The sequence below is a fragment of the Acomys russatus genome, chromosome 32 (genome assembly GCF_903995435.1).
Source record: "Acomys russatus chromosome 32, mAcoRus1.1, whole genome shotgun sequence".
NCBI classification, from domain to species: Eukaryota; Metazoa; Chordata; class Mammalia; order Rodentia; family Muridae; genus Acomys; species Acomys russatus.
Window position 1 is genome coordinate 4,484,304 of NC_067168.1, and position 288,358 is coordinate 4,772,661.

At 39.5% G+C, this 288,358-nt stretch overlaps 2 protein-coding genes and 1 pseudogene across 2 annotated transcripts; 1 reads left to right on the plus strand and 2 right to left on the minus strand.

Annotated features, from left to right (window-relative positions):
- Window positions 1–54,699: 54,699 nt before the first annotated feature.
- Window positions 54,700–185,283, plus strand: Hmgcll1 (3-hydroxymethyl-3-methylglutaryl-CoA lyase like 1). The gene is made up of 9 exons (XM_051140544.1): window positions 54,700–54,908; window positions 117,459–117,539; window positions 117,731–117,838; window positions 129,075–129,170; window positions 131,013–131,161; window positions 139,363–139,426; window positions 142,777–142,965; window positions 180,867–180,992; window positions 184,365–185,283. The coding sequence occupies exons 1-9, from the start codon at window positions 54,801–54,803 to the stop codon at window positions 184,473–184,475; spliced, it is 1,032 nt and encodes a 343-aa protein (XP_050996501.1). The 5' UTR covers window positions 54,700–54,800; the 3' UTR covers window positions 184,476–185,283.
- Window positions 124,277–125,985, minus strand: LOC127184427 (adenylosuccinate lyase-like; annotated as a pseudogene).
- A 47,094-nt stretch (window positions 185,284–232,377) lies between the features above and the next one.
- Window positions 232,378–278,183, minus strand: Gfral (GDNF family receptor alpha like). The gene is made up of 9 exons (XM_051140682.1): window positions 278,162–278,183; window positions 272,684–272,818; window positions 268,470–268,622; window positions 261,916–261,972; window positions 260,812–261,142; window positions 257,725–257,975; window positions 235,853–235,945; window positions 234,663–234,735; window positions 232,378–232,438 (listed from the first exon to the last, which is right to left on the minus strand). Exons 1-9 carry the CDS (start codon window positions 278,181–278,183, stop codon window positions 232,378–232,380), a joined length of 1,176 nt encoding a protein of 391 aa, XP_050996639.1.
- Window positions 278,184–288,358: the final 10,175 nt, after the last annotated feature.

The window sequence follows — 288,358 nt, forward strand, 5'->3', positions numbered from 1 at the left end:
TTTGTTTAGTGCATAGAGGAGCTATGAATTTGGGGTAGGGATGGGGCAATGTTTCTGTGACTGAACTTGAAGCAGATGATTAGCCATGGTGTCGTTTTAAGATGACTACAGCCTGGCCAATAAGCTCATCTTATGAGAGCATATAAACTAGAGGCCTTTACTAATCCTGTCCAGATTACTGACCCACAGAAACAGTCAAATAATATGCTTTATGCATGCTGATAAATGAATTTATTTCAAAGAAGTAGTTAGCTAGATCAAAATACTTAAATTTGGTGATTTAAAAATATTAAATTTTACTTTACAAAGTTTTAATACTCTATTTATTGTTTATATGAGTAATTTGTCATAGTACCAGGCTTGAGTTCTGTCTTGTGAGATGACTTCATACCAAATCAGAAAGTGGTTGGTTGATTACTCCCATAGCATTTGTTTCCCTATTGTACCAATGGGCATATCTTGCCAGGCAGTCATTATTGATGGAGTCATATGGGCAATGTTATTGATTATTATTTTTTTTATTATTCCAGTAGTGCACAAAATACCTTCCAGAACTGTGAACACTAGCCAGGAGAGATAATGCATTCATGTCAGTACACACTTAATATTTCTATGTCCCATGACTCAAGTATGTAGTATTTTCAGCAATAAGGTCTCATAATCAAGTTTCATATAGTAGTCAAAAGCAATCTCAGTAGCCTGTAATACACTATGGAAGTCCACTGGCCAACTACTCAAAAAAAAAAAAAAAAAAAAAAAAAAAAAAAAGGCACCCACACCTGACATTGGGCTTTTCAATAAAATATGTATGGTATCTAAAAGAGGCAGTGCCCTTTGTTTATAGAATATATGTATATATTTTAGAAAGCTTCTAAAATAGTAGGTCTCCACATAGCTTTTTCAGAGAACTTACTACTATTATTGTGCTAAATAGACACAGAATCCAGCTTTTCTCTATTATTTTATGTTCATAAGAGAATGAAGCTCTCAGTCCTCATTAGAGAAGCTTCTTTTTTGTCCCATAGATGGCTGTTAAGACTCCTAATTGGTCAAGGTCCAATAGAATAAGAGATGTGGACTTCTAAGACCTAACTGGGGCAGACATATTATACGCCTGCCACCAGGACTCAGGAACCATCATGGGAAAAGATGTAGAAAGAGGATAAGATTCAAAGGTAGTGGTGGATGTTGTGGACAAATGACATTAGACTCTCAAGGGCTTCTCAGCCTGGACCAATTCCCAACTAATGGACACAGAGAGACTATACTTTATAAGCTTTTAAAAAGTATATTTTATTAATTTATTCATATTACATCCCAGTTGCTATCCCATCCCTTGTATCCTCCCATTCTTCCCACCCTCTCATTTTCCCCTTACTCCCCTCTCTTATGATGGTGACTGAGGGGGACTTCTTTCCCCTGTATATGCTCATAGGGTATCAAGTCTCTTCTTGGTAACCTGCTATCCTTCCTCTGAGTGCCACCAGGTCTCCCCCCTCCAGGATAAAACAGAGAACTGGGCAGACATCAACCTCAAAGCTATTTTGTGTTGGGGATAATCTGATGTATTTTGATGCTAATTACTGCTTGCCGTCTGACCCACCTTTTGCTTAATAAAAAGCCACCCCACCTGGGCAGGGCAGGAGATAGGTGAGGCTTAGACAGGAAGGAATTCTGGGTGGTGGTGGTGGTGGTGGTGGGGGAGACTGCCATGAGGAGAAAGGAGAGAGACCTGAAGTAAAGAGAGAAAGATCGCCATGGGTTAGCTGGAGGAGAAGCACATGGCCGGCGTGGATGGAGAATCTGGCCCAAATGAAGAACATGAGTAAGTATATGGGATTATGGATGGGCAGTAACTTGATAGAAGCTATTAGAAACAGATGGCATGGGACAGAGACAGGGATCCCATGCCTGTCCCACTATGGGAGATAGTTTAGAAGATTGATATCTGCCCTGCCCCAGGTTAACTAAGGGTATTTTAAAATATAACAAGTGTCTGTGTCTTGATTGATTGCTAGCCGGGCGTACTGATAATATATGTAATTTTAAAACAATAATTTTGGTTTGCTTCCCATCCCAAATCCCAAATATTTACACATTTCATTTGAGCTGCTTCTGTTCCCTCAGTCTATCCTCAGGGCCATGTACTCATGGTCCTTGCTGCGCCATGGCAACTTCTTCTCTCCAGCATCCTCTCCTCCTGCTGCATCTTCTGCTTCCTCTCTCCCTCCTCCTGGCCTCACGGTCCTTCTGCAACCCCAGCCACCTAAGCACCGCCTACTTCTCTTCTGCACAGCCCAGGATGTCAGCAACTTTATTAGCCAATCAGGGATAATTGGGGAGCAAAGTTGCACAGCATCACTTAGTGTATGTGAGAATGTGCTCTCCCAGGTTGAAACAAAATCTTGGGAGGGCAGTAACTCACAATGAAACACATTAGCAGCACCAGACCAGACCCCAACATATGGACTTTTGAGATTATGTTTTATGGACAAGACAGGGCATGGGGCATGTCAGTTGATAGCAGCTTGAGTAAATGCACAAATCCTGCAAAAGAGGAAATCCCAGCACAGATGGGGAGAGGTTCACAAATTCCCATCATAGTTGAGGATCTATTGGCACTTGATGGTTGCTGCGAGAGGAAGTGCATTGGGTTTCCTTAGGGATGCAACCCATCTTCCAGTTGATGGCCAGATATCTATGCACATCTTGATATCACAAAGTGAGGAGGATATGGAAGGAACAGGATAGGAAGAAATTGGGAGCAGATTTGGTGCATGTATGAGATACTCAAGCAATACAAAATTCTAATATAAGAAGATATTTTCCAAAACATCTTAACTAAGGGAAATCAATGCTTTGATGATCTTTGAAGGAGTCTAGAAATCAGAAACAAAATTTATTCTGGTGTTAGAAGTTTGAAACCATTACCTTTCTGGGAATCACTAAATACAGAAGAATTTATAAGATTTCTTGGGATAGAAGCACAGAAAAGAAGGGAAAGTGAAAGTCTAGTGTTCCTAAGACATTCAGTTTAAGAAGCATAAAATGGAGTGTTAGAGAAATGTAAAATCATTTATCACATAATAAACCCTACCCTGAAATGTTCTTTTCTACTCTATAACACCTTCATGGTGACAGCTAATAATTTGCTTCAGTATCTCAATACTGTTACTAGATCAGTCATGCAGCTCATTCTAATGATCAGTGTCTGAGGTGTGTTCAAAAGGAGGAAAGAAAGACAGATATTGGTAAGTACTGACATTAATGGCCCGTGATTAGTTCTCATCATATTAGAGTAGACTGTGAAATGTTCAGTCATAAAAATAGACTTGAGAAAAAGTAGAGTTATGTGACGCATGGGATTGGTTAAAAGTGATGTCTACATTTCTGACTCATGAAACATTAGATAACGATGCTGTGTGCTGAGATGTAAGAAACACCTCTGGTAAAGAAGCATTTGACATTCTAATGAGATATCCAAGTAACAATTCCTGGTGTGAAGCTGGGGACTTTTGGAGAAAGATTTTGGAATAGATGTATTGTTTGGTAGTTACCAGTATGTATTTCAAAATAGAAATCAAGAAAGTATATAAAATTGCTTATGATGATTAAAAAGAAATGTTGCCAAGAACGTAAGTCATTATCAGTAAGTCTTGAAATATCTGCTGTATATATAGGTAGGGGAAGCTCAAATCAGTAGATAAAACACAAGAGGGTAGTGTAGCAGTGTAGCAGTTGGTGTTTCTTCTTTTTAAATTTTTTATTTTTTTATTTAATTAATTTATTCAGATTACATTTAAATTGTTATCCCATCCTTTGTATCCTCCTATTCTGCCCTCCCTCCTGTTTTTACCCTATTCCCCTGCCCTATGTCTGTGACCGAGGGGGACCTCCTCCCCCACTAAATGGTCATAGGCTATCAAGTCTTGTCTTGGTAGCCTGCTTATTCTTTCTTTGAGTGCCACCAGGCCTCATCACCATGGGGAAATGGTCAAATATGCGGGAACCAGAGTTCATGTCTGAGTCAGTCTCCACTCTCCACTCAACTGTGGAGAATGTCTTGTCTATTGGCTAGATCTCAGAAGGGGTTCTATGTTTACTGCAAATATTGCCCTTGGTTGGTGCAGTAGTTTGAGCAGAACTCCTGCTCTTCTTCTTATAGGTTTCTATAATTCTCTCACTTAGAGTCCCAATAGAATGTCCTCACAATTATCACAGCCTCCTGGTAAGTGAAGACTATCATATGACTGCTCTTGGGCTAGTGTCCAATTATAAGTGAGTATATATCATGTGAGTCTTTCTGCTTCTGAGTTAACTCACTCAGTCTCATCATCTCTAGTTCCATCCATTTGTCCACAAATTTCGGGATTTCCTTGTTCTTTTTTTTTTTTTTTTTTTTTTTTAAATATCTGAGTAGTATTCCATAGTATAAATGTACCACACTTTCTTTATCCATTCTTCAACTGAGGAACACTTAGGTTGTTTCCATGTTCTGGCTATTATGAATAAGGCTGCTATGAACATGGCTGAGCATATGTCCTTGTTGTGTGGTGGAACATCTTCTGAGTATATTATAAGGAATGGAATAGCTGGGTCTTGAGGTAGATCTATTCCCAGTTTTCTGAGATAGCACCAGATAGATTTCTGAAGTGGTTGTAAAGTTTGCATTCCCACCAGCGATGAAAGAATGTTCCCCTTTCTGCACATCTTTACAAGCATGTGCTGTCTCTTAAGTTTTTGATCTTAGCCAATCTGATGGGTGTAAGATGGAATCTCAGAGTCGTTTTAATTTGCATTTCTCTGATGACTAAAGACGTTGAGCATTTCTTTAAGTGTTTCTCAGCAATTCGATATTCCTCTGTTGAAAATTCTCTTTTTAATTCTGAGCCCCATTTCTTAATTGGGTTATTGAGTTTAATGGTGTTTAATTTCTTGAGTTCTTTATATATTTTGGATATTAGACCTTTGTCAGATATACGATTGGTGAAGATCTTTTCCCAGTCTGTGGGCTGTCACTTTGTTCTGTTGACAGTGTCTGCTGCCTTACAGAAGCTTCTCAGCCTCATGAGGCCCATTTATTAATTGTTGACTTTAAGGCCTGGGCTGTTGGTGTTCTGTTCAGGAAGTTGTCTCCTGAGCTAATGTGTTTCATCCAGGCTCTTCCCCACTTTTTCTTCTAACTAATTTAGTGTCTCTGGTTTTATGTTGAGGTCTTTGATCCACTTAGATTTGAGTTTTGTGCATGGTGACAAATATGGGTCCAATTGCATTTTTTTACATGCAGACACCCAGTTAGACCAGCACCATTTGTTGAAGATTTTATCCTATTTTCCATTGAATGGATTTGGCTTGTTTTGTTAAAAATCAAGTGACCATATGTATGTGGATTGATTTCTGGGTCTTCGATTGGATTCCATTGATCAACCAGCCTATTGCTATGCCAGTACCATGCTGTTTTAATTACTGTTGCTCTATAGTACAGCTTAAGATCAGGTATGGAGATCCCTCCAGAGGATCTTTTATTGTACAGGATTGTTTTAGCTATCCTGGGTTTTTTGTTTTTCCATATGAAGTTGAGAATTGAGCTTTCAATGTCCTTAAAATTTTGTATAGATATTTTGATAGGGATTGCATTGAATCTGTAAGTTGCTTTTGTTAAGATGGCCATTTTTACTATGTTAATTCTCCTGATCCACAAACAAGGAAGAACTTCCCATCTTCTGATGTCGTCTTCAATCACGTTCATCAGAGTTTTGAAGTTTTTTTTTTTTTTTTTTTTTTTAACAAGTCTTTTACTTGCTTGGTTAGAGTTACTCCTAGATATTTTATATTGCTTGTGGCTATTGTGAAGGGTGCAGTTTCCTTAATTTCTTCCTCTGCATGCTTGTCTTTGTATAGAGGAAGACTACTGGCTTTTTTGAGTTAATTTTGTATCCAGCCAATTTGATGAAGGTGTTCATCAGCTTTGGGGGTTCTCTGGTGGAATTTTGGGAGTCACTTATGTACACTATCATAATATCTGCATATAGGGATGATTTGACTTCCTCCTTTCCCATTTGGATCACCTTGATATCCTTTTGTTGTCTTATTGCTCTGGCTAGAACTTCAAGTACTATGTTGAAGAGATATGGAGAGAGTGGGCATCCTTGTCTGGTCCGTGATTTTAGAGGAATTTCCTTGAGTATCTCTCCACCTAATTTTATGTTGGCTATTGGCTTGCTGTATATAGCCTTTATTATGTTTAGGTATGTGCCTTGTATTCACGATCTCTCCAAAACTTTAAACATGAATGGGTGTTGGATTTTGTCAAATGCGTTTTCTGCATCTAAGGAGATGATCATGTGGTTTTTTCTTTCAGTTTGTTTATATGGTGGATTACATTGATGGATTTCCATATACTAAACCATCCTTGCATGCTTGGAATGAAGCCTTGATGTGTTCTTGTATTCGTTTTGTGAGTATTTTATTGAGTATTTTTGCATCAATGTTCATAAGAGAAATTGGTCTGAAATTCTCTTTCTTTGTTAGGTCTTTCTGAGGTTTAGGTATCAAAGTGACTGTGGCTTCATAGAATGGATTTGGTAATGTTCCATCCATTTCTATCTTTTGGAGTAGCTTGAACAGTATTGGTATTAGCTCTTCTTTGAAGGTCTGGTAGAATTCTGTGCTGAAACCATCTGGCCCTGGGCTTTTTTTTTTTGGTTGGGAGACTATCAATGATTGCTTCTATTTCTGTAGGGGAAATAGGACTATTTAGTTTGTTTATCTGTTCTTGACTCAATGTTGGCAAGTGGAATTGATCAAGAAAATCATCCATTTCCCTTAGATTTTCAAATTTTGTGGCATTATGCCTTTAAAATAGGATCTTATAATTCTTTGTATTTCTTCAGTGTCTGTTGTTATGTCTCCCTTTTCATTTCTGATTTTTTAAAATTTGGATAATGTCTCTCTGCCTTTTAGTTAGTTTGGCAAACACTTTGTCTATCTTGTTGATTTTCTCAAAGAACCAGCTCCTGGTTTTGTCAATTCTTTGAATTGTTCTCTTTGTTTCTAATTTATTGATTTCAGCCTGAGTTTGATTATTTCCAGATGTCTACTCCTCTTGGGTGTTTCTACTTCTTTTTTTCTAGGGCTTCCAGCTGTGTTGTTAAGTTGCTTATGTGGGATATTTCCAGTTTCTTTATAAAGGCACTTAGTGCTATGAATTTTCCTCTTAGCACTACTTTCAATGTGTCCCACAAATTTGGGTATCCTATTCCTTCATTTTCATTGAATTTCAGGAAGTCCTCAATTTCTTTTTTTTTTTTTCTCCCATGACCCAGGTGTCATTAAGTAAAGCGTTGTTTAGTTTCCATGTGTGTGTAGGCTTTTTTGTTGTTTATGTTGTTATTGAAATGCAGCCTAAGACCATGGTGATCCAATAGGTTACAAGGCTTCCTCTCTGCCTCTCCTCCGCTTCTTGGCTATGCAGCGGTGCCCAGTTGGTGTTTCTAAAGAGAAGAATTGTTAAAAAATTATTAATGGCATAGAAAAGTCACATAGGAATTAAAAAATGGAAGTAAATAGCAGAAACAATCTTTCAAAAAATAACTTTGCCAAGAGTGTAACACAGAGAAGCAAGCTGAGGACCGTAGGCTTGTGATGAATGAGAAGCTAAACTTTTCCCTGAACAGATGGAATTGTCTCGGGTCCCACATCATTATCTGAGATAAAGTGTGATTGAGAAAGAGGAAGAGGAAATCTGACAAAGGGAAAAATCAAGGAATTATTAAACTCTGCAGATGTGTCACTGTCATGGGCATTAAACCATCTAGGGGTTGTTAGTAGAGAGGACCTCCCTCCACGGAGAGAAAGATGAGGAAGACTGAGTGAGGTGCGTTCATGGACAACATGGCCCTTCTCCACATGGAGAAATAATCTTGATGTTTGGATGACTCTGAATTAGAAAGTTTGGTAAAATAATAAGTTATATGATATACTACTGTGATGTTAAAATTGCTGTGAGACAAATATTGTTACATTGGCAGTAATTTAAAAAGTTTCAGTATAAGCAAATCAAATTCAAAATGGCACTCATTCCCTCTTTTTCCCTTTACCTGGGTAACTTAGTGTTTTGTACCTAAGAAAGACACAGTTAGTTCAGGTTTACCAGAGCCTTCTCTTACAGGCTCTGTTGAGATGTAGGGTAAGATGCTTGGCCCTGTGGTGTGGCAGTGTCTAACTCATGCCCAACCTGTCCATGTTCGCCATTTGGAAATCCCTCTTCTTGTTGTTATTTTGTGATTACTTTTCCTATTTGTCAGGATATGAAACATCCTTAGCTATTCCTTTGCATTGCTGGACGTTTCCAGAAGACTCAGAGAATTACACAGGATGTTTCATTGTTGGTAATGCACTTGAGTGACATGCTAAAAATCACAGCTTTGAGGAGGTCAGCTCTTCCTAAAGTTTTTTTTTTTTTTTTTTCACAATACATGCCCAGAGGAGTCACTTTGCTCAGGGTCCCCTTGACTCCCCCTTCTCAGGGTTCCATTTGCCTATACTATCATAAGGGCTTTGTCTGTGTGAATAATGGTCCACAGAGTCTTGTTTAAAGACACATAAAAAGTTTGTTTATTCTATTGGTCTCTTTTTCAACATTTTCACCCTCTGGCTGCATCAGTTTCATCTATTGTTAATATTTTTCAAGTCATTTTTAATGATCTAAATTATATGGATAATTCGATGTTTCATTATTATTTGAAGGTAAGGGTTTTTTTTTGTTTTTTTGTTTTTTGGTAATAAAATGGTAATAAAAGAAATATTTCTTCTCTAAGACATGGCTCCTGAAAATCCAAACTCTTTAGAGTTTAAAAGGGTTCTGCTTCATGAATTCTATTTAAAAAATGTTTCATTTAAAAAAATCAACTCATTCCATTGTTTACACTCGTGATAGGGTCCTTCTAGGACAGGTTATTATTACGCAGTCAAAAAGACGAGGGAGGAAATTATTAGCTTAAAATTTGCTTTCACTACAACAGAAATGAAGCAGGTTATCATGTGAACCATAGGAGAATAGAGTTTGATGACCTTCTGGTTGTTGTAATCATAACACTGGGACAAAGAAAGAAAGACACAGAGGGAGTGGGATTGGGAAATTGCCTTTGGCTTTCATTATTTTTTATTTTCCAGTGTGGGATTTTCCTCCACGAGAGACTTTGGGGGAAGATAATAGTTTCAAAATAAAGCAGTGATTCAAAGCAAATGGTTAAAAAGTAAGGAGTGTGCTAGTTGTTTTATTGGCTGGGCTAACAGTAATATATTCATTGCTGGCAAGTGAGATGTCCTACTTAAATGTACATGTATAAAATATAGAATGTGTAGAGGTTTCACTGTATCTGTGCCCAGATCAAAGCCACCACTGTGGAGATATATGCACACACACACACACACACACACACACACACACACACACACACACACTCACTCATACACACACATGTAGGGATTTTTTTCTAAAGTTGCCACTGCCTCTGTTGCTGTGGCCATGGCTGATTAGGGGCCTGCTTCCTTGGCAGAGATAGCACAGAAGGCCTAACACTGCTACCATCTGCCTCCTGCTGAGGCAAAAGCCATGGTGTTCTTCCTCTATCCTCAGCCTGGCACGTCTACCCCAAAGCTGTGGCAATCCACCCCCCAAGCCACAGCAGCCCATCTCCAAGCTGTGGTGGCCTGCTGCCCCACCCCCTGCAGTGACAGGACACCTTTTCCAAGCTGTGGGGGAGCCCACTGCCCTCCCCCTTCAGTCCTTCCACCCACAGTATCACCACCCCCAAGATCTATGTTTTTAACCCTTGAGCAACAGACCACTAAAATTTAAGGTGGCATTTACCTGATGACTAAGGATGTTGAGCATTTCTCTAAGTGTATCTCGGACATTCAATATACCTCTGTTGGTAATTCTCGTTTTAGCTCTGTACCCCATTTTTTAATTGCGATATTTGGCTTTGTGTTTTTTAATTTCTTGAGCTCTTTATATATTTTGGGTATTACCCCTTGTTCAGATTTAGGGTGAGTAAAGACCTTTTCCCAGTCTGTAGGCTGTCATTTTATTCTGTTGACAGTGTCCTTTGCCTTACAGAAGCTTTTAAGTTTCATGAGGTCCCATTTATTAATTGTTGATCTTAGAGCTTGAGCTATTGATGTTCAGTTCAAGAAGTTGTCTCCTGTGCCAATGAGTTCAATGGGCTCTTCCCCACTTTTTCTTCTAACACTCTGACACTTGTAATTTAGTGTGTCAGGTTAAAGTTGAGGTCTTTAATCTACTTGGACTTGAGTTTTGTATGGGGTGATAAATATGGGTCTATTTACATTTTTCTACATGTAGATATATAGTTAGACCAGCCCCATTTATTGAAGATGCTATCCTTTTTCCATTGTATGAATTTTGCTTCTTTGTCAAAAATCAAGTGTCCATTGGTGTGTGGGTTTATTTCTGGGTCTTAGATTTGATTCTGAGATTTTATGTTATACCTATCAGAATCGCTAAGATCAAAAACTCAAGAGACAGCACAGGCTAGCAAGGATATGGAGAAAGAGGAGCACTCCTCCATTGCTGGTGGGAATACAAGCTTGTACAATCACTTTGGAAATCGATCTGGCAATTTCTCAGAAAAGTGGAAATAGTGCTACCTCAAGACCCCACTCTACCAGTCCTGGGCATATACCTGAAAGATGTTCCACCATACAACAAGGACATTTGCTCAACTATGTTCATAGCAGATTTATTTGTATTAGCTAGAATCTGGAAACAACCTAGATGTCCCTTAACCGAAGAATGGATAAGGAAACTCTGGTACATTTACACAATGAATAGGACTGGGACAGATACTGAGACGCAAAGCCGCCCCAAGCTCTTGGTTAAGAGCTGTGAGTTGTACACAAGAGATGGGAGCTGTCGATGATGACACAGCCTTTCCTGCTTCGGCCTACTGCCTTCACAATGGATTCTTTGTAAATTTTGGACACACTGTAAACTTTATTACCCCTCAAAGCAGAAAAGTGGTCAGACCTCTGCCTGAGAAAGCTCCAAGAGCCTAGCCACTCCCAACCCCAACCTCCCCCAGACCTCTGTAACTGACATCTCCTGTTTTACAGTAGGACTCATTCCAGATTATGCTAATTGGGGATGGGAAGTCTAGACAAAACCCCACCAATCCCTGAGCTTCCCCCTGCTCAGGCTTGCAATCCCACCAATCTACGCTCTCGAAATCCCTGTCCCAGAAAGCTCCACACCCTAGTAAACCCTATGTAAAGGCTGTGTCTGCCCAGTTCTCTGCTGTCTTCTCCCAGGAGCAGAGGCAGCCACTCCTGGATCTGTCCCTCCAATAAATCTCTCTTAAGAGATTTACTGCCTGCTGTGACTCTCTAGTCAGAGGAGGGGGAGGTGGAAGAAGAGACAGAGAAGAAGAAAAGAAGGAGGAGTGGACCTCACACTTCAAGGCTCCTCAGTTCCTCAGGGTGTGGGGGCAACCCTTCCCTGGGAGCTGTATCACCTCTGTTGAGGAGGCCTCCTCTCAGAGCTGTGAGGATCCTGGTCTCTCATGCCTCAGGATACCCTTGGGACACTGTCCCACCCCAGAGCTGCGAGGTTCCTGGGCTCCCGTGCCTCAGGATACCCTTGGGACACTGTCCCACCCCAGAGCTGTGAGGTTCCTGGGCTCCCATGCCTCAGGATACCCTTGGGACACTGTCCCACTTCAGAGCTGTGATACCTTCCCTGTGGACACCCTTCCACCCGAGTCCTGGAAGGCATGGACCATGAAGGCTAAAGTCTCTGTTAATTTACTCTCCATCATCACCTTTTTCATAAGCTTCCCATTTTTATAATGGTTATAGGAGGACTTTTGAGATTATAATTTAATTATAATATTTATCTCCTCCCTTTTTCCTTTTAGACTGTTTCATATAATTCTCACTGTTCCTCTTCAAATTCATGGCCTCTTAACATTTTTTTTTAGACATTTCTAGCCAAAGTTTTACTTATATATAATTTCTTTTTCCTTTTTATTGAAAATAGATGTTTTGGGCTGGAGAGATGGCTCAGTGGATAAGAGAGCTGCCTGCTCTTCCAAAGGTCCTGAGTTCAATTCCCAGCAACCACATGGTGGCTTATAACTATCTGTAATGTGATAGGGCGCCCTCTTCTGGCTTGCAGGAGTACATGCAAGCAGAGCACTGTATACATAATAATAAATAAATCTTAAAAAAAAAAAGAAAAGAAAATAGATGTTTTTCTTACAGACATATCCTGACTACAGTTTCCCTTCGTGTCTATTCCTGCCAGTTTGTCCTCATCTCCGTTCCCATTCAGATACACTCTCTGTCCTCTTATTAGAAGTCAGGCAGGCTTCTAAGGGACAATAATAAAACATTACAAGAAGCACCTCACAGTGTCTCACTCAGGACTGAGCATTACACAGTTCCTTAATCTCCACACTCTGAGGTGCTTCTTGTCTCTGAATTAACATTTATACACTTAAAAAATGAAGCTTTTCTAATGAGCCCTGAGAGGCAAGCTCATCTGTGGCTATAAAGATTAGTATTTAGAAAGCCTACTGCCTCTCTCACTGCATTACTTTCTATGTAATGTGCTTGTTCACTTGGCTTATTGGTATTCCCTGTTTATAAACAGATTGAGCTAGCTTCATATTTTACATGATCTATTTTTACATGCAAATATAAAAATGTCTATACAGAGGAAATTATAGCATATGTGGAAGTTTCCAAAACAAATCATTCTTTTCCTTTATTTTTCTCCTTTTCTTTCACAATGTCTTCGAATATTGACAACTTTTTTCCCTCCCTAAGGCACAGTCACACTTGCTATGTAAATCAAGGCTAGTCTAAAACTCACAGAGATCATCTGTTTCTGAGTGCTGAGATCAAAAGTACATGCTTCCATGGTATTCCTATAGGAAATTTTAGGTGGAAATTCTTTTCTTGTTTGTTTTATCCAATGAGATGTTGTGAAAAGTTCTCAAACTACAAATTTTAACTTAAAAATTACTTTATAGTGTTTTGATACTTGCTATTTAGATATTCTTGAATTCTTATAAACATTTCTCTATTAATGTGTATAAGTTTATTCTTAAGGTTTGATTTAAAACACAAGTACATAATGAATGCATTTGAATAAATAGTTACTAACTTGAATCTTGGTGTCTCTTGTTAAATTGATAATGAATTTGAAGTAGGGTTCTTATTAAATAAAAAGAAGTAAACAGATCCTGCTCCATGGAAGTAAAGATTTAAGATAACACATCAAATACTTCATACAACATGTAACATATGAGTTATGTGGTATGATACAAAGTATTAAAATATGTAACATAATAGATACATAATATATGTATACACAATATCTTCCTGTCATAGTGCTACAATGACCCCGATTCATCTAAAGGCCTTTATAATTTTGTGGTTTCTAGTAATTGTATTTTTCTTCTGTCTCCTTATTTTTCAAATTATTGACATAATCTGAATGTGATGATTAGCTTTATGATTTTGTATCAATTCTAATGAGTTCCTTTTCATGGATAGTTAAATCACCTGGTTTTATAACTTTATAAAATGAGCAATGCTATAAGTGTTCCATTGTACCTTGTGGGCTTTGATCTTACAATCCATTTATGATGATATGTAGGTTCCAGTTTAACATTTTTCTCTAGTATAGCATTCAATCAAAAATAAGTACAACTCATGCCCTTATTCATCTATTAATACACATGTAGTTTCTTTACTATTGGTATATAATAAAGACAGAAGCTACTGAAACATTGGTATGAGCATCTCCAACTTTGATAGCTATAAAATTCCATTTTCAGCCTGGCGTGGTGGTGCATGCCTTTAATCCCCGCACTCAGAGAGGCAGAGGCAGGTGGATCGCTGTGAGTTCAAGGCCAACTGTGTCTACAAAGCGAGTCCAGGACAGCCAGGGCTACACAGAGAAACTCTGTCTCGAAGCAAATAAACAAAATTCCCTCTCTGTTTCTCTTTTATTTCTTCCTCTGTTTATTCCTGTTCACTCTTCTTCTTTATAGCCAAGGCCACTGTCTTTGCTTTTCCAGTATATACAACTGATGAAGTTAAACATGAGGGAAGCAGAGAATAAGTCTTCAGTTATAAGGTTATGTGCTGTTAAGGTTGAAATCCTGCATTACCAGATAGCCTCTGAGCTCTGTGCAAAACTGATGGACTGCCTTTGTCGTCAGGGCTCCCTTGTCTCCCCTGATCTGGGGAGCCTGAATCCTCACATCCTCTACCATAGTCCTTAGCTGAAAAAACAGGCTCAACTCCCTTTCTTCCTTTCAACTTGTAAAACCTTTTCAGCAAGCACCTGGAGATTTCTGGAAACAGCCCACTCTATGCTAATGAGACTTTAACTTTCAGCAAATGACCTTTAACCATACCTGGAGTTCTTCCCCACAACCATAGGATAATTAAATACTGTGTTTCTCCCTGCTATAACAGGACTGTACCACTGAATGTAAATGAGGTATCTCTGGAACCCCTAGAACCAGCAAATCAAACACATTCACCCTCAAAACTCCTCCCACTGCCCAAGGGTTATAATGTTCTTTATTCACCAAATAAACGCTCCTTCTCTCACTCCATTCTTCTGCTGTGACCTTCTGAGACTTGTCATTTATTCTGGGCAAAGATGGGCTCCCCTCCTCCCTGAAGAATTCATAGCTGGACTCTTGAAGCCTGGCTACCAGCTAAGCAGCCATAGCTGCTGAACAGGAAGCTAATAGCTGACCACCAAGGAAGCAGTGGCCAGACCTGTGTCAGGGTTGTGAACAGACAAGGCACAGGTGTCTGCCCACATCCTCTGTTGTTAGCACTGCAGCTTAACCGAAGGCCTGTTAACATTGAGGTATCATCACTGGAAGGCCTGAGTTTTCACTGATGCCTGGTATCAGCAATCTCATTTAAAATAATAATAATAATAATAATAATAATAATAATAATAATAATAATAATAATAATAATAATAATAGCTGTTGTTGCAGTCTCATTTAAAAATTATTATTATTGTTGTTGTTATTGCTGGTGGTGGTGGTGGTGGTGGTGGTTTTTTGAGACAGGATTTCTCTGTGTAGCCTTGGCTTTGTAGACTAGGCTGGCCTTGAACTTACAGAGATCCACCTGCCCCTGCCTCACTGAGTTCTGGGATTACAGGTATATACCACTGTGCCCAGCTAGCAATCTCATTAAAAAGAGCTAACTGTAAAAACTCTGTGGTAAACTCTTTTCCACACCCCCAGTGAGACCAGGAGCCTCATGCCAGACCAGTGCTCTAGCTGTTCCTGAGAAAAGCCAAATCCTGAGGCTCCTTTTGCCCCCACCCTGGATTGTGTAGCCAGAGAAAGGAGAAAAGTGCTTTTGCTGTTGAACTCAGCAACATGTAGGGGAATGTCGAACGGCAAAGATGACTTTTAGTTCCATTAAATGATTTTGTTTTGCAATTTTTCCAACATATTAAATCATGCAAAATAGTTAGCATAGGCTCATTGTGGATTCTATGGTGTTTATATGGGAAGAAGGCAGATTTGAGTGCAAATTTCAGTTTTTGACAGACCTTGTGTGTTGTTGCATATGTTGTTTATCTCAGTTTCCTTTCTAGCAATCTCAATGATTAGTTTAAGCTTCCAAAGGACCAGAAATACATGTACTTTGCCCCCACTATATTTTCTGTATCTAAAATATCACTTCTACTTAGTGAATATTAGATATTCCTGGAGCAAACTGATGAATTATGTGGTGTCACAGAAGAGATTTTAACAAGGTACTCAATATTTGCTCCTTACCTGTTGGCTACAAAGTTGTCTGTTAGTCTTAGTGGTAATAGTAGTAACAGCCAACTTATCATTTTGTGATTAAGGAAACCAAAGAAAGTACAAATAATTGCTGCTGAAGTAATTAGGGTTTGTAAAGTGATTATAAATTAAAGAAATGTTTACCTTTAAATGTTTCAAGTATTGTCACTGAGTACTCAACAATAGTTGCATCTATATGTACAAGGTTGATATTATATTCCTTTTTCTTCTATTCTTAATATTACATTTATCCAAGTCCCATAAATTATTTATCTCTTTGATTCCACATTTTCTTGGAAACTACCTAAAATTAAGTTCAAGAATATATTAAAACAATAGTTTTGTTAGTTAATGCATTTGTTTTATTTCTTGATCACAGGATGTTTCCTCTCCTTCTCTTCCTTCCTCTCCTCCTAGTCACTGCGTCTCCCCACCTCTCCCTTCCATCCTCCCATCTTCCATTTCTCCTGGCAGATTGACTCTAAAGCTGACTGACACACGCCAATCGTCCCCGCCCAACAAATCCCATAGGGCCGTATGCTTAGCTGTGGTCTCTACTAAAATGTATAGTTACAGGTTATTTGGCTGAAAATGCTCAATAAGGTTAACAAGGATACGCAGAGGAAGAAGAGATTCTTCAAATATGTATATATTTGAAAGTAAGGCTCTAACAGGGAGACCATCAAGACCAGCAGATATGGACACAGTGTGGCCCGCACAAACTGATGCACCAAGCAAGGACAATGCACGCAGAGAACCTAGACACCCCCCCGGCGCCCCCCCCGCCCGCCCCCCCCCGCCCCCTGCTTCCCCCCACTCGCCGTCTTCCGCTCCCTCGCCCCCTCCCCCCCATACATAGCCAATGGACAGCTCATTTTCCAGGGTTCGATTTGATCACTTCCCTTTGGTGGGGACGGCCCTGCAGGCACACAGAGGAAGGGGATGCAGGCTATCCTGATGAGACCTGATAGGCTGAGGTCAGGTGGTGGGGGAGGAGGGCCCTCCCTGTCAGTGGTCTAGGGGAGGGGGATAGGGCAGAAGAGGGAGAGTGGGAACAGGAAGATATTAGCAAAGGGATAACAATCGGGATATATTGTGGATAAATTATAATAAATTAGAAAATAAATCTTCAAGTAAATGTTTGAGAAACAATTTTGTTTCACTTATTTCTACTTCAAAGGAACAATTAGACGAAGACTTTCAGTTTCTGTTATTACAGGACCCTCCTTATATGGTCCCATACTCTACGTGGGTGGATCAGATTAGAACAATGATAAAAGGAAACTTCTTAAAATTTATAAAAATTTATGAAAATAAATAAAAATATCTATAAAATATATACTACTTTATCACAGTTTGTTCTATTATGCTAACCTTATAAACACACATCACCTTATCTGCTAAACTTTTGTCTTTATTATTGTACAGATTTAAGCGTGACAATACTTTCCCTATAATCATAATGAGAAAATGGCATTCGAGTCCTGAAGTGAGGATGTGATACCACCCTTGCTAGAACTCTGTAGAGACGCTGACATTGCTAGAGTAACACATCTCTAAGGAGAACACCTCTCCTAGTGTTGGAAAATAGAAACTCTTGCACTAATCCGTAAGCTGTTTAGTTTATCAGCAGTTGAATTTAAAAGACTTATTTACTGTGTTTAGCTATAACATTAGAAACATGCATGCACTTATAATAATAAGGGCATATAGAAATTTGAATGAGTTACCAGTGACATACCCAAGAAATTTGCTCTTTTTTGTTTGTGAGTATATTTTGTAATGTGTTTTATTCATTATTTGCTTGTTTTTAATTTTTATGTCTATGACTATATGACCGAGTGTATTTATGTGCACCATGTGTGTGCGGGAGCCACAGAGACTAGAAAAGCATGTTGAAACCCCAGGAATTGGAGTTACAGGTGGTTATGAGCCACCACATTTGTTAGGAACTGAACTCAGATTCCTAGCAAGATCGATAAGCTCTCTTAACTGCTGTTCTATGACTCTGCTCCCATTACTCAGAGTCTCACTGATATTTGATCGGATATTTGATTTGTGGTAGCAATTGTATTCTATGAAGATGAAGGAAAAATTTCTTATCTAAGATATTTTTGGTCTTTGTATCAGTGAGTTTTTTTGTTATAACTTCCTCATGTTTCTGTAGTGAGAATTTTGCAATTTTGGTTTCTTTAAAAAATAAAACAGAAATAGTATAAGACCCTGTTTTTGTTTTAATCCCAGATGTGGAGATATGTTATTTTTTTTTCACTAGCTAACTATGATTTGCCTCATGCTCTTGCAGGGGGTGTGATTTTGCCAGCTGCAGATAGTTTCTTGGATTATAAAATGCTAGGGCCCCAGAGACATGGTGGGTTGCTGGGTGTTGCTGTTGGGTTGTTGGTTGGTTGGTTGTTGGTTGTGGTTTGTTAAGAAGGAGTATATGAAAAAGAAATTAGATATCTTGATGGCAAAGATCAAACTTGCCCCAAGGAATTAGACAATCCCTAAGCAGCAGAAAATATCTAATGATAACATTGCCCCTTTCCAACTCCTGACTTGTCAAGAATCTCTTTCCTTTCCTCTTCATCCTTCCTTTTTCCTTATCCAGTGTTGGGCGGTTGATAGGGTGTAAGGAAAGGGATGGAGAAGGACGGAAGGAAAAAGAACTCACAAAGTAACTAACACCAGCTACCTGTTTATGTCAGTATGAGTTTGGACTACTTCCCTTCAGTTGTACAGTCATGTAAAATGTATGATTATATGAAATACGTTTTACACTTTATTTTTTTTTACGTTTGTAATTTTTTTCTGTTTTGTCATGGACATATGACCTCTTTGTGGAAGTTACCTGAAGGCCTTTAGGAATGTCATGCAAAGAATTAGCAGGAATTAAATAATTTTGATCATCCATATATTTGGAGTTTCGTTAACTTGATGACTTAGAATCTGTATGTCTTAATAGGTAATAAACTATTAATAGTTAGATATCCTCATTTTCAAAACATCTCTATAGAACGTAATTTTATATACACACACATACAAAACTGTATTGATTTTATTCACAAAAGGTCCGATTAGGTTGTAATCAAAGGAAGTAAACCATTCTATAATTTAAAAATATCCTCTGAGGAAACCTCTTTTCTCAGATATGAATTCAATATCCAATATGGATAAGGAATTGACTCAATGTGCCACAAGGGTTCTTATTATTTCAACCGTGTAAAGTTATAAAAACTGAAAAGGTAGCAACAAATTGATCTACATGGGAAGAAATTTGAACTGCTGACATTCATTATTGTGGGCACCAAAATGTAAGAACATTGCAACTTTAGAAGTGTCATTTATAATTTCTTATTACATGGACTAAAGTATTTGCAGTCTGTCCTGGCTGATTTTTTCCCCTCAGGTTGACACAAGCTAAAGTTATCTGAGAAGAAAGAATACAAGTGAGAAAATGCCTCTCTAAGAGTGGCCTGTGGAAGGACACAGCTCACTGTGGGAGGCGTCATGCTTGTGTCACGTATAAGAAAGCAGGCTGAGCAAGCCGTGAATGAATAAGCCAACAAGCAGCACTCCTCCATGGCATCTCCTTCAGTTCCTGTTTCTAGTTTCTGGTCTTGACTTCCTGCCTTGGCTTTCCACAATGCACTATAGCTCAAGCAGACCCTTTCCTCTCTGAGCTCCTTTTTGTTGTGGTGTTTTATTACGGCAGTCGCCTTGAAGAAAGAGTGCTAAAGTCAAGTAGCCAAAACTCACTAGGAGAATCTGGGGGTTGGAACTCACAGCTGCTCTTGCTTGTAACCCCCTTTCCTGTTCATTTTTTCTCTTACTCTTGTTGGATGCCGTAGCTGAGCAGATGTTTAGCAAACACTCCATTCCACTATGCACATAGCTTTCCAGCAAAAATCTAAATCTATTGCTAGTTTGTCTTCTGGCTAGGACTAAGGTTTCAGTTCCTGGCTGCGCTTTGAAGCAATACATTAACACTGTTCTCTATGGCGTGGGAAGCTCAGTGTTGTCTTCGGTAAAATTCTCATCTTCTTCTGGCTAAATAAAGTGATGTTCAGAGTATACACAAACAGAAGCACAGATCTTTAATATGCGTGGGAGATTAAATAGAACAAGATACAGGGCTACAACTGATTGGAGAGAGATTTTTTTAGCACAAGTGAAAGGTTTTGAAATTCACAAACTCACTTAGAAGAGTGTTTCTGAAACCTAAGGAAATTGGCTTAAATGATGTATTTGTCTCTTTTCACTTTCGCATGATCCGTTGGTAACTTTGACAGCGATACCATTTGAGTTCCTTTGAGGAAGTTTTCACTTCCTCTTTTCTGCTCTAGTCATTTGAATTTCCTGATGACTGTTCCTGCTGTAGCACTCTGATCTCTTTGGTGCGTGAAGCTCATCACGGTTTAGATGTGCCTTGTGGAGCAATACTGCATGCTTCCATCATTTCCAGGCTGGAAAATCGACTGCACCACAGATGAATTTCTCAAATTACATCGATGTAGCTGTGGTTCCTTTAATAAAAATAGTTCCTCTATAGTTTCCTGCCTTGGTTTTTATATATCTATATTTTAGGTGTGTTTGATTGATTTCGTTACTTTTTTTTTTTTTTTTTTGAGTACTGCATTATTATTTCTCTTTGAGACTTTGTGATGCCAACATGTGCAGTTGAAATTATCTCTTTATTCCAATACATGCTTTTACAGTATTAATTAAATGTGCGTTTCCCACGAACAATTAATAAATTAACAAAAATGACAAATGGATTTATTAATGATTGTGGCGGAGGAGGACATGTGAGTTGTGTTAGATCCTAGGTATTCTTATACTTGTGTTACTGACCTTAACTTGCAAAACCACAACAATTTCATGTGTTTTTTTCCATATAACTTCATGGGTGCTACATAAATTTGAATCACACAAGACTTGAGGTGAATGTAGGTCAACTAGCCACTTACCGGTAAGTACATGGGCTAGCACATTGCTTCTCTGACATGTTCACGTTTACAGTCTTTTTTAAAGTACTAAAGTTTTTTTTTTTCTGTGAAAAGTAGCATCTAAATACAAGTGCTTTTCTATGTAGACGTGCAAAAAGGGCTCTCCGGGATTCTTTTAGAAATATCAGGAGTGCGCATGCAGCTTTCTATGGCTTTATTACTGCTCTGTGTATCACTGTCTCTTCTCTCTCATCAGTCCATAAAAATCATAAGAGGGGACCACCTTGGAAACTACTCCCCAAATCTAGGAAAGTCCTAAAAATATGATTATGCTCTTACTAAAGTTGCTTAGCAACTATGGTGTTTACTACTGTGAATATCTTATCCAGCTTTAGGGATTGAACATCCATTATGACATGTGACATACTTATGTGCAAAATTCACTTGTTTTTGTGTGTGCCAAAATTTTCATCCTAACAAAGATATTTTTATTATTTAAGTTTAAAACTAAGTAAATATTTGTTTCGGTACTGAGAACCAAAATTGAGAAGACTTTCCTATTTTGAGATTTTTGTTGACAAGACAAGATCAATCCATTATGAATTAATAAAAAATATTGGTTATGCATAATTGTGTATTATATATTTCTCATTTTCTTGAGTCATCGGATGCTTAGGTATGACAGTAGACATTTGTTTTTAGAATTATAAAAGCTCTTGTATACTTGTTCTGGTCCTCTAGCCTTTTGCTGAACTGCAATGTTTGATGCTCATGTTGGCTTTGATGTGCTCTAGGCTTTCCTTATTTATTTGTTTGAAGAACTAACAGATGCTTCTCAGTCGCGGCTTTACCTTAAGTTATTTTCTTCAAAGACTGAAAGAAAATGCAGGTGTAGTGGCATGGGCCTGTAATCTTAATCTGTAGTTGGTGGGCTAAGTTGGACAGTCAACTGCAAGTCGTCTTAATTAAACAAAGAGTTCCAGGCTGGCCTTCAATACACAAGGATCTACTTTAAATAATAACAACAAAGAAAATAGAAAGAATTAAAGGAATTTAGAAAAAAAGAAGGGGAAATGAAGGCAAGAAAACAAAGTTACAACAATACACTTTAATTTCACGGTAGACCATCTTTCCTCTGTCCTTTCCTTCCCTGATCTGCTTGGTTCCCAGCATCATTTTATTAGACTTGACAATGGAAGATGGGGGAGTAAAAACCAATATTAAACCAAACTTGATCATACAGATATATTCTTTCATATATCGTGTTTTACTTACAGCACACATCAGTTTCACGCAGAACTATGATGTATTCCTGGTAGTTTTACAGCATAACAAAATACATAATTATAGTCTTACAGTGGTGAGATGATTGTCCTTGAGCAGAGTGCTCTTCTAGGATCAGGAGGCTTCATGAGGTTGCGCCATGCTGCTGAGATGTGTGAGCTCCAGAGAAGGGCACTGTTTGTTCTTGGGAGAGAGCTACATACAAAAGGCTGTCTGGGTACTCCTCTGACTTTTGGCAGACAACCACACTTCAATGATTTTCTAGGATTAATTTTTGTCTCTAGGGAAAATGGGGCAAAAAAATTCAGTATGAAATACTCACTAGCTTGTTGGTTTGTTGAAGAAGCAGGTGCATATAATTGACTAATTTTAAAGATGGCCTATGGGAGCCTCCCATTGTTACCTTAGGATTCAAGTTAAAATATATAAAAGACATTGAAAGTTACCCCTGTTATCTCTGTATAAGTAATATATATTAAAAACAAGTAAAAGTATTTTCTGATACCATTATATAGGCATCTGCATTTAAAAAGCAGCATACTTAAATTTTTTGTTTATTATTATATGTTTATATGCATGATGTCTATGTGGGGATATATACATATGCATGCAAGTGTGGCCAGGAAACAAGTCTGTGGAGTCAATTGTCTCCATTCTCCTTAATGTATGGTCCAGGAGTTGATCTTCCTTTTGACTCATCTTGCTGGCCTGCAGAATGACTTTCTAAGCCAAAGTATTTTTCACTGCAAGAACCTTGTGGTTTTAACGTTATAAATGGACACACACAAAGCATGGTTTTGTTTTTCTGTGTCTTTTGAGCTCTCCTTCCTCCTGTGCACTTTGCCTGTTGGCTCTGAGGCTTGCAGAAGGTTTCTATCATTCTCTGTTGGGTTCATTATTTCCTGGAATACACATCTCTCCGGCTTGAAACTTCTTTTTGTTTTCTCTTTGCCTTTGAGGACATATCTCCTATAGTAGCTTCCGGAAAAAAGATGCGTGGACAGGAAAATCTCTGAAACCTGCATGGCTGAGAATCTCGTGAGTTTGATAAACTTGATTTTTCCAGTTGGAAATTATCTCCTTTCAAATATTTAAGGTGCTTATTTTCACCATTCTTTAGCTCTCAATTATTAACCTTTGCATGCCCAGAAAACTGAAATTTGTCTACAAAGCTTCATAAAGGGGAACTAGGAATTTAACCATTCACAGTCCCATAAATGGCTCGGTTTAGATGCATTGTATAACATTTTCTTTCTCCCTTTCTCTGTAAGCTTTTATGTCCTTGCCATTAATTATCAAGTTCTGATGTTTCAAAGCCATAAATCTAATGTTGGTCTTTGTAGCTAGCACGGGAATTAACATTTTCTATTTCATAAGGAGAATTATGTATCTTATGATTTCTTCTCTTTCTCTCTGAAATGTTTGCTTTTAATATTCAAATTCTCAAATTAACTCACAAATAAGTGTTTCTACTTAAACAAAACATTTTATTGATCCTTTGTGAATTTCATATCAAGCCCCCGCAATGCCACTCATCTCCCTGCCCCTTTATACATACCCTTCATGTTTGCCTCCTTTTCTGCCAAAGAAAACAAACAAACAAGCATCAAAACAAAGATCTCACCCTGAAATCTGTGTATGTCACACAATATACCCTTTTGTCCAAACAGCTTTTCTTGCAATGCTCATGCATCAGTCATCAGTCTGGCTTGGACTCTGGCTTCTACTACACCATATACTGGGTACTGGATAACACTGGAGATTTGTTGGGATTCCTCTTAGATATCCTGTTGTTGCTCTGTGTCATGTAGATGCTGCAGCTTTGGTTCTGGAGGACCAGCCTTTTCATGCTCTCCAGAACTTCATAGCTAGGGTAGATGTTGGAGGTGGGCCAACTCAAAGCTCTGGATCTGGGTCTTCGGTGGTAGCTGAGTTGGTTATCCTTACAGCTCTTCTGAGCTCACACCACTTGGGGCCAACACTTCCACACTGCCCAGGGGAGGTGCAGGCCATCTCTCAGAGTGCTACTGCTGGTGAGGGGCAGGGACAGCTCTCCTGCTTTCACACCCTCTGGGCCATCAGAAGCCCTGCCATTTTTATACTGTTTCTATTGCTGTTTTTCCTTACCCATTTTTTTTTTTTACACATTCAGATCTTCTGACATTGTTTGCTCATTTCCACAATTGCATTTTAAATTCTCCAATAACTTTTTGATGCTGTTGTTCTGTTTCCATTTTTATAAACTTATCTTCTTGTTATATAGTTAAAGAAACAAATCATGTCACTCTGAAAGTATTGAAATTTCTCAAAGCTTAATATTTTTCTACTGAATTTGATTTCTATTAATTCTTTTAAATTAAAAAAACTTGTTTTATACATAGTCTTCTGATAATTCTTAACATGAATTGATTGCATGTAATTATTTTCCTAGTTAAGAGCTACAATAGAATATCCATATAGAGAAATTCAAAATAAGCAGCTTAAATAAATAAGCATGAAGCATGAGATAAATGGTTGTTGCTTTAAGCTATTTATTTTGGATTAGATTTTACACAACAGTAGCTACAAGATACAGTAGGTGGGCATTCTACAGCAATAGCCACAGTGATCTCAATGGGAACCATTCTTTGTTGTTTGTAATTTATTTATTTATTCACTTTCCATCCAGATCATAGCCCCTTCCATCATCTTCTCCTGGTCCTAGCCTTCATCCCTCTCCCCTATCCCTCTTCCGTATTCCTCAGAAAAGGGAGCCCACCCCAATCACCCACCCCAGCTCATCAAGTTATATCAGGACTGAATGCATCCTCTTTCCCCGTGGCTTAGTTAGGCAGCCCCACCAGGGGGAAGAGATTAAAAAGCAGGCAACCAAGTCCATGCCAAAGACAGCCCCTCTCCCCTTACTAAGGGACCCACATGACACCTGAGCTGCCCATCAACTACATCTGTGCAGGAGGCCTATGTCCAGTCTATGCATGGTCTTTGGTTGGTGCTCTGGTCTACATAAGCCCCTATGTGCTCTGGTTGGTTGCCTCTGTTGGTCCTCTTATGGAGCTCCTGCTACCTCCAGTTCCTTCTCCCACTTTCCCACAGGACTCCCTATGCTTCACCCAAGGTTTGACTGTGAGTCTCAGCATCTGTTTCAATCCATTGCTGGGTGAAGTCTCTTAAGAGGACAGCTATGCTAGACTCCAGTCTATGAGCATAGCAGAATATAGTTAATGGTGTCAGGGGTTGGCTCTTTCCCATAGGTGGATCTCATGCCTGGCCCAACCTGAGGACTATTCTTAAACACAATTCCCTGCTTGCTAAGTAGAATCTAATTCATAACTGAATCAGCTGATTTATTTTGTCTCTTTCATACTTCTACAATCACTAGCTGGCAGGTGGATAGTCTAGGATCTCTTGTGCTGTAGCCAGTGGCTTGCTGTCCAGGACTTTTTTTTTTTCTTTTCCTGTTCTTGAAGGCTAGATTAGGATTATTTCCATGATATTCTTAGTATCTCAAGTGCAGTCAGAGAGCAAGACCTAATGCACAAGTGGCTTATAAGCATCTGTTTTGTATTGTGCTGGTGAATGTACTTTTGGCCAAAGCAAACTACATACCAAGCCCAGATACACAGGGTGGGGAAATTGCTCCCATCTCTTAGCAGGAATATTTGTAATATTATAAAACAAGATGCATGAGCAGACTCCGTGGTTATGTTTATCATCTGCAGTGGAATGGCTCCCAGCTGATTCATTGAGTGTTTTCAAATATCATATTCCATAAGTATTTTAGGAACAATTTACCAAGAGTGAAATCTTAAAGGGGTGTGTGAGTCTGATTATTAAAATTCCATTTGGGAGAAAAAGCTGGAAAAAAAATACCAATCACTAATAATGAATTTCTTGGAAACTGCCTGCCCCCATTGGCACCCTCATACTTATTTTCTTTATTGGCATTAAAGCAAGCAGTGGACCCTCTGACTTAGCATCTCCAAGTAGGAAGCATCTAAACTTCTGCTAGTAAGACAGAGAGGACAGATTTAGTTAGACAAAGCCTTAGGGTGAAAACTCAAAAGATGCTGGAATTTCAGTTAATAAAGAAGTGCATTAGGACTGAAGAGCTGACCAAACAGGGGACCCAAGGTCAATTCTGAGACCTCACATGAGATAGATCACATGCATGCACCTATAACTCTGAATCCAGGGTATCCAGTGCCTGCCTGACTCCATGGACATCTTCACCCAAGCTCACAGACTCCCACACAGACACTCTCTCACATACATAATTAAAAACAAAATCTATCTTTGTTTTAAAAAATGAGCATTAGATACCGTATGAGCACATATAGGGGGAGGAGATCCCTCTCAATCACAGCCATAGGGGAGGGGAGTAAGGGGAAAATGGGAGGGAGGGAGGGAGGAATGGGAGGATCCAAGGGATGTGATAACAATTGAGATGTAATATGAATAAATTAATAAAATATATTTAAAAAGGGCTTTAAAGTAAGATTTACCTGATGATATTATCTAAAAAAAAAAGTCTGTGTCCATTTTGTGCAAATTTCAAATACTGTAGGGTTTCTTGCATCATGCACTAAATTAATACTCAAGATATCTCACAAGTGTCTTAGCAGCCATCCTGTAACAGAGTTGGGAGCTCTTATGATGGTGGCCAACAGACCCTCTATTCTTCATTATTCTTGTATTCACTTTCTTTTTAAGGTAAGCCGTGGTGGTTTGAATAAGATGTCCCCTACAATCTCAGGCATTTGATATTGGGTCCTTAGGAGGTGTGGCCCTGAAGAGAGAAGTGTGTCGATGCGTGTAGACTTTGAGCCACTTGCCAATTGCTGTTCACTCTTTGCTGGCTGGTTGCAGTTCAAGATGTGGGCTCTCAGCTGTTCCTGCCTCCATACCTGCCTGATGTGGGGCTTCCTTCCAGTGATGGTGATGGGCTCTCGGCTGTTCCTGCCTCCATACCTGCCTGATGCCAGCCTTCCTTCCAGTGATGGTGATGGGCTCTCGGCTGTTCCTGCCTCCATACCTGCCAGATACGGGGCTTCCTTCCAGTGATGGTGATGGGCTCTCGGCTGTTCCTGCCTCCATACCTACCTGATGCGGGGCTTCCTCCCAGTGATAGTAATGGGCTCTCGGCTGTTCCTGCCTCCATACCTGCCTGATGTCAGCCTTCCTTCCAGTGATGGTGATGGGCTCTCGGCTGTTCCTGCCTCCATACCTGCCTGATGCCAGGCTTCCTTACAGTGATAGTGATGGGCTCTCGGCTGTTCCTGCCTCCATACCTGCCTGATGCTAGGCTTCCTTCCAGTGATAGTGATGGGCTCTCGGCTGTTCCTGTCTCCATACCTGCTTGATGCCAGCCTTCCTTACAGTGATGGTGATGGGCTCTCGGCTGTTCCTGCCTCCATACCTGCCTGATGCCAGGCTTCCTTCCAGTGACAGTGATGGGCTCTCAGCTGTTCCTGCCCCCATACCTGCCTGATGGCAGCCTTCCTTCCAGTGATGGTGATGGGCTCTCAGCTGTTCCTGCCTCCATACCTACCTGATGCCAGCTTTCCTTACAGTGATGGTGATGGGCTCTCGGCTGTTCCTGCCTCCATACCTGCCTGATGCCAGCCTTCCTTACAGTGATGGTGATGGGCTCTTAGCCCTCTGCAACTGCAAACTCAAAATAACGCCTTTCTTCTATAAGTTGCCTTGGTGGTGGTGTTTTGTTACAGCAATAGAAAAGTGGATAATACATATGGTCTCTGGGAAGCCAAGAACTTCCTATGTAGATACATAGGAACTTGGACTCACAGAACTCTGCCTGCCTCTGTCTCCTGAGTGCTGAGATTAAAGGTGCGTGCCACCACAATACCACTTGTATTATTTAAAGGGCATTGAATGCATTTAAACTCTCTTTAAGGCTTCCTTAATGAGTGGATTTGGACTTGCTTTTCTCAGGTTCTGTGATACAGTTAACATCCATGTGTTCACTTTTCAACAGGCTTTTGCTGTTTTGGTTTTTGTGTGTTTTAATAATATATTTTAGCTGGGAAATAGAGGCTATAGATAGGTTGGTAGGATTTTTTTTTCTTATTTGAATTAATGGTTTAAAATAATTTATTTATGTATCACTTGGTGCTAAAAATTTTATTTCGGATTATAACACAAACCATACAGGAGACCTATGTACATTATAAAGGCAAAATTCAATTAATAGATATTAATTTTACACATATATTTAATAGACTACAGAATGATTTTTTTCTGTTTAATAGAAAAATTGACCATTTATAGGGATATTAATTGCTGTTGGTTAACCTAAATGATAGTTTTATTAGTGTAAATGTTATTATTTTATAATGATAATCTTACTAATTCTAATAAACTGTAGAATTTGAAACTAATACTCTTAATTTTCTTTAAACAACATGAGTTAATAAAAAATAATAGGCATTTCAAAAATTTTAAATACAAATTAAAAAAAATTGATTATATTCACTTCTTTCTTCCAACATCTGCCTTACCACCTTTTCTACCATCTTGTCTATTCCCACCTTGCTTTGAGATAACTTTTTTCCTTCCTTTTTTCTCATTAAGAACAGTTTGTTTTCCCCAGTAATGTTTGCCAGTAGGACCTGCCCTGATGTGTGGCCAACCTACAAGCAGTTACTTTATTAAAGAAAATTGGTCCAGGAAGGCTGCCAGACCCAGGAACATCTAGGTTGGACTCTTCCTCACCAATCCACTACCTTCTGGGTCCTGCTAGGACACAGCCAGCAGTGGTGAGCTGCACTCTGTCCTCAGAGCTCCGTTGTCAAGGCCATGGCTCTGTCTGAATCCCAGAAGGCCAGCTGGCACCAGGGACGACCAGATGGCAAAGGCATAAGAACACAATCAGCAAGAGCCATGGCAACATGGGACCACCAGAGCCTGCCTGTGTTACTACAGCAAGCCCTGAAAATCCTAACATGCGCAAAGCATAAGGAGACGTTCTTAAATCTAATGTTATAAAGATGATAGAGGGCTTTAAAGGGGAAATGAATAAACTCCTTAAAGAAATACAGGAAAATTCAATCAAACAGGTAGAGGAAAAGAATAAAACTGTTCAAGACTTGGAAATGGAAAAAGAAGAAGTGGCACTCAGAGGAAGGACAGCAAGTAGCCAAGAAGAGACTTGATACCCTATGAGAATATACAGGGGGATGTAATCCCCCTCAGGAACAGTCATAGGGGAGGGGAATAATGGGAAAAAGGGGGGGGGGAGGAATGGGAGGATACAAGGGATGGGATAAACATTGAGATGTAATAAGAATAAATTAATAAAAAAAACAAAACAAAAAACAAACAAACAAACAACAACAAAAAAAAAAAAAAAAAAAAAAGAAAAAGAAGAAAAAAAAAATCCCACTAAACTAAAACAACAATATTTATCACTTCTCCATGGTGGGGCGGCCTTGCTAGGCCACAGAGGAAGAAGACACAGGCAGTCCAGCTGAGGCTTGATAGGCTGAGGTCAGATGTTTGGGGAGGAGAGTTCTACTTTCTGCAGAATAGGGGAAGGAGGGAGAGGGTGGGATTAGGAGGTGATAAGGAAGAGGGCTAGAATCAGGATATAAAGTGAACATATTAAAAATTTAAAAATTGACAAAAAATTAAAAACCCACACACAAAACGCAAAGCCACCATCCAACATAATCAAGTACGCTTCATCTCGTGGATACAGGAGTGTTTCAGACTATGAAAATATATTAATGTGATCCACCATATAAACAAATTGCAAGTTTTGGGAATATCAGGGGTACAAGGCACATACCTAAGCACAATACAGGCAACATACAGCAAGCTGATAGCCAACATCACATTTCACAGAAAGAAACTTAAAACAATTCCACTAAAATCAGGGATAAGTCTGCCCACTGTCTCTGTCTCTGTTCTATATAGTGCTTGAAATCCTAGCTAGTTCAATAAGCCAACCAAAGAAGAACAAGGACCTACAAATTGGAAAGAAAGAAGTCAAAGTATCACTGTTCACAGATGATATGATAGTATACATAAATAATGCCCAAAATCCTCCCAGGGAACTCCTACAGATGAAAAACACCTTCAGCAAAGTGGCTGGATACAAAATTAACGAAAAAAAAAAATAGCACTCCTGTGTACTAATGATAAATGGTCTTAGAAAGAAATTAGGGAAACTGCATCATTCAGAATAACTACAAATTATATAAAATATCTTGGTGTAACTCTAACCAAGCAAGTGAAAGACTCATATGACAAAAACTTCAAGTCTTTGAAGAAAGAAACTGCCATAGATCAGTAGGATTAACAGTAAAAGTGGCCATCTTACCAAAAATAATCTATAGATTCAACGGAATTCCCACCAACATTCCAACACACTTCTTTATAGACTTGAAAGAACAATCATCAACTTCGTATGCAAAAATAAAAAAACAAAAACAAAAACAAAAACAGGATATCTAGAACAACCCTGTACAATAAGAGAACTTCTGGAGGTATCCTCATCCCTGATTTCAAGCTGTACTACAGAGCAATAGTATTTAAAACCACATGGTTTTAACATGAAAACAGACAGGTTGATCAATGACGTCGAATCAAAGACCCAGAAATAAACCCACACACCTATGGACACTTGGTTTTTGACAAAGAAGCCAAACCATACAATGAAATAAAAGATAGCATATTCAACAAATAGTACTGGCCTAGATATATTTATCACCTTGAACAAAACTCAAATCCAAGTGGATACACTAAGTCTAATAGATGAGAAAGTGGGGAATAGCTTTGAACTCATTGGCACAGGAGACAACTTCTTGAACAGAACACCAACAGCTCAGACAATAAGTGCAACAGTTAGTACATGGGACCTCATGAAATCAAAAAGCTTCTGTAAGGCAAAGGACACCATCAGTAAGACAAAACAGCAGCCTACAGACTGGGAATAGATCTTCACCAACCCTGCATCTGAAAGAGGGCAAATATCCAAAACTTAAAAAAATTAAAGACCAACAAATGAAATAATCCAATTAAAATGGGGTACAGATCTAAACAGAGACTTCTCAACAGAGGAATCTTGAATTGTCAAGAAGCATTTAAGAAATGTTCGATGTCCTTAGTCATCAGGAAAATGCAAATCAAAATGACTCTGTGATTTTATCTTACACCTGTCATAATGACTAAGATAAAAAATTCAAGTGACAGAACATGCTGGAGAGGATGTGAAGCAAGGGGAACATTCCTCCATTGCTGGTGGGGGTGGAAACTTATGAACCACTTTGGAAATCAATTTGGCTTTTTCTCAGAAAATTAGGAATAGTTCCACCTCAGGCCCCAGCTATAGCACTTGTGGGTATATACCCAAAATATGTGACACCATACCACAACGACACTTTCTCAAATACATTTATAGTATCTCTATTCATAATAGCTATAAACTAGAAACACCTAGATGTCCCTCAACTGAAGAATGGATAAAGAAAATGTGGTACATTTATACAATGGAATACTACTCAGCTATTAAAAGCACAGACATCTTGAAATTTTCAGGCAAATGGATGGAACTGAAAAATATCATCCTGAGTGAGGTAATCCAGACTCAGAAAGACACACATGGTATGCAGCATGTATAAATGGATATATGTATAATGTACAGGGTACCTATGCTACAACCCACAGACCCAACAAAGCTAAGTAATGAGAGGTGAGGCAAGGAAGAATGTCTGACTCTCACTCAGAAGGGCAAATAAAATAGACGTCTGAGGGAACTTGGTAGGAGAAGGTGTGTGGAGGGGAACAGGAAGGATCAATGTGGGGAGGGATGAGGGAGCTAGAACTGGGGGAGAGATATGAAATCAGTTGGGGGCACATCTGTATAATGAGTCAGAAATCCTAGGAATCTGTGAGGGTGACCCTAGCTAAATCTCCTAGCAACAGGGGATATGGAACCTAATATGGCCACCTCCTGTAACCAGGCAAGACTTCCGATGAAGAGACAGGGACACCAACTCACCCATAAAACCTTTGACCCCAAACTTGCCTGTCTACAAGAGGTGCAGGGATAAAGATGGAGCAGAAATTGAGGGAATAGCCAAGCAGTGACTGGCTCAATTAAGAAGAAAAAGAAAACCGACTCTCATTACCCAAGGAACAATCAAATACCAGCATCTTCTTAGATAGTGGTGGCATTTTATTTCTACCTCCCCCTCCATGCTGGGATTTCAGAACTTGTACAAGTCTTGAGTACTCTCAATGAGTTCATTTGTGCCAGTGCCCTGAACTGTTTGGAAGACACTGTTTCCGTGCTATCATTGGCACCCCTGTCTCTTACAATCTCTCCACCCACTCTTATGCAAAGATCTGTGAGTCTTTTGAGGGGCAGGTATGGTATAAATGCTCCATTCATGTTGACCACTCCACAGTTTTACTTCTCAGTTCACCAACTGGGATTCTCTGTGTTAATTGGCATCTGCTGAAAAGAGAAGCCACTCTGATGAGACTTGAGAGACACTCTGATCCATGGGTACAGAAATAAGTCATTAGAAATCATGTTAGTACTGTGTCTATTAGTAGAATAGCATTATTTGGCTCTCTTCTAAAGTGTATGACCTATATAGCCACAGGTCTTTGACAGCCTTCACAGTTCCAGGTATGAGTTGCATCTCACAAAACGGGCCTCAGATACATTCACAGAACGGTTGGTTAACTCCATGATTTTCATGCCACTGTAGAACCAGTGGTCATATTTTGTCGGAGCAATCATTGTTGTGGTTTGCAGGGTTGGTTCACAGCTGAGGGAGACTGCCTTGACACGTTTCTTCTCTAGTACTGTGCGTAGCACCATCCAGCACCAACAAACACTAGACAAGATGGATGGAGATTTGAGATGAGTACCAGCTGCATGCTTCCGTGTTTTGTGTCTCAAGAGTATGTTGAACAGTAAGGTCTTGCTGGCAAACTCCTGGTGGTAACCAAGAGCAATAGCTTGTAATGTTTGGAGATCTGTGGGATTCCACTGGTCAGAAATTTAAAAAGATATATAGCCCATTATTGTTGATGAGGGTTTTTATTTCCTCTCATGAGGTGTCTAGTTAGGGTATTGTCCCTCTTATTGTAGGGTAGGACCATTAACCCTTCTCTGAATATATATATCCAAGTAGACTTATTCTCTAAGTTTCACAGTGTTTGAGAAATTGTTTTACGTAAGAATGGAAAGAAATATTTTCCTTTTTTTCTAAATATTTGTATGTTCAATGGATGGTAGAAGATTAGAAAAAGTTATGTGAACAAGGTAAATCAAACTTATTCTGTAGCATTTACTACAGCTTTCTGACTGATCTTGGCTGCCTTAGTAGCAACTTTTTAAAAAAATCTGATTAGCTTAGTGCCTGCTCCTAAATTTTGTTCTGAAGACTTTTATCTAAAGAATACATGATTCTCTAGCAAAGATTCACAAACCTTGGCAAGGCCTTCCCCTTAGCATGGAGTAGGGGATAGAGAAAAGCCGAAGCACCCACAGAACTCTCTGGAACCACTGCCTTATCCATTCAATAAACTTCTTATGTGATGGAGACTTGTGTAGGTTGCCAACTTCTTTAAAGATGCATGTACCTGTATAGTAATGGGTTACATGGGGTGATGTGAAAAAGCATGTTACAACATCTTTGAAGAAAGGGAAGAGACTAAGTAGAAACAGTAGGTTCTAATTGACCAAGAACAGTTTTGAGTGGGTCGAACTCTACATAGTACTTAAGACAACTGGGGAGGAACTCATTGTCTGTCCTTGGTATTTACTAACATTTCCAAGAAATAAATTGAATGTGTTAATATGAAAAGCAATTATTTTGGTATATTGGAGGGAAAAAGATAGGGATTAGCCAGAAGCGAAGCAAGAATTGTTATATGTGCTTGTAGCCCTAGCACACAGAAAGCTGAGGCAGGTGCCAGAGCAGCTTGTGACCAGTCTAGGCCACTGAGATCCTGTTCTGTGTGGTTTTGTTTCGTTTTGTTTTAAGTATCTTTAATGCCATGTTTCATACAGGAGTAGAATGAAAACAGACCTTAGAATTGTACATTTGTTGTGTGTGTGTGTGTGTGTGTGTGTGTGTGTGTGTGTGTGTGTGTGTGTGTGTGGCATCTTTCTTTTACAGAGCAACTAACTGAAGGAATAGAAAGCCATTTGATTCTTAGCTCATGAATATTCAACAAGAATGAAAGTAAGTTTCATGAGACCTGCTACTTATAAATCAGATTCTAGAAAAAGCGGGTGGAGTTTGGTGTCAGGATGCTAACTAAAGCAGGCAGTTGAAATCAATACTTGAGAAAGGGAAAGTGAGGTAAGAGGGAGTAGAGGGCAGAGAAGATCTAGGGACAGCCACACAGCTCTACAGAGACCACCAGTGCACTGCAACAGCTACTGACACCATCCCTAGCAGGACTAAAGTACCAGCCCTTTGATCATTTCATATGGGCTACCCCGGTAAGGGCATAGGCATGATGGGGTGGTTCTCTGCGGCTGAGGCTGACACTAAATAGGCAGTTGATCATCTGTTGTCCTCATCCTGGACCCTTGTGCAGCAGTCCTGATTCTGATGAGCAATCTGAGAACCTAACCCAGTGCCTACCACAGCGCCTCCTCATTCAAACCCCTTTTGCAAGCTCCAGATGATGAAGCCACACCTCTTTATACTGATGACTGTTTTCGAAGCTACTGTAGAGAGTGCAGTTGAGCACAAGGGGTAAGCGTTATTCTCCACTAAAAATTACATGGCAGCAATTTGTTATATATAATAATATAACTATATGTAACTATATATACATAAAGTTTAATTTTGTGTACCACTTCCTAAACAGGTAATAAATAGCACTAAATGTTGTGGTATCATAAAAAAGCGGTCTATTTATCCCTGCTCCAAATATAAGAACAAAAATAAGCTACTTAGCTCACTTCATCTCTTACACCTAAAGGAATCTACATAAATGCCAGCACAACTCATGTTACTGCTGTTTTATAACTAAATATTACAAGCTTAATATTGGAAATTATGTCTTAGTTTGTGTGTCAAAATCCCAGAGGAGTTCCAATGAGTTAAAAATGAACCAAGTAACCTAGCATGTTCGTCTTTCTCTGCTTATCTCTTCTGCGCTCGCTCAGCCCCTCTCCTCCTCCGTGGCTCCCTTCCCACCCCTGCCGCCTACTTTCTCCTTATCCTTCGGCTGCCAGCCATTGTTCCTAGGATTTTTGACTCTCCTGTTTCTGCTTTATGAGTCCCTCTGTAACAGTTAATCCAGGATAGTCGTCACATTCAAACTTGTGAGGACGCATGTGAAATTTTGTCATGCAAGGGGACATAGTCACCAGGTTTGGGGACTAGTGCACAGATGTTCCCTTTACAGCGCAGGGAAAGCCTGATTTTAAGAGAATTGCTTTCGGATAGCATGTCTGACATGGAAATGTAGAGGACCCCACTTAGAGGCACATGCCGAGGAGTCCGAGGAATCCGCCCAAGTGGTTATGGCAAATTAAAAGGAGGACTGTGACTAGGAAGTCCACAGCTCCTTAATGAAGCATAGAAGGACAGGTACCAAAATATTTAAAATCTTGCTGCAGCCAATAGGCAATTATGAAAATTAGATATTAACTAATTGTTCTAGGATTTCTATTTCTGCAATAAAATACAATGGGCAAAAGAAACTTATGGAGGGAAGGGTTTACTTCAGCTTTTACTTCCAGGAAACAATTCATTAGTGACAGCACTGTTCATTACTGAGGAAGTCAGGGCAGAAATCAAGACAGGAACCTATAAGAAGAAAATGAGACAGAGGTGTCATGTGACAGAACTTTTCCTGGCGAGACACAACCCATTTCGACTCACCCTAAATAAGGGACTCACGGCAGACCAAAGTACAGATACCACCAATGTCCAACTTGGTGAACCAATGAATTTTATTGTAGCTACTTACAGGAATATGGCTGAGGGGTTACTTACAGGAGCAGACATAGCTCAGAGACAGGTGTATCACCAAGACCCACCCTGGCCCACCTCACAAAGCTGGGAACCTACAGCACACTGCACAGCCTGCAGGAGGCCACTCAGTTGAAGAGCATCCTTTCCAGGTGGCTCAGTTGGTCTAAACCTCTTCCAGGCAGCTCGGCTTGTTTCCGTTTCTTTCATGCACCAAGCCTGGTCTCAGTCTACTTGGCAACTCAGCCTCTTTTGGGGAGGGGCCTCTTAGCTATTCTGGATTGGTTTCCTTCCTGCATAAAGCACTTCCTTACAGAATATAGTGTTTCAGTCTGGGAAAAACTTAAACAAGGGGCCGTGGAGTAATGCTGCTTACTGGATTGCTCCTTATGTCTTGCTCAGCCTGATGTCTTCTCACACCCAGTACCACCAGCTCATAGCTGGTACCTCCCATAGTGAGCTGATAACTCCTGAATTAACCACCAATCAAAATAGTGTGCCTTAGGGTTGACCCCAGGTTATTCTGGTGGGGGCATTTTCTCAGTTTAGGTTCCCTCTTCCAAAATGACTGGAGCTTCTCCTGTCAAGCTGACATAAGACTAACCAGCGCAATTGACTCCTTGTAAACTCGATGTGCAAATACATCATTGTTAAACCACAGTCTTTCCTGTCTTCTCAGATTCCAGAAGACAACTTACTGATCTTCGAGCACTCAATTCTTTCTCCAGCTCAAAGTTCCAACACAAACACAATCGTCCCCAAAACACAAATCTGTCACGGCAGTACTTCAGGACCTGGAACCAACATCTGTCTCGGTTAGGGTTTCTTTTGCTGTGATTAAATGCTGTGACCAAAAGAAACTTGGGGAGAAAAATTTTTCTTTCAGTTAATGCTTTTTACCACCAAAGCAAGTGAGGGCAGGAACTCAAGGCAGGGAACACGGAGGCAGGAACTGACGCAGAAACCCCGGAAAAACGCATGGTAGGCATTTTCTGGTGGGGACTCTCTTGCAATTCAAGTTCCCTCTTCCAACATGATTATAGATTGTGCCAAGCTGACATAAAACTATCCAGTATGCTAGCCCATCCAATAAAGAAATTATAGAATGAATACATAGATCTATTTTGTCTCTTTCAAAAAGAAAAAAAAATAAAGGACAATATATTGCTATTTTGCCAGAGGAGAATTGCAATATACCATCAGCCAGAGTCTATATAACAAATATGAGTTTTGGGAAAGTAGTGGTATTTGCAGTATGTTTTTTTAGGAGTTAGAGAGTTGACAGGGTGGTAACATTCATTGGCCACTGTTGAAAATGGAAATCAATCCACAGTTTGTAGTGAGACTTTAAACAACAGTGTTATTTTGTGGATATGTATCTTATCACGTTAGGAAATCTTTATAAAAATGAGATTCTAACATTGAGAAATACTAAGCACCATATAAAATATAACGTCATAACCATTTGAGTGTAACTTTTTTAATCAATGTCTGTAAATATACATTTACTGACATTCATTGAAAAATTATGTAATTGATCTGAAGTGTATACAGACATAAATGTATTTAAGTACTATGTGGAAATATCATTGTGGGGTAGGTTTTCTAGGAAACAGCTGTTAAGACGGAGATTAGCAGGTAAGATACTCCATGACCTATCATGGAGCTACATGGACATGTGTCATGTACCTGGGAACCTCAGGCCGTGGAAGGGTGGAGAAGAAAACATGAGTGGGCTGAGAGAGTAGTCAAGGTTTAGTGTAAGGCTGAGTATAAGGCTGGGGCTAATATGGGCAGCCAGAGTTGAGCCGTTTTAGATGGAATGACCAAGACATCTTACTTTTGTGACCATCAGTCACTGGATGAAGGACTCCCTAGGAAGGACACAAGTCTGTATATTAAAGCAGACAGCAAAGACGCCAGTTTAGGCCTGCCTGCCAATAGCACTTCTAGAAGCCGGGGCCAAAGACCTCACTGGGAATGCCAAAGCTCCATTTTTTTTTTTATCACAGAGCCTATTATAAGTTTAAATATCATTCAATAAATTAATGGAATATATTTTGTATATATGGTCACTGAATAACTGACTTCTATATGCTGCAGTTTTTTTTTCCATTAGAAGTATTGAAATGGACATATGTGAATAAATTTACAATATTTCCTGTAGTGGGCCACTGTGAAAATGTGAGTATAAAATATCAATATCATCTCCTGAATCCAGAAAGGTTAAAATCTATATGATTCACCATTTTAGTGATAATCTCTTTTATATATTTTGATTTCCAGCTAAGTGAAAATTTTCCAAGAAAATATTTTATTTATGATTAATTTCAAAAGTAAAATGAAGTCTTAAAACTGCAAATTTATCTGCTAGTATCCTTTGATTTTTTTCATTGTATTTTTAATAAGTTTACCTAGTGTAAATATATTAGCAGTTAAAATTTCCTTTCATTTTTACCTAAAGATTCTGAAAATTATATACATAGTCTTTTTTAAAAGTACATTTAGTGTTTCAAAATAGAAACCTCCAAAACTTAAATGGGAAGTTGCTTAAACTAATCTAGAAAGATAAATGTAGTATTAAGTCTTTCTATGCTAATCTGTAGTGACTTTGTATGCTCGCCAAATACTTTGGCAGAAGTAGGAGGGGATTGTTTTGTTTCAAAATAATTATGGAAGTTGGAGAATGTGTACAATTTTCGTCTCCTCCAGCTAATTTATATGTAATATTTGTTTTCTGATGAATTGACTTCAAGGTTCATATTTCAGGACTTCTCTGTCAGTAGGAAACCTGGCAACAGTTCTGTAGATAAAGCATTGACTGGTGTTGGAGCCTGCAGCAGCGGCTGGATCAACTCCCAGCCTAGTGCTTCACTTTTCTCTGAAATGTTTCATTTAAAAGAAAAAAAAAAAAAAAAAAAAGCAGGAGAGGGGAATACGTTGGATGAGATGGTTTAGTGAATGAATTTTCTCTCTACTCAATCTTCTCTATTCACTTAGCTATTGAATCAGTAGAACATTTGTGTGTGATCATGGAACAAAATCATTATTTTTTTTTTTCCTGAATATATTCAGGGAGAGAAAAGTAAATTAAGTGTATGAAAGAGCCCAGAGGGCTGCCCACATTTGAACCAATCAGTTTGTCTCCAGCAGCAAAAGAATACAACTTGTTGGGTAAATTATAATCTGTAGTAAAATGTTATAGTATTTCTATATAAACTTAAAATATTACATTATTATATTATTATTATTATTATTATTATTATTATTATTATTATTATTATTATTATTTGTGTGTGCAGGCATGTGTGTGTCAAGGCACACGGGTGTGAAGGTCAGAGAAAAAAACTTGTAGGATTCACTGTTTCTTTCCTTCTACCGTGTGGATACCAGGGATTGAACTCAGACAGGTCTTCAGGCGTGGAGGGGGTGCCAGGGATTGAACTCAGGTCTTCGGGCTTGGAGGCAGACACCTTCACCAACTGAGCCATCTTGATTGGCCCTCATTTAACTTTTGAAGATGCATAATATTCTAAAATTACACTTAGACCTCAAATCCTATATTCTTGAAAAAATTTTAAAGGTTTAGTTTCAACATTAGCTCATTTATTAGCAACATATGTCAAAAGTCCATGACTTTTCTTTAGTTTTAAAAGCTTAGCAAGTTCAGTATCCTAACAAGTTTTAGACCAGTGGACTGTAGAGATGTAGTAATAGACTAAGTCATGGCGACTCAGAGGAAACAGAGCACTTTTCCCATATGGTAACACAGCACTGAGTAGATAAAGACATGTTCGGTTCCCTAGAAACAAAGGGAAATAATCAAATTTCAAGACCACTGAAAAGAGTCCAGTATTCATAACCCATACATTTTCATGATAAATCCATACAAAGTATGATAGAACGTATCATTTTTCTGTAAAATTACCCCTGGTATGGAAAGCCCTCTAGAATACCCCACTATCTTTTATTTAGAAATGAAACTTGTTAGAGATAGAAGTGAAGATAAATCATAGTCTAAGTGAAGTTTAAATAAAAACTTTAAATTCCTGATATTTGAAACTATGAAGAAATGTTAATTCTTTATAAGGATACTTGCAATTTCCTATAATCATGTATTTTTTTTTTTTAAGCAATAAGCATTCTTTTCTGCTTTGCACAAGTAGATAACCAGATCAGAAGGTAGAATAATTTAATCAAAGAAGTTGTAGACAGGAGATTCTAGAATAAGAAATGATGCCATTTTCACGCTATTTCTTGGGTCCTTAAATCAACAGTTCTCAAAGTGGACCAGCAGCATAAACATACTTGTGAAAAAAAATTCACACTGCAAGATCTTATACTGAGCAGCTAAATCAAAGCCCTTGTCTCAGGCTCATTAATCCGTATTTAGCAGCCTCCTACGTGAGTCTGAGACATACTGAAGACTGACAACCCTCGCTTTCGGAAAGACTCACATACTTCCACTAAAATTATACTCAGACCTCCACAATATTTCATTCTTTTGTTTTGTTAGTCAAAGAACACAAAAGAAAAGAAAAATACCAAGATGCTGATAGTGTTTAGGAAAATATAATTCATGCAAATTTTATGTAAAATCATACCTTGTGGTGTGTATCTAATTGTTACAGACATGGCAAATGTTTAGTGTCACCTAGACGTGTTGCTTGGCCCTAGTGACTCTTTGTTTTGCAAATTGCTTAGAAGTGTTTATTTTTAAAGTTTATTATTATTTATTCAGATTGCATACCAATTGTCATCCCCTTGTGTACAGCTTCCTGGTCCTGTTCCCACCCTTCATCCCTCTTCCTCTCTATGGCCCTCCCCTAGACCTCTGACAGAGGGGGACCGCCTCCTTTGTTCATTAGTGACGAAGCTGGGCATTGAGCTGCGGGTGTTGTGGGTGCTTGATGCCCTCTCTACTGCAGAGCTGATTTTTTTGTTTCATTGTGGAAGGAAATGGGAAGTGAAGAGAACAAATATCTGAAATGTTGGCAAGTATCACCAAAGACTTGAAATATGTCTCCACCTCTTCACACACTCACACACACACACACACACGCACACACACACAGACACACACACACACACATACACACACAGAGACACACACAAACACACACACACGCACACGCACACACACACAAGCACACACACAAGCACACACACAAGCACACACACAAGACACACACACAGACACATACACACACACACGCACACACACACAAGCACACACACACACACACACACACAGAGACACACACACATGCACACACACAGACACACACACACAGAGACACACACACACACACGCACACACACGCACACACACAGACACATACACACACAGAGACACAGACACATACACACACAGAGACACACACACATGCACACACACAGACACACACACACACGCACACACACACAAGCACACACACACACAGAGACACACACACATGCACACACACATGCACACACACAGACACACACACACAGAGACACACACACATGCACACACACAGACACACACACACACAGACACACACACACACACGCACACACACACACACACACAGACACATAAACACACAGAGACACACACACATGCACACACACAGACACACACACACAGACACATAAACACACAGACACACACACACATGTACACACACACACGCGCACACACACACCCCCACACGCGCACGCACACACAGAGACACACACACATGCACACACACAGACACACACACACACAGACACACACACACACACACACACACACAGACACACACTTTTATCTGTCTAGGGATCAATTGCTTTCTTTCGGAAGTGTGAAGCTGTCGTTCATTTGGAAACAGAAGAAGTGAGGCTCCTGTTGGCTTGTGAGTTTCAGAGCAAGTGAGTGGAATGGCTTTTTTTTTCACCAATTAATGGTAGTTATTTGTCATGACTTCGGCCTCCAGCCCAAAACGGCCTCTTTTGTTTCTCTCCTTGGCTAGGAAAAGCAAGGCCTTTTAAGTCTCAATCCCCCTGGTTGGTCTTTTAGCCAGGACAGCAGGAAACGGAAGAGCCTGTCCAGCCACCTAATGTATGGGCTATGTCTTTCGACTGGTGTTGCCACTTAAGTAATTTAAGCATCCATTATTGTGACAGAAAAATGGCTCCTTGACATTTTTGTGCTTTCTTTGGCATCCACTGAATGCAAGACATTTAGGACATGCCGTCTGAGGTGGAGCAGGACACAGCACGAAACCATCTGATCTGGCCATGTCTGAATGCACCACACCCTTGGCGACCCTAAGAGCTGTAAATAACCCACAGGACTCTCCAAAGCAGGAGTTTTGTTTGCTTTGACCTGATATTTGAGCATATCTAGTGATGACAACCTGTCTTCTGAAGCTGTGCGCCCTAGTTGTACAAATTAGCTCACCATGAACTCAATGCCGAAAGCTACTCTTTGTTACCATAAATGTAGAATTTTGTCATTGACCCAAATTCTAACCTACGTAGCCACACAGGCTAAATGTAAGGAATGCCGCAGACATTTGCTGTTAGCCAGGGTACAGCTCTGTGAGGATGATTTTATGAAGTAGGTTCTTGGTACTTTTTCTTTTCTTACCTAATTAGTCAGTCCAGAAAAATGAGTTTAGTACAGAGTGATGCATTTGTGTGTGTGTGTGTGTGTGTGTGTGTGTGTGTGTGTGTGTGAGTGTGCATTTGAAGTTGTGCTGGCCACTGAAGAATACTATTTTCTGTTCTTATAAATTTCCCTATTTATCATTTCCACTAGCATACTTCCTCAGATAAATAGTGTAAACCCTTATATTTTAAATAATGAATTTATTTTGGCTAGTTCAATTAGTACTTCCTGTCACTTTTCACCAGTAAAGGAAAAAGAGCAGGTTTTGTGTTTTGTGTTTTAGTTTTTCATTTCACATAGAACTGAGACATGTGATTTTTCTGTGCCATGAGCCTTGAGCCTTTACAATCTTTTCCTTCTACAGCTTATTCATATATTTAGTTTTCAATCCCTTCCTGTCAACCTCTGTATTCTTTCCAATCACATCTCTGGAAATCTGGGATTAATTTCTACATTGAACAGTCTTGTTGTGAAAGAAGTTATGTCTTCATAGATAAAAAGTGGTTGTGAATCATCTCCAAATACTTTACTGTAATATGACTTTAGTACATTATAAGAGTATATAGGATATCAAGAGTATTCCAGTTTCTTTATTAATATCTTATTAAGTTTGTTGACATGGTATGTGCAATAGAAACCCCAAATCACAATATTTCCACTTCTATGTAGAGCTTCCAAGGAAGATTTTACATTATTCATAACATTTAAATCCTGCAACTCAACCTTGAAATGAAATCCAAACAAAATGTGGCAAAGCAAATGATGTCCACATTTGCTCCCTGAGCACAGGAATTTTTGAATTTTGTATATAACATTTTATTTTTTATGTACAACATGCCATCTTAATATATTTTTCATTTACGTGGTAATATTTAATTTAAGCTTTTCGCATGTTGATAAGTTAACAACTGGCTTTAATTATAGGTTATATATATATATATATATATATATATATATATATATATATATATTAGTGTTCTTCATTGATTTCAACGTCTACATAGTAAATAGATCTGTCACAGCTGTTTTAAATATAAAATATTTAAGCAGGCAAGTAACAATTAAACATAGAATCGAATCTTTAAGGATGTAAGCTTCATGGACTAATTTGAAAGTAACTTCTGGTACGTTACTTGAAAGAAAATGTATTTTTAAAGTGTGAGTGTAGTCAAAGTGGATAAAGACATGGCTTGAAGATATTTTAAGGTGATAAATCATTAAGTTCCAAAGTGTTGCTGTTTTTCTTGATTTATCAGAAGCATTTTGAGTTATATGCGAGTTTTACAGACTTGACAATTTCAACCCAAAACTCAAAGTCCTCAGGTTTTACTGCTACTGCTCTGTAAAAACAAAGATAAAGTGGAAGAGGTACTGATCTTTGTGCCACACACAATGACATTGTAACAAACATTTGGGGGAACATTTCGAAGAATTTCAAAGGAAATGTTTGCTTTGGCTTACACTTCTAAATGATTCTGTCCAAGGTCACCTGTCTCCATCACTTTAGGCCTGATAGTGAACAGACCATTTTGGAAGCACATATGGCTGGTAGAGAAGAGCATGCATCTCAGTAGTGTCTGTGGAATAGGGGAAGGAGAGAGGAGGGAGAGGGGAAGGGAGGAGAGTGGTGAGGAGAGGAGAGGAGAGGAGAGAGAAAACATTCTGTGGCAGGATGTACCCTTCAAAGGCACGTAGCCCTTTATCATCTACTTCCTTGGACTGGATCCTACCTCCCACTAGCTCCTTCAGATGAATTGATCAGTGGATGAATCCACTGATATATTCTCATGATCCAGTCATCTCTCAAGGCCCCCTCCTCTACATACGGCTATAGTGAGGGTAGAGCCTTTACATCTGCATTTTCAGAGACATTTCAGATCTAATCCACCATCGTGGCCATTCATTATATTTGTAGACTTTGCAGATCGCTATTTAAGAAAAGACTTAAAGAGTACAAGCATTTCTTGTACCACAATGTCCGGACCTCTTCTGGGAAGACCAAAGGATGACTACATCCTTGGGTAGGGTGGGGGCTGGGGAGTCTACTTTAAAGATAAAGTCTACTTGCAGTTTGACATCTGGGCTGAAGCTGTTGACTTGAGTGTTTACACATGGTTTCTTTATATCCGAATTCCTCCAAGTATGTTAAGTGGATTTTCAAAGGGCATGCCACAAGAGAGGTCTCTGAGAGTGAATAATAGAATTGAGTCAGTCAAAGAATGGGTGATTCTTTCTAGCCTAATGTTGGGAGTCACTATGCACCAGGGTCACAGGACTCTGTATATTAGAAGTAAAGAAAATAAGAGTAGCTCTGAGCCAAAGAGATGTGGGACACAGGAAGGGGCACCATTTATGGTAGGAGAACCCAAATGGTTAAACTTTATATATCTGCACATGTTTTTATATGCTTTTCAGGTACTGTCCACCCTTTTGAGGTGCTGGGGTCTCTAGCAGGCAGGAGTTTACCAGGTAGGTGAGCCTGGCTTGCTAGAAAGCACCAGAGATCTGCCCATTTCTGTCTTCCCAGGGCTGGGATTACAAGTATGTGCCACCATGCCTAGCTTTTACATGAGTGGTGGGCACTGAGCTAAGGTCAGTATGTTGGCACAGGAAGCACTTTACCAACTGATCTGTCTCCCCAATTGTACATGTACTCCAGTATTTTAAAACCACCCAAATATATACCAACACACTATTGTTTTCTCTCTCTTTTAAACATTTGTTTTAATTTTAATTATTTTCTCTCTGTCTCTGTCTTTCTCTGTCTCTGTTTCTGTCTCTCTGTTTCTGTCTCTCTGTCTCTGTCTCTCTCTTATATTCTGTACAGCACAGACTTTGTTGCTGTTTTCAAATGAAAGGTCATGAAGGTATACATACACTTTGCCATTTATAAGAAAACCAAGAAGCCAGTGTGGTGGCGCACACTTTTAATTTCAGTAGTCAGGGAGGCAGAGGCAGGTGGATTGTTGTGAGTTTGAGGCCAGCCTGGTCTACAAAATTAGTCCAGGGAAGCCAAGGCTATGCAGAGAAACCGTGACAAAGAAGAAGAAGAAGAAGAAGAAGAAGAAGAAGAAGAAGAAGAAGAAGAAGAAGAAGAAGGAGGAGGAGGAGGAGGAGGAGGAGGAGGAGGAGGAGGAGGAGGAAGAGGAGGCAAATTTATCAAAGTTTATTAAAAAATATTTCCCCAAATTCCATATGCTTCAAATCCGAACCATATGATTTCAGATTTAAATGTTTTACCTCACTTTACATTCATTTGGTTGAAGTGGTAAAGATAACAATTAAAGCTCCTCTATTTTCAAGTCTCTTTGATCAAAACATTATCGCATTACAGAGGAAGCCTTAGCAGGAGCGCCAGTACCCTGCCAAGGTCTGACCCGGATCCATAGTTTCTAAAATCAGATTGAAGATCACGATTGAGGACTGCTGAAGTTTTTGTTTTTGACATTGGCTCATTGTAAAATGATTGCAGCTAATGGATACATTCCTTAGTATGCACAGTATGGTTTGACACCCATACATAGTATCACACCGAGGAGTGGAATCTCCCGCTGGAAGACATACATGCCTTTGTCTCCTTCTTTAGGAGGTAATCCAGCTGTGCCCAGATCACCAAGGAGCTACCCCTCAGGAAAAGGGTTTCTGCTTGAAAAGACAGGAAGAATGACTATGCCTGTAAGGAGATAGGACCTTCCCTTCCCCAAATCTTCTCCTTCAGTACAGTCTCCAGAAGGGACCGTGAGGTGTGTGTGTGCGCGCGCGCGCGTGTGTGTGTGTGTGTGTGTGTGTGTGTGTGTGCATGTGCGTGTGTGTGTGCGTGTGCGTGTGCGTGTGTGTGTGTGTGTGTGTGTGTGTGTGTGTGTTTAGGATGGGGAGTAAGTTCTACCCTCATTTCTGACTCCTGAGAATCATTTAGCTTTCCCCCTTTCTCCTCTGTTTGTGTTGTAAGAGCTCTGGCCGGAGCCTAATTATCCTTTTCCTGGCACTCCTGAACTTCCTTGCCCTGAAGCACTTCCCCTGACTTCTTGCCACCAGCTGCTTGTCAGCCACAAGTGGCTTATCTTCATGCCCAACTCAAACAGCACTCTCCCTTTCCCTGCCTGAAGCTCCTGCCCGTAAATCTGTACCACAGGGATCTCTTAATCTCGTCCTCTAAATCCCTTGCGTTTTGTTCCTCTGCTCTGGAAGGCAAGAACCTGAAAGCCACTGGCTAGAGGCGGCTTCAGTAACCATCACGTTTCCAGCACCCGCCCTCACGGAGGACCACTCTGTTGCCCTCAGACACCCGAGACTGCTGCTATCAGTCAACATTTCTTATTAACATTTTGGTGGCAATTAGTAGACTAGTTCCCAGAACTTGTCCTCATTATCAGATTTTATTTTATTTATTTATTTATTTATTTTTTTTTGCTTGCCATCCAGACCCCATTCAGCTGTTTACCTTTTTAACTGACTTTTGGACTAGAACTTTGCTTATCCTATATTTCTGTGACTTATCAAAAGTTTTGTTTGTATCAACAAAGCAAAAATTAAATAATTTTATCTTTATTGTTTAAAACATTAAAACAAATTAATAGTATCATTCCTGATAAAATCAGTTCTTTCCTCCTGGTGCAATAAAAGCTTAACAGGCTCTCTTTGATTTCTAGGATCCCAGTGAAAACAACTTTCATTATAATTGGCTGAGCTGTGACTCTGCCAGAAACCTATGAGGACCATATAACAAACATGAATTTCCTATTAAGGAGTTCTTGCTTATGGATCAGATAAATTTGCATTCTCTATTATGCAAATGACAGCAGCAACAATAGACCTCTTGGAATGTGATTAGGTACAATTGATTTAAAATAGATTTTACCTGGGTCGGGCCTAACGTATTGGATACCAGAACATATTCATATATTTCAGGATGATTGTTTTTCTAACAGCTGATACTTTAGTAAGAACTTTGTGTCTTCTAATTTTGTGGCAAAATAAAAAGTGTTAGCAATGGATAAAGTTAATGAAGACTGTGTGCTTGCAGCATAGCATGAACAGTAAAAGCATATTCCAAGTGTTGCTTTTTCTGGGCCTTGTGTGGCAGGACTTCTTAGCCTTCATCAGTTCACGTTGCTTATGCATACACATCGTTTAAAATATTTCCTTGATTCAGCTTCAGAGAAGTCACAGGACAATCAGGAGCCAAACTAGCTGGTAGAACAAAGAGCTGCCGGAGTAAGAGGGTTGGTTTATCCTCCCACCATCAGCACCCAAGATCAGAGAGAGTTAGGACTCCCTAGCTGCTTCTCTCAAAAACACATTTCATGTTATCAGCTGGCATTCTGTGCATTGACTTTGAAAGGGAGATAGTGGATGCGTTACATCTGGAAAAGATCAAGGGAAGACGGGCTGGCCAGGGTCATCTCGCAGATGTAATCACGTGCTAAACTGAGAACTCTATTCTCAGAAGAAATGCCTCACACACTGCAGGAGGGGACTGGAGAGACGGCCGGCCAGAGAGAGCTACAGTGTGAAGACCGACGTACTCTCCTTGTTTTATTCAGTTATTAAATAAATCTGTTTGCTAAAAATGACAAGTTAGGTTAATTCTAAGCAGGACAGGACTGATACTAAGACTGAACCAGGGAACTTGGGATATATTAACTCAATGACACAGGCTGTCAGCAGCCAGGGACTGAGACACAGCTCCACACTGTCACCCTCAGTAGCCTGAGGAGCTCCTTAATCTTTGAAGAACCTCAATTCAGGTGAACTAAGATCATTGCCTTAGATGCAGGAGAGACTGTCGGGGGGAAGGAACCATTGCGAAGCCGACTTTGAGTTCATTAAAAATAGAAAGGTGTTCAGGGAAAGAATAAAGCACAGCCAAGGGAATGGGTATGGGCTTTTCAGAGAATAGTAGCAGTTTATTAAAATATGTTTTATTCATTTTATTTACTATAATTTTCTCTTTTTATCTGGTGTGTGAATGTATATACGGTAGGTATAGGTATTTATAAATGTATTCTCTCTCTCTCTCTCTCTCTCTCTCTCTCTCTCTCTCTCTCTCTCTCTGTGTGTGTGTGTGTGTGTGTGTGTGTGTGTAAGTGTGAGGGAGCCATATGCATTAGTGTGCCCATTTCTCTGTTGGATGTTTCCCTCTATCCTTCCCCACTTTGTTTATTGAAGCAGGGTCTCTTGCTGATCTTGGAGCTAGCCAATTTTGGCTGGGCTAGCTAGCCAGCCTCTCTGAGGATCTTTCTCTGCGTCCAGAGTGCTGGGATTACAGGCAGCTGCCTTGCCTATCTGGCTTTTAAGTAAGTTTTAAGTGTCTGAACTCTGGCTCTCACCCTCGTACTATGAATGCTTTACCATCTGAGCCATCTCCCCAGCCTTACTTTTAAAATGGCTTTTAAGCACAGAGGCTAAGAGAAAGAGAGATGCCAGAGAAAGAAAGTGTCATACCCAAGTTTCGGCTTCTCAAGGTACCGTCACAAAAAGGTGCCTCAACTATTATCTCAAAGGATTGCTGAGAAACCCTTTAATGCATCCATTTATCTTTCTGTTTGGTAGATGAAATTATGGTGTGAGTCTGGAGGGGTCTCAGATGGGATTATAATCTGATAAGGTAAGACTCAGACCTACCGAGGTGATAAGATCTCTAGATAAGTCCCTTAACTATACTGGGTAGTTCTGGCAGTAAGATCCTCAGTAACCTGCAGGTTTACTGCTGAGAAAGGAGGAGAGCCTTAAAGCGAGTGTTAGCTCTGCTGGTTACTCTTGTTGAGCAGCAAGAGTCTTCCTCCAGACTTCCAGCTCAAGGATCCCTTCCTTTCCCATGTCCCCGTAACGTCCCGTCTTCACGTTCTGGTTCCAGGGAATATGAGGCAGCACGGAAATGGGGAGAGGTCTGGAGAACTGGTCTTATGGCTAAAGCACACTTCCTGCTCTGGCAGAGGAGCAGAATTCAGTTGCCTGCACTCACATGGCCAGCTGCAAGGGACCCTGCCCCTTCCTCCGGGCTCTGTGGGCACCAGGCACACACATAGTGAACGTATGCCCGTACAGGCAAAACACTCACTCACACGAAATACAAATAGACAAATCTTCTACAAATAAAAACATAGGGGCTGATGCTCAGATTAATGACAAAAGGAGGAGTAAAGTATGTTGAGGGTATGAGTGGTAGTTTAGAATTAGTGGCTTTAAGATTATTTTTCAACATGAGTTAATTTATTCATGAAGTGTCTTAGCCTGTGCTGCCAAGAGTTTCTATAGGTAAATACACTTTTTCTTACTGTGTGTGAGATGCATTTTAATTAATCTATCAAATGATGAAGGGTATGGAATGGAACCTAGTAGTAATCTCTCCGCTCTATTAGAAGGGCAGTCTGCATAAGGTGCAACCAGTAAAGCTTTGGTGCCAAACAACTGGGTCTATAGACAACTGAATCATTGGGTGGATCTATCACTTCAGTCATGACTGGGTCTGTAGACACTGAGTCACTGGATGGATGGATCACTTCAGTCATGGGTGATCTACACAACCGTTGACTCACTGGCTAGCTTGATCACTTTGGTCAACACTGAGTTTATAGGCCTCTGCGTCACTGGAGAGATGGGTCACTTTGCTATTTTTCCATTTACTTAGAAGCTTGAAAGCAAATAAAATGTTCTATGTATTTCAAAGTATAGAGATTGTATGGTTAGATTAAAAATTCTGTAATTAAGGAGTATTCTTTTTTTTAATATAGTTTATTAATTTATTATATATATATATATCTCAATTTGTTATCCCATCCCTTGTATCCTTCCATTCCTCCCTCCCTCCTGTTTTCCCCTTACTCCCCTCCCCTATGACTTTGACTGAGGGGGATCTCTTCACCCTGTATATGCTCATAGGGTATCAAGTCTCTTCTTGGTAGCCTGCTATCCTTCCTCTAAGTGCCACCAGGCCTCCCCATCCAGGGGACGTGGTCAAATATGGGGCACCAGAGTTCGTGTGAAAGTCAGACCTCACTCTCCACTCAACTGTGAAGAATGTCCTGTCCATTGGGTAGATCTGGGTACGGGTTCGAAGTTTACTGCATGTATTGTCCTTGGGGACAGAGGGGAAGACTTCCTATTGGGACTCTAGGTGAGGGAATCAGGGAGAATGGGGAAATAGAAGGACCCAGAGGGTCCTAGAAACCTACAAGTAGATCATTATGACAGGCGGATGTGAACCCAGGAGTCCTGCTCAAACTATGGGAGTATTCTTTTTAACATTCTGTGGTCACCCTGAGCTATTAAAACAAGGTTTTAGAGCAAAAGGGAAATTTTTTTCTAAAGATATAGCAATTAAAAAAGGGGCAAAACCTTTAATTATGCTATTTGAGCATTTTTGTATAGAAATATAAAGAGTCCATATGTAGCTAAGAAAGAGAGGTGAGGCAAGAAGTTCATTTTTTGCAGGACGATAATGATGATTGGGTACTGCATTCGAGACTTTGTGTCTGCTGAGTGAACACATTGACTGGGCTATACCTCTATCCCTTGATAGCTTTTGTGAAGAGATTTAAGTATAAAATTTAAGTGCTGTGGCATAAGGAATAAATCCTAAAGTTTAAAAATGATTTCTTCTGAACTATTGATAATAAAAATAACAAGACCCTATTGACAGTCTAAAATAATTAAAATGTTACGAGATGCACAGCAGTCTTTGATATTTATGGTCTAATGTACATTTGTCAGATGTGGCCCCAGGATTCTAACTCCATGTGAGATTGAGATCTCTCTGCCTGGGCATTCTGGTTTCTGATGCAGTTTGAACAACTTGTAGAGAGGAGAGTCAGTTACCTTATCTTGAGGGGGTTGACTGCTGTAATAAGGCTCATCTAATGTTTAAATGTTTGAGGTAATGGAAAAAGGAGCGATGCCTCAAATAGTGTCTATTTGGTTGAGTGTGATTTCAGCAAGGCAGCAGCAACATCTGAAAGACTGATGTCAAATTATTGAAGTGGAATTCTGTCTTTCTTACAAAGCAGTCTGGCTTACACATGGCTAACATCCTCTATGCTCAGATTGTTTGATCTGTAAAATGAGAATCATAGGACCTTCCTTGTGAGATTGGAGACATTGACAGAAAGTCCTTAGAGCTGTATGTGGTCCATGATAAGTGTCCATCAAGTGTCGTGGTCATCATAGTCGTCATCATCAACAGCCACATCGACAGCTCTGATTCTCTGTTAGGATCGATGATTTTGCATACCAGCTGATCTTTAGTGGGTGCAGTCTAAGATTATGTTACAATTCTTTGTGTGTGGGACTGGGAGAGATGTTCCAATGGGTAAAAGCCCTAGCTGCTTATGCGGAGGACCCAGGTTCTGTTTCCATCACACATACAGTGCGAACCAGTATCTCTAATACCAGGTCCAGAAGAATTTACACCCTCTTCTGGCTTCTTCAGGCACTGCACACTTGTGGTGCAGAAATGTTCATACAAACCAAACACCCATGGATAAAACAAAACAAACCAAACAAAAACAAACAAACAAACAAAACAAGAGGAAAACATGTACAGGATAGTTTGCGCAACAAAGAATTGTAAGACTAAAAACTTTCCATGTCTGGTGTTGAAAAACATGAACTGGGCTGGAGAGGTGGCTCAGTGGGTAAGAGCACTGATGGCTCTTCCAGAGGTCCTGAGTTCAATTCCCAGCAACCACATGGTGGCTCACAACCATCTATAATGTGATCTGGCATTCTCTTCTGGCCTGTGGATGTATATGCAGGCAGAACACTGTATACATAATGCCAAATAAATAAATCTTTAAAAAAAGAAAAAAAAGAAAAACATGAACTAAGCTATTCTGTTATTGCAGATATAGTCAACAGTAAGTGGGTGTTTTGTTATGTGCTGGAGACTATATATTGTAGTTCATTTGGATTTTGCAGTCATTAGAAAATTTTATAATCACCCTATATAGATAATAAAACAGAGGCTAAAGAGCTTGCCTCAAGTTGCTTGGCCCTTTGAAAGATTTCTGATCACGGGTGATCTAAAATTTAATTCTTAAATCTTTCACACTGAACTGTGCTGCTGTCTTCCAAATATGAGTGGGCAGGAAAAGGTCATAGTAGGAGAAGAGGGTCAGCAATGTGTGTGTCCAAGGTGTTTGAAATACGTCTTGGCAGACTGGATTTCGTGTTGATTGGATGGAGAGCTTAAAGAGAACCGAGTCAAGAAAATTTCACCAAAGATAGGTAGAACTCAAGAAAAGACAGGTACTTTGAGGCATTACTTAAAATCAATAAAATCACTGAAGAAAACAGGAAATTTAATTCACTTAATTTTCGGTAGGTGTTTATATCTTTTTATAACTTAAATTACTGAAACACTGAAACAGAAACAGCTTAGTCATATAAGGTAGAAAGGCAGCGGTCAGGGTCAATGTATGGTATTCAACATCTACGCAATTGCTTAGAGGTGCCGTCTCTCCCAGCCTGTGGAGCCCAAGTTTCATTTCGGATGGTGGGACACAGGATCTTTCTCTGTAGACCTAGCTGGCCTGGAACTAGCTAAGTAGCCTAGGCTGGCTTTAAACTCATGGCCATCTTTCTACCTTAGCTGCTTCCTAAGCAGTATGATTAGAGTCATGCTTCGGGTCAGTAGGTTTGGAGTCCAAGTTTCTTTTTTTTAACTTAAACAAATCTATTTTTTGTTTTCTTTAATTAAAAAAGAAACAACAACAAAACTCCATGAGTATGTGAGTAGGGCGTCCGCAGATGTTGCAGGAGTCAGAGTCCCCTGGGGCTAGAAGTTATAGGTGGTTGTGAGCCGCCCCACAAAGATGTCAAACTCGGCTTCTCTATAAGAACCATACACACGTATCCACAGAGCATTCTCTCCAGACCTGGGCTTCCAAATTAGCCTGTCAAATGAGGAGAGAGAACTACATGAAGTGCTTTCAGAGCTCTGTGCTACCTAGACCTTTTTAGGCTTGTGTGCAGACAGTAAGACTGTTGAGTGCTCAGCCCTAAATGGGACATGCACATCACACTCCAGCCCCCAGGAGCTCAGGAGAAGTGAAGCCATAAAGATCGTAAGAAGCCCAGGTGAAGGACATCTTCTTCTTCTTCCTTCTTCCTTCTTCTTCTTCTTCTTCTTCTTCTTCTTCTTCTTCTTCTTCTTCTTCTTCTTCTTCTTCTTCTCCTCCTCCTCCTCCTCCTCCTCCTCCTCCTCCTCCTCTTCCTCCTCCTTCTTCTTTTCTCTCTCTCTCTCCTCGTTTTGTAGAGCAGGCTGGCCTCGAATCCACAGCGATCTGCCTGCCTCTGTCTCCCAGGTGCTGGATTAAAGGCATACGCCACCACACCCGGCTGTGGAAGGAGTTCTTCAAGTCCAGGGAGATTTGGTAAAGGGGCTTGTGGCCAGGCCGAGGCAGACAGACAATCTGAGTTCTACCCCTGACTCCCACGTTGTAGTGGAAGGAGATACCCACTAAAATCAATAAAAGTAAAACAAAAAGAATTCAGCATGTCGACATTTATCTTGCGCCATTGGCTTTACTGACTTCTTGGTTTGCTATCTACCTCCTATATCTCCTCTAATTTAGGATCCCCTTTAAAGAGTTTATGCTTTTTAATACTGCAAATCGCCTCAGCAGCTTTAAAGAGAGTTTTGACCCAAGACATAAACTCAAACGAATTCATAGTGACAACCCTACAGGCTTGCGGCTGGGAATGAAAGAATGTCTCCGTACAGAGCCCTGGGCTGGTGGTTCCTTGCAGAGGCCTCTGTTTGGCCCCATAACTCTGACTCAGGCGAGGTAGTGGGTGAGAGCACCTGCAGGCGATGAGCGCTGAGAGCTCCAAGTTCTGAAAAAAAAAAAAAAAAAAAAAAAAACAAAAAAGAACACAGTGCCACTCAGCCTCACTTGACTGTTCCCATCCGGGATCTGGGTCTTGGCGCCGGACTCAGGTGGCTGCTGCACCCCTGTCTGGGCGTTGCTCGGGAACCGCGCCGCCGCAGTGCAGCTCGGACCCGGGTACCCGCGGGACGCGCTCCCGGCTCCTCCCGTTTCCCGGCTCAGGCCGCTGCAGCCAGCACCGCCCGCAGCACCCAGGCTGCACCATGGGGAATCTACCATCTGCTGCGAAGCACTGCCTCAGCTACCAGCAGCTTCTCCGCGAGCATCTCTGGAGCGGAGACTCAGCGGCAGGGGCGCTGGATCCGGCGCAGGTACCGCCTCGCGGCCTAGGGCGCCCCCACCCTTCGGCACAGCCCTTTTCCCAACAACCTCACCCTCAGCCCCTTTGTGTCACCTCTGGATGCCAAGGCCCTCTCTGTATCAGTTCAGTTGTCAGCGTGTGGCTCTGTAGCTAGCTGAAAAGCCTTTCATTCTCTCTGTTGTGAACAGTAGATTCGTCCTTGCAGGCCTAGACATTTCCCTACCCCAGACCATTTGCAAGTCACCTACAGGAGTAATCATGTTTGTGTTTTCCTTAGAAGGGATGCATTATCTAGTGCATTCAGATCCACAGGCGGTCTTTCAAGGACGGTGCCATTTTTCTCTCATTTTCTTCCTTGCAATAACAGACTACAAGCATGTCACTTTGTGTGGTAGAAAAAGCATGAAGCCAGTACACACTAGAAAGGCACACTACGGTTACAATTACATGTCAGGCCAGAGCATCGACTATCCTTAATTCTTTTTACATCAACAAAATTAAACAAACGAATAAGACTATTGCAGCATAAAATTATTCCGGGATTTTCTTGACAGCCACGTTAAGGCAAAAGCCAACTTAATGTTATGTATTTATGATTTAAGGTACAATCAACAAATGTGCCAGTTAAGTGAAGATAAGGTCTGTGAAGAAATTTACTTTTCCACATAAAAGCTTAAACTTTAAACACCACATGAAATGACGACAATAATCGTTATATGAGTGTCGAAGCCTGTTTGTTATCAGTTAAGGGCTCCCTGAGGCCTTGGCTATTGGCCTTTTAAATTATAGGTTCCTGTTCACGTTGTGAGCAAGGTGGCTCCTGTTATTTTAGTATTTTAGTGGGCTAGCCTAGTTGTTTTGCTATGTGATGCTACACCAGCTATTCTGACAGTAGTAATTCATTTTTGATGGCGCAGTCTCGGTCCAGAGTTCCAACATGTGACACCGAAGCCTTAGATGCAGAAGTAGGACTTAGCGTTTGTGGGTTGTTCTTACACATAGTTTGGTCTCCATTAGTTAGACCATGGCCAGGGCTATTTGTAAGAGTTCTAGAATCAGTCCAGAGTCTATCAACAGACGGATGGATGCAATAGACAAGATGTGGCAGAAGGTACACAATGGATTGTTATTCAGAAAAGAAGAAGAAAATCACATCATTTGCCAAGTAGGTGCCTCTGGAACAGAAAGTCTTCATGCCAAGTGAAATAAGCCAGAGTCCCAAAGACCAGTGTTGCATGTTTTCTGTGTTGCCTGAGTGGGGGAGAAGCAACAGTGAAAGTACCGAAGGAGAGGTTAGGAGAAGGAGAGGGCCAGGGGGAAGAAGGAGGGGACAAGTGAGGGTGAATATGATCCCAGCATATAATACGCACGTATGGAAGGGCCAGAATTAAGTAATACATACTAATAAAAAGGCCCAAAAGGACTGCCTAGCGCCCTCTGGTGAAAGCCTGATAGTGACAGTGGTGACCTGGAAAGGCGTGCCTTAACTCCTTCCACGTCCTCACATGGCTGATTTCTGTGTATTCTGCTATTGGTATTCCTTAACTGTCAGTTTGTCTGACACAGTCAAGAATCCCTAACATTTACTTGTCAGGATGAAATCACACGACTTTATTGCTTGGGTGATCTCCAAGTATTCTGATTTGTACAATTTTGTGGGCTTTGTGGGTGGTGATTAGCAGAGGATGATAGGAGACGGTGTCGGCTTTACCTGTTAAGATGATGAAACAGGGAAAATGAAAACTGTTAGGATTACTGATGAGGCCACAGCTTTCAGATCTTATGTGATGTTCTGGAAAATTCTCCAAATCATCTTACCTCCCGCCAACTCCTCTGCCCATGGTATTTCCATTTGTCCCTCAATTACATCTTACTGAGCACTTATTTGATTCAGCTGTCTTCCCCGTGTCCTCGCCAGGCTCCGTGGCTTCTGTCTGTCTGGGTCACCATGCCTGTTTCTCCTACAGCTTATCGTCTCTCATACTCCTGGTTATTACTTGTATTCCAGCTCTAGGTTTTATGTTTTCATCTCTCTTCTGAGCTTTTGTCTGTGCATAGAAATCTCAGCAGAAATCGAGACTCGACATTTCCAACTTGCATCTGTGGCTTCTCTTTCTGCGATGGCTAGTTTTCTGTGGGAAAACCATCCTTTTTTTTTTTTTTTTCTGCTCACAAGTCATCCCAGATATTTAATTTTCATACATTCTGGAAATCATTTTGGGAGAAGGATCCTCAATTAAGAAAATGTCCTCACTGGATTGGCTTGATTTTTTATTTATAGTTGATGTGGAGTGGCTCAGGTCACTGTAGGCAGTGCTACCCCTGGGCAGGTAGTCCTGGGTGCTACAAGAAATTAGTCTGAGAAAAGCCCTGAAACTCAAAATGTAGGCAGCCTTTGCCCATCATTTGTGCACTAGCTCCTGACTCCTGGTTCCTGCCTTGGCTTCTGCCCTGACTTCCTTCAGTGATGGGCTGTGATATGGAACTGTAAGGTAAAACAAATCCTTTGCTCCTCAAGCTGATTTTTCATCATAACAATCAAAACCCTTACTAATACACTTTCCAAATGTGGGCATTCCTTAGGATATACTATTGCAGAGAACCCCCTCACCATCACCTTAGTTCCACAAGCTTCCAACAGAAGGCTCCTCCATCACTTTCAAAGAGTATTACAGAATTATTGATGAAATCCTTTTACATGTATCTATTTTCCAACTTCATCAGTACTACAATTTTAAAATAACTTTTTGTGACTAGACTGTTCCCTTCCTCTTGTTGCTTTCTACTTTTCATCTTTAACCAATGTGTCGATAGTTGAGAACTTCTGTACTTCAAGTAAGATCAGTCCACTACCCTGTCTCACAGCCAGTGTGAGATCCGTTGTGTTTAGAGACGGACAAACCAAACCTTGAATGGGCTCTCAGAAACCTCCAATAGTCTTCTTCATCTATCTCCTCACTTTCATTCTTGTCATTTTTTCCCATAGTGACCTTTCTTTGAGTTCTCTACAAGTCATGTTTCCTTGTTTCATCCATCTGCTAGAAGATATTTCCCAATTAATTAGCTTTTATTCAGTCTTCAGTGTTCAATTTAAATGGCACTTTCTCATGAGCTATTTCCCATTAGCCTTTGTATTGATTTTACTGTATAATGTAACGTACTGTTGTAGAGACTATGGGTTATCTATTTATTTGGCGATTATTTAGCATATAACTCCCCGCCATATGTTAAGCCCAACAAGACCAGGAAACAGCCCATCATTGGATTTACCTCTCCCAATAAAATGTCTGGTTGCCTCTGATGAGCAGTACATACTTGTTAAACGAATGAATGACTGCTCATCTTCGCAGAGGACGAAGCCATACTTAGGGAAGTCTTCTTAAAGCAATGATCAGCACATTATAATAGAGAATACACAGTTGTTAAATGAGTTCAGAGCCTTAGTACCAGTGAATGGTTGTTGTTTCTTGTTTGGGACTCATTTTTTCATTACATAGACTCCCCCGCCCCCGACGCCCCATCCAACATTGGATGGTGAAGACAAGGTGAAAATGACACTTGAATGCTGTAAGAAACCACCAGGGACTTTGCAACTTACTTGTTGTAGAATTTGGGAGATAAGATGATAGATAGGGACAGCTGGTGTGTTATGAGGTAACGTGGTTATAGTTTGGCATTGAGAGAAACTTCTTCATGTGGAAGAATGGCATGCTAAGTAATAGCAGGCTAGAAAACAGGCGTTTCCTCCTTTCACCCAACGCATCACAGCATCCTGTGAGCATCACAGCTACATCCCAGCATCTATGCAGTTCTGTGCGTAGACTAGCCGGCCTCTGCTGTAAAATTTCCTTGTAGACATCAAATATAAAAGGTTCTGATGAGTTAGAGGTAATCTCTTAAAATCAGTTATCAGAGTAGTGAAGTTTAGTGCTAATTTATCTCTAATTTTAACTTGTCTTTAAAATATACGCTATTTCTGCTTAAATTTAGTGAATGAGTAATCTAAACTCTATACGTTGCATTGTGACTGTGTAGCTTTAGAATACTTACTAAAGAACTTGAGAGGACTGACACGAATTTTTAGAAAAAGAAACAACCTTACTGTTTTCTATTTATTTTTAGTGTTCATTATTAACTTGCTTCATTTTTTGTTTGTTTTTGGAATAACTTATTTTTAATGTCTCCACTGAATTAACATGTCAGTTATATGCTGCTTTAATTATGTTTCTAGTTGTTAACTATAATATGTCAACGTCAAACCTCGACTTACTAAGATATAATATGATTGGTGTTATAACTTATTAAAACCAAAGCTATTACACTTATGTCCACTTCTGTCTTTTGACTTTTGATGCTTGTATTTATCCTCCACATGGGATACTTATAAAACATATGTACTAAGTCACTGTCAGTTTATTTTTATGCATATATTTTCTCTTTCCCTTGTCCTCCATTCGTTTATTCATTTCCAGTCTTGCATCGGAGATTTTTTTTCTTCAGCCATGTCTATTGTCCTCAGTCTCTACTTGGTTGAAAACCTACTGTTCTGAAGGCTGGTAAGATGGTGTAGTGGGCAAAGGGAGCTGCAACCAAGCTCGATGACGACCTCAGTTCAAGCCCTGGACCCACTCAGAAAATAGAGAGAACTGATTCCCACAAGTTGTCCTCTGACTGCCTCACACATGCATGCATGCACACACAAACACAGCTCACAGACACTAAATAAATAAACACATATATGTGTATATAAATGAACAAATAAATAAATGTAATTTTTTGTTTTGTTTTTGAGACAGGGTTTCTCTGTTGTAGCCTTGACTATTCTGGACTCATTGAGACCAAACTGGCTTCAAACTCACAGAGATCTGTCTGCCTCTGCCTCTCCTGAGTGCTGGGATTACAGGCATGCCCCACCACTCCTGCCTAAATATATGTAATTTTGAGAAAACGTAAAAAGAAAACAACAGCCTGATAGCTCAGATACAGGGGAGGACACAACTTAGAAAATGAAAATGAAAACTTAGAAAATGAAAAACAGAGTGAAATCCTCTCACAAAACAAAATGTTAAAGAGAGGTTGAGGATAGAAAGTGATTAGTGGTAGTCTAGGTTCACAAGAGTCTGAGTTCAGTCCTCAGTACCACACACAAAATGCATTGGCTTGTTTTTCATTAATCACGTGATGATTGCTTCTTTCAGCATGGGTATGTGTAATACTGTAGCTACAAGCAAATATTAATATAAACACATACAACACAAAGAATTTAAACTGATAAATAATAAATGATTTAAATATACAACAGCAGTACTAAATGCAGATATCTCAGTAGTTGCGTGGGAAATCCTAACAGGCAGTGTCATCTGTCTTATTTCTTGTCGGATAGTAATGCATCTTTCAATCTTTTTTTTTATTTCCAATCATATCCATTAAGACTATGTGTAGAAATTTTGTTAACTAGATGGCTCTTCTATCAACTTACCGAACTTACCAACTGTTGGAGAAGTCCTGGATCCTCGAGGAGAACCAACTAGTGCCACTTCCTAAACCAGTGTAGTTTCTAAGTGTGTCCTAAGTATTTATTCTTAAACCCACAGGAGAAGCTTCTCCACTCTTACCCTGTGACTTCAGATAGCTAGGTCAAATCTGGTCCCATTTCAATTCCCGAATGCTCATGCCTCGCATGAATATGCGGAAACAAGAATGGAAACCCTGGACCGCCTCTTAGTTTTTTATCCTATTAGGAAACGTGCTTCTTGGTGCTGTATAAAAAAATGTGTAGCACTTTTGTGTCCTCCTCATCTTTTTAATTAAACCCTACTATTTTGTATGGACTTCCTATTGGAAGCACTTTTTATAGCTACCACTATTGGATGCTAAATCTGTTCCAGGTGCTTCCCGATTGCTTATTTAATCGGCACAGTAGTCTGGTTTTGTAGATTCGAGTGTGGCACACAATGGTTGAATAGCTTGCTCATAGCTGGCAGCTCGTGGATAGCTGAGTTACCTTGGGAACCCGGGAAGTTCTACTTCCAGACCACTCAGTTTGCACTCCTGTTTCTGTTGTAGCCGTGAGAGGCGTCACTCGGAGAGTTTAGTGACTATGCTGGAAGCTCTGACTCAGTTGGCTCCCAGAGGTCTTTGTTTTCCCTTCAGCCTGTCTTGGTAAGCACTGTGCTGGATGCCACAGCCACCATCTACCAACTGCAGTCAGAGCCTGGGCTCCTGTCATCTCTTCCCTGAGCTCTTGGCTCCTGCTCGTCAGGGGAAGGGGGGCGCAGATGGGGGTAGACTACTGTGAATTTTGACTTGCCTTCTGCCTTCCCTGAGGCTGAGTGGAGAATTCAGTCTGGAATAGAATTGCATTGGATTCAAAAGGAAAAACAACTCGGTTTCCAGTAAATTTCCTGTTCCCTTCCATCGTCAATACTTTCTGTCCCTGGATTTCTGTTGGCTCCTGGATTCCTTGCTTTCTCTGATTCCAGCTGGCATTTACATCCTTCCTTCCCCCTACGCTGTGATCTTTTTTTTCTCTTCAGCTTCAAGCTCCTCCAAGTCTTCTGGCTTTATGGTTATTCACTCTGTGCTACGACTTTCTCTGACCCTCTCTTCTCTGTTTCCCACCTTGTGACACGCATTCGAGTAGTTTTTAGTTTTGATTTCTTTTATTTTTCCTAGTCAACCATGAGGCCAGACTTTGAAGATTCAGAAATGTTATGGGTCACTTGTAGGTGGCATGTGGTGTTTGAGAGACAAAGTCAGATCACATATTTGGATCATGTAAACTGGATTCTGGACTTGAAAGTTTTTTGGGCAGCCTGGCTAAAGTCCTAAGAACAAAAGCAGCTTTTAGAATTCTGGTTTGCTACTAGTAGCCTGGCAATTGTTAATCTATGTAGAAGAGGCAAATTGCTGCCCAACTGAGAAAATTTAATCCCTGGAAATATTTTATATAACTCTTCTATACTAAAACATGTAGGTACAAAAGAATGCCTTTATACACGTGTGTGTGTGTGTGTGTGTGTGTGTGTGTGTGTGTGTGTATGTATGTTCTAGTTGTCTTAGGCATCAAATTACCTCTAGTGTTCAGGAAGATTTGTTTTGAGGATCCTTGGTGGACAATTATGTGGAAATATATGATGAGCTTGTTCAAGATGTTTCTAGTTTTTGTAATTATTTAGCTGGCAGAAAGTTGTCATTAGGGCATCAGAAGCTTGCCATCTTTCCATTTGAACACTCCTCCTTTCTTCAAATAATCAGAATTCAGTTCTAAATTAATACTCAAGAGTTTTTAATTTCTTCTGTTAGATTGAACCATTTTTATAACTCATTTTATAATATTTTTACAGAAATATTGATTAGTAAATCTTATCTTCAAAACAGTTATTCCAAAATAATATTTCACATTAAAAATTCTACATAAAGACTTTTGAAATTATCCAGCCTTAGAAGGTTTATATTTTAATTTATTCACAACTTCCTAATTTATGTTGCTATCAAGCAATTAGATACATTCAATAGATAAATAAATTTAAAAGATTTGTGTGTAGCTCAGGTATAGAGCCCTTGCCTAGTATATGAAGACTCTGGTTTTAATGCCCTTTATTAAAATGAATCAGATATGTGGGTTTTTAAATTTTTCTTTTTAAATTTAAAATGTCATTTTATAAAATATATTTTGGTCATATTCTTCCCACTTTCCAAACTCCTCCAAGATCCTTCCATTCCCTACCCACTTAATTCCATGTCCTTTCCTTCCTCTGTCCTCCCCCTGTCCCCTGTACACACACACACACACACACACACACACACACCAATCAAGCCAATCCAACCAACCAAACAACGACGACGACAACAACAACAAAAACAAGAAGAAAGGAAAGAAAGAAAAGAAATGAAAAGAGTGTTTTATATTGCCAACATCTCCTGGGCATGGGGCGTACCCTGGAGTGGGGCGACACATCCAGTGACATTCCATTGGAGAAAACTGATTTTCTTTTTCTCGTCAGGCATCAATTTCAAGTAGCTTCTTGGGTGGAGTGTTGTGTCCATTTCCCCTTCTTAGTTCTCAGACTTTGTCCTATTTGAACCTGTGCAGGCCTTGTGCTTGCTGTCACAGCCTCTGTGAGTTTGTAAACACTTCAGTCCTGTTGTGTTTAGAAGATGCTTGTAGGTATCAGTCACCTCTGGCTCTGAAAACCTTTCTCCTTCCTCTTCCACTTGAGGATAGAGGTTTGGTGAAGACATCCCGTTTAGGACTCAGTATGCCAAAGTCTCTTACTCTGCACAGTGTCCAGTTGTGGGTCTTGGTGTTAATTACCATCCACTAGAAGAAGCAGCTTCTCTGATGAGGGCTGATCGATGGGCTGATTGATGGGTGTAGCAGTATGTCATCGGGAGCCTTTTTATTGTTATATTTCTTTAGGAGAATAGTAATGCTAGACTTTGCCCTAGACCCCAAACATCTCTAGTACGTGGCTCTCGGTCATTTCAGCAGTGTCAGGAATGTGGGCCTGAAAACCAATCAGGAAGTGGTTGGTTACTTTCCATATCATTTGTGCCACGATCGCACACGAGTATCTTGCAGGCAGGTAATATGTGTGTTTCAGTTCAAACAACCACAGAGGAAAGGTACCTAATAAGAGACCAGGAGGTGAGACTCTTCCAAGGAAGGGAAAATAGAATATAATGTTGTAAAGAGATAAAGGAGAAACTAGAATAGAGTAAAGGAGAGAATATGGAGAGGGGCAATTAAGACTCAAAGCTGTGAGTTCTAATCATGACTTTCTTTCCTTCCTTCCTTCCTTCCTTCCTTCCTTCCTTCCTTCCTTCCTTCCTTTCTTCCTTTCTAAAGCCCAGGATACATTATTTTATTTAAACAGCCAAGGATATTTTGGAAACATTTTAAAAATAACAAAATATCTTCACATTTTCACCAGAGTAGTCACCATACTCAGTGATCTCCCCCTCTTGGGTAGATCCAATTTTCTAGCTGAACCATCTGTCCAGTCTCACAGTAAAGTCTTCTGGAAGGCCTACTGTGGAGATCTCCAGGCCAAGCATAGACACACGGCTACACATATGCTAATCATATTTTCTTTTTTAAAAATTTTATTTATTTATTTATTTATTCTTATTACATCTCAATGGTTATCTCATCCCTTGTATCCTCCCCTTCTTCCCTCCCTCCCATTTTCCCATTATTCCCCTCCCCTATGACTGTTCCTGAGGGGGATTACCTCCCCCTGTATATGCTCATAGGGTATCAAGTCTCTTCTTGGCAACTTGCTGTCCTTCCTCTGAGTGCCACCAGGTCTCCCCCTCCTGGGGACATGGTCAAATGTGAGGCACCAGAGTACGTGAGAAAGTCATATCCCACTCTCTACTCAACTGTGGAGAATGTTCTGATTTACCGCCTGTATTGTCCTTGGCTGGTGCCTTAGTTTGAGTGGGACCCCTGGGCCCAAATCTGCCTATCATAATGTTCTACTTGTAGGTTTCTAGGACCCTCTGGATCCTTCTACTTTGCTATTCTCCCATGCTTCTCTCATTTAGAGTCCCAATAGGATTTCCTCCCCTCTGTCCCAGTTTCCTGGTAAGTGAAGGCTTTCATGGAACATGCCCCTTGGGCTAGTATGCAGATATAAGTGAGTATATACCATTTGAGTCTTTCTGCTTCTGGGTTAACTCATTCATTATGATCATTTCTAGCTCAATCCATTTATCCACAAATTTCGGGAATTCCTTGTTTTTAATAGCTGAGTAGTATTCCATAGTGTATATGTACCACAGTTTCTTTATCCATTCTTCTACTGATGGACACTTAGGCTGTTTCCATGTTCTGGTTATTATGAATAAGGCTGCTATGAACATGGTTGAGCAAATGTTTTGTTGTGTGCTGGAGCATCTTCTGGGTATATTCCAAGTAATGGAATAGCTGGGTCTTGAGAAAGCCCTATTTCCATTTTTCTGAGATAGCACCAGATAGATTTCCAAAGTGGCTGTACTAGTTTGCATTCCCACCAGCACGAAGGAGTGTTCCTCTCTCCCCACATCCTCGTCAGCATGTGGTGTCGCTTGAATTTTTTATCTTAGCCACTCTGATGGGTGTAAGATGGAATCTCAGAGTTGTTTTGCTTTGCATTTCCCTGATGACTAAGGAGGTTGAGCATTTCTTTAAGTATTTCTCAGCCATTTGATATTCCTCTGTTGAGAATTCTTTGTTTAGTTCCAAGCCCCATTTCTCAATTGGGTTATTTGATTTTGTAGTGTTTAATTTCTTGAGTTCTTTATATATTTTGGATATTAGACCTTTGTCAGATGTAGGTTTGGTGAAGATCTTTTCCCAGTCTGTAGGCTGTCGCTTTGTTCTCTTGACAGTGTCTCCTGCCTTACAGAAGCTTCTCAGCCTCATGAGGTCCCATTTATTAATGGTTGACATTAAGGCCTGGGCCGTTGGTGTTCTGTTCAGGAAGTTGCCTCCTGTGCCAATATGTTCTAGGCTCTTCCCCACTTTTTTTTCTAAGTGACTTAGTGTCTCTGGTTTTTTGTTGAGGTCTTTAATCCACTTGGAATTGAGTTTTGTGCAAGGTGACAAATATGGGTCCAGTTGTATTTTTTTACACATAGACCTCCAGTTAGACCAGCACCATTTGTTGAAGATGCTATTCTTTTTCCATCGAATGGATTTGGCTTCTTTGTCAAAAATCAAGTGACCTTATGTGTGTGGATTCATATCTGGGTCTTCGATTCGATTCCACTGATCAACCAGCCTGTTGCTGTGCCAGTACCATGCTGTTTTAATTACTATTGCTTTATAGTACAGTTTGAGATCAGGTATGGAGATTCTCGGAGCACCTTTTATTGTACAAGATTGTTTTAGCTATTCTGGGTTTTTGTTTTTCCATATGAAGTTCAGAATTGAACTTTCAATGTCTTTAAAAAATTGCGTAGTTATTTTGATAGGGATTGCATTGAATCTATAGATTGCTTTTGGTAGGATGGCCATTTTTACTATGTTAATTCTCCCGATCCATGAGCAAGGAAGATCATTCCATCTTCTCAGGTCATCTTCAATCTCTTTCTTGAGAGTTTTGAAATTTTTTTCAAACAAGTCCTTCATTTGCTTGGTTAGAGTAACTCCTAGATATTTTATATTGCTTGTGGCTAATGTGAAGGGTGTGGTTTTCCTAATTTCTTCCTCTGCAAGCTTGTCATTTGTGTATAGGAAGGCTACAGACTTTTTTGAGTTATTTTTGTATCCAGCCAACTTGCTGAAGGTGTTTATCAGCTGTAGGAGTTCTCTGGTGGAATTTTGAGGGTCACTTATGTACACTATCATATCATCTGCAAATAGGGATAATTTGACTTCCTCCTTTCCCATTTGGATCCCCTTGATCTCCTTTTGTTGTCTTATTGCTCTGGCTAGAACTTCGAGTACTACATTGAAGAGATATGGAGAGAGTGGGCAACCTTTCCTTGTTCCCGATTTTAGAGGAGTTTCCTTGAGTGTCTCACCATTTACTTTGATTTTGGGTATTGGCTTGCTGTATATAGTCTTTATTATGTTGAGGAAAGTGCCTTGTATCCACGATTTCTAAAACTTTAAACATGAATGGGTGTTGGATTTTATCAAATGCTTTCTCTGCATCCAAAGAGATGATCATGTGGTTTTTTTATTTTCAGTTTGTTTATATGGTGGATTACATTGATGGATTTCCGTATATTACACCATCCCTGCATGCCTGGAATGAAGCCTACCTGGTCATGATGAATGATATCTTTGATGTGTTCTTGTATTCGTTTTGCAAGTATTTTATTTAGTATTTTTGCATCGATGTTCATAAGAGAAATTGGTCTGAAATTCTCTTTCTTTGTTGAGTCTTTGTGAGGTTTAGGTATCAATGAGACTATGGCCTCATAGAATGAATTTGGTAATGTTCCATCCATTTCTATCTTTTGGAGTAGCTTGAAGGGTATCGGTATTAGCTCGCCCTTGAAGATCTGGTAGCATTCTGCACTGAAATCATCTGGCCCTGGGCTTTTTTTGGTTGGGAGACTATTGATGATTGCTTCTATTTCTGTAGGGGAAATGGGACTATTTAGCTTGTTTATCTGTTTTTTACTCAACTTTGGTAAGTGAACTTGACCATGAAAATCGTCCATTTCCCTTAGATTTTCAAATTTTGTGGCGTATATGCCTTCAAAGTAGGATCTTATGATTCTTTGAATTTCTTCAGTGTCTGTTGTTATGTCTCCGTTTTCATTTCTGATTTTGTTGATTTGGATACTATCTCTCTGCCTTTTAGTTAGTTTGGCTAACGGTCTGTCTATCTTTTTTATTTTCTCAAAGAACCAGATCTTGGTTTTGTTGATTCTTTGTACTGTTTTCTTAGTTTCTAATTTGTTAATTTCAGCCCTGAGTTTGATTATTTCCAGATGTCTACTCCTCTTGGGTGTTTCTGCTCCTTTTTTTTTCTAGGGCTTCCAATTGTGTCGTTAAGATGCTTATGTGCGATGTTTCCAATTTCTTTTTAAAGGCACTTAGTGCTATGAATTTTCCTCTTAGCACTGCTTGCAATGTATCGCACAAATTTGGGTATGTTGTTCCTTCATTTTCATTGAATTTCAGAAACGCCTCGATTTTTCTTTTTATTTCTTCCCTGACCCAGGTGTCATTTAGCAGAGAGTTGTTTAGTTTCTACGTACGTGTAGGCTTTTTGTTATTTCTGTTGTTGTTGAATTGCAGCCTAAGAGCATGGTGATCTGATAGGATACAATGCATTATTTCAATCCTGTTGTATCTGTCAAGGCTTGCTTTGTGACCTACGATGTAATCAATTTTGGAGAAGGTTCCATGGGGTGCAGAGAAGAAGGTATATTCTTTCTTGTTTGGGTGAAAGGGTCTATAGATATCTGTTACATCCATTTGACCCATGGCATTGGTTAATGATGTTATTTCTCGGCTTAGTTTCTGTTTCAATGACTTATCCTTCAGTGAGAGTGGGGTTTTGAAGTCTCCCACTATTATTGTGTGGGGATCGATGTGTGGTTTAAGCTTTTTTAGCAGATCTTTTACAAATGTGGGTGCCCTTGTATTGGGAGCATAGATGTTCAGAATTGTGATGTCATCTTGGTTGACTTTGCCTTTGATGAGTATGAAGTGTCCTTCCTCATCCCTTTTTTAAAATTTTGGTTGAAAGTCTATTTTGTTCGATATTAAAATGGCTATGCCTGCTTGCTTCTTGTGACACTTTGCTTGGAATATTTTTTTCCAACCTTTTACCCTGAGGTAATGCCTATTGTTATGGGTGAGATGTGTTCTTGAATGCAGAAGAATGTTGGATCTTGTTTATGCACCTATTCAGTTAGTATGTGTCTTTTTATTGGAGAATTGAGACCATTGATGTTGTGAGATATTAATGACCAGTGACTGTTAAGAGTCTTAATTTTGATGTTGTTTCCAGTCGAGTGTTTGTGTAGTTGTGTTTTTGCCATGGTATAGTTATCTATTTCCTGAGTAGTTTTGGTTGTAGCTTGACCTTTGGGATGGAGTTTTCCTTCTAGTACCTTCTGTAAAGCTGGATTTGTGGATAGGTACTGTTTAATTTGTTTTTGTCATGGAATATTTTGTTTTCTCCATCAATGGTTATTGATAGTTTTGCTGGGTAAAGTAGTCTGGCCTGGCATCTGTGGTCTCTTAGGGTTTGCAGGAGCTCTGTCCAGGCCCTTGTGGCGTATATGCTCTCTGCTGAGAAGTCGGGTGTAATTCTGATAGGTTTGCCATTAAATGTTATTTGTCCCTTTTCCCTTGCAGCTTTTAATATTTTTCTTTGTTCTGTATGTTTTGTGTTTTGATTATTATGTGACGGGCAGTTTTTCTTTTCTGGTGAATTCTATTTGGTGTTCTGTAGGCCTCTTGTATGTTTATAGGCATCTCTTTCTTTAGATTGGGGAAATTTTCTTCTATGATTTTGTTGAGAATAGTTTCTGGGCCTTGGAGTCTGATATGTTCTCTTTCTTCAATGCCTATTATCCTCAGATTTCTTCTTTTCTTGGTGTCCTTAATCTCTTGGTTATTTTGTGTCAGGAGTTTTCCAGATTTGGCATTTTCTTTAATGGTTGCTTCAAGATTTGTGCTTGTATATTCTAGACCTGAGATTCGTTCTTCCATCTCTTGGATTCTGTTAGAAAAGCTCACCTCTGTGTTGTTCGCCTTCTTCTCTGAGGTCTCACGTTCTCGTTTTTCTTCTGTCTGTGTGTTTATCATTGACTCCATTTTCATTTTCAGATCTTGAACTGACTTTTTGATTTCTTTCACCTGATTGTTTGTATATTCCTGAGTTTCCCTCCATTGCCTCTTTATAGGGCTTCAGAGTTTCAACCGTTTTATTTATTTCTTTCATCTGGTTGTTTGCATTTTCCTGCAATTTTTCCAGTTCCACTCTATGTGCTTCTTTTATGTCTCTCACCTTTTTGTCTGCATCTTCCTGCATTTGATTACGAATTTTATTTGTTTCCTCCATTACCATCCTCATTACTAAGGATTTGAGGTCATTTTCTTGTATTTCTGTTGTATTTGAGTTCTCTGGGTTGTTTTCTTTGGGATAGCTGGAAAGTGGAGATGCCATGTTGTTTTGGGGGTTTTTGCGTATGCTTTTTTGCTGTCTTTTAGACATCTTGCTGTCTTTGTTTTTGTTGGGTAGCTTCCAGAGTTGGATGGAGGGAGTCTGATGATAGACTCACTTGTTTCTTCACGATTTCCCTAGGCTGGGGGCTCTATAGCTTCACTGGTGAGGATGTTGGGAGGTTAGCTCTTTTATTTTGGACTCCCACAGCCAGTGATCTTCAGCTCCTCTGTGCTGTGGGTCCTGCAATTTTTCTGGGTCTCTGAATGAGCGTTGGTATCCACAGCCTTCTGTGTCCCCTGCCAAGTCCAGCCAGGAACACTGGGCCCGAACCACGGGCTGAACTCAGCTAGATTCTCAGGGCCTGAACCGTCTGCCGAGCTCAGCTAGGGATTCTGGGCCCAAAATGCACACAGGATCCAGCCAGAATTTTTGGGCTGGGACTCCGCACCAAACTCAGCTAGGGGCTTTTGGGCCAAAGTGCCTGCTCTGGTCAGTTATTGACTCAGGTCCTGAACTGTCTGCCAAGCTCTGCCAGGAATTCTGGATTCAAACTGTACACTGTGTCCAACCAGAGTCTTAGAGCTGGTGGAACTGAGCCCTCCACCCAGCCTGCATCACAGCAAGAGAACTGCAGCTGTGCTGAACTAGGGCCTCCGGTGGAGCTGAGCGCTCCGCCCAGCCTGTGTCACAGCAGGAGAACTGCGGCTGCGTTGAGCCAGCGCCGCTGGTGGAACCAAGCGCTCTGTCCAGGCTGCGTCACCGCAGGGGAGCTGCCGCTGAGCTGAGGTCGTGCCTAGTGTGGAACTGAGCACTCTGCCCAGCCTGTGTCACAGCAGGGGAGCTGTGGCTGCGCTGAGTTAGTGCCTCGGGCAGAATTGCTTGCTGGGCTGAGCCAAAACCCGGGACTCTGTGGCCGAACTGTCAGCCGAGTCCAGTCTTGGTCCCAAGGCACCACGCAACCCAAATCCTGCCCAGAGTCCCCTCTCTTACAGCAACTCCCACCGGCTACCACGCCAATTGCCTCCATTGGAAGGCTATGAGTTGCAAACCTCAGCTATTGCTGCTGGTGCTGCTGCTGCTGCTGCCTCTGCCACTGCCGCTCTGATCTGAGAAAATCCATGCTCCTCCCGTGTCAGGGGCACGCAGGTCCTCTGCACCCTGGTCCCTCCAATCTGTGTAGCACTCCCGCTGCTGTGGTGTGGGGACCTCGGTGTTCCTGGCTCAGAAATCTGTGCAATTCCTTGAATTGTTCACTGGAGCCTCCAAACATGGTCCACACTGCTCGCCGCCATCTTGGATCCTCCTAATCATATTTTCATAGAAGGAACGGGTGCTTCTTTTCCTGTTCTAGAAATATCTGCTTCTGAGGTCTTTGTCTCTGATACAGCCGGTGAGAACCGTTTATGGGAAGAGAAACAAAGATTTCTGGGAAATAAAACCAGTAGAGCTTTTGTCCCAAGGCTACATTTTTAAAGATTTATTTTTTTTACTTTAAATTTATGTGTATGAGTGGTTTGCCTTTATGCATGTTTATATGTATATTATTGTACATGCTTGGTATTCCCCAGAAGAAGGTGTGAAATTACCTTTAATACAAGTACCTACTGACTCTCTGAGCTGTTCTGTGCTGAGTCATTCTGCAAGGGCAGCCAGTGCCTCTTCCTGGGTTTCTCCCCCTCTCCAGGGCTACAGTTTCATTCTGCATTGCTCTCTTTCTTTACAACCTAGCTTCTCTATTCTTCTTTTTACTTAAGTAGTTGCTTTTCATTTATTTTTTGCAATTTAAAGGTTTTAAAATCAATTAATTAATTTTAATTATTTGTATATGTATATCTGTATGGGTGATATGTGCGTGTGAGTACAGGTACCAGGCAAGGGTCTCTGATCCTCTGGAGCTAAAGTTATAAATGGTTTGAGCTGTCCCTTGTGGAACTAAATCCATGTCTTTTGTAGAGAAACAAGTGTTTTAAGTTGCTAAGCCAGCTTCCCAGCCCCTCCAATCACATTAAAAATACAAATCTATGAACTTTAAAAAATTCAGTACACAGGAATAGCGGTTTTTATGGAAATGGTAGATTTGAGGGCCAAACAAAATTTCAACAGCTAAGAACACATTTCTGATTAGACTAAGATGTGCAGTGTTAATGGAAAGAAATATGGAGATCCATTTCTTTTGTAAGCTATTTTTTAATTAAAATAGAATTAGATCATTTCTCCCTTCCCCTTCTCCTTATCTGACTGCTCCTCCCATGTTCCCCCATCACTCCATCTCAACTGACAGCCTCTTTTTCTTTGATTAATACTGTTCCATGTATGTGTGTGTAGATATACAAATATATAAGTGCAATCTGCTGGCTTCATTATTGTTTGTGTGTATATAATTTCAGGTCTGACTGCTTTGCATTGGATAACCACTTAAGGGTTCATTCTTGGGAGGGGCTAGTTTTCCTCCTTTCTCAGCAGTCACTAGTTACCTCTTTTACCTGTCCCTATTTTTCTAGGGGTTGAGCCCTATGAGACCCCCCCTACCCCCACTTTTTCCTTAGCATGTCTATTGATATGGTCATTGTTCAGGTCTTGTCTAGGCTGCCATTTCTAAGAGGCTTCCAGTAGACTTCTTGGACTTCTAGCTCTCATAATCTTTCTGTTCCCACTTGTGATACATTTCCTGAGCCTTAGGTGCAGGACTTATGTTGTGGATTTATTCTTTGGGGTGGAGCTCCCTCCGGTAGATTGATCTCTCCATTGTATTCAGTTGTTTTTTTTTTTCTTTAAAAAAAAATGTAACAGCATTTATTCAAAATTTAAGACATTAATAGTCCATCTATTATAGAATATTTATATTAGAAAATGTGTAATGACATATCCAGAGGTAAATTGAACATAGATCAAATATTTGTATTCAAGAAAACGTTTACAGGAGAATTCGATCAATAGACATATAGATGATTTCCAGTGTCAAAATTACTCCCAAAGAGATGCAAAATTAGGCACAGACTATAGAGAACAATGAATTGCATCTCCATGGACATAAATTAATTGATCTTCTTAGAGAAAAAAATAATTTTCTTCAATGTTTGTTTTCTCAATTACAATCTTCTAAAACCATTCCAAAAACATGAAAAAAATACAGAGAGCAAAGCAAAGTAATCTGCTTTCAGTGTTCTTGTTCTGAAATTTTTTGAAATATTTGGCCATGGAATCTGAATAAACTTATTGGCCAACATATAAGAAATGCAGTTACAACATGAGATTTTTAAAGTTGTATTTGCTGTCATGACTTTTCTTTTCCCATCACATCTTTTTTTTTATAGCACTTTAACATGAACTTTGTAGCATTTGCTTTTTGTTGAAAAGGTTCTTCCATTTAAGATAAGCCATATTTGCTGCATGTAGACTCACAAGGTAAATTATGTTCCAGTAGTTTTAACACTAAAAATCATTTTTCTCTAATAAAATTTTATACTTTGCTTTATGTCTCTACAAGGAGGCTGACAATGCTGGACTAATGTTTCTGTCCTCTCACTTTAGTCCTGTTTGGAGTTCAAAGTATTCATGACACTGGGTTTTGATACATTCTTACTCATTAACTTTTTATAACCTCAATTTATTTCTAAATAAAAATTTCAAATTATATGTATTTTCCTTGGTCTGTTGTAGTATAATTAATTATATATAAACATGAGGTTGACTTTTAAAATATCTATGAATAATTCTGTATAATTTTTTTCTAAGTATGTCTAAACATCCTTTAAATTCAAAGTGTAGTGCTTTCACTTTTGTTCTTATATACGCCTTTACGGGGTAAATATGTTGACTTTTATAAAATGATTATTTTTTGGATTTTTAAATTTTAATTATTTTATTTTTGTACATATACATATATACAATAGATTACCTATGATGAGAAGAACTGTGACACAAACAGGAATTATATAAATGTTACATTCTTAGAGTTTTGGCTATTTGTATTTGACAGCCTTGAAGAAGGCATGTTTCCTATCTTGGTGCATCTAAATTTCCGAATGTAAATCAATCTCCATCACATATTGTCATTATCAACTTAGAACACCTATTTAGACCTAAAAACATCTTAACCCCTATACAATTAACCTTCATCATAAAACTAAGCTACCTGGTCTCCAACTCCCTCAGAGACTTGAGAAGGAGTAAACTTGATTACCTGAGTATGCCGGGAGTGAGGCTAGTAGCTTTCCAAATGAAAAGATGACAGAGACAGTTTTCTACCTGAACAGTCACCCAAAACTCTCCATAATGTTGGAGCATTATCTTCAGCCTTCTGGCCCAATATATCTGACAGACATATTTGTGAGGCAGGAACTATTAAGAACTTGTTTACCCTGTCTTGGCAGAGTTTGGCTGTTGACTCTGCCTGCATCTAAGCTTTCCCCTTTTTAGGCAGAATTCTGTCTGTGGTAGAAATGAGGACCTTTTGCCCAGGGGCTAGTTTGTTACATTTGAAGCCAGCTCCATAAGGAAGTTCTTTGATGTTCATCATCTTTGAGGTAGGCTGTGTGCTGCCAGGAGTTAACCTGTCTCATTGTCAATGAATCTTTAAAGTAATAAAAACATTTTTAAATGCCATACTCTGCATGTCTCTGGGGTTTTTGAAGACCTTGTCTTTCTGTAGAGTCATATCTATCTGCTGTACCTAAGATGGATATTTTTGTGATAAAAGTAGACTAGCAATTGACATGACCATGATTTAATCTACTAACATTTAATTTGTATAATTTATTTCTCCTAAACAGCTTGATAGCACTTTAAAAGCATTGGAAGTGAACCTTGTATTATAACTGAGCTATATGGGCACAATAACTAATATTAGAGCAGAAATATATATATATGTACATATAGAGATGGTGTATGAGGAATAATCTTACATTTGAATTCTATACCACTGTATCTAGAACTTATTTTACATCTATATACAAAATTCTATATCAGTGAATTAAAAATATCTTGTGAGTGACAATTGAGGCATTAAGCTGAGGAGTAGATTCACTAATCTACTTTTTGTTCTGTCTTCCCTGAACATTTCTATATTTCCCCTTCTTTCCTGTCAACCACTTTCTCCAAACAGGATGTCAATGTCCAATATGGTGCAAGGAATGCATCCTGTCAGGTCTGATTCAATGTCATTGTCTGGTTCTTTTGTTCTGAAAGATTTAATTTCTCACAAGCATTGTACAGTCCTAAAATTATAAGTGTATAAAAGGTGTACATGATGAATGGAACAATTAAGGCTGGACTTCTGTTGTTTGTATGAGCAGGAAAAGAAGACCTCTGTAAACCTTCATTCATGCCATATGAAGAATGGCATCTAATAGTAACTCATAGGGGTTCTTTAGTCAACAAGAAGCATTGTCTATGCCTAGACATTCACATTTCAGCCAGTCTCAGAGCTAGTCCCATAAGGTGGGATTAGCAATATAAGTTACCTGCTTGTTCGACAGTTTAAATTCTTCACATCCTGATTGTAGCCCCCTCCCTCATTCCCTCCCGATCCCCCTCCCTCCCTCATTCTCTCTCCCTCCCTCCCTTAGTACTCAGACCAGGGAGCCCTCTTCCCCTAATATCTGACCTCAGCCTATCAAGTCTCATCTGTATTAGCTGTAACCTCTTCCTCTGTAGCCTGGTATGGCCGTCTTGCCAAGGGGAAGTGATCTAAGTTTGATGCCTAGAGTGCATGCTTGAAGTAGTCTCTACTCTGCAGACATGGGATCCACAAGGAGACTGTGCTACTACATCCAAGCAGTGGGTCTAGGTCCATATCATACTGGTCCTTGGTTGATGTTTCTGAACTCTGTGTTGTAGTGTAGTTATCTTGTATTATGTGGCTAACTTCTGATTATGAGTGAGTACATACCATGTGTATCTTTCTGGGTCTGGGTTACCTCACTCAGGATGATCTTTTCCAGTTCCATCCATTTGCCTGCACATTTCAAGATTTCCTTGTTTTTAATAGCTGAATAGTATTCCATTGTGTAGATGTACCACAGTTTTTTTTTATCCTTTTTTATCCATTCTTCAGTTGAGGGACACTTAGGCTGTTTCCAGATTCTGGCTATTACAAATAAAGCTGCTATGAACATAGTTGAGCAAATGTCCTTGTTGTATGGTGGAGCATCGTTTGGGTATAGTCCCAAGAGTGCTATGCCTGAGTCCTGAGGTAGAGTTATTCCCAATTTCCTGAGAAAGGACCAGATTGATTTCCATAGTGGTTGTACAAGTTTGCACTCTCACTAGCAATGGGGAGTGTTCCCCTTTCTCCATATCCTCGCCAGCACGTGCTGTGACCTGAGTTTTCTGATCCTAGCCATTTGTATAGGTGTGAGATGGAATCTCAGAGCTGTTTTGAGTTGCATTTCCCTAGTAACTAGGGATGTTGGCCATTTCTTTAAATGTTTTTCTGTTGTTCAATATTCCTTTATAGCGAATTCTCTGTTTACTTCTGTATCCCATTTTAAAATTTGGATCATTTGGTTTGGTGGTGATTAATTTCTTGAGTTCTTTTTATATTTTGGATATTAGCCTTTTGTCTGATGTTGTGTTGGTGAAGATCTTTTCCCAGTCTGTAGGCTGCCATTTTGTGCTGTTGAAGTGTCCTTTACCTTACAGATACTTTTTAGTTTTGTAAAGTCCCATTTATTGATGGTTGATCTTAGGGCCTGAGTTGTTGGTGTTCTGTTCAGGAAGTTGTCTTCTGTGCTGATGAGCTCAAGGCTTTTCCTGCTTTTTCTTCTAACAGATTTAGTGTGTCTGTTTTTATGTTGAGGTCTTTAATCCATTTAGACTTCAGCTTTGTGCAGGGTGATAGATATGGATCTATTTTCATTTTTCTACATGTAACCATCCAGTTAGAACAGGACCATTTGTTGAAGATGCTATCTTTTCCCGATTTTATGGATTTGGGTTCTTTGTCAAAAATCAAGTGTCCATAAGTATGTGGGTTTATTTCTGGGTCTTTGATTCAATTCCATTGATCAACCAGCCTATTTCTATGCCAGTACCATGCTGTTTTTATTACTGTTGCTCTATAGTACAGCTTGAGATCCAGGATGAAGATTCCTCTAGAATATATTTTATTGTATAGAATCATTTTAGTTATTCTGGGTTTTCTGTTTTTCCATATGAAGTTGAGAATTGATCTTTCAAGGTCAGCAAAGAATTGTATGTGTATTTTGGTGGGAATTACATTGAATCTGTAGATTGCTTTTGGTAACATGGCCATTTTTACTATGTTGATTTTCCTGATTCATGACCATGGGAGATAGTTCCATCTTCTGAAATTTTCTTCAAATTCTTTCTTCAGAGATTTGAAGCTTTTTTTTCATACAAATCTTTCACTTTCTTGGTTATAGTTACACCAAGTATATATAGATATACTTTATATTATCTGTGGCTATTGTGAAGAATGTTGTTTCTCTAACTTCTTTCTCAGCCTTTTTGTCACTTGTATACAGGAGGGATATTGATTTTTTTGAGTTGATTTTGTATCCATCCGCTTTGCTGAAGGTTTTCATCAGCTGTAGGAGTTCCTTGATAGAATTTTTGGGGTCACTTATGTAAAATATCATATCATCTGCAAATAGTGATAGTTTAACTTCTTCTTTTTCAATTTATATCCCCTTGATCTCCTTCAGTTGTCTTATTGCTCTAGCTAGGACTTCAAGTACTATATTGAAGAGATATGGAGAGAGTGGACAGCCTTGTCTTGTCCCCGATTTCAGTGGAACTGATTTAAGTTCCTCTCCATTTAGTTTGATGTTGGCTATAGTCTTGCTGTGCATTGACTTTATTATGTTTAGGTATGTGCCTTGTATGCCTGCTCTCTCCAGAACTTCTAACATGAATGGGTGTTGGATTTTGTCAAATGCTTTTTCAGCATCTAAGGAGATGGTCATGTGGTTCTCAGTTATGGTTTTCTATAATGATTTCCATTTGGCGGAAAGAGAAGCATGTTGAATGGGGAGGGTGGTACGAGCTACTTACGTGTGGTGATAAGGGTGCATTTTAGAATGAATTAAGGGCTGTTCTTTTCTAAGATCCATGACCTCACTAGCCTTGCCTAGTTGCCTAGGTTCTCAGTATCAGGCATGTTTCCCCTCCCGTTCAGTAGGTAGTAAGTCCACTTAGAGAGTTGTTGTTACTGCCAATATGCAAGTGCCACTATTGCAGCCCTGCAGATATCTTGCCATGCTGGTCACGGATGTCAGAGCTGGATAGGACTGCTGACTGCTTCCCTGCCTGTACATCACTTTCTGGTACTCTAGAAGCTAGACCACAGGAAGGAGGCTTTCAGGTTAGATCCAACCCAAACCAGTTCTGTGTCCTAACCGTGCAGTGTCTTCAACAATAGGTGTTTGCCTTCAGTTTCCGAGACGTAACCAAGGGCAACAGCATTACTGTAGGATGCTTTGGGAGTCACTTGGACTAACCTGACCAACAACTTGAATGAAGGCTTCTTATTTCTGGTACTGGGCTTTTTGTTAGATAGTCTATTGATAGAGCATTGAGTATTGTTACTGTAGGTGACATTTAAAAAAGTATATTGTGCTGTGTAGTTTTATGTCAACTTTACACAATCTAAAGCCGTCTGGGCCCAGGGAAACCTCAATTAAGAAAATGCTCCTGTAAGACTGGGCTGGATGGAAGCCTGTGTGGGCACTTTCTTAATGATTGATGTGGGAGAGCCCAGCCTGCTGTGTGTGGGGCCACCTCTAGGCAGGTGGTCCTAAGTTCTATAAGAAAGCAGGCTGAGCCAGTCATAGGAAACAAGCCAGTAAGCAGCACCCCTCTACAGCTTCTGCATCAACTCCTGGCTCCAGGTTCCTACCCTGTTTGAATTCCTGTCCTGACTTCCTTCAGTGATGGGCTATAGTGCAGAAGTGTAAGCCAAACAAACCCTTTCTTACCTAAGTTGCTTTGGTCCTGGTCTTTTATCACAGCAACAGAAGCTCTAACTAAGACATATATCTACCCCCCTCATTCACTTATATGCATTGTGTATCATTTTGGGTAAATATAAAATAATGATTTCTTGAGGCATTAATCAAACAACTTTGGTGTTATTTGTTTCTTCTTCATACAGAAGGAGAAGGAGAGTTGTTGTTTTTTTTTTTTTTAATATATAAAGTGTGTGGGGCTAGAGAGTTGCTTCAGGCACTAAGAGTACTTGCTGTTCTTGCAAAAGACCCACTTCAATTTCTGGCACCTACATGCTTGCTCACAACTATCTGCAACCTTAGTTCCAGGGACTCTGATGTTCTTTTCTGACATCTCTGGGCTCATGCACACATATGATTCACACACACACACACACACGCACGCATGCACACACTCACACACACACCTCACACACATAATAAATAAGGCAATATATATTATATCTAGGTAGATGTAGCTTCTACGCATAATACTTAGATTTATCTTTCTAGTCTCTTTTCTCCTAAAAGAAAACAACTGAGAACAATCTTAAAACTTGCTCTGCTGTGTGTTTTCAACTTGATCTGAGGTTATACACTCTTTTGATTTTTGTGCAATAATGCTGTATTGTGTATATTCTAACACATTTTAACTCCCTCTTGCCAGTCCCAATTTGGAGGAGGCATATTTACTGGCCCCATCCATGTATCTTGCATCGAGACAGAAATCCCCTACCAAGTGTGGTTAAGTAGATCAAAATACCTGTATATTAAATATGTAATTTTTTCTGTGGCTGGACTGAGCTTTTTAATGACTTCAACTTTGTCTTATTTTTCTTTCTGTTATTTAGTAGAACTAAGTATTCAAGGCTTCATTAAGTGTTTATAGAAGCAAATAAGCTGTGTTTGATGGGTATAGCAGACTTCTGTGGCATAAATGATACTTTCTTTTCATTTACTTTCCTTTTATTTGGAAAAATATAAATTTAATTTTATGAAAGATATTGCTATTATTGTAGTGCTGTGATTTATTAAGTATACTTTAAGGTAGAATTTGTGTTTTCTCTTGTTAATTTTTCATATATTACCTATTTTTAAGTCTTAGTGCAACGGGTGTTCCAAAATTGGTTTCCTTTTCTCCATTTGTTGCTACTGTTGTGAAGATGGGGGAAATCAGGGTGTAGCCTTTCATTCTTTCTCAATAGTGGTATCTATATTGAGTTAATTGGTACGGTGGATAGTGTTTTCTCTCCCCCTTCCTTTTCCTTGTACCAGAAGAGAAACACTGAAGTATCTAAAGTGGTAGGTATCTTAAGAGTTGAGTATCTCTCTGTTGCTGAGGCTAAGCTGTAGTTTACAGACCAGGAGTCAGCGTTCGGGCTCAATATACCACTGATGGGGCACCCAGCAAATGGCACTGCGTGGCTGTGATTTTCTAAGAGGTACAGATGGCAGGAAACTTCAACTACATTATAAACCCCTTTAACACATGCTTCACTCTGAGAAATCAGTGTTCATAAAGTCTCTTTGTTGAACTTTATTAACAAGCAAGCAATGGGGTCTAGGAAGCTTGGCAAACGAGGCAGCTGGAAACCCCAGAGATTTGTCTGTCAGACATTGCTCCTTCTGGGGTTTCCTTCCAAATGTTTTTTGGATTTTTAAAGGAAGTAGAGTGGCTCTCTGCCACCGCCTTTCTCCATCTGTAACCCACGGGGTGTACAGAGTCTGGCATTCACTTTTAAAATTCTTCACTCAATGTGTATTCATTTCACTGTGAAATGGAAACTGATCATAGGTTAATGTCGAAGTCAAAATAGGAATCTTATTTTCATTAGACACAGTTTCTACTCTTTGAGAGTTTTGATTTAGGGGCCAAGGCTTTTCTGACTTTTAAAATGATATGGAGTGGCTCTAACCTCATTGTCCAGAAAGCTGTGGACTTGCTCAGACATTATAGTACAAGGCAATTTGGCTCTCCATTTGCCTAGGCTTTAGGGCTGTGTTTAAAAGTGTTTAAAAGACATTTCCAAGGACTGTGGAGAAACAGATGTGCTTATTCAGGACTTCACTCGTGAATGTCTGCTATCACTTAGCCCTCATTCCCTTATGGAATGATTTTAATATTTAATTTAATATCATTCTGCTGAATGTATGCTCTAGCAAATACGGAAAGGAAAACTTAAACTAAAGAAGATGGAATGTAAAGCTAGCATAAATGCTCATCTATGAAGAGCCAGGTCTCTCCAATCTGCTTGCTCTTTGAAACATTTGTACAGCTGTTGACCTTTAAATGGGAAAGATATAGTGATGATTTATTAAATTGAATGTCAATTGTCTTAATCGAAATGTATTACATATGGGAGTAGTATTATTTTAGCATGCTTGCTGTGGATTTGCAACTGATTTATTACATGTAACAGATCAAAGAGTGTGATAAAATGTTATATGCACTATGTATTAAGCATTAGTAACATGAGTTTTTGTAATTACATAACGATAATAATAAAAATAATAACTGCTCTATCAGATAATTGAGATAATTTCAGTGGCCTTTCTAAATATCATATATGATTTCTACAAAACATATTGTTATTCTCACTTCCAAGATGAATCAACAGGGGATCTGAGAGTTAATAAATCTCTTTCTGGGCCGTTAACCCGGAAGCACTGGGCTTCATCACTGCTTACGTCTGTCATATCCTGACAGTGTGACTTGACTACAAGGACCAGCACTGAGAAGTCTATGACCTTCTCGGTGACCTGTTGAGACCTTTCTGGGCCTCAGCTCTTGTGGAATAGGAATAAAAGTATCTAGTTATTATTTGAAGATTTTCTTTAAAAAAAAAACAATAACCAGGTTACAGATTATGTCGTCACTTTGAGGAAAGAAACCTCCATTGATTACAAATGCTTAGGATGACAGTGCTATTTATCTTCCATTATTAATCCACCTTGGGATTCGGTATTTCCAACCTGAGGTTGAAGAAGCATGGATAAATTCAATGCCCTGACCCCAGAAATGGCTTATTCTGCATATTAAGAGCTAGTAGACTTACAGGACAATTCTATTCTATACATCTTTCTTGAGTTCCTCAGTAGATAGCTAAAATTCAGGGCAAATCCAATTGACTCAGTCATTTTAAAAGCTGGAATATATATGAAATATATTATTATACTTATTCCTAATATTTAGCAAGACTTCATATACATATAACTTAAAATTTCTGGAGAAGTTCTGTTGGAAAAAAAATCTGTTTTCTTTAACCATTAAATCTTTGTTCTTCCACAGAGGTCCTCAGCCCGTGCGTGGGTCATGAAAATTGTGGCAGGAGTCAGGTGACCTTTTCAGATGTCCTGCATAGCAGATATATGTCATGATTTATAACTAGCAAAACTACCGTTATAAAGTAGTGAAGAGAATCATTTTCTGGTTGGGAGCCACCACAGCATGAGGACCTGTATTAAAAGGTCACAGCATTAGGGAGGTTGAGAACCTTCTAAGAGGTCATCCAAAGCAGAGTGCTTAGTGCAAAATCTCTATTGTGCAACTGATCAAATTAGGCAAATTTCAGCCACCTACAGGATGCAGAGGTAGGCATTACTGTGATATGTGAAAGTACAATTATAATTAATTTTCATTTACTTGTCGTTAGATATACAAAAACAACATGATGACTAATTTACATGATAAAAGATAATATCGGGGAATGAGAATGAGAAGGTGGTAACAGAATAGTTGTATTAAAGTCCAAATATTTCCCCTTAATGTCATGGCCTCAGTGTGTCTCCATCTGCAACCAAGAAGCAGGAGCCTCAAGCCAGGTGCATACTGACAAATACTTGAATCAGTGGACCATAGAATACAGGACCATGAGGCTTTATGTCCTTCTTGGCTCAGTGCATTCTGATGATTGCTTGAAGGGATGTGCACCGGGGAGACAGGACTTCCCACGCTGCAGAGGTTCTTGTCTCACCCTCCTCAGAGGAGTCTTTTGAAGCTCACCCAGGGCTCTGAGCAAACTAAACCTTGGGAGAGCTGGTACCTTCACACTTTCTTTGTCTAAGCCAGTGGCTCTCACTCTGCCTAATGCTACAACCCTTTACTACAGTTCCTCATGCTGAGGTGAGCCCTACCCACAAGTTGTTTTCACTGCTACTTCATATCTATATTTGTGCAGCTGTTATGGGAACCGTGATGTTAATATCTGACATGCGGGGCATCTGATATGTGACCCCTGTGAAAGGGTCGTTGGAAGGGATCGTGACCCACAGGCTGAGAACTGCTACTCTAAAAGCAAAAGCAGAAACTGAGCAACTCCTCAGCCTACAGGGCGTAGAGAATAAACACATAATCCAAATAGCTTACTTCATATGAGCTCCTGTTTGATTGGTTTTCATGAGGCCACAGATGGACCTTGCTGTCAGCATCTTTAGTTGCTCGAAGCAGAACAGCTAGAATTTCCTGCATGAAGCCTCACTGTGTAGTTGCAGACATGTCCCGTTAGGGAGAGTACGGAATGCGCACCATGAACAGTTGCTACACAATCAAAGTGTTATTCAAAAAACAAAACTGAGCTATGCTAAAAATAACTGCATTTTATTAAAATATGTAAAATTAATGTGATTTGTCATATGTGAAATGTGCAATTTTGGACTGTTGTGCAAGTTACAAAAATTGGAAGTTGGAAGACCAGAGCATGTCCGACATGGATGTGCTCTTTGTATTACAGCTGTGGCAGAGGATGATATCATTGAGTCTATAGAGCATGTCTTTTCTATTTTTCATTTGTGCTTTAACAGTATATATCAAAATTATTTTAGATAGTTAATTCACAAATTATTAGTTATCAACAGAAATCCTGACTACTAGTCAAAGGTTTTTATACTTTAATTGGTTTATTTTTTTTGCACGGCTAGACATTTATTCATATAATATGAACTTATTAGCATATTGTATATATGTGCATAGTCACTTTACTTATGGATTTCTGTAAGGATATATTTTCTAATGTTGAGAATTTAGGTCTTGGGACAATTGATTGCATTTGTGTATGTGACTGATACAATAAGAACTGAAATAGAACACTCAAAAGCAGGTGTGTAGGAGGTAGCACTGGCAGGCATCGCTTACCATCAGTCCTCTACAGTGCTGCTTCTTATCTGTTTCATTTATCTCATAGTTGATTACGTAATCTGTTTTGCTGGTCTTCAAAACATCATTTCAGTAAATTGTCAAACGGCTGTTTAAAGTTACTTGATTTGCTCTTAAGTGACATTGCACAGTAGGTCCCACTCTTACTATAATTAGACAAAACTTGTTTAAGCTGTGTATTGGTACCATAATTCCTTTTTTTCCAAAGAATTAAACAAAGACTCCCAAGAGAGCAGGATATATGGTGGTGTAGGCTGATCCCAAGAGCGTTCCTGGATAGTCAACCTCCCCAATCACCTCAAAGTATTTAACATTAGTAATGGTGTCTTTGTGTGTGTGTTTCAGTTATCTGCAATGTGTATTATGGTATACGTAATGCATATAATCAAATACACAACACATACCTCTATTTTAGTTTTAGTACCACTAAAATGCGATTACATCCTTGAAAGAAGTGTAGACAAATGATAAATAACCTGAATTTTCTAAAATTGCTAAAGAATATGGTGTTATTTTTTAGAGGGCACATGGCATATTCCAAGCAAAGAGAGAAAGAGAGTTGAGATTCATTCACACTGGAAAGTACAAATGAAACACTTAGTGGAAGAATTGGAAAGTGTTGCTCAAAGTATGATACAGCATTGAACAGTGGACCTTAACTTTTAATTCCTGCTACATTGTATTAATAATGTGATGTAATTTATGTTTAAGTTGACAGTGATGGATATTGCTTAGGCATAATCATACATTTTTTTTACAAAGTTGGCTTAAGCTATAATCCTGTGTCTCAAGTTGTGGTACTCTGATCAGCAGGGGCATCACTTCCTGTGAACTAATTAGAAATTCAAATTCAGGACACAGCCTGACCTAATGAATCATCCATCCTCTTTGGAACTGACCCTGGGAAGCTGGGTTAACAAGCTCTGCAGGGGATTTAGATGCATGCTAAAGTTTAAGAACCCTGATCTGAAAAGTCCATGACTAAAAGCCATTATGATCTACACAGGAAACAGCTGGGGACTTAGGGGTACAGGTTTGATTCAGTCTTATTTGTACAGGCCTTATTTTTCTTATTCCATAAAAGCAATCTTCATTTACTGAGATTATAAGTAAGTCCAAAGTTATAATTAATTTTTGTAAGATTTTTTAATTTGCTTATATTTATTGTTATTTATATCAATGTCTTCTAGTAATAAACAAGTTTGGTAAACTTTACAAAGTATGTGCTTAAAATAAGCAGTTCAATGGAATATTTTAGTTTATTTCTTCAGTTAAATCAACTGTATATACAAAGAATAAACTTAAGCTTTTGAGCAGTGTGATGATTGCGTAAGACACTGGCTTTCCAAAAGAAGGTTTAGTTCACTTAGCTGGGAGACATAAAAACTAATTAGTAATTGCAAATACATGTTTGCTAATTATTCCTTTGAGAGGAAGCTGAAATTTGCCACTATGGTTTATTTACTAGAAACTGAAAAGAATGTTAATTTATAGCCTAGGATGGCTGATAAAGTCTTCATCCGAGTTTAGAAGAATTATGCAAAATCTTTGGGCTGCTCCGATGCGTCGGTCTGCAGATGTTCGATGTTGTGTGAGGAAATCATGGTGTTAGCTATGAGGTTTCCTGGAAAGAAAGTGCTTAAAAGCTTCGGAGGGCTGGGATCAGAGTCTGCACAGCCAAACGAGCATGGCTGGAATGCTAGGTGAGGTCTACCGGGAGCCATTCCACGGCAGCGTCTGGAAGGAAACAATAAGAGACTGCGGGTTTAGCTTTCAGGCAAATGATTAAGAGGTGATTAAATGGAGGTGTTAGGATGTGAGGGCGGGAAGGAAGCACTGGTGGTGTGTGTGTGTGTGTGTGTGTGTGTGTGTGTATATGTAATATGGAATGGAGGGATTGTGGAAAAGACTTAGAATGAACTATAGATCACAGTGGAATTCATAAGATGGGAGTTGGACGTTTTTCAGAACAGCTTGTAGGAGGTATCACTTGAACGCAGACTCACGTAACACAGAACTCTGGGTATCCGCATTGTGGAACAGTAAAGAGCAGCGATGATGTGTAGTTATTCAGGGCCACTGGAGACCGTATTTAGAACTGGAAAGACATCCTCCTGTTACAGCTTTATAGTCTTCTCCAATTATATTGGCCCCGCTTTAAAGTCCTAACAAGGCTTCAGGCTTTGAAAACGGAGATCCAGAGCTTTGATCAAGTGAGTGGTTTGGGTTTAGCAGTAGCTTCGTACTAACTTGTTTTTGATGCAGCCGCGTTGCTTTCCATTACTTTGAGCAAACATTTCCCCTGGGAACAGTTGATCAGGCCTTCCTGTCCAGTCTCATTCATAAGTGGATGAACGAGCTAATTGGTGAATAAAGGGATGCATTTCTCTTTAGATTAGAGAAAGAGGAGATAACTGTTTTCCTCCAAAAGGTTGCCTGTATCTTTAAATGCAAAATCAAATTTGCCCTTGGAAATGGTTTTGTTCTTCATGGTAGACATCATAGGATCTTAGAAAAATGAGAACTTTTAAGTAGGGTATTAGCAACCTAGAGTTGGTGTCTTTGGCTGGAGGCTCTGCTGCTGGCAGTCACGTAGAATCTTTAAGCTTTGGAAGTCTCTACACTTTTGATTCTCAAGTTTCTTTAGCTGGTAAGTACAGCTTCTATAACCCCCAAGCCCGTATGTCAATAACCAGAGACATTCTTGCTCAGGTCTCTTGTGGAGGATCTGGTCATCCTGGGACCCAGGCTCCTCCTTGTGTCCCTACTGTCACTAGGTCTCTCCTGATTTGTTGAGTGCTTAAAAAAAAAAGAGAGAGAGAGAGAGAGAGAGAGAGAGAGAGAGAGAGAGAGAGAGAGAGAGAGGCCAGGGAAAAGAAACACCAACCTCCTACCATGGAGTTCAAGAACTAGCATGGTTGTGCCTCATTGCTTCCCATTTGAATAGTAGATCCCAGCTGTGATTATGGTAGGAGACTCTGGGCCAGCCAGGTACACAACAGCTTCCGTCATATAGTCATTGTGGCAAATCTCCAGGCAGTTCTTAATTTCCTATTTATTTATTTTTCTTTCATACAATATATCGGGACTGGCTTTTCCCTGCCCACCACTCTTCCTAGTTTCCACCCTCCTCCCCCAGATGCAGTGCTCCTCTGTTTTCCTTCAGAAAAGAGCAGTCCTCCCAGGGATTTCAACCCAACAGAGCATAACAACATGCAATAAGACTAGGCCCAAAACTTCATATCAAGGCTGGACTAAGCAACCCACCAGGAGGAAAAACGTCTCACGAGCAGGCAAAAGGGTCAGAGATAGCCCGACTCCCTCAGATTTCCCACAAAAATCCCAGCTAAATAACCATAACATATCTGCAGAGGACCTAGCATAAAGCCACATAGGATCTGGGATTGTTGCTTCAGTGTCTGTGAGCCCCTACGTGTCCTGCCTAGTTGATTATGTGGGCCGTGCTCTCCTGGTGTCCTCAACTGCTCTGGCTCCGACAGTCCTTCCTCTCCCTCTCCACAGCTGACCTACAACCTGTCCTGCCTGCAAGATGTGCCCGGGGCAACGGTGGCTCAGAGCTTGTGGGAGTGGCCAACCAATGACTTGGTCTAACCTGAGGCCCACACCAGGAGAGGAGGCCCATGCCTGGATGGCCAGAAACCAGAAGCAGGATGGGCAAGAGACCTACGGTAGAACCAAGCATGACTAGACAAAAGTGATGACCAGTGAAACTCTGGTGTACTCACAGGTTGGTGCCTGCCTTAGTCACCGTAAGGAGAGGCTTCCTCTGGAAACTGATGGGAGCAGATGCAGAGACCCACAGTTCTTTTTCCTGATACTAAGAAAATATAAAAAGAATTTTAACAGGCAGAGACAGAGTTAGTGGGATAGTTAAGTAGAGGGTTATATATGGAACATTTGTTGCACGAGCTTTTGAAGAACAAAGCTTTGTTTTGGTGCTTTAAAAATAATCTTATTTAATTCTACCTAAATGTTTTCCCACCCTTTAAACTAGTGTTCTCTCTCACTCGGGGTATTTGTTTCATTAATGGGTCTGAATGGTTAAAATATCAGGGGTTTCAGATGGTTAAAGTGTGATTAAGGTTAATTACACTGATAGTAAAAGGTCTAAAACTCCTCGCCAGCCTTCTGTTTGTTCCGGAGCTACCCTGTGGTAAAAATATCATCTCCATAACAAAGATTGCACATAGCTCCTTTGGACTGTGGCAGGATTGTTTTAAGCTTTTGTGGGATTTAGAAAGAGGAACAGCTTTGATGGCTTTGGTGGTGGTGGATCATAGAAGGATGGGAAGAAAACAAAAATTTAAAAAGACAAAAGGATATAATTAAGTGTGTCTTCTTTTGGATTGTAACCTTTATTAAATTTAGTGTGATTGATAGTAAAAAATAAAGGTACTTTGAGGGTAAAGGGGGATAAGCTGACGTGGACAGCCAGGTGTAGATGGGGAGTCACGTTCAAACAGCAGGCTACACAGGCACCTCTGAGTCAGTGCCCTTTCGACTTGCAGCTTGAATGTAATCCTATGTTAAATAAATTCGAATAGAAAAGGAAACCTTAGTTGGTAACCTGACACACACCGAAGTAATATAATCACTTGTCATTTCCCTGTGTGCAAGATTAGATATCCCCAGTGCCGCATAGCCAGCCCTGCTCGCGCCTCATGTACCGGCTGCTTTAGGCGTTGCTCAGATCCCGTAGATGTTCTCTTTAAGGAGTCTGCACCGCATCTGGCTTTCCTAGGTCCCTCCCCAGTCCTCACTGAGGTAGGAGTCCTTTGGACTCACCACAACCACAAACTACAAACCGTTTGTGTCCTCTTGTTAACTTGCTTAGGACAGAAGGTTGTGGAGCCAATTAGGCACAGTCTTCCCAACGGGCACCAGCTGTGCGCTCTGTACAGTCACCATAATTGATCGAGTAGCGGCCCTCCTTTCCCAGTGTGCGCAGAGCGTTTAAGCAGGGCTGGATCTAGATTTACGTGGAACGAATAAAAAAATACACATGCTATGATTTAAGAGCGATTTAAATGCAGTGGCCCCTGGACCACCCCTCATCAGCCTGTTTACATTCCCAGCATTAGAGACACCTCTGGGGTTCGAGATATGGCGTCTCGAAAATGAAATAGGCCACCTGGAAAGCAATGTATAATAAAGCCAGTAGCAACTTCACCAGCAGCACACAAAGTGCTATGGAAACGACACAAAGTTTAATTAGAACGAGGGCCAGGGAAAGGCCGCTGTTAGAAAGCCAAGCCGGGTGAGGAGTCGGCCAGTGAGAAACAGCCTAGAAGTCACTGAAGACCAAGAGGAGCCTGCTGCCAAGCTCTGCGAGGAGACACAGACGTGTTGCTGGGCAACCCGAAGCATGGTTGTTTTGCTGTGTTGCCCAGGGCTGGATATTACAGGCAGTGAGACAAACAAAGGTGCGCGGGTTCAGACAGACATCAGTGGGAAGTGGGTTAAACAGTGATATAATTTAAAGGTAGGCCAGGGAGAGAAGCACCTTTACAAACACATTTAGTATAAATTAGTGTCCGTAAGTGAGTTTTCAATTTTGAGACCCTGTAAATAGAACGGAGAGAACGAAATGTTGGCATCATTAGGGCGACTGAGTCTAACTTTATAAAGTGTGAGGCAGCTTCCTGTAGGAAAATATTTAGGACTGTTCTGGGGAAGGTAGGAAAAGCATTTAATGGAGATGTAAGTTTTAAATAAATTTAACAACTTACTTTTTCTTACATCGGGGACTGTTTCCCTCTCATAAATATTCTGACGTTGTATGCGTTTTACATTGTTAAACTTCTGGAGGAAGTCAGTATCTAATATACACATCTGCCGGGGAGAGCTTCAGAACCCGGGGTCTTACATGTAGGATTAAAACCTATGCTATTAGGGTCTAGTCTTGCCCCCGCAGGACTCTCATCTGTGCTACCATTGTCTCTCGTCTGGAATAGTCTATAGTGTCCTAATTTGTAGTCTTACTGTTTCTACCCAGCTCTTCTGTCAGTTCTCCGTAGCTTAGAGATACTGCAGCCAAATGCATCTCAGGCCACATTATTCCTCTAACCAGAGTCGCTGCCTGCTCCCCGTAGTTTTAGATTTGCACGGGAAAAAGAATTTTCTCTGGGAAAATAGTAAGACCCACAGGGTCCTGGAAACCTACAAGAAGAACTTTATGACAGGCAGATCTGGGTCCTGGGGGTCCTCCTCAAACTAAGGCACCAGCCAAGGAGAATATAGGCAGTAAGCTTCGAACCCCTACCAAGACCTAGCTGACGATCATGATATTCTCCATCGTTGAGTGGAGAGTGAGATCTGACTCTCACACGAACTCTGGTGCCCCTTTTCTGACCACGTCCCCTGGATGAGGAGGCCTGGCGATACTCAGAGGAAGGATAGCAAGTTACCAAGAAGAGACTTGATATTCTAAGAGCATATATAGGGGGAGGAGGTCTCCCTCAGTCACAGACATAGGGGAGGGGAGAAGGGGGGGAAGTGGGAGGGAGGGAAGAATGGGAGGAAACAGGGGAAGGGCTAACAATCGAGATGTAATATGAATAAATTAATAAAATAAAAAAAAGAAAAGAATTTTCTCCTGGGTCCTCTTGAAATCCGCAATCCTGATATTTTAAGGTATCCTTTCTACTACTTCTCGATGTAATCCTTGCCTTCTGGCTCTTCTCGGAACAGTTAGCACCTGGCCTCATTTCCCGCAGTCAGCTCAGGAACACTGCGCTGCCTCTTCTCCAATATAGCGGAGCTTGGCAGTCTCTTCCCCGTCACCCAGCTACTTTTGTTCTAACTGCAAGTCTGCCTCCCTGTGTAAAAGCTGCGATGTGGCTGCTGTCCCACCAGCTCCCCTCCCCTCGTGTGACTTCTTTTTTGCTGTGTATTGTAGTTATTGCAGGTTTAGTGCCATCTAGAAGTTAGGCAAAGAAAGAGCCGTCCTATGTGCCAAGGTGTACCAGATAAGTAAATGAAATGAATAATGCTCAAAGACACAGTTGATTCTGTTGACTGTGATAGCAACCAGCCCCTCCCCCTTCTCCCGCCAAGACACGCCCAACCTGTACTATAGCCTTAGGTACATCTGTCCCGGGAACGTGTGAATGGGGTCTGTGAATGTGACAGCATCTTATTGCAATGTCCAAAGACTGGCTACACTTATTAACTCTCTCTGATTCTGCTGAGTGGTAAGATTTTAGAGCTGTGAAATCGGGAATATTGATGTGTTATCACCAGTTCTATACTGTCAAGGCTCAACTACTTCACCTTGCTTAGCAGAACCTTCATGGCCAAAACAAGTATGTTTCTTTAGATATATGACTTCCTGTTTTTCAGCAAATAAATTTTTTAGGCTGGTCTCGTTTTGAAGCTTCAATCTCACATGTAGCTCTCACCCAAAGTGTTTTTGTTTTTGTTTTGTTTTTGTTTTTTTTTGGTAAGGCTCACCTTGAACCTATGACGTGCAAGAGTTGCCTTTTCCAGTGTGTAATGGATTTTTATTTTAAAATCCAAGTGACATCCTCTGTTATATAACTAAGTGTTAAACAATTGCACATCTGTGAATTATGGGTGGGACATACCAGTTTACTTTTTTTTTTTTTTAAATTTTTTTATTAATTTATTCTTGTTACATCTCAATGTTTATCCCATCCCTTGTATCCTCCCATTCCTCCCCTCCCCCCATTTTCCCATTATTCCCCTCCCCTATGACTGTTCCTGAGGGGGATTTCCTCCCCCTATATATTCTCATAGGGTATTAAGTCTCTTCTTGGCTACTTGCTGTCCTTCCTCTGAGTGCCACCAGGTCTCCCCCTACCCGTTTACTTTTTAATGTTTATTGAGGATCTTCTTTATGCCAGGCTCTGTTCTAAGGGGTAGATATGCACAGAACCAAATGTGCATATCTACGTGGGCTCCAGTCTAGGGAAAGACACAAATAACAAACAAGTCGTGCACATTTAACACACTAATTGGTGATTAGTGCAGGAAGCAATTGTCTTCTCCACATTGAGACATTTCCTCCTGGAGGCAGGGCTGACAAGGTACAGTGGTTGGTATTACCTGTCACTGTGATGAGATGTGCAATCACCTTGGAGATAAAAACCTCTGAGCATGTCTGTGGTGTATTTTCTAGGTTAAATTAACAGGCCAGGCTAGACAAAAAGGTGAAAGAGAGTTGAGCATTTGTTTCCTAACGATGGATGCTGCCTTTCTGCCCTGGCTTCTAGCCAAACTAGAGACTTCCTTCTTTCAGTTGATTTCGTTACTAGGCACAGGAAGCTCCTGAAAATTTTCAGTATTGTCAAGGACACTTTTTGTTCCTTGTGTAAATTGTAACAATGTCCCAGAGAGGAGATTCTCCAACTGGCAGGGCTGTCTGCAAGTTAACAGGAAGACTCCAGGGACACAGCTTTTGTGCATCACTGCCCTTCACAGGGAGTAGAAAGGCATTTCTTTGTTATATTTTATTTATTTTCATATTATTTTATGAAAAGATTTTAGGAATCAGGAAGTGAGCCACAGAGATATGGGGGAAGAGCAGTTCATCAGGGTGAAGTACAAATGGTCAAGTGACAGCGGAGGACTGTGTCCTGGAGCTGAGGTGAAGAGCAAGTGTCGGGACTAGAAAGATCACAGGGCACATCCAAAGCCGTGGCAAAGACCAGATTTTTCACCGAGGGAAGTTATAGAACGTGTTGAAGAGAGAAGTGAAGGGGTATGGTTTGAAACACCAGCAAGGCTGCTTGATACCTCAGAGCAGAATGGGCAAGAGTGGAAGCTAAATATGCCTTGTCTTCTTGTAATAATACAGGTAGGAAATCATTTCCAAGAAAACAGAACCCTGATTTACACATAAACCATGCATAGCTTGTCAGTGAGACAAGGACTCGGTCAATGATGAGTCCACGTCCACTCTGATGGCTTAAAAAAATGTATTTGCTAAGATGTCATTTCCAAGAAAACAGAACCCTGATTTACACATAAACCATGCATAGCTTGTCAGCGAGAGAAAGACTCGGTCAATGGTGAATCCACATGTCCACTCTGACGGTTTAAAAAAATGTGTTCACTAAGATGGGGTAAGCTTTAGGGGAAACGAATATAGAGGGAGGACCCAAGATTCAGTTTCTGACTGAAAACTTTAGGCCTGAGCAAATGCACTTGCTGATGAGGCTTGCCCCTGAAGGGGCCACATGTATGGATGGGTATTTAAAAATCACCCGAGCTTTCTTTCTACTGTTTGTCTGCTTGCAGTGTATTTTATGGCTCTTAAAATATGAGAATTCCATGTGACGTGACTTCTGAACATTCTAATAGATTTTTGAGGTGAACAAAGTTTTCTGTGACATCACCCACAGCGCAGTTGGAAGACGTGTCTCACCCCAATATTGATGACATACTGAGCAACCGGGTTGCATGAAGGTTTATGAAGTCCCTTTTCTAAAATCTCCTTCTCATAAGAGAGGCTCTGGCTTTTAAAAGCTGCCAAGAGTTTGTATTGGAGAGCTATGCCGGTGAGCAAAGCGCTTGCTGCATAAGGTTGAGGATCTGAGTTTGAACCCCTGGGAACAACGTAACCGTGGGCATGATAATGCATGCATCTGCAATCCCCATGTCAAGATGGCAGGATGTCAGATGGAGACAGAGGCTCCTGGGCCAGCCAGCTCTGAAGTACACAGTAGCAGACAACAAAACAAAACTGTTTTGCATAAGGTGGGAGGTGATGACACCCAAGACTGTCCTCTGACCTCCGTGGCATGTTGTGGCAACTGTGGCATCTGCGCTCACACAGAAGCACACACATACACAAAGTGGCAACAACAAACAACAGCAACGAACCTCTTACATCTGTACTTAAAGCCGGCCTTTAAAGCTGAAAGAAAGATCTGTGGTGTGAAAGAGAAGCTAGCTCCGGTATTATTGTATTATTGAGTGTTTATAGAGCTTTTAAGAGGTACTCTTGCCTCTGAGTGTTCAGTGCCAGTCACAGTTGTTAATGTGTTTAATTTGCCTTTTAAATTAGCATTTTTCCACAATCCATTTCCAGCAAGTCCCCATTCATATATAGCACTATGCAGCCAGGCTTTGAACCCGAGCTCTCATTTTCCCTCATGCTGAGGTGAGTACCCCTCTGTGGCTGCTCAGAGGTTCAGCCTGAGGCTGGCACTGCCCCGTGTAACAGGATGGGTGGAGTTGATGGGGTCAGCACTGAGGGCTAAAGTGTTGGCAACCGGCAGATGGGATAATATCTCCAAAGGTTTTGAGCTGTTTACCGAAAGATCTTGAATAATTTCTGTCACTTATTTTGACTGTGGTTAAGAACTCTATTTAAGGTAATCTACCTTCACCATCAATGATTTATCTTGTTAAAATGTTTAAATCAATAAGTGTGTCTTACAATGGACAATGAAGTCATTTATGCTAACCTTTCTGTAAAAAGAATAAAATTTAAAACATCCCATCTTTGAGTTATTTTTGTTGAGAGCAAGCAACAACCTACATGGTGCGTTAACTCTTCAGTAGGCACCATAGCCTCAATAAATCTTTGCAGCAAAGTTTGGGCCGGTTGCCAATATCACTCCTCTTGATTTTGTTTTTTTCCTGTGGTACAGGCTGGGATTGAACACAGGGTCCTGTTCATGGTGAGCGTAGGGCTCTAATGCTGAGGTAACATTCCTGACACCCCCGCCCCTCCACTTTTCTTCTTAAGTTTTGAAGCAGGGTTTTGTTAATTTGCCCCCTTTGGCCTCAAAACTTGAACTCTTCCTGCCTCACTCTACTGAATATTATTATTCTCGTTTTAAGCAGAAGATGGGAGAGGAGAAGGGTTAAAGGTCTGTTGTCAGCATTTGCACACCAGCTCCTTGTGTGCAAGGGTGTTTGTATATAGCTTTTCATGACTACAGTGTATAACCAAGTATAATATTATTTTCGAGACGTTTCTAGGGTTTGCTTCAGTTATTGGAATCAGATGCTAGGATGGCTAATACTCTATTTTAGACATGTTTCAATATGGTTATTCCTTTAACATTACTTCCGTATCCAACATAGTTTTCTTTGGCCAAGTTGTGGCACAAGGTTTTGTATTCACCAGATGTGTAATCAGTCTTAAGAGAATTGATTTGTGGGGTGGCGATGGTTCCAGCGTGTTTCCTTTCTGCTCTGGTTTATTTTGTCTACCCAGGATTTTAGGGGAGCTTCCATATGAATCTCAGGATGTTATTTTTTTATTTCTGTGAAGAAAGTCATAGGAATTTTGATAAAGAGAGCATTAAATGGCTTTTGAATGAATGGTCATTTTCATAACATCAACTCTACCAGTTCATGAGCATGACGGGTCTGTGTTCCGAGTACTTCCATTCAGAGATTTAAATTTTTGATTGTAGATGCCCTTCACATCCTTAATTGGGTTTATTCCGAGCTTTTTTTTCAGTCACTGTGTGAATCAGTTGTTTCCATGACCTCTTTCTCAGTATATTTATTATTTGCTGGTCTCACTGGCAAATGGTAGCATTCTGTCAACACTTTACTTCATACACAGCGGTCTTCTGTAACAAGCTCCCAACCCTTTAATGGATCCTGAGGTATAAAGCACCGCTTTGTTATTTTCTTAGCATACTTAAGCATTTCTGAGATCCTAAAAATGAGCACACATCTTACCTCAGCCACCAGAAAGAAACAATACACACAAGTGTTTTGTTGGGATTCAGTAAAGTCTGAAACACTTCTCAGTTTAAACAGATCATGTAGGTGGCTGAATAGTTTAATTATACATAAAAAAAAACTGTTATAAAACTAGAAGGTCAGTGCACATCTTTGATTTGGTTATACAAAAAAAAAGTAGTGTAATGGTAGCACGATGAACACGATTTTGTCAAAAGAACACCAAATTACATCACAAGGTGAATAATTCAGTCAGTTGGATTATTTTGTGTTTGAAATTACAAAGGCAATTTTAATGGTTTCCAAAATAACGTTGGAAGTGACATCAGTAGGGTGGCAGAGCATCGGGTCAGAAAGGCGTTATTCACCATGATAGTTAGGAAAGAAAAAAAATTCATACTTAAGATATTGCTAGTAAAATTTTCCTTCTGGGTTTTAATTAGCATAGCATATCATTTATGTCTTAGTACATAATAACTTGATAATAATGATGAATGGTCTAGAGATCATGTTGTCTAGTTTCCTATAGTTTTATTATCAAGTCACCATGAGTACAAGAATAATTTTTCATTGAAACTAAGTAATATGCAATTTAAAGAAGCAGAATTACACACACACAACCTCAGCTCTACAAATGCATTGACATTCTTTCTTTATGAAATTTTCAAATTTATTTTAATGCTTTGTGAGATGTTTTATTAAATGTTTGCAGTAAAATTGCTGTTTTTTGCTTCTTATATCTAATCAATTAATTTCTATTTTCTGCCTGCTATTTTGCAAGGTTCTTGTTTTTGGAAGTGTTCATAATATTGTATGTTCATATATCTTCTATTATCTCTCATAATTGACTTATCCATGGTAGCAATGATGAAATGAATAGGAATACTTATTGTTCAGGTCATATTTAAAAAATATTATTTTGTGTGTCTGTTCATGTGTGTGTGTGTGTATGTTTGTGCAAATGGATACCACTGCTTGCATACAGAGTACAGATTGTGGAGTTGGCACTTTTTCTATGTGAATTTCAGGAAATAAACTCAGGTCCTCAGACTTTGTGGCAAGCTCTGTTAGCTGCAGAGCCATATGGTGGCCCTTGAGTTTTGCTTATTTATTTATTTTTTTACTTTTATTACTTTTTGAGTTTTGCTTTTTTAAATTAATAAATAATATTAGATGATTTTAAAGTTTGCATTTTGTGGTCTATAATCTGCTGTATGTGAAGGTGACCATTATTTAATGCTTTTATGCTTTTCTGTAACTATACAAATAGAGAAAAGTCCACATTTTAGACCTTTTAAAAATTGAGGCATTTAAACTGTAGCTAAAAGCTGTTGGGAAACAGCTCACTGTGCATGCCCGTTTTTTCAATTTGTCTACAAATTGGTAGAGATAGATACCCTCCTTAATGTTCTGATTTAACAAATCAAGAAATATTGCCCATGGAAGTTTAGGTGCCTTAATAGCATGTTATTTCTAAGGTACAGATACATTTTAATTAGATTGCCAGAGATTGGCTTCAAACCAGCCTCGGTACATGGATACTCTGAAGTAAAGCTTTTCAAACATTAGCTCTTTAAAGCAGCCCCTCTTTCTATGAAGGCGTCCAGGAAAAGAGTTGTCTTTGGATCATTCTGGAGGATGAGGATAACAGTACAGTGCTGCCAATGATAGTAGTTTACAAATTTCTGATTTTGTAGGGCTAAATGAGAAATTAATATTCAATAACAAAAAGATAGAATGTGTATTGTTTAACATTACCTTAAAATGCGCCATGCACATAATTCAGATGAGGTGAAAAGAAAAGGAGAAATTTTTTCAAAGTTGATCTCTAATGTTCCATTAAGAGGTCTAATTTAATTTCAAAAGAAAAATCTGTGTTTCAGGTCCAGATTTCTCACGTGTATATGGTGATGACATTCGGTTTGGCTATTAGAGTTGTTCTCTTTAGGAATGCATCCTGTGAAACTGGATATTTCACTATCTGTAAAGAATTTACCTGGACAAAGATTTCTCAAATTCGACTCCATTGGGGTTGGTACTAGAAGACAGGTGGGCAGCAAGGTGAGGGTTAGTGGGGGATAATCTGGAGGTGTGAGAATATGACCAAATACATTGTCTGAAATGCTCAAAGAATTGATAAAATATGTTTTTAGAAGGAATGGAATGAGTGGGACATATAGAAATATGCTTAGAAATGTCTAGAGTGGATAGTGTTTAGAAGAGAAAATACCCATTCTTACATGGCAGATAAGAGTCTTATCTATTGCTTTGTAGGGAATCAAATGAAGCTATAAATTATTGCTGATAGAGAGCGTACATGCTGTTCACAGAGTCACACGCACACTAAAGACTCAGTATGTGACTTCTATTTAGTTTTATCTGTAAATGAATACATGACTCAAGCAGATCACCCATGTCCTAAACAAAAGAATGGTTCATTTCAGTTTTCCCAAAACTGAATGCTTGATATATTTAATCACATTTAAAAGGAGCCAGGGATATTATCACATTAAACTTAGGTCATCCAGTTCTTTCCAGTTCTGCTTAATTAACAGTAGAGCTTCATAGGTGAAAAGAAGACAGGACATTTCCTTGGAAAACTAAAGCAACATGAAAACCTAACATAGTAATTCCTTTCTTGTTTCTTTATGAAAGTGTACCACTGGGACTCTGCTCCAAATGTGGGCATGGGCAGGCTCTCGGCATGCTCCAGAGCTCCAGGGCGATGAAAATACATTTCAGACTATAGGTTCTCTTAAGGACACTATTGCTCTCTTCTGCAAAGCAATTTTGTTATTATTTAACTTTTTATTGGTTATTTGTGAAATTCACATCATGCACCCCAGTCTCACTCATCTCTCCCCATCCCTTCATACCTGCCTTCTGACCTTGTAACCTCCCCTGAAACATAAAAGATAAATCTTTGTGTGGAAGCTGCAGTGTGTCACAGTGTGTCCCACAGTATAATGTTCTGTCCACACTTCTTTGTTACAAATGTTCATTGCAATGGGTCATTGGACTGGTTCAAGGCCTCTGGTTTCTGCCACACCATCAATACTGGGTCCTCACTGCGACTCTTCTCAGATATCCTGTTGTTGGCCTGTGTCATGGAGCTCCTGAAGCTTTGGATCTGTAGAACCAGCCCCTACACACATCCCAGCAGTTCACTGACGAGGTAGATGTTAGCTGAACTCCTCGTAATTTTCAAAAAGCTCAATCCTTTGTAACTTATTAATCACTCATTGGCTCTCACATGTTCCATGTGTAAGAGAAATACACTCCAGCCCTGACCCCAGCACAGCATGCAGAGCCTTGTGCCATCTGCTCTGGTTATAGTCAGGAAGTTTTGTTTGTATGGTTCATTCCATCTCCCCAACAAGTATAAAAATGTTGGTTAATGTGTTGGCTAAATGAAAGGCCGATTTTACTTTCCCAGATTTTAGGAATAACTTAATTCACCAACACTTTCAGTTTAAAAAAAAATAGATCAATTGTTAATGTGTCAATTCTGGACAGATGGGCAAAGAAGGGCTTGCAGATATATTTTAAAATAGAACTTTATAAAGTTCTATTGAACTATATAAATGAAATTATTATACTTCTATCTGAAAAGTTCCGAAGTAGATAGTAAGTAGAATGACAGATAATAAAGAATATTGTTGAGTAATTTAACATATTGTTGGTATTAGTAAACACTGGGAAATAATTTTACCTGAGTCTTACATATTAACATGTTTAGGAAATAAGGTCTTTCTTAGGCTGATCATTTCAACAATGTTGGTCTAGCCAATGGTATTGGAACATGTGGGTATTTCTCACTGCACATCATGGAACATTGAGATTCTCCAAGTGAGGTTCCGAGAAGGCAACCCACTTCCTGTGCAGACATACTTTTGTGGTCCCCATTGTCTCATTCATCTTTCAGCTTTAATATATATTCCTTGAATATGTGTGATATAAAAGCCTTCTATTGACCATCTTTAGTCTTGTCCTAGCAATCTACTTATGTATTGACTTCCTAGGAGTTTTATTAATATGCAGATACAACCTTTTAGCATAACTGGTGTAAGTGTACGTGTATATGGAATTCAAGGATTTAAATTAATGTTATTCATTATCACTTCAAGAGCTTACTGGTCCTTAGATGACCCATCACATGTTATGTTTTACCTTCTTTATTACTGTTTCTGTCCGACTTGTCTATTTATAACTGCTTATCTTTTAACACACTTTATGGCCCGAGGACTGTGTGCAATGAGGTTATGTTGAAGCTATTGGGGAATTGCTTCTGTCTTTGGCTTAATTAAAGTTGGCTAGAAAGACTAAATAGTGGGATTAGATTTAAGAAGAAAGTAAAGGCACATCAAATAAGAAGATGCTCTGATTTAACTGAAATGTCATTATTTTTTGTTTGTTTTCTTCATATACTGGTGAATGATAACAACCAAAACGCACTGATGTAAAGGAAAATACCCAGCTCTTTAATTGTACATGATATATAATTTTCACCTTCAAAACATGGTGCTCTTTCTTTGGGTAAACAGTCTCCTTTAATAAACAGTACTCGTTGTCCATGTATGCTGGAAGATAATTCATGATGAGAATGCAGTGGAAACAATGAAAATGTGATCACATTTACGATCGCCTGGTTTTGATTTTGTTCTGGTCTCATTTCTGCCATTTAAGGATGAAAGTTAATAAAAAAAAAAAAAAAAAAAAAAAAAAAAAAAACAAAAAAAAAAAAAAAAAAAAAAGAAGGGAGTGCCTCTCCTTACTCCATCTGCTCATGCCATACCTCTTACTTCTTGGTCAAATTATAACTACTCCATCATTAGACACGATTTCACTATTGTTATCCAGAACTAAACCCAAAGCTGAGGAGCCTGTGGTCTCCTCTCAGCCTCCACCCTCCCAAGTTAATCTCACACCTCACAACTGGAGGAGAAGAGGCAGAAACAAGAATTCTTTTTCTTTTCTTTTTTGTTAAAGAATGGTAGTTTGACAGAAATTGTCAAAGACAGTCTGTTAGAATTTTATCAGGGATTATCTGGGTGCTTTCGGGAAATTAGCACAAGATGCTAATCAAGACCGTCACAGCTTTGGATGCCAAATGAGCCAGTGAGCTTCTTCCTTGTTACACACACACACACACACACACACACACACACACACACACACACACACACACACGGGCTTACATTAAAATCAGTCACTTCAACAGGGATAGAGAAATAGCTCTACTGGTTCTATAATGGCATTTGTATCTTGAGGTATCCAAAGCTGTCTAATTGAATATTAAAGCCTGATGCCACTGTAAACCTAGGCAAGAACCACTGTCTGGAGAGGTCATAGACTCTAGAGGAGAACCCACCACTCCCCAAATCACTATGATTTCTAACTACATTCTTAGTTCTTAGACTCATATCCATAGGTAGTGCAGCTCTCATGCCTCAAAAGAGATGCTTCTTTTTTCAGAAGGCATAAACTATACAGAACACCTATAGCACAACCTATCACCCTACAGTTTAGATGATGTCATGGAAGAAGGAGCATAAAAACGTTACAAGGTTTATTTCCAGTACTTTGAAAGTGCTATTGCAGGCTGTTTAGGATAAAGAAGTTATACAAGTTAATTGTTAGTTGATCAAACCATGTTCATATCAATTACTAGTCTATTTTATCAGAAGAATGTACATCTTAGGTGCAACAGATAGATATGCTTCTATAGAAAGATAGAATAAAATAGATAATGTCTTCCAATACTTCAGAGACATACAGAATATGCCATTTAAAAATGTTTTTATTATTTTAAGGATTCATTGACAATGAGACAGGTTAACTCCTGGCAACATCCAGCCTACCTCAAAGAGGATGATGAGTACCAAAGAACTTCCTTATGAAGATGGCTTCAAATATGGTAAACAAGCCACTGCATAGGGTGTCCTCATTTCTACCACAGATAGAATTCTGCCTAAAAAAGGGCAAGGTTGGATACAGAGTCCACAGCCAAACTCCGCCAAGACAGGGTAAGCAAGTCCTCAATAGTTCCTGTCTGTCAGATGTATTGAGCCAGAAGGCTGAAGGTGATGCTTCAACATTATAGAGAGTTTTGGGTGACTGCTCAGGTAGCAAACTGTCTCTGTCATCTTCTCATTTGGGAAGCTGCTAACCTACACCCCTATATACTCAGGTAATTAATTTTATTCCTTCTTAAGCTCTGATGGGGTTGTAGACAAGATAGTGTAGTTTTACAATTAAGGTTAGTTGTTTAGGGCTTAAGATGTTTTTAGGTCTAGGTAGATGTTTCAAGTTGATAATGATGACATTGAGAATTGTAGACACACCAAGATAGGAAAGATGTTTCCTTCAAGGCTGCCCAATACAAATAGCGAAAACACTAAGAATGCAACATTTATATAATCCCTGATTGTTTCATGGCTTTTCTTGCTGTAGGTAGGTTATTGTATATATGTGTAATAGTATAAATGTATATGTAAAAAATTAAAAAAATATTTAAAAATTATTAGAGGCTGAGGATTAGATGACTACTATGATATGCTGTGTTCTGGACATGACAAGGATGTTGCATACATAAAGTCTCAACAAGATGGTCATCTGTACAAGACCTACAGTAACTACACCAGCCAACAGGCCAACATGGATGGAACAGAATTTCGCAAGGCTGAACCCCTATTTAAAGACCTACATAGGCAATCAACAGATGCCGGAGGAGAAGCAGTTTTCCTCATGGATGAGCAACCAATTCTGCATGGTCAGCTATAGATATTTGTACATGTGGGCAACACTAGTTAAATTCACATCTATGCACATTTACTAGCTATGTGTGTATAACAACAGTAGTTACAACAGAAGGGGTCACAATTCAAGAGGAAGTGGGAGGGGTAGAAGGATTAGGACAGAAAGGAAAGGGTGGAAATTATCTAACTACAGAATACACATATATGAAATTCTCAAACAATTCCCCCCAAATTAAGAAACAGCCAACTCTCCCATAAATATGTGTTATCCCAATGACAGAATCAGCTGTATAAATTGGTTAACTTGAGTGCACTGTATTTGACGAAAACAAAACACTTGGGAACGCAGTTGATTTTACCTACTTATTTGAAGACATGATGACGAGTTATCCACATCCAGGTCAGAAATAGTGAGTTATGAGGCTTGTGCAGTATGGAAGGTGTAGCTCACATATCATTTAAACTTTATATACAAATTAGAAAGTCTACTTTTCTTATTTATTTTTATTTGTTTTAATTTTTTTCTTATTTTTTAATTCGTTCACTTTACATTCTGATTATATCCTCCTCCCTCATCTCTTCCTGGTCCCATGTTCCCTCACACACTCTCCTAGTCCTCAGAAAGGGGTAGCCCTCCTCCTCTACTATCTGATCTCAGCCTACCAAATCTCATCTGAGCATCCTGCATCCTCTTCCTTTGTGGCCTGGCAAGGCTGCCCTGCCAGGAAGAAGTGATCAGTAAGGGGGCACTGGAATCCATGTCAGAGGTAGCCCCTACTCCCCATAATATGGGACCCAAAAGGAGACTGAACTGCATATCGACTACATCTGAACAGGGGGTCTAGGTCCTCAGGATGCATGGGCCTTGGTTGGTGCATCAGTCTCTGCATCACAACCCAGTCCCCTGCCCAGATTTTTTGGTTCCGTTGGTCTCCTTGTGGAGCTAATGCCCCTCCAGGTCCTTCTATCCTTCAACTCTTCCATAAGACTCCCTGTGCTCTACACCAAAGTTTGACTGTGAGTCTTAGCATCTGCTTCAATAACCCCATGGGTGGAGTCTTTCAGAGGACCTCTATGGTAGGCTGCTGTCCTGCTCCTTCTCTTCAACTGCTTCCCTGTCTATTCTGTTTGCCCTTCTGAATGAGAAGTAAGCATCCTCTCTTAGAGTCCTCCTTATTATTTAGCTGTTTAGGTCTGTGTATTGTAGTGTGGTTATCCTGTACTATGTGGCTAATATCTACTTATAAGTGAGTATATACCGTGAGTGTCTTTCTGGGTCGGGGTTACCTCTCTCAGGATGATCATTTCTAGTTCCACCCATTTGCCTGCAAATTTCAAGGTTTCCTTGTTTTTAATAGCTGAGTAGTATTCCATTGTGTAAATGTACCATAGTTTCTTTATCCATTCTTTGTTTGAGGGATAAATAGGTTGTTTCTAGGTTCTGGCTATTACGAATAAAGCTGCTATGAACATGTCCGTATCATATGGTAGAGCATCTTTAGGGTATATGCCCAGGAGGGGTCAAGCTGGGTCTTGAGGTAGAACTATTTCTAGTTTTCTGAGAAAATAACAGATTGGTTTCCAAAGTGGTTGTACAAGTTTGCACTCCCACCAGCAATGGAGGAGTGTTTGCCTTTCTCCAAGTCCTCGCCAGCATGTGCTGTCACTTGAGTTTTTGATCTTAGCTATTCTGATGGGTATAAGGTAGAATCTCAGAGCTGTTTTGACTTCCATTTCCCTGATGACTAGGGACATTGAGCATTTAAGGGTGTCTAAGCCATTCAGTATTTCTCTGTTGAGAATTCTGTTTAGATCTGTGCACCATTTTTAAATTGAATATTAGTTTGGTGGTGTTTAATATCATGATTTCTTTATATATTTCGGAGACTAGCCTTCTGTCAGATGTAGGGTGAGTGAGGATCTTTCCCTGGTCTGTAGGCTGTCATTTAGTTCTGTTGGCAGTGCCCTTGTCTTACAGAAGCTTCTCATTCTCATGAGGTTGCATCTATTAATTGTTGACCTTAGAGCCTGAGCTGTTGGTGTTCTGTTCAGGAAGTTGCCTCCTGTGCCAATGAGTTCAAGGCTTTTCCCCATTTTCTCTTCTAACAGCTTTAGTGTCTGGTTTATGTTGAGGCCTTTAAGCCACTTGGACTTTAGTCTTGTGCAGGGTGATAAATATGGATCTACTTGCATTTTTCTACATGTATACATCCAGTTATACCAGCACCATTTGTTGAAGTTGCTTCTTTGTAAAAAAATGTCAAGCGTCCATAGGTGTGTGTGTGTGTGTGTGTGTGTGTGTGTGTGTGTGTGTGTGTGTGTGTGTGTGTATGTGTGTGTGTGTTTATTTCTGGGTCTCTGATTCAATTCCATTGATCCACTTCTCTGTTTCTATGCCAGTACCATGAAGTTTTTATTACTGTTGCTCTACAGTACAGCTTGAGATGAGGGATGGAGATTCCTCCAGAAATCTTTTATTATATAGGATTGTCTTAGCTATTCAGATTTTTCTATATGAAGTTGATAATTGATCTTTCAATGTCTATAAAGAATTGTTTTGGCATTTGATGGGAATTGCATTGAATCTGTAGATTGCTTTTGGTAAGGCAGCCATTTTTTACTGTTACTCTGACTGATCCATGAGTGTGGGAGATCTTTCCATCTTCTGATATGGTCTTCAATTTCTTTCTTCAGAGACTTGAAGGTTTTTTTTTTCATACAAGTCTTTCACTAGCTTGGTTAAAGTTACACTACGATACTTTGTCTTTTTTTGTGGCTACTGTAAAGGGTGTTGTTTCCCTAATTTCTTTCTCAGCCTGTTTGTCTTTTGTGTAAAGGAGGGCGACTGATATTTTCCAGTTGATTTTGTATCCAGCCACTTTTCTGAATGTGCTTATCAGCTGTAGGAGTTCCTTGGTATAATCTTGGAAGTCACTTATGTATAATGTTATATCATCTGTGAATAGTGATACTTTGACTTCTTCCTTCCCAATTTGTGTCCCTTTGATCTCCTTTAGTTGTCTTATTGCTCTAAATAAGACTTCAAGCACTATACAGAGAGAGTGGACAGCCTTGACATGTCCCTGATTTTAGTGGAAATGAGTTAAGTTTATCTCCACTTAGTTTGATATTGGTTATAGGCTTGTTGTAGATAGCCTTTACTGTGTTTAGGTATGTGCCTTGTATCCCGATCTCTCCAAGACTTTTAACATGAATGGGTATTGGATTTTGTCAAATGCTTTTCCTGCACCTAAGGATATGATCATGTGTGTTTTTTTTTTTCTTTCCGTTTGTTTATATGATGGATTACATTGATGGATTTCCATACATTGAACCATCTCTGCTTGCCTGGGATGAAGCCTACTTGTTCATGGTAGATAATATTTTTATGTGTTTTTGGTTTGGTTTGCAAGTATTTTATGGAATATTTTTGCATCAATGTTCATAAGGAAAATTGGTCTGAAATTGTCTTTCTTTGTTGGGTCTTGGTGTGTTTTAGGTAACAAGGTGACTTTGGAATGATAGAATGACTTTGGTAATGTTCCTTCTTTTTCTATTTTGTGGAATAGGTTTAAGAGTATTGCTATTAGCTTTTCTTTGAAGGTCTGGTAGAATTCTGTGCTGAATCCATCTTGCCCTGGCTTTTTTGTTTGTTTGTTTGTTTTTTGGTTGGGAGACTTTTGATTACTGTTTCTATTTTCTTAGGGGATATAGGACTATTTAAGTTATTTACCTGATCTTGATTCAATTTTGGTAGGTGGTATCTGTCAAGAAAATTTTCCATTCCATTTAGATTTTCAAATTTTATGGCATATAGGCTTTTGAAGTAAGATCTAATTATTCTTTGGATTTCCTCTAGGTCTGTCATTATGTCTCCATTCTCATTTCTTATTTTGTGGCCATGAATACTCTTCCTCTGCTTTTTAGTTAGTTTGGCTAAGGATTGGTCTATCTTTTTGATTTTCTCAAATAACCAGCTCTTGGTTTCATTGATTCTTTGGATTCTTTACTATGTTTTTAATTTACTGAATTTAGCCCTGGGTTTGGTGATTTCATATTCTCTACCCCTTTTTGGTGTTTGCTTCTTTTTGTTCTAGAACTTTCAGGTGTGCTGTTAAGTTGCTAGTATGGGATCTCTCCAATTTCTTTATGAAGGCGCTCAGTGCTGTGAACATTCCTCTTAGAACTGCTTTCACTGCGTCCCATAAGTTTGGGTACGTTATGCCTTCATTTTCATTGAATTCTAGCAAGTTTTTAATTTTTTTATTTTGTCCCTGACACAGAGGTCACTGAATAGGGAGTTGTTTAGTTTCCATGAGTTTTTAGGCTTCCTGTTGTTTCTGTTGTTGTTGAGTTCCAGCTCAAAGTTGCTCTGATGCTCCACAAGCCTCCTGTGCTGGTTCAATGGCTGTTTCCTGGATAGGCCAGGCCAGTGAGGAGTGGTCAGAAAGAGATCCCACCCCAAAACTGCTCGTGTCCCCTACTTTTTTTATATAAATGTTAGCCTTTTAATTGAACATATTTGGGTCTTCTAATATGCTTATTAATACATATTCTTATTAATTACTATCTAGATATCTAATATCTTATTAATACATGTAATATATATTTTAAAATAGCTCCATAGGACCAGAGCATCCCGAGTCCAAACCATTTACTTTCTCATTTATGGAGGAAAAGTAGGGCAGGCTAGGCAGTTAGGAGCTTTGGGTCTGTCTGAGGAGTGTCAGTCAGTAAGCATAATTTGTTGGGAGATGTGACATGTGAGAAGGAAAAGTAGCAAACAGCACTCTTTCCTCTGTCTCTAGCCTCGGTTGTCTATGCACAAGACAAAATATCAAACCCACATTCAAACTCAGGGAATAGTACTGGGTCCTTGCTTGATCCTTTGTGGTAAATTAAAAATAATCCATATTTAAAGTAATATATATTAACTGTTTGTTATGACATTTCTACACATGTATATTGTGTCTGACTCATATTCTCTTCATATATTCATTATTCTCTTTATTCTCCTCTCCTCTTCCATATCTCTCATTTTATCATCACCTTTATCCATCTCTCAGTAAATTCACATATACAAGGAAAAATAATATTTACCTTTGTGAAATTGGTTCATTTGGATAACCATGAAGATAGACATTTCTATCTATTTCCCTGAAAATAGCATAGTTTTTCTTTATGGACAAATAAAATACAAGGATCATATTTTCTATTTCTGTCAGCACCTAGGAACCGATGACTTTCTGACTTGGGTGTTCTAAATAGTACCTGCACAATCTGCGTGGCTATGAGGATGTTTATGTTGTAACTGGCAATGGTTCGTTTGGGTATGTATCCAGGAGTGGTTTAGCCAGATCATAGGGTACTTATATGTTTAGCCTTTTAGTAAACTACCATACTGTTTCCTTAGTGTCTGGACTAACTTACAGTCCACCAAATAGTACATAAATGTTTCTTATTTTCTTGTATCCATGCCCAAACTTTTTTCTCTTGACAGTCATTTTGAATAAGGTAAGATGGAATTGTGGTGCATACAGTTTAATTTGAATTTTTCTTGTGATTAAGGCTGAGATTGTTGAACATATTTTCCAATATTTATTGAACATTTGAGATTTTTACTTTGAAACCTGTTAAGTTCTTTTTCCCACATATTGGCTAATTTATTTGCTTTTCTTGGTATTTAGCTTTGTTTATGTTGTTTCCTCCAGACACGTTAGATTACTTTGAATTCTTTATTGTGGACACTACTGTCTGCAAGATAAACAGTCTGAGATGGGTTTTTAATGATCTATAACAATAGAATTGAATTATCAAAAGAAACTGATGTTTGAAAATTTAATCATAATGCCTATCACAAAATTATAATAAATGAATTATTTCAATGTTGCAAATAGTATAAATGATATATCAGGATTGTATTTTACTGATTTTTAAAAATTCTTTAATTAATTTATTCTTGTTACATCTCAATGTTTATCCCATCCCTTGTGTCCTCCCATTCTTCCCTCCCCCCCATTTTCCCATTATTTCCCTCCCCTATGACTGTTCCTGAGGGGGATTACCTCCCCCTGTATATGCTCATAGGGTATCAAGTCTCTTCTTGGCAACCTGCTGTCCTTCCTCTGAGTGCCACCAGGTCTCCCCCTGCAGGGGACATGGTCAAATGTGAGGCACGTGAGAAAGTCATATCCCACTCTCTACTCAACTGTGGAGAATGTTCTGACTGTTGGCTAGATCTGGGTAGGGGTTTAAAGTTCACCGCCTGTATTGTCCTTGGCTAGTGCCTTAGTTTGAGCGGGACACCTGGGCCCAAATCTGCCTATCATAATGTTCTACTTGTAGGTTTCTAGGACCCTCTTGATCCTTCTACTTTGCTATTCTCCCATGCTTCTCTCATTTAGAGTCCCAATAGGATGTCCTCCTCTCTGTCCCAGTTTCCTGGTAAGTGAAGGCTTTCGTGGGACATGCCCCTTGGGCTAGTATGCAGATATAAGTGAGTATATACCATTTGAGTCTTTCTGCTTCTGGGTTAACTCACTCATGATGATCATTTCTAGCTGAATCCATTTATCCACAAATTTTGGGAATTCCTTGTTTTTAATAGCTAAATAGTATTCCATAGTGTATATGTACCACAGTTTCTTTATCCATTCTTCTACTGATGGACACTTAGGCTGTTTCCATGTTCTGGCAATTATGAATAAGGCTGCTATGAACATGGTTGAGCAAATTTTCTTGTTGTGTGCTGGAGCATCTTCTGGGTATATTCCAAGGAGTGGAATAGCTGGGTCTTGAGGAAGCCCTATTCCCAGTTTTCGGAGATAGCACCACATAGTTTTCCAAAGTGGCTGTACTAGTTTACATTCCTACCAGCAATGAAGGAGTGTTCCTCTCTCCCCACATCCTTGCCAGCATGTGGTGTCTCTTGAGTTTTTGATCTTAGCCATTCTGATGAGTGTAAGATGGAATCTCAGAGTTGTTTTGATTTGCATTTCCCTGATGACTAAGGAGGTTGAGCATTTCTTTAAGTGTTTCTCAGCCATTTGATATTCCTCTATTGAGAATTCTCTGTTTAGTTCCAAGCCCCATTTCTCAATTGGGTTATTTGGTTTGGTGCTGTTTAATTTCTTGAGTTCTTTATATATTTTGGATATTAGACCTTTGTCAGATGTAGGTTTGGTGAAGATCTTTTCCCAGTCTGTAGGCTGTCGCTTTGTTCTCTTGACAGTGTCTCCTGCCTTACAGAAGCTTCTCAGCCTCATGAGGTCCCATTTATTAATGGTTGACATTAAGGCCTGGGCCGTTGGTGTTCTGTTCAGGAAGTTGTCTCCTGTGCCAATATGTTCCAGGCTCCTCCCCACTTTTTCTTCTAAGTGACTTAGTATCTCTGGTTTTATGTTGAGGTCTTTAATCCACTTGGATTTGAGTTTTGTGTAAGGTGACAAATATGGGTCCAGTTTCATTTTTTTACACATAGACCTCCAGTTAGACCAGCACCATTTGTTGAAGATGCTATCCTTTTTCCATTGTATGGATTTGGCTTCTTTGTCAAAAATCAAGTGACCATATGTGTATGGATTCATATCTGGGTCTTCGATTCGATTCCACTGATCAACCAGCCTGTTGCTGTGCCAGTACCATGCTGTTTTAATTACTATTGCTTTATAGTACAGTTTGAGATCAGGTATGGAGATTCCTCTGGAGCACCTTTTATTGTACAAGATTGTTTTAGCTATTCCGGGTTTTTTGTTTTTCCATATTAAGATCAGAATTGAACCTTAAATGTCTTTAAAAATTGTGTAGGTATTTTGATAGGGATTGCATTGAATCTGTAGATTGCTTTTGGTAGGATGGCCATTTTTACTATGTTAATTCTCCCAATCCATGAGCAGGGAAGATCATTCCATCTTCTCAGGTCATCTTCAATCTCTTTCTTCAGAGTTTTGAAATTTTTTTTTCAAACAAGTCCTCCACTTGCTTGGTTAGAGTAACTCCTAGATATTTTATATTGCTTGTGGCTAATGTTAAGGGTGTGGTTTTCCTCATTTCTTCCTTTGTAAGCTTGTCAATTGTGTATAGGAAGGCTACAGACTTTTTTGAGTTATTTTTGTATCCAGCCAACTTGCTGAAGGTGTTTATCAGCTGTAGGAGTTCTCTGGTGGAATTTTGAGGGTCACTTATGTACACTATCATATCATTTGCAAATAGCGATAATTTGACTTCCTCCTTTCCCATTTGGATCCCCTTGATCTCCTTTTGTTGTCTTATTGCTCTGGCTAGAACTTCGAGTACTATATATTGAAGAGATATGGAGAGAGTGCGCAGCCTTGCCTTGTTCCCGATTTTAGAGGAATTTCCTTGAGTGTCTCACCATTTACTTTGATTTTGGGTATTGGCTTGCTGTATATAGCCTTTATTATGTTGAGGAAAGTGCCCTGTATCCCCGATCTCTCTAAAACTTTAAACATGAATGGGTGTTGAATTTTATCAAATGCTTTCTCTGCATCTAAAGAGGTGATCATTTGGTTTTTTATTTTCAGTTTGTTTATATGGTGGATTACATTGATGGATTTCCATATATTACACCATCCCTGCATGCCTGGAATGAAGCCTACTTGGTCATGATGAATGATATCTTTGATGTGTTCTTGTATTCGTTTTGCAAGTATTTTATTTAGTATTTTTGCATCTATGTTCATAAGAGAAATTGGTCTGAAATTCTCTTTCTTTGTTGAGTCTTTGTGAGGTTTAGGTATCAATGAGACTATGGCCTCATAGAATGAATTTGGTAATGTTCCATTCATTTCTATCTTTTGGAGTAGCTTGAAGGGTATCGGTATTAGCTCGCCCTTGAAGGTCTGGTAGAATTCTGCACTGAAACCATCTGGCCCTGGGCTTTTTTTGGTTGGGAGACTATTGATGATTGCTTCTATTTCTGTAGGGGAAATGGGACTATTTAGCTTGTTTATCTGTTCTTCATTCAACTTTGGCAAGTGAAATTGATCAAGAAAATCATCCATTTCCCTTAGATTTTCAAATTTTGTGGTGTATATGCCTTCACAGTAGGATCTTATGATTCTTTGTATTTCTTCAGTGTCTGTTGTTATGTCTCCCTTTTCATTTCTGATTTGTTGATTTCAATACTATCTCTCTGCCCTTTAGTTAGTTTGGCTAACGGTCTATCTATCTTATTGATTTTCTCAAAGAACCAGCTATTGGTTTTGTTGATTCTTTGTACTGTTTTCTTAGTTTCTAATTTGTTAATTTCAGCCCTGAGTTTGATTATTTCCAGATGTCTAGTCTTCTTGGGTGTTTCTGCTTCTTTTTTTTCTAGGGCTTCCAGTAGTGTCATTAAGATGCTTATGTGTAATGTTTCCAATTTCTTTTTAAAGGCACTTAGAGCTATGAATTTTCCTCTTAGCACTGCTTTCAATGTATCCCACAAATTTGGGTATGTTGTTCCTTTATTTTCATTGAATTTCAGAAACTCCTTGATTTCTTTCTTTATTTCTTCCCTGACCCAGGTGTCATTTAGCAGAGAGTTGTTTAGTTTCCACGTACATGTAGGCTTCTTGTTATTTCTGTTGTTGTTGAATTGCAGCCTAAGAGCATGGTGATCTGATAGGATACAAGGTATTATTTCAATCCTCTTGTATCTACTGAGGCTTGCTTTGTGACCTACGATGTGATCAATTTTGGAGAAGGTTCCATGGGGTGCAGAGGAGAAGGTATATTCTTTCTTGTTTGGGTGAAAGGTTCTATAGATATCTGTTAGATCCATTTGACCCATCTCATTGGTTAATGATGTTATTTCTCGGCTTAGTTTCTGTTTCAATGACTTATCCTTCAGTGAGAGTAGGGTGTTGAAATCTCCCACTATTATTTTGTGGGGATCGATGTGTGGTTTAAGCTTTTTTAGCAGATCTTTTACAACTGTGGGTGCCCTTGTATTGGGAGCACAGATGTTCAGAATTGTGATGTCATCTTGGTTGACTTTACCTTTGATGAGTATGAAGTGTCCTTCCTCATCCCTTTAGATTAATTTTGGTTGAAAGTCTATTTTGTTCGATACTAAAATGGCCAGAGCTGCTTGCTTCTTGTGATCATTTGCTTGGAATACTTTTTCCAACCTTTTACCGTGAGGTAATGCCTATCATTATGGGTGAGATGTGTTTCTTGAATGCAGAAGAATGTTGGATCTTGTTTATGCACCCACTCTGTTAGTCTTTGTCTTTTTATTGGAGAATTGAGACCATTGATGTTGAGAGATATTAATGACCAGTAACTGTTAAGAGTCTTAATTTTGATGTTGTTTCCAGTCGAGTGTTTGTGTAGTTGTGTTTTTGCCATGGTATAGTTATCTATTTCCTGAGTAGTTTTTGTTGTAGCTTGACCCTTTGGGATGAAGTTTTCCTTCTAGTACCTTCTGTAAAGCTGGATTTGTGGATAGGTACTGTTTGAATTTGTTTTTGTCATGGAATATTTTGTTTTCTCCATCAATGGTTATTGATAGTTTTGCTGGGTAAAGTAGTCTGGCCTGGCATCTGTGGTCTCTTAGGGTTTGCAGGAGCTCTGTCCAGGCCCTTCTGGCGTATATGCTCTCTGCTGAGAAGTTGGGTGTAATTCTGATAGGTTTGCCATTAAATGTTATTTGGCCCTTTTCCCTTGCAGCTTTTAATATTTTTTCTTTGTTCTGTATGTTTTGAGTTTTGATTATTATGTGACAGGCAGTTTTTCTTTTCTGGTCAATTCTATTTGGTGTTTTTTAAGCCTCTTGTATGTTTATAGGCATCTCTTTCTTTAGATTGGGGAAATTTTCTTCTATAATTTTGTTGAGAATAGTTTCTGGTCCTTGGAGTCTGATATTATCCTCAAATTTCTTCTTTTCATGGTGTCGTTAATCTCTTGGGTGTTTTGTCTCAGGAGTTTTCCAGATTTGGCATTTTCTTTAATGGTTGCTTCAAGATCTGTGATTGTATCTTCTAGCCCTGAGATTCGTTCTTCCGTCTCTTGGATTCTGTTAGAAAAGCTCACCTCTGTGTTGCTCGCCTTCTTCTCTGAGGTCTCACGTTCTCGTTTTTCTTCTGTCTGTGTGTTTATCATTGAATCCATTTTCATTTTCAGATCTTGAACTGACTTTTTGATTTCTTTCATCTGATGGTATATTCCTGAGTTTCTTCCATTGCCTCTTTATAGGTCTTCAGAGCTTGAACCATTTTATTTATTTCTTTCATCTGATTGTTTGCATCTTCCTGCAATTTTTCCAGTTCCACTCTATGTGCTTCTTTTATGTCTCTCACCTTTTTGTCTGCGTCTTCCTGCATTTGATTACGAATTTTATTTGTTTTCTCCATTACCATCCTCATTACTGAGGATTTGTGGTCATTTTCTTGTATTTCCGTTGTATTTGAGTTCTCTGGGTTGTTTTTTTTTGGGGGGGGATAGCTGGAAACTGGAGACGCCATGTTGTTTTGTTTTGTTTTGTTTTGGTTTGGTTTTTTTTTTGCGTATGCCTTTTTGCTGTCCTTTAGACATCTTGCCATCTTTGTTTTTGTTTGGCAGCTTCCAGAGTTGGATGGAGGGAGTCTGATGATAGATTCACTTGTTTTTTCGCGATTTTCCTAGGCTGTGAGCTCTAATGCTTCACTGGTGTGGATGTTAGGAGGTTAGCCCTGTTGTTGGACTCTCACAGCCAGTGATCTTCAGCTCCCCTGTGCTATGGGTCCTGCAATCGTTCTGGGTCTCTGAATGAGCGTTGGGTCAGGCCAAGGTATCCACAGTCTTCTGTGTCCCCTTCCAAGTCCAACCAGGAACACTGGGCCCGAACCACGTGCCGAACTTAGCTAGATTCTCAAGGCCTGAACCATCTGCCGAGCTCAGGTAGGGATTCTGGGCCCAAAAATGCACACAGGGTCCAGCCAGAATTTTTGGGCTGGGACTACGCACCAAGCTCAGCTTGGGGCTTTTGGTTCAAAGTCCATGCTGTGGTCAGTTATTGACTCAGGGCCCAAACTGTCCACCATGCTCAGCCAGGAATTCTGGATTCAAACTGCACACTGTGTCCAACCAGCGTCTTAGAGCCAGCGGAACTTAGCGCTCTGCCCAGCCTGCATCACAGCAAGAGAACTGCGGCTGTGCTGAGCTAGGTCCTCTGGTGGAGCTGAGCGCTCCACCCAGCCTGCATCAGAGCTGGAGAACTGAGGCTGCACTGAATTAGCACTGGTGGTGGAACCGAGCGCTCTGCCCAGACTGCGTCACCGCAGGGGAGTTGCTGCTGAGCTGAGGTGGTGCCTAAGGCGGAACTGAGTGCTCCGTCAAACCTGTGCCACAGCAGGGGAGCTGTGGCCGCGCTGAGTTAATGCCTCAGGCAGAATTGCTTGCTTGGCTGGGGCAGAACCCAGGACTCTGGGGCCGAACTGTCTGCCAAGTCCAGTCTGAGTCCCAAGGCACCATGTGACTCAAATCCTGCCCAGAGTCCCCTCTCCCGCAGCAACTCCCACCGGCCACCACACCAATCGCCCCCACTGCAAGGCTATGAGCTGCAAACCTCAGTCACCGCTGCCGCTGTTGCAGCTGTCCCCGCTGTTGCCGCTCCGATCCCAGAAAATCCACGCTCTTCCCGCTTGCAGGGGCACACAGGTCCTCCGCATCCTAGTCCCTCCTAATCGCAGAGTACTCCCGCTGCCATGGTGTGGGGACCTCGGTGTTCCTGGCTCAGAAATCTGTGCAATTCCCTGAACTGTTCACTGGAGCCTCTAAACACGGTCCACACTGCTCGCCGCCATCTTGGATCCCCTCCCAATCTCCATCCAGTTTTTAAAATGTTAAATATTCAGGTGTCAAGCACTGTCATCCCATGACATTGCCCAGCAGGCCCTCAGCGGCCTCAGTGGCAGCGCCCCAGATGTCCTACAGGTGCATGACATGAAAGCCACCGTGGGGCCTGGCCAAGACTCTCAGGGCCCGGTGCAGGGCTCAGACACCGACCACTCGTGTGCAGAGTTTCTCCACAGCCTTACCCTCATGGGTTTGGCGCCCAAAACCATGCCAAGATGGTGCCAGGCACGGCCACTGCTGGGCTTCCTGGGAAAGCGGAAGCCGGGCAAGCACCAGCACTATGGGGACTTCAGCCGCGACCACCGCTGGCTGCACATGCACCTGAATTTTTTTTTTTTTTTTTTTTTTTTTTTTTTTTTTTTTTACTGTTTTAGCTTTCTGGAGTTGAGGTTATTTTAACAGAGTGTTATTATTTGACTAAAACAAACAAACAAACAAACAAACAAAGAAACAAAACCCTAGTATATTGGTTACTCTTCTGTTACTGTGATAACACACCATAGTCAAGGAAACTTATAGAAGGGAGATTGTTTCAGGCTACACTTCCAGTGGCAGAAGAGTCCATTGTGGTGGGGCACCTAGTAACAAGAGGCAGGAGCAAGAATTGAGAGCTCACATCCCCAATTACAGACAGTAAGCAGAGAAAGCAAGCTGGACATAAGTACATAAACCTGTCCTCGGTGACATACTTCCTCCAGCGAGTTCACGCCTCCTAAACTTTCTACACAGCAAGTGGGATCAAGTGTTCAAATACCTAAGCCAATGGCGAACATTTTCATTTAACCACAACCTTCCCCTCCCTGACGAACTTCATGGCTATTTTAACGCAAGTGCGTTTAGTCCAACTCCAAGAGTCCATGTAATGTTTTTTTTTTTTTTTTTCTCCACAGTATCAGCACTGTTGAAAAGTCCAAAGTTTATTCAGAGATTCAAGGAAATGTGTTAATTATAATCCAAGGTTAAATTAAAATGCATATTGCATTGTTCAAACATGTGATGACACAGAATGTAAGAATAGGGGCATAGTTAGTAAATACTGGATCAAAGCAAGATCAAACCCTAGCAGATCTTGTAGCTTCATGCCTAGTGTTAAACATTCTAGATGGTTCTCCCCTTTGGGCTTTGCTGCCTGTAACATACATCTCTGCTGGGATAGTTCGACTTCCACTTCCTGTTTGCAGTCATCCTTGACAAATATGGTATGGCTCTGAAATCTCCAATATTTTGGGGGTGTTCATAGAACTCAGGCTTTATTTTCAAAGCTTCGTGCGATGGCCTCTCAAAGCATTTGACTCTCTAAAAAACGTTCACGAGGGTCTCCCCTGCCATGTGCTGCCTGGCCTTAATGGTTCTGAAACCACAGGGGAAGAATCCATGCCCTCGTCACTCTTTCATGCTGTATGTCTCTAAAGCTAACACTACCCACATTAAGCTGCCAGCTTGGGATGGACCCTGGGCACTTGAATCTCAGCAGCAGCAGTACTTCCATTCAGTTGTTTTTGGAAAATGCCTCAGGTTTTCTTACACCAGTTGGAAGTGTGGCTGGGTGAGGTCTTGCCCTGAAAGCACCCTTCCCTTCATTGAAGTGCAGGGTGGAAAGCTCTCTCTAGCAGTACCCACTTTCTTCACAAAGACAGCCTCTCTTCCAGCCCATGCCTTGGCTGTCACATTGAGGCCTTTAGTGTGTTTCTTTCTGCCCCCACTTGCTCCTGTTTCACTATAGACCTGCATAAACATTATCAGCAACAGTCATGGCTCAGATTCAAGGTTATACTGTCTTGAAATTTCCTCTGACAAAGAGTTAGCCTATCACTTTTTAATTTAGCCTCAGTTAAGTTCTTAGGCCACGGGCAAAAGGCAGCCAGACTCTTTGCCAGAACACCACACAAATGGTCTCCAGCCCAGTTGCTCCTAAAAGTCTTTGATTCCCTCTGAAACCTCTTGAGCCAGGCCTCTACAATTTGCTTTGTCCTCAGCACTGTCTTTCAGGCGTCTGCGAGAATAGTGGTTGAAGCTCTCTATTCAACATGTAACCACTTTTCTAGGTCTAAGTCCCAATCTTCCACATTCCTCAAATAACAACAACTACAACAGCAGCAACGCCTGTGGTCAGGATCTTTATAGCAACAGCTTACTCTCTGGAACCAAATGCTACATTAGATGTTTCACTATTGATATAGTGAATATATATATATATATATATATATATATATATATATATATATATATATATTTTTTTTTTTTTTTTTTTTTTTTTTTTTAGGTTAGTAACCTTCTGTTGTGATACACAACAGCAAGCAGTAGGAATTGGAGCAGGCCCTGAGTCAAAGAGAGTGAGCTGAAGACCATGAGTGCCCAAATCCACCTTTAGTAACCTACTTCCTCCCCCAAGGCTACAGCTCATACACCACCAAAAAAGGCGCCACCACCTGGGGACCAAGTGTTTCACTAGCTAAGCCTATGAGGGACATTCTCATCCAAACCACCACAAACATGTCAATCCACTTAATATCTTCTCTTCTCCTGTGCCTGCTTGCATTTCAGGAAGTATCCCACTTATCTGGACTCCCTGAATATGTGAAAATAGTAGAAGTTGGACCTAGGGATGGATTGCAGAATGAAAAGGTAGGCTTACATCAGGTTTACATAGTGAATTTCTCAAAAATTTGATGGTATGTAGGTTTTATATTTTAAGCAATATTACTGTTTGAATTTTTAAAATCATATTGTGTTTGTTTCAATTAGGAAGTGCTGTTTTGTGCTTCAGTAGATTTTATATAATTCATTTATACAATATGTTTTATGATTTTTTTCAGATTATAGTTCCTACAGATATAAAAATTGAATTCATCAATCAACTTTCCCAAACTGGCTTATCTGTTATAGAAGTAACCAGCTTTGTGTCTTCCAGATGGGTACCACAGGTATTCAAATTTGTAATGATATAATTTAGCATGTTTAAGTTTAGTGAACACTGTGGTGTATGTGTGTGTGTATGTGTGTGTGTGTGTGTGTGTGTGTGTGTGTGTGTGTGTGTGTGTGTGTGTGTATTCATAACCAGATATAACTGATATAATAATTTCTATATATTATAAACTATTATATTAGTTTGCATTCTGACAGGATTTGGAAAACCTTTGATATATGGGTTGAATCTTAAAGTTCTCTAAGGATTAATATAATATTTAGCTATTTTAAAAGGTAACACCATATGTTAATAGTATATAAACGTATGTTCCAAAATAACAAATATAAGTAAGACTCTCTAGCAACTTTGTGCCTCCCTTGAATTTACCATTTATGACTGACATTTTGGCTATCCTGAGCATCTTCAGGTGAATTTCACACTAACAGATGAGTGATGCAAAGTTAATTCTTCATTTTTTTTTTATCATTTATTTATTTATTTATTGGCTTTTTGAGACAGGGTCTCTCTGTGTAGCCTTGGATGTCCTGGACTTGCTTCGTAGGCCAGGCTGGCCTCAAACTCATAGTGATCCACCTGCCTCTGCCTCCCGAGTGCTGGGATTAAAGGCGTGCGCCACCACCTCCCGGCTCTCATTTTATTTTTTTAAGCACTCATATTTCCCAGCATGTAATGTGTGAGTGAGATAAGTCATTTACAGTATTCTCATTAAAAATGAAAAGATGCTATAGTTTTATCCAGAATTTCAGAAAATTAACAAAACTCGCCAATCCTGAAACTTGATTAGAGTTTCTGAGGCATAGTTTGCAATTAGTGACAGGTCTGGCCTCATCCTTCTGAGCCCAGTGTCCCAGCCCTCTCTCTTCTGAACTTCATTTCATTGCTTGCTTCTGATGCCATTCGCACGGCTCCAGTATTCTCTGCTCTCTTCACTTGGCTGCGTTCATATTATTCTTTTTCTTTTATCTATGACACCTTCTCATGCCTGATACAGTTTGATTCCCTTGCTACTCAGCTGTTGGTGCTCTTCCCTGCCTAAGCTCTCCTCCTTCACTGCGCCTCTTATAAACAACGATCCCTCCACTGAGGAAGAAAAGGCTTAGTTTTCTGACAAACTTCACTTGGCTGTAAATTGACATCTCAGTCTCATCGGGTTCAAATCCAGGCTCACCCCTTTCACACACCGCTTTGTACCAAGAGTTCCTCTGTCCCCCTGAGACTCTTGTGCTTGACTCTCCCAGGGGTTGTTCTTTACACCTGATCAATTACTGTCTTGGTTAGTTATGGCTGCAGCAGTGGGGACGCCGAGCTGGTTCAGATGCCAGAGATCTGTTCGCTAGTTCTAGAGTCTGGGAAGGCCGAGTCAGGATGCTGACAGACCTGAGTTCTGTGATGTCTTGCCTTCTAGTGTCCACACCCCCACCTTTACAGTGTACCCTCATATGGCAGGCAGAAGAGTAAGGAAGAAAAATACTTCCTGTGCCTCTTACAAAAGCCTTACTCATAGCTGGGGCTCTGTCATGACCATGTAGACACTGCTCAGAGTGCTCCCTTCAGATACTATCCTGTTAGTACAAATCCAGGGAAAAGTAGAGCGAAGTGGCTTAAACATTCAGTCCACAGTAACAAAACAAAACAAAAACAACCAACCAAAAAAACAAAAACACCACCCCCCCCCAATGACAAATAAACAAAAAAATCTCATAAAGTGTCTCTGGGACTGGCAAGATGATTGGTGGGTCAGAGAACTAAGCCTGGCAACCTGAATTCAATCCCCAGAACCCACGCAGTGAAAGGAAAGAACGAATTCCTGCACACTCTAGCATACCCATGCCTGCACATGCACCCACTCCCACTCCCCCCACCCCCGCAACAAACATACACAAATAAATGCACAAGGAACTAATCTCTACTATAGTCTAAGCTTGCTTTTCCTTTTCAATTCCACAGGTACTTTCACAGCCCCCTAACACACAAGATATTACAGTCCACTACATGGAATATGTAAGCGTTGTTTCTTCCTTATTTATATATCTTACTTATAGTGACTAAAATAGGCTTCCAGGAACGTCACCTCTAACAAACACATTCTAACTCTTTACAAAATTCCCTTCTCACTGAGAAAAGCTTGGAAAAAATCACATTCAAGTCTCTGTCTATGTGACCCCAGTTCTCCGTTCCACCCTGCGCTCTATTAATGCAGTTCACATTGCTGAAGCTCCTGCTACCATGGATTCCTGTTCCTATTTCCCTGGCTTTTAGACATGGGAACTATCGTACAGACACTTTACTCATACATTTGCTTACTTACCTCTCAAGTTCTGTATTCTGCATTCTAACAGGATGATGAGAAATGGTGAAAACACTGAATCCTTCCAGTTGCAATGCATTCGATATAAAAGAAAACCTCATGCAGTTAGCAATAACTCTTTCCTGAGTTACTCTCATTTCTTGTCAAGTAGAGATTGTTCTTCCTCTCACTGTTGTTGCTCATAACCATAAACTCTTTATGTATTTATAAATCTCTGATTATTACTATTTGTACTGTGTCATGAATATAATGTCTGTGCCTCTTTTGTTCATCATTAGTGCTTGGGGCATAGTATGTAGGTATACAGTAAAGTACTGCAAAATGAGTAATGAGTCAGTCAGCTTGAACCATAACATTGTCTTCAATTATCTTGTGTAGGTAAGTGGACCTGATTTTCATCTACATATCTGTTATTATGTAATTAAATAGACAGATATATTCCTTTGGAAAATACATTACTTGATATAAATACATTTCCTCGATTGTTTCGTGAAACAACCATATTTCACCAGCTGTCATTGACTTTCAGCAACTGCAAGAAATTTTCATCATGTTTTAGAATTGAAGTCGCCCCATTTGCAGCTCGTGCTGTGCTTTTCCCATGTTTGATTATGGCTGGGAAGAGATAGGATGCACTGGCCTAATTATGGATGTAGAACTAGAAGAATGGATAGGTCTTGGTAACATTTTTAGTAAATTATAACCAAAATTTTACTTCAGGTACTAAGTCTTGATTTCTTCAAGATTCTATACTTTCCCAGTGATTTAAAAAGTTGCATTCAAACTATTTTTCTCCTGATATAATGATGCCTCTGGCTCCATGCTACCAGGGTTATATGATAATAGAAATTGATTGATAGACTATCCTTCAGACCCACCTATGATGATCACAGAGGCATCGGAAAGAATGAGGCTAGAACAATTTCTAAAAGGCCATACTTAATCTCTTGCAGCTAACGACAAGAAAATATGACAAAAGAAAAAGAAATGAAGTGTCCCTCTAAGTAGGAACTTGAGTGTGCCTCCTGGCCTTGCTTAAATTAGTACCGGTGATAGAAACATAAAATGATAGAATTTATTCTGTGTTTAGTTCCCAAGTTGAATTGGGATTAGCCTACTAAAAATTAATGAGCCCATTCTAAGCTCAGAGCAAGGTTAAATAAACAACTGAATTGTCTCACATAGCTCCCGAGAACACGTGTGTTGTGGAGAGATGGCTTTAGAACTGTGCCCTTATCCACAGTGTGCCATGCAGTTGAGTAAGTGCTTTAACCGCTCTGAACCTTAAAAATTCTAGCACAGATGCCTGCAGTATAGGATGGTTGTGGGTAGCCACAAAGGGTCAGGCACATCAATGGTCCCTGTGTGTGCATGATCACAAGGCCCACCTCCTGACAAGTGTTCAGTGTTTTCCATCATGCCTCTATTAATATGTGTTCATTTTAAGCTTCATCTGGTTACACGCATCTAAAGAAAAATGATTTAAATAAATCACATAGCCACAAAAGAGCAGTGTACCTGAATCAAAGACAAATATTACAAACTTTATCTTTCAAAGTTGCAGTAGCCTTGCTTCGCATTACAAACGCACCGAGGGTTTCTCTAGCGACAGCCTTACGGACGGACGTTCTATTTTTGTACTTTGTTCCATATTGTATGGCTGCTTTAGGTTTCACTAAACTTATATTTGAAAGCTTTCTATTTTAAACTCCTTCATTCTCATTTTAGAAGAACTTGATGTAGTAGAAATTTTAAAGAAATACTGTCTAAGATTTGCATACAATGAATTTGGTCTAGCGTCTACGTATATGTTGTCTGAAGTGATTTCTGTCTGTAGAGACAGTGAATAGGGTCCTCTTGGTGTTCTGTGAGTTCTGTGTTTCCCTGGAGCTGATGCTGCAGCCGATGTAGGTCATGGGAATAGTCTTCCAGTTTGTGTTTACATTGCTGCTTGTTCACTTATTTCTTTTTTTAGCATTTTAAATTTTTTTTTTTTTTTTTTTTTACAGTTTCCCTCCTACTGTTTTGTTTGGCAGAAACTATCTAAGTCAAACAGCTTAAAGAAAAGTTCCGCGGTAGCAGGGTGCCGTATAAAACAGGATCCTACACCTATAATTTAAATGATCACAGATGATAAAATGCCTGCCATTAAGGAACACATGTTCTTTATAACTTATCTGGAAAAAAGATTTCCTTAGAGTGACATGCAACATAAGAATGTTTGAAATTAGTCCAGGTAGCCCTTCGCTTAGGTGGAATACACAATAGCATGAGAAAGAAAACACATTAAAAACAGATTTCCTGCACCTTTGGAATATGCCTGTGAATAGTAAGCTATTTAGAAATTATTGTAACTATCATAATTCTTAAAGTGAACTGAATTTTTCGTATCAGATATTAACTTGTTCTTTTTATTTGTCAGTGTTGTGTTCATACGAATGATTAAAACGAATGCTACTTTGTTTGAAAATAAGAATAAATAAAATATGTAAGACTATATTTACATATATAATATGCAATGGGTCAGTTATAAAGATTATTTGTCCCTGATGAAGCTTTTACCTATTGGAATAAATGGATGAGAAGTCTTCCCAAAGGTATAAAACTGAGTTTTTCTTTACAAGAGTAGGAAAAAATGTACATAAAAGACTGCATGTAGTATTATTGATTTTCACAAATCACTCTAACACTTAAACACAGGGCCAAGGTACACGTTAGCCAGGGGGCCTCTGTAACCTTTCCTGTGTGCTTATTTTACTATGGAGGACAGTGCGTTCTCTATTGAAACGGAAATGCATTTACTAGGCTGACATACCAGGTTTAAATTTACATTTGTGAAATGTAAGAGATCACATCTTTTGCATCTAGTCTGCCTTAGTCCTTATGGCTCTGTTCTTTATAAAGAGTGTAGATGGTCATATGGTAGAGAGATACTAATTTTATGGAGATGAGAGAGAGGGAGAGAGGGAAAGAAGGAGGGGAGGGAGGGAGGGAGGGAGGGAGCGGGAGAGAGAGATGGAGGGGGAGGAGAAAGGAAGAAAGGGGCAGGGTGCTCCAAATCTCCAAATTGCTGGTTTACGAGTCATAGTCATGTGTCCAGGCAATGGAAAGGTCTCTGCATGGTTTCAATGAAAGAGTGTCTACTCTTATGGTGTACCACACACGGCCCTTGGCATTTCCATGAAGGGAATGCTGGCCAAATTAAGGCACTACTTCCCACTTCCTGATGTTACACTGTCCACCCTGCTACCTAGGAGCCCCTGGTGTTACCCAGGAGCCCCTGGCGTTACCCAAAAGCACAAACTGACAGACTACAGGGAAGAAACACATAACCCACAGTCTCCACAGAGGACAATTATGTCGGTCACACAGTTTTGTGCTTAGCGTTGTGCTGCTGGATGATGACATGGAAGTCAAAGCCACACTGTAACCTGTGACTCTCCATCATTATCATAGTCTGTACCTGAAGGTCCATCATATATTTTTGCAATAGAGGTAGATTTATTTAATGATTTCAAACAGCCTTAGGAACCAAATATTGTAATCACCAAGAATGCCCATTGAGAAAGTCTTATTTTATTTTCTCCTCTTACTTGACATTCCCTGTATAAACATTAACCCTACTTTCTCAAAGAAAGATTGACATGAAGAGATCAAATGGCATGTTTTCCTTAAAACCAGGGTCTAAATGACTACATTGTATGGTTTCTCAATCTCTATGAGCTTTTTCTTTTTCTTAATGTGTCAAATACATCTGCATAGTCAATTTGTGTCCTTTGGGTGGGAGTGAAGATGCTAACTGATAGAATGCAAATGGCATTATATGGTTTTTGAAATTACATGGCAGAAATTGTGCCATCAGAATTCTAGTGAACTTAGCTCCTGTCTCCTGGTGTTATAGGAGCACATTTACTTAGGTAGGTGTAATGTTAGCCCTTCAAGAAAACGGAAAGCAATAGATGCTTTCTGCCCTTTTCCTCTGTGTCCAGTATTTAACGCATAAGCCATAGACCCTGTAGATTGCTTTAATGAATCCCATGTGTTTTCTTATACTGAATGTGTACCCTGTGTCACATATTTTGTGTGGGCAAATGTGCCTACATGCATGTACCCAAACACTTGTAATTACCACTTATCCCTGGCAGCTGGGTCAAACAGGCTGCAGCAATGTTCAGAGTGCACGGGGATTCTGCGTGTTTGGCATCACACTGGAGCCAATCTGTTGTTCCTCAAACGGCTCTTCTGTCTCCTTCCGGTTCCCCAGGAGGCGAATGTTAGTGCAAATCTCATGTACTGATGCCCTTAGGCTGCCTAGCACGGACAGCACTTCAAGTGTCCACTTTTTGTCTGTAGGTCTGGCCGGTGATGATGAAAGCTCTTTTATTTGTATTTTTTTATTATTTATTTTGGGTTTTTGAGACAAGGTTTCTCTCTGTGTAGCTCTGGCTGTTCTGGACTTGCTTTGTAGATCAGGCTCGCCTCAAACTCATGAAGCTCTGCTTGCCTCTGCCTGCATTGCCCATGAAAGCTCTTTCATCCATCTATCTTACCCAGCTGCTCCACCTTCTGGTGATCCCCCTCAAAGAACTGCAGGAAGCTGGCCTGCATGCCGGTGGTACCCTTCACTCCCAGGAAGTGCATCATGGACATGCTTTAAGTTCTGGAGATCCATGGCAGCAGCATTTCCCAACCGTTGTCAATTGAGCAGGCTGAAACTGTGTGAATCCTGAGGTGGGCAGGTCAGCGGGTTCCTTAGCAAAGTCCGCAAGCCTGGAGATGAATCTAGCAAGCTTTGGCATAAGCAAGTCGAAAGAATTTCTCAGAACAATCAGGTCTGTATTGTTTCCAAAGCACCAAGACAAACGTAAGCCGTCACACCATGCCATCCAGAAGTCAAAGTTGCTCAGGTTTGACGTCATCTCCTGGACCTGTTCATCTAGGACAAGCAAACCCAGTATCTGCTCGGCCTCTGCCAGCTGCCCCAACAGCTACCATCGTGTCTGGGACTTGTACCTGTTGCTGAACAAGAAGCACATCTCGAGGCTGCCGTAGCAGGCCACCAGCGGAGACCACCAGGGTTGTCGGCTGCAGCCATTTTCAACACAACACCTAGCCGTGGTGGACACCAAAGGCTGTTAGTTCAAATCTAACATTGAAAAGGATTATAGTTACATATTCTTTGAAATACAAAGACGTTGAAGTAAATTCATGCTAATTGTGCTCCAGAATTAATACCACCTTAGATTGATTCAATTTATATTTTATCTGTTTACGGTATGTAGAAAGAAAGATATGGCCTAGTACACACACACACACACACACACACACACACACACACACCTTCTCCATCTCCTCCAGGCTCCTTGTGTTTTGGGAATACCAGTATGCCTGTTATTTAACTTCTTCTTCCTGATGAAGAAGTAGAAAATCTGAGACCTGATTTTTATTCATTTCTGGTATGATTTGGCAAGGCATTTTCATTTCTCTATGTGTTGGAACCTTTCCATTTATTCATTCTCCCACTTAATGCTTTTATTTTTTTCCCCCTGTATTTAAAACCATATAGAGCCCTTTGTTAGACTTAAAACTGAATACCAGTGTAGGTGCAACTCTGTAATTATAATGTTAAGGTGGTTGAGGAAGGTACAGTTTCTTGGAAAATGAAAAACAACACACAAAGGGATTTTAAAGTTAGGTGAGTATCTATAAACGAGTTATAATCTGGGAGAACCACACAGCTGGCATTTACAAAGCGGGTTGCCATTGGGCAAACTGGCACCCTTGGAAATTCTGCCTTCACTGTCTACTAAAACAAAAATCTCCAGCATCCCCATTTTAGCCAAGTCTCAAGTTTACAAGCTATGGCAATGCTTTCTATGGCAACGAGACCTTGATAAAGTCTGCTTGGCAGTGAGTTATTAAACCCTGTAACCAAGACTTACCCTCTCTGCTGAAGCTCTCCACAGGGCTGTAGGTTTAGTGTTAAGAACACAAAACTCTATTAATGGAACATGCTGAAAGCAATTTGCTCTACTATGGTAAAAATTGTCCGTGCTTCCATGCAACAGAAACGACAACACTGGCAACACTATTATCATATACAAAAGCTTAATATGCTAATACACAGAGGGAACACAATTGCACAGGCACAGAAAGAAAATATACTGGGAGCTTTGAGACTTTTTGCCCCTACTTCAGAATGATGTTGGGAACATGATATTTTTAATATCGGAAGAACAGACAGGTGGTTACAAAGGCATTGACCCTAATAAACTAATGTATAACTGCTATGTTTATCTTCCTGGACTGGGAAATGTAACCAAAAAAAAAAAAAAAAAAAAAAAAAAGATTTTCATTTCTCCCCTCCAAGACGTGAGTGTTACAGTTTTTAACTCACGAATGCATTCCTGTAGCTGGTGTTTATCTTGTGATATAGAAATGAACATTTGTACACATCAGTGAATTGTGATTAGCATCTCTTCTCTTCACAAGGGTAGAGGACGGGTAGTTGTGGTGAAAGCTTTTGAGACACACGGACATTCTGCCCAACAGAAGGCACTACAAAGGTCCTTCACATACAAAGGTAAAGTTGAACAAGGAAGGACAGGAAATTATACACCAGGCCAAATTAGTTTTAAGGCTTCGGGACTTAAGTTTTGTGAGTATGGTGTCAGACCGTTTTAGCTTCCACAGCCAAGCAGGGTATTGGGTAGGAAAAAGAAAAGAAAAAAAGGATGTTCAATTTTCCAGAGATTTCCTGTGTTTATTATTGTAAGCCTGTGATTTATTAAGAGTGTCTTACTTCTTCAAGCAGACCAAGGTTTCCTCTGTGCTACTGAGGCTAAGATAGATGAGGGTTGTGCTAGGCGTCTATGAATGGGTCGTGGTTATAGGACCCAGGCTATACTGCTGTTCATAGCTGCCCTCAGCACTCTCACCCAGGATTGACAGGAAGCACTCAAGACTCATTTTTTTCTCATTACTGAGTTTCCAAATGTTACCTTTAAGAGGAATTACTGCTCATATGGAGTTTTGAGTTATAAGGTCTGAAACCACATCACTTACGCATTTGCACTAATCGATGGCATCTGTTGAAGCGCTCCCGTGCTCGCCTGTCTGCCTGTATTTCCCGCTACCCCCCTGCATGCAGAGAGTCACACTGGCAGACCTGGCCAGAGGAGATTCTAAACAACAGCTTCAAGCATTATTTACTTTTAGTCCAGTGATATCTGAATACTGTTCTGCATTGATGCTAGACCAAAGCAAAATACTTCCAGATGCTGGTGAGCAGGGGAAAAGATTAAGTTAACATGGTAAGAGAATTCAGAACTAGCTACAACTGGAGATACCATGGACATACTAAGAATAAACAAAACCTACTGGCAAGGAGCTTCCTTCCTAAGTGTGTAAAAGCAGAGGACTCTTTTCCACAAGAACAATTATGATACCAGATTCTATTTGGGTAGGGCAACAAATGTCAATTTTTATGGTAAAATAATTAAGTTACAGAAATGTAAACTTTCAAACTATGACAAGTATCCATAAATTAAGTATGATAGTATTTTAAAAAGCTGAGGTGAATGTTGGTGATTGCTTCATAAAATGCCTTTCTTCAGTGTTTGCTCATTAATTGCCTTTTTTTGCATGGCAATAGTTTTTAAATATTTTCTCAGTGCTAGAAGGCGATATGCAGCCTTGTTGGAATAGGTGTGGCCTTGTTGGAGGAAATGTGTAGCTAGGAGTGGGCTTTGAGTTATATGTGTGTGTGTGTGTGTGTGTGTGTGTGTGTGTGTGTGTGTAAACAAAAGTTATATTTTCATTGTTTACTTTTATTAATGAAAACAGTATGTGATCATCTTACAAGTAAGATGAATGGAGGATAAATAATTCCGTCTCCCTTCCACTCTCATTTCGGGGTAGTAGTTTCGGATTGTTTTCTGCTAACATCTAGTATCTGTTCCACTGCTCATGTTTATACACATTTTTATACCATAGTTTTAATATGGTTTGGATTTGTATGCTGTTCATTTAGTTCTTAATATGGACAGTCTATTATGCACATTACATATGTGTATTTCAAAGCCTAACAGGACACATAGCCCACTATCCAGCCCAGGGGGAAATGATGGGGGTCATCTCTGTCCAGCATCACAGAAGCACCCACATGTCTGACCATGTGATCCTCATTACAATACATGTTAGCTTTTCTATGCGATCTTAGCATTAGATTATTGGATCAATCCATGGGCTTTGTAGATTTGCTATCTTAATCCAAATTTGATTTTTAGTAGAATCATAAATTCCGCTTTTGATAATGTGGTTTAATTTTTCTACCAAGAACTATTTACTTGTTTATTTACTTCTTGATATGTAAGAACATATAGCAGTCTTATAATGATATTACATAAATCATGCTAATAGCTACTAACTGGAATATCCAAGTTAACCTGATAACTTGAGTTATTAATTCCATATTTATTAAATGATTTTAATAGTGTCATAAAATTCATATTTTCTTAAACATTGCAAAATTTCATGCACTGAAAAGACAGTTAGGCATAGAGTTTTGTGTGACAACAAACATAGTCTTTTACCCTTCAAATTCTCCGTTCTATCATGAGTGTCTGGTGCTACCAAATGACTGCAAGAAAATAAATATTGGTTATAAGAAAATGGCAGGAATCCTTGTCCTCTGTAGTCACTCAATTGGGTCCTGGTATGTGAATTAGTAGGGTCATGCCTTGTTCTAGTGCATGTATGAGAGCAAGAACTCCTTTTCCTTAACTACATCTGAACACCTCTCATGTGGGCCATTAACCTGTAGAATATGTTTTATATGTAACGCTAAGTTACATAGAAGGCTAGTAATATATTTGATACCTTGCTCAGTTCCATACTTACATGTATCTATTATGCATTTAAGATGGCTGATCACACTGAAGTGATGAGAGGCATTTATCAGCATCCAGGAGTTCGCTATCCTGTCCTCATCCCTAATCTTCAGGGTTTTCACCATGCCGTAAGTGTGCTGCTGTTTTCTCTAAAGTTGCCTTTGTTGTTTTGAAGATCTTTGAGAGTCAAAATGCTGACATGTGCAATTCACCAGCCATCATATGCGATTACTCTGCTGAAAACTAACAGGAACCCAGAAATCAAGCTCTTCAATGCATCCTTCATACAGCCTTTCAATGCAATTATTAAAGAGCTGAGCAACAAAAATATGTTTCTCTATTTGGGATGAAAATGTAAAAGTGCATTTTGTGCTTCCCTGTTATGGGGTATATCTTAATCACCTACCAGTGAAGCATTATAAAAATCACCAATATTCCTGAAATAGTTGTCATGTCGACATTTTGGGGCCAGCTTTTTGTTTCTGCGGACTCTTTTCTGAGACTAAACTAAGTGCTGGCACTGCATCTCCTTCTGATGACTTTCTTTATCTCCCTTATTTTTGTTTCTTTTGAGTCTGTGTAGTTCAGGGATTTATGTGATTCATGTGATGACTACACGCACAAAACGAATCCCAATGCTTTTATGTAAAAACATCCTGCGTTGTCTTTAGATGTGTTTGTTGCAAAGCTGTTGCAGTATATATTATGTATGTCCATGAGTATTTTAAGTTCTGTGTTTGACTCTATGCAGCCTAAAGTTGAGGTTGTTGGAGTCCATTCAATGTATTACCTGTTGGTGTATATGCTGTTGGAGCCATTTATCTTTTATTGGATTTAATATAGTTTTATAGCTTTTACAATAACAGAATATGGCCGTCATCAAGTCTTCCCAGAGAAGAGAAGGTCTCCATCTTGGAGAATATACCAAGGGTACCTTCTAACAGGAGTTTAACAATAAAATAAATGCTGGCTTGGGAGTTTTGTAGGTTTGCAGTCAGGCTTATCTTCCTGAGACTGGACCGCAAACAAGTTTGTGCTGCATTCATAAAAATAGCCTGATGATAGTTACAGGAATTCTTCAGATTACAAAAAATTCAGGCACTGTTCTAATATTACTGGCAAAGAGTAGGTGTGTAATGAAAAGAAAGTTTATTTTAAAGGGTCAAAATTGACATTTGAACAAAACAAATGTCTTCTAAATGCCAGAAGAAAGATAATTTCCCCCTCTTATTGTATTGACAGGCATTAATAGATAAGGGCACATAAAACCTAGTCATACAGTGAGTGAGACATTAACATGGGGTCTTGCAGAAGCATCTGAGAAATCTGCGAGGCTCGACAATTGAAAACACATTACTACAGACGCTGCGGGTGGTATAAACACAGCAAAGGGGAAAGGAGGCAGGTCGCGTTAACCCAGTCATCATCTTAGAGTTAAAGACTAGCAATCGGACTTGCACCTTAGTCTCCCGAGTGCATGGCTTTGGTGGGCAGGGTGCAAAGCAACAGAAGCTAGTTACGAAGTATAAGGGAAATTCGGAGGCAAAATGTGGAGTTGGGAAAACAGTTTCTCTTGGGAAGGCATTCTCTGTTGGATTACAGGAAGAAAAGAGAACACAGAAGTAGTTTGTACTGTTCTCTTTCAGTAATTGGTCTCAAAATAATGTTCTCCATAAAAACGAAGGCTTCAGTGGGGTATACATGTTCTTTCCATAATTACAGTTCAAGGGCTTTGAGGATAAGATGACGAAAGGCAGAATTAGGACCATCACCGCTGTGTTTTATGTATCTCCTAATCTTAAGAACACTGCAGCTCGTGGAATTTTCTTGTTACTCTAAAATATTTTCCCATTCCGGCTCTCAGTTTTAGTGCGACGTGAGAGCGTAGGCCCGGCCTTAGCGCTGTCAGCCTTCCGCTACAGCTCACGAGACTAAAACTTGTTAGCTTTGCTGTGAACTGTGTCTTCCAGGTCGCTGCTGGAGCCACCGAGATAGCGGTTTTTGGTGCTGCCTCTGAATCTTTCAGCAAGAAGAATATTAACTGCTCCATCGAAGAAAGTATGGGAAGATTTGAGGAGGTCATCAGCTCCGCGAGGCACATGGGCATCCCAGTGAGAGGGTACTCATGAAACCCAGCTTGGCTTCCTTTGGATCTATTTTCAGAGTTTTACAAACACACACACACACACACACACACACACATTTACTGACATATATATATATAAATATATATATATATATATCTCATAGCATTCGAACCATATTGTCTATAGTAATCACTATGCAATTATATCTCATTAATAATTACCATGTTTCTAGCCCATGGAATGTGGAATCTCATTGCTATTAGGAGATCTAGCATGCAAATGTGACATTAAGACTCGGCTATCCAGATGTAGTTATCTGCCGTGTAAGACTCACAGGTGCAAGTAAATTAGAGCTGTTTCTGTATCTGAGACGCCCCATTTTGCATAGAAACTGCACGGTTTGGGTCCGCATCAACAGCTTTCATCACAGGAGATCCCATTAAGGCAACAGAGGAGGAAACACTGTCAGAAGGTCTAGAAGTCAGTTTTCTCATTTAGGAGTTTACATGGAAGCCTGGGTTGAAATATCATGTAATGGCGTTTCTGAGTTCAATGTCTTGGGGGCTCTTGCACTAGAGCCATGTGCAAACCATTAGGAAGCAGAGTAGAGGAGAGCAGAGACAGGAAGGAACAGCGGCCATTAGCAGTGCTGGACGGTGTTGGATGGGACCAAAGGAAGGAGGAAAAGTCTGTGCTTGGTTTTGCTGCTTCTGAGACCAGCAGTTACAGCATTTGAAACGATTCATGTAAACTGAAAAAACAGGCAATAAATTCCTTGCTACTGAAGAAAGGCGGTAGCTTATATTTTTAAATAATTATATAAACATCCAGGTACAATGAACATGCAATTCATGATGTAATGGATTAAGATGTACCTTGTAGTTCTTTTAGTTGAGATGAGCAAAGTCCGTAGAGGCAGAATGAGTTAACAATTAATAAAAAGAGAGCATTAGCTTAGTGATTCCCAGTACTGGAAGTTAAAAAATAATAGTACTATAAAGGCGATTAGCTGTGAGAGAGGACTTAGAATGACTGGAATTAAGCCTAGGTCATCTGGAGAACAAATAGACTTAGCCTATGGTATGCCATCTGTTTTCTTTTGAATTTTATCTTTTCAAATTTTCTACCATAAAGTATTTTTTCTTAAATATTGAATTGTCTTTGGGGCTTAATAGATATTTTTCACATGAAAAACTTACAAAAAAAAATTGAAGCCAAAATAATACATATCCCATCATCATAAAATAATAGCATATTTATTTTAAGGCCAACTTATTAATTTTTATTTTAAATTTTAAATTTTACTTTAAGGACAAATTAGTCAAAATAGAAAGGAGAGATATTCTATAAAGTTTCAAATTTAAAATATCAAAGTTTTTTTCTTCTTTAGAAGAAAAGGGACATCAACACCTTGCAAAATGTGAAGACTATTTAGAGCAATGGTTCTCAACCTGTGGGTTGTGATCCCTTTGTGGGTCAAATGTCCTTTTCACAGGGGTTGCATATCAGATATTTACACTATGATCCACAGCAGTAGCAAAATTATGACGTAGCAATGAAAATAATTTTGTGTTCGGTGGTCAACACTTCATGAGGAACTGTACTAAAGAGTTGCAGCTTTAGGAATGTTGAGAACCACTGATTTAGAGGAAACTAGTTCTCACAGGAAAGTTAAGGAAACTCACCACAAAAACCTCATCACTGGATTACCGTGAATATTTTATTATAGGTTGCAATGTAGAAAAAAATGCAGGCTACCCAGCATACTTTTATTTATTTATTTTTTGTTTCAGCTTGAAGTTTATTTCTGGATCTTCCAGAGGACTATCCAATTTTAGAAATGTAATTTTTAGTATATGTAGTCCTTAATTGTTTGGGTACTCAATAAAATCTATTTTCTTTCCCAACTTTGCATTGAATTTACATAAGATTTTATTTTTATGGTTTATTTTGACATTTTATTTGTACTTTGAGAATGACACACACACCACACACACACACACACACACATACATACACACACACACACACACACACGCACACGCACACGATATGTATTTTTCACATCATTCACCCAGTTCTCTTTCTAAACCCCTTGCCTCTTCCTCACCTCCGCATGCCTTTCCCAACTCCATGTCCTCTCTGTATAGCACGCTGTGGTACGTGCTTATAAGTACGTATTATAAAATGAAAATTCCGGAGGCTCCACCTCTCCGGCAGGAACCTGAAAAATCTGCACGCAGCTGCACGATGTGGCTGCCATTTTACCTCTAAATAAGCTACCTGAGGCTTGGCATGTAGTTCCTTTTTTTTTTTTTTTAAACTAGGAGCCTAAGTTATTTATTTATTTTTAACATATTACAAAATGCAAGAATATATATCTGTGAATAACATCTGTCTCATTTCTTCTTGATTTTCAAAAAAAAAAAAAAAGAAAGAAAGAAAGAAAATGAAATAATAAACTAAGTAAGGCAAATTATTAATTAAATTAGTATAAAATGCATAGATTTTATTTAGCTACAGCAAACAAGGAGGATTATGAGATATAATGTTTTATTTAATGAATAATTTGTTTATACAGTGTGACTTATGTTTACAACTAGTTAGGAGGAGGTGAGGTGTAGGATTTTCCTCCAGTCACAACGAGTGCCGTCTTGATTTACTAGTTTACTAGTTTACTAGTCAACCCAAACCAATCTAAACCAAGTCTGTTTTGTTTGTTAAAGACATTGCATCACAGATTTTAGTGATCTATTTCTTTAGTGGAAGACTCACTGTAAAGGAAGGTCTTCCAGTGTACAACTATTTTTCAATTGGTTGCTCAGTTCTGTTGAGCAACCTTCCCAACTGCCAACAAAGGGAGGGCGGTCACCCCCGACTTCCCCTTCAAGGGATGATTTATAGCCCAACACATTTATTCAAAATGTTCAGCCTTCCACCTGAATTAGCCAATCCATCTATCTAAGTCATGCTGCACAGTTTGTGTGTCCCGTCCTTGCTGCCTGAGGCCAGATGCCACATGGATTATGGTCCAGACCTTGAAGGGGAAGGCAGCCTTATTGCGGACGGGTAATGAGTCTGTGTATTCGGAGCTCTGCCTTTACGTGCACAGCGAGGAGCAGGCAGGGCTGCTCCTATCAAATGGCTCCCGCCACTGGGAAGTGTCCCTCGGAGGAACTCACTAGTGGATACAGCCTTATCTTCATATTAGCCGAAGCTGCCAAAAAGTTACTTTCTAACTTCCATCATTAAACTCAGGCCTAGATTTGGGGCTGCAAGAAAATGTCAAGTCAAATAATTAGTTACCAAAATATGCTACCTAAAACTAAAACTCAGACATCTGCTAAGCTGTTTTCTGATATGTAGAGTGTTCACCTGGAGGTTTCTATTTTCTGTTAAGTGTGTGTAACCTAACGCCACTATAAAACAGGAAGCTGAGCCTGAGGTTGAGTGATGGTCAGTTTATCTATTACATTGATTTCTTGGGGCATGGGGGCTTGGTTTTGGATACAAGGTCTTGCTGTATAGTTCTAAATTCCTCTGTCTGTCCTAAATTACCTAGGCTGACCTCAAACTTGTGGCATTCTGCCTAGCTCAGCGCCTGCCCCCCGCCAAAGCCCACGTCCCCAAGTCCTGGGATTATAGGAATGTACTATCATGCTTTAGTTTTTGGTTTGGGTTTTTGTTTAGAACTTTTTTCTTTTTCCTGAAAATAGATTTTTTTTTTGTCTCATATAATATACGCTGATTATGTTCTCCCTTCTCTCTACCCCCATCTTCTCTTCATACAGATCCACCCTCAGCTCCATTCTATCTCTCATTAGAAAACAGAGAGGCTTCTGGGGGATAATAATAAAATAAAGATAAAATAGAAACTTGCACATCAGAATAGGAAACAAACAAACAGGAGGGGGAAAAAAAAAAAAAGAAAAAGCACAAGAAACATATGTAGACACAGAGACCCACTTGTTTGCACACTCAGGTATCCCATAAAAACATTAAGATGGAAGCCATAATGTCTAGCCAGAGGCCCTGTTCGGGTTGCCTCAGTCTCTGGAAGCCATAATGTCTAGCCAGAGGCCCCGTCCAGCCCCTGTTTGTGTTGCCTCAGTCTCTATGAGCTCATATGTGCACTGATCATGTTGTTTAGAGGCCCTGTTTCCTTGGAGTCCTCCACCCCTTCTGGCTCTTACACTATTCGCTTCTTCTTCTGCAAGGTCCCCTGAGCCCCGAGGGGAGGGATTTGATGGAGATAGTCCCATTTAGGATTAAGTGTTCCAAAGCCTCTCTTTGTGAAATGTTCCCATCTGCTGCAGGAGAAAGCGTCTTTGATGATGGCTGAAGAAGGCACAGACCTATGAGCACAGCAGAATATTGTCATTTTATTGCTAGGCTCTTTTAGTAGAACAGTAGGTTTTGGTTTTTACCCTTGGTCCCTGGGATTTCTAGTCTCAGGTTCCATCTCATGTACTTGGCCTTATAAGTCAAATCAGATGTTGGTTGGTTACTCCCCAAAACTTTGTGACATCATTGCGCTAGACTATCATGCAGGCAGGACCCCATGATAGATGCAAGGGTTTTTCACCTGGGTTGCTGTTTACGTTTCTCCTTTGGTAGCATGCACAGGACCTTCCTGTACCAAAGCTGGTAGCACACAGGGATGAAGGCTCTATGCTGGCAACGGCTCAACTTCTCCATGTTCAGTGAGTTGTGTAGGTGTTGTCTTCAGCAACAGGGCCTTGCTGTCAGTTTGTCGAGAGCCACCTGTAGTGTTGGCAATGGCCTGGGTTGTTTGTGGGTTCTCATGAGACAACTCCTTTCTCCAAGAACTCAATTAGATGTGACCCAGTCCCTATACAGAAAGATTGCTTTGGTGATGAGATGTTCAGTTTAGGCTGTGTCTTCCCTCTCATTTGGCGTCTTCATTTAGATCACACACACACACACACACACACACACACACACACACACACACACACTACTACTACTACTACTACTACTGTAGCAGGTTTCCATACTATTCCTCAAATGGCCCTTAATTGCCCTGGCCTGCGGGGTTCGACTAAAACTCAGGAGGAAGGTCACCTGTTGAAAAATGCAAGACAGAAAGAAGGAGAGCAAAGCTGATCAATCAAACTCTCAAACTTTATTAGTCAGGCAGCAGCTTTTATAAGTCAGAAGGCAGGGAAGCATATTGCTATAGCAACCCAGCTGCAGGCTTCTCTCAAAACAGGGAATTCCAAGCAGGGTCATAATGTCCTGCCACACAGGGTATCTGGCTCCCTCTTTGTCTAGTCTAACTGCTAAACCATAACAGGGTTGCTCCATCTCTATCTGTCTTTAGTCTAACTGCCGACCCACAACAGGGTCAGCTAGTTTCTGGTGAAAGGCAAGCTCTGGGAAAGACAGAGACTTAAAGGTACAGGCTCTGACAAGATGGCGGAACATTGGCCATGTGGCCTATCATCCCCAACACTTAATTTTTGTTGTCCCTCCCCATATTCCCTCTCTTGTCTCCCTCTTTGCTCTCCTTTGCACTTGATCCTTCTGTTCCCAACCTTTCCTTCCAACCATAGCTGTTTACTCCAGTTCCCTTTTCTAGGGAGACCTCTCTCCCCATAGTCCCTTACACTACACCTAACCTCAGTGGCTCTACACACTGTATCTTGCTTGTCATCGACTTAACACTAACATCCTCATATAAGAGACTACGTACCATACTTGTCTTTCAGGTATGTATGTAATCAACCTACTCAGGATGATTTTTTTCCCCCATTCTCTCTGTTTACTTGAAAACTTCATGATTTGAATTTTTAACGACTGAGTAAATTTTTGTTACTGCATTGTGTAAATGTACCACATTTTCATTATGCATTCTTCTGTTGATGGATATTTGTTTTCTAGTTCTGCTATTATGAATAAAGCACGAAAGCACATTTTAAGCAAGCATCCTTGCAATAGTATGAAAAATCCTTTGGGTATATGCCCAAGAATGGTATAGCTGCATCTTGAGGCAGATCGGTTCCCGTCTTCCTGATGACTTCACACTAATTTCCATAGTGACAGCTCCACCAGCAATAGATGAGTGATTCCCTCCACTCTGCATCCCCACCTGCACGAGCTGTTGTTTTACTGATCTTAGCCATTCTCAGTGGTATACAGCAGGAATCTTGCAGAAGATGGGGAGGAAAGATAGAAGGAGTCAGTGAGGATGGAGGAGACCAAGAGAACGTGGCCCACCAAATCAACTAAGCGGGCATAGTATGGGGTCATAGAGACTGAAGCTGCAAGCAAGGGGTCTGCATGAGTCTGCACCAGGTCCTCTGCATGCATGGTATGCACGTGGTGTTTTTGTGGGACTCCTACCATGGGAGAGGGTGTGTCCTTGACCCCTTTGCCTGGAGAGGGTGTGTCCCTGGCCCCTTTGCCTGTTCTTGGGACTCTTCTCCCGTTGCCTCATCTAGACTCATAATGAGAGATTCTGCCTTGTCTTATTGTACCTTGTTTTGTTGTGTTTGGCTGTTGTCTCTTGAAGGCCTGCTTTTTCCTGAAGAGGGAATCAAGGGGGGTGGATCTGGGAGAAAGGGGAGGGATTGGGGGGATCTGAGAGGAGTGGAGGGAAGAGAAACTGTGGTAGGGATGTATTGTATGAGAGAACAATCTACCTCCAATTTAAAAAAAAAATGAAATGTCAAAGTAGTTTTGATTAGTTTCCCTGGTGGCTAAGGATGATGACCATTTCTTTAAGTGTTTCCCAGCCATTTGAATTTCCTATTTTGAGAATTCTCTGTTTAGATCTGTACTCCACATCTAATTGGGTTGTTTTCTTAATATCTATTTAAAATTATATATAGAGAGGAGGCTTACAGAGACTGAAGCACCAACCCAGGACCATGCACAGACGGCAGCTCAGGCTTCCTGTGGGTCCCCTAGTGAGGGGAGTGGGGCTGTCTCTGACACAGACTCGGCTGCATGCTTTTCTGATCACTTCCCCTGGTATGGTAGACCCCATCCTGTCAGCTTAATAAATTCCTGTGCATTTACGTTGACAACGGACTCCTACTCTCATTGGGGACTCCAGGAATAGATGGAAGATCTATCTGGAGATCTGAGTCTTGTACCTGCTCCGTAGAATCTTTCTTATCCCAGACCCAGAATGGCACCTCCAGCCTCACTTTCCATCATCCCTCTCTCCCCATGTGGCTTTCTTCACTCCCGACACCAGAGGTGTGACGCGTTCTATTTTCATTTTAGTTTTTATTTGTTTGGTTTTTTTTTTTTTTGAGACAAGGTTTCTCTGTGTGGCCCTGGCTGTTCTAGAATTCACTCTATAGATCAGGCTGGCCTCGAACTCACAGAGAGTTCCAGAGCCTGCTTCTGCCCTCTGAGTGCTGGGATTACAGGTATGAGCCACCACTACCTAGTTCGATGAAGTGGGATAGGATATAAACTGAAAATGATTTAAATAGGATTGTCATAAAGCTTGGTTATTTAATATGGAGGAGGATCATCTTCTTTAAGTAGAAATGAATTGCTGAGGAAGTTTTATAGAATCTCTCTTCACCTAGAACCTTTAAGCCCATTTAGATACTCCTCCATTGGGAGCAAGTTGGATAAACCCATGGGAGAACTGAGATGGATTCTGAGGTCCTGGCTAGTTCTTGAGGCTGGAAATGAATCATGGCCGTATCTTATTTGTAGTTGGAACATCTAGATAAATGTACGGAGAGAAACTCCATTTTGCATGCCAGCGCTATCTAATTCTAAGCTCTTGGTTATTTAAATATTAAATTTATAACCTTTTTATACAGCTCCTCATGTTGTAGTGACCCCCAAACCATAAAATATTTTCATTGCTACTTCATAACTATAATTTTGCTACTGTTATGAATTGTAACATAAATGTCTGATATGTTGGATGGTCTTAGGTGACCCCTATAAAAGGCTTGTTGAACCCCCAACGGGTTGAGAACTACATCCATATTATAGTATAAACAGGCTCATATGAGTTCTTTAGTCACTATCATAATCAAATAATATTATCAAATTACACGTTTTTGGTAGAGTAAAAGATTGAATCATGTTTAAATTTTCCGAAATAATTTGTCTTTAGTTGAAGGATAAAGTGAAGGTGAAAAATAATTTCGCCTCATGTACTTCTTTGTTATTAATTTTTAAGTTGGAAACTTGTCAATGAGGAACAGATCACACTGCTCTGTGTTTTTCAATGTAGGTATGTGTCCTGTGCCTTGGGCTGTCCATATGAAGGAAGCATCACACCACAAAAAGTCACAGAAGTAAGATCCACCTCCAATCTTTATGGCTACCGGTAACACATGAGTATTATTTAGACACTTTTCTTTATTAATTATTGAATTTCAATAGCAGAGACTAAAAAGAAGCACGACTGGGAAAATTTCACTGAAGATGTGTTTCTTAACTAGTTATTTCATTTTAATATAGATCTATTGGCTATACTTTACCAAAGGTGGGTGAGTCTTATAATTTAGATGTTTAAAGGTAAAGAATAAAAGCATCTTTCTGGTGCTTGCACATGTCTTTAACCAAAGGGATGATGCTCTTGTGGAAGGTGATAGTAGCCTCTAGGGGGCTTCTCTGCCATGGCTAGTTTCCAAACAGTCAAGACAGAGACCGTGGATTTATAAAATCCTTAAAGCACAGTAACTGGCCAGGTACCAGCCCTCCAAGCTAATTACTATTTCCCAGTACATACCTCATATTGCTTGTCTTAATAGTTCCTGTCTGATCTGCTCCTGTTCCATCAGTCTTTCCACTTGGCTGCTTGCTTATGGATCATATTGCTCTGTGGCAACTTCCTCTTTGGCTTTCTCTACTCCTGACATAACTTCACTTCCTTTCCCTCTCTTCCTGTCCTTGTGGTCCCTCCTGAGACCTCAAGCCAGGGAACCTAAGCTCCACTCACCTCTTTTCTGCCCAGTCACAGGGTTCAGCAACTTTATTAACCAATAAACTGTAAATAAAGTAGAGCCAGGTTTACACAACTAAGACAGGTATACAGACAGATGTGCCTGAGAATGTGCTCATCTGGGTGGGAACCAGACCTTGGGGGCCAATAATTAGCATTAGAATGCGTAGCACCAGACTAACGCCCAACAGAATGCTTCTCCATCACAATGTCAGACAGTGTGCGCACACATGTAGGAAGCTCTTACTCCTTCATCCCTTAGTACTGATGTCAGAGTATGCACTTAAGTTTTTCTGTTAATTTTTGAACTTCATTACTATGGTAAATTATTTTTACGTCAGAAATGTGTGACAATGGGTTATAGTCATTAAGAATATGTTTACTGGATTATTGAATCTGCTTACTATTTCTCGTTTTTCCTTTACCATTAATTCCTCCAAACGGATACCAAATACTCTGCTTTGGGGATTAGTTTAGCAACTTATTTGTAGATGTATATTAATGTAAATTTTTGCTAAGGTTGAAAATTTTCACAAATTTTGTTATGCAACACTGAAACAGTAAATGTGACATTACTAGACAATCCAAAGTTATGTAAATTAAACTCTCAGTCCAGCTGAAATAATTCCTCCTTTGTGCACGCATTTGAAGTTCTAAAGCTTCCTGGAGAATTTTCCTGTGAAGGCTATCTCATTATCTATCACATTGAAAGGTCCTTGCTCAGAGAAGCAAACTAGGAACCGATGAAGCTTAGGTTTTATATTGCTTTACTTACATCCAAGACTCCACTAGGAATCTGCACAGACTGCTATATATTCTTTTTTTTTTTTTTTAAAGAATATTTCCAAATGGTTTGACTTTGGGCCTCACAAGTCCTGCTGAAGCTTCTTGCAGACACCAGGCTGTTTATCCTCCTTTTGCAGTGTTTTAGCAAGGAAGACCTGCTCCCTCCTTCCCTCCCCCTCCCTCCTACCCTCCCTCCCTCCCTCTCTCTCCCTTTTCCTCCCCCTCCATCCCCACTTTACATTAGAATGACAGGGTGCTGCTGAAGCCTTGCAGACAGATTAGAAGTATTAAAACTTCATGGTCAGCAGTCACGCTGCTGAGTTCTTTGTGCTAGCCTAATACATTTTGTGAATTTCTTCTTTTCCTTCTGAAACGACTGTTCGAAACTGTGATTACTTTTGCAGACTCTGGTCCTTTTCACAGGTTATGGCCCTGGTCGTTGCTTGCTTGTGGCACTCACTTGTACCTTTGACTTTCTCCCTACTCTGGAATGCTCTCTGCCTTTCACACTTTAGTGGCTTAGAACTCACTAGCCTTTGTATGTGTATACTTTCTCAAGCCTGTTCCAGGTCCTTCTCTCTCGCCCTTTTCAAGCTTACTTTATCTCAAGGAACTTACACTCCTCCCCCTGCTCAACAGCTCTAGGCCAGTGGCCTTTAGTACATAATGTAGAACTTGTTTTTCGTCCAAAGTCTTATATTAGCTGGATTTGTGCATATCTCCGTGATGCTGGCAAAATTTGCTCCTTGTTTGTATCCAAGATCACAACAGCCACGTCAACACTTGCTTTCTCATTAATCTCATCACCTAACACAGTGCCTGGATCAAGGTGGCCCTGGAGAAGTGCAAGGTGAATGAAAACAATTAATGAAAAAGTGCTTATTTATTATTATATCTTTGCAGCCAAGCATGCCATTAACATTGTTATGATTATTGTAAGTTTGAAAGCAAACTGTCAGTTGACCTTGGTGGCCCATGCCTGTAATCCCAGCACTTGGGGAGGCAGAAGCAGACGGACCTCTTGTGAGTTCTAGGACAGCCTAGTCTACAAAGCAAATGCAGGACAGCCAAGGCTACGCAGACAAACTGTGTCTCAAGAAATAAATAAGTAAAAATAAAAAAAAAAAAGAAAGCAAGAAGAGAAGAGAAAACAAACTATCATGCCTTCAGAAAGCATTTAGAAAGGACGATTAGGACATTTTGTTGTTTAGAGTCAGCAAATTAGTAACTGAAGCACCAGTAGGTTAACCTCATGATCAACCCATGTCAAGTCTAGTAGAGAACTGATACTCAAATCCATACTTGTCTGATTCTAGAACCCCTGTCAAAATATAATGCTGTCTCCTCACCGGCCACATTGCTCTTCTGTTGTAGCGCTGGTCATTAGGCTTGAAGAGAACTTCACATTTACCTTGCCGCATTCCTTCACTCCCAAGATAGAAAATTTAAGCTAGTCATGTTAAGCAGTTCTTCCATTGGCTAAGCTCCTTAGTGACAGAGATGAAATCACTGCTGGTGTCTTCTGGCCTCTGATCCAACACCCAGAGAAACACTGTTTGCAAAGTAGACCTCGAGTGCTACTGTTGAGTGAGAGTTGGGAACTGTTCACCTCATCTCGGTGAAATTACAGCTTGAGCTCAAACAGGTGGATAGATGGGTGGGTATAAATGACGTAGGTAGGACTCTAAGACAAACTCGAACAGACACATGGTAGTAATGGTAATTTCACCCAAAATGTTAATACGGGGGCCTTAAAATTTAATGATCACCAAAAGAGGACTAGGAAAGTAGGCGTTATCCACAGAGAAACTCATCATAGTTGTAAGTGTTAGGTCCAGATGCCGATTACTTAAGAATCATAGGGTTGGTGGGTTCTAATTTTCACTGTGTTACAAGCAGTTTGCTTTTCAACAGGTTTCAAAGAGATTGTATGGCATGGGCTGCTATGAGATCTCTTTGGGGGACACAACTGGAGTGGGCACTCCGGGCAGCATGAAGCTGATGTTGGAAAGTGTCATGAAAGAAATCCCTCCAGGGGCCCTTGCTGTTCACTGCCATGACACATACGGACAAGCCCTCGCAAATATCCTAACAGCTCTTCAGGTATTTGTATTCTCAGTGTGCTTTGCTGTAGCTGTGCACAGTTATTTGCGACATGAGCGTGTTAAGAGTTTTATTGAGATAAATGTGTTAAATGCTTAAACCATATGTAGTATTCAGTTTAAGTTGAGATTCTATGAATGTGATGTTGATAAACACATGAAATATTTATAAATGGAGGTCTCATTACTGTTTGCATGATTTGGTCAAGGTCCTGGTCTTTTATTTTTAAAGTATCAGTTCTATTATATCTGTGGCCTCTAATTTCAATGCCTATATACTGCAGCCATAAAACTTAATAGAACTGAATGTTATGACACATTGAGAAGTAAAGACACAAAACAGTGGCATGTGCTATTGGAATCATGAAACGAATGATCTTTTATCGGTTTGGTTGCTCTGTGATGGATATATATGGAATAGGAATATAGACTATTTTATTAAAATATTTTTAATGCTTGCAACTTCACCTTGTGTGTGTGCATGCACACTGAGAATTGACCCTCAGGCCTTTCATGTGCTAAGCAAGCACTCTACCACAGAGCCCACAACTTCACTTTTAAGAGAACCCCTGCTTATTTTAATCAAATAGACTCCATTATATGGTTAAAGAAAGATATCTAAAATGTGAGAGTATTAAGAGTTGCTAAGTTCTATCCTACTCTAAGTGTATTTATCTAAAAATAAATTTAAATAATTTTATTTTACAAATTTCATATCAAAATAGATTCATTTGATAATAGCTAAAAGTTTGACAGTTAAAGATAATACTCTTACAGTTTTTAAAAGAAGACCAAAGGTCAGTTTGTAAGACTTGATGTTACATTTCCAAACTCTACAGTGTTGGCAGAAGTTTATAAATATGTAGAAAGAGCTTATTTTGACTTGTGTTATATATGTGAGAAGAAAAAAGTTTATCTTGTGATGTTTTGGGGTGCGGGAACTTTAAAGATTTTCCTTCCTAGGCAGTCTAGATTCAAGGACAACGGAAACTGCGCATGGCTTCAGGGTTCTGTGACCAGACTCACCTTTTCCTACTAGGTGTTCCTTGCCACATTCCCATGGTTCTCCATCAATCACTATTTTTACTCTTTATTTCTATATTTTCACACTATGAGTAGTAACTTGTTTGTATACTATGCTGATTATATGCATGGTAGCTTAATTATTGGGGATGAATAACATGGTAGCTTAGTTATTGGGGATGAGACCTTTAGTGTCTGCCTACCAATACTGCTTGTTCAGGTACTAAATATTTTTACATCTATTATGATTTTAATTATTAAGAAAAACATATATGAGAAATTATAGTCATATACTATATAATAATATTTATTATATTTATATTCAATACTAATAACATTTAAATAGACAATAATCTACACAGACAGTAGTAAGTTCACACGATGACGTTAGTATTGAAAAACTCTCCAGGGATCTGACGCTATTGTGATCTCCTAATGTGACACATTAGCCATGTGCTATGATGCCGCTGTTAGCGAAGGTATGTGGCTCACTATAAGAAAATACACCACAAAAGTCATCTGTCGTATTTACAACTACATTGTAGAGTTGTGTATGTAATTGTATAAATATAGTATTGACAACTATAGTAAGAAAATATTTTTGTTTTATACATTTTATACCCTCCTTTTCTCTCTCCCTCTCTCCTCCTCTCTCTCCCTCCTTCTCCCTCCCTCCTCCCCCCCTCTCTCTTTCTCTCTTCTTGTTTTCTTGTGTGTGCTTGATGCTGGCCATCAAACTAGGGGCCTCCTCATAGATACTAGGCCAGTGTTCTAATACGGAGCTGTAACCCCAGCCATACTGTAGTTTTTAGTTTTATTTCTTCTGCTTATTAAAGAAAACACACTGAGAACGAGGGCAGCGTTATGCTTGCCATCACCTCATATAATTCACTGTACTGAACCAAGAGGCCATGCAGAGTGATCCGCTCTGGGTTTGCATAAGAACATTATATGATGCACAGCGATGCAACGTAACCACCATGTATGTCTCCTGTACTGGGGAACACTATACAAGCTCAGAGCCAAGCAAGGAGGGCACGTGAAAAAAAAATCTGTATGTAGCCAGGACTACGCAGAAGACCGCACTCTCAATTAAAGAATAAACAACAACAGAATTTCTCTCATAGAAGGTAGATAATCATTCTTATTTTACATGACATTGACTATAAATGGAAAATAAATAGAAAACCTCTCTTTATATATCATAAAAATTTGTATTTCAAAGCACTTGTGTGAGTTTAGAGTTTGGCTTTACAGTGAATTTGAAAGACAAGCCAGATGAATTACTTTGAGATAGTGGTGAGTCAGTGAGATCCTTCATTTCCAATAATATGTCTATTCTGAAGTAATGCTTTTCCTTTTTAAGCTGAGCTCACGGCGATTTGTGTGTGTGTGTGTGTGTGTGTGTGTGTGTGTGTGTGTGTGTGTGTATTAGGGAAGACGTGTATAGTATAGTCTGCAGAAGTTAGGGAAACTTCTGTATCTAGTAAAAACCCTAAGAGTATGTCATTATATTTTCTGTTGTATCCTTTCCAATTCATACAAGCTTTATGTAAAATATGGGAGAAGGTAGGCAAGAGGGAGGCGGACGGCTGGGAAAGTGGTGGTATTCTTCCGCTCCATACTATCTGAGGCCTGCAGTTATAGCTGCAGTGTAAACACATGGATTAAAAAGTGTCACAACAACTTGCACATTAGGAAGCATGTTGTGAGAACTGGGAGCCCACCATAAATGCACATCGAAAAAATGATCCAAAGCAGAGGTGAACAAAGGAAATTAATGTTTCAAAATTATAGAGGTTTCCTTTTATTGTGTGTGTGTGTACCATTTCTGCCTTCGGTTGCATGCAGTTTGATAAGATACTGACAACCGAAGGAAGACAGATACACTCTCACTTTCTGGAAACTATACATAAATCAGACAATCTTTTAGTCTTTTATGACTTTATGTTCACTGAAGGCAGCTGGGTATGATATTGGAAGGTCACTGTCGCCACATGTGGGTGCTGGTCTCTAACGGTCCTGGATGAAGAGAAGCCTGTCAGAGACCACTTCCAATCCCACTTTTTAATAGATTTGGCAGTAACGACAATAAAACAAGCATGGTTAAATTTAGATAACAAGAAACAAATATCTTGGAAAAACCTTAATGTTTCAGTGTAGGGGAAATGAGAGGGTCCACTTCATTAGGAGCATGGCTAACCTTGGCTTCAGGAAGCAGTGGCCAAACTTCATTTTAATGGAATCTTTGAAGTGGTTTGTAGCAAAATTTGTGGTGGGTGTAGAGTGGATATCATTTGCTTTCATTTAGGGGGTAGAGGAACAGTTTGCTGTGTTCCAAACTAGAAGTTACAATTAAGGCAAGGAGACATGCAATAAGTAGAAACTTGGCCACAGAAGCAGGAAATAAATGGGAGTTATAAACGGACTGTCCTCCTCAGTCTGGAAAGCACATCTAGCCAACTAGTAGAGGAATACTTCTTAGATTTTCAGGTTTTATTATTATTTTTTTTAAAGCCTTAAACAACATAACTTATAGGGCCACACGGCCATGTGGACATAATAATTCATAATTATCAGATAATTTTAATGTAAAGAAAACATTCTGATTACAGATATAAGAGCAGGATATTTATAACTACCCAAAAGCAATAGAACAAGCAAATGAAGTGATAAAATGTACAACAATTTAGTAATGGAAGAAACATACGTGGCCCTATGGACTTCTCTCCAATTTTATGTAAAAACTGAGTTTTACTCTGTTTCACATTCCCTAAGTCCCTGAATAAAACACCAGTTTAACAAATTGCTTAATCCACTTAATATAAAACAATTGCTCATTTTTCTCCATTAAAATGTTTTGAGCCTTCATAATTGGGTAAAATAAATAAGATCCAATGCTACAAATAGCAGTCACATGTTAATTGCTAGCATAGAAACAAAGCACAAAGCCCAACATGAGAAAGTATTTCTCATGAAGAAATACTACATGCTTTTCTTCTTAAACTTAATAGACCTCTAGCTAGTTGCCTTTCTTTATAATGCTTTCCATATGTTTATGCTTCTCTTTTAGAAAGACTAAATTATTAACCTAATTTTTACATCAAAAGCATTCATGGTTTATGTAGACTCTTACTAAACCATGTTAAAATGCCACCAAACTACAAGTTTTTCTTAATGTAATTGGTTTATGTGGTTTTCAAAGAGGATTTAAAACAATTTCCACTACTACGTAGCCAAGCCCTTCTTTTTCTTTTTTCACTTTGTACTTGCTACAAAGGGTGTAATTGTGCAAAATTGAGACAAGTCAGAATTTCCAGAAGAATTTCTTGATAATGGTGGAGTTGGTTGGCAAATTCATGACAGTCATTGCAATTACTGCTCTAGCCAAACACATCAGCATTTAGCGTGTATGTTATTTATGATTAGAACCATAGTGCAGAGCATTAGGAAGCAAATATATTTTATAATTGCATGCATTAGGTATTATTAATTTATTAATACATTTTTAAACAGCTAAGTGAAGTAGATGTACCAGGAAAGAAAGGATGCAGGAGACTTCTAGGGTAAGACGGTAAATGAGAAACTTCCTCTGTACCACTCTATGAGTAAGAAGTGTTAGGGTAACAAAAGAGACCCCCATATTACAGGAAAAGAATGAAGGGGCAGAGTGAACCCAACTGGACCTCTACTGTTCAACTCATTGTGTTAAAATCCCAGTATTGGCCCTTAAACTCCACTCAAGGATTTGAGATGGAACAAAGTGAGGGCCAGACTTTGCTAAAAGGCCCATGGCTAGAGTCCACGTAACCTCCACGAGCAGTGGGCAACCTTCACAGGTACCAACCAATCCCTGTTAGAGTCACGTAGCTACAGATAGAGTTCCCCTAGAAGTCTTTAAAAGGGCCTTCAAGCTTCCTCTCAGTGTTGCCGCCATTTTGTACGGTTGGTTAACCCCTGCATGCAGGCTGTTTCTGCAGAATAAACGCGCTTTGTTGTTACATACTATTTGGGTCTGGGGTGTTCCTTCAGCAATTTTCAGACCCTTACAAGAAAGAGGGAAATAGCTATAGAAGTTAAGAAGAAGGTGATAAAACAGCTAAAAATCATGGAGAGGTAGGAAGTCACCATCAAGAGCAGAACATGTCCTGAGGAAGACCTTTACGTAAAGGAAAATACAGAGTCCCAACTAAAGAGGACCAGAAGAGACCCTCCATAGCATCTTATTGTCAAAATCCTAAGTGCGCAGCAGAAGGGAAAAATATAGAAAGCAATGAAACATGAGTGTTATCCTGAGAAATCAATCAGAATAATACCAGACTTCAGCAGAAACTTTCAGGCAAAGAAAAAAGAGACTAGTGTCTATCAAGGCTGCCACTATTACTATACCCAGAAATTACCTTTAAAAACTGAAGGATAATATATATCCTTTGTATGTATGTATGTATGTATGTATGTATGTATGTATGTATGTATATATGTATATGTAGAAAACAAAACTTAAGGATAAACAAAAGCAGTCCATGATTTAAAAAAAAAAGCAAAAACAATTCATGACTAAAACTGAGTCAGCATATTAGACAGAGAAGAGAAAGTTACACCCATGAAAGCTTGACAAGAATAAATCTTATTAGAAGGACATATAGACAAAAAGAATATATGGAGATTGAAGAATATATTTTTGAATGGTTGGCTGCTAGTGAAATAACCAGAGGGAGATGATTTTTTTAAAACCTAGCATCAAATCAAAATGAAAAGATAAGTAATGAAAACACAACAAAGTAGAAAGTATTTATCTCTGTGTTATGGCATTTCCACCCCCCAACCCCCCCCAAAAAAAAGTAAAGAAAAAAAAATAAAGATCTCAAATAACAATCTAGTGATATGCTCTCGGACTTGGAAATAAGAAAACTAGGCAACCAAGAATTTAGTAGATATGGAGAACTAATGATGATCAGAGCAGAAATTAATAAAGTAATTATAAAGAAACTAATAAAGGTACCTAATGAGTGATACAAGAGATCAAGAAATAGAGAGTTGGTTCTTCGAAAATAACAAAGTCGACAAATTGTCTAACTAAGCAAAAGAAAATCCAACTTAGTCAAATCAGAGAAAAATAACCCATAGGATATTACACAAGTTTCTGAAAGTTAAAGGACAATTAGAGAAAATTTTGGACTATTTCAAGAAGTTGAAAAGCATAATAAAAGATACAGATACTTTATTTTTATTTTTAAAATATTTTATTAATTTATTCTTATTATATCTCAATTGTTATCCCATCCCTTGTATCCTCCCATTCCTCCCTCCCTCCCATTTTCCCCTTACTCCCTTCCCCTACGACTGTGACTGAGGGGGATTACCTCCCCCTGTATATGCTCACAGGCTATCAAGTCTCTTCTTGGTAGCCTGCTATCCTTCCTCTGAGTGCCACCAGGTCTCCCCATCCAGGGGACGTGGTCAAATATGGGGCACCAGAGTTCGCATGAAAGTCAGTCACCACTCTCCACTCAATGGTGGAGAATGTCCTGTCCATCGACTAGATCTGGGTAGGGGATCGAAGTTTACTGCCTATATTGTCCTCGGCTGGTGCCATGGCTTGAGCAGGAACCCTGGGCCCAGATCTGTGCTTCACAGTGTTCTTCTTGTAGGTTTCTAGGACTCTCTGGGTCCTTCTATTTCCCCATTACAGATAATTTTTAAACCATATATTACCTACTTAAATGAACCAAGAGAATACAGATGACCAAATATAGCCAGTGACAAATAATAAGGTTAAAGTAGTAATAAAAAAAATTTCACAACAAGAATATTCCTGGAACAGAGAGTTAGCCTGCCAAATTTTTACCAGATCTCCAAAGAACTAACTCCAATATATTTTTTTTTCCAGAAAAACTTTCAAACTCCAAAACAATATCAATAAAGACAAACAGAAAAAAATAGGCCCTGGACAAATTATATTAATAGATACAGATACAAAAGTTTTCAGTGAAATACTTGGCTATTTGATTCAATGTAACAATGAAATGATTGTGTGCCACCATGAAGTTGGTTTTAATCCAAAGATGCAATGATGATTCCGCAGAAACAAAATATATCCCTTCATAGTATCTTGAAGAAATGAGATAGGAAAGGATTGCATCTCTATATGGTATTATTAGTCTTCCGAACAGGCAGTTAAAAAAATTGCCTCCTACATTCTTAACTTCATACCTTGGTTTTCCAGAAAGGATCTTACACAAGGAACTGTGGCTCACCAAGAGGCTGGTAGCCCATGAAGCCCCATGCATTGACCCATCTTGACCACCACCCCACCCCCCGTCCCAGGCTGGAATTACAGGAATATGTTTCCTGTATGCAAGGATGGTCTAGAATTCCTGGTCCTCCTGTCTCTGTCTCTGGAGTGCTGGGTTTATAGGATATGGCACCTCGTGAGACTTCCACGCTGTTTAATTGAAAAAAAAAAAAAGCAGCTCATTTGGATAGGTTTCAGCACTGCGGACACATGGAGAGGCATGCTGCTGTGTCTAGCATTTATGTGGTGCTAAGGATCTAAACTCAAGTCCTGGTCCCCTCTATTGATTGATACATGTGCCCAGACCCTGAGAAGAAGATGCTTATGTGTTTTAGGAGCAGCCGTTGCTGCAGAGACCCCAGTGTGACGCTAATGCCGTCATGACACGTTCTGTTCTTCTCTCCATTACAATTGTATTTATTTTTATCTTTTTGAAAAGCAAAATATAAATGTTTATTTCCCCATTTTCTTTGCTTTTTCAGCCTCTGCCTTGGATACGCACACATATGCATAAATATATAAATATAGCCTGATGAATCCAATTAAAGTGTTGTTTGTACATATATGATTTCAGGACTGATGGTTTGTCTAGAAGAGGGACCCCAGGATGTTTTTCCTCCTTCCACATTGGCATGTCTATTGATATCGCCATTGGTTAGGTCTTGTTCATGCAGCCATTCATGCAAAAGTCCATGTCTGAAAGACATTCTGGTATTCTGTCTCTTATAATCATTAAATATTTTTAATAGATCACCAGAAATAGTCAGAAATCAGTCATCGTAACACCAATATATCTATAAAATAAAGGGAAACAGATTATTGATCATTTCAAATGACTTAAAGACTCATCAACATTCTTCCCGCCCCTGACCAAGAATTTGTTTGTATTTATAGCAGAAGGGAAAATCAATTTTCTGCAGTGGAGTGTCACTGGGTTTTCTTCCACAGCCCCGGGCAATGAAGGCTGGAATAGCTGGCCAATACAAAATGAACTCCGTGTGCTTTTTAAAGGAGGGAGAAAGGCTGTTTGATTTTTGTTTTGTTTTGTTCTTGTCTTACTGGGTTGTTGTTGTTGTTGTTGTTATATTTTCATTTTCATTTTGTTTTTAAGAGAAGGAGAGGGAGAGACAGAACATGAAGGTTGGTGGCTACAGCAGTGAAGAGGGTCTTGGAGTAGTTAGGGGACATTATGATTACAATATACTCTATGAAAAAATTCTAATGAAAACAAAGATAAATAAAAGAATCATTGATGAAGTAGGAGAGTCTAACATAGGCAGAGAAAAGCTAAAATATAATTATCATTCCAGAGATCCTAGTTGTTTATTTGAAATTTCCAAAGAGATTTTTAGGAAAATTGTTAAAAGCAATAAATATAACAAGAGCACAATAACCAGCATAACTATAATGAATATGGTTATTCCTAACAGAAAAAAATCCATTACAAGATGAAGTAATGACTTTATGATTAAATTTATCATTAAAAAGTCAAATGATGACATTAGTCTAGCAATAAACTTGATTTTCCATGGAAATCAGCATAATATTATGGAGGGAACTAAGATTCAAGTAAGTGGTGAGATTCAATATCTGATTTTGGAAGACTTAACTTATGAGCAAATGACAATTTTCATGAAGTTGATCTATTTATTCAATCCAAAATAATAAAATCTGTTTCAATTTTTTTTGTAGATATTATTGTTTGTTTGTTTTTGTTGTTGTTTTGTTTTCAAGACAGGTTTCTCGCTGTAGCCTTGGCTATCTGGAACTCACTCTGTAGACCAGGCTGACCTCAAACTCATAGACATCTGCCTGCCTCTGCTTCCAAAGTGCTGGCATTAAAGGCGTGTGACACTACAGCCCATTTTGTAGATATCTTTAAGCAGATTCTGAGTGTTTTAGGAGTGTGCGTTTCCTAATGTAGCTATGGAAATGTAAAAGCTACCAAGTCAGACTTAGATCTGACTAATATGTTCTGGACCTAAAGAGCAAACACCATAGAGAATGGAATGTGTGGGATAATATGTATGAGCACATAGACAGAAACTAAGAAATAATTGAAAGGAAATGGTATAAGATGAACAGTCCCACACTAACAGAAGGGAGGGTGCTTTAGCCAGGATTATCAGCAAACTGAACATAAGCGAGCTGAAAGACATGTCAATAGAAACTTCAAAGGAGCGTGTAGAACAATCTACAAAGGTTCAAGTAAGACCAAAAAAAAAAAAAAAACCTCTTGAAAAAATTGAAATCATAATACTTTATGGAAATACTTGGGATGGTTTCTAGAACTTTCTGGAGGAGAGGGTAAATGACCAAACAGAGCTTGCAGGAGAATTAAGTATTAGTAATACTTCATTTACTCAAGCTAGGCAGGAAGTAGTAGAAGGATGTTTATTTACTTATGTTTAAAAGTGTATATTTATTTAAAAATATGTTTTAACACTTAAAGTGACAGAAATTTAAGAGTTACAGAAATAGAGGGATAAAGCGTCTCATTGTAACTTCTGGCCATGATTTTCTGAAGCAAACTATCAATTGAAATTTAATAAAACATTATTTTTATCCTATTTTAGCCAGATTCCATCGGCTCTTTCAGTCATTTGAGAACACAGTGAAGAGACCAGTCCGGTAAATAAAGGCCCCTGGACACGTTTGCATAACAAAAATGTGGCTGATGAAATATTCTGTGCTGATGTTTCTGAAACTAGATACCGGAAACAAGCAGTGGAAATGAGACCTTTTACTGTTTTTACGCCAACATCAGCATCAATTATAGTGCTGTGTGAGGAAAAGTTGTAAGAAATACTGCTAGTTTTGCAAGTCAGCAGATTTTTTTTTTAATTGTGGCAGATCGGACCCCAAAACTTTATAGCCTTTAGCAACAAATGACTCCTAGACATTCAACTGATCCCTGATAAAACAACCCTGGGGTTATGGGAAGGCTACTCTGCCAATTTCATCTCTCTGTGGGATCCACTGACATCTGGTTCAGCTGCGGAAGCTGGAAAACTTCTTTAAAATTCTCTTGACAGTAAAAATGGACATGTGGAAAACATTCTAATCTGTTAATCTTTGGTGCTCCTGAACAAGGGACATTTGGCTTTAAACTTCACGATGATAAATATGAAACTTCCAGATCTAGTTGTAAATAACTTAATGGCATTTGAATACAGGACAGCATTTTCTTTCCCAATGGTACCAAGATACGAATATGCACCTGCACTGACAAAAAGAACCGGAGCCCTTCGTTTACACTTGGGTTTTATAATTTGTCTACTTTTACATTGGTTCCACTTGGCCAGTGAAAGTTAGGAAACAGTGGCAGATAGCTCCTTGGTTCTCGTCCCCTGTCTCCTGACACCCCCTTTCACTTTTTCCTCTACTTGCTCTCCGCACTACATCAAGGACTTCCTGTTCTTTTTTTCATCCTGTTACACGTTTCAAATAATCAAGAAAGCAAATAACAGAAGCAGTTATATTGTTTATGGTGTTGATAAGTGACCTATAGGATCACTGCATAGATAGATTAGGGTGTGAATATATTAACGGGCAAGAAATTGTATGCATCGTTATCTCTACTCAGATAAACGGCTACCTGCTAAATGTCATTCGTATCTGGTAGTTCCCACAAGATGCATAAAACTACACTACGCAGAAACAGCTCATGGTGCCAACTCCTTGTTTGTGCTGGTTAGTTTTCGTCAACATGACACAAGCTAAAGTTGAAAAGTCAGTTGAGCTATTGCCTCCATCAGATTGGCTTGTAGCCAAGTCTTTCGGGGGCATTTTTCTTGATTAATTATTGATGTGGGAGAGCTCAGACCACCGTGGGTGGTGCCATCCCCTTGATAGGATAGGGAGCAAACCGAGCAAGCCAGAAAGCATCTTCCCCGTGGCCTCTGCTTCGGTTCCTGCCTTGGGTCCCTGCCCTGACTTGCCTCAGTAATGGAGTACGACCTGGGATTTGTAAGACGAAATAAACCCTTTCCTCTCCAGGATGGTTGTGGTCACTATTTTATCACAGCAACAGAAAGCAGACTTGCACTTCCCTTTTGTGCGCTGTGCTGAGTCAGGTCTCACATTGCTCCCCCTTTGTGGGCCGTGTGTCCTTGTTTCCAATTGTTTCGTGGATTTTATTTTATTATTATTTTTTTTAACAATCTTTTATATCTTTTCATGGTTCTTCTGTCACTAGGACTTTCTTCTCAGAATGAATATATGTGTTGAAATTTTTATATACTAACCACAAATGCCATGGGTTTAAGCCCAGAAAAGGGGATTACAAAAGAAATACTGAATATAAACGTAGGTCCTTATAGAGTTACGCATAAAATAATACTATTCAAGGGTCTTTCTTTTTCTAACCCCAAGAGCCATTTGTGATATCTAGGTAAAACAAATACATCATATTCACTTATGAATTAGTAGGCTAAAGCAAATAAAGCATGGCTATTATTTCTGACAAACTAAATTTGTTTTCCTCCCCCTGTTGCTGTCGCTTGGTTTTAGCTTCTGAAAGGCAGAATGTCACATGATAGTTAAATGTAGGGCTTATAAAGTATGAACATTTAAGATCAAAACTTCACTCTTGTTTTGGACAAACTACAGCAGTTGTCTGCTCCTGTGCCACCTCCTCTGTGGAACTACAGTATCAATTGCACCTGGGAATGTTAGCCTTCTGGCCTTTTCCCATTGGCTCCACTCTTCAGCAGCCAGTTCTTTTTTTTTTTCTACCTCTGTAATTGAAATCAATACTATCACTCGAGAATGTCATTTATCTTTCTAGTGGAAGGCTGGCTTCTGAAGTCTGTACAGAGTCTAAAGGAGACATTTGCTTTTTTTTTTTTTCTTTCAGATTTTAGTGCATGAGAACTGTATTCATGTTGTCTGTCCCTTCCACTCCTCTAACTACTCCCATGTTCCAACCACTCCTCAATTGATGGACTCATATTGTTTAATTATTACTGTTTTATATATATATATATATGTGTAATATGCACATAAACTTTTAAATACAGCCCACTTGAGTGCTGCTTGTATGCACATGTGTTTAGGGATGACCATTTGGCACTGTGCAGCCTATTCGAGGGCTCCTCCCTAGACGTCACACTATGTTTCAGGAGAAGCAAGTGCTTTAAGTGGAAGAAGAAGTTGTTGAGATTCCAAGCAGGAAAGTTAAGAGCTACGTGAGAGGATCTGCAAGAAAGTCTGCATTGCTGAAATATAAAGTTTAGGACAATGGCAAACCACAGAAGAAACAGACATAACACAGACAACAGTGAACAGTGAGGCACGGTTATACGTTCTGGCAACAAATCCTACATGGCTTCAGCGATGACTGATAATCAGCTTAAACTTTATCTTTTCGGAGACTAAGAACTACTAAGAGCTTCAAGTAGGAAGCAGATATTTGTGTGTTAGACTCATTGTAGAAAACACTCTTCCAAGACACCTATGTAAGATATAGTAGCTTTAACAAAAACAAATGAGATTCAAGAATTTAGCATATGATCAAAGAGATGTTGAAGGCCTTATGCAGAGAGCACACACACATTGCAATAATACAGGGGACAGAGTGTTTTAATGTGGTAGTAATAAGATCCCATGAGTGACTAAGTATGAAAGCCAGATCTGTGTCTCATGCCTTCAACATGAGCAACTGGCTGGACAGTGACCAAGGGTTGTCACATGTACCCAGTTGTAAACTGTCACAACAGAAACACAGTTCTTCACTATTGTGCCAAAGAGAATGGAAAGGCCACTCCAAATGAGATGATTTAAAAAGCCAAACAAAGTCATTGTGGCAGAATGTCAGCTCAGCTCAAAGAATAGTATCTGGGCCCAGTGTCCTCTGGCACTTACTGCCTCATTCACTGCCCTCAGCTGAGACTGTTTTATGTTTTTTTTTCTTGTCAAGCTTCCCATAGAACTAATTTCCTCCATGCACATCTGGTAATGATGTTCTAGATTTGTCAAAATAATAAAACTCACGAAGCATAATCACACTCAAATGTCTACCTCACTCATCATGAATACTGATCGAATAGGATGCGGGACCTCAGTACTGGGCCTCAGAGAGGCAAGGTCTCACAAACACCATAGTAGCATGGTTTCTTTTCATCATTGGGAGTGGCTATGGTGCACACGACAGAGCAACTGTCATGATTTTGAGGGCAGATGGTCCTAAAAGGCGACACGACATGTGTATGCAAATCAGGAGCGTATAAAAGAACGCATGGAATGGATTTAAGAAGGCAAAGTTTGAAACTGTTACAAGAAGAATCTAGTAATGATGAATATCATGCCAATAAGTAAAATTTATATGAAAGCAAATAAGAGAAAAGATATCAGATATTGGTGTAATCACAATGAACGACAGATCATAGGCAAAAAAAAAAAAATCTTTCCTTTTCCTTCCTTCCCTTTTCTTTTCTTCCTTTCCTTTCAGTCTTTCGACACAGGGTTTTTCTGTGTAGCCTTGACTGTCCTTGACTCACTTTATAGACCAGGCTGACCTCGAACTCACAGCGATCCACCTGCCTCTGCCTTCCCAAGTACTGGGACTACAGGCATGTGCCACCACATTCAAGTTGAGAAAATGTTTCTTAAGAATCACAGAAAGATATATAAAACTTAATACCCAGTTATGATCAAACATTGTCTAAACTAACTACTTGGAGTTCACAAAGAGTATCTCAGAACTGTTAACGACCATTAATTATACTTAATGATAAGTTTGGAAATGTCATCCATTACGAAGATAATACACCATGGTAAGGTTTCAGAACGTTTAGAAAGGGAGCAAAAAAAGGAAAGGAAGCAGGAAAGCACAAAGAGCAGTCAAAATTATTATTTCCATGTCGTTTATTTTATCACACACTTTATCATATAAAGAGCACATGACTGCATGCATGTCTCATTCCCCTCCCATCTTCTTTCTAGTCGCACTCAACTTGTCCTCACAGCTTCCGCCCTCACCTTCCTTTCCTGGCACATTGTGCTAAGGACTGCTTGTGTGGCAGGGTGAAGGTTTGTTTACTTAAGCAAGAGCAATGCATCGGTGGTCACATCACTGAGGAGTGTGACTCCATACAAAGTGTAGCTTCTCATGAGGGGTGAGTCTTTGTGGGCCCCTGTTGTCCATGATGGAGTATTGACATGGTCAGTCTTTGACAGGACTTGGGAAAACAAGCTCAGATGTTGTGAGTTTGTGAATGGTACAGCCATTCCTAGAAGACAGTGTCTCATCAAATTCCTTTTCATCTTCGGAGGCTTGCATTATTTCCACACGCTCTTGGGCGATGTTTCCCGAGCCTTGGAGGAGGTACTATAGATGTCCTGTTCAGGACTAAGCACTCAGTACTTACCTCTTTGATCACTTATGAGTCTTTGAATTCATAGTCAGAAGTGTAAAGTGAAGGTTCTCTGAGCAAATCTGAGGGCAGCACTACTCTGCGTGTATAAGCAAATATTTAGAAGCAGTTTCACAAAATATCTTTTCCATAAAACATCCGGGTTTTGTTCCTCCCTCCCACTACTTCTTACTAGCTTCCTAGCATCTACAGGTACTCTAGCTGAAACATGCGTATCTAGAGATTCAAGGCTGATGTCCACACGTGACAGAAAACACTGTGCTTGTCTTTCTGGGTCAGAGCTATGTCACTTAGTGTGATCACTTACAGTCCCATTCATTTACCCTTGACTTTCATAATTTCATAATATATCACTGCATCAGCAAACAATATTTTCATTTTCATCCATCAGCTAATGGAAATCTAGATTGTTTCCATTTCCTGGTTATTGTAATGAACATGGAAGGACAAGTATCTCTGTAGTAAGGTCTGGAGTCCTTTGGATATAAGTCCCAAAGTGGTATAGCAAGATCATGTGGTGAATCTATTTCCTGCTTTTTCCCTCCACTGATTTTCATATCTTTTAAGCAAGCTGGGATAGAGTACAGCGATATAAAATGGGGAAAGAAATAGGAAGAGAAAGGATGAAATGCGTTGAGAATGGGAAGACGGAGTTGAGGAGGAAATTAAGGGAAAGATTAACACTGTAGGCCATTGAAACAGCTGTAAGGACATCTATTACTGTAGAAGCTTCCTAAAATGCACATATATATGTAGTTTAAATGGTGTTACCCTACAATGGGGGAACAATCTGCCAACCAGACATCATGTACTAGCAAAAACGAACAAACAGAAAATCTCAGTACCAGGATTGCTTTTTTTGAGTTGTTGGCCAGTGGCATTCTGTAGCCTTCCCCAATGACAGGCTTTGTCCCAGCTCCTGGATGTCCTACAGACCATGAAGACCACTGCTGAAGACAACGTACTTGAGTCACAGAACATGGAGAAACCAAGTCAGACTGACTTGGAAGCTTCTTTCCCCCTGGCTTGCTCTCCTAGTGCTGTAAACCATGGTCCATGCTGCCAGATGATCAAAGTAACCATCAGTCTCACCTAGACATGAACCCTGCAAGCTACAACAATATCTGTCTTGAGAAGGCACACCTATTGTTGCAATAGTGGCACTGTGATGCCACTTGTGGTTGTATATAAGGCCCACTCCATGAGATGGAAACTACTATTAATGGAGCCAAGGGCCTGTAGCTATATACATCTCCTTAGAGGAAAAGCATACTATTATGATTTTGCTAATGGGGGAGTGCTTAGGTGTAAATGGGACATCCATATCACACATGTCTCCACATCAGAGAGATCTTTGTAGAAGAGAGTCCAGAGCGATTATGACAGCCAGAAGTAATAGATGGCTTCAACAAAACCATGTTTTCCTGATACACTAAGGCACTTGGCACACATGGTGTCCATAACATCATTGTAGCAGGAGACCTAGCTTGCCATGCGAGTCACTATTGTGGCTCACGGTTTATAGCTAGATATAATTGATGATTACTTTTCTTCACTGGCAGCTTGCATAGAACCTTCCAGTACTATGAAAGCTACTCACTAGGGATTACCTTTCAAGGTTCATACTAGCTTGATTTCATCATGTTCTGTGGTTGTGGTGTCCTCAGAGATGGGGTCTTACATTCAAAGACTGGAGGATAATCCAGAGCAAAGTCAATAACCTATAACGTTTGTGAGTCTTTGGGAACTCTTGTCCAATGACTTCAAAAGGAGTAACCCATTCATTCCTGGCACTTGGATTTTTATTTGTTAGTTTCTGGTGTTTAGTAGGAACGTTTTTGACCTGTTATATGATAATTCTATTTTAACATTATGTGTGTGTGTAGTATTTATATATGCTTCACGTTATTTCAATTTAAGTAATTATGAAATTTCTCTGTATTTAAATACAATTTCTTTGTAGGTGCTTCTTTTAATTTTCTAGTAGAAATGTTTAAGTTATTATGCTATTTTTTAGGTTCTAAAGAAATTATTATTACCTGTATGTTCCTTGAAGAGACAGTTTAATTTTATGCAGAATACCAAAACAAGCTACTTTTCGATAGGCATATTTGAAAAAGCAACATGGAAAGAGGAAAAATTACTTACAATTTTATTTTGACTGTATTCTAAGTATTGTACCTATTTTAGAGCATTTCAAAGTTAGCAACTCCCTTCCCACGCAACACTGGATGCAGCTGCTCTCCCTGCCCACACCCCAGCACTCTGCCATGCAGCATTGGATGCAGTTGCCCTTCCTGCCCACACCCCAGTGCTCTGCCATGCAGCACTGGATGCAGCTGCTCTCCCTGCCCACACCCCAGCACTCTGCCATGCAGCACTGGAGGCAGCTGCTCTCCCTACCTATACCTAAGTGCCCTGCCATGCAGCACTGGATGCAGCTGCCCTCCCTGCCCACACCCCAGCACTCTGCCATGCAGCACTGGATGCAGCTGCTCTCCCTGCCCACACCCCAGCACTCTGCCATGCAGCACTGGATGCAGCTGCCCTCCCTGCCCACACCCCAGCACTCTGCCATGCAGCACTGGATGCAGCTGCCCTCCCTGCCCACACCCCAGCACTCTGCCCTGCAGCACTGGGTGCAGCTGCCCTCCCTACCCACACCCCAGTGCTCTGCCACTCCAGTCCCAGCCAGTCTTAATGGTGGACTGGTCAAGTATCTGGTGTGCAACATGTTGTTTTATTTGGAGAGTTACAATGTAATTTGCCTTTCTTGTTTCATTTTTTTAAAAAAACTGTCAAAGCATAGTACATATTTTACTCACTGTTGGATATTTAAATAGGCTGAGGAATGCATCACACAGGTTTTTTTCTTTTGAATAAAAAAATCTATTTAAAACTTCACTGTTAAAAGATGTATAGATGACTAACACACACACAATGGGTCATTATTCTTTAGGTAACTACACTGCTTGTCTACAAATTATGTTGTATGTTTTTTTTGTTTTGTTTTGTTTTGTTTTCACATAGGGTATAAGAGTCAAGTGATCCTTTGGTTCCAAATTCTGTAGTAGCACTGCGCAAGGAAAAGCCTAATAAAACACAGCGACGTGTTCTCTCCTGAGATGACATGGCTGTGTGTACTTTACATGTCTCATAGACATTTCCTAACTGCACACAGCTAAATGTTTAAATGATGTTAATGCGGTGACGATGAATAAACACTGTTGACATTAAAACTTGGCATTACAGTAGACGAGAGAAATTGCTGGTTTAAACAGCGCCGACCCAAAGAATGGTAACATACATGAGTCACTAAGCTCCCAAGTCATAGCATAGTGCTGCCCCTGACGTTTTGGATAATGGTAACAGTGAAATGAATTCAATATGCCTCATTTAGACAAGTCTTCTGTCATGTATCAGAACAGTGTACATAATTTTAAGAGTATCTCTGTGTGTGGTTTTTTTTTTCCTACTAAAAATGTATAATGTTTTCCACAGGTTCTTAAAAGATCCCATGCCTTACTAACATTTAGAACGTTGTTTTGGAAGGATTTTTTTTCCTTGAGAAGTATGGAGCCCTACAGTGCAATAAACAGTGCCCTTGCCTTGAAATGCATTCTAAGGACTCAAAATGTTTCTTGGGAGAATACTCTACCAGAAGCACAAATATATTTACTTTACTCAATTGACATTTATATGTCCTGGCTACTATGGACAAGACTGTATGAGATGTAAGGAATAAAGGAGACAAGGGATGAAGATCAGGGAGTAGAGAAACAACAAAAGCAAGTTAAATGTGAAAACTACCATAGTGAAAACTGATACTTTGCGTGACTATTTAACACAACGAAAAGAGACAGTCCTGTGCAGTCTAAACACGTTTGGCTTGTAGACATTTGCAGCCCTTGCTTTTGTTTTGTGAAGTAGGCAAAAATGCTCAATAAAATGCTTGCAAAGTTTCTTTATCCATTCTTCTACTGATGGACACTTAGGCTGTTTCCATGTTCTGGCTATTATGAATAAGGCTGCTATGAACATGGTTGAGCAAAATTTTTTGTTGTGTGCTGGAGCATCGCCTGGGTATATTCCAAGGAGTGGAATAGCTGGGTCTTGAGGAAGCCCTATTCCCATTTTTCTGAGATAGCACCAGATAGGTTTCCAAAGTGGCTGAACTAGTTTGCATTCCCACCAGCAATGAAGGAGTGTTCCTCTCTCCCCACATCCTCGCCAGCATGTGGTGTCACTTGAATTTTTGATCTTAGCCATTCTGATGGGTGTAAGATGGAATCTCAGAGTTGTTTTGATTTGCATTTCCCTGATGACTAAGGAGGTTGAGCATTTCTTTAAGGGTTTCTCAGCCATTTGTGGTACATATACACTATGGAATACTACTCAGCTATTAAAAACAAGGAATTTCCGAAATTTGTGGATAAATGAATTGAGCTAGAAATGATCATAATGAGTGAGTTAACCCAGAAGCAGAAAGACTCAAATGGTATATACTCATTTATATCTGCATACTAGCCCAAGGGGCGTGTCCCACGAAAGCCTTCACTTACCAGGAAACTGGGACAGAGGGGAGGACGTCCTATTGGGACTCTAAATGAGAGAAGCATGGGAGAATAGCAAAGTAGAAGGATCCAGAGGGTCCTAGAAACCTACAAGTAGAACATTATGATAGGCAGATTTGGGTACAGGGGTCCCGCTCAAATAATACAGGCGGTAAACTTTAAACCCCTACCTAGATCTAGCCAATGGTCAGAACATTCTCCACAGTTGAGTGGAGAGTGGGATATGACTTTCTCATGTACTCTGGTGCCTCACATTTGACCATGTCCCCTGGAGGGGGAGACCTGGTGGCACTCAGAGGAAGGACAGCAGGTTACCAAGAAGAGACTTGATACCCTATGAGCATATACAGGGGGAGGTAATCCCCCTCAGGAACAGTCATAGGGGAGGGGAGTAAGGGGAAAATGGGAGGGAGGGAAGAATGGGAGAATACAAGAGATGGGATAAACATTGAGATGTAACAAGAATAAATTAATTTTAAAAAAAACTTTAAAAAATGCTTGCAAAAACAATACAAGATATATTAAAAATTGGTCACCCACAACAATAAGATTGGCTTTATGCCAGAGATTCAGAGATGGGTTAGCGTATAAATTGATAAATTTAATAAGTCGTATAAATAGACTTAAAGGTTAAAATCCTATGACCATGTTGAAAGATGACGAAAAGACTGACAAAATAAAAAAATATCTCCATGATAAACATTCTAGAGAGAATAGGAGTGTCGGGAGGATACTGCAAAATAAAGAAAGCTATAGTTGACAAACCCACAGCCAACATCATCCTAAATGGATAAAAACTCAAAGCAATGCCTTCAAATCAGGAAGGAGACAGGGCTGTATACTCTTCCTGTTCCCTGTTAATGTAGTGCCTGAAGGCCTGGCTAACGCAATAAGAAACAAAAGAGAAGTTAAAGGCATATCAATGGGGAAAGAAATGAAGTCATCCATATTTGCAGATGATATGAAAGTGTGTGCTAGAAAGACCAGCAATTTCACCTGAAAATCAGAAATGATAAGCACTTTTTAGCAAAATTGTGCAGTATACAAAAATAACTTACAAAAGTCAGCAGTTTTTCTGTATGCCAAAGATAGACATGTTGAGAAAGAGATTGTAGAAAAATCTTCCATTCACAATATCCTAAAAGAAAATATCTAGGAATGGCCTATACAAGGAGCGGGAGACATGCACAAGGAGAGCATTGAATCTTCGATGAAACTGAGGGAAACACATAAAGAGGAAAATCTCCCCCATGCTCATAGATTGGAGGAGTTAATATTACAAAAATGAGTGTTCTACTGTAAACAATTTACAGATTCAATGCAATCCTACTCAAATCTCATGACAGTCTCCACAGAAATAGAAAAATATCTTAAATTATGTATTGTTATGAATTTTAAAGGAAGCACAAATTATCCCAGACAGCCAAAGCAAACCTAAACCTAGTCAGAACAGTGCTGGAGGGGCAGTCATACCAGATTTCATGCCACTTTACAGACCTATGCTAACAAAAGGTTCTGATACAAAAATACACATCTAGCTCAACAAAACAAAAATAATATACGCAAATATGAGCACATGTAATTAAATACATTTCATATTTGATAAAGTGTCAAAATACATGGTTGAAGGACAGCAGCAGCGTCAATGAATGGTGCCTGGGAAATTGGATGTGCACATGTAGCAGAATAAAATGAGATCCATATCTATAGCTATACCTAGTGCTTTGCATGCGAGCATGTGTGTGTGTGCACGCACACACACACACACACACACACACTCACACACCCCAAGAAATACTTCATGTGAATCTGATGTCTCAATATGGAACCCAGAACTCTGAAACTGAGAAGAAAACATAAGCAGTGATCTACAGGATATAGGTTCTAAAAGAGATTTTCTGAATAGAGCGGCCAACAAGTGACAAATAAAGGTATAATTGTCATAAAACTAAAAAATTTCTGTCCAGTAAAGGAAGCAATTAATTGATTGAAAAGGGAGTCTGTAGAGTAGGAGAAAACCTTCGCCAGCGATGCATCTGACAGTGCATTAAGTGTCTAGAATATAAAGGAACTAAATAACCAACCAAACAAACAAAACAAAGTATCAAGAAAACAGACAACACAATAAAAATGGTTCTATAACATATCTTGAAATCTGGAATGGTAATCTTTGCAGCATTGTTGCTTTTGCTTGGGATTGTTTGAGTACCCAGGGGCTTTTGTGAGTCCGTGGAGCAACGTTTCTGCCAAAATTTATAAAGTGAAACAAAATACTGAACCCAAACAGGACTTTTGTGTAAAAGAATTTCTGAACAATAGCCATGGGAAATGCTTGTCAGAGGAAACATGTATGCTTTTTCGTTGGGTGTTTACTAAAGGTCACTTGGTTTTGTATTCTGAGAACTCTTGATGACTGCATCAGGGCCACTATTAAAAGCCTCTATCCACAACAGTGTAAAGTGGTGGTGCTGATCACTGCTCTGGGCTTGACAACTCAGTAATTTTCAAAAGCTGGGAATCTGGAACAGAGACCCAATGTAGCTAGTGCTTAAAAACAAGCAAGCAAGCGAGCGAGCGAGCAAGCAAGCAAATACCATGATGTCAGTTCCAGGCCAGATTTTCACCTGCCAATGAAGAACCATGTGTTATCTACGTAATGAGTAACTCAGCTGAAAAAGTTAAAATATAAATCTTCTAACAAATCAGTTTAAAATCAGCTGGGAATCAGGTGGGCATGGTGACATATACAATGGTACAAATCTAGTTTCTAGGGAGACAGAGGCAGGCAGGTGTCTCTGAGTTTGAGGCTAGCCTGAGCTCTGAGTTTGAGGCTAGCCTGAGTTACATAGAAAGGCCCTCTCTCAACAAAATGAAACAAAGCAAATCAATGTCAAGCACTGACTGATCCTCAAGAGGAAAGAACAATCTTTGTTAAAAGTTACAAGTGCCAACAATCAAATGAATAAATAAACATGGCACTACCAACAGTTTTTTAATATAATGAGTGACAGATCTGATCAGAGAATTCTCGAAAGAAGAAATAAAACTCACTAAGAGACACCTAAAAGGGTGAAGCAATTACATAGCTCTGAGTTTTCTTTCTTTCTTTTTTTAAGGTTTATTTATTTAGTGTATGAACGCTTTAGCTGCATGTATACACTTGCAGGCCAGAAGAGGGCATCAGAGCTCATATAGATGGTTGTGAGCCACCATGTGGTTGCTGGGAATTGAACTCAGGACCTCTGGAAGAACAGACGGTGCTCTTAACCACTGAGCCACCTCTCCAGCCCCCTTGCTCTGAGTTTTCATCTCATTTCAGTCATAATGGCTAAGATCACAAAAACTGCTGACAACCAATGCTGGTGATGATGCGAAGACAGGGCATCCCTCATTCACTGTTGCTGGTGTTGCAAACCAGTGCAGCCACTGTAAAAAATCAGTGTGAATTCTCAAAAAGCTAAAAATAGACACAGTGCATGACCCAACTATATCACTCCTTGGCATATGGCCAGAAGACTCCATGAAATTCCGCCACAGATACTTGCTCACCCACCTTCTCTGCCTCTCTATTCAGAGCAACTAGGAAATGTAGATGACCAAGTGTCCTTCAGTTGAATGGATACTGAACATATGAGATAGACCAACATCACTACATATGTGTGCATCTATCAAAGAATCCTATTTAGTTGGAAAATTACGAAATAATAAAATTTTCTGGTAAATGGAAAGAACTGGAAAGTGGTACACTGCTTGGAGGCAACCCAGACCCAGAAAGACTGACACAATTGTGAGCTCTCTTCTATTTGGGTATCCTAGCTACAAATTCTTTTATCTGAGTACATAACGGGGTGGCTTAACTACAGAAGGGGCAAAGGGACATGAGGGAGGACAGAAAATTGACACTAAAGATGTTTGAAAAAGCAACAGGGAAATGTCATTTAATAAGCTTGCTTTAAATATGTATTATTTATATATATATGTATATATTTATAAATTTAGTGAGGTTTCACAACACAGATGATAGTACTCTCTACAGGAGCTATAGCTATTACAACAAATACTCTGGTGCCGTGCAAGGGCAACAGTCATTTAAGTTGCTGGTCACATTAGTTCAAGAGATCCCCCCAAACAATACAGGCTATTGTCATTGTCCCTAGCTGATAACCAGAACTTGAAGAGCAGACCCTGTAGATACCATACACTTTCTGCACAAGGCTTGGAGGAGTCAACTTGCAGCTAACCAGGAATTCTTGTCCCTGAGGACTAGCTTTCATATCCAAAGTTGTTCTGCAAGCAGCCAGGACAAAAGTCGTCCACAGTTCTAATCAGCTGTAGCCCTGTGAAACACAGCAAAGCCCAGCATGGTAGACAGTCTAGCAGTGCTATAGTGGCACTCACATCTTGAGAGTTACCAACAGCCGCCTAGTTGGACTTAAGGCCTGTTCAGCAAGAGGGAAATCATGCTGGTACTGTAAACCTCATCAACTCCCACGGCTGGAGGTGTCATAGACCCTAGAGTAGAAATGACTGCTGTCTTTCTTAACAGTATATGTATTATTCGGAACGCATATTCTAAAAACAACCTGAATAAATATATAAACAATATATAACTACATACATTGTTATATCACTGTATTTTCAACACTTAGCCTTATATCCATGGATAAATGTGGTTTTCATTCTTCATCAAAGTAGCTTCTTTTTGCATCTTACAGAGGTTACTATACATTTTCACAACCAGTCAAAACACAGAGAATAAGTGACTGTGTAGTATCAAGCCCCAACTAGTAGATCCATAGCACAATCTATGTACCTAAGGCTGATTTAACGTGAAGAAAGTGGGTGTGGGAAGATCATAAAAGCCACAGGAGCAGCACTTCTAGTGTCTTCTAGATATGACAGGAATGCTGCACCCATGCAAACTCCATTGTGTGGCACTGAACAGGGCGCATACAGCACACCAGTGAACTTCCCAATGGACATGGGGGAAGCTCACAATTTCTCAGTACTGTATGCAGAGCTTCAGTTCATTATTGGCTGCAGAATGAGGAAAAATTCATTTTTTTTTCCAGGGACAAGCACCGTCATGGTTTTCCGAGCCCAAGCCCTAAACCCATGTGTGTATATGCAACACCAAGTGCATGCATTCTCATGGGCTATGTACATAACATTATCCATCACATAAGAAGAAATGGGGTGGGAAGGGAAACATCAGAGGAGCTGAAAGTAGGGTTGAAATCATGTAAGTACAGTAGATTCATTTCTGATATTCTCCAAAAAAAAATCTCACAGTTTGTTACAAAGAATAAAAAAAAAATCTAAAATCTAAAACGTACTATATTTGAGAATTTACATAAATATGAGCCAACTGCTCAGTGTCCTCCTGTGGGTTTTGAATTCCTCATAAGTTTCCTTGTGAGTGTGTCACATTGAGAACAGTGTGACCTGTCCGAGAGGGAACTCTTCTATGATGGGAACGGAAGCATGGTTCACAGTGGTATTGACAGACATTCCTATCCAATGGGAAACTTGTGAGCTGGGTTTCTAAGGTGATGCCAAATGATTGACTTGTGCATCAGATCACAAATAACGTGATTAATAAATGCTCTCCCACGAGAGTCAGCTGTGTTGTGCGTCTGAGGTTGTTGTATTATAGTCCTTTCCCACCGCTCCCTTGGTCCCACTCCAGGCACAGCTGTTTCCCTGATTACACCCTAAGCACGCCAAACATTTCCCCCTTCCAGACAGTTGTTCTGACTTTGCTCCCTTTACTTGTGATACCGTTATTTCATATCAGTTAGTAGCTCACTTTCCTGTTTCATCTAGAGCTCAGCTCAAATACTTCTTCGACTGAAAAGCGACCCTTGACAGACTCTCCATGGGCATCTCATCTTTGTCAACTGGTTCCCGTACCATTTTATCACCTTGACGCTTAGCTGTTGTGTCATTTTATGTCAATCTGACAACAGCCTATTATATCTGGGAAGAGGGATGCTGAAGTGAGAAAATTTCTCCATATAAGTCTGGCTTGGAGGCAAGTCTGTGTGTCGTTTTCTTGGTTAGTCATTGATGTGGGAGGGCTGAACCCATTGTAGGCAGTGCCACCCCTAGGCGGGGAGCCCTGGATGGCATAAGAGCTCAGGCCTAGGAAGCAACGGGGAGCAAGCCAGTAAGCAACACTCCAGAATGACTTCTGTTTTAGCTTCTGCCTCCAGTACTTACCATGACTTGATTAAGTGATGGAGTGTGACCTCTGAGAATCGTAAGAAATAAACTATTTCCTCTCTCTAGTTACTTTTGGTCATGGTGTTTTATGACAGCAATAGAAACCCAGCTAAGACAGCCATTTGGAGTATTGCTCTCTCTCCCTTATTATGATATTATTTATATGGCAGAACAGAGTGTGTGTTCTATAATTGCTAGCACTGCATATCAAGCAGGAACTCCAAATACCTATTCAGTGGTAGACCCAACATTCACCATTATCAACTATTAAGTGGTGTTTTCATCTTTAAAAGTGAGAGTTATTGAGCTATCTCAGACATTAACTCTGATATATTTCCAGTGGATGAACTTTATATTGACTTTATTGAGATAAAAATGTATGCAGCAAATATCCGTTGTTCAGATTGCTCAGAGTAGTATCTTCCTCCACCACTTTAACCATGTGTTTTCGTGAGAGCCTATATTTCTTACCATCTTCCCCTATTGTTTTTATCACTCCTAGATGAAAAGGTAACGATGGCTCTACACACTCAGGCCCTCTCCATTAGAGCACTGGCTTCAGTAACTGGCATGTGGGTCTCAAGATGGGTCCACCAAAGAGTGTCTTCCCGGGAGTTTCTCTCTGGAGCACACAAGATAGATGACTTTTATTATATAAAACTCTGTGACTTTAGTGTGGGAAACAGTGAGGAATTAACCAAACACAGAGAAAAGAGATGGCTAGAGGAAGAACACAGACTGGGAGAAAGAAGATGAGAGAACAAGGTTCTGGCTTCCCAAGGTCACACCAGCGTCCATTTTTTCCCTTAAAAATTAATGAAATTTTATCTCATCATACCCTGGGAAATACAGGATCAAAAAAAAAAAAAAAAAAAAAAAAAAAAGTGGAGAGTCTACTAGTTTTTAAATAAATGTGGTATAAAAGTTGTCGTTCAAACATACCTACTTAGTGTAATGAGTAAGTAAAAGGTTCAAGTATTAATTAAGAGTGTAGCCCATGATGTCCTCTCTGCAGGTGAGCTGCGAGTCTTGCTGGTTCACATTAATGGAAGGCTAAAGCTTGCCTACTTAGAAGATGATGGAGTGTTTTTCCTTCATCCTGTTTTCCTCCAAATGTCACTCATTTGCATCCTCTGCCTTGATGAAAGCTCAGCAGAAAACATTTCTATTATTGAACTCCTTGTAAAGAACGCTTAGGTTTTCAACGTCGCCAGAAATGAGAGAACACCTCAATGTAAGGCGTTTAAGTGATGGGAGAAGTGCGAAGCAGAGTGTTGGACAGTGAAGAAGCCACGAGGATGTTGGCCCTATGTTAGAATGAGGCGAGCCACCCAGTGAGGATACAGATCTGAGGGGGCATTGCATCCTCAGCTGCTGACCCCGCCCTCGCGAGCCTCGCCTGCAGGGCTTTTAAAATTTTGTGCCGTGGGTGGTTCACTTCCAAGGGCCTGCTCCTGGAGATTAGCTGTACCTGGAGGCCACCACTGTGAGATCAGTGAGACCCTCAGACGAGAAGAGGGAACTGTTGAGAATTTCCAGGAAGCAACTGGAGTCTGGCTCAGGCTGTTCAGAGTCAACATCAGGTATTTTAAACCTTAGAGTTTTGTGGGAGATACCACCCATAGCACTAAGTGGGGACAATATTCTGGCTTCTTCGTCTTATAAATGCCTTCTTTTGACTAACTTCAGAAAGTCTTATCTGATAACAAGAGCTTGTGGAATGCAGCTTGCTGAAGTTGGTCAGTTCCCCAGAAATGCAGAGAAAGGATTGGCAAGGAAGAACTCAGGGCCAGTTGGCCTGGTCTTTGGGAGTTGGGGGTGTGGAAGGCATTGTGTTCAGCTGTGAGCCTGAGGCATTTAGCTTGTATTCTTGCCCAGATAAACTATCACCCTGGTTCTGTCCCTACGTGCTATTTAGGGTATTTTCCTGCATATTCTATAAATGACATTATTTTTTCTGTTAAAATGATCAAACAGGTAAGGCAAGTATGAAGGCGTACTTGTGTGTTACTGAGACCTCAAGTTTCTGTCTGCTTCTGTTTCCATTATTGACTAGAGAAGAATTTGAAGTTTAACCCTTTAGAAGGATTAAAGTTACATAAGTCCTAAAAAAAAAATTGTTAGCCATTATTTTGAAGCTTTTAAATGAAGAGGTATTTGGCAGCCTTGACAGAAAACACGTTGATTTTGCTGTCGTAAGTCAGAATCTTCAGCAAGGTTTTTTTTTTTTTAAGTGTGATTTCAATAACTTTATTCTTTCTGATATTTTTCTTTTGTTTTTAGAGATTATAATATAATTACATTAATTTCCTCCTATGTAAACCCTCTCATTCTCTTTCATATTCATGCTCTCTTTTTGTTAAGTGTGGTTACACACATATACGCATGTGTATATACGTGTATATTTCTAAACAAGTAAGTACAATCTGCTCAGCTGTATGTTACTCTATATATTTTTCGGCATTGGATATTGTGGTTGTGTGTTAGCTAAAATTTTGTGTGCACGACGTCTTCACATGAGGCCACTGGTTCTCTGTTTGGCATCGATCCATTGTATTTTCAGATGTTAAGGAAGAGATATACCAGGGTGATTCTGTTGCCCCAAGCTTCAATAGTAAAAGACTTTGATGTTTGACCTTTATATGACATTTTTTGTGACTTTATTACAAAATTAGGTCCTCCTGAGAACTCCAGTCGGTTTTTGTCTACTTGATAAAAACTAGAGCTGTCTGGGGAGAAGAACTTTCGTTGAGAAGATGCCTCCATCAAATTGCCTATGGCGATCTTGTGATTAAGGATTGATGTGTGAGAGCCCAGCTCACTGTGGGAGGTAGCACCCCTGGGCAGGTGTCCTGGCTTCTGTAGTAAAGCTGAGCAAGACACGAGGACCAAACAAGCCACGTTCCTCTACGGCTTCACTTTGGGTTCCTGCCTTGCGTTCCTGCCATGAGTTCTTGCCTTGCTCAATGGACTGTGATGGAGGACATGTCAGCCAAATAAACCGTTTCCTCCCAAGCTGCTCTTTCCAGGCACTCCATTCAGACATTGCTGCTCTGGTATCTCAGCGGGCTGGTTGTGGGCTTTCTAGAAGTCTCTTTTGGAGGTAGGACTCCCTTAAAGGCTTCCTCTAAACTTCTATGGAATTTCTATCACCCCAAACTCCCACTTTATGCTTGGTACTCAGCAGCAAAAGAGGTGCCTGGTGCTCTTCTCAGAGACCCATAAATAACATTGTCATGTCTTTTAGATATTTTATTGCTGAGTAAAGGACAAATAGCTGAGTTGTGAACATGGTTAATATTAGTGTACACATTGAAAACAACCTGAAATCACTGCAAATGCACATATGGAAAGGAGTAGTTAATACAAAGGGTAAGTAAGTTAAAGTCTTCATACAACCAAGAGTGTGAAGAAACACAGTAAACACTCAGCTGCCTATGTCTGTGACAATCTTCAAGAAAGCAGAGCTTGACCTTTCATGGTAGCACCTTCTGTGATATATATATATTGGTGACAATCCCTTTTTATTCATTCATGTGCTATTTTAGCTCACAAATTTACCTCAATTTTATTCCTAACCGAATTCCTTCTTAGTTGCAATCGTTTCATTCTGAATAGTAGTAATTCTCCTGCGATTGCTGAATAGTTAAATACAGCTAACACTAGATGTGACTTTAGAAACAAAGAAGTGAGGCTGCTTCAGGGTCTGGAGTTCTGTGGAGCTCAAGCTCACGTCTAGGTCAGCCTGCTTGGTTCCCTTTCTGCTAAGGACTGAGGTTCTGTGCTTGCCTTTGTTCACAAAACAGCGCTCACCTGTAGTTCTCACATGAGAGATCTGGAAAACGGATTTTTTTTTTTTTTTTTTGGCCTATGTTTCAGATCTGAGGTGGACGTATGGCCGCCTCAACTGAAGAGTCGCCAACTTTAGTCCACATTACACACACACACACACACACACACACCCTTACATAGCAGTTTCCAGAATCCCTTTTTGATGAGAACGTGTGTCTAAGAAAATATAGTTCGTGGGGGGAAACAGGTAATGAATACATTAAATAAAATGAATTATTTTTATGCTCAAATATTTATTTCTGTAGTGCTGTATAGTGTATTGTATCAACCCCACTTGTTCCATGTGATGACACACTTGCAGTTGGGAGTCTGTATATATTCTAGGTCTATAATTATATTAGAGGTATTACGCCATATAGTGCAGGTATAGAAGGTGCTGAAGCTAATACACTGCTTGCTGTTTCGACTTCCTCCAGACAGCTGCTCTGCACAGTCGCATAAGCCCTCTCTGGTTTCTCAATATGGGTAGCACTATTTACCCAAAACACGGGATTTCCAGTTCTTTTCTCTTTTAATCAATTCCTGTCTTTGTTGCTCCGTTCTTTGCTTGTGTTTATTGGCAATCAGCTGTAACTTCAGTGTTAGGGGGCCTCACGACAGCATCTGTTTCAGAATTGGAAGTTATTTACCTCTTACCAGAGACAGTCCAGAAACACAGCCTGTTCTGAATCAGCCCTTAGCTGAGTTCTGTGTGATCTCTGAAGCCACAGAGCAGAAGCTTAAGCTGCTTAAATCAGTTAATCAGCTGATCAGTTGCATGGGGGAGGTGTGTGTGTGTGTGTGTGTGTGTGTGTGTGTGTGTGTGTGTGTGTGTGTAGTTGGGGGGAGGTTGGCTATCACCTATTCTTTTTAGATCGTTATAAAAGCATGCCATGGTCCCTGCCACTGTAGGGGCTATTTTCACACTTCCGTCGCTGTCCACTTCTCTTGCGCTTCCTTACACCACCCATCTCACTCCCAGCTTTGTTCAAACTTAGTGGAGTACTGTGAGAGTAAAGCAAGCCTGGGGCTGGTGCTGCTAATGCCAGAGAGCCAGACTGAGATGTTCAAATCTTTTCTGGACTCTGAAATTGTGAACCCGAGGACTGTGTTTCTGGCAAAGTTGGGCACTTGTAATTCTCTTGTTATAGCTCTGAACGTTTACCTGTCTGCCCTACGGTGCCTCAAAGAGGAGTTTGCTCATTAGTTTATCTGCTCATCTTCATGTCGCTCTTTGGTCACTCACTGGTCATAAAAACTCTGTGATTTTCTTTCAATGTGTGGCACCGATCTTTACTTTTAACTAGATATGTCTTGTGGCTTCAAACTTAAATGCTATCTGTGGTCTTCCTTCATTCAGAGATGCCACTGTCGGTGTCTTCCATGACTCTTGGCTTCATGTTGCATACCAGATACTCTGCCCAGTAGCCATGTCACATATACTTTTATTTTTAAATGTTTCTTTTTAAATTTATTTTGCAAGAATTCCATACAACGTCTTTTATCATCTTCTTTCTCATTCTCTAACCCATCCCGAAACCATCCTGTGCCTGGTCCCTATCTAACCAACTTCAAGTCTATCGCTCTCAGTCTCTAAAACAAACAAACCAACAAACAAAAGGAAAACAAAACTAAACTAAACTAAAAACACGGAGTCCAATCTGTGTTGGCACCGTCTTCTGGCTAGTATGGGCAACAGCACTCACATTCATGTATACAACACACACACACACACACACACACACACACACACACACACACACACCTGTGCACCCATGCCCAAACACACAAATAGAATAAATATAATGGGATAATCTGTGCAAAAGTGAAAAGTGGGGGAAATGAAGGCACAAAGAAGATAAAAGTTAACTGCCAAGATTAGTAGGAAGTGATTATAATTAAAGAAGGGTATTATACAGCATAGGTAAGCACACAATAACTTAGAAGTCAAAATAATAAGTAATCCTGGTAATCCTAGTCAAAAGACAATTATAAAAATAGCTCATTAATAAAACAACAATTATTAAAAAAAAAAAAAAAGGAAACAAAGAATGTGGGAAATAGAAATAAATCAGCCAAACAGCAGACTGTAGCTAGGAAATTAGTAATTGTGTTCTAGTTTGAAATCCTTAGACTATACTATCGATCAAAATGGACAATGGCTCAAACAAAATCTTGCTTCATCCAGTTTTATGATGCTTGTAAGTGGATGACCGTGCTCAGGTCATTGTTTAGGTACCCAGGCATCTTCTTGCTTGTGGCTCACCATTTTTGAGAACCTCAATGTCACCTGCACTTGATTATTTGGAAGGAAAGAGCCACAGAGTTTCTGAAAACACTTGTTTGAGAAATGGCACATATCGAGTTGCTCACCTGCTATTACTTAAGCACAATCTCACGCTTTTAAAGAACAGCAGCATAGCTGCATCCTGCAAGGAGATGAAACGGGGTTTTAGTGATGAGCTACAATGACCTGTAATCTTACATAGACAGGTCAAAAGATTATAGCCACCCAAACTCTTTTATGCATCAACTTTCACTTAGGGATTCCAAACAATGCATATTTACAGTGTTCACATGGGGGAATGCTGACTTTTTGGCACAGAAGACAGAAACCCTCAGTTAAGCTAGAACCTCAGACTGTTTTGACACTTACATGTTTGTATTTTGAGGAATACTGTACAAGTCAGGAAGAAGCATCTGCTAACATCTCGGTGTTGACATGCGAGATGTTTTTTTTATGTCAGGTCTGTCTCTTGCTTCTGAAGTAGGCCTTCTGCAGCCTGAAACGTAGTCATCATTTAAGATGAACTCATTAAAATCCTTGTGTTTATAGGACATTGGACTGTTTATCTTATATCAACATACTAGAAACCACGGATGGCAAAAAAGGAAGGGATTGAAGAAAGTCTATTGCAAAGATGAAGTCTGTTATATGAAAGCTTTGGTAATGACCATATTCATCCCTAAAGGTAGATACACACGTGCATGGATATACATGGAATGGCTGATACAGTAGTTTTGATACGAATATCAGTTGGCCAAAACATTGAGCATTGCTCGTGGGTGCCAATTGTTTATCACCTGTAGTTGTCATAGCAGAATGTAATCTTCACAGTATATTTACATGGCAAATGGGGCAGTTCAACATGGGGTAACAGTTTAAGCTCTTATTTGAGAAGCATTTCTCGGCAAGATCTGGACTCACATCTCTCTTCACCCAATGAGTACAATTTTGTTATTTTTTTTTCCCCTGTATGAACATTTACCCCTGAATAATTTTAATCCAAAATGAATAATTTTTAGTATTAGAAATACTATTTTAAACCTAACACCTTTGTAGATTGTAAAAGAATGTTAGTTTTTAGAGAACAAAAGAATAGATTCTTTTCCCCAAAAAATTAAAATTGCCAAAATGTTAAGTGTTCCTTGAGACTTTAATAGCTTCAATACCTAAAAGCTTAGACTACGTGGGATATGTTGAAAACAGGATAGGAAGCTTTTAAATTTTTCAAAATGGTTTTATTTCCATTATGTAAACACACTTATGTATTGTTTGGGGATTACCTCCAAGCCCCATGCCAGAATAAACCTTGCTTTAATTAGCATGTCTATATGCTTAATTAGCATGTCTGCATGGTTTGAGCATCTGAATAGTGTGTAAAATTAGCATGCCTCAGAATCCACCTACTGCTGTAGTCAAGAAGCAATATGCTTATAATATACCTATGCCCAGTTCATTACTTTGCGGAGAGGGCTATTACTATTAGTTGTGCACAGATCTACAGGTTCAAGCAGGTGAAAACCACAGAGGAACTCACGGGGTTGATTATTGATCCCCAAGAGGAAGAGTGGATGGAGAAAGAGGGATGCTTCAGTTGAGTGTTAGGTCTTGTTTGCTTTATTTTGTGTCTGAGGCCTGGGGACAATTGTTTCTCTTTTGGTTCAAGTAGGTTACCTCTTAGCACACAAGACATAAGACTCAACAAATTTTATTTGTAATTCTATGTTCTCCGAGCCCTGGGAGCTTCTGTTTAGCCACTGAAATCATGGTTTTGGTTAATAACTATTTCAAGTCAGAGGAAGAAGCAAACAAACACATAAAAAACATGTTGGCTGTGGCCTTATTCATTCTGCAGTCTCATTATTCTTGCATTTGGTTTGAATGTAAGAAAGCTGCTTACTTGATGAATTGTTTTCCATATTAGTTATCCTTCCTGCCTGGGACCCCGTGGGGAGAAGTGAGCTTGGGACATTCTGATGTTACACTGCCACCTTGTGGCTGTTCATCTCAAGATGGCCATTGCTTCTGAGATAAATAAAAGGTCAATACTTTGTTTTTATTGTGGTGACACAGAAGCCTGTGGTGTGTACTACACACACACACACACACACACACACACACACACACACACACACACACACACATCCTCGTACACACCTACACAGCAAGAACCTGTTTTAAGCAAAGCCTTGTATTTAACGAGAGAACAGGACGATTTCCTCTCCTGCTGTTCATCTTCCTGAAGTTAAGCGGTCTGTGCTTTATTTTCAGATACACATGATGATAAGAGTTTAGTTACGAAGTTTAAACATATTCTCTCTATTTATAATAAAAATTTTATTAAAGCAAGCAAATGATGCTTTTCTTTTTAGTCTGCTCTCTATTGGTCTATATGTTTGCTGTCACATACCACTTCCAAAGTTTGACTAGAAATTTCTGCAGCAACTATTTTAGAAGTAAAAGAATGTAATTTATTTGTTGTTTCTATTTTAACAGATAGATAAAAATAGTACATATGAGGTTTCATGTAATGTTTTCATATGTGTATGCACCTTGTGATTTTGTTTGTTTTCTTGTACTTTTTGAGATGTAATACTATGTCGTTCAGAGAGTCCTCAACTTCACAGTTCATGAGATGCCTCCTAGTGCTGAACTTACTGATGAGTGCCTCCATACACAGCCTAGCATGTGCAATGCTTAAATAACGCTAAGGATGCCTATCTCCTCAAACATTCATCATTTATGGTTTCAAATGTTTTAAAACATCACTCTCCTATCGTTTCAATGTGTGTTCGCTGTACTCACGTACTGTGCAATATTTCTTACTTCAGTTAAATTGTATTAAATGGCCTGCTGCTATTGATCAAATCCGCTCCCGTTCCCTCTTTTGCCATGCCACTGTCCTGTCCTATGAAATTCACTTGTGTATCCTGCACGTACGTGAGGGGAGCTCTATGGCATTGCTGTTCTGAGCTCGCTTTACTTCGTTTGTTGTAAAGATCTGCAGTTCCATCTGTAGTCTTGCAAATGCCACGATGTCAGTCTCTGTTTTCTAAATAGTATTCCAGTGTGTGCGCGCATGTGTTTATGTGTGTCTGCAGGGGTGCGTGTGTGCATTGTGTATGTGTGTCTGTGTATGTGTGTGTTTGTGTGTGTGTGTGTTTCCATTATTAACCCATTTATCAGAGATGAACACTTACTTTGTTTCTACTTTCTGGCTAGTGTTAGAGAGTATAATTTAGTGTCTGGACAACATTGCTGTATCACTTGTCTTGTTGCTCTATGGAAATACCTAGCAAAAACAACTGCGAGGAAGAAGGTTTACCTTGGCACAGAGCATGGCAAGAACTTCATGGCCATAGGAGGCCAAGGTAGCTGATCACACTGTGTTCAAAGCCAGAGAGGAAAGCAATGAAGTCTCAGCTCATTCCCTCCTTTTTATTCAGTTCAGGACCCCAGCCTGTGGAGTGCTGCCACTCTAAGTGGGTTTTCCCACCTCAGTGAACTTCATCAGCGCAGTCCTTCCCAGGCATGGCTACTGGGTAACTGTAGACCCTGTCGAGTTGACAACAGACAGTAGTCATCACTGCTGCACACTAAGAAGCTTTGTGTTTGGAGGAAGAGTACATGTGGTTGGGAATTAAGGACTTTGGAAGGAGATGAAATAGTTTCCAGAGACATGCTACTCTTCTTTAAAGGACTTTTTAAAAGGGATTTCAGTGTCTTACAGATTCATTTATTTATGCATGGGTGTGCCCATGTGAGTTTTTTTGTGCCATGTCTAAGCAGGTACCCACATAGGCAAGAAGGCAACTTGTAACCCATAGAAATCTGGACTTACAACCCGATAGTCACCTGATATGGGTGTTAGTAACCAAGTCTGGGTCCTCTGAAAGAGCAGTAAGCATTCCTCACCACTGAACTATTTCTCTAGGCCCCCGAATTGTATTTTATTTTTATTTTTATTATGTGCCTGTGACTGTCTGTATGCCATGTGAACACAGGTGTCTGCGGAAAGCCAGGTGCAAGTGTCAGGTCTCATGGAGCTGTAATCATAGGTAGCTGTGAGCTGTTCTGTGTGGGTTCTTGGCACCCAACGTGGATCTTTTGGAAGAACAAGAAGCACTTTTAGCCACTGAGTCATCTCTCCAGCCACAGATGACATGTGTTTGTGGGGAGCAGTACATGTGTCATGGCACACACATGTGAGGGTCAGAGAACAAATTTTGGGAACTGTTTTTTTTCCATCTACCAGGTGGGTATGATCAGGTTGGGAGCTAGTCCCTTTACCAGATGAACCATGTTGGTGGCCTTAAATATTTGGGGAGTTCTGTTTTGTTTTGCTTTGATTTGACTTCCTATGTAGACCAATCTGGCCTAAAAACATGCCTATAGTTGAAATTTTTGTTGGCTTTCAGTTCTTAAAGCCTTACCTCTTAAAATTATGTATTCATTCATTCATTCATTCATTTAATATTGGTGTGTGTGTGTGTGTGTGCGTGTGTGTGCGTGTGTGTGTGTGTGTGTGTGTGTGTGTGTGTGTGTGGGTGCGCACACATGTTCAGTCCACAGCATCCACACGGCAGCCCCACAGTCTGCAATCCCATTCTCAGGGTACCCACTGTCCTCTTCTAGCCTTCGTGGGCACTGTGTGAGCACAGTGCACATACATAGATGTGGGTAAAGCACATGTATATATTTTAAACAAGAAAATGTAAAAAGAAAAAGAGTGTATTTTGCTTTTTCACTATCTTCTATATGTCAATATTAATGAAGATTATTTTTTTTAAAACTGTGCTTTTAGGATAAGGTGATGTATTTTCTTCTGGGACACCTCTCATTACAGGGGCTAGATTCTTTCTAGCTAGAAAATGAATGTGGCTCATGGACTTTACCCTCCAACAGTGAATCATGCACAAGGGAGTCTGATGCCACCTCATAGTGATCATGCTAGCAGCTTTGGCTTTCTTGCTCTCTTCCCGTTTCTTGAGGTCTTCTTTCTAAGACCACTCTCCTTAAAATGTTGATGAGTCATGGTGTTTGGAGCAGAAGGTTGTTAGGTCCAGTTTGTGTTTCGACAACATGGCAGTGGTGTGGCTCTGTGGTATTGGACGTGACACCTAATGGCAGCCATCTGGAGGGCTGAGTCAGCACAAAATGGCTTACACCAGATTGACTGACCCCGCACAAACTAAACAGTGATGTAGTCTGTTCTATAACCATTCTTGGCAGAATGCCACTCTTTGTTTTTGTATTTGTATTTGTTTTGTTTTGTATAAGTATGATCTTGGCGTCAGAGACCTTTACCTCTGCTTTCATAATCCTGCTGTGTGTCTTGTCTGTAGGCTTATGTCCCTAACTCCATGAAGCTGATTGAGTGTTTCTGCAGGTCCTGATTATCAAGTCATAGCTCCCTTTTTATTCCGTCAACAGCGGATACCCAGGATGCTCCTTGATACCATTGTGCTTGTATCGTCCATAGTCTCAGCATGTAAACTCTTGGTCCTCTGCATGCTCCAGTCCAGACACTCCACCTACACAAATGCGCAGCTTCCAGAGGCTGTGGATGCAGGCAGAGTGGGTGTTCTCTGAACCCAGTCTATGGGATGTGATTGTATGAGAGCATCTTTGTATGGGTTTGGGGAGAGTTGTGAGTTATGCACACAAAATATTAAAACTGATATATAGCAATTAATGTGGACACAATGAATGCAAACGTCTGTAGAAAGAAATGAGTACCTTGCCTCTTAAATACTTCTTACTTCCAGGGTTTTATGTACAACATAATGTTTTCACAAAGGTTATGTGAACTGGATAGGTGAACTGGGCCCATATATGTTCTCATCCCTAAAACCTATATGCAAGTTCCAATCTTCTGAGACTTTTATTTTGAGCTGTATTGTTGGAAATATTTTGTGTTATTCATGCACTGCTTTAAAGATAAATGTAGAAATTAGGGACTATACAAAACCAGAGATGAGTTCACCTTACTTCAAGCTCCAGTCCTGCCAGCTGTGCTGTTACAGAGAGCAAACAAACAGACCTTTTAAATTTCGATGTAAGACTAAGCCAGCTGCAAAGATCTTTAGCCAAGTTTTTGTTGTTCTAAGAGGCAAACTTAGTCAGAGAAGGAATTGGTTCTCCGGGGACTAGTCCAGCAACAAGTGAATAGTGACTATGTTAAAGATAACAGGTTCAAACTTGGTTTGCTGTTCCTTCACAACAGTTAAGTGGAAATGAGTGATTCATATTCCATGCACGCACATGCCTTAGGTAGTGTGGTTTATTTTTCAGATGGGAATTAATGTGGTGGACTCCGCTGTATCTGGATTAGGTGGCTGCCCTTATGCAAAAGGTGCTTCTGGGAATGTAGCCACTGAAGATTTGATATATATGCTCACTGGCATGGGGCTCACTACAGTAAGTCCATTTAATGTATTTTAATAGCCATGCTTGCTTTTCAGATTCAAAGAGGAATATTTTCTCAAACTTGAAAAAAAACTGAGGTCAAAGTTTTATTACATGTTTTCTATTTGTTATAATGCACAGAAGGAAAACACACTGAAAAGGTTTCGGGGCTTTGTAAAGTGCCTATTGCTGTACAAGGCTACCAATAATGTTCTTGCTCTGTATTATAAAGTTTTATGAACTCTGAAATATTTTCTGTATATTATCTGCCTTGACTTTGCATACTTACTGTGTGCAAGAGCTCGTGTCTTTGCAATTATAATGCTTAGAATTTTTTTTTGTAGTTTTGCTTTTAGCATGGATCCTCAGAGAAGCTCACACCCTCAGTCAGATTGGGATTCTGTTGGCCTGGGGCTTATGACACCTGGCAAATGATCAATGGAAGAGCAAGGGTTAATTAGATTTGACATGTAAGACACTTGGTCATAAAAAGCCTCTTTCCAAGTACCTGAAAATGCAGGTCTTGCATGCTAACACCTACTGCAAACAACACTGAGCTTTCCTTATGCTTAGTAACAAAGTCCATAAGCACAGGAGAGGTCCATTTTATGGGAAATTATGAAGGGCAAAAAAACCATTCTGAGATGATTAGACATTCAAAGCATAAAAGCATCAGTTAGATTACAAAAGGTTTCCTCTTCTCCTCCTGCCTCTCCAGTCTCACTGTACGTATACCAAAGCTGCCATGGCATCCAACTCACCTGTCGGTCCATTGTGTCCTGGACTGCTTTCCTGTTTATGCTTTCATGCGACTCTGAGTGGTCTTTTGCCTCATGCCTCATTTCATTTAGAAAGTAAGGCACAGCCAGCCATTCCGCTCCTAGTATCTCTCTGTCTACATCCCAGGTCAAGCTGTAAAGAGCTTGGTGATTCCCTGGGATTCTGTATTGTTATTTTTTTTCATGCTCCCTAGAGTTGTATCATGATACTGTTTATTCTTCCAGCTTCCTGTGCTGGCAAAATGCAATCATTATAGCTGACTCCTACTCAGGGTCTGTAACATGCAGATGCTCAATAAATATTTACTGAGATTTTTTTACCTGGCACCAAAGACTAACAGCTGTTGTCTATAAACAACAAAATCTATTGCTTACCTTCTCTGTACGAAAGTAGTAGTTTGACTATGCAGTGACCTAGTCACTGTTTTAGAAGGCAATGACTGAAAATGAAGAGAAATGGATCCTTTCTTGGAACTTGCATGAATGAGTTGGGTTTAATTCATAGCTGGTGTTAGATGTTTTCTGGAACTTTAGGTTTCAGTGCTCATTTTCCGAAAACCAGATGTCACCCTAAGAATGCCTCAGGTTGAGGGGGATTGTAACACCGAGGAATGCCACAGTCACTCTGGAGCACAGCCCCAGTTAGTTACCAGGAGCAAGCAATCACAGGACCCTACCTCTGCCAAATGTTCACTCGTGCATCAGCTGAGCTTCTCGTCCTGCATTTGACTTCGTCACTACACAGGGCTTTATCTACATTGCAAGGATGCCCATGCCATGCTTCTGCTTCAACACCTGCCAGGGAGCTGGTATCTGTAACACACTCTGGCTTGTTGGTGCCTGCTCCGTTACAAACGATCTCATCTGTGCCGGGCTTTCCCGTTGTTACCTGCACCCACCACGGCTCTCCCGCTCTTCCTCCTGCACATACACTGTGCTAGTCTTTAGGTCTTTTGTGTTGCTTTTCTTTGCCTACGGTGCCTTTTGTAGCTTCTGACCATATAAAACATGAGTCAGAACTGGACCAGTACCACCTCTTCCCTGGCACATTCTCTCTGTTCTTTCCTCATGAGCTACTTTTTTTAAAATCAGTTGGACACATCTCTTCATGGACATAGTATATGTCCCAAAATGCATAGGACAGAAAAGTATGAGTGTGTACACTGCCCACGTAAGTACAAGCTTCATAGATAAACTAATATACAATCTATGTGAAGCCTCACAACGTATTACATTACTTTCTAGACATCTGATAAATGACTTGAGATTAAATACAGTATTTTTATAATCACATCAGTTAATTAAATGAAATTATAAAGAAAGACCAAAATGAGAGTCTTCCTTGAGATAATATCAGCATATTCTAGGCATAATTGTTAGAAGCAGAGTTTGTACAAAGTTTAGAAGAACATTAATGACTAAAATAGTCCATCAAACCCTTGCTGGATTTAATTCAGAAATGTAAGATATATGAAACTATTTAGATAACATTGGGTTAGTAATTTAAATTAAAATGTAGACTTCAGTGCTCCATGACAAAATAATTTTCTCAAATCAAAAATAATGTCGCTTTCCTAAAAACACCCCCATAAATGTGAAAGCAAAAAAAAAAGAAATTGCTTAAAAGAACTGTTTTGCAAAACATTTTCTTGACCATTATTAAAAACATAAATAAGAGTGGTCTGAAACATCTCTATGAAGAAAAATTAAAATGAACATGTTATAAAAAAGCTTTGTGAATTTTCATTCTTGCCCAACTTAGGAGAAAATCATCAATATTTAAAATAGTAGCAGTTTACTAGCAAGGATTAATTGTAATTTTTAGTCCTCACTGTTTCTAGTTTATGTTGAAGAAAGATATAAAGGCACGAGAAATGCCGCGTGAGGGAAAATATGTAGTGGACATTCTCACAGTGTGTCTCTCCCTGTCACAACAAAAGTGCCAGGCAAAACAGTGTTGTTACTCTAGGGCCCACAGGTGAGGAACATGCCCCGATCTGAATTTGGCCTTCACAACAACTGCAATCTGTCATTCATAGATTTTCCTAAGCTTCAGTTGCTGTTATAGTTTCAGTCAATACAAAGCATCAGGCACAGTAGGTGTTGTAGTACACTAAACACTCTTCATTTTCTCTGCCTTACAGGTCCCCATTTCATATTATGTCACAATTCTGATTCTGCATATGGTAAAAAAAATTCAAGTGTCCTGGAATCTATATAAATTTATCCAGTTATTTCTTTATATATAATACATTATTTTCCCAATTCAGTTTCTAACTGTAAACTTCTCCAACCCTTTATTACTTTGTTTTTTCTTTCTTCAAATTCTACTATTGTCCTTCTTAAACATTAGAGATGTTTGTGAATTTTACTGTTATCCAGAGGTGTCTCCTCAATATTATGTGTTAGTAAAGTGGAAAAAATCTAAAACCCTGCCTACATAATTCGTGGAGATAAATGCTGAGCCTGAACTGATAATGAGCAAAGCAATGTTTCATAAGTTTAAGCATCTACTAGTGAGATAAAAAGAATTCGCTTTATCTTTTTTTCCCCCTTCACTCTAATTCTCCACCCCACTTCTGGTGTCTTTTCTTTTCCTTGCCAGGGTGTGAATCTCTACAAAGTGATGGAAGCTGGTGACTTTATCTGCAAGGCACTGGGTAAAACCACAAACTCTAAAGTTGCGCAAGCCTCCTTCAAAGCTCGACTTGAATGAAATTGTGATCTAAGAGTGGGAAGAGCCACTCCAGTCCCAATTAATCACAGAATCGCCAATGCCAACTCATTCTGCAGCGGAAGTTAATTAAAATAAAAGAGCTGGAAAAGAAGACATGCTAGACAAGACTATCACTGGGTAGACCAGGAAGTAATGAAGGACCATATCAGACATCTGTTGAACTGCATGCTGGGACTTAACACTGGTGGACATCCTGCTGGATGTGGACAAAGCCTGCTCATTTGGTCTGATAGAAATCATCTGATTTTTAGCTCAGTAGACTTGAAAACTGACTTCAGATCTCGCTAAGTCTTAAGTACTGTGTTAATACTTCATCAACCTAGCTTGCCACAGGGTACATATTGTTAGGAGTTTACGAGCTTCGACACAATGCAGAGTGTGTGGCCCTGATGTGTTTTCTGCCTCTGGATCCCAACTTTCCATTTGCCAAGTTTGTTAAGTTATGGACCAAGAGCCAAAGTTTCATCTGACCCTACATAATTTTTAGCAATAGAACTTTTATATTTCAAGTATGGCTAACATCTGTTAACTATTTCAACGACTTTACTGTGCTCCAAGATGCTGTGGTCAATGGCAAGACGCCACATCCTGAAAACACATCATACCTCCCATGTTTGTTCCCTGCACCCGGTTTACTGTGTTTTACATTTAATCAGTTGTAGAAAAAAAACCCCACAGTGTTATTTAAATATAGAGAAACTATAAGGTATGGTTTTCGTCCTGCTGTCTAAGAGACAGTAATGATAGTAGGCTGATATAGATACCATCGCCTATTTCCATATTATCTAATTTACTTCTCAATTGCCCAAGGAAATACTGTTGTGATTTTAAGAATGTTAATATAATTTTGTAGCTGATGAAAAGTCTGTTTCCACTGACTTGCTATATTCGATGTCTGTTTATTTTTGTTTGACTTTAGGATGTTTATTTTAAAATTGAATGGCAGAAATGTTATCTATTGTGCCAAAAACTACTGCCAGGGATAATGAAAATTAATACATGAAAGATCAAGGCCTGGAGACATGGCTAAGTGCTTAAGAGCACTGGCTGTCCTTCAAGAGGACATGGGTTCAATTCCCAGCCCCCCACATAGTGATTCAAAACCATTTATAACTCCAGTTTCAGGGGCTTTAATGGCTTCTGACCTCTGCACATACTATTCAGGCAAACAGTCCACAGGCATATATGCAGGTAAAACATCCACTAACAGAAAATATAGACATCCGAGAAAACAGCTAAAATGTTGAAATGAAACTATTCTAGAAAATAAGAAGAATATCAATTAGAACTGAAAAAATCATTAAAGGTATATATTAGGAAAAAATTAGAATGGAAACATATGGGTTGACAAAGGAACGTAAATTTCCATGGAAGACTCCAGCCTTTCAGCTTGCAACCTGGTTGTCTGACTGTCCTGAACACAGTTCTGTGCTCGGGGGTTCAGGCTGGAGTACGGATGATGCTGAGGCAGCAGAGGGGCAGCTGGGTGTGCCTCTGTCTCAGAACCCCCTCCTTGCACCTCTCTCTTGCAAACCAGGCCGCTGACTGGTGGCAGCATCAGATACGCCGATCCCTCTATTTTTTGAGGAAATTGATTTTTTCCCTTTTAGAGACACAGAGTGCTCAGTTTTGAGAGATTTGTGAAAACATTGGTTTATGCAAACTACTTGTAAAATTGGTGCGCAGTCTTGCTGTCTGGAAGGGAAGCTCCAAGCTCATCCAAAGACAGAGCCAATAGAGACTTCAAATACTGCATCACACAGTTGCATGGCACCTACCTCAGTGGGCCAGTTGACTTTCGTGAGGAACTTGGTATTATCGAATTATACTCGACACACATGAGTTTGTTTTTCTTTCCCTCCCTCTCCCTATAATGTCTGAGCTCTTAGGAAGAATTTTCTCAACACACCTCAGTGATCCAGGAGATCCTGCAATCATTGTAGGGACCATTTAAACAAATGAACAAACAAACAAACAAACAACTCACCCACACATATGTTGATACCAACTTTTGCTTTGGTTCTACCCAGAAAGGCTTAAGAATGACAAAACAAATATCACTTTTATTGAAATGCAAATGCAAATAGCCTTTTTTCACATCTATTCTCAAATCTTTATTTATTCTCAAACATTTATTCTGTGTCCTGGAACTTGAGTTACATTTTACTGTATGGACATGTTGCTGTCCTGTGACACACAAATATTTCAGAAGTGTTCTGCAGCACCTGGGCTGGGACAGTTGCTAAGCAGTAGATCACCTTACTAAGGCTGTGTAGGGACCTGGGTTGGATCTCCCAGCTCAACAAACCAACAAGCAGAAATAATTCTGATTTCTGAAAAGTAAAATTTTGTAAATCTTACGTTTGTGAACACAAAACAAATTTAATCTGGTGGTAATTTCTTAGTAAATTCAATGTTCTTCTATGCTGAAATTCAATTCTTAGCTTTTTATTTACTATAAAATTTAATAAAGACTTTCTTAGTTTTATGCATATGACTTTTAGTGTCCACATATTTGCTCTTAATGTTGATAATAGTTCATCCTCTATCATCTAAATGAGTACTCCTCAGTATGAGTCAAAGGATCTAGCATTGAGTAAATAATTCATAAATATTGTCCCTTTCGTAGTTGTAAAGATGTAAAGAGAGAAACCAATTCAGAACCAAACAGGTATGAATTAAAATAATAGACAAGGAAGATTCCAGTAAGTATCCAAAAACAGGGGAGGAGACAGAGTGAGAGAGCACAAAGATAAGACAATCTATAATTTGCCAAATAATACCTAGTAGACAGACACATTATACTGTGATGGACCATATCAGTTAGGATATTTTAAGCTGTAGGTAAGCAGAAAAACCTGAAACAACAATTTGTAAACCTCACTTATATGACATACACTCAGAATTTTCTTCTCCAGTGTTGTCTAACTCAGTGACTCACTCACGCTACAAGTACCGTTTTCAAGGTGTACCCTACCTTCAAACACTAGCTCCTGAGAGTGCAAGCTCACTGCAGTCCTGCGAGCCTTGCATCCCACGCAGCTCTTAGTACGTGAGGGGCCTTTTCCTTTCCTGTGACCTTTTTATTATCAAAGTACAGTCTACACTTACACCCTTCCAGACTTTCTCTCATGTCCCGTTGAGCAGCGTATCATTACAAACTCCTTCTAAAGACATTTACTCTCTCAGAACTGGGCCAGGAGGATAGACTGAGTAAGCACCTGGGAGAAGCTAGTGACAAAATTCTGATGGAAATAATTGCTATGGTGAGAAAGGAGAGAGGTGAGTTTATAACCCCAAGGAAGAAGCCTCCACCAACCACTCTGAGACAGAAGGGCAGGGCCATAACTCTTCACTTCAGGGGTGCAGACTTTAATATGGAAAGGTTAATATCCAGGGGGTCTTGATCAAGTTATTTTCTAATTTTTGCCAGTTAAAAAAAAATTAAAAGATAGGCAAAGCGTCATCATGGGGAAGGGGAGAAGTTCCCAAACACAGCAGACCGAATCAGCCAGGGAACGGGGCTTTTCTTAGGGGCGAGGAACATATACATGGAGTACACAGAGATATGACTCTCTGTGAAACACAGAGTCTGCTCAGGAAGCCAAGGCCAGGTCTTGTCTTTAGGCCTGGGGGTTTTGTGGGTCTCTGTGGTGGTTTTCCTGCCCTGATTTAGGGTTGGTCAGTTTGAACAAAGACAGAGACAGTGATATTATTGGTCCACAGGTTCGAATATGTTGGGCCATTCCCTAGCCGGGGGGCCCTATAAGCAGGAGCAAATTCCCACAAGGCATTAAAGATGGCCGTACAGTGAAGAATCATGTGGATTGGTAACCCTTTCAGGTGACTGTGTGACATCATCAGGGCTGCAACAGGCTTAACCTGTCCTCCTGATGGTCTCTTGTAGTTATTTCAAGCTAAATCCAAGCTCACATAGCTGTTCTCACTCTGTTTTTACCACACAGCCAGTAGTGACACATTCCCGCTTGCTTTAAGGACTTTCTGTTTCTATTACACAGCACTCCCTCCAGATCCAGCATCCTCCCTGGCTCAACCTTCTTCCCTCCAACTGCTTTTTGGCTTCCTCCTCCTTTTCTGTGTCTTTAACTTCAGACTCAAAACACAGAATTGCCTTCATTTTCAGTGCTTACCATGGGTTCAGGCCCAGCAGGACTGTGGTGCCAGGATCTTTTTGAGAAGTACGGACCTACCGCATCACAGCCTTAATTTTAATGAGACCCTTACAGTTAAGCCGGAAAGCAGTTGCCTGTTCTGCTTGTTTCAGGTCTTTTGGGTGTCTAATTGGCATACGAAGCTCCGTGTTGAAATATTACATAGCACTTTCTCTGCTGGGCACCGTACTCTGTGCCTTTGCCCTGCTCCTCAAACAAGGTGACCTAGAACCATCTACTGTAAAGGATAAAGAACAAAGTGGAGGAGGCGATAGGAAAGGCCAGAAGCTCTTAGATTCTGTAGACGTCATTCAATGCAGATAGCACTGTCAGAGCTATGCAAGTTACAGATGTGAGGTCAGGCAGCCCTGCCTCCCTGCCCCTTCCTTTTGTTCTCTTCAAGCCAGAACACAGCAAAGTCTGGCGTACTTTCAAGCAACCCCTCCCCACTTTCTCCTGTAGTAAATGGTCTCCTTTCTTGTAACTATTCATGCACTGCTTCCACCCCACCCCACCCCGCCCCACACAGAAGATAAAATAAGAAAATCCAAGGAAAGCAAATAAACATGAGAAATGCTAAAGAAAACAAAAATTGTAACAGGAACAGTTAACACTATTATGGTTTACTTGCATAGAACCTGCCTTGGGGATGGAGATATGGCTCAGCTGTTAAGAGCACTGACTGCTCTTCCAGAGGTCCTGAGTTCAATTCCCGGCAACCACATGGTGGCTCACAACCATCTGTAACATGATATGGCACCTTCTTCTGGCCTACAGGAGTACGTTCAGGCAGACCACTGTATGTATAATAATAAATGAATAAATCTTTAAAAAAAAGAATCTGCCTCACTCAAGTTCTTTTTTTTCTTTTTTATTAATTTATTCTTGTTACATCTCAATGTTTATCTCATCCCTTGTATCCTCCCATTCCTCCCCTCCCCCCATTTTCCCATTATTCCCCTCCCCTATGACTGTTCCTGAGGGGGATTACCTCCCCCTGTATATGCTCATAGGGTATCAAGTCTCTTCTTGGCTACCTGCTGTCCTTCCTCTGAGTGCCAGCAGGTCTCCCCCTCCAGGGGACATGGTCAAATGTGAGGCACCATAGTACGTGAGAAAGTCATATCACACTCTCCACTCAACTGTGGAGAATATTCTGACCATTGGTTAGATCTGGGAAAGGGTTTAAAGTTTACCTCCTGTATTGTCCTTGGCTGGTGCCTTAGTTTGAGCGGGACCCCTGGGCCCAAATCTGCCTATCATATTATTCTACTTGTAGATTTCTAGGACCCTCTGTATCCTTTTATTTTGCTAGTCTCCCATGCGTCTCTCATTTAGAGTCCCAATAGGATGCCCTCCCCTCTGTCCCAGTTTCCTGGTAAGTGAAGGCTTTCATGGGACATGCCCCTTGGGCTAGTATGCAGATATAAGTGAGTATATACCATTTGATTCTTTCTGCTTCTGGGTTAACTCACTCATTATGATCATTTCTAGTTCAATCCATTTATCCACAAATTTCGGGAATTCCTTGTTTTTAATAGCTGAGTAGTATTCCATGGTGTATATGTACCACAGTTTCTTTATCCACTCTTCTACTGAGGGACACTTAGGCTGTTTCCATGTTCTGGCTATTATGAATAAGGCTGCTATGAACATGGTTGAGCAAATTTTCTTGTTGTGTGCTGGAGCATCTTCTGGGTATATTCCAAGGAATGGAATAGCTGTGGCGAGAGAGGAACACTCCTTCATTGCTGGTGGGAATGCAAATTAGTACAGCCCCTTTGGAAATCTATCTGGTGCTATCTCAGAAAAATGGGAATAGGGCTTCCTCAAGACCCAGCTATCTCACCCAAGTTCTTAAAAGCATTAATTGTTCAACATAAAACAAGTGAAAGTAGAATTAACTGCTGGGCTTGGTAGCACAAAATCCTCCTGAGCCCCAGAAGAAGTGAGGGTTACACCTTTTCATCTTGCCAAACTTGAGGCGTTACCATCTGTACCACAAGAAACCAAGTTCAGCAATCCATTCTCCAGAACCCAACTAAAACAACCACATTGATAATTAAGGGCAGAAAAAGGAGAGTTATTCAATGTAGCCACACTGTGAGGAGGGACAAAGAGATCCACTGACCCTCTGAGTCTACATGTGGGGTCCTGAAGTGAGATTAGCACAGTATAATTAGAAGGCTAGGTACCTAACCCCTTAGGCAGCCCTGGTTAAGGCACGGTCCCAACCCGTCATTGTTAGGTATGTAGTCTCAGCTTGCAGAGTGGGCTGAGAAGGAAGGTGCAAGAACTGTGTAAAATTGCTTTCCTGGAGACAAGCTTCTGACTGGTGCCTTTTCCTCCCCCAAGCATGAGCTTCTGTGGAACATTCTGGTTTCTTCTTGTCCACTGTTGTAGTTGTCTAATAGTCAGACTGAGACATACAATTATCTCTGTAGGATGTCTTCATTTCTACTAACCAAGCTCTGTAATCTCTCTTTCCCTTATCAAAGAACTTGATCGGCAACGTTTATTCAAACACCTACTGTGCATTTTATTAAGGAAAAGGCAGGCTTTTCCGCCATCTGTTATCAATGTGGTTAATAACTTGATATCCAGACCCTATCAAATTCAACATTCCTCCCAATCACTTCCAGTTACATGCATTTCAGAAATAAGTCTCAGAATGGACACAATCTCTGTTGCTGATACACAGACAAATTTATTACGTGTTCCCGCTCTAAACCGTGAGACAGATTTAACAGAGGAAACTGGGCAGGGAGCAAGTTAAAACATACACTTGTATGTCAGCCCAGAGATTTGGCTTCAGTGTGTCTGGAAAGAAGCTTCAAACGTCAGTGCTTAAAAGCTGTGGACCAGGGAGTGCTGATGCTCAGCTTTAGTAGGAAGTCTGCTTTCTATGGGCAGTGGTGTGAGCTGGACCAGAAGCAGCAGGAGAGGCAGCGTGGTCTGTACCTTCCAGGTGCTTCCCTTGGAAGAACTGGGTGACCTTTGAACCAGCTCATAGAAGCCACACTGTGGATGGGGGTGTATTCCATCCATAGACTCGGAAAAGCAATAGACTCCATATGTTAGAATATAAAGTAGTTTAGCACTTAATTTCATAAAAATTCCATTACTTCCCATCAGCAGATAAATAGACAGTTATTTATATGTACTATATAATACATGTTGTTCAGCTCTATAAAAATGAAGTTTAAAAACAGCAGGAAAGTGAGGATCCAAGATGGCGGCGAGCAGTGTGGACCATGTTTGGAGGCTCCAGCAATCAATTCAGGGAATTGCACAGATTTCTGAGCCAGGAACACCGAGGGTCCCACACCACGTCAGCGGGAGTGTTCCACAGTTCACAGGGACCAGGGTGCAGAGGACCTGTGTGCCCCTGGACACAGAAGGAGCGCAGATTTTCTTGGATCAGAGCAGCAGCAGCAGCAGCAGTGGTACCAGCGGCACCAGCGTCAGCAGTGGCAGTGGCTGAGGTCTGCAGCTCAGAGCCTTCCAGTGGAGGCAATTGGTGTGGTGGCCGGTGGGAGTTGCTGCGGGAGAGGGGACTCTGGGCAGGATTTGGGTCGAGTGGTGCCTTGCGACCCAGACTGGACTCGGCAGACAGTTTGGCCCCAGAGTCCCAGGTTCAGCTCAGTGTGCAGTGCCGTGGAGACGCTGGCTCAGCTCAGCAAGCAATTCTGCCTGAGGTACTAGCTCAGCACAGCCACAGCTCCCCTGCTGTGACGCAGGCGGGGCGGAGTGCTCAGTTCCACCTTAAGCGCTAACTCAGCGCAGCCGCAGTTCTCCTACTGTGACGCACGCTGGGCAGAGCGCTCGGTTCCACCACAGGCACTGGCTCGGACAAGCAAGCAGTTCTGCCCGAGCCACTAGCTCAGCTCGGTGGGCAGTTCTGGGCCGCTGACACAGGCTGAGGTCAGCACGTAGTTTCAGCCCAGAGGCCCTAGCTGGACTTGCCAGGCAGATTGGGCCCAGAGACTCTAGCTGAGCGGTGAGCACAGGCTCGGCGGCCCTAAGAATCTGGCTGGACTATCCACACAGTTTAGGCCCAGAGTCCCAGGATGAACTCAGCGCACAGTGTGAGTCCAGAGTCCCTGGCTGAGCTCGGTGCACTATTCCACCCCGGAGACTCGGGTGGAGCTCAGCGTGCAATTTGGGGCCAGACTCCCTAACTGTGCTTGGCAGACAGATTGGGCCCAGTGACTCTAGCTGAGCTTTAGGCACAGTCCTGGCTCTAAGATTCTGATTGGACACAGTGTGCAGTTTGAATCCAGAATTCCTGGCTGAGCTTGGAGGACAGTTTGGGCCCTGAGTCAATAACTGACCACAGCACGCACTTTGGGCCAAAAGCCCCTAGCTGAGCTTGGTGCGCAGTCCCAGCCCAAAAATTCTGGCCGGACCCTGTGTGCATTTTGGGCCCAGAATCCCTAGCTGAGCTCAGCAGATGGTTCAGGCCCTGAGAATTTAGCTGAGTTTGGCCCGTGGTTCGGGCCCAGTGTTCCTGGCTGGACTTGGCAGGGGACACAGAAGGTTGTGGATACCTTGGCCTGACCCAATGCGCATTCAGAGACCCAGAACGATTGCAGGACCCACAACACGGGGGAGCTGAGGATCACTGGCTGTGAGAGCCCAAAACGACAGGGTTAACCTCCTGCCATCCACACCAGTGAAGCATCAGAGCTTCCAGCCTGCGGAAATTGTGAGAAAACAAGTGAATCTCTCATCAGACTCCCTCCATCCAACTCTGGAAGCCACCCAACAAAAATAGAGATGACAAGACGTCTAAAGGACAGCGTAGAAGCATACGCAAAAAACCCCAAAACAACATGGCATCTCCAGTTTCCAGCTATCACAAAGAAAACAAACCAGAGAACTCAAATACAACAGAAACACACACACACAAAAAAATGACCTCAAATCCTTGGTAATGAGGATGATAATGGAGGAAACAAATAAAATTCGTAATCAAATTCAGGAAGATGCAGACAAACAAGTGAGAGACATAAAAGAGGCACATAGAGTGGAACTGGAAAAATTGAAGGAAAATGCAAACAACCAGAAGAAAGAAATAAATAAAACGGTTCAAGTTCTGATGACCTATAAAGAGGCAATGGAAGAAACTCAGGAATATACAATCAGATGAAAGAAATCAAAAATCAGTTTAAGATCTGAAAATGAAAATGGATTCAATGATAAACACACAGACAGAAGAAAAACGAGAATGTGAGACCTCAGAGAAGAAGGCGAGCAACACCGAGGTGAGCTTTTCTAACAGAATCCAAGAGATGGAAGAAAGAATCTCAGGGCTAGAAGATACAATCACAGATCTTGAAGCAACCATTAAAGAAAATGCCAAATCTGGAAAACTCCTGACACAAAACATCCAAGAAATTAAGGACACCATGAAAAGAAGAAATCTGAGGATAATAGGCATTGAAGAAAGAGAAGACATCAGACTCCAGGGCCCAGAAACTATTCTCAACAAAATCATAGAAGAAAACTTCTCCAATCTAAAGAAAGAAATGCCTATAAACATACAAGAGGCCTACAGAACACCAAATAGAATTGACCAGAAAAGAAAAACTGCCCGCCACATAATAATCAAAACACAAAACATGCAAAACAAAGAAAGAATATTAAAAGCTGCAAGGGAAAAGGGCCAAATAACATTTAATGGCAAACCTATCAGAATTACACCCGACTTCTCGGCAGAGACCATAAAAGCCAGAAGGGCCTGGACAGAGATCCTGCAAACCCTAAGAGACCACAGATGCCAGGCCAGACTACTTTACCCAGCAAAATTATCAATAACCATTGATGGAGAAAACAAAATATTCCATGACAAAAACAAATTCAAACAGTACCTATCCACAAATCCATCTTTACAGAAGGTACTAGAAGGAAAACTCCATCCCAAAGGGTCAAGCTACAACCAGAAATACTCAGGAAATAGATAACTATACCATGACAAAAACACAACTACACAAACGCTCGACTGAAACAACATCAAAATTAAGACTTTTAACAGTAACTGGTCATTAATATCTCTCAACATCAATGGTCTCAATTCTCCAATAAAAAGACACAGACTAACTGAATGGGTACATAAACAAGATCCAACATTCTTCTGCATTCAAGCAACACATCTCACCCATAATGAAAGGCATTACCTCAGGGTAAAAGGTTGGAAAAAAATATTCCAAGCAAATGGTCAGAAGAAGCAAGGCATAGCCATTTTAGTATCGAGCAAAATAGACGTTCAACCAAAATTAATCAAAAGAGATGAGGAAGGACACTTCATACTCATCAAAGGTAAAGTCAACCAAGATGACATCACAATTCTGAGCATCTATGCTCCCAATACAAGGGCACCCACATTTGTAAAAGATCTGCTAAAAAAGCTTAAACCACACATCGATCCCCACACAATAATAGTGGGAGACTTCAACACCCCACTCTCACTGAAGGATAAGTCATTGAAACAGAAACTAAGCCGAGAAATAACATCATTAACCAATGCCATGGGTCAAATGGATCTAACAGATATCTATAGAATCTTTCACCCAAACAAGAAAGAATATACCATCTTCTCTGCACCCCATGGAACCTTCTCCAAAATTGATCACATTGTAGGTCACAAAGCAAGCCTCAGTAGATACAAGAGGATTAAAATAATATCTTGTATCCTATCAGATCACCATGGTCTTAGGATGCAATTCAACAACAATAGAAATAACAAAAAGCCTGCACGTACGTGGAAACTAAACAACTCTCTGCTAAATGACACCTGGGTCAGGGAAGAGAAATAAAGAAAGAAATCAAGGAGTTTCTGAAATTCAATGAAAATGGAGGAACAACATACCCAAATTTGTAGGATACATTGAAACCAGTGCTAACAGGAAACCAGTGCTAAATTCATAGCACTAAGTGCCTATAAAAAGAAATTGGAAACATCGCACATAAGCATCTTAACGACTTAACTGGAAGCCCTAGAAAAAAAAGAAGCAGAAACACCCAAGAGGAGTAGACATCTGGAAATATTCAAACTCAAGGCTGAAATTAACAAATTAGAAACTAAGAAAACAGTCCAAAGAATCAACAAAACCAAGAGCTGGTTCTTTGAGAAAATCAACAAGATAGACAGACCATTAGCCAAACTAATTAAAAGGCAGAGAGACAATATCCAAATCAACAAAATCAGAAATGAAAAGGGAGACATAACAAAAGACACTGAAGAAATACAAAGAATCATAAGATCCTAGTTTGAAGACATATACCCCACAAAATTTGAAAATCTAAGGGAAATGGATGATTTTCTTGATCAATTTCATTTGACAAATTTGAGTGAAGAACAGATAAACAAGCTAAATAGTCCCATTTCCCCTACAGAAATAGAAGCAATCATTGATAGTCTCCCAACCAAAAAAAGCCCAGGGCCAGATGGTTTCAGTGCAGAATTCTACCAGACCTTCAAGGGCAAGCTAATACCGATAATATTCAAGCTACTCCAAAAGATAGAAATGGATGGAACATTACCAAATTCATTCTATGAGGCCATAGTCTCATTGATACCTAAACCTCACAAAGACTCAACAAAGAAAGAGAATTTCAGACCAATTTCTCTTATGAACATCGATGCAAAAATACTAAATAAAATACTTGCAAAACGAATACAAGAACACATCAAAGATATCATTCATTATGACCAAGTAGGCTTCATTCCAGGCATGCAGGGATGTTGTAATATATGGAAATCCATCAATGTAATCCACCATATAAACAAATTGAAATTAAAAAACCACATGATCATCTCTTTAGATGCAGAGAAAGCATTTGATAAAAATCAACACCCATTCATGTTTAAAGTTTTAGAGAGATCGGGGATACAAGGCACTTTCCTCAACATAATAAAGGCTATATACAGCAAGCCAATAGCCAAAATCAAAGTAAATGGGGAGATATTCAAGGAAATTCCTCTAAAATCGGGAATAAGGCAAGGCTGCCTACTCTCTCCATATCTCTTCAATATAGTACTCGAAGTTCTAGCCAGAGCAATAAGACAACAAAAGGAGATCAAGGGGATCCAAATGGGAAAGGAGGAAGTCAAATTATCGCTATTTGCAGATGATATGATAGTGTACATAAGTGACCCTCAAAATTCCACCAGAGAACTCCTACAGCTGATAAACACCTTCAGCAAATTAGCTGGATACAAAATAACTAAAAAAAATCTGTAGCCTTCCTATACACAAATGACAAGCTTGCAGAGGAAGAAATTAGGAAAACCACACCCTTCACATTAGCCACAAGCAATATAAAATATCTAGGAGTTACTTTAACCAAGCAAGTGAAGGACTTGTTTGAAAAAAAATTCAAAACTCTGAAGAAAGAGATTGAAGATGACCTGAGAAGATGGCAAGATCTTCCTTGCTCATGGATCGGAGAGAATTAAACATAGTAAAAATGGCCATTCCTACCAAAAGCAATCTACAGATTCAATGCAATCCCTATCAAAATACCTACACAATTTTTTAAGACATTGAAAGTTCAATTCTGAACTTCATATGGAAAAACCAAAAAACCCCAGATAGCTAAAACAATCTTGTACAATAAAAGGTGCTTCGGAGGAATCTCCATACCTGATCTCAAACTGTACTATAAAGCAATAGTAATTAAAACAGCATGGTACTGGCATAGCAACAGGCTGGTTGATCAGTGGAATCAGATCGAAGACCCAGATATGAATCCATACACATATGGTCACTTGATTTTTGACAAAGAAGCCAAATCCATTCAATGGAAAAAGAATAGCATCTTCAAGAAATGATGCTGGTCTAACTGGAGGTCTATGTGTAAAAAAATACAACTGGACCCATATTTGACACCTTGCACAAAACTCAATCCAAGTCGATTAAAGACCTCAACATAAAACCAGAGACACTAAGTCACTTAGATGAAAAAGTGGGGAGGAGCCTGGAATATATTGGCACAGGAGACAACTTCCTGAACAGAACACCAACGGCCCAGGCCTTATGTCAACCATTAATAAATGGGACCTCATGAGGCTGAGAAGCTTCTGTAAGGCAGGAGACACTGTCAAGAGAACAAAGCAACAGCCTACAGACTGGGAAAAGATCTTCACCAACCGTATCTCTGACAAAGGTCTAATATCCAAAATATATAAAGAACTCAAGAAGCTAAACACCACCAAACCAAATAACCCAATTGAGTAATGGGGCTTGGAACTAAACAGAGAATTCTCAACAGAGGAATATCAAATGGCTGAGAAACACTTAAAGAAAAGCTCAACCTCCTTAGTCATCAGGGAAATGCAAATCAAAACAACTCTGAGATTCCATCTTACACCCATCAGAAAAGCTAAGATCAAAAACTCAAGAGACACCACATGCTGGCGAGGATGTGGGGACAGAGGAACACTCCTTCATTGCTGGTGGGAATGTAAACTAGTACAGCCACTTTGGAAACTTATCTGGTGCTATCTCAGAAAAATGGGAATAGATAGGGCTTCCTCAAGACCCAGCTATTCCACTCCTTGGAATATACCCAGAAGATGCTCCAGCACACAACAAGAAAATTTGCTCAACCATGTTCATAGCAGCCTTATTCATAATTGCCAGAAAACATGAAACCGCCTAAGTGTCCATCAGTAGAAGAATGGATAAAGAAACTGTGGTACATATACACTATGGAATACTACTCAGCTATTAAAAACAAGGAATTCCCGAAATTTGTGGATAAACGGATTGAGCTAGAAATGATCATAATGAGTGAGTTAACCCCAAAGCAGAAAGACTCAAATGGTATATACTCACTTATATCTGCATACTAGCCCAAGGGGCATGATCCACGAAAGCCTTCACTTACCAGGAAACTGGGACAGGGGGGAGGACATTCTATTGGGACTCTAAATGATAGAAGCATGGGAGAATAGCAAAGTAGAAGGATCCAGAGGGTCCTAGAAACCTACAAGTAGATCATTATGATAGGCAGATTTGGGCCCAGGTGTCCCGCTCAAACTAAGGCACCAGCCAAGGACAATACAGGCGGTAAACTTTAAGCCCCTACCCAAATCTAGCCAATGGTTAGAACATTCTCCACAGTTGAGTGGAGAGTGGGATATGACTTTCTCACGTACTCTGGTGCCTCACATTTGACCATGTCCCCAGGAGGGGGAGACCTGGTGGCACTCAGAGGAAGGGACAGCAGGTTACAAGAAGAGACTTGATACTTATGAGCATATACAGGGGGAGGTAATCCCCCTCAGTAACAGTCATAGGGGAGGGGAATAATGGGGAAATGGGAGGGAAGGAAGAATGGGAGGATACAAGGGATGGGATAACTATTGAGATGTAAGAAGAATCAATTAATAATAATAATAATAAAAATATTAAAGCTGGACGTGGTGGTGCACGCCTTTAATCCCATCACTCGGGAGGCAGAGATAGGCGAATCACTGTGAGTTCAAGGTCAGTCTGGTCTACAAAGTGAGTCCAGAATGGCCAAGGCTACACAGAGAAACCCTGTCTCAAAAAACCAACAACCAACCAACCAAACAAAACAAAACAAAACCCAAAACAAAACAAAACAAAACAAAAAACTAAAAAAATGTACATTTATTTTTAAAATAATAAAATAATGGGTAAGACCTTAAAAAAAAAACCAGCAGAAAAATGGATAGCCCAATATTAAGCAAAGGAACACAGTCTCAGCTAGAAAAGAGAAAAAACACACACATTCTTACATGTTGAACTTAGCCAATAATATATGTATATATGCAGACACATGTCCCTGTGAGTACAATATAACATGAAGAAACGATAACAAGCAGTCTATATACAAGGAGAGGAGGAGGACTGAGGGCACCTAATGGACCCAAGTCCTGAACAAGGACTTGCATCTAATTGTTCTTCTAGCTTCACTTCTGCCATGGATGCCATTGTTACCGTTTTGTTTTTGTTTTTATTTTGTGTTGTGGTAGATAAATGCATAAAACACATCAGATACCAAAAGTATAAAATTCAATGTGAAGCCCCATAGTTTCCATTCCAGATGTCTGTTCTCATTGTGCGTTGATTTGTATAGAGAACAGGTCTGGTTAATTTTGATGTGTGATGTTTTTATTTCCAGGCATCTGTAATAGAATGTACAAGTATTTTTAAGAAGCTTAATACTGGAAATAAAAACACAATAACATTTCTCAGCAGCAGTAGGTGATTTTAAGGCTCTACTTTCTTCAAAGGACAAGTTATGTGAAAAAAATAAAATAAACAGAAACATCAGAATTAAGTGATATCATGCATCAAATAGACTTAACAGATCTTTATATAATATTATACCAAAATACCGACTAATATACATTCTATATAACAGCCTATAGAATATTTCTCAAAATACACTATAAGCAAATATTAACACATTTATAAAAATTGAAATAACTGCACATATCCTATCTTAATGCAATAAAGCTTAACATTGACATAAAATAAAATCCCAATAAGTACACAAACTCATAGAGATTAAACAACTGTCTACTCAACAATGACTGGGTTGAAAATTTAAATGTGGAAATAAACTAAAGTAAACACACAATATAACAAACCTTCAGAGACATATTAAAAGTGGTCTTATGAGAGAAATATATAGATGTATGTGCCTACATGAAAAAATTAGAAAATGGTATAGATAATGAGGCAACTCTTTAAGTGTTTCTCAGCCATTTGATAAGAATTTGGAGGCAAAAATATCCCAAAGAACAAAAAAGCCAAAAAAATCCCAAATCTAGTAGATGACAAAAAATATAATAATAATGAAAAAATCAGAGCACAAATTATCATGCCAGAAACAAACAATACATGAATCAATGATTCTAAGAACTAGTTCTTTAAAAAGATAAACAAAATTAAAGTATTCCTGATACAGTTAAGCAAAAGAAGAAATATATCAAAAAGATTATTTTTCATGACCCATTGTGTCTTAAATGTGAGGATGGGTCAAGATAACAAGTCAATGTACATAAAAAATCAAATTAGTGGACTTAAAGACAAAAATCACGTAATTATCTCAATAGACAATGCAGAACACTTTGAAAAAAAAATCCAGCATGGCTTCATGGTAAAAGACCTAGAGACAGTAGGACTGGATGGACTCTACTCCGATAAAATAGTGACAATAAGATATGACAAATTAACAACCAATATCCTCCTGAATGAACAAAATCTCAAAATCTCAAAACAGTGACATTAAATAAAGAGGAGTAGAGGGTTGTCCACTATCCCAATTCATTTTGGAAACAGTACATGAAGCACTACCTGGAGCAACAAAGCAATGGGAGGAAATTAAGAGGACAAAAATAGGAAAAGAAAAAGCCAAAATATCCCTATCTATAAATGGTATTATATTATATGCAAGATATTCCAAAATTCCACAAAGAAACTTCTAGAAATGATCAATAATTTTGGAAAAGTGGCTACATGCCAACAACAATGTACAAAAATCAGTAGCCTTTCTACACACCACCAACAAAAACACTGAAAAAGAGATCATGGCCACAGTCTCATTCACCACAGCTTCAAAGAAAAAAAAAGAAAATAATTAGAAATCAATCTAGCCAATGGGTTGAAAAACCTCTACAGTGGAAGATTAAAGTCTATGAAGAAAGAGATTAAGAAAATGCTAGAAAAACATTAAGATCTCTGAAACTCATGAGTTGATAAAAATAATATAAAAATGATCTGCTACCAAAAATCTTTTACAGACTCAATGCAATCTCAATCAAAATTACCAGAAAATTTTTCATGGAAACAAACAAACAAAAAATCCAACAATTCATGTGGAACCACAAAAGCTGTTGCATAGCCAAAGTAATGTTGAGTAAGTAAATAAGTAAAGTGGGAGCAATTACTATTCTAGAGTTCGTGGTATATTACAGAGCTATGGTAATAAAAAGAGTATGGTTCTGCCATAAATAGACCAATGAAACAAATTAGAAGACCTTACCAAGAATACACAAACTACAGCCATCTGATAATTCACAAAGAGGCCAAAAAAACACACAAGGGAGTAAAGATAACATCTTCAACTAATGGTGCTGGGAAAACTGAATATTCATAAGTAGAAGAATAATATCAGATCCATATCTACTTCTTTCAAAAAAAAAAACCCTCCAAATGTGTTAAAAAACTCAATGTAAAACCTAAAAATGCTGCAACAGCCAGTACCCTTAGGTAGTACCCTACAAGATACAGGTGTAGGGAAGAAATTCATGACTAAGACTCCATTTGCCTAGGAATTTTGGACAGCTTTTGTACCACTAAGAAAAGAGCCAATTGGGTGAAGAGAAAGCCACAGAGTGGGAGAGAATCCTTGCCAGCTACGCATTTGGCAGATGATGACTAAGGTGTTGAATGTATGATGAATTCAGAAAACAAAGAGTCAAGGAAAAAAATCCCATCCAAATAACAATGCTATGGCTTTGAACAGAGATTTCTCAACAGAAGTAAAAAAAAAAAAAAAAAAAAATGGCCAAGAAATACCTCAAAAAGGCTTCACCATCCCTAGCAATTCAAAATAAGTTTGATGTTTTCTCTTACCACAGTTAGAATGGTTAAAATCAACAAAATAAATAATACAAAATTCTGGCAAGGCTGTGGGGGAAAGGAGACCCCATATTCACTGTTAATAGGATTGCAAAGTTATGCAGCCACTCTAGAAATCAATATGGAGCATTCTCAGGAAGCTAAAAATAATTATACCATAAGATCTATATAGCAGTCCTTGATAAATGCCCAAAGGATACAAAACTTTACTCTACAGATACTTGCTCAGCTATGTGCATCACTACTCTATTCAAAATAGCTAGAAAATGGAAACAACCCAAATATCCTTCAAGTGATGGGCAAACTATAAATGTGGAACATACACATAATGGAATACAGTTAAAGTGTCTTAGAGGAATCCAAGAGACTCCTGAAACAATATAGACTATTTCTGTTGCCTTTGGTTGTGTTTCAGAGGTTGAAGGTAATTTCCTATTGCTAAAAACACCACGTATTTCAGACCTAGGACATGGAAAATTCAAGCTGGACCTGACATGAAATCCTCTTCCTTGAGAACTGGCTTTTATAGTACCAAAAGATGCTGTGGAAACTGCCAAAGGGAGGGAAGCAATCAATAGTCCTACTGAACTGTGACAGCTATGACTCACAACAATAGTAAGCATAGCAACATAGCTCTAAACACGCTTAAGTGTCTCTAATATATTTTTAATAAGTAACAGCTGTTTAATTGGACTTAAAGTCCATTCAGTAAGAGGTAAACATTTCTGGTATGGGAAACCTAGCCAACTACTCAGGACTAGTATGGTCATAGACCTTAGAGGCAAACCTTTTACTGTCAGTTTCTTAAACCAGCATGATTCCTAACTGCGTTCTAAATATTTATCCTTATACCCACAGGTGAGTGTTGCTCTCATCTCTCATCAAAGAAGCTTCTCTTTGCAGAGACCATTACAGAAAACCATCACTGGCCAACACGAAGAGAACAATTGGTTGTGGGGTGCCCAAGATCAGTGGATAAATCTACAAAGCAACCCTTGCACCTGAGGCTCATGGAACAGCACAGAAGCAGTCGGGATGATTGTAAGAGCTACAGGATCAGGAAGTCTGCTTTGTTAAAAAAAAAATATAAAAGTAAAAGCATAGATTGAAGGGGAATAGCAGCAGAAGAAGAAGATGATGATGATGATGATGAAGAAGAAGAAGAAGAAGAAGAAGAAGAAGAAGAAGAAGAAGAAGAAGAAGAAGAAGTTGTCAGAAAGAAGGAAATATGGTCACCACCCAATTTCACTGCAGTTAGGAGCCTTAATGAACTTAGTGCATGCCTGCCGTGTGTGGGGCTTCCTCAGAATCGCCTGATTTTAGACTCTGAAGGTAAGCCGCTTGTTCTTAGTCTCAGTCTTTAATCACCACTACACAGTCTTGTTAAATTTACCTAATGCTTGTAAACATCACCTCCTTCATCTCTAGAACACACACACAAAAATCTCCACAAAGCAACAGTTTTTATATAGCTATTGGAGAGATTTCATGTAAAAAAAAATACTGCGTATTTGGCAAAGTGCCTGGCACTTAGTAAGTGATCAATAAATGTTAAGAGTCATCATTTTTATTATCCCTTCTCATAGCTATGTCTTAGAGTGGAACCTCTTAGTATGCTATGAGTAACCCCCAGAGGGGTGCTCATAAAAGACCATCTTCCCTTCTGCTTTAGGTGAAGGCTCTGTTGTTTCTAAAATGACTGCCATATTCCCCAAAAGACAACTTATCACCAAACACAAAATTGGGTAGTTTTCAATTGGCATGCTAGTATTGTGATGATGCATCCACTGAGCTCTGTGTCCTGAGCAAGCCTTTTCTGAATCTGTGCAAGTGTAATATGCCTTGGGATTTTATAGAAATTTTGTTGATTAAACATGTGTCAAGCCTGAGTCTCCATATGTATCTTTGTTTGCCATTGCTGTGATAAAGATGATCAGGAGTAGCGTGGGATTTTGCTCTCCTTACAGGTCACAGTCCGTTATCGGGGAAGTCAAGGCAGGGACCTGGAGGCAGACACTGAAATCATGGATCAACGTTGTTTCTTGACTTGCTCTTCCTGGATCATTTAGTTTTCTTTCTTGTAGAACCCAAAACTGTCTTGTTAGGGATAGAGCAGTGGGCCAGGCCCTTCCAGATCAGTCATCATTTTCTAGAGAATGCCACATAGGCTTTATTATGGGCCATGTATGTGATCGGGGGCATATTCTCAACTTATATATCCTCTTTTTAGATGGCTCTGGCTTATGTCAAGTTGACTAAACAAACAGGAAAAAACAAACAAAGACTACTAGGATAGTATTTATATTCCATATTCCCAAACCCAAGAAATGTCAAAATATTGAGAAATTGTCTCATCCCTTTGTCAGATGAACAAGGGAGCAGGTAGACACTGATATAAATTGTCACATGAAGTACTAGTGACTGTTCCCTGGGCTCCTTAGCTGTGTAGACATCTACTTTCTCTTTCCTCTCCATGGCTCTATTAGAAATTTATATTATATTCTGTGAGACTTTCCCCTGAGAAGAATCACACACACACACACACACACACACACACACACACACACACACACACACACACCGATTTACTCTAGATTGGAAGACCAGAACAGGCTAATATAGTGATTGTACCAAAGTCCAACTTGATGAATCAGTGAGCTTACTGAGATTGCTACCAAGAACATGGATGGAGGAGTGCTTACAAGAGCAGGAGTGACTCAAATATGGAAGCATCACTATAAAGCCCACCCCACCATGAGTAACAATTTATGAAAACTGCAACCATGAAGCTCTCTGTATGGCTTGAATGCAGCTCAACACTTCAGGAATCTTCTTTCGATCTCTGGGCTGGTAAGACTCTCTTCCCTCATCACTTACCATGTCTATATCTTTGGGGGTGGGTCTCTCAGGAGCCTTGAACTGTTACTTTCCTTAGGTATATTAAGTTTGTTTACTTCCTGAATCTCATGAGCATTCATGTTCCTTCCTGGAGGGACTGTTTCAGTTTAGGAAACATTGCTATATAAGACATGGTTAACATAATGATGTCATCTTTGCTCCACTGGTGGTGTGGGTTGAGTATGGAATGTCCTCTCTGGGTTCATGTGTTTAAACACTTGATCTCAAGCTAGTAGAGCTCTATAAGAAGGGTGTGGAACCTTGCTGGAGGGAGTGGGACATTTAGAACAGCCCTTTAGCTTTTATAGCCCACTATCCTTAATTCCTGCCTTTCTATGTCACCTTTATCTCTTGGTCTTGCTTTTCTTCTTATTTAGGGAGCTGGATGTCATCTGTCATCTTCCCATTCATATTTTGTTCCTTTCCAAAGTGATTATTTGGTGTGTCAGTCCTTGAAGCATTTTACTAAGATTTTCAAATATAGAAAACACACACACACACACACACACACACACACACATACATACATACATATACACACTTCAGTGTATCCACACAAATTCTTATGAATATTTCTATTTTATTACATTTATCCAATAGCATTTATTAATGAAGAAATAAATTTATACAATTTCCATATTATTTATTTGGAAAGGTTATGATAAGCTTTATTTAGTAAGACCCCCAGTAAATACTGAGATATACAGGGTAAAATAAGAGCCCCATCTTCAATGGCCTAAGATCATTTTACTTCTAAGCACCTGTACTACGGCATATTTCATTTTACATGTTATTTTATCTCCCTGAAAATGTGAGTCCCAGGAAACTGAAATCCTAGATATTTCTAGTTTTTGAACCCTGTTAGATATATTTTACATGCTAGTCAGTAAGCTACAGATGATTTGTTGGTTCTCCTATAAAACAACTGGAAATAATTTTTGAATAAATGTATGCCTGTTTGCTGCATGTATGTATGTGCACATGTGGGTGCCTGGTGGTGTCCGAAGAGGAGTTAGGTATCCAGAACTGAAGTTACAGACAGTTTTGACTGTCATGTGGGTTCTGGGAAGCAAACCTGAGTCTTCTGCAGTAAGTGCTCTTAACCACTGAGCCATCGCTCCTGCTCCTGAAAAAGTTCAAATACAGAATGATTATTTGGCTAGACATTTCAGAATAGTTTATTTTATTCATTTAATTTAACAAGTATTCATGGAACATAGATCCATTGGACTTTTTCTCAGTTGTAGAATTTCCGCAATGAATACAGTGTTGTAGTTCCTACCTTTATTGATGTGGGAAAGTGCCACAGTCTAAGTTTGGTGTTCCTTTCTTAGACTTTCATAAGAACAGAAACACATGCATGTGAGAAAGTCTGAAGTTGGCGAGGCATTCTTCGCAGGACCATACAGAAATGACCCTCACCATAAAGAAGTTCAGTGTCACCTTGGTTCTTTCTTCTTCACCTAAGCCATTTTGGGTTAAGTATGGCTATCTGCTTTGCTCTTCACAGAAAGGTCCAATCTGTGAAGTTCAGTCTCCTCATGCTCCAATGAGCGATGACATCATTCTGTAATGCCATCTTTGCTTAACTGCTTTGATATATTGAAAACAAGTTAGCTGTCATCATTAGATGTTTTCCTCATGGTCCCAGGGTAGCTACTCCAGCGTAAAGTTTCCATTCACGCTCAATGATAGAGGTGACGATAACAACCTAGCTGCATCTATCTTTTTGTAGCTCTCCAAGGAGCCCTGAACGTAACTGGAAGCAACTGGTTACATCACAATGTTTAGTCTACAAAGTCAAATATTTTGTCTTGAGAAAATTGTCACTCCTAACAAAATTAGAAATTTACGTGTGGAAGCGGGTGAAATCAGATGACTGCAAAGTGAGTATGTCATGTGTGATAAATAGAGGCCAATTTTTGGCATGTGCTGGAGCCAGAGCAATTAGTAAAATAACTACTAGTTCTCTGTAAAATGACAATCAGGCAATCATAGGAATTATCCTCAAATAAAATTATGTTTATGATGTGATGGGAAGGAGTTCAGAGAAAATGGTACAGAAACAAGCACCTTCACGCCCATCCTAAAGATACGCATCATGGTTCAGATGAGACCTGAGTGAGGAATAAGGCAATAAAAGTAGCAAAGAGTAAGCAAAGTCTATTCTGTGAGAAGAGAGCACACATGTAAAGAATGCCTGGAAGGTAGAAGCACGACGTATTTTGGGAAATTTAAAGAAGGCAGAAGAAAATTGCAGAAGAAAGACAAGTTAACTCAAGTTAATAGGAAACTTCTAAGTTATAATGTGCACAAGGAACTCACTTAGGAAGATAGTTTAGAATTGCATTTAGAGCTTTAAACTTCTTACATAATGTGATCAGTGAGTGAAACTCCCCAGTTCCTCCCCTTGCCTGTGAATTCTCCAAATAAAATGGTATAAATGAAAAAGATGGCCAACAATAACTCACTTTACCGTGTAAAATGACATCATTATTTTAATAAACATTTATGAGCACACCAATTCCTTGGGACTCAACAAATATAGAAAAAAAAAAGACAGTGGTTACTTCTTCCTACTGATTCGCTGCTAATAAGAACCCTATCTGCTTTCACCTCTACAGGAGACAGATTTTTATTGCAACTAATACCGCAGCACAAACAGGGAAAGAAGCAGCACATAGAAGCGTAGTCCAGCTTCACCTTTTGGAGGTTTCAGGGTAAGTGCTCACATGTAGTGATGGCCTTCCAGCTGGAGCTCAAATCATCAAATGTGAGTGACAGGGCACATGAATACATGCATGTTTCCTCTTTCATCCCCATCTCTTAAAAGCCATCAGATTCAATCACAGGGGTGCATCTTAATGGTATTTTCTGTTGGGGCACTATCACAGGTCAAGGAAGGACCTCAAGGAGACGCGTATCAAGATTTTTTACGGAAGCTTTGTTAGTCACACACTCATCAGACATCTCAGGACCTCTCCTAGTCTGCTGAGTACAGCTGTAGCCTGTCCATGGCTTCCCATGTAAGGCTCGCAATCTGTCCCGGTGTGTTGAGTAGTCAGCAATGGCTTCCTTGCCTAGGTCTGGGCCTCATTCTGGTCTGGTCTGGTCCACAACAGGTCTCTGGACTTGGGGATATTTGTCCAACATGATCAGAGCAGTGGCATGGTCTTAGCTGGTAAACATGATGGCCAGCCTGAAGTGGTCTTGTTCTCAGCTTGTATGCCCTATCTATGTTGGGAGGAGTTTACCCCCTTTTAGCCAATGAAGTATTGGGCCATGTCACTTATTTTATATTATGCTTATCACTATGGTCAGGTGGACAATGTATGTCATTTCTTATCATAACAATCACACTTTCACTTATCACTACCAATGTATGTTTTTGTTTCGTTCATTATACTTTCTCCTCTTTGTTTTACATGTTTTCTACAGGTACATTGAATGAAGGTGTGTCTCTGTGTATACAATTTTTGCCAAACCAGCAGAGAGCTAGGTACTAGGCAGATCTTGGTATTGTACTTTCTATGGCCCATCACCAGACTTATATTTCATAAACATTAATCCTTCCTCTCTTGTCTATTTTATGTAATAAAGAGCTGTTGGCCAATACCTGGGCAGGAAGTGGAGGGTGGAATTACAGAGAGATAGAGACAGACAGAGACAGACAGACAGACAGACAGACAAAAATACACAGAGACACAGAGAGACAAAGAGGCAGAGAGAGAGAGAGAGAGAGAGAGAGAGAGAGAGAGAGAGAGAGAGAGAGAGAGAGAGAGAGAGAAAGTCAGACAGAGACAGTCAGAGAGACAGAGACAGTCAGAGAGAAAGAGAAAAAGAGACAGAGAGAGAGAAAGAGAGACAGAGAGTGAGAGTGAGAGAGATTTGCCAGCAGGACATGGAGGTAACATACAGACCAAGAGGATGTAATGCCAGGATTGGTCAGGTTAAGCTAGATATGGTAGCTGGGAATCTATCCAGCTAATGGCTTAAGCTTTAAAATATTAAAAGGTCTCTGTGTCAATATTTGTACCTCTGGCAGGTCTGAAAGTTCTGCTATAGTTTTCTAATACTGACCACCTCCTAAAAGTCACACTTTTAAACCCACAGTAACATTTTTACTTTCTCTCATAGAACAATGTTCCACAATTAGGATTGAATTCCAATATATGGAACCTTGGAGGACATGTGCTCCACATCCAGGTTATAGCTATTAAGGTAAAAATTTTATAGTAAAAGAAAGAAAATAAGTCAATCCTTATTATTGGCCACAACGTTGGTTTTCTAGTGAGGGCTAGTCATGATAATAAGTAAAGAGGTTGTAAAACGTGTTCCAGGAAAACAAAGTATAAAGACACACAATAGAAAACTAGTGAATGACGGTGAGTAATACATAAAATTTTTGTATTGTGTTATTTGTACTGGGTGAAAGAAAAATCCAGAAGAATCTTAAATACTATTCTTGAAGAGGAGAAAAGGAAAAATAAAACAAACCTCCTTTAAACAGGTTTTACCTACGGAATAGTGTGTAGACTTGGAATTCTGCAGGGCTCAATCAGGACAGAGCAGTACATAAATGGCTATATCAGTTAAGAAAGTGAGTTCAAATACTTGGGAACTCATCTCTGCCATGGGCTACGTAGCCTTAATTCAAATTTTGATGTCTTATTTTCTAGAAAAAATGACTTAGGGAAAGAAATTATGTCTTTACGTTTCTTTATGATTCTTGATGTACACATTTCTGGCGAGCAGCTATTTATTTAGTTGGGATTATTTCTGTCAGTACAATGTCCCTCCAAGAACTTGCGCTGGAAACTCCCAGATCTCCAGTTCCTTTTTCTTAGAATCGTGTCCATATGAACCAATAGCAAATACTTAGGATAGAATTAATAAGAGTTTTATTGATTCGAGGTGCTTTGCACCAGCTGTCAGACGCAGACCAGACTCCTTAGCTATTCTTCCGCCTGAATTCATAAAGAATAGGATTCCCACAGGGAAATTTTAATTGGAAGCATATTTCCTTCCCATGATGCAAACTCAGGGTCAGAACAGGTAACCTGAAAGATTGCTCCACCATATGTTCTCCCCAGAAAATATATTCCCTGAATATCAAGATACACAAGAGGCAAGGATTACATAAGTCTTAAGATAAACTTCCTGTCAAGCCAGTTTACCATAACTGAATGGTTGGGTTTCATTTGAAGGCAAGATGCAATTTAGTTTCTGGTACACATTAGAAAAAAGAAAATTATGTTATCCACCTGTTCGAAGGCCTGTTAGTTTTATGCTAGGCTCTGCAGTATATTTTAATACATTCAAAGGTATGTTTAATACACAGTTATATATTCTGAAAACCAGAAAGTTTTAGGTTTTATTTTTTTAGTGTGGTAATGTTGGATGGGTGGCAGTATTTATTTGTTTCATGGGTAAAATTTTAGAAATAACAAGCAAAATGATTTTAGTTCTAATAAGAGATGAAAGAAAATTTAACCAACCAAATACTTATTAACAGACATTTGTAAATATGTTTTAAATAAAGTTTGAAATTTGACATGCACTTTATTAAGGATTTGAAAAAATTAAGTGTGCTAAAATGAGCTTCAAAAGTATATTTTTATGCCTGATAATTCTCAAGAATGAGCAACTATTATCAAAGCTAATCAATATTTACCTTGTAATAGAGAGTATAAGTTAACTAGACTGTTCGAACCAAAATGATTACATTTGGATATTGCTTTTCTGTCCAATTCAGGTCACCAGATTAAAAACAAAGTCAAATTGAATATATTGTTAAAATGCTTTAATGCTGCCATGATTGGCGTTAGTTTGCAAAGATATCTGTGTGGTTAAGTCATCACTTCTTATTCAGCTCTGTGCAGCAAGGGTCTTTGGCATTCTCATGTCTTGCACAAGAATGGTAAATAACAGTGCTTCAAAACTGTTTGGCTAACCACTCTCAGGGATACCATAAGAAATCATCAGTGCAGAGGTGGCCCAGTGGTTAGGAACACTTGTGGTTCTTGCAGAGGACTGGGGTTCAATTCCCAGCACCTATAAAGTGGCTCACAACCATCCAGGACTTGAAGGTTTAAGGTCTTCCTCTGAATTCCTTGGACACAAGGCATGCACGTGGTGCACACACATATAGACAGACAAAACACTCATATACATTAAATTAAATGCATCTTTATTTTTAAAACAAAAGGAAAAATCATACTGGTGAATAACAGTGGGAAAGCAAGAGTATCGTTTATGCAAAAGCAATGGGATCCAGCAACTGTAAAACCACCTGCCCAATAACAGTGGAGTCAGAGACAGGATAAAGAGAATGTTTCTGTCTTACTACAAGGAAGGCAGGAAGACAAATAAGTTTGGCCTCACTTCTCCCCTTGATCTCCTTTTATACATGTAATGTTTTTATGTACATAATTTTTATTTTTCAAAAGCCACTGAACTCTTGGACCCATCCCAGTTGGCCCTTCATTTTACTGCTTTTCTGAAGGCCTTCCTTACCGATAAGTTTACACAGGCGGCAGCTAATTTGTTCCCAGTGAAAGGACATTACTCAGTCATTAGAAGCAACTCCGGGGCCAAGGGCAATCGATTTCCCAGGTAGAGTTAGAAGAAATCCAGAGTCATCCAAACTAGGTTAATCCTGACATGGTAATGGGAACTGCTCATCTATTTATCAGTTTCTCCTATGAAAAGCGTGGTCTCGTTCCCATCCCAGGAGAAGTCATGGAGCAAACAGTAGAGGCTGAACTGGGCAGAAAATCCAGTTCCTGTCTTGGCTCTGTCTCTTATCAGCTGTATCACTTTGCAAACATGTCTTAGCCTCTCTAAGCTCACAATTATTTATCGGTAAAATAAAGAAAAACTTAGTAAATGCCAAACAAAATCCGATGTGTATTAAATATGTGAATGTTGGAAGATTGCCAGGTAGAGTAATTACTTAAGTAAATGCAACCTATTTTTTCACACTGCCATGCTATCCCCCAATAGCCCCAGGGCTTCTCTGGAGTCCACTTCCCATCCTCACTGATTTAAGTAAACATATGAATTGTATTGAGCAATGAAACATGAACAAAGAGACACATGTTCCTCCTATATGGAAAATTTAAAAGTAAACATGTTCACTGTCATAAGGTTTAGTTTCCAGGGGGGCAGTTCTTTTGTCAGCCCGAGCCATTCCTGATTAGGCAAGGGTGAGCCATCACAGCTGACCAAGAGCAAAGAGGCAGTGTGGCAACAGCGAGCTCCAACTCCGTTATTATTAAAAATCATTAGTAGTTTAGGATTGCCTATTACTGTACAATAACCCAGCCTGCACAATAATGGTCATTAAAAACCAGGGAGAAAACAAATGCAAATGAATGCAGGTGCAAGGAAATTCAAATGTATATCTGTACAAAGTGATTTTTTGATGCAGGTGGGAGTTTCAGATTTCTGATGACTATAAAGGGGACCTTATATTCATGGTAGATTCATTACCCATCATATAGGCAGAGATTACTTATTAAAGGGAATCAACCATTTAATGTTTGAACAGTCTCAGAAAGCTGTGTCACCTGGATTTAATAAATTGATTATTTTGGTCTAGAAGTGGAATCCAATGTGGGAAAATTATTTGACCTAGGGTTGTCTTCTCTGACCTGTGGATGTCACAACATATGATGTGCAAATAATAACAAGGCAACCACAGTCACACAGGGACAAAATTATCTTCTAAAATGTGTTATGCTGTCTGTAGTAATAAAAACTGTCTTGTCTTCTATATGCAGTAGAGACAACACAGAAGATGGAAACAGAGAAAAGGACACACAATTCTGAGATTCTGGAATTCTATTTTCTTTTTATCCTTTCTCTTTTCTGACTTGCTTTCAACTCCTACTTCTTCTGAGTTTCCTTTTCCTTATTTACTAAGTTATTTTGATTATTTTTTGAAGTAGCTCTTACTTTAACCAATTTTCAGTTGAATCACTGTGTGCACATAAGAGAAAAATAATGGAACATCTTAAACCATATATGTATAACTTTAGTTTCCTTAAGTCACGATACTCTCCAGCTTTGGAAACAGTGAGGGAGTAGCCCTCACTCCAGAGGGTTGACTCCAGTCTCAGAATAAAGAAGTCATTGTTCAGTTTTACTTCAACACTAGCCTTTTTCAAGTACATATGAAAGCAACAGAATTGAAAGCCAGGCATTACTGAGAGAAAGAGCAATGGCTTCTAAATTTTCTAAACTTGTACCAATAATGATCCAAGTTTTGCAGACTCACAGTTGTCACTCTGTATTGAAAATTATAATACAAAAACTGTGGGAGATATGATATAAGAAAAAACAAAACAAAACAACATAGGTGTGTTGACCCTTAGAGAGAGCAGGACATAAGAAAGATATGTATGAAGTCAATACTTTGACATCCTGACCCCACCCACTCCTTTCCAACAACTAATTTCTCCTCTCTTATTCATTGATACCCCACTCATGGTTGATTCTAGTGTGGGTCTGAATGCAGAGAAGAAATTAGGAATACATTAAGATCTCTGTAAGTGCAGGAAACTTTCCAGCACATGACTTCCTTATTCTTTGCTTTTCAGCAACAAGCCATGTGCAAATTATGTATCAAATCAACATGGCACAGGGACTCTGGCAGATAGGGAGACAAAATGAAGAAGGAAGTCGAACTTGGCTTTCACTAAGGACTGCCTACTATTTCAGGGTACACAGGAAATAGCTGGCAATTTTACTTCCCATAGGCCTGCAAAGTAGCTGCCTCCCTCGCTAGAGAGCAAAATTATGCTAATGCTCTGCACCGTGGTATATCCATTTAATCATAACCTCTGGGAAAGGGTGAGATATCAAAAGGTCTTTAGTTAGAATATTAAAATGCACATAAAGAATTGAGATGCACTTGCAGCGGCCTCCAGAGGAGGGGTGTTGGCATATTGTGGGATGTGTTGGAAATGCAAATTCTCATCCTGTTCCAGAAGAACCAAATCAGAAATTTTGGAGGTAGAGCCCAGCAGTGTGGTTACCAATCTGTCCTTGTGATTTTAAGAGGTTGAAGTTTAAGAACTACAGAGCAGGGCCAAGAGCAACCTATGTGTGTCTGTAGATTATACCTCCTAACCTCATCTGCTTTAGGCAGATTCCTCTCATAGGCTGCATACTTCATTAGGCATATAATGAGTAGAAGAGTTGATCTAATCTCCAAAGCACAGAAAATTAAAGCAAAAATAGGCAAATACAACTGCATCATATTACAAATTTAAAAAGGAAACACTCGGATGGTTGAAGAAGCAATCCTTGGAAAGTGAAAAAGACATTTGACAAGGGCTTAATATACAGAACTTAATATAAGAAACTCAAAAAAGTCGGATGGTGGTAACACACACTTCTAATCCCAGCACTTGGTAGGCAGGGGCAGGTGGATCTCTATGAGTTCAAGGCCAGCCTAGTTTACAAAGTGAGTCCAGGACTGCCAGGTCTACACAGAGAAACCCTGTCTTAAAAAACAAAAGAACGAGACTCAAGAAGACACAATTGTAAAATAATAATAACAATAAAAACATGGTCAAGATCTGACTAGACAGTCTTCAAACAAAATATACAAATGCTGAACAGGCTCATAAAATAATTTTATCATCAGGGAAATAAGTCAAACCTGTACTGAAATATAATCTTATTTATAAAAGTTGGCTATTATCAAAAAGATTAAACAAAGGTACTCATGAGGGTGTGGACAGACTGTTCTAAATGGTGCTGATTAAATTGGTTATGAGCATAAAGGAAAACAAGCACAGGTCCCTTGACACATTAAAAGCAGAACACTACACAACGCATCAATATCACAAGTGGGTGATCATTTAAAGAAAATGAAATTAGTTTCTTTAAAGATATCTAAACTTTACTATACAGTGAGTACGGCTTGGTTCACATCTGCCAAGAAATGAAAGTAAACTGTTTAGCTCACTAAACAAAGAAAATATGGCACACCATGTATGCTGGAATACCATTCTCCATTGGAAAGATGGCATCTGGTGTTTACAGCCACATGGATAGAGCAGGAGACCATTAAGTGTAGTAAAGCCAGAGACAGAAAGCCTTGTGCCTGACAGTGTTATTCATATGCAGAATTTGAAATAAAAAAAGCTGATTTTATAGATGTTGAGTATATCGTTGCATTTGTTAGTGGCTGGGTAGAGTTGGGGAGAGAGGAATGGAGGATGGAGGCTGATGAATGGAACACTCAGTTACCACTTGATGGGTGTAATAAGTCCTTGTGTGGTATCGCCAGATAGCATAACTATAGATCACAATGACACGCTGCATATTTTGACAGTCATAAGGTTATGATACATATTTGAATATATATATATATACATATATATATGTGTGTGTGTGTGTGTGTGTGTGTGTGTGTGTGTGTACCCTGATTTAAACACTATGCAATGTACCTGTGTATAAACATTTTTGACAGATTGTATCATTCTGGGATACTATAAATAAGGGTTGCAAAAATGTGTTACTTTTGTTAACATCTCAACAAAGAGTTAAAGATGAGTTGTGAGAAGGCTTAAAATGAAATGATTGATTTAGCATTTCCCTGTTTATTTGATTTTTCGGATTATTTTTTCTTGGTATGTGTAAAGCACGACATTCCAAGCCCATCTTCTACTGCTTTCAAAGAAGATTCTAAAGAAACTTTTCTACAGCTAGCCAGGTAGTGTTATGTCAAGGTCCTAACTTTCTTTCAAGCACTTTCTGCCTGGCTGCATACAATCAGAGCCAAGACTATTTCATTGTCTCAAGCCTTTGGCCAGATGTCTCCTTTCAACTTTCTCTATGTGTAAAATATTTCCAGTGTGAATTTCATTAGGGCTAAGAAATAGAGAGAAAGGCAGTTTTAGGAGAAAAAGTAGATTTCAAAGTAGTTGTTAGGCAAAATCACACCTGGACCATACATAATATTCAAGGGTAGTGGTGATCAGCCAGAGAAATCTTTTGAACTTTGTCAAGCAGGGCCTCTATGACTTGTCCTCATGTCCCTGACAAGTGACCCAACAGTAGAACTGTTCTGCTTTGGGATTTGGTTAGCGAAAATAATAACTATCCCTTATTGTTTAAGTTCTTTACTTATAGGAAAAAGTGTTTTGTTAATAATTTAGGTTGTACACTAATGTAGATACAAACACACAAGAGGAAGTTTAAAAAATAAGAATGCAAGTTTGTTTAGCAAGTACAAAATTTTCAATTTGAAGTTGGGGAAACTATTGGGGAATTTTGGGTAATAGAAAGTTATGGAATATAAACGATTGTTCAACTGGTAATTCTATGCATTTAATGCCATGACTCTTTGAGAAGTTGCTTACTCTTTTTAGCCATTAGTGTTTTTTAAAATTAATTTTATAAATAGGACTGGATATGACTGTTTAGCATATGAAAGAGCTTGGGCTCTATCTCAGCACTAAAACCAAAATGTATAGAAAATTGTGCAATTTTTGTTCCAGTCATACTGTACAATCCATCTGAGTGTGTTGCTGAACATCTGTAATCCCAACATTTGGGGAGGTAGAGGCAGGCGGAGCTCTGTGAGTTCAAAGCCAGCTTGGTCTATAAAGTGAGTCCATGAAAGCTGAGGCTATACAGAGAAACTCCATCTCAAAAAAGAAAAGAAAAGAAGACAACAACCCCCACCAAAACAAACTATACAGTTCATGTAGAACACATACATATATGTTCATATACAGATATATCTTTTAAAAGGTTACTTATTTTATTTTATGAGTGTGTATACACATATACATATATGTGTGTGTGTGTGTGTGTGTATACATATATATGTACCTGATGACCTTGGAGGTCAGGAAAGGTCACAAAATCCCCTAGCAACTAGAGTTATGCATATCTGTGAATTGTCATTTCTATTCTTGGAACCAAACACATATCCTCTAGAAGTATTATTAAACTCTAAGCCATCTCTACAGCCCTTTATAAAAACATCTTTTTTCAATTCAGTTGTTTTTTATTATTTTCTAAAACCTCATTAACATAATTTTACTGTTAAGAGTATTTGATGTTTATACATAATTGTTCTATTTTTATAATTATTTTGTTTTCAGCAGAAAAGAAACAATCACACTGTTTTAAAAGATTAGAAGAATGCAATGAATGCAATCAAACATTCACTAAATATATAAATGTGTTGACTTCATTAAAATATGTTGATAAAAATTGATTGGAGGATATAAATCACATATGTTAATTCTCCTGATCCACAAACAAGGGAGATCTTTGCATCTTCTGAGGTCATCTTCAATCTCCTTCTTCAGAGATTTGAAGTTTTTTTTAAACAAGTCTTTTACTTATTTGGTGACAGTTACTCGTAGATATTTTATATTGCTTATGGCTATTGTGAAGGGTGTAGTTTTCCTAATTTCTTACTCTGTTCGATTGTCATTTGTATATAGGAAGACTATTGACTTTTTTTTTTAGTTAATTTTACATCCAGCCATTTTGCTGAAGGTTTATCAGCTGTAGTAGTTCTATGGTGGAATTTTGGGGGTCACTTATGTACACTATCATATCATCTGCAAATAGGGATAATTTGACTTCCTCCTTTCCCATTTCAATCCGCTTCATCTCCTTTTGTTGTCTTATTGCTCTGGCTACAACTTCAAGAACTATATTGAAGAGATATAGAGAAAGTGAGCAGCCTTGCCTGGTCCCCAATTTTAGAGGAATTTCCTTGAGTATCTCTCCATTTAATTTGATGTTAGCTATTGGGTTGCTGTGTATAGTCTTTATTATGTTTAGGTATGTGCCTTGTATCCCTGATCTCTTCAAAACTTTAAACATGAATGGGTGTTGGATTTTATCAAACACTTTCTCTGCATCTAAGGAGATGATCATGTGGTTTTTTTCTTTCAGTTTCTTTATATGGTAGATTACATTGATGGATTTCTGCATAATAAATCATTTCTGAATGCCTGGAATGAAGCGTACCTGGTCATGGTGAATGATATCTTTGATGTGTTATTGTATTCAGATTGCAAGTATTTTATTGAGTATTTTTGCATCAATGTTGATAAAAGAAATTGGTCTGAAATTGATTTTGTTTGTTGGGTCTTTGTGAGGTTTAGGCATCAAAATGACTGTGGCTTCATAGAATGAGTTTAGTAATGTTCCACCATTTCTAACTTTTGGAGTAGCTTGAAGAGTATGGGTATTAGCTCTTCTTTGAAGGTCTGTAGAACTCTGTGCTAAAACCATCTGGCCCTGGGCTTCTTTTGGTTGGGAGACTATTAATGATTGTTTCTATTTCTGTAGGGGAAATAGGACTATTTAGTTTATTTATCTGATCTTGATTCAATTGTGGCAAGTGGAATAGATCAAGAAAATTGTCCATTTCCCTTAGCTTTTAAAATCTTATGGTATATATGCCTTTGAAGTAGGATCTTATGATTCTTTGTATTTGTTCAATGCCTGTTGTTATGTCTCCCTTTTCATTTCTGATTTTGTTGATTTGATTAGGGTCTCTCTGCCCTTTAGTTAGTTTGGCTAATGGTTTGTCTATCTTGTTGATTTTGTCAAAGAATCAGCTTCTGGTTTCATTGATTCTTTGGATTGTTCTCTTTTTTCTAATTTATTGATTTCAACCCTAAGTTTGATTATTTTCAGATGTCTAATCCTTTTGGGTGTTTCAGCTTCTTTTTTTCTAGGGCTTCTAGATGTGTTGTTAAGTTGCTTATATGGGATGTTTCCAATTTCTTCATAAAGGCACTTGGTGCTATGAATTTTCCTCTTAACACGGCTTTCAATGTGTCCCACAAATCTGGGTATGTTGTTCCTTCATTTTCACTGAAGTCCCTAATTTCTTTTTTTATTTCTTCCTTGACCCAGGTGTCATTAAGCAGAGAGTTGTTTAGTTTCCATGTATGTGTAGGCTTTTTGTTATTTCTGTTGTTGTTGAAGTCCAGCCTTAGACAGGATGATCTGATAGGATACACGGTATTATTTCAATCTTCTTGTATCTGTTGAGGCTTGCTTTGTGACCTACTATGTGATCAGTTTTGGAGAAGGTTCCACGGGGTGCTGAATAGGTATAATCTTTTGTGTTTGGGTGAAAAGTTCTGTAGATATCTGTTAGATCCATTTGATTCATGACATTGGTTTGTGTTGTTATTTCTCAGTTTAGTTTCTGTTTCAATGACTTATCCTTTGTGAGAGTGGGGTGTTGAAGTCTCCTACTATTAAAGTGTGGGGATCGATGTGTGGTTTAAGCTTTGTTAATAGTTCTTTTACAAATGTGGGTGCCCTTGTATTGGAAGCATAGGTGTTCAGAATTGTGATGTCATCTTGGTTGACTTTACCTTTGATGAGTATAAAGTGTCCTTCTTCGTTCTTTTTGGTTATTTTTGGTTGAAATTCTATTTTTTTTGGATATTAAAATGGCTATGCCAGCTTGCTTCTTGTGACCATTTGCTTGGAATATCTTTTCCAGCATTTTACTCTGAGGTAATGTATATACTTATGTCTGAGATGTGTTTCTTGAATGCAGAGGAATGTTGGATCTTGTTTATATATTCAGTTAGTCTGCGTCTTTTTATTGGAGAATTGAGACCATTGATGTTGAGAAATATTAATGACCAGTGACTGTTAACTCCCTTGATTTTGATGTTGGTTGCAGTAGAGAGTTCGTGTGGTTGTGTTTTTGCAACAGTGTAGTTATCCATTTCCCATGTGATTTTGGTTATAGCTAGTCCCTTTGGGGTGGAGTTTTCCTTCACGTAACTTCTATAAAGCCAGATTTGTGAAGAGGTACTGCTTGAATTTGTTTTTGTCATGAACTATCGTGTTTTGTCCATCAATGGTTATTGATAATTTCACTGGGCATTGTAGTCTGGTCTGGCATCTGTGGTCTCTTAGCATTTGCAGGACCTCTGTCCAGGCCCTTCTGGCTTTTATGGTCTCTGCTGAGAAGTCAGGTGTAATTCTGATAGGTTTGCCATTATATGTTTCTTAGCCCTTCTCCCTTGTCATTTTAAATATTTTTTTTTGTTCTATATATTTTGTGTTTTTATTATTGTGTGGAAGGAAGGATTTCCTTTCTGGTCTATTCTGTTTGGTGTTCTGTTGGCCTGTTGCATGTTTATCAATATCTTCTTTAAATTGGGGAAATTTTCTTCTGTGATTTTGTTGAAAATATTTTCTGGGCCTTGGGCATCTTCTCTTTCTTCAGTGCCTATTATCCTCAGATTTCATCTTTTCATGGTGTTCTTGATATCTTGGATGTGTTGCATCAGGAATTTTTCAGATTTAGTCATTTATTTGATTGTTGCTTCAAGATCTATGATTGTATCTTCTAGTCCCAAGATTCATTCCTCTACCTCTTGGATTCTGTTAGAGAAGCTTGCCTCTGTGTTGCTTGCTTTCTTCTCTAAGGTCTCTCATTTCTGTTTTTCTTCTCTCTGTGCCTTTGTCATTGTTTCATTTTCATCTGCATATCTTGAACTATTTTATTGATTTTCTCCATCTGATTGTTTGTATATTCCTGAGTTTCTTCCAGTGCCTCTCTATAGGCCTTCAGATTTTGAACTTTTTTTTATTGATTTCCTTCATCTGGTTGCTTGTATTTTCCTGAATTTCTTCCAGTGCCTCTTCATAGGCCTCTTTGATGTCTTCCACCTGTTTGCCTGCATTTTCCTGTATTTGTTTACATATTTTACTCATTTCCTCCATTATCATTTTCATTAGTAAGGATCTGAGGTAATTTTCTTGTATTTCAACTGTGTTTGAGTTCTCTGAGTTGCTTTCTTTGGCATAGCTGGGATGTGGAGATGCCACATTGTTTTGGTTTTTGTTGTTTATGTTTTTATGCTGGCTTTTAGTCATCTTGCTGTCTCTGATGTTGGGAAGTAGCTTCTGATGTCTTTCACTGGTCATTGAAATCAGTTTGTTTGTGAGCGATTATAGGTTGAGGGCCTTTGCTTGTGGTGACCAGGGAACTCTTCCCTGGGACAGGCAGGTAACCTGGTTTCAGCTTCTGGAGACTTTGCTCCACAGCCTGGGCTCCTCACTGGGTCAGCTGAGGTAGGTGCTGGTGCTCTGCGGCTTCAGTATCAATTTGATGTAGTGTATGTAGAGCCGGTCATCCTGTTTTTGGCTGGGCTTTGAACATCCTGCCCTCAGGCCCTGGGGCTTTGGGTCCTAGGCTCAGATCACCCTAGAGTACCTGAACCCCTGGTGCCTTCTAGTAGTTGTTTAGATTTCTTTCTGCTCCAACCTGGTCATGGGATCTAGGTTCCACCTGCCAGGGAGAGAGCAGATACTGCCTTATGATTGTCATTGGTTTGCTAGATGTCTGTCCTTTCCTCTCTGGCCTGCTCAGCCTCTCCTGAGAGTGTGCGAGTCCCTGCTAGGCTGTGGAGCCTGGCTAGGCTGGGTCTGTTGTGACCAATTGTGCCAGGACAGTCCTCTGGGGCCAGAAGCTATGCTCCTGCCTGGCCCAACTCAGACAGCACCACTGTGGCTGGAAAACGTGTTCACAGTCATCCTGGCCCCTGTGTTGCACCTGGGCTTTGTGTGGACTGGCACGGGGTAGGATCTGAGGACAGATCCACTCATTTCCCCAAGATTTCTCTGGACTAGGTGCTCTGATGCTTCACTTCTGGGATCTCTCTCACCCAATGATCTCCAGCTCCTGTGGTCTGTGGCTCCCAGTAGTGTTTACAGCCTCCTCTCTGTAGCTCAGACAACATGTGTTTTCATTGCTACCATCTTGGAATAACCCAAATATGCCAGCTCATGCCTTGGCTGCCTCCGTGCCACTCTTCTTCTCAGCCATGGGTGCCAAACAGCCTCATCTACAGAGACTCAGGGAGGGGGGTTGGTCGGGTGGCTCGCTCTGTCCCTGTTGGCCTCACCCTCTGCCTGGCTTCTGGCACTGCTGCTGCCTGTGGGCTCACACAGCCAGCTTCCCTCAGGTGCTCCCCTGTGGTCTCTCATACCATTCTCACCAATTTAATTTTTAAAAATATTAGCTTGTGAAAATTGAAATAATCCATGTATCTTATCAGACCATTATGGCTTAAAGCTAAATTTCAACAACAGAAACAGCAGAATGCCTTCAAACTCATGAAAACTGATCAACTATCTACTCAATAACCTTTGAGTCAGGGAAGAAATAAAGAAATTAGACTTTCTAGAATTAAATGAAAATGAAGGCATGACGTAGCCAAGCTTATAGACACAATGAAAGCAAAATAAGAAAGAGAAAAGGTCATAGCACTAAGTGAATTCATAAAGAAATTAGAGAGCTACTTTTATCACAAGAATATACATCTTAGATGCAGCAGACAGATATGATTCTATAGAAAGATAAGGTAGGAAAGTCAGATAAGGTCTTCAAAAACCTCAGAGACATGCAGAATACAGCGTTTTAAAATGTTTTTTTTTTTTATTATTTTAAAGATTCACTGATGATAATGAGACAGGTTAACTCCTAGCAACACCCAGCCTACCTCAAAGAGGATGATGAGCATCAAAGAACCTCCTTATGGAGATGGATTCAAATGTGGAAAACAAGCCATTGGACAAAAATGTCCTTGTTTGTACCACAGACAGAATTCTCTCCCAAAAAGGAGTAAGCATGGATGCAGGCAGAGTTGATGGCCAAATTCCTCAAAGACAGGGCAAGCAAGTCTTCACCAGCTCCTGCCTCACAAATATGTTTGTCAGATATATTGGGCCAGAAGCCTGAAGAAGATGCTCCAACATAATAGAGAGTTTTGGGTGACTATTCAGGTAGAAAACTGTCTCTGTCATCTCATTTGTAAAGCTACTGTTCTACACTACCAGCATACTCAGGTAATCAAGTTTATTCCTTCTCAAGTCTCTGATGGAGTTGAAGACAAGGTAGCTTAGTTTTACAATGAAGCTTAGTTGTTTAGGAGTTAGGTCTAGATAGATATTTTAAGTTGATACTGACAATATGTGATGGAGATTGATTTATGTTCAGAATTTTAGATGCAAAATAGGAAAGATGTCTTTTTCAAGGCTGTCAAATACAAATATCCAAAACACTAAGAATGTAACAATTATATAATTCTTTATTATGTCATGGTTCTTCTTGCTATAGGTAGTTTAGAGTATATATGTGGAATAACATAAGTGTATATGTAAAAACATAAATAAATAAATGGAAATTAATGAGATCTCATACTAACAACTTAAAAACACACCTGAAAGCTTTAGAAGAAAAAGAAGCAAACACACCCAATAGGAGTAGACAGTAGGAAATAATCAAACTCTTGGCTGAAATCAACATATTAGAAATAAATAGAACAATACAAAGAATCAACAAAACCAAGCGGTAGTCCATTGAGAAAATCAACAAGATAAACAAACATAATAAAGACAATAAACAGTAAGCAAATAGCCAGTGTCAAATTAAACGGAGAGAAACTTAAAGCAATTCCACTAAAATCAGGGTTAAGACAACGCAGTCCACTCTCTTCATATGTGTTCAAAACAGAAATGTAAGTTCTAGCTGGAGCAATAAGACAACTAAAAGATCATAAGGGGATTCACATGGAAAGGAAGAAGTCAAAATATTACTATTTGTAGATGATATGATAGTAAACATAAGTGACTCCCAAAATTCTACCAGATAATTCCTACAGCTGAAAAACACCTTCAGCAAAGTGCCTGGATACAAATTAACTCATAAAGATTAGCACCTCTCCTGTATGCAATTGATAACCAGGATGATAAGTAAATTATGGAAACCACATCCCTCACAATAGCCACAAATAACATAAACCTGTAACTCTATCTAAGCAACTGAAAGACCTGTATGATAAGAACTTAAAGCCTTTGAAGAAAGAAACTGAACAATATCAGAAGGTGGAAAGCTCTCCTATGCTTATGGATTAGTAGGATTAACATAGTAAAAATGGCATCTTACCAAAAACAATTTATAGATTTCAATAGAATTCATTACACACCTAAAGAACAATACTCAGTGTCGTATAGAAAAAACAAAACAAAACAAAACAAAACCCTGGATAGCTAAAACAACCATGTACAATAAAAGACTTTCTACTAATCTTTCTTTCCTATCTAGGGTTAGTGGGTTGAAAGGGAGGTAGCAACATTAGGGAACCCCAAATAAAGTGTTTTAAAAGCTCAAAGCCTAAAGAGAACTATCTAATGGCCAAGAGAAACACTCAAATAAATGCTCAATGTCTTAGGGAAATGCAAATTAAAACAAATCTGAGATTCCATCTTACACCCATCAGAATGGCTAAGATCAAAAACTTAAGTGACAGCACATGCTATTGAGGACGTGGAGCAAGGCAAACACTCCTTCATTGCTTGTGGGGGTGTACACTTGTAAAACCGCTTGGGAAATCATTTTGGTGGTGTCTAAGAAAATTGGCAACAGTTCTACCTCAAGACACAACTATGCCACTCCTGGGCAAATACCCAAAAGATGCTCCACCATATCACAAGGACACAAGCTCAACTACATTCAGAGAAGCTTTATTATACTAGCCAGAAATTGGAAACAGCATAGATGTCTCTCAACTGAAGAATGGATAAAGAAAATGTGGTACATTTACACAACGGAATACTATTCTGCTATTAAAAATAAGGACATCATGAAATTTGCAGGCAAATGGATGGCACGAGAAAAGATCATCCTGAGTGAGGTAACCCAGACCCAGAAAGACACACATGGTATATGCTCACTTATACATGGATATTAGCCTAACATAGATGTCCTGTGAGAGACTCCATCCAGCGGGGGATTGGGAGAGATCTGAGACTCAAAGCTGGACTCTTGGTTAAGAAGTTGTATGGAAGGGATGGGGAATGGATGGATAGGTATGTGTACATGCAGGTGTATCTGGACCCAGGGTGGCTTGCTCAAACTGATGCACCATCCAAGGACATTGCAAGCAGAGAACATAGATAGATGCTCTGTTCAGATGTAGCCAATGGACACTCAATCTCCACATGGAGAAGGGGAGGGAAGAGCAAGGGACTGCCTCTGACATGAACTCTGGTGCTCAAGATTTGATTACTGCCCCTTGCCAGAGAGTCCCTTTAAGAACACAGAGGAAGGGCATGCAGGCTATCCCGATGAGACTTGATAGACTGTAGTCAGATGGTGTAGGAGGAGGATACCACCAGTCAGAGGTCTAGGGGAGGGGAATAGGGCAGAAGAGGGAGGAGTGTGGGAATAAGAAGATAAGAGTGAGGTGATTACAGTCAAGATGTAATATAAATAAATTGTAATAAGAAAAAAATTAGAAGTTTAAAAACAGAGGGGAGGAAATAAAATAGACATCAGAAGTGGGTGGATCAAGGGTATTGGTGAGGAGGGAAACAGGTGTGGGCATCAAGTGTGAGGAGCGAGGGTTGGGAGGGAGAATATAAACCAGTATTGTGGGGGGGGCATCTCTGGGAAGAGCCAGAGACCTGAGATGGGGGAGGCTCCTGAGAGTCTATGAGGGTGACCCTAGCTGATACTCCTAGCAGTGGGGGATATTAAGCTGGAAGTGACCATCAACTGTAGCCAGGTGGGACTTACAAGGGGGAGAAGGGAACACCAACCCACCTCCAAAATCTTCAGCCCAAAATTTTTCCTACCAACAATGTGTACAGAGACAAAGTTGGTACAGAGATTGAGGAAATGGCCCACCAATGACTGGCCTAACTTGAGACGCATCCCATGGCAGAGAGCTGACACTGCTAATGATACTATTCCCAATATAATTATCTTCTGAGAGCCTTTATTCAGCAGCTAATGGAAATAGATGCATAAACCCACAGCTAAGCAGTAGGCAGGGCTCAGGGAGTCTTGTGGAAGAATTGTGGGAAGGATTGAGGGAACAAGAGTGGTCAAGGACACTACAATAAGACCTACAGAGTCAACTAACCCAAACCCATGGTGGCTCACAGGGTTACTGAACCTCCAACCAAAGAGCATGCATGGGCTGGACTTAGGGCCCCTACACATATGTAGCAGATGTGCAGCTTGTTCTTCATATGGGTTCTCTAACAATTGAAGTGGAGGGCTGTTTCTGACTCAGTTGCCTTCCTTTGGATCCCTTTCCCCTAGCTGGGCTGCCTTGTCTGGCCTCAGTGGGAGAGGATGCACCTAGTCCTGCTTTGACTTGATGTGCCAGGGTGAGTTGCTATTCCTGGGGGTGGGGGAGGGGTATTTCACTCTCTGAAAAGAAGGGGAGGGGTATGAAGGTAGGACTGGAAGGAGAAGAGGAAGGGGGGACTATATCAAGATGTAAAGTAATAAACAAATAAATAAATGAAAAAAGTTGAGCAGGGTTTTTCTTTGTAGCCCTGGATATCCTAGAATTAACTCTGTAGACCATACTGGCCTCCTTCCCAGGAGGCTTTGCTGGGTCCCAGCTGGTGGAAACTCCTCATCTCTCTGTCTTGTATGTATGGATTAAGATGGAAGTACGTGTGCTCCAGCACCATGCCTGGGTTCTAGGATTAAAGGCATGTGCTACCACCACAACAATTTAAAATATTTTGATGTGCACTCTATTTGCATCCTAGCATCCTATATACACACAGAGAGTTTCTCTCAATATCATTTTGTAGGACATAAAGAATGATATGTTAAGCCTTTAAAGAATGTCTATTCACAACATATGCCAATTTAATTTTTTAATAATATTAACTTGTGAATCAAAAACTATGCTTAATTTGCACCAGGAGCATGAATCAAAAGCAAACTTGAGGTTTAAGAAAGGATATTTTTCTTTAGAGAGTTCTTATAGCTGCTGTTAGATATAAAAGATTTAGAAAATATTTTATCTGATCATGTCTTGGTTATTTCTGCTGTAACTGAAAATACCTGCTATCCATTACACTCACTATAAAATCATATATTATACCTCAAAACTAACATAATTACATAAACTAAAAAGAAAAATCCCATAGTGTTATGAAATGGTACATTTATATTTAAGCCTGCAAATCTGTTTTAACTAAAACTTCAAGCATGTGTGATCGAAGGCTGGTGGTAGTTTTTATAGATGGTTCAGAAAAGTGTATCATGAACATCCGATTAGATGTGGACTTTCACAATTTGTTTATTTATAGAGGAGACTTTGGAGACAGTCATTTTACTAGCTTATTCTTGGGGTGCAGTCAGTATGATATGTAAAATATGATTTGGGGAACAACTTGGGATGCTCAGGTACCATGGTTCATTCAGCTCAGACAGTTCTCCCCTCAGATTCTGAGGAGAATGGAGACTGAAAGAGCAAGCCTGGCTGATAGAGATGTGAGGAGAAATGCGGACACTGTCCTTTAGATGTTATTCTTGAGTTTGCTAGGCTTACCATTGAGAGTAGTTTAGAAAAAAACATGTCTTCTATTTATTATTAATTTGTATTAATTTTTATAGAGGTGACAACAGCACACATATTTCTAAGATCCCTTTGAAATGAATATGAACTGTAGCTTTGGGGTAACCACAAAATCTCTGATTCTCTTCTGCCTTAAACTCCTTCCCAGGAGGCTTTGCTGGGTCCCAGCTGGAGGAAACTCCTCATCTCTCTGTCTTGTATGTATGGATTAAGATGGAAGTACGTGTGCTCCAGCACCATGCCTGCCTACCTGCTGCCATGCTCCTTCAAAGTTAGGATTTTGTGTGAACAGTCCTTCTCAGTCGGAATCAGAGGGACATGAGGAAGACAGTAGAAATCTCAAAATGTAGTTGTTCCAGCTCAGATCTCATTCAGCATATTTTCTGCTTGCCTGCTAGGCACCACTTTGATATCCTGCATGTATTTGAAAATCAGTTAGTTCTGCCATGGAATTGGCATCAAGAAGAAAGCAGTAGGAAACAGATGGAGTACATGAGTTATCTAATGGCCCTTAACAGTTCTTGAGTTAAGGAGCTGTCTCAGCTGTGTGAGTAGTTGTAGGAAAACCACAATGAGCAATGCAGTAACTTTGGGACCCGGGATTACTAACGAGTTAGCTGTTAGTGTCACAAACCTGAAGGGAAAAAGAGATGAAGTGTTTTTGGAATCAAGATAGAATGCTAATGAAGGGGGGGGGGGGAAGGAACAAAAGAAAGAAAAAAGAAAGCCTAGGATGATTCCCTGACAGACTTGAGAAAATATCTCCCCTGTCTTTTTTCTTTTTTTTTTTTTCTCCAGTGGATGAATTCAACTGAAAGCTTAAGGTCAGGAAACTTGTGCTATGTACATAGTGATGGAGAGAGGTAGGAATTTATATAACGGCACGCTGGACTTTCAAGGCTAATTTTATTCTCCTTTGTACAGAGATTTCCAAATTGTACCACGGTTGATCTATCAGAACAAATCAAAAGTCCATTTTTAATGAATATTCTGAAAACAATCCTTCTAACCTCAACTCCCTTCAAATACTTAACCACAAATTCCTTTCCATCTTATTTGTTAATTATTTAGAAAGGACATCAATTTTCCCACATCACATCTAAATGTTCTCATGTTAGAGTCATTCTGTTATTCCAACCTCTTCTTGTCTTTGAAAAATTTATCACTTTTCAGAAATTAGCTTGTATACTTTTTATTTTTGTGATTGTTTATTTAAAATTATGTATGTCTATGCTATACGTTAAGCATAATCTTCCTGCTTTTTCCTCCATTTTCTTCTCCTTTCTCTTCTTTAATCTTCTTTTTCTTCCAGAATGTTTTACTTCTACTTTTATGATGTATTTTCAAATATCTAAGGGGCTTGTTTAGATCTGATGTGTTCAGAATTGTACCTCTAACTCTTATGGGTATGATGTGCTCAGTAACTGAGTGTTGAACAAATTAATCACTGTAGATGTTGAATTCTTATTACATCAATATTGTAATACATTTTAGAGGTACGTCTTAGTTCTTTTTTTTTTTTTCCTTTTTTCCTAGTCTTAGTTCTTTTCCCTGCCTATTATTTAGATTTTTGCTAGTTCATTTTCATTCATTCTGAAATCTAGTCAGTAAATTCCTTTGTTTAAAACTATTTATTGTGTAAATGTTTTCCAGTGAGACAAGAAAATACCTATTTATCCAGGATATGATATGAACAATAGACCAAAGACAGGTGGTGATGAAATAATGAGTTTAACTAGAGTTATTTAACAAGAATGTATGTGAGTGTACACTTACAGAAGCATAAGAAACTTATAGGCACCTATACCACTAAGAATTCTCCCTCCAACAATGGTTACACATCTATATACACTTAAGCCCTCTCCTATAGTAACTGTTAATTGTCTATAAGTCCCCCCCAAAAGGCTTGGCCTTGTGAGCCACAGCCCCGTGACTGAAAGTAATGGGTCTAGTCTTGTGTGGATCACTTTTGAGCAATATCTACTGACTGCCATGACAGGCCCATGGGATAGAGTTACAAAACACAGCATTATAGCACTCTATACCCTTCCAAAAGAATAAATATTCTCTTTTTACAACAGTTACAGCAAAATATAATAGTCTAAGAGAGAAGAGAACTGAGTGAGGGGAGTCACTGAGCAAGTGTTCTTGGTCCAGTGCAGATGAAACATGTTTCTAAAAAGTGTTCCCAAGGACACAAAAAATGATTGGTTTGAAAAAGGAGCCATGACATAGAAGAGCCCATGAGTGATCTTCATGGTGATTCTGTAGTCTTATGGTTACGGGCCTTTTGTGTTTCAGATATCTACTGTCTCAAATTCGTGTTGTGTCTTTTGTAGTTGCTCTGTCTTATTGCTCTGTAGACCCAGAATCTGCTTCAGTGTCAATACAACAACCCCCTAGGAACATTCTGCTATGCCCACAGATTAGTGTCTTGCTCAGTCATGGTTAGAAAAGTGCCTTCCTGCAGTATATGTGTAATAATAGAGGGACCAACAATGGCCACTGTGCAGAGAATAGAGACCTTCGAACATTTAGTCCTGAATGGAATGTTCTCATTGAAGCCACAGGGCTCAGGGAAGCATGAAGAAGAGAAGTCAAAATGATTGTAAGAGCCAGTGTGGCAGTGTGAACAGGACCTGAGCCATGATCATGTAGTGGCTAATACTCTGCGTTGTCAGCAGGACCTGTATAGGTCCAAGCTAGATAGGGCCCAAAAGCACTGAGAGAGGGAAGAAGTCAGACTCTCCCATCTCTATCCAAGAAGCTATCTCCAAAGACAACTGCTTGGAGATAGAAACATTAGTTTTCTCCAGTAGAATCTCATTGAGTTTATAAACCACACTTAAAAGCAGGCTCCACGCCCAGTAGTACATGGCCAACTCAAATGAACACAAGGCTATTTTTGTAGAGTTTTTGTTTGTTTGTTTTGTCTCTTACTGAATTCTTGGACATGTATTCACCGTACTGGTCTTGGATATTATAGTTTCCAATTTTGTTTTTTTATGGGTTTTGTTTCTTTGTATATATCTGCCTGTGTATGTGTTTCCTGCTTTGTTTTTGCTTTTTGGGGGAGCTGTTTGTTGTTCTTATTTGCCTTTTTGCTTCCTAAAGACAGAAATAAGCATTGGAGTAAGATGGTTGGGGAGGCAGGGAAAGATGTGGGAAGATATGAGGGAGGGGGAACCGTGATCAGAATATATCGTATAAAACATTTTATATTGAACAAGAAGATTATGCTTCAGTGAAATCATGTAGGTATTATTGTCTTCTTTCTCTGATGAGCAAAAATATTCCTAAAAGCAACTTGACATTATTTTCAGACGGTTTTGTTTTCCAGAGAGGTGCTTCCACTTTTCCAGACATTAGCAACTTAGCGATTAGCTATTGAAGATAGCAATAGCTTGAAGATGGAGATGCCTGCGTTCTCCTCACAGTTGCTCTCTCTGGGTCCTCTAGGCTGCAAGGCAGTCCTTTGCAGTTCTTGTGTTTTACTAAGTCTTACTTGCCTTCTTTCAAGTGTAAAGTACTGCTATTTAGTTGCCCTAAATACACAGAATCAAATGTTAGGTTCAAGTTTAATTTAATGTAAGCACTTTTATTAATAAAAAAATGAGACCAAGCAAGAGGAAAATATCTGACCATCAATTACAAATGTGTCTTTAACTCTAGCATGGTATCCTTGGATTATTAATTTTTTTTTTTGAGACAGAGTTTCTTTGTGTAGCCTTGGCTGTCCTAGACTCACTTTGTAGACCAGGATGGCCTTGAACTCACAACGATCCGCCTGCGTCTGTCTCCCGAGTGCTGGGATTAAAGGCGTGCACCACCACACCCGGCTGGATTATTAAATATTTATGTTTGTGTATGACTATAGACAATGCAGCCTTAAGATGATGACCTATGAATGCTGACATGACTGTATGCATTTGTAAAGTATATACTCATTAACTGGTAAATAGGTAAATATATCTTCCCACCACTACTACACTGATGATGAACCAGACCAAAGTAGCAGTATAGAAAACACATAGAAAATAGCAATTTAAGTTTGTCTTTATTATTATAGAATTTTATAATTAATCAACATTATTGTAGCAAACATTAACTTTTCTCAGCCAAGTAGTTGCTTTACATATTTATGGATATTAAGACACCAAACTAAAAATAATATTTAACACTATCTAAATTATAAATTAATACTCTCTAAATCATTTTTATTTTTATAATAAGCCATTTAACCAAATGTTTCATGTTAATGATTTGATTCGTGACTGGACGCTAAATAAGAATACACAAATAACAAATACGTTCAACATTCCCATTAGCACTTTAACTTTATCAACTTAATGAAAAACCGTAAAATTGTTGAGAAAATGCACACACTGTGATGAGCCATATTATGAGAGACGGTGTGTTTATGGTGCTCAAGCAAAAATGTCACCTTTTAGATGATGCCCTTTCCCTTAACAGGAAATGTTAGCAACTAGTTATGACACCACTCCAAGCATTTATTCAAGGGGTAACAATTGAGATGTAATATCAATAAATTAATAAAATATATTCTAAAAAAGAAAATACAAAAAAGAAAATAAAAACAGATTTGTGACCATTATACATTATGCTATATTAATTAATGTACCGGGCATTGTTGTGTACAATGACCCATATAATGTATATTATCAAATTTACCTTAAATTGTATTATTGACAAATGTAATTTTTCTTTGTTTGACTACAAAGACTTGCAGGTGATAGTGAGCTATAGCTCACTAAATGACAACACCTTCAGCTATTTTGTTGGCTGAGGAATCCCTTTTTTTACTTGATATCCTATAGAAAACAATAAGAGAAAAATTAGTACACCAGTGACAACTCTTTGTGTGTGTGCATGCTTATATCTGAGAACGAAGCCTTTGCTGAGGCATCGAGGTAACAAAGTTTCTGAATGTAAAGTTTCAAGCGTGGAATAGTCTAAGTCTTTCTAAGGACTCTCACATATTTTTCCTATGGTCTCCAGACAATCTTCTTTAATGGCCTAGTTCCAAGTAGGCAAGTTTTAAACTATGTGTTTCTTGAAAACTTAATTTAGGACAGAGTGTATTAATTTAGTACGACTATTTAAAACATGTGTGGAACTCTTCATATTAGGTAAAGGCAAGTATCTACGGTGTTTAGACTGGCTGTCTGGTAAACGTGACTGAAATCTGTTAGGAGGATTCTTTAATTCTAGGCTGGGGGTAAAGGAGATTTTGTTGTTTGTAATGCATATTTTATTGTTTTGTTCACTATACCTTTGGCTTTGGCACTATTTAAATTCTGGGTCTTATATAACAATAAAATTTAATTTTCCTTAGTAATATGAATAGTTTACCTTAAATATATGCATTATAATTGAGTCTATGACTCAATGGTAGAACTTTTGTCTAGCATGCAGCAGGCTGCTTAATATAAATCGCCAGTGGCACAAAAAACAAAAACAAATCAGTATTTATGTATGTGTATATATACATACATATATATATATATATATTAGAGTAAATTCAAGATTTTGTGTATAATAATAACAATACTCTTTCTGTCCTCTAGAGAAAAATGCATTTTGCTCAGGCCAAAGGAAAAAAAAAAAAAAAAAAAAAAAAAAAAAAAAAAAAGAGGTGAAATTATGGCTACTTCATGGGGAACTCCAACACATTGTTTTGTCTATCTGTGGTGTAGTTTTACACATAAAGCCTTGTAAGCCCGTTTGGCCAATGTCAACTTTGTATGACATGTGTAGATAAAAAGTAAAGGTCAAGAGCCATCTATGTATGGGTTTTCTTGGGATAGCAAACTGTGTTCCTTCAAAATAGTATGCTTGTCGTGAAATAGCGAGGCAAACAGAATAATTAGAGGTGCTTCCAAATAATCTAAGCCATATAAAGAAAAGCCAATCAACTGCACATTTTTTCTTAGAAATTGATTGTAATTTTTTGGACTTCAAAAAAATATTGGAGCCCATATAATATATTTTTAGACAATGCTTGAGGACTTGAAGAAGCCAGTTTGTTTTTGTACCGGTTTTGGTAGATGTCAAATTAAATGTTTAGAAAATGTTAAAGACTTAGAAGGGTTGATGTCAAGAATCAGATACATTTTTAAACCTTTGTTTCACTTAAAAGTAAGTGAATTTGAGTGACCTTAGGCAAAGCATTCAGCATGGCCCTTTGCTGTATCTCCGTTTACATCCTAACTTCAGTTTTTTTCTTTTTCCTTTCTCTTTTTAAATAATATCTGCCTGGTTGTCAAGTTCTAATTAGATTTCTTAACTTGCTTTGGGGCAGCACTATGTGTACATGTGCTATGCAGTTGATGGAGCAAACTTTCATTTGCAGTCAAATGTCAAAGAGAAACACATATAAAGATATATGATGCCGAAATTAAACATATATCTGAATAAATATAAGATGAACGCGCAAATGAAAATGATCCTTTATATTAGGTTGTCTTTTTAAATTAGAAGTAGGTTATCAATTTTTCAATACTAAATATGTTAAAAATATTTTAAAATCAATATTTAAAATGACATATTTTGGCAAGGAGAGCAGCTAAGGTAAGGAAAAGGATTTGCAAAGAAAACACTAATATCAGATGGTAGAACTCTTTTTATAGGCATGACTTGAGGCTTCCTTGAATATATATTTCATAAAAATACATTAAAACGTGAACAAACCTTACCAAGATATAAGAAGCTACAGTGATGACTATGTCCTCAGGTAAATGTATCTGAATTATTCAATATGTGACTTATATGATTCGATCAGTTTTCTAAATGATATGAACTGGAAACAGTACAGTTCAGTCTGTTGTAGGAAAACCCAGGTAAAAGCTGATAAACACTTTAATTGGAAGGAACCCATATGCACCTGTAAATGCAGCAGAAAGCCAATCCCCTGTGGTCACCTTCCCCTCACAGAGAAGACTGACAACGTTTCCACAGGCCTGTCCCACACGAAGTATATTTAAAACATCCATTCCAAGGTCCTGATTTTGTCCCTCCTGAGTTACGTTCACTTACCTCAGCTTGAGTATCACCAAGAGAAAAATCCCCATGGTAACCACCATGCACACGACAGCATAGATTAGATCTCCTGGGAAGAAAAGGGTGTTGTTTTTATTTCCTAATGAGGGGATGAGATGAGAGACAGTCCTAAACCTTTCTAGCTCCTTCTGAACTCTTGCTGGCTGGGTCACACTTAGCCGTTCTGGCCCAAACTCCTCTCTAAGTTGACTGATTCAAACTGGCTTCTCTTGGCTTCGGACTGAACTGCCCTGTGGGGCCTCAAACTAATTCTGGCAATTTGTTCTAATCTTCTGGATCCTTCTAATTCTCTGGCTCATTCAGTTTTCACCTGGGCCGAGCTTGTTCCTTCTGCAACCTATCTCTGTAAAACTGTCCTGGTAATCAACTCTTGGTAAAAACAAAAGAAAACAAAGGCAAACAACTCTCCCTTTGCTGATCCTAAGCAGCCTCTCTTTTCATGATAATTAGGCACATCCTATCTGTGACTCATTCTGTCAAATCTCTCTCTGATTTCTCACTTTGTCTTCCCCTCAATTAGATGTCACTTTCAAACAAGGCTGTTTCCTTCTGTAAACTAATCTTACCTTCATTGTTTGGGATTAAAAGTATGTACTAAGGACACGCCTGTACTCTGTCGATATCATACTGTAATCAGAGTGTGTCTAAATTCCAGCCGGGTCACGCGACCTCGAGGGTCTTTGGATGTGATCCCTTGCCTGAGCAGCCACGTTGCTGGATTAAAATGCCTCCACAGAGAAGATTAGAAATTCACTGGGCAATGCTAACAGGTATCAGGGAAAGCCCATGAGGCTCCATCCCTACATAAAGAACTATAGGAAACCAGGAAATTCTGAGACCAAGAGAAATGTTTATCCTCAAGGAAGTGGATTGGTTATCCAATACCAAATGGCCAGTACTGAGAACATACATACAAGTAACTTACAGACTGAGAAGGTTATATTAGTAATAGGCATATATACTTACATGTATGCAATACTTAATGAATAAAAAGGCCATGAATTTGAAAGAGAGAAAGGAAAAGCATATGGGAAGTCTTGGAAGAAAGAAAAGGGGAGATGATCTGATTATACCACGATTTAAAAAACTAAAATATTTTTTCAAGTTTTGAATTTTGGATTTTTAGAGACAGTAAGCATTATTTTCATAGAGAATTTTTAACTGACCGTTGAAAGGAGAATTGAATCCAGTCAGAGCAATTTCCTTTGAATGCGTTCTTTTATATGAGGAAATGTCCTTGACGTTAGGACTTGGATAATCTGAAAGAAAACAATAAAAAAATGAATTGAAGCATTTGAAATTATACCTTAGCTTTATCAAATTGCCATGATTTTTTTCACATTATATTAAACGACAGCGATCTGATTCTATGGCAGCGTTTTCTTTAAGTCCAGTGATTTATATGGAAGTGGGAATGTCAGAACATGAAGCTTGTCCCTGCCGTGTTGAATCAGCTAACTACACTATGGAAATCTTTCCCCACAAACCATGGTTAGAAGAAAGACCCCACTTTGTCAGCTGACTCACCAAACCTCGCACATGGAGGAGACAGAGAGAAGACAGTAATTTAAGGCTTCCCATTTGAATACTGAAAAAGATTTCTTCTTTACACAAGTGATTATTTTAATGTGTTTTAAAGATAACATGTTTTCCAAAGAGCCACGGATAAATGGCTTCCTGCAAAGGAAAGTCTCTGAACATGCCGGTGGCCCACTCTGCTTAGACCGGAAACCTGACTGCTTTAGTTCCACTGCCGTATTTCCTGTGCACTCTCATCATTCTCCCTCCCCACTTCACCAGTCTGAAGACCTTCAGTTCCTGCTGGTGAGCCTGGCCTTCGTCGTCCTGAAGGGCTACTGTTGCTTTTCTGGAGACTTGAGTCTTCTTGGACATCTCTGAGAATATAGCCCTAGGTGCTACTTGACTCACTACTCTGAAAGGCACGCTTCTTTGTCGCAAGGTCAAAAGTATATATTTTTTTCTATGGTATATATTATTTTCACTGGCTTTTCCCTTTTAAGAAGATAGAATTCTGGTGGATTATTTGATCTATTATAGCTGATTAATCCCACACAGTATCAACTTATTTAAACAGAAATAAGAATACAAAACAAAATAGCACACCAACAAATTTGTCTTGTGACTCAGATCAGTGTAGGAACATTTAAGAAATGGCGGATGGGACTGGAGAGATGGCTCAGCGGTTAAGAGCACTGACTGTTCTTCCAGAGGCCATGAGTTCAATTCCCAGCAACCACATGGTGGCTCACAACCATCTATAATGTGATCTGATACTCTCCTCTGACCTACAGATATACATGCAAGCAGAGTTCTGTATACAAACTAATAAATAAATAAATAAATCTTAAAAAAAAAAAAGAAAGAAATGGCGGATGAAAGAAAGCCTCCACACAGGAAAGATAGAAAGGCTATCTTCTATTACACATTGTTTCAGTCATTTTGGAATGTAAAAATATAGCTATGAATAAATCTTAATTAAAAAAAAAAACAATATTAAAGTTCACCAAGACTGGGAAATTTGTACACAATGACAACCCAATTGCAAGGCTTTCAGAGGGAAGGAAAATGAGATGTAATACTAAAGGTTGCAGCCAGCCTTTTTTTCCATGCGGCTTGTCGCCAGGCATATACATTCTACACTACTAATTATCAGGGCATTGGAAAATTCAGTAACAGAAGTTTCTCAGTGCATCAGAAAGAAGTGCAAACAACAACAACAACAAAAAAACAACAACAACAAATGGAAACAGTGATTTGGTGTTACAAGCTTATTTACAGGAACTCCCACCCCTAATGCATTTGAAGCATTTTTTAGTCCATACTCTTTTTCATCCCCAGGTCTTAGCAATTGAAAAAAATACATCTCATCATAATCCAAAATTAACAGGTATACAAGCAGGGCATTTTTGTGTCTATGAAACAAATTCTGTTATTTGTGTTATTACGCAGTCATTCATACTAATGGTCCTTGAGGGGAAAAATTAATTTTGGTCAAGTTGATCATACAGGCTTTTAGTAAATTAAGAGATAATGCAATTATATTTAATACACAGTAATATGAAAACAAATGATTCTTTTTAAATGTTATGGCATTTTGGTCATTTTAGGCACATTCAGGTTGCAAATATCTATGCACATTGGCTGATTAATTATCCAAATGATATGAATTTCCTTCCTTGCCATTAAAGTGTCAAGAATCAAGTATCAAGGGTTTTGTACAAGGTGGTACACTGAAATTATATTTTTCAAGACTACTTAAATCTAGCCTGACATTTTCCCGTTGTTTTCCACTATAGGCTCTGCCTTCTATTTCTATGTCTAAATGCCAGAGTGGTATAAAATTCAGTACTAAAGAATGGTTTTTAGTAAATTGCAGAATGTCCAGCTGTCTTCTTTTATATTTTTGCATACCATACAAATATAGGCAATGTCACACTAAATTTAGATTTCTTTGCCATAAACTAATTTATTTCATTGTATTTTTGTCACAGTAAATGATGCAACCATCCAATATAATTCAGAAAATCTGGAAAGAATCCTTTTGTATCCTCTTTCTCTATTATATGCCACTAGTAATGATTTTTATCACAATACGTTTCTAAATTTTATTCTCAATTCTATCTACTAAATAAAAAAATCAGAAACACATTGATCAACATTCCCAACATGGTCGATTTATCTTCCTATTTCTGGTCTTCCTTGCCTGTAATCAACAGGAAACAGGAAAGGGAATGATGCATTTCAAAACCAAAGCAAAAAGTTCCTTTGAGGACATTTTATAAACTTAAGTTTAAAGCCAGGAACTCTGAATTGTCTAGCATCTCCTACACGCACACTGGATTTTTCGGTACACAGCTCACCATTTTCTATTTTATTCTATTCTTCTCTTCTTTCCCTCCTTTCCTTTCTTTCTTTCTGCTTTGTTTGTCAAAAGCCTGGCATTTATTGCTGGATCACCGGAAGGTTTGCTCATGTCTCTTTGTAAAGCAGCCTTCTCTTTCAAGTGGCCCCTCACAGGGCAGCTTCGCCAAGATCTTCTTGATCCATTTTACTGAAGTTCATCTGTTTCATAAATCTGGTTTTGTTGTGTTTAACTGTCTTCCATGTCACACTAAGTCTGTTTGCCTTTACAGATCAAGAAAATGTAAAGTGCCAGAAGAAAGTGATTGAAAAACTTCTGTTCTAAGACAAATCATGTGCAGTTCTATGAAGCAAGTGTTTCTCTCTCTCTCTCTCTCTCTCTCTCTCTCTCTCTCTCTCTCTCTCTCTCTCTCTCTCTCTCTGTGTGTGTGTGTGTACATGCAATGAACCGAAACACATTAGTTAAAATTAAAATTCTCTCGCCTCTAGCGATGGACAAAGAGACATCTCGTTGGTGGTGTTGGTCATGAGTCAGGGGCAGAGCAGATGGCAGTCCTAGCTCGCTGCTTGGCTTGGTGAACAAGACTGTTTTGTTTTTGTTTTTGTTTTGTTTTTTGCCAAGGGCACATTTTAAAAAAATCAAATCAAACCAAATCAAATTAAATCAAGCAGCTCAGTGTGGGCAGAGAAAGACAGAGAGACCTGCTGTCCACCAAGGCACAGGTGCATGTCGGGAAAGAAGCCCGAAGACCTGCCTCCTGCCTCATGCCATGGGTGGGCCATAGACGCGTAGTGTCCCGCCCACTGCCACACTGTGCAGCAACGGGGCGGGGGGGGGGGGGGGAAGATAGAGACCCGCTGACTGCCATGCTACACAGCTGCAGGGGTCAGTGACAATATCTGTGCTTCATATTAGCACCAGAGAACACGAGGACATCCCTGGTTGGGGCAGTTGCCAAGAACCACGTGGATATCCAGGGGCTGTGCACCTGCAACAACACTGGGTAGGGCAGGGTGTCGGGTAAAGCAGCACAGTGGAGCTGACTTTGGTGGCTGAGGTGTAGGTGAGCCAGTCCCAAGGGCGTGAGTGCGGGAGAACTGACCCTACCACTTGTCGTCACGGGGTGGCATGGGTGCAGAAGTGATGCCCTTCCCAGTCTTGCCCCCTCACCAGTCTGGAGAGCTGGCCCTAGAGTCATAAGAGGTGGCGAGCGGTCCCTGCCCCTCACCGGCTGCAGCACTTGGGAGAGTGGGTCCCACACCTTGGCTGGGCAGCACAGTAGAGCTGGTCCTGTTAGCGGGGTGAGAGTGAGTTCAACCCAAGGGCATGAGAGCTAGAGAGCCGACCCTACTTGCTGCTGAGGGTGGTCTGGAGAGCTAGCCCTGGTGATGTGGATAAAGGAAAGAGAGGCTGTGCACTCACCAACTCAACTACCAATCAAACCTAGATCCAGGGCTTTGAGTTGGCTCATCCCACAACCTCTATCAACTGCAAATGGTTGGGATGTGTGAAAGGACCAGTCATGCTGATGAAAAACTCCAGGATCTCCATGACACAGGACAATGACAGAATAACCTGGAGGAGTCCCACTGAGGATCCAATATTGATGGTGTCACAAAAGCCAGAGGTCTTGAACATTTGCAGGTGAAGATGTGTGAACAGTGGGGCACACCCAGTGTGGGACACTCTGTGACGTGCTGCGGCTTCCATTGAAGAGATGTTGTCTATGCTTTGGTTTTTGTTTGTTTGTTCATTTGTTTTTTATTTGGCCGGGGGAAGTTATCAGAGCAAAGGGCAGATATGAGAGGATGAGAAGTGCAGGACTGGGGTACATGGTGTGAAACTCACAAAGAATCAATAAAAAGTTTTAAAAATTAAAGTTCTCAGGGTGGTTTATTATGAAATCCATGGATAAAACCTTGGAAGCATGGGTCTATGTTACTGGTAGACTATATATACCTATAGCAGTGAGTATAGGATATTCATTGAGGATTCTTTTATCTTAACCAGTCATCAGAGAGCAGGGATTTATCACACTACAATGCTCTGTGTCCATGAACGTTAACATTAACTTAAAATCTTTTTGCTTACTAAATACACATATGCATAAACACCTGCCACATGATTGCTTCTGCTCTTAGCTACTTTTGTACATGACTGTATTCTCTCTGTCCGTGGAGCCAAGCAAATTCATCTAATTCCACGCTATGATTCCTGTATTATAGTAAACTATGGTATACAAGAAGAGATTTTAAAATAGCATTTTGACAGATTTGTTGGTATCCAAACTGTCCTCTAGGTTTGTGTAAGAAATTTAGGATTTGTTATTACTTTGAGCTTAGAGAACCAATTACAAGGTGAACGATCAAGTGTGATAACACATAGCACAGAAGCAATAATTAACTCAAAAATGGTGTCACAGTTCAGTCAGCAAAGCTTCCTGTGCAATCATGAGACCTGTGTTCAAACCCCAACACATATAAAAAGTCATTGTGTTCCCAGTGCTGGGAGGCAGAATGAGAACATGACTGTAATGTGCATGCTAGCCATCTTTAGTGAGTCTGTGAGTCTCAGATCCCAGAGGCAGGCTTGTCTCAAAATTATTGTATGAAAAAAATAATAAAAAGAAATACTTAAAAAAATCCAAGGTGTGATGGCTGAGATTGATGGATTTCCACAGGTATATACCTTTTCATCCACACACATGACAGTTCATATACAAACACACATTTAAACACAATTAAAACTAGAATATTGCAGCTATCATCTGTGTCACACGCAAGGGGATTCTGTTCGAAGCATGTCAATTACATGCTAAATTATATTATGTTGAGGGTTTTCTCAGGGCTCTGAAGCTTTACATTTCATCAAAGACACGAGGCACGATATGGTATATTATAAAATGCAATGCCTTATTCTTTCTAATAACACAACATATAGAAGAAATTTAACTTTCTAAGTATAGTAAATAAAATATGTGCACTGATTAAAAAGATACAAATATGTTAGAGTCTAATATTTCTTATAATATGTAAACAGAAAAACATGTGTGGTAAGTGTGAGCAATAACTTGTGCAATCAAGATATCCCTTATGGACTTGACATCCTTTGCTTAGGAATCCATTTTACTTCATGTGGTGTGTGTGTGTGTGTGTGTGTGTGTGTGTGTGTGTGTGTGTGTGTGTGTGTGAATGAGAGCACCACCTTGTAAAGCCAGTTCTCTCCATCCAATCTTATGTGTGTTACAAGGATCAAACTCAGGTCACCAGGCTGAAGCAGCAAGCTCTTTTATGTGCCGAGCCACGTGGCTGGCCATCAAAGAGTAGCTGAGAACTTGAAAGAAAGGCAAAAGAGCGTCAGCATTTATGTCAAAGTGTGGTTGTACTGAGAGGCCCCCGATCCCTTTAGGTAAGTCATTTTATCTTAACATGCTGGACTTTGATCACTTAAAGTCCCCAACCTAAGTCACTTGCATGCTCCTGCCCACTCACAGGGTGTACAGTCCGCTGACCTCTACCACAAGGATCGGGAAAAGCCTTCGCGCGCGTGCATCGCCAACTTTTCAGCTGGGGAAAATAAGTGCATCAAGTTTGGAGAATGAGAAATATGGACAGTCAGCTTTCAGATACATTTCCACGGGTTCCTTTCTAGAATAAGTTTAACTGTGATTGTAAAGGGCACTTTATATCAACATAAGCACTGAAGTTTTAGCAGAAAAAAAAATTCCTAATCAGTTAGAACCACGTTGCGGTTGCTCACAGATACCTAAGGTTGCATCACAAGATATTATCTGCTTTGTAAGCATATATTTTCTGATGTCACTTTTCATAGCATATATTTTCTGATATAGTCTGTCACTTTTCATAAGCCTACAAAGATACAATGATAATTATGGATACAAATGAGTCACAGCACTGTAGACAGCAGAGTTAGAAGACGCGGGTAACAGCACAGGGAGAGGCCAGCCACCGGTGTCTTGCCGTGGGCTTAAGACCTCCTTCTAACTTGCTAAATGTTTGGCTTGGACTGATTTTTGTTTTGCTTTTAAGTCTTCTTTTCTACTTTATCATTCTACTAAGGTAAGGTAATGCTTTTTAAGGTAATGATGAAGATTAAACAAGGCACAGCTGGTAAATAAAGCAGAAGCCATGGTTTTGTCTTTTTTTTTTTTTTTTTAAAGACAAGTACATTTTGATAATAGTTACAGTTTGGCATTAATTATGGAATATTTACACACGAGCACTCATATGTCCCTCTCACTTTGATTTTCTATTTCAAAAGTGAATCAGACATAAGATGGTGGGTATTTACAAGCATGAAAATCTCTGCAGATACTCACAGGACAGTCAGACTAGAAAATCCTGACAAGATGTGGTCAGAGAAGCAAAAGAGAGCAATCATACCAGGTGGATGTGGGGACTCTGCAGCCTCCTGCCCCGACATGAAGAACTACAGACGTTGGTGACTGCTGAGCGCTGAGGAATCAGTCTGCTTCAGGGACAAGGCCCCATAGGCGAGCAAATCCTAAGTGGCCAGCCCTAACCTAAATACATATAATATGAGGAACACTAAATAAAATCATCAAGTTGTATTTGTAAGTGTATATAATAATAATAATAATAATAATAATAATAATAATAATAATAATAATGAATAAGAAGCAAGGAATTTGATGGTTTGATGAGAAAGGTTATGAGTAGAGTTGGAAGAAGGGAGAAGAGGGGGAATGACATGCATACAGCGCTCAAATATGAATGTCACAAAAATAAAACATTAAAAAGAGAAATTGCTGTAAGCCATATAAGCGTCTCACGATGATAAGTTAGTGAAGTTGAAATTTTTAATAAGAGAGAGGGGATAAGGGGAGGGACAGTGAAAGAAAAGGTCTGGGTTCATGTTTGATAGATACAGGAGTTTTTAAAAAAACCTATAATTGCTAGAGAAATACATTGAGACATGGAGGCCGTAACAGCTAACCCAGCACTGAATCTGTAGGAGATGGTGCTCTGTTCAAAGTTCTTTTCAGTTACCTATCTTGCAATATTGAAGAAACAAAAACAATTAAAAGAAATTATATGTCCATTGTAGGATAGACATGCTGGAATGGAATAGTGAGAGAAACTGACTGGATCAAAGCAGGCATGGGGAAGTGTTGGGAGTGGCTATTAACGCTGTAGACATATGTTTTGTGTACATTTTCAAGGTAATAACTACCATATGTAGCTTAAACAAAATACCACTGTAAGGTTTAGGCTGCCCGTCATGCTAGAAAGAGACTGAAGATGAAGGAGCCGAATCATGGTGACCTCGTAACACCACCAGAAAAATCTTCATCTGCGGAAGCCCATAACACAACACAGTGGACCACAGTGCAGCCACTTGTTCCTTGGAAACAAGCCCTGTTAACCAATTTATGTGACCTCCCACTTGTCATGGTGCCTTGCCTCCCAACCAAAGTAGATACCATTGGAAACTAATGAACTCTAGGGCCTCCCTTATGTAAATGAGCTGTTTCGAAAGTCCTTATCACATTCCTCTGGGGAGTCTCTATCCACTAAGCTCAGGTGCTGACGCAACAATAGAACATAAGCCCAACTTTTATAAATTTAAAGAATATTGTTGGTGGGAGAAAATTTAGGCAGCCTTGGTGGTAACCCAAAACAAAAACAACCAAACAAGGAAATAACCCCTTTCACCCTAAGTAGAGGGAGTAGAAAGGGACGAGATGAAGAGAAGGTGTCTGTATCAGAGAGACACACTGTTGAGACATCGCTAAGAGCCTGCACAGGTCATGAAGCAAACCTGTATCATCCTACCTCGTTTTTTACTAGCCATTTTACGTAGTTTGAAAGCTGATTGGCTGAGAGTTAACGGACAAGAAGAATAAAAGCTGTGAAAGAAGAATAAAAGTGCTTTGACAGCTTCCAAGGCAGCCAAGCGGTTTTTGAATATTCTTGCAATGTTCTTGATGTGGTAAGGATTTTAATGGGTATATGAAAAGGACTGCAACAGAAAATTTGGAAAACCTGATACTAACGGAAGATAAACTATTTGACATTACCAGTGAATTTAGTGAAGCTTTACTTGTTGCTTACTGGCCTCATCAAAGAGGCTTAATTTGTCTAGTACCAAACATCCTGCCTGTAGAAGCTCCTCATTTGAGATAATATCCCAGAGTGTAGGTGCCAGAGCAGTAAGTATTAAATGCCCACATGTGGTGTTTTATGGGAAGAATCTGATGCTATTCTGTTGCTGTCTCATGAATACTTGGCTTTTAAGCCTGGAATACACACGCTCATAATAAATGGCATTTATGACTTCACATACACAATCCTGATGCACAGAAAGTATAGAGGAACGATTGCTTATTTTATTCAGGCTTGGCATGAACTCCATCCCCAATTATAGGCAATGAAGGGACTGGATGAAGCCAATGAAAGCATAGGCTGGAAAATGGAAAAAGATAGCACAATGCCTTCACATAATCGTGTTATTGTTCAAATTGTAACAATATTGTTTTGTTTTTTTCTTTATTTCTTTCCATGATCTTAAATGTTTCTGTCTTCTATAGTGATGCCAAAATGTGAGCTGTCTCACTCATCAGTGGCAACTCTTTAATCTTTCTTTTTTGGCATAAGCACACAGCCAAGGTAGTCATGGATGATTCATGCATCATTTCATGCTTGGTGGCAGACTTTTCCTTCTCCCCTAAAAACACCTAAACCTTTAAGAGCAGAGTTGGGGAAAAAAGTGAAGGTTGGAGACAGATGTTCTCCTGTTGTTTCTGTTGAGGGTTTGTATACTTCAGTATTTCCAGATTTGAGCTGTGTGAAACATTTTCTGCAAAATAAGAAGCCTGGCCAAATTCACTGGGTTTCAGATCTGCAGACAAAATTTGAACCAGCTGGATTTTATTGGTAACGTTTGTGTGCAAGAAAGCTTCATGGTGAAAATAAAGCCAGTATTTCCCCCAAACTATAGTCGACGCGTCTTTGGGCTGTCCCTTCAATCTGTCTTCTCCTGAGAGAATTTTGAATTTTGAAAGGACTTCAGATAACATGTGCCAGATAATTCCTTACAGTATCTGTTTGGACTACTAGCCAACAAAGATAGATGGTACACACAAAGACGCTGCCTCTCTCGGTCAAAATGCAGAGGTAAGAAGCTGTGGTTCTGCTCAACCTGAATTCTAGTTGCTCAGAGCATGACTTCTATGTACATGCTTTCAAAAGCAACAGCCAAAAGGCATGCTCACACTGACTTAAATCCACAAACATATACAGCAAAACCTGGCAACGGTGCAGATAATGGCAAACTTACTGGGCTAGCAGAGGGCAATGTTCTACCTCACATTCTAAGTACATTTATGTGGAAATTACTTGGTTTGTTATAAAAAAAAAAACCATATGCAACACAGGTTTAAACATATAGTAGAAGCAAACAAGCATGCTCTATTATGAGAGAGGGCAAAATATTTGTAATGATTTTCAGAATTTTAAAAGCAAAGCAGTGGAAGGCAATCTTAACTAGAAGAGACTCCCTTTACTTCAAATTTCAGTTCAAGTTACCTGAAAGAATAAGTATTTTTAACCAGGCGAAAAAAAAATGACGTAATTGTTCTTAAAATTTGATCTAGTCCTTGGAAGGAAACCCTCTTGGCTGTTCCTCTGTTGTGAAGCTCCGATGGAAACGAAAGCTGCCAGGACGACAGTGTCTCATCAAGCTGCCAGTATTTCCATAGCAGATGTGGCATCCTCAAATCTCCTGGGTTGTATCTTGTGTGTGCAAACACGTAGTGTTGCCCAGCTGACAGAGGCACTTCTTACCCAAGCCCAGTTTTACAATGGGACCATATATTCTGAACAATTTTCTGAACATGGTGAGGTTTGTCCTGACACTAAAGTGATGACAATGTTCTACTGCTTGACTCTCAATTTTCATCCATTAGAAGAGTGAAGTCAAGGAGAATTCTCTAAGATCAAAGTCATCCATGCTTCATTGGATGGCCGTGTGCCCACGCACAAATGGGCAATGCCAGTGAGATTTTGAAAAAAAAAAAAAAAAAAAAAAAAAAAGGTAGACATTCATGTGATTGGGAGGAGGGAGGTAGACATGTTGCAGAAATTCAGGGAAAGTTGGAAGGAAGAAAAGGTGGCTGGATATGATCAAATTTAATTGCATAAATATATAAAATTCTCAAAGAGTAAAAGAAGATAGAATTTAAAGGTCTTATTTTTCCATGCTTATAACATGACAGTGTTTTAAATGAATGCATCTGGGATGTAGTCACAGTTTATTTTTACTTAACAAAACAGGAATCACCCCATTATTATTTAATTATGATCCTTAAGACATAAACAGTATCTCTTCCTGTTGAATTTTGGGGGTGTTTTTCTATATTTGAGATTATAATAAAATTACAACATTTCTCCTTTTCCTTTCCTCCCTCAAAATACCTCCTATACAGCCCGCTTCTATCTTTCTTGGCCTTGGCCTCTTTTTTTGAGCAGTTGTTGTTACATGTATGTAGTTAGGCTTTCTATTGTTGCAATTAAACACCATGATCAAAAGCAAGCTGGGGAGAAAATGGTTTATTTCCCTTATAGTCACACATCACAGTTCATCATCAGAGGGTATCAGGGTGGAAACTCACGGCAGGAACCTAGAGGTAGTAAGTAACTGATGCAGAGGCCATGGAGGTGTGTGGCTTAGTAGCTTACCCACTCATAGCTTACCCAGACTACTTTCTTATCCCCTCAGAAACACCTGCCCAGGGCTGGCAGCATCCACACCAATCTGCGTTCAACCACACCAATCATCAATCGAGAAAGTACTTGAAAGACTTGCCCACAGGTTAATTCTATGAAGGTATTTTCTTATTAAGATTCTATCCAGCACTCAGCAGGTAGAGGTAGGCGGATCTCTGTGAGTTCAAGGCCAGGCTGGTCTACAAAGTTAGTATAGGACAGCCAAGGCTATACAGAAAAACCCTGTCTCAAAAAACAAAAACAAACAAACAAAAAGATTCTGTCATTAGCCAATACTAAAAGAGCATGAGAATGATCAACCAAAAAGAAAGTACAGTTCTAAACACGTGTGAACTGAACATGGAGTTAAATGGTATGGTATCACAGACCAAATGGAGCTGATGGCCATCTAAACAATGTTTTACTTATACGCAACATGATGTTAATTCTTCTCTGGCGTCCATAGAAAGTTCTATAAGATAAATCCATGCTGGAGTATAAAGCAAACCTCAGGAAATACAAGCAACTTGAAGTAACTCCATGTATCTTCTCTGACCATGACTCAATTAGCTCAAAATCAACAGCAAAACAGTATTTAAAATTACTCAAACTCATGGAGATTAAACAGCACTAAAAATGATGAATTAAGAAATCAAGAAGAAATTTTTTAATTCCTGGAAATAGATAAAAATAAAACCACAAGATGCGAAAACATCTGGGACACACTAAAAGCAGTCCTCCGAGGGAAATTTATTTCACAAAGTACCTACGCTAAAAAATCAAATGTGGCACAGATAAACACCTAAAAATGTGCCTAAAGAGCTTAGAAAAATCAATAATAAACAAAACCCCAAACAAGTAGACAGGAAGAAATAAAATCATAATAAAATCAATAAAATATAAACAACAGCAGCAACAACAAAAGTAATTCAATGAGCCAATGAAATGAAAAGCTAGCTCTATAGAAAGATAAACAAGATTGACATACCTATAGCCAAACTAATTAAAACAAAGAAGAGAAAACAAATTATATATTGGTAGGGGAACATTATAACAAGCACCAAAGAAGATCACAAGAGAACAGAATACTTAGACTTGAAAAAATATATATATACCTAATGAAGCTGAAAAGCCTAAAAGAAATCAATGAATTTCTGGATACATCTGAACTATCAAAATTAAGTTAAGAGGAGTCCAACAACTTTTACAGATCATAAAAATAAGGAGAATGGAAATAGTAATTAAAAGCCTTTAGGCAAAAGAACAAAGCCCAGGTCCAGATGGTTGGAAAACAGAATTCCACCAGACTTTCAAAGGACTAAAACTAATGCTTCTCAAATTATTCAAAAATTATAAGTGAAAGCATACCTTCAAAACATCCTTTATAAAACTGCTATTACTCTAATTCCAAAGAAAGGTGAAGCTACAAAATAGCAGTAGACCAAGATGCCTGGTGAGTATTGATGCAACAGTTCTAAATAATTCTAAACTCCATGCACACTGAACAAAAGAACATCCCAAAAGGAATCATTGTTTTGGTTTGTTTTCATATTCCTGAAAAAAAAAAAAAAAGCCATGACCATTAGAACCTGGGGAAATGGCTTATTTCACCCTATGGGTTAGAGTCCATTATGTGGGGAAGTCAGGTCAGGAATTTGGTTTTTATATAACAAGGGAGCATCTGCCTATGGTAACTCCTCCCACAGTGCATTTGGCCCTCTCGAATTATTCATTAATGGAGACAGTGCCCCACAGACTTGCATACAGTCCTGTCTGATGGTAACATCTTCTCCATTAAAGTTCCCTCTTCCCAAATGGCTCTAGTGTGTGTCAAGTTGACAAAACTAGCCAGCGTAGTCACCTACCCCAATCATATTGACTTTATTCTGAGATGTGGGGATGGTTTAACTTAAACAATTCAATAAATGTATAGGAAAATGACCACATATGAAATAAAACCTCACAGCCAGCATCACTGTAAATGGAGAAAATCTAGAAGTAATTCTATTAGAATCAGAAATAAGACAGGGCCAGTTACTATTCCCACCCCCTTTCAATGTAGTACTTGAAACCCTAGCTATATCCATAGGACAAACTATTTTTAAAGTAATTTGAACTTCTTAAATAATTTAAGAAAAATATTAATCTGGGCCTGGTGGAAACACTAAGGAGTCTGAGGCAGAAGGATTTCTTAGACTATAAGGCCAGCTTGGACTTTTCTCAAGAAGATTTAGCGTGACTCGTCTCAGGAAAAAACCCTAACATTATAAATGGTAATTTTGTACACAATAATATATGTCTGTTTAGTCCTAGTTGAACACATGCCCTACAGTTGCTCGACTGTAACACTGTATGTAAAAATCCATTTAGGTTTGTCAAAATTGTTGTTTGCCTGCAATATCACAGTGACAGTGCCAAGCCTGTAGATTTCTGTGATTCTTCCATATTCCTCGAGTTTATGTGGAGTCACTGTTCACTTGGCTCCAGATACTTGCCATGAATTAGCTATGTAACTTTTGTGACAGTGTTCTGGTTTAGAGACGATGATCATGCATGCCCTCTACAGACATGTTGGTGTTATGTTGCCTCTACAAAGCCATACTGTGCACTGGAGTCTATTAATGTCCTAACATGGCATTCAACTATTAGGGTTATTTGTGTTGATCATGTTTTTTTTTAATCCACATTTAAGAGCTGGCCTGAAAAGAAAGAAAGTAGAAGAAGGGTCTCTATTTATATTTTAGGTTTGAAAGCTAATAAAAGTTAAAAACACTGGTTTTCTCCTGAGATCCAAGCCCAAAGAAACATTTGGAATTCTAAGTCTATAAATTAAAATACATAAAAGGCAAAACTTTCAGAATTTACCATGGTTATACGTTTCTACATCATTTTGTAACTGAACTCATTTTAAAGAAATGGTTTGTTTGTTTTTATTATTCCTTTTATTGCTAACTTAAAATACACATGCTTGATCTCTGAAACACACACACACACACACACACACACACACACACACACACACACACACACAAAGATTTTTCAAATAAAGAAAAACAAGATCCTAGAGGAATAATCAGAGTTCTAAAGGGAAAAACATAAATTTATAAGTGTGTTTATGAATTTGATGACCTACAAATTCACCATGTAACTGCTTTAATCTAGAAAATACAACATATTTGAATGCTTAGAGACTATGTAATAGTAATAAATATGAATATAGACTAGAGAAAGTCTGTCGAATGTTCCTTGAAAACCAGAAGACTATTTTAGCACCTGGACTGAATTTGAAGGAAACCAAACTTGAATTAGAGTTTTGTGTAGACACCAAGAAAAAGTCAGTGGTTTTGGCTAGTTCAAGTGGTTTATTTAAAGACAGAACTTAACATAAATTTCCTGGAACACTGCCTTATGATTTGGCTATAAGAAATACTCAGTGTGTGTGTGTCTGTGTGTGTGTGTGCGTGCATACGTGTGTGTGTATGCGTGTGTGTGTGAAGAAGGGAGGAGAGACACAGAGAAGCAGAATTGCAATGAGAATGTCTTTCACAGTTCACTTTGCTCATTATTTTATTTATAGTGTCTAATTCTCCTTCTCAGCCCAGCAGTGATTTCATGACACTAAAAATTAAGACAAACATTTTATAAAATGAACTTGAGCCTTCATTAGTTTATCTTCATGGTCTTTAAATTATATTTGTTAAAATGAACACATTTTTATGCAATACAGAAAAATATGAATTGATGTGGTGCACACCATTCCATATACATGGGTGGGTTTAAAAGACTGTCTATGAGTGTACTGACTGATGGAATGGGACTTTGGATCCAGACTTCAGTGGGAAAGAGCCAGATGAATGTTGTCAGGAAAGAATAAATCATATATCCATTGAAGGCACACAAACATGATAAATAAAACAGTTTTACTAGCATCATGATGCCTATGGGGAGGCATGAACAGACAGATAAAGGGATAGAGCTATAAAATAAAACTAAGTGGTAGAGCATGGAATGGCCAGAAAGGTCATTTTCTTAAGACTACGGCCCTACTTAATATATAAACACAAAATATCTCATGAAAGCCAGCTGCATATGGAAATCTATTGAAAACAGTCTTCTTCCATCTTTATATTTTCAGGTAGATACAGTCAAAACACAGGCAGCTTAGGTGATGTACACATTTAAAAACAAAATCATGTTAGCATGGTGGTTTATTTCCAGTGCTGACATGAATCCAAGTATTGACTTGAAACAGACAGTTACTATTCTGTGCTTAGAGAGTAGAGCGGCATGAAAGAAAAGTGCTAGGAAATAAAGAGCAGCTAGTGTTTGCATTACAGTGAACACCTGCAGCCTGTTCTTAACTCTTGCTTCTGTTGATTAAACATTTGAATTGGAAAAAAAATCTGTCTTAAGATGAAACATGAAAGATTAAGGCTCTAAATTAGAAGAATTTTAACAAGGGAAAGAAAATTGATTGCATTTGAGGACAGAGCTGCCACCAAGAAAGAATGTATACTGCTTTGTTCCCTCTTATATGTAGATGTATTGGCTCACACTTCCATTTTTGCTTAGAGTAGCTGCATGGACTTGGTTTTAACAGCCTTGCCTTTTCCCACACAGAAAATACAGACAGAAAGAGGCTCTTGGACCTGACACTGGTCACGTGTGGGTAAGAGCGGTGGCTCCTGAACATGCCTAAAATCAGAGTCACCTGGGAGAGATTGGTTTTATATAAGAAATTCTGTAGGTATTTCTGAGGGTGACTCAAATTTGAGAACCAAAACTTCAATGCCAATTGATTCCTTTTGGCTTGGAGCTGTGTTTGTGGCTATTAGGGTATTCATTGATACCAGAGTAGTTATTCCAAATAAAATTGGGAAAACCAAATAGCTTCTGGGAGCACTTAATAGAAAATCCTGAGAATGTGTACAGTCCTTGTAAAGTACTGAAAACAAAAACAAAATCAGAAGCCTAATTAACGGACCAGTTTTAAATTCAAAACCCACATAATAGTTTTTAAAGTAGTGTTTTTAGAAGGCATAAATTACTTACTATAAAATAGTCACCTGATACACTGTGACCCCCAGTGGGGTATACTCTGTATACCCCAGGATGGTATACAGAGTATCTGGTAAGTGCCACTGGGTAAGTACAGGACACACCTCTTGTGCTCTGGAACAAGGTCATGCCACATACAAAGCCTGCTTGCTGTTTGAAATACATCTATTGCACATTGTCAGATCAGTTAGGTACCTGATTGTAGGAAAATTGAGTGTCATAGTGTGTTGGTGTTCAATGTTCATGGACATCTGCCACACATCACAAACTCAGAGGTGGCCCAAGAGAGCAGTGTGAAAGAAGCCCTGATTGCAAGTGGTACCATGCATGGTACTCCATTTTGCTTTGTCTAGAAAGAGAAGTAGCTGGAAGTAAGACTCACAGTCAATGGTCAATTTCTAGGTCAAGGAGATGAAAAGAACAAATACGGAAATTTGTAAACATAGAAGTAATGAAGGAGTGGCAGGTGGAAGGGTATATGAGAGTGGTTTAAAAATGGGCAGATTTCTCTGGAAGACTTCATCCATCACAGAAAATGCCCTCCATACCAAGGTGAAGTTACTGGGTTATACAAGGTAAGTCTACAGGGTCTCTTTTAAGCCTCCATGCAATGAAGTCTATAGCTACAGTGGGAAAGATGGGCACTATCTCTGGACATCACAGAATGGACTTCCCTTCCTTAAGGCTGGCTGGTCAAGATCCTCCTAACGATGAATGGCAAGTCTTCTGCCATCAGCAGACACCAGTAGGTGGCCCTTACTTTGGCAGGTTAGCAGTAAATTGATGAAACAATTGTCCTGTCTTAAAGGAGTCTAGACGCCTTGTGGCTGAAATTTATGTTTGCTCTAGATACAGAGTACAGGTTTTTCTTTCCTCCTAACAATCAGACTCTTCCTGGAGAACACCAGTTGTATCTTGGTGCAGCAGCCTCTTGGCAGTGCTCTGCTGGTACCCATGCCTTTTTGCCTTCTTCTGTCTCCAGTAAAACTCAGCCTTTTCAGTAATATGTGAACATGGAGCATATTTGTTTTCTACTGTTGTGATAGAGATCATGACCCAAACAAATTTGGGGGAGGAAATGGCTATTGGGCTTATATGTCCCTATTCATGTTTTTGAGAGAAGTCAGGACAGGAACTCAAGCAGGAGCACAGGAGTAAACTATGAGGAAAGCTTCTCTCTGCCTTGCTTCTTGTGGCTCCTCAGCTTGCTTCTGTATGCAAACTAATGATCACCTGCTCACGGCCCCACAGTGGTCTCAGCCTTCCCATCAATCACCAACTCAGAAAATGCCTCACGGGACTTGTGTACAGGCCAATCTGATAGAGGCATTTTCTCAGCTGAGCTCTTCCCAGAGGACTCTGGCTTATGTTAAGTTGACAAAAACTAACCAGCCCAGGACTCCATTCAACATTTGGGGGTGTGCACACATTGAAGAGTTCCAGAAATCAACCTTACTACCAAAAAAAGGGACAGAATTCCAAGGATGAGTGTTTTGCCTCTTGTTTCTCCTATGATGTAGTCTCATGATATATTTACAAAGCATTGCAGAGAGATTAAAAATGAGCAATCTTTAGTTCAACAAATTAGAAGAAAACTATATATAATATATAGGGGGAGACTATTGACTCCCCCTGCTCTTCAAAAGTGGTCTCAGACTACTACCCACAAGCCATTGCTCTATGTTTTGTATTCTGCTATGTGTGACAGACCTATTCAGACATGAGCTTGTACTTCCCAGCATAGTGACCAATAAGTTGGATCAGTATTAGGGAGACGCTGCTTTATATATTTTGTTAGAGATTCATCATTTTTCCCCTAATAGGCACAGAAGCGAAGTGCATTTCCCAGCCTCCCTCATAGATAAGTCAAAGTGAAAACGGTGTGCGAGATACTAAGGACTGGTCTGCCAAAGTGGCTAGAGCAAATGTCGCCTTCTTCATTGGCAGGGTATTTGCGTTGGATAGGTTCTATGAACTAAGCAGCTCTGTGATGCCTGAATTTCAGTAATCTTCAATAATCCTACCTCAGCTCTTTCTGTTGGTGAGGAATTAAATCTTGTATTAATCTGCTGATGTTTGGTGTCATTTGTCAAAGGGCCTGGTCATATAGATGCCTGTGTAAAAGTGTGCGTGTTGAAGTGCGGTGCTGCCATTGTAGTTTACATGCAGGAATAGGCAGCAGTTAGGTAGGTGGTAAACGCCTACTGGGGTCTGGGAAGGAGCTAGCCTTCGTGCTCCACAAAGGCCAGTCATTCTGAATAACAAGAAAGGTAGATGGAACATCCAAACCAGTGGTGGATGAGATCAGGTGGTTTTGGTAAACAGAGGAACAGCATCAGGAACTGGTGTTTCTACATTAGCGTTGTGCAAGGTTTTCCAACAAGAGTAGGAACTCAATAGTTTTTCAAGCAGAGATGAGAGGGATTACAACGTGAGCTAATATTTGAATAGAGTTAGCTGCAGGTCCCCTACTGGTAAGAGGTCAGAGCGAGCCATCTCGCAGTCCTTTCAGTTGCCGCATCTGTGTGGCTGAGGCTAGATTAAGGGTAGCCTTTGCACCCATGCCTACTGTTTAGACAATCTTAAATCATAAACAAGAAAGTTCTGGATGGAAGGAAGTCAGGAATAAGGTAGATGTCGGAATTCAATTAATATAAAACGACTTCTTTTAAAAATATGTATACAGGCACATGAAACTAACTAAAAGCAGATAGATTAGAAAATTAATACATGCTTAAGAGATTCTATTTCCAAAGAAACCGCTAGTTAGGTTGCAGATCAGCAGCAGCAACAACAACAAAAAACCAAGACCATATGATTGCTAAACCTTACCTAATCTCTTAAAATACATACACTGAATTTGGCCTGTGTTAGTGTCACAGTCCTCAAAGAAGGCACATTCTTCCCAACAGCTGAGACATGGCCTTGTAGACGCATGGTCTAGGGTATATAATTCAGTAAATCTACAGTGCAATGGGTTTCCTATACTTTCTAGCTGCATCTCATTATTGTATACTAGGCTCTCTCTCTCTCTCTCTCTCTCTCTCTCTCTCTCTCTCTCTCTCTCTCTCTCTCTGTGTGTGTGTGTGTGTGTGTGTGTGTGTGTGTGTGTGTGTGTGTGTGTGTGTGTACACGTGCGTGCCAGCGCACATTGGTATTTGATATTTTGGGTAAATGGGATGTCAACAAAGAGTCCTTTTATTCCATATGCTCTTTGACTATTCCAAGGCATGCCATCTAGATGGACTGCATATCATACAAGTACCTTCAAGCTAGTGGCAGGATGGAAATTCGGAACACTTTTATTTTTGGATGTCTTTTTAGGAAAGGGATAAATGTCTTCTGTGTGTATACTCAGGAACTGGCTTATGTTTGTTAATGGGAGGGCAAATGGCGGCAGCTGTGTAGCTGTTGGTTGATAACCCTAGTGGTCTTCCTTCTCCTGCAAAGTTAGACGATAATGCGTACTCCTCTGGAAGGCAGGTGCGGTCACCTGAGTGGTTGTCAGGTGTGTACATGTGGTGTGCATCACTGCCGTTATCAGACAATAAACACTCCATTGTGGTTAGGCTATATTCTAAATATGCTTTCTCTGTTCTGAGACTGAGTGACAAGGACTTTGGTATCCTATAGTACCTAACCTTTCTTAGATCACCGTCTTACACGCTGATGGATTCTATGTTGCAGTAAAAGGAACCCATCCTGTGTGAAGGCTCAGCTGCTTGTTAGACCATCTAGCACAGCACTGGACTCCCCCCCCACCCCCAGAAAGGTAGTAAATAGTGGAGCAGAAAACACTGCAAATCTGTGAGGTGATAATGACATGGTCACCACGGATTCAACCATGGAGGAGAATACAGCCTTGCATTAGAAGAAACCGATACCTGAGCTTTATGAACTAATTGGATGGTCCTATAAGGCAAATGTTGGGAAAGCAACAGAAGAATAAAGATCAAGATATAGAAGGACGGCATACTGTAATTAAAAAAATAACACTAACCAAAAACAAAACAAAACAAAAACAAAAACTACGTTCTTGAATTTGGCTTGAAGTCTCAAGATGGTTAGAACTTCTACAATTTGGGAATGAATGTGGTGGATAGCCAAGGGGAAAGTGGGCTGCTCTCTATGCGCTAGCTCAGACGTCAGAGTCCAGTGCATGGATCCGTGTGTAAGAGGGATCTGAAACAGCAAACACAGGCAATGCCTTTGGACTGGAAGGATGCAAGGCTAAGGGTACCAGGTAGAGACAGCTGCCTCTAGAAAACGGTGCTCACTGGCAAAAGGGGAGTGGTAGCAGGCAGAAGCACACAGGGGCTGCAGTTCCTCTGGTATGTCCTAAGGGCTGCTTTAACAAAACACATCAAGAATCTCCACACAATGATGTCTGCACTCAACCTTAACTAAGCCCAGGACCTAAAATTCAGTTTTCTTTCCCTTAAGTTAAGGGCTAACATTAAAAACTATATTTCTATTTTATTCCATCTTAGAGGTTGATCAGCAGATTTGATAAATTCCAACCAGTGGGAGAGAAAGATAAATCAAGAGAAAGATATATTTTAGGGACAGGGCAGCTTAGGTCAGAGATTTAAAAATCAATAAACCCTGGTGAGCCCGTCTTGGCTCTCCACATCCTCCTGTGCTTTGCCCCCACAGTCACTCTGAGATTGGCATGTGACTTGTTTTGTTCGCTGGTGTATTCACAATATGCCAGGGGGAGAAACTTGATAAACACCTGTACATTTGGTCTTAGTCACTAAGAATTCTTCTGCACCATGTAACACAGCGCTGAAGAAGACACCAAAGCAGAAATATGCTGTACCAGCCAACGATGCTTGCTAAATACCACCATGGCCACTCCGGCCTCCATAGAGTGACCAGGTATGAGTGTCCATACATGAGTGAATCTAGACAAAAGTGCCAGTACAATGCACTCAAGGGCAGGCTATAAAATTGTTTGGCTAAGTGGCTAAACGGTTAATGATTTTAGAGCAATATTTTGGAGTTGATTTGTCGCTGTTGTATAACAATAAAGATTGATATATTCAGCATGTAAATGAAGCCTTTTATGCTTTTCTCATTAAAATCAATAAATTATTATCAGCTGTATCCTATCAAATAAAAAATTGTATGATTCTCTGGATAAATGGGGAAAAAAAAAAAAGAAAAAAAAAAACCAGAAAATAACCAAACTAGCAAATGCAAATTGTCTTTATGAACATTTTTGGTGGGGATTGACTGGTTTTTGTTGTTGTTGTTTTGTTTGTATTTTGTTTTTTGGTATAGTGGACAACAAGATAGCTAAGTAGGTAAGTAGATACACAGACAATCTTTTAATTGGATAACTTACTGAAACATGATTTGCTATGAAGCATGTGCTGGAAAGCCATGCACAAAGGTTCTTCATTCTGTGTGATGCTCCTGCAAGCACATGGCACTTGAAGGACTGTCCCAAAGGTTCCTAGGTAGGCAGCCTTGCAGCTATCACTCGCAGAACAAGTCAGGTCATGCTTGCCTAACATGCCAATGCACGTTTCATCTTCATGGCACTTCCCAGTCACACGGGGCCAGCATTCTGTCTGGAATGTTTGATAGCGTGTCCTAGAAAAAAAGAGTGTAGAACTGGAATTAGCCGATGGATAGAGCGATCTCACGTTAGTAAGTGATGATCTCTCACCTCCTAAAACACTGACATGGGGCAAACTGTGCCCTTGGGTCCAGTCCATATGGAAAGCTAACTTTGTATGTTCAAACATCACACAGGGAGTTAAAAAATAAAATAAAGTAAAGTAAAATAAAACAAAAACCAATGAAGCTGTGTAAGTTACTGTCCTTTCCTGAGACTGATTTTCCTTTATTACTATTTTTATCACAGTGGGTGTGATTTGCAGTATGAACCTACTTGGGAGATTTATCAGAAAACTTTTGAAACCTCATATGATTTTGGAGCTAACAACTTAGACACTGTCCCCCACCAAGAAAACTCAAATAAGGCACTTCCAATCCAGTTTTCCTACACAATGGGGGTGTACTTCATTCTGTTTCCATGTTTTCATACCAAATAGAATTTACAAAATTATTTTGAGGATTTTTTTTTTTTGATGTTGTTTGTTTTGGTAACAAGAAGTAAGGCTGGGGAATATGTCTCCCCGAAGGAAGTTCCACAATTTCTAACAACTTGTCAGATCACCTTGCAGGATGAGACTGAAGCCCAGACAATTATGGGCCAGTGGTGGGCGGGGCGACACCTTGATTAAAGCTGCTTAAGCATCCTAATCCTTGGGTTTCTATTTAAAATTTAACACCACGTCAGCCTCCCCCAAGATGGACTTGGAGGTGGGGCGGTTCACTGGATCAACTCTTTCACTCTCCTTTTTGCTTCAAACCATGGTGCCTCGTCCGTCCGTCCCTGCTTAATTTCTGGCTTCCTTTTCTGTTGCTTTCCCCTTTCAGTACTCCTTCAGAGAACTTTCACTGGCTTGGCATTATCTTGCCTGTTGCATTGGTTCGTGTTCTCCCCACTAGTTACTTAAGAGAGCCATTTAGTCCCGTCCTTCAGTCTAGCCTTATCTTCTCTATTGTATTTGTTTGTTTTTGAGATGATAATTTAACAACATTTCCCTCTTTCCTTTTTGAGAGACTAGGAGTTAGACTCCCTGGTAGGAAGAGCGAGAGAGAAAGAAGGGGGTCATGGTAAATTTCTAAGATGGCTGGCTTCTTCAAACTGACCAACTCTAAATTAAGAGAAGAAAATTCTTCAGAAGCTTCAAAGAACCCTAGCCCTCAAGAAGAAACTGGGTTTGTTTCAGCTTCCTGAGCATGCGCTCTGCTTAGTTGAGGCTCTTTTTCTCTGTGTATGCTGCATGTGTGTGTTTCATCATCCCCAATAAACACCTTTCTTTAATGATTCTGTCTACAGAGCTTGGGATTTCTCTGCTGCTACCTGTTGGGCTCAAGATTTTTCCCCCACCTTTAATTCTTTAACTGGCAGAGAAAACAAAGCCGATCCAAATCTCTAGATGATATCATTTTTTCTCCCTCCAAACTCTTTAAGCTGAGAATTACTTTGTTACTTTGTATGGTATACGTTTTCTTATTAACTGCCTTCTTTGGCTAGAATAAACAAGGACAGACATTCCTAACTGATGCCTAGACAGTGCTTGATTTCTGTATTTTGAATGAACAAACAAACAACTAGCTTTACTCTTCTCCAAGGCTGTACTAGCTGGTTGTGTGCCAACTTGGCACACGCTAGAGTGATCAGAGAGGAAGGAGCCTCAGTTGAGGAAACACCTCCATGAGATCCAGCTGCCTGCCATTTTCTCAATTAGTGATCAACGAGGGAGAGCAAAGCCCACTGTGGGTGGAGGCCATTGTGGGTGGGGCTATCCTTGGGTGCTGGTTCTATAAGAAATCAGGCTGAGCAAGCCAGCCAGTGGCACGCCTTCATCACTGCATCAGCTCCCGCCTCCAGGTTCCTGCCCTGTGTGAGTTCCTGTCTTCAGTAACGAACAATATGGAAGTGTCACTGTATATGCCTTTTATTTACAGCATTTTGGTCATGGCATTTAGTCCCAGCAACAGAAACCCTAAGAATGACAGCAAACAACATGAGGATGGGACAAAGGGGGAAAGTATATTTCTCATGTCATGGCCAGACAAGTATGCAGAGGATGCCCACATCCTACTCAAACTGTGCTGTTCTTCTCAATCCAGATCTTGACGAAGCATTTATTCTGAGGTTTGAAGAGTTACCTTGACAAAATCAATAGCCTTTTTTTTTTTTTCCAACACAACAGGCCACGTTGTGTTCAGGGAGCTGAGGTAGGAGGAGGATGAATTCAAAGCCATTCCCCGCCCCCCAAACCAGAGAAATATTTTATCTAAAATAAACAAAAAACAAAAAAAACAAAGGGTTCGTAATCACATCCATGAAAAAAAAAAAGTCTAATTAAAAAGCTGATTGTTGACCCCTGAGATAAATAAGGGATGAAAGGAAATTTCAAAAAGCCTGCCATACTGTGTTCAAATTGTTGGACACACATGATGGAAGAAGAGAACCAATGCATGAAAACTGTTGTTTGCATGTGTGTGCAGGCACATACAAACACACACACACACACACACACACACACACACACACACACACACACACCAAATATGATCTTTAAAAACATGATACGCAGGCCATCATAGTTCAACATAGTGAGTTTATTTATTCTAAAATCCTATCCTACATTTTTTTTACATTTGAATTTCAAAAAGGATTCCTACCACACATGTACCACAGATTCAAAATGTGAATTGTCTGGCTTTATTTACACCATTTTGGATGATGGTGGGAACTGCAGCCATGGAAGGAGATCAAATGTTAGGATTAGACTATAACAAAGAAGGTGCCGAAATAAGAAAGCAAGGTATGTGTGTTTTTACTCACCTGCATAATTCATCATTTCGGCAAGTGTGAATTACACCAAGGCAAGTGAGGAGTGGAAATACGTTCAGCGCGCACGGCTTGCTATGGAGGGTTTCCTTGGACTGCTGACAGGGTATATCAGATTGAGCACAGTCACAGAAAGCCAACATCTGGGCAGTGTTAAAAGGCATATTTTGATAGAAGAACCGTATGGCTTCTTGGCAGTGTTTCACATCGCACAGCTTCCCGTTTGCTGAGCATGCTTTAAGGTAAAGGGCCAATTGTGCATTACAAACCATATCCCCTACACACGCCTCTGTCACTTCCAAACAAGACTGCGTCTGTTTGAATCCTAAAGCAATAAAAACGCCTTGGTCAGAGAAAAAATAAGCTTACGGTTGTACACGTAGACCCTATAAACAGAACCATGGGAATGCTACAGGCTGAGTACACAAGTGGACCAGGGTCTATGATTTCTTTGAAGGCTCGAGGGAGCATTGTTCGAATCATCTTTCATCAACACTATTCGTGTGCTGGGATGCAGACTGGTGGGGAATCGATAGGACCGAAGTGGAGCTTTAGGGAAAAACATGTCCCCAACTCCAAGTTTCTCAAAAAGCAAATTTAAATCTTCAGGAATAGAAATTGAGCTATGTAAATTATTATGAGCTCACTGTCTCCAGTCAAAATCATTCTTGCTCTGACAGAGTTAATGGGAGCGGGGTGGATAGGAAATTCTGAACAGAGGTGCTACACAGTTATAGCTCCCTACCAGGGTATTCACATTCTAATGAAAACGGAAACAAATGATTACTACATCTGCCATCACTACACACAAAAACAGTTGGCTTAAAACCCTTAAGTGTGTATGATCAAAATATCCTTAAAATTTACCAAATGTTTGTTCTCAATAAAGAAGTAGTTCTCAAAAATACCTATAATTGTTTCATGGTCATTGTTGGAAAGAATGTCAAGGTTTCGCTGCATTTTTTTTTTTTTACTGCAAACTTTAAACCACACAAATTAATTTGCACTGGCATATCACTAAGAATCCTCATAAGACCATTTAAATCATAACATCCAGTTTTCATAATGTAGATAAAAATAATAGTTTATTTACATTACCATGATATAAAGGTGTAGTTAGATTCCCTTTATATTTACTATCCTTTTTCATGTTATCTAGAAAGAAAGAAAAAAAACTATTTCACTATTGAATAGTTTTCTAAATTTCCTAGAAACAAAGAATACATAGTCAAATATATACAAACATGTATTTAAACCTTGATATTTAAATTAATGAGTGATAGATGAAGAAATGCCATACAAATAAAACAAGTAAAGCCTTATTTTGTGAATTCACTTACTTGAAGATGTAATTTAATGTTAATAACTAGAGCATGCACAATGAAAACAATTATCTGAAGAAAAAGCAACAAAAGAATTAGTCTCTGAACAAAAGAAAGGAGAGAGAGAGAGAGGTGGGGGTGAGGAGTGACAGGAGCCTGAGGATATAGCAAGAGGCCAGAAAGGACAGAGACATCATCAAGAGAAGACCCTACTGGGCGATCTGGGCTTTCTGTTAAGAGGAATTAAAGTTTCTCCCCTCAAGGCCATTTAGTCTCTGGAGCTTTGTTCTCAGTCAGAGTAGAACAAGCAGCTCATTGTGTGAGTAACTATCACCCAACCAACAAAATATTTACTTTTAGTATAAAGAAATGAATTTCATTTCAGACACTATCCTATTTTTTGTATGCTGTGTGTAATGCAGTGTAATAAACTGTATGTTAAGTGCCAACCTCAAGTCATTTCAGATGTGTTATATTTGTATATGTATACATGCATGCATTTTTCTAAGAGAGTATTCTAAACAGTAGGTTCATTATTGAAAAGTAGTTCAAAGACAGTATGTCTGGGAGGGGGGGGCATGTAAACAATTACACACCAACCAGACCTGTACTTGAGTTATACAATCATGTACAAATACATAAAAAATTGCAAAACATTTCCTAAATGTACGTCAGAATCACTCCCACCTGTCCTCTCTTCCTTAACATGACAGTATGTGGAGCTAACTGCTTGCAAATGTTTTTATTTAAATGTTATAATCTCATAAAATATGCTTATAGTAAGCTAATAGATACATTCTATAGGATGATAAATTGAATTATATATATAAAAAACTACTTTCCTACTAATATTTAATGTGAACAAGATCCTCAAGGGCAACTGAAAGAGTCACCCACACAAGAGAGATGAGTTTGGCACACTAGAGCCTGGCCCTTCCCCAGCCTACTTCCCTGCTTCACTATGTATGGACGGTTACTGACTCTCCACATGGTGTCAGGTTATATTGATTGCATCAACTTCTGCATTTTTCTTGCATTGATCCGCTTGTATCATAGTTGGCATCATCTGGCTCTGCTATCATTCTGGCCTAACACAGCACAAACATTTTGGGTAATGTCGACTAGTCTGGTAGACGTAATTTACAAATAAGTGATCCCTTTTTCTCAAGTGGTGCCTTCTATGCAAATCTCATGTCTATATGCCCTACATGGAGTCACACATGAAGTTCCCGCTTAGCACTTGAGATCATCATGTGGATGTCTGGTAAATGTTGCAGACTCAAAAAGGAACACATGGGATCTGCATATCTCCTCTGTCCCTAGCTAAAGCCTCCACCCCCAACCGCCCCCCTCCCCGTGCCCAGGAACTGTCTACATTAATGAAGAGCATGGCAATGAGGCCATTGGGGTTAATGATTCAAAAACAAACAAACAAACAAAAAATTGGGGCTCAACTTCAACTTGTGTTCATGCATTCCCATGTGCGTCATGAGTCTAAACATATATTTAGAATCTGATATTTTTTTTATATTGGCCCATCACCCAACGTGTTTTCACTGAACAATCATTAAAGTCTCATAACAGCTGTGAGTACCGTTGGGTGAGGGTCACCTTTATTGGCGCTTTTCCAGGTATTGTGTTTACCCAACAGGTTACTGACTTACCTGGGCCATCACTCATAGCCCTTAGAGACCCTCAAGGGGAGGACAAAGGATTGGCCTCTTGCCTTAATAGGAGAGAACTCTGGAAGTCAACACTGTTCTGTGCAAACAACTAAGTTCTTGTAGCAATCACATTGCCTTTCGGCTTCACCATGAAATGCTGTGTTCCTTCCCATGGCTCTCCCTGCTAAGCATCGTCTCGGAGCAGGCTGTACATGCAACCCTGCTTCACAATCTGTTTCTCAGGAAGGTGGCACCAGACACTCCCTAACTGAGGATGCAAGAGCCTAGAGAGCAGTGGTTGTTATTGGTTGAGTTGCTCCTTTATCAGGGGGTATTAGAGCTTATCATGGGGAGCTAGAGACACTCTAAATCAATGACTGTCTCTTGCCAAGTTCTCTCTCTCTCTCTCTTTCTCTCTCTTCTCTCTCTCTCTCTCTTTCTCTCTCTCTCTCCTTTATTTTTCGAGTCTCACTTTATAGCTTTGGCTCTCCTGGAACTCAATATGTAGACCAGGGCTGGCCTCCAACTCAAGAAATTCACCTGCCACTGCCTCCTCCTTGCTGGGATTAAAGGAGTGTGCGGCTACACTTGGTTGTTTCTTTAATTTAAAAATTTCCCTAAAACATAGCCATCTTCTCCAGTGAAGGACAGATTTTCTTCTTTTACTACATAGACCTCACACATTGTAAATGCTCCTTTAAGTATTTGTTCAATGACTAAATGAAGAAATAAAATTGTCAACATGCCAAAATATTGAGTTCATGTTTCTTCGGTTTTGGGGCTACTCTGTCCATCGTCATGGCATGAAGAATTCCAAACATTTAATTTCCAGGAGAAATTTATTAACAACCCTCAAGGTAGAAATGACAAATAGAATTAGAAATTAAATATTCTTTGGTTAGCTCCCTTTTTATGCTTACGTATAATGTCTTTAAATTCTTCCTTTAAATACCAACCTGAAGCAATGCTGTTCTTGACTCTTTCTCTGTTGTCTTGCCTGAAAACGGTATTTGGATCGATTTGGATATCCCGTGTGCAAATGTCTTCAAATAAGCTTTTCCGAATCTGAACGCAGTCTCCTTCTAAAGGGAAACCACACCGACAGCCCCACAGAACTGTCTTTCTTAGGCTCTGTCTTAGGCCCACGCACAACAACCGGCCACTAAGAGTGCGGCATTGTGTTGTTCCTGCGGCACAGGCGTTCTTAAAGCTCTCATAGATCAGAGCGCAGTGTTCAGATTCCTGGCAGGCCTCTGCTGCCGCAACACAGTCCTCACCCTTCCCTTCAGCCATTAGGGACGGAGCTTTCCTCTGGAACCACCTAGTCACATTTGACCTTGACACCAAATCGGAGGGTGGTGGTGACTCCTCTATGAATAGATTAAAAGAATGATTTAAGTTATGTATTCATAAGGACGGGCTCCAATAAGCACTTCCAAGCTCATGCTCACACAAATGACCCTGGTTGAACTCGGCGGGTGGGGGATGGGAAGGAAAGGAAAGGGGAAAATGAAATGACCGACGAGGAAAGAAGCTTGTGGAGAGAGTTAATAGGGGTGGGAGAGAGACCGATTAGATAGTGTATGGGTTACAGTAATCAGAATAAACTCGTGCTGAATAGTTTTTGTCAACCTCACGCAAGCTTGAGTCATCTGGGAAAAAGAGAGCATCACCTGAGAAAATGTCTCCATCAGTCAGGCCTATAAAAACGTTTGTAGGACATTTTCCTGACTAATGTTTTATGCGGGAGGGCCCAGCCCACTGTGAGTGGTGCCATCCCCAGGCAGATAATGCCAAACTGTCTAAGAAACCAGGCTGAGAAAGCCATGGGTAGCAAGCCAGTAAGCCTAACTCCTCTGTGGCCTCTCTTCCGGATCCTGCCTCCAGGTTCCTCCCATCCTTGGAGATGAACTCTAAAGTATAAACCAGATAGACCTCTTTTCTCCCCAAGTTGGTTTTGGTTGTTGTATTTATTACAGCAGCAGAGAGCAAAGCAGGAGAGAAATTGTTCCAGAGAGGAGGTTGTGGACATGAGGGACCTGATCATGTGACTTTGGGGACTATTGTAGAAGCCTTTGTAACTTTGGCCTGGAAAAGCCATTAGTTCTCAGAGCTTGGGGACCTGTTCAGTGTGAGCATGCCAGGTAATACTGAGAATACGGACGGAGAGAGAAGGGTAGCTTGTGAAGTTTCAGATAGAAGTCTGAGAGTCCTTCAAAGATGGCCTTGGATCACTTTGTGTTATAATTTGAGCTAAGAATTTGTGGGTTTGTTCAGCCGGAGCTGGCAAATCAGCTGCAACTAACACGAGATGAGCACTGCAGAAGCAGAACGTTTTGCTTGACTAGGACATCTGATGCTGGTTCCTGACTGAGGCTGAAAACAAAACAAACAAACAAACAAACAAACCAAAAAAACCAAAACCAGCCGTTATTAACAAAATAGCAGCATCATTTGGTGAAATCTTCTGAGAAGTATTTCCTCGGGGACAGCACACAGAAGGTGTAGTTCAGGGGAGCACAGGCTTTGTGTAACGGCTTGGTAGTGTGTAAGAGACTACCACATAGTCTTTGTTTTGATGGGAGGAGGCAGTAGTGGAGAGTAGTTGATGCTTGGCACCATCCGGCTAGGATGGAGTCTGGCAGAGGAGTCAGGAAGGTGTTTGTAAAGGCTCAGCATTAGCTGAATGGGAGGCCCAAGGTGCAAAAGGGTCACAGAGAGAAGCTGAGGTTTCCTACCGGGTCATGGAGAGAAGCTGAGGTTTCCTACCGGGTCACAGAGAGAAGCTGAGGTTTCCTACCGGGTCACGGAGAGAAGCTGAGGTTTCGTACCCGGTAACAGGATCAAAATCTCCACAGAGAGAGCAGGTAGCTATTAGTGGAGGTACAGCCTCAGTTACAGTGGAGACGCCAGAGTATTCGAGAAGCTGGGACCGTGGGATGTTCACCAAAAGAAAGTAGTCTGTTTGGAGCTAGCCAGCAAGATGAGCTGTGTGTCCTGTGCATAGCGAAGCCAGAGATTTGGAGCTTCTCAAACTCTATAGAGGCCAGAAGATTATAAATGAATCCCAGACTCGGACACTGAGTTAGTTATACTATTGGTGCTTGGTTTGGCTTTGATCTAAATGCAACTCTGCCCTGCTTTTTCCCTCTTGGAATAAGAAGTATATAAGCTGTCAAAAAATCAAATACGTAAAAAAAAAAAAAAAATCAAATACGTTCAGTTAAAAAAAAAAAAGAATGATGCAATCAAGGCTCCTTATAAAATGACTTACACTGAGTGCAAAGGCATTTTTCTTTTCTTATTTTTGAATTATTGTTTTATTGTTATAATTATACAATATTATATCTTATTTATTCTTTGAAACTTTGATACACGTTTACAGTGTATTTTGATCATATCCACCTTCTACAAGATTCTCTAACTTCTCCTAAGACCCACCAAAGTGTCTCACTCCAGATCTGTGTCCTCTTTGTCATTGTTATCCCACTGAGTCTAATTAATGCTATTTGGGAAGTGGGTATGGAAACATCCACTGGGACATGGACAACCTACCAACACCAACATCTTCTTTCAAACAAATGTGATTCTCCCTCCCTTCTAGGCATCAAATGCCAATAGCTCCTCTGCTAGGGGTGGGGCTTTGAAAGGTCCTGTCCCGTTCATGCTGGGATTTTGAGTGGCTTTATCTTGTGTGGATCTCATGCAGTAACCATGGTTGGTGTGGGTTGACTTGAGTATCAGGTATATCTTGTCCAAAGGATAGCATTTTTGCATCTCGCCTTCCAGACCTCCCACTCACATTCTTTCCATTCTCTCTTCCTCAGTGCTCACTGAGCCTTGATTGGAGCTCTGTCTGTGTATGTGTGTGTGTGTGTGTGTGTGTGTGTGTGTGTGTGTTTGCAGATGCCACAGATGAGCACTTACTATTGAATTTTGTCGTTAAAGAAAGTTGAAAATGAAAGTCAACTTACAGTCAAATGAACTCCACAAAATATGAGATGCACATGCTCGCTCACACACACACACACACACACACACACACACACACACACACACACACACACACCACACTGGGGAGGGTGGGGGAGAAGCAGGCTATCACCATGAAAATGAAGAGGAAGACATCAGTACAATTTCTGAAGACATTTAGAAAGACAACCAGGGAATATTAAGAGCAGCATATTACAGAGATCTACAGAGAGAGAAGTCACAAAGAGTCACAAAGAAACTAAAATACAAACAAGAAAACTCTAATATAAATACATCAAATGGAAGATAAGCTACAAAAGCTGGTTTGTGACATAGAAACTAGGCCAATTTCTATAACACGTAATCATAAAAGTTCACAATTTCATACATTCCACGATGAGTTCTGTAGTTATAATACTGACTATTTAAACCAGTAGTTGAAGCAAGAAAGAGTATCAATTCTTTCATTCCTGTTCTAGAGGATAGAGAAAACCATACATTCCAATTTATTTTTAACGGCCAGCATTAGACAGATAGCATAATTAATAATATAAAATATGTCAACATCATGCTTGAACTCAGACATATCACTAAAATGTTAGCAATTGAAATATAGTAAATCTACAGCAAATGAATGCACAATGCCTGAGTGGGGCTTAGATTTGAAATAAAGAGTTGAATAAGCAAATAGTACCTGTCTTATTGTAGCATTTTTTCCCCAAAAGTGTGTTTGCTGTACAGTGGAGGTCATCAGTACAAAGACATTCTTTCAGTTGGACATTTTTTTCCACCAAAGACTGGATTCTGAGGTTGCAATGTGATGAATTATTTATCTTGCAGGAGTCATCTGGATTGCATAATCACACTGAAGATATTAATCTGAATATAAATTTTAGTTCTTCTTCATAAAGTGCTTTTAATATATCAACCCAAGAAATTAAAGTTTAGTAATAGTATCTTGTTTTGTTAAAGGTTGTCCATGAATGGGACTTTCCCCTCAGCTATTTTAACACTAAACAGAAATATTATTGGCTATCAGATGCATTTTACTAACTGAACATTAGTAGCAGGTCCCTTTGCCCTTAATTTAACTAGGTAGCTCCAAAGAAGTTCTGTCTTTTGTCCCCCAAACACTGAGTGAAATAGAATGCATTAGGATTTGGTGAACTGACATAAATTCTGACATCTGTTCTTTTTTCTTTTTCCAAGACAAGGTTTCTTTGTGTAATAGCTCTGGCTATTCTGGAACTTTCCTTGAAGACCAGCCTGGCCTTGAACTCACAGCTATCCTCCTGCCTTTGCCTCCCGAGGACTGAGATTAAAAGTGCATGCCCCTATGCCTGGCTGAAGGTTTTGTTCTTAAACAATGCACTATTGAGATGTTTTGATATGAAAGCATCTGGGTCAAGGGGGAATTGCTAGTGTAACTACTAAGAATTTCTACAGTGCTTATGAATTACAAATACCAAACAGAAACTATCAGAAGCTTGAGCATGCCTCTTATGGTCAGCTTAGTCATTCTACTTGGCTTCCCTAACCCTCCAAGAGGGATATAATTTGCCTACTTATATAGCAGGCAAATATCTTACTATGGAGCTGTATACCAACCCACAGTTTCATTTTTTGTTTTAATTTTTTATGTTTTAATTGAAATATAATTATGTGATTTCCCCCTTCCCTTTCCTCCCTCAAGCTGCACTCAGATTGCCTTCCTCCAACTCTTTCAGTGTCTCCACTCTCTAATTGATAGTCCCTTCTTCTCTGATTATTGTTAAATATATGTGTGTACATATTATCATTACATGTATACGTGCATGTTTGTACAGCTATATAATAAATGCAACCTGTTGAGTCTTTTTTGTTTGTTTGTGTGAATATGCTTTCAGGGCTGACACTTTGCGCTGGTCAACCGATTAGAACTCTCTTCCCTAGGGGAGACCAGCTCCTGCTTCCTTAGCAGTCATCCATTGCCTGCGTCATCCATTGTTCTGTGTCCAGGGCTGCGGTCCCCTGAGATTTCCCCCTTCATCATTACAGTGTCTATTAGGCATTGTTCAGATGATACTGTATGTACAGCAATTTCTATGAGAGACTGTTTCATAATCAGACACTTGCAGACTGTTCATAAATGTGTAGTGGGTGCACTCAGGTGTTGTTGTGAGTTTCTAATGGAAACCAAGAGCCATTCAACAGGAAAGAGACCAAGCATGGTACGAACAACCATGCCAACGCCCTGACTAATGACGTCACGGTTCTTAGAACAAACTCTGCTACCACGAGTTGAATAGATCTACTGCCTTCTGAATCTTATCTTTGTGCCCAGAAATAAGTGTAGCCATCAACCCTCTCAAAGAAACCCTTCTTCCTCTCTTAAGATTTACTGCTGTTTGTTCTGCGCATGTGTGTTTTTACTTCATGTATGTCTGTGCACAACACGCATGCCTGGTGCCACTGGAGGACAGACAGGCATCAGATATCCTGGAACTAGAGGTATAGGCAGCTGTGAACTGCCAGGAGGGTGTGAAGAATCCAACCTGGGTCCTCAATAAAGTAGCTGTTGCTCTTAACTGCTGAGCTATCTCACCTACGTTACAGTTCCTGCTTCTGTAGCTGAGGGAGCATCGTGTAAGAGGAGGGCAGGCAGAATACCAGGAAATCTGCTGTGAAACTGTCTCTAGAAGTGACTTCTAAAACAAAGTACACAGTTTCCGTGTTTCTCCCGTAGAATGCTTTCCACAATGCTTTAAAGCTTTCTGTATTTTAAATGATGTTTTCTACACAATAGAAAGCCAATGTTTGCTGTTCGGTAATATTAATACCGACCTTACCCAGGGTGACTTGGGCACAGTCTGGTCTAAGTTATGCTATCACTTGTACTGTTTTGCTTGCTCTCTTGTCATAGCCTGCTATTATATTGTACTCATTATTATAAAACTATATTAAAAGATATGTATGTCAGTGCCTCTGATTTTAAATTTTTATGAAAAGCTAAAGTTCTCCTAATACTTAGAAAGCATTTTATTAATAATGTTAAATAATCAAGTCATTAATAACTACCGAGATTTCATTTTCAAGTTAAAAATTAATTTGCTTCTATCCTACAAATTTTTTTCATTTGTTATTTTGAAAAAACCTAATTGAATTATTTTATTTGCATACTTGGGGATATTTCTCTCTGCTTCACATATAAAGCAATATTCAAATATTATTGTAATTTACTGCAAATGACTTGGGTTTAATACTAATAGAAATAAGTTTTAATCCAACTATAATATTTTAACATCACATCTAAAGTTGACTTATCAAAAATAGATAAAGCATTTCATCATCAAAAAATAAGATTTTTTTGATCAACTTCTCACTCTTTTACAACATTTTATTCTGAGCAAGTGTATGAGCAGTGAGTCAGATAGCTGTGACTCTCCTGGGGATGTAAATATTTCTGTTTTCTCTCTAGGGCAGAGAAGAGAACACCCCTGGAGTACCCTGTGGAATCCTTCTGGTCCTGCTGATGGAGCCCCTGGCATCATTCCAACTGCAGTCACTGCTTTTCTCCCGGAATACTCTGGGGGGATAGGTGAGACTCACTAGCATTATAGTATCCCACATTCAAAGAAAGGGTGAAGACACAGTATGTCATGCAATACATTTTTCATTTCCTCTTGTCTAGTTCTCATTAAAGTTTGCACAGCATTCATGAAATGTTTAATTATCATAATTACAATACAAAGAGAACTAAAGTTATCATGATGACAGAATATAATTTTAAAAATAACTTTGGCATCACAATACCAAGGGAGTGCTTCACTGTATAATCCATCTATTTACAGCAGGCTACTTTTAGCAAATGCTAAAATATTCTCATCAATATTAACTCAGCTCAAATATCCAGATGACTTTTGCTGCTGTTTTACAAATAGTGGACACTCAAAGACCACACCCAACCCATCACAATAACAACAACAACAACAGCAACAACAACCAAAACAAACAAAAAATGGGGGCCATAAAACAGGCTCAAGTTTCCTTGGAATTCTGGAGGCAGCTAACCCTATCAATTCCACTCAGATGTTGAGAAAACAGGCAATTCTATTCATCTCCCACCTGGCACTTTTTATCTAGAAAAGCAGTTTCTGGGTGTGGCGAAGCCACGCGGCCTCCTCCTTCCCCACTCTCAATCTCGAAAATTGTCAGACTCTTCACTCAGCATTCCTGGACCTGTGCACCCTACAGATGCTGTGTGCCAAGTCTCGGTGTGTGTGTGTGTGTGTGTGTGTGTGTGTGTGTGTGTGTGTGTGTATGTGTGTGTGTGTGTGCGCGCGCGCCAGCAAGTTTGCTCTCACAGGCTGCCTTGGAACTGAGTCTTCATTTTCTCTCTTCCTGCTGCCTGCTCAGTTCCTACACATTCCTGCAGTCACTTTAATCTTGGCAGTAGTCCTGAACCACCCTTCGAATGTTTGCACTACACAAGTTGTTTGTAACTATTTTAAGTTGTCCATGATGCAGTAGGAATGGAAACTGGCATACAAAGTATGTTACAAATGTACAAATAAAATTTGCATGAATTAACATACAATCAAAGTGATACTTCGTTTGTGGAATTTTAGTCATGTTCTGAGAAGCAGGCATAAAGTTGCAGAATTCATAGAGGAAAAAAAGTGATTTGAAATTTTGCTGACAGCCCCCCCACCCCCACCCAGTGTCACTATAGAAGGTCCCATTATCAATTATGGGCAGAGTTTTCTAACTCACTTCATTGCCAATAAGTCAAGTGAGTATAAGGATTAAGTGAAGTGCTTAAAGTAGAAATAAGTTAGCTCCTAGGACCCTGTAAAGATAATATTAAGAGTCATTGCTATTGGTAAAAAAAAAATCACTGGGATGAACACTTAACGCTGGGTTTTTTACCTGGAACAATGCAAGTGTCTTCCACTGATCTCCATGCTTGCTCACAGCCGTCTGTATCAATCAAGCATTGCTGCATTAAATACACACAATCATTTGTGTGGGAAGAGGATTCATTTCCTGAGCTTAGCCTCACAGCTTGAACAACAGCGACAGCAATAACAAGAAAACAACAACAGGTTTGGAGTGTTACAGTTTGGAGACCATTTTCCTCAAACCCAAGTTATTGATAATAATGAGAGGCAGAATTATGGACAATAAAATGCGGCAGAGTTATTATGAGGCTGAAACGAATCTTCTTCCTCTGCTTGGTAAATTTGTATTTCTTTATTATATTTTTCATTAATTATTTAAATGACCATACACTGTCACAGGTTTCATTGTGACATTTCCATATGTATCCTTATGTGTTATTCTTATTTGCCTCTGCTTGGGCTCCTTGAATTCTCTTCTCCCCTTCACATGGTCCCTCTGTTTGATAAAATACTCAACACCCGTAGTCATCAAAAAGGCGCAAACATGTAACTCAGTGGGACTGTGTCTCACATCAGTCAGAATGGCTCTTGTTAGGAAAACAAACGATAGTAAACGCTGGTGAGACAGAGCCGTGTTCAGTGTTGGTGGGAGTGTAAAGTGGTGCAGCAACTGTGGATATCGGTGTGGAAGATTCTCAAAAGACTGAAAATAGACTGAGCTCTATCATTCCTGTGTCTAGACCAAAGAATCCAAAGTCCACAAGTCACAGAAATACCTACAGATCCACTGTTAAGAGTCTTATTACCAGGCTGTTGTGGTACATGCCTTTAACCCCAGCACTTGGAGGGGGGGGGCGGCAGAAGCAGGTGGATTTCTGAGTCAGTCTAGTCTACAGAATGGGTCCGCGGAAAACTAAGGCTACAAAGAGAAAAACCAAAAAACAGCCAGCCAAACAAAAATGAAAAAAAAATTCTTAAACAAGGTCTCTCTCTCTCTTTCTTTTCTTTTCTTTTTTTTAATTTTTTTATTTTTTTGTTTTGTTTTTTCAAGACAGGGTTTTTCTGTGTAGCCTTGGCTGTCTTGGACTTGCTTTGTAGACCAGGCTGGCCTGGAACTCACAGTGATCCTCCAGCCTCTGCCTCCCGAGTGCCGGGATTAAAGGCGTGCGCCACCACGCCCGGCTAAACAAGGGCTCTTATTCACCTGCTAAGCTTCTCACCTCCCATTTACTCCTTGATTTATAACATTTTTAATTACTATTGTTCCACAAACCACTTCTAAAAGCAGATTTATTTTAAATTATGCGTATGGGCACTTACGCACACATGTGAGAGAGCCCATGGAGGCCAGAAGAGGGAGTTAGAGGCTCTGGAGCTGCTGTTAAAGTGATTGCAAGAAGCTTAGGAGGGCACTGGGAGCCCAGCCAAGCCCTCTTAACCCTAAACTACTTTTTTTTTTCAAAGGTCGTTAATGACTTTAACAGCAAATGCAATACTTTCAAAAGGGTCTCATCTGTCTGCATGCTCTAGACAAGATTCCAGACTCAGATTTACTTAGCCTTATTCTCGCGGTCAGTACTCTGTGGCGACTCGCTGTACTTCATCGGCATCAGCACCGTTAATATAAGCACTCAAGCAATTCATGAAAGATCCTTTAATGCTCAACTTCCCTGCCCCATATCTCTTCTTGCAAAGCCGTACCTCTGCACTTTGAGCCATTGAACTCCTTCTCTGGTCGTATGCCTGCCCTCTGGATTCCTTTGGCTCGGAGCAGCTCTTTATGTCACCTTATGTATGTAATGCACTTTTGGTATTGCCATTTACTTCGCTTAGTCTCTTTGGGTGGCTCCTTATAAAATGGCTTTCATTTCCTCTTTCCGTGCCACCCAGAAGTCTTAGCGCTTTCTGTAGCGCTCTAAGCCCTTTGAAGTTTACTCTCTGATTCCTGTCCTCTACGATTGCTAGCATGTAGGCAGCGACCTCCACCTCCTGTCCTCTCCCTCCGCCCCCTAGTCTCTAGGTTGCTTAGCAACCCCTGATGTTACTCACCTGCTGCTGCCACCGGGGGGCCCTGGATATAACCCACTTGCCTCCCCAGCTGCTGAGTGCAGCGCTCTCTCTCTCTCTCTCTCTCTCTCTCTCTCTCTCTCTCTCTCTCTCTCTCTCTCTCTCTCTCTCTCTCTCTTCCTTGGTTTATCTCCTTCTCTTTGTCCCTCTGGGGTGCCTCTCCCCCTTCTTTCTCTCCTGCTCTCTCCCTGGTCCCTCCAGGCTGCTCTCCCACTGTCTCTCTGTTTCTGTCCCTCTCTACCCTCATGCCTCACTCAGACCCCAGCTCTTCTCCCCTTCAGATCAGATCTGTCTCATGGCATCTCTATTTATATATATTACAACACTGACCATGATCATTATCTATGTTAAGGACAGCTCTGAATTTCATACTTCTTTTTTTCTACAACCGAAATGAGCAAACACCCCTCTTTTGGCTCAATAGCAGCTTAGAAATAACAAAGGTGTAGAATTTCTTGCACTGCAGTGTGTGGTCACGGGCTTGTCTACCACGCAGTGCTTTCTAAGTTTACTGGGCAGGTAATAGGGGCCATTCAAGACCATTCTCAACACACAGATGTGTATTATGGGTATCCAATTAATACAGGTTGATTAACAACAGTCATAGCTCCTGGTAGATAAGATCTATATAAATAAATAATAGGCCATCCTAAAAACAATAAAAAAATCCTAATTTAGTATATTTTACAATTGAATCAATTTTCTATTTTCAAACATGCAAAACAGACACTCGCTTATTCAAGTAATGGAAAAATAAAAGAATCACAACTGACTCAGGGATATAAACTACAAGACTTGTTTGAGCCAAGTCGTTTAACTAGTTCAAAAGAGGGCATTACTTGTGAATCACCTGTGACAATGTAGAATTATAATTTCTTTTGTGTTGCCTTTTTTCCAAACCCCGTTTTCTGAGAAGAATGCAAGAAAATTGATTGGCTTCTATGTGCTGCCTCCTGAGCTTCTACACTGGGAGGATGAGTTCATGTGTTTAGCTCAGTGGGATTTTTCTGTTTTTTTTTTTTTTTCTTAAAAAATTTTTTTTAAAGATTCATTTTACTTTACCATTATGAGATTTTTGTATGTATGTATGTATGTATGTATGTATGTATGTATGTATGTATGTATGTATGTACATCTTGTACAAGCCTGATGCCTGTAAAGGCCAGAAGGAGGAACTGGGGCTTCAGGAGCTGGAGCTACAGATGGTTATGAGCTACCCTGCTGGTGCTGAGAATAGAATCTGGATCCTTTCAAGAGCAACCAGTGTTCCGAACCACTGAACTATCTCCCCAAATACCTCAGTCATAACTTTCTTGCTGAAGGCCAGATTGAAAAATGACATAGACACTTTCTGATTTTCTCATGTGCTGTAGACAAGCTCTGCTGTACTCCCAGTTGGGAAGCACATGGCAAGATGGCTGTTTTTCAACGAAAGTCCAAGGTGGCTTGTACTAATTCAGAGCTCCAAATACTCTGAATTGGCTACTATTACTTTCTCTTTTGATAATTTGTTTGTTTTGAACACAGTGTCTCCCTGTATAATTTAACCTAATATTAAACTCATCATACAACCCGGACCGTACACTGGGTGGAGGGCTCGGGGGGGGGGGTTGGTTCACATCTGGATGCTTGTCACGCTCCCAGCTCTGCAGCAGTGTGCTGATCCTCTTTGCCACGTGCGCTTCACTTTCTTTCCCCTTCTCAACATCTTGTTGAATATTACACTTGAATTTTACACACGTTTTCTAAACTTAAGTAATGTACTTAATGGATTAAAGAAATCATCTCAGTAATTTGGCCCATAGGAATCCAAACCACAGCTTTCGCCTTCTTCCTTATTCCTGGCTATGATTTATGATTCAATATTTGAAATGGTATTTGTCAAATAAATTCTACTGCGGTTAAGTGAAAACTAAATGCTATGTTAAAAGTAGTAAGACAAAGAATTCTGTAAACTATACCACCCTTTTTAAGGATATAGAAAGCTCATTAACAAATTCACCATTTCCTCCATATTTTGGGGAAACAGGAATTTGCTCCATCACAACATATAATTATATAATACCGAAGACGAGCTGTGCAGTATGGGGGAATTTTCAGTCCTAACAATGTTAGGACTAATTTCCTTTTTTCTCATGCAACCTGGTTTCTGTGTTAATTTAGAAGTAAAAATTGAAAGCAAATAGTCACAGCCTTTTCACCCAAAGCCTTGAAGAGAAAGTGATAGAGTTTGTGTGATCTGATATATTGCTCCAAAAATTGAAAACTCTTAGATGTATCTCTATAACAAAACTATAAATACTAGAAACTAATAAAGAAATAAAACAATAGAGGAATGAAAAGAAGCAAAACCTCTCAATGCAAGAATTTCCATAGAGACTCTGAAATGTGCAAAGGAGCCTTTACTTCCTGGCTAATTTTCTTACATTTGATTTATTTATTTTATTTTATTTTTTAAAAACATGTAATTTGGAATAACCTACATTATTTCCTGGATCTTATTTAGCCCCATTCATCAACAACTATAGCTAATAGAAAAGAACATATACTGGTTTTGTTTATTAATATACAGTATGATCACAATTGCCCCTCAACCTGAAATCGATATAGACTCTAACATATCCTGAAAAAAATTAACCTTCATCAGTCACACATCTACCAATTATAATTTTGTGGGCTCCATGTTAAGTGAAAATTATTTGCATCCACCTCTTATAACAGCCCAATACAAGAGAGCTAAGCTCACCTTTTGCCTGTAGGGCTAGGCCGTTTAATGCAGAACTCAGTGTCTTTGCTCTGCTCCATTGATACCAATTATTAAGGTTGAAAAATTAGAGAAGCCAGGCGTGGTGGCGCATGCCTTTAATTCCAGCACTTGGGAGGCAGAGGCAAGTGGATTACTGTGAATTCGAGGCCAGCCTGGTCTACAAAGTGAGTCCAGAACAGCCAGGGCTGCATATAGAAACCTTGTCTCAAAAAAACAAAACAAAACAAAACAAAACAAAACCAAAAAAAAAAAAAAAAAGAAAGAAAGAAAGAAAAAGAAAAAGAAAAAAAGAAAAATTAGAGAGACAAATTGTGCTGTTCTGTTTTTCAAAGCTATACAGAGTTAAAACGTTGTCATCCTTTAACCTGTAAGGGTATATTGGACAGTTACATTTTTGAAAGGTTCTTGCACATACAGGAACTTCACGGATCTTAATAAATAGCTCAGATAGCAACAGGAGCAAGGTGACGAGTAATGAAATGAAAATACAACTATTTCCTATATAGTAAAAAACAAGTAACAAAGCAGTAAATAATGTTAAAGTCCAAGTTAGTAACATAATTCCTATTTCTTATTACATGCCCCTGTAAGCTTAGGCTAGATGGGACAGCATCCCATTTATAAAGTGTTAGCATCAGAATAAAATCAGAACCAGCAGCACAGTTCACTCACCCAGGAAAATGAACACTATCATTTTGGACCACTTGAGCTGTTCACCTGGGAGAAAGGCAGATGAGCTGACAGCAACCAACTCCCCCAGCTGAAACCTCCAGAGCAGGGTTTCAGTTTCTGCTCTTGCTTCCCAAGAGCACTGCCGATTAGAGTCAGCTTCTGATGTCACTGTTTCCCCACCACTTTGTTTTGAACTGTGAATTTCCCTAATTATATTCAAATTCAATTGGTCTGCTCAGTGTGAAAACCCAGGATATTACGGTTCCATGAAAGCCTGCAAACCAAATAACAGGGGGAAATGATGCACTCTTGACACATCACCTGGAGCACTAAACTGTGCTCCCTGAAAGTAACCATCTTCCAAGACATTTTCGGGCCCTATTCGTGAATATGTCTCATTAAGTCAATTTCTTATAATTTAAGGATGTAGAAAAGGAGCAAAGGTATAAGCAACCCAGAAAAACTATTTTAAAGCCAAGTTATGTTAAAAGGGGAACATGCTATGTTTCATGTTTGCAAATGCTTCAAACCCAAAGATGATTAAAAACTATGCCGCTTCTGTGATATGGCCCCATTTCTTCAAAACTCGCTGTGAAAGACAACTCCTTTCAGCGATACGTAAATTCTTCACAGCAAGTTAACTATCCACCATATATGGTCATTGCTCTGACTTGGGTGCCGTCATTCCCCCCTTTAGTCTGCAACTTCCTTGAAGTGAGTTCTAACAAATTACTCTGTTCCCTTTTTGTAATCCATGTTTAGTAAATAAGAAGTATTATCTTAGGCAACTTTTTTTTAAAAGACAGGTAAATGAAAGAGAAGTGTCTGTGTTCCCACAGCCACATAATTTATTGCTTTTACTACATTCTGTTAATGCTCATTTTACATAAGAAAATAAATTTGATTTTATTTTCCAAATGGATACTGTTTATTAAAACCCAATGGAGTGAAATTATAACATTACTTTTCTCTGTAGATTCAAGCAAATGATTTAATATCAAACATTACTTATCTGAAAATGGATTGACTATATCATGGTTATAAATCATACTATGCTTGTATGTGGGTTTTGTATAACAGAAGCCTATCTGATAGCAGCAACATTATATCCAGTGATTTATGTAACTGGAGAAATGTGGAACCGTAAAAATTAATCTCCTGTCTTTTTGAGGGCATGAATTAAATCAGAGGGGGAAATCCCAATGATACACAAACTACAGCAGTGACTTTTGTTAGCAGCCTCCAGAGTCAGGATATGTAATGCGCTGCTGTGTTCTGGGAGAGGTCATTGCAAAATTTTCCTAAGTTCCTATGGGGAATAGGCCTAGTCTCCTCCTGATGAAGAAGTACCAACACAACATTGCAAATACAGTGTGTGAAATATATATACATACGCGCGCGCGCGTGTGTGTGTGTGTGTGCGCGCGTGCCTGTGTGTCTTGGTGAGGCAACAATTGGAAGCTAAAACCTGGCATACCTTTTAGGAACCAACAGATTTCCTCATTGACTCATTGCTGCCTCATTCTGTTATATAATTATAATCCAGTATCGGTTCTAATATAATTTTCATCACTCTCCTGCTGGTTTAATTACCCTCCCTCATAGCTTGACCCAATCGTTAGGCAATTGTTAATATTTTACCTTCTGGTGCCCATTCCTTGTGTCCCTCAACTACATTAAAAATGTGAAGCTCTAAGTTTAATTATCTTTGTCTCTCAACTAAGTAACCATACTGGAGAAAATAATGTTATCCAATTTATTGGCTGTATTAGTCAGGGTTCTCTAGAGTAATTGATCTGTCTGTCTATCTATCTATCTATCTATCTATCTATCTATCTATCTATCAACCATTTATTATCTATCTATCTATCTTAGAAGGATTTACAGGCTAATCCAACAATGACTGTCATGCAAGGTCCAAGAATCCAGGGGTTGTTTAGTCCATGTAGCCAGCTACATCAGCTGGTCTTCAGTGTGCACTGGAACCCCAAAGAAGTAGGCTCTGATGTCAGTGAGAAAAATGGATTTGCCAGCGAGAGCAAGAGCAAGCAGGTAAAAAGCAATAGCTTCCTTCTTCCATGTCCTTACCTAGGCTTATAGCGGAAGGTATGGACCAGACTAGAGGTGAGTCTCCCTACTTCAAAAGATCCAAATGATAGGTGTGTCCTCCCATATCAAAGACCAGTATTAGGACTGGATCTTCTGGCTTCAAATTAAGCAAAAAATCTGTCACAGCCAATCCCTTTCATTTTTGGATTTTTGGTAATCCCAGATGTAGTCAAACTGGCAAAAAAGGATAACCATCACGTTGGTTTCCCTCAACCTCCAATCACTAATCTCTTTAGACACCAGTAGCATTTTCTCAACCCTATTCTCAAAGATGGCTTTTACAAATAGCCACATGCAACTGAAATCTGCCTTTGTACAATGCTGCCCAATTGGCGAACATCTGGTTCTTTGTTATAGAAAATTTTCAGTTTTCTGACAATGGCCCCAATCTTTAATTTCTAAGATAAATGCTCAGTTCTTTTAGTCACAGACCTTAGAACATAATTCCTTATTTGTCTTGGTTGTATGTGTACCTGATTTCCATCTATTGGTTTTAAAGTTCTCTATCTCTCTCTGTGACTCTTCCTCTGTCTTTTACTCGCTCACCCACGCACCATCTCTCTCTCTTTCTCTATCTGTCATGTTCTGTCTACCTTGCTATGCCACTCTTTGTTCATACCTTCTCTCACCATCTTCTCCTCTTCCCCCTGCCATACACACACACATATAATATTTTTCTCCCCCTCTAGGGATTGAACGTAGGTCCACTTGCTCAATTTTTGAACTATGCCTCCAATCTCTAATCTTTAAATTATTTTGAACTGTGGATCACTGAGATGGCTCAGAGTATTAAGGCACTTAACGCCAATCCTGATGATCTGAGTTCTTTCCCAGGGATCCATGTGGTAGAAGAAGAAAACAGAATCCAACAAGTTGTACCACATGTGTGTGCTCACACAAAACAAACAAATAAATACAATAAAAGTTATTTTGAGTTAATGTCACATCATTTATTTTTGTTTTAAATCAACTAACATTAAAAAGCATGCATTTCCCCTCCTCAGAGTTCAAGGAGACCTGAGAAAAATGAAGCAGAAGCAAGAATGTATGGAAGACAACAATAAAACAAGGCCCTGGGAGGAATAGAGAGGGGAAAATGTAATAAGGATATGTTAAGGATATGTTATATGAAGAATAATCTATCTTAATTAGAAGGGGAAATATATTCTCAGATAATTCTGCAAAATACTAGGCACAAGTAAGAACACATTAGAATTTAAACGAGCAAAGCTCTGTGTGCTACCTGACAGGAAAGATGCACACAGGCTGGGTGTATATGAACAGAACTTGTCCAATGACTTTTGGTTTCAAGGTCAAGCAATAGGAGCAACTCGAAGTGAACAAACTAACAAAAAGTGCATGTTAGCTTTTGAGCTAATGTTCACACTGATATTATTTTTGTGTACTATGAGCTACAGTGGTCTTAAAGATTTGGTTTAGGTTGCATCATCTACTTTTCCACAGTGGTGTATATTGTAGAAACTGTTATTTCATGACGGGGAAGACGACCGATCAAAGTGCCTGCTGAACAAACACGAGGACCTGAGTTTGGATCTCCAAGGTATAGTAAAAGCCGAGAGCTGTGGAGCCACCTGTGACCAGGAATCGCACACTGGTTGGGAGTAGTGGACACAGCAGTCACCAAGAGCTAATGAGCCAGCCAACCTGGGTGTGTTGATCAACGCCAAGGTAAATAGTGGATTTTTTAAAAAGAGCACCTAAAAAAGAGACTTGAGGTGGATCTCTGATCACACACACACACACACACACACACACACACACACACACACACACACACGAAGACTCTATTATTTTCCTCGTATTATTGATGGTCACACAGAGACAGAATATGAGTAACTTTCGAATGTCACAAAGGAGGCCAGCTCTACAGCTGAAGGTCATAAGCACTGTAGAACTTTGCTTCTCCTTATAAAATAACATTAGTCCATTAGCATTGAAATGGCTTATCGTTTCTCTACCTGCATTTATTAAGGTTTTCTAGATGACTAAATACATTAACAATTTTTGTAAATGTCTCATCGTCTTAAGAACAGTGTATTCTATACAAATGTGCTGTACAGAACTATTGATAGACTTATACAGACATATTTCCATTTCATATATAACATTTGAATTTTATCCAGTTATTTTATATTTAGTATCTATATTTTTCCATATATTCTCAAATTTATTGTAGTTTATGACCTTAGGCTGTACATTTAATCCTGGTATAACTTTCTTTTCATCATATTTTCACCTTACATTTTACTTTGCCTAATTAACACTTACTATATTTTCGTTTGTACCTTCCCAGAGTATCTTTGCTCATAATTTTAGTTTAAACCTTTTCTTATTAATTTAAATTCACTTGTCATAAACAAATAGTTATATCTTGAATTTTAGTATTGTTGATCAACCTTTTGGTTCTGTTATATTGATATGCATTTGTTTTTATGCCTTTGTTGACTTCTTTACTCTGAGTGGTTTTCTTCAGATTGTTGCTTTTTAAATATTTATTTTTGTTTGTTAAATTATGTGTCTGTGTGTCGTTATGTGTGTGAGAATGCTAATCCTAGGGGGTGTCAGTGGCATCAGATGCCTTGGAGCTGGAATTGCAGGTGTTGTGAGTTGACATGTAGGTGCTGGGTACAGAATTTGGGTCCTCTTAAGGAGCTTTTAACAGCTGAGCCATCTCTCCATCCTCCTGAATTAATTCTATCACTGCAATTATCCACCTTTATGACAGCTTTCTTCAAGGATCTTAACATCTATTTTAAACACGTGTAGAAATCATGTTACTGCAGAAGTGTTGATTTCCCAGTGGACACCTAGGTAGCTTTTTTCCCTGAATCCTTCTTGAAATATCAGTTAGGCACTTTGTGCTGTAGCCTCTTTGGCAGCTGAAGCAGTCACTGTCTCCACAAGGTCCTGAACAGTGCAAACACAGATATCCTGGATCATCCAGCCCCAACCTTCCCCCCACCCCCACTTTTTTTCTGTAATTTGTGCACAGCAGATGTACTTTCAGTGGCACTTGGGATAGTTTCTAGTCTGAGAACTCCCAGGTTGTAGGTGGAATCTTAAGCCTGTATCTCCTGTAGGCTATGAAGTGATGCCTCCTCCTGTCTAAGGGGTAGAGTCCTAGGTCTTCTTCCCACTAAGGGTTGAAATCATAGGTCACGCCCTCCAGACAGTGATGGCAGGCACACCCTCTCCTCTGGGCCAGAGTACTGCAAGAAGGTGAAAGATAAGTAAACTTTAGCTTCTAGAAGCCACTCGCTCAACTTTGTGTTCTGTATTTATAGTGAACCCTACCCAGGAAATATCGAATTTCAGTGTGAAACTGTGAACGTGCATATCAAGATTTGCTCTGTTTATTTATCATCTTCCTTTTCTACTGTTTTTAGATCTTCCTGGAAAGTTCTCTTATAGACTGTCTCAAATTGATAACCTTTGAGACATTCTGTATCCTCAGCCCACAGATCCATGGTTTCTTTCTCCATTTAGACACAAAATCTAAGATGGATTTAAGAATGACACAGGACACATAGTGTGATGTAACATGTCAGCAGACAGAAAGGTGGACTGTTGAGGGACAGTAACTGAGGTGCAAGATGCCCTGCTAAAGAGCATCAGAGATGACTTGGCGACAGGTTTTGGTGCTCCCAGATGAGAACTCAAGAAAGAGACAAATAGGCTTGATTTCTCCATATGACACACACTCCTCCTAGGAGTGGGAAATAGAGTGGTGGGAAGTGAGAGGGAGGGGGGAGAAGAGAGAGAGAGAGAGAGAGAGAGAGAGAGAGAGAGAGAGAGAGAGAGAGAGAGAGAATGCATACTTAAAAAAATAGAAACCTATCTGATATCTATCAAAGTACAATATTGAGGTCTCAAATTCACAGGTAACAGGGCTATTAATGTACTCTCCAGGATGCAAATCTGCCTTACCAATCCTTTGGTTGTTTGGCATTTATTTCAAAGCATGAATTTAAAATTTTCTTTTGCTGTCCATCAATTTCCACATGCCCAGTGATATTTCTTGCTAGAGCCCATTTTCTCTTTAAGCTTCTGGCAAGAGAATTACCCTCTTCTCAGTGTGAATGTACTGCTTTGGTCCAGACCAGCCTTCCATCTATCTGCTTGCAAAAAAAAAGCATGTCTATGCAGACCAAGACATTTTACCTCTTTTAAATCTCTGACAAGTAAAAACAATATTTTTTTAACTTAAAATATTCTTTGCACTCGGTGGGTATAGGTATGAACTGAATCATTTTAATCATTAAATAAACAAACAAACAAGCAAATCTTTTCATATAGTGTCTCGTTAAATAGAAAACACTGTAAATTATTTTTGGTACTAACTATTCTAATTTAAGTGTGATTCCCCAATGAAGCACTCTAACCAAAGCAACTTGGAGAGAAAGGGGGATTATTTGACTTATGCTTGTTGGACATAATCCATTGTAGAGGGGAATGGGGCAAGAACTCAGGGATGGAATATGAAGCATAAGCCACAAAGCAACACTGGTTGCTGGCTCACTCTGGCTTGCTTTCAGGCTCATGCTCAGCTAGCTTTCCTATACAATCCAGCACCACCTGCCTAGGGCTTATACGCCACATAGTGGGCTATGCCCTTCTGCACCAATCAAGTCAACTAAAATAACACATAAAAGCTATGTCCACAGAGCAATCTGATAGACATTACCCACCAGAGATGTTCTTAAGTAATTCTATGCTATGTGAAGTTGACAGCAATGGATGCTACCAAGGGTGGATGAAGAGATGGCTCAATGCTTAAGAAAACTTGAAACTTTCCCAGGGGATCCAAGTTTTTTTTTTTTTAGCACCCACATAAGATGTCTCAAAACCACTTGGAACTCCAGCTCCAGAAGATCTGACGCCATCTTTTCTGTTGGTATCCATACCCAGGTGGCATACACACATAGACATACCCACATATGTAAAAAAAATAATGCTTAGGAGAACACTGGCCTCATTTCACCTTATTCTTAACACTTATGAGATTAAATGATATACGATGATGAGCAGTGATCATTTCGTGCTTAATCAGGAAAAGATTTTTGAAAGAAGACATTTGAGAGGCAGTGTGCTAGGCAGTGGCTGACACACAAATCATTTTAATATTACTTGTTTCTTCTGTGCAAGTAACTGTACCTCAATAGGAAGGAAAAAGTACCAGTTCTACATTGACTTTAGAAAAAAAAATGGTACTTTAATGTACATAAGGGACATCAAAGAGATCAACAAATTAGTAACATTGCAAAGACAATTGTACTTTGTTTAAAAAAAAAGGTTTACTTTTTAACCTTAAAAGAAACCATAACTGTCTTAATTTCTTGTCTTGTTACTTTCGCTTCCTGATAGAACTTCCTAAGGGAGGAAGAGCTTAGGGATCATAAAGTTTAAGGTTAACAGTTTCTTAGGGTGGAGGAAGTCAAGGCGACAGGAGCTTGAAGAAGCTGGCTACATCCACAAGAACAGAGAGCAAAGCGTGTGTGTTGTTGCTCAGCCCCTGTTGTCCACTAACACAATTCAGGATCACAGCCATGAAATGGTGTCACTCACGGTGGAGGGGTCTTCCCATATTAATTAACAAAGTTAAGGCAGTTCCCCAGACACCCATCACTCCGACTAGTCAAGTTGACAACTAACAGTAGCGTTACAATAGCTGAGATGTATATCAAGACTTGTGAAAGAACTAAAATAGATCTGAGATTTCAAAAGCAGTTTGTAGAAAAAAATTTCCAAATACAAGTTATCCAAGGACTCTATCATAGTGCATAGGGTTGTTAGATCACACCTGGGAGTCCTGAGATACATAACCCAAGGCAGCTCACACTTCAGCTGAGGCTTGGAAAAAAAATAACCTATCATGTCTTCAGACAAATTTGGGCTTGACAGTTCTTGTCTGCACAGGGCATAACCTTTGAGACTGAAATCTTAGATCTGCATTTCTATTTTTCCGTATCTTAAAAGGTAAAATTTTGTGCCTGTGATCCAGGCTTAGTAACTTTAAAAATTATTTCCTGATACTATATGCATGTAAATACATTTGTATCTGCCCATCAGTTTTGCTTAACACTCATCTCTTCAAATTTTCTAGTACTTTTTAATCCATGGCTATCTAAATGGCTATTTATTTATTTATTTATTTATTCAAAATATCATTTTAGTACCAAATGCAATCCTAAAAATAATAGCATGAAATGGAGGCAAATAATAAAGAAAGCCGTTAGAAGAAAGGGAAGAGCCCAATGGAGATTATTATATATACCGTTGGTCATATCATTTTGTATATTTATAAAGGTAGGATTGAGCAGGTTATAAATATACTTGTTATCCTTGCAGCCCTAGGAATGGTTCTCTAGATTCTTATTATGATGTCAAAGCACACACCCAACAGACAACCCATACACACACACGCACACACACACACACACACACACACACACACACACACGTATGCACTCACGCACCTGCTTCCTTCTTCTGCATTAAAAGACAGATCTGACTGTGTTTAATATTAGAATGGATTCCAAATACTGACGAGCAATAGAAGGAGTGCTAACCCCTAAAGAAGACTCTTCAAAGATGCCATTTCTTGTCTTGAGAAGACAAATGACAGAAATAAGTTTTTCAAGTGTTTTTTTGTATCTATAGTTAGCTTTTGAAAGACTATCTGGAAGTCCATTTCTAATTTAACCCCGCAAATGACACCATCTGATGATGATGGAAATGTTTTATTTCAATGGACCATTTTTTTTTGAAATAAGCCGTTTTAGGTTGAAGCTTTATAGCATAAAGAGCATCTATGAAGGTGGATGTGAGGCTTGAACATGGCCATGTTATCTCAGAAAAGCAGGGTTGTAGATTTTGGTCATGTAATGGTGAGAGTATGTGGAAATTTCCTGACTGTTAAGAAAACAATGAAAGGGCTAGAATAAAATCCTTCCAATCCCAGTTAGACATGGGAAGAGGGAGCCATAGGCACTGTGAGACACAACGCATATGCTCTAAAATGAATAAGGGAATCTTCAGCCCCTTGAGGTATAGATTCACACCATCTGAGAGCTAGAGGATTGGTGAACACCTACACAGACAATGGAAGCCGAGGAAAATCTGGTATGGTTATTACAATACTTGATAAAAAGATATCAGAGACAAAATTGTGAGAAATATGAAGATTACTAAATATTCAAAAAGTAAACAATTTGCAAATATTTATGCATCAAATCTAAGGGCTCCTAATTTCACAGGACAAACACTGAGAGGCCTGTTTGAGATGTCGCATAAATCTTGCTATAATAATGGGCAGAGACTTCCTCACACCACACTTATTATTACATAGGTCCTGCAAACTAAAATCTAAAAAAGGAACATTATAACATAATCCAATCGGACTTAACAGATGTTTATAGCATATTTCATCCAACAGGTAAGAAAGACACACTCTTCACAATATCCCACAAAACCTTCCATAACACTAATATTATAGGCTTAAAAGCTAGTGTCTAAAAGTACAAAAGAACCAAGTAACTCCTCTTGGCAGGTTCTAGAGGAGCAAAAATAGAAGTCAACAGTAAGAGACTACAATGCGAGGGTTAATCCTGCCCATTGGAGATTGATACACTCACCTCCCTGCTGTCTGTAAGGATGTCTTCCACATTAGGTTAAATGAAAAAAAAAACTGGACAAAAGAACGTCTTGGGGGGGATGGTTCCATGGTTAAGAGTGCTACTTGCTTTCCCAGAGGACCAGAGTTCCACCCCCATGCCAGATAGCTTACAACCACCTTTAACTCCAGCTCCAGGGAATCCAGTGCCCTCTTTCATAGGTAATCACATGTGTGGTATATACTCACACACATACACATAAAACAATGTAAAACATTTAGAAAAAGACAAAAGGTAACTGCACACCAGCCATCCTCTCTCTCTGCTTGCTAAATGCAGATACACTGTGATTCATCCCTGCCATAACTGACAAAATCTTCTTGAACTTGAACTATAAGTTGAAACAAAACCTTTTCTTTTGTGTTGCTTCTTACCACATATTTCAACATAGCGG

Coding starts and splice junctions, on each gene's coding strand:
- Gfral (XM_051140682.1), bottom strand. CDS start 278,183: ATGATAGTGTTCATTTTCCTGG. Junction 261,973..268,469: donor AAAATGCTACAATAAGACAG/GTACTATTTGCT, acceptor CTTTCTTTCTAG/ATAACATGAAAAAGGATAGT. Junction 257,976..260,811: donor CGAAATGATGAATTATGCAG/GTGAGTAAAAAC, acceptor CTTTTTTTCTAG/GACACGCTATCAAACATTCC.
- Hmgcll1 (XM_051140544.1), top strand. CDS start 54,801: ATGGGGAATCTACCATCTGCTGCGAAGCACTGCCTCAGCTACCAGCAG. Junction 139,427..142,776: donor CACCACAAAAAGTCACAGAA/GTAAGATCCACC, acceptor GCTTTTCAACAG/GTTTCAAAGAGATTGTATGG. Junction 142,966..180,866: donor ATATCCTAACAGCTCTTCAG/GTATTTGTATTC, acceptor TTTATTTTTCAG/ATGGGAATTAATGTGGTGGA.